This window comes from Medicago sativa, chromosome 6 (genome assembly GCF_051527215.1).
Source record: "Medicago sativa cultivar Bolivia chromosome 6, Bolivia_mono, whole genome shotgun sequence".
Classification (NCBI taxonomy): domain Eukaryota; kingdom Viridiplantae; phylum Streptophyta; class Magnoliopsida; order Fabales; family Fabaceae; genus Medicago; species Medicago sativa.
Genome location: NC_140754.1, coordinates 9,710,036 through 9,976,436, shown reverse-complemented (window position 1 = coordinate 9,976,436; position 266,401 = coordinate 9,710,036). Strand labels below are relative to the sequence as shown.

Here is a 266,401-nt window from a genome sequence, read left to right as displayed (position 1 = left end):
GCCAAACATAGATGTCGCATGCAATTTAAGATTGAAGAAAATTGCTCTTTAGGCACTATAGTTTGCTCTTAGGCACTCCAAAATAATGAAAATATCTCTAATACTCCCTTCATTTTTTTTTATCTTTTGATATTTTAGGACTTCAACTTTATTTTAAAATATTTGATGTTTTACGATGTTCAATATTTTTTATTCAAGTTTACCGTTGTTAAAAAACACAACATAAGACGATTAAAGGAGTTGTAACTTTTGCCATATCACATGTGAATTTAAACGCAATACAATTGTCGAGGTAAGGTTCACTATAACTACCCGTGACATATTTAAAACTATACATACATACATACATACATACATACATACATACATACATACATACATGCAACTATGAAAAGACATGACGCGTACAACTACTCCATTCATTCCCACCTTAAATCCATCATGGAAGCAACTCAAAAAGACACTTATGAAACTGAGAGAGAAGAATTGTTGGAGATGGTAGTTGAGGATTCACCAGAAAGGGAAGTTGATTATGAGTTTGATATTGTAGACATAGCGGGATCCAAACTACAACCACAAGTATAAGGTGGAAACTACAACCACAAGTTTGGTGGGAAAAAGAGTGGAACGAGATAGTGGGAGATAATTTGTGTGGAGTAAGTTTGAGATGGATTGGAAGTTTCCATAATTAATGCAATTGAAGTAAATAATGAGTCATGAAATAATTTTACACAGTAGCCAAAAAACACAAATAAGAACATTTTAGTCTAAAACTTACAAATATTTTTATACTTTAATGATTCCTTAACAATTGTACAAATAGCTAAAACATCAAAAAATAAAAAACAGATGGAGGAGTAGTTAACTATCAATTGGGAGACTTTTTAAATCAGTTAAACCAGTTTAAAAAGTAGTTGAACTAATCTAAAAAGTGTCAAACGACGCTTAACTACCATTTTATGGTAAATGACACTCAACTGTTGCTCAGCCTAGCGATAGTTGAATTTTTGAGCAATTAGAAAGTGCCTAAAGAGCAACCTTCAAAATTTAATTTAACTAATTTAGTAGAAGTCCTTTACAAAGTTCGAGGACATTAGAATGAAATATAATTAATATTAAAGGATAAGAAAAAAAAATATTGTCACTATTTTTTTATTTCCCTTTAAATAGAAACTAATTTTGATTTCAAATTTGATGTTAAGTAGTTGAACAAATTGTTGTTAATATTGTTAAATATGCGTTGATGGTTTCGGAGGTAGAAAGTGAATGTATTTAACTCCCAAACACATGTATGAATGAAGTCTATCATTTTAACTCAAATCTTTCTAATTAACTCCCAAATTCATGTATGAGAGAGAGAGGGGGAGAGAGTCCAAGACTTTCTGCTCTACAATGAATCCAAGAGCAATAAAATCCACGAGCTTGCCATGACCGAACTAGGTTGTAGATGAGAAACTACTTATGCAAATTATTTTTAAAATGACAACGTCTATTAGTTAAGTATACATAAACGATGAAACTTCACTTTAAGTGTAAGTTTACCTTCATTGGAATGTTAGCTAATGTAGCATAGAAAAAAAAGAACATAAACTGTTATAAGTCACTCACCATCCATCAGCTCACGCTTCTATGTCAAATTTGAACTCCTACACCTATTATGTCATTTACAATTAGCTTATTTCATCAATCGTTGATTATTAATGAAATACAATGATTTGTTTTTTTTTTAAAAAAACATCACTCGAAGATACACTTACTCCATGTTTAGTCTATCATACTATAAAATGGGTTACTAAACCTTTAGTAAGTGGAGTTTCTAGTGAACCCTGCGGTGACCCCGTATATTTTAGAAAGTTAAAAAATATAGTTAAAACTGTTAAATATGTTTGGAAAAGGACATTAATATTGCGAAATTGCAAAATGTTTTTGTAATTAAAAAAATTGATAAAAACTCAAAGATCAAACTTAATGAATTGCTAAACCATATAGATAAATGAATGATGTATAAAATTAACATACATGGATGATTGACACTAGAATTTAATTTGGATATTGACTTGAGACTAATGAAGGAGTAGGTGAAAGTTGAAATAACATTAAAAATGCATTGTGTGTCCAAAAAACACTTTCTTGTTGTACTAATTGATACCTAGTTGTGACAAATCTAACGGACAGATTGACTGCGGGGTAAAAAAAAAACACTCACATGGGTTGACTCGTGTAGGAAAAAAAAAACCTCACCAGGGGCGGACCTAGACTTAGAATACCAGCGGGGCACAATTTTTTATCAAATAATTAAATAATAGTAAATATAATAAGAAGTTATACTAAAAATAGTTGTATAGCAACCAAATATACTAACAAATAATTTCAGGACTCTAGGTATAACTGGAAAAAATTTCTTCATCCTCATTCAGTTATACAACAAAAAAATATATTAGAATATTCCATTACAGTATGTTAAAACATGAACAAAAAATTAATCATAACCCTGCCTAATATGCAACAAATTTGCTGCATGTTTGACAATTTAATCTGTGTAAAATTAATTATAACTCAAACATAAAAATGATAACCCCACAACCACTTCTTGATGAAGCATAACAATTAATTGTGTGTGTTATAAAATTGGTTGGAAATTAACAATGTGTGTGTTTTACAATTCGTTCGCAATTGACATTTGATGAAGCATAACAATTAACATAAGCCTAAAAAATCACATGAACTATTGATAATTATACCTCTTAAATCTCAATCAAGACATGTGTAATTTTCTACCAAAGAGGAAAAAACGAAAGAACAATAGAAAAGAAAAGGAAAACAAGTGTGTTGTTAGTTATTGTTCTATTATTACTACATAATTTTTTTTTTAAAAAAATGGGCCTGGGCTGGTGTGGCATTTGCCACAGCAGGCCCAGAGCAGGTCCGTCCATGCCCCTCCCCCTCCACAGAGTATTACTTTTCCCACCCTATGCCTTTCCTCGCGCGCCCTATTTTTTTTCCAATTTTACCCCTGGTCTGGATTTCGTTTTCCGGATTAAATTGTTAGAATTTTGCAGATGTATCCAGATTTTAAAATCCGGAATAGTGTTTTACCAAAACTTTTGCAATTTTAAGCTTTACAATTCGTAAAATAAAATGCAAATAAAATAAAAAACAGAAATAAAAAGACACAAACATAAAAACAACTCATTTTATTAATATATGAACAATACATTACAATAATTTTCAAGCTTTTTAAGCTTATTACATAAGATCCTAAATCTATTTCTAATCTTCTAAGAGCCTAATTCTAATCTCCTAAGAGCCTAACCACTGCTATGTGATAGGACATAGCAGTAGTTTGCCTATTGGAGGAAAACTGGAGGAGGGCGGAAGAGGAGGGCGGGAAGAAGAAAACAATGCCCCTGAGGGAGGTAGGGGGTGCTCAAACTTACGCCCAGACAGGCGAAGCTAAGAACCACACTGACCCACATGACCCTCAGATGAACCGCACTTAGTTGTAGTGCGGTTCCATCCTCATTGACCGTTCATACAAACCCTGAAAGTTTTCAACGAAACCCTTATCTATGAAAGGCCAACGATGGAAAACCATGGTTGTAGAAGGAAGAAGAGGAGGAGAGGGTGGGAGAGGATGGTCTGAGAAATGGTGGGGTTTGGAAGGCTATTTATAGGGAGGGGTGGGTCAAAAACGGTTGGGAGGTCATAAATGCAGTCAAAAACGTGGTAAAACGCGTTTTTTTGACCTGACCACCGACAAAAACCTGTGGTGCAGACCACCGGCCATGACTGATGCATTCTGGAGTATAAAATCCGGAATGCACGTCTGTTTTCCGGAATATATTTTCCGGATTAATGCGATAATGGTGAACGAGGGAAAAGTTGGCACATCTTGTAGGGCTAAGGGCATTCCGGAATGTAAAATCCGGAAAACTTCAGCATTGGATTCTTTTGAAAGAGAGCTTGGATTCTTTTGAAAGAGAGTCATTAATGTGGGTTTGAACGGTTACAACCACTAACACGTTTTCATTGACTGTATTAATGACCTAGGACTTGTTTTAGGCTGTAAATAGGCTTCCATCTTCAACAAATACATTCATTCTTCACTTCACCTCTTTTATTCCATTTTCTTCAAATGTTTCTAGTTTTTTAGGGGTGTCGGTGGTGTCATGGTCATTGTTGACCGTTCATATGAACCCTGCAATTGCATTGCAGCTTGTGTGGGGTTCATATAACGGTCAACAGAGACCCTTGACATCAAAGAAAGACACAAAAAAGCACACAACATCTGGTTTGGATTTCATATTCCGGAAATCACTAACAATCTTGTCCGGATTATATAATCCGGACCAGGCGTATTTTTGGAAATTTTGCAGGGCGCGCGAGAAGGCAGCATGGTGGGAGAAGTAATACTCCCCTCCACATGCATGCTAACAAAGGCCACATTCATTAAAAACAATCTCTAAGTTTCCTAAAATATAAAACTGACTTTACATTGTTTTAATCAAAATTTTAGTGATGATATGACGACATGATTACACTTTTGAACAAAGGCCTTTTATTTTGGCTAAAACCTGTATAATCAATTAGCAAATGCTTGTTAGAAAGAGATAATATTTATGACTTTTATCTTCTCTGCAATGAACCCAATAACAACAAACTCCTTGACCCTCACCACTATCAAATTAGACTGCAGTTGACAAACTCAAATGCGACACTGCAAATGATTACGAAGATGATAATGAATGTCAATTTAGTATAGAGAAATAATGATTCCTGACACCCAACCAACTCATTATTACCAATAGAGTAAATTACACTTCACTCCCCTCAAAGATGCATGAATTACACTCCCCTCCCCTCTTATGTTAAAATATACACTCTACTCCCTTGAAAATTATAATTTATACTCCTCTCCCCTATAAGATGCTTGAATTACAAACCCCTCCCTTAATAAATAAATATGCACTACACTTTAATCTATTTTAACACAAATAAACATTTTTATGATGTATACTAATTTTGAACCATCATTTAAGAAAAATAAATTCATTTTTTTATAATTTAAATATCAACGATAATTAAATTTAAATATTTTACTGTTAATTTTATAATTTAGAGCATAAAACCAACTTTTAAATAAGCATAATTTATTGTCTTTAGTAATTTTTCACATATTTTAATTTCATTTTGTGTTGTTTCATATTTTATAATAGGGGTTAAAACTAAATGTTAATGAAATTTTGAATAAAAAATAGCAAACAATATGTATTCAAATTTTGATTATATTAAAATAGACCCGCAATAGTATTTTTTTTCCGAAGTGTGTTAGATTATTATTATTTTGCTAGATTATTAGAAATAAAAAAAATATAATAAGGGAGTAAAATGTAGATTTTAACATAAGAGGGGAGAGAAATGTAATTCATGTTTCTCTCAGGGGAGGGGAGTGAAATATTTTCTAATATGTTTTGAATAAGAGGGGAGGAGAGTGTATATTTTAACATAAGAGGGGAGGGTAGTGTAATTCAAGCATCTTTGAGGGGAGGGGAGTGTAATTTACTCTTACTAATATACCATATGAAGATGACAAGTCCGATTTCGTGCAACCGTCTCCCGTGTTATTTAACAACGCTCCTTCATGGAGAATGCTGCATGTTGCGAACACCGTGAATATGAAAGGAAAGAATTGCACAACTTTGTACTGATAATTATCAATATACCCATCACTTGTTTCCAATACTACCGCAATACCCTTGTGTTTTATACTGTCGTCCAAATTCGTGCAGCCGTCTCCCGTACTATATAGCAATGCTCTAACTTTGTTAGAAAGTGAGCTAATATAGTTGCTCACAATCAACTTATTAACTTTATTAGAATGTTGGTTAATACAGTCGCTCACAATTAGCCTTCGTGTCTATAAAAACCCAACTCCTACACACATAATGTCTTTCATAATCATTCGGTCTTGTTAATTACAGTTTAGCGGCAATTACAGTTTACCATTTCTTCATTACAGTATAGTTTCTTCATTTCTTCATATAAAACATTACTTACCATACATTCAGTTTAGCGGCAATTACAGTTTACCATTTCTACGATAGATTTTCATGTTTTTGCAAAAGGCTGACATTATAGTTTCTCATGTTATAGTAAAAAAACACTCGCTTTTGCGGAAATTTAATCAAGAAAACCGGTTTCAAACACACATTTCCACAAAAGTGGATTACTCAACTCCACCTCTAGTAAGTGTAGTGTAGCTTTTAGTCAACCATACATTGATTACTTTCCAAACACACCCTCCATGGAAGATGGATCTACAATGTTGACTATAAGCTTACACAACAAGCTTCTCACAAACCGCAAGGGTGTTTCCGTAATCTCATAGTCAAACACCGTTCTAACACCGAATCTACTTAACCCATTTCCTTCTCCAATCCAAAATCACTTACTCACATAATCACTTTTTTTCCCCGCCATTCACTTCCAATTTTATCCCTCTAGGGTTCAACATTTTTTCAACAACTTCAAAATCAAAACCCTAATCAACCTCAAAATTCGTATTACTTTCTCTATTTTCACTCTTTCAAATTTCAACAACTCACATGCTCTTCACGTGACTAATCGATGATTCCTCCAACAACTTCCGATGCCGTTACGGCGGCGGAGGCACTCTCCGACCACCGCGGAATCAGTATGGCGAACACAGTTCATTCCGAAGTCGCTTCTTGTTTGCCTTTACCTTCGCTTCCGGTTTTCTGCGGTGCTTCCGGTCATGACCTACGTCTCTTCGATTCACCGTTGCCGTTGAACCGCGTTGAGATTCTCTCGCAATCTAGAAAAATCGCCGAAATGCTCCGGAACACTGATGTTTCGTACTTGTAAGCATTTCGTTCATTTTTTAGTTGCAAATTTTTCATTCGCATTGTGATTACTGATTTTGCTAGTTTAGTTTGAATTTGTAGGAAATTAACAAATTAGGTGTGAATCATTGTTCATGCTTTTGTATAATTGAAATTCGCGGTTGTAAACTGAAATTAAGTTAGAAGAATTCGAATTTTCGTGTGATTTTCTGTAGATACGACTTTTGTAGCTTGTATGAATTTCGCAATACATGTAGTTGACTGCATAGTGCTTGGAGCTTGTATGAATTTGAATTATTGCTAGAAGAATTCAAATTTTCATTTGAATTTTGGAGCTTGTATGAGTTTCTCGATTTTTGTGAATTAGTGTTAATGTTTTTGTGTAAGTGAAAAATTCACGGTTGTAAACTGAAATAAAGTTAGAATTCAAATATCCACTAGATTTACCGTAGATTTGACTTTTGGAGCTTGTATGAATTTCACGATATATGTTGTTGACTTGTGAATTAGTTATAGTTTTCAGATTTTAATTAGTTAATTAATTATTTACAATTTAGGTTATAAATAATTAGAAATTTACGAAATTAGAAGAGTTCGAGTTTTCATGTGATTTACTTTAGATTTGACTTTTGAAGCTTGTATGAATTTAGCGATTTATGTAGTTGACTGCATAGTGATTGATTTGCTTATTTAGTTATAGTTTTCAGTTTTAAATTAGGTAATTAAGTATTGATAATTTAGGTCATTTGTTCATGGTGATGTTTTTAGGTTTAGTTTATAGGAAGATTAGTGTTGGAGTTGCATATGTTGAATGCTGGTATAATATTTGTAGGTGATTAGTTGTTACATGTTTAGTTATAGTTTTCAGTTTTTATTTAATTAGTGAAAAGTGAAATCATACCTTAAATTTAGTTGTAGGTTTAGTTTACAGGCAGATCAGTGTTTCTGTTATAAGTAACTGATACTTTTATTATTGGCAAATAGGGTTTGATACTATAGTTTGTGATTGAGAGATTATTGACCTTTTTTCACTTTTACCTTCTAATTTTTTTTTTCATCGGATTCGTTTTCGTTGTAAAGAATAGGTAAATGTAGTGTTGTCAATTGCGGACCGCGGAAAATAGCGGTTTGTTCAAATTCCGCTACGCAACAGTGTTATGCTGCCGTTATTTCACAATGTTTTGCACTAAATAGCATATCGCGGAACAATAGAGATTTGTTCAAATTCCACTATGCAATAGCGCTATAACCGCTATTTAACATGTCCGAGGTCATGGTAAGTATGAGCAAAGTTTGTGCCAACTGCATGAATTTTTATTTGCCGTGTTTTTTTAATATGAAAAAAGTGACCTTCATTCCAACCGTTTCTATGTATCCATTTTTTTGTCGGTTTGTTGAAATGTGTCGGTTTATGAATACGTGTTGTTGTCGTTATCATCATCAATCCTGCTTATGTCATTAGTATCATTACTTAGTGTTGAATTTAATACGATTTAATTTACGCTGTCTTATATAGGAATTTAAGAGACGATGCCAAAACTGTTCCGTATAACTACGCCGAGCCTTTAGAACTCCACGATGAAGTTCTCAGGTGCAATCCTGAAGCATTTGAATGCAGTCATGAAGGTAAACAATGCACTCACTGGTTCCTGTCCTATTCATTATGGAGTAATTGACCAGAATGAGATATATACTAGATGGAAAGTGTCATATAGTCCAATAAATTTTTGGTTTCATGTTGACAAATTAGTGCCATTTCAAAATTTATAAAACTATAAAAGGTTTGTGATTTCAAAATTTATAGGTTTGGAGATTATGGTTTAGAGAGAGGAACTAAAAAGAGTGATTTGTGAGTGTATTCTCAATCTAAGATTACAATGAGCATACCTCACATATATAGGTGTCCAAGGTCTGAAAATAACTGTCAAAACATGTAACTATCACCAACTGAGTCAGCTTCAGTTAGTTACAGCATACAGGGTTTCTAGAAACTCCTGGACTAATTAGCAACATCTAGACTAATGAAACAAATAAGACATATTTGCAATTGTACATAATACAGTACATAATGTACCATAAGTTGCAACGCATACTAAATGTCTTTATATAGTCCAATAATAGGTATAGTGTGTTTGCCCTTTCGTTAAAAAAATTTCATTTTCCTTTGGTCTCGTTTCTTTCCATTAAACATTTTAATAGTGCTCTGCTTATTGTTTATTATATTGGTCAAGTTTCTCAGGTCCCGTCAAGGAGAAGATCTCTGGTAGTGTATTACCTGAAACAAAGCTCTCTGAATCAAGTTTTTCTGTCCCAAGTCAGACTCAAGAAGACTACAGTGCAACTCCTAGCCGACAGCCTGATAATGTTTATACAAATGTATGATTGCATTTGGTAATAGCAGTTGATATATACTTTTTCTTTTCCTAATTTTTATATGATTTGGCAGGACATTTCTACACTGTCTTCTAAGAAATCAAAACTTAAGAAGAAAGGTGGCAATGGAATATCTATTGAACCTGACCCTGCCACACTTCAAGGTAGGCATGACGGGTTTCTACAATCCTAATTTTCAACAATTTTGTTTGTTTGCCCTGTGTGTGCCTGGATGCACATACATCACAGACAAATCCATGTTTAAATCTGTAATAAATGGTATTTGTTGTCTGTTTAGATGCCAGCATCAGAAGGTTTTGTGAGTTTTTGGAGGACTTATGTAGCAAGTCTGAATTGAACAGTGATGATCGAGATGAAGCAGCAGAGTGGTTGCCATTGCCTCTTTCAGATCTTAGATTGCTTGTTAATGAAATAATGTCTATACGTGAGAAAAAACTTCTGCATTTGGTCCCTGTAGAATTACTTGTTAGACTGCTAAAGGTTTTAGATCATCAGATACATATATCTGAAGGCCTGTCAATTGAGGATTGTGACAATGTAAGTTCACTTTCAATTCTTTTGTACTAGTCTATGCTGAATTTTTTTGGCTTGTTTAGATTTAGTTGGCTTTGACTATGACCTCTATTTTTTCTGTTACAATAGTAATTTGCTAAAATCTAAATAGCATTCGGTAGTAAACAGAAATGTTATATTTAAAAATAGCTTTGGTACATCGATAAAATTTGGCAAGGTAATGTGAAAACTGAATATTATATTTCAGAGATGAAATATGTACAACCACTAATGTGTTTATATAGGCTATTCTAACCTAATGGGCCTGACTAATAACTAATGGGCCAATTACAAATTACTAATAATAATAGTAAAACTTCACTATTTACAACAGTAATGAATAATGAGTTTCATAGATGAGTTCCTATCTACACAAATTAAAAACGGCACAGGTTTTGTAGTTAATTGTTGTTGTAACTGTTATTGTTCCATGTTTCAGTCCAATTCAGAACTAGTTTCGTCTCTTTTAGTTGCGTTGGAATCCATTCATGCCGCACTGGCGGTGATGGCTCACACTGACATGCCAAAGCAACTTTATAAAGAAGAGGTGAGTTATTTATGCGCTTCAAGTGAATATTATTATCATTATGAACAAGTCAATTGTTATTTTAGAAATCGTCTTCGGAAAAGAAAATTTAATAATAAAAGCTCTCTTTGCAGGAGAAAAGTATTGTTTGAAAGTAGTTTGCGTTGCCATGATGTGGTCAAATTGTTACTCTATTAATAATTGTAATCTGTAAGGCCTTAAAGTAATTTGTCTTTGTCAGGTCATTGAGAGAATTCTGGATTTTTCCAGGCATCAGATTATGGATGTGATGTGTGCGTGTGATCCATCATACCGTGCGTTATACAGACCTAGTGAAAACACTGCCCATGAAGGTTAGCCTTTTCAGTTTTTGTGCCAAACAGATCATTTTTTTCTTTTTCATTATCTTTCCATCTAGAGGATACAGATGCTACTGATATTTAATGCTGTTTTATAATTTATCTGAGGGTCACTATGGGAGAAAGAAACTGGAAAGAATTTTATCCTATATGTGGCTTTAAACTGCTAATCTTTATGTGCTTTACAGTTGACGATGAGGAAAATGATGCTGAATTTGGTTCAGCAAGCAAAAAACGACGAACTACCAGCAAGACCGTGAAGTTGAAGAAATCGGCATCAAGCAGGTTCGGTTATTTTTACATCAAAAACCATTTGGTGGTTAGGATAAGATAGACAAGATATAATAAACTATCATATATTGTCTTAATCCATTATTTGGCGAGTCATCAGGATAAAATAAGTTAAATCTATCTCGTATTGTCTAGTTTATTTGGTGAGTCAGTAGGATAAAATAAGTTAAATCTATTTCCCATTGTCTAGTTAAAGTTATATCCTGTGGCAAGGGTTGGGCTAGAAACTAGCCAAGTAGGATTAAAACTTTCCCCTCATTCACCCTTGTCCTCTTATAGAAGTTTAATAAATATGTAAAAGTTAAAAATAATAATAATTTAAAATCTAATCAAATTTAAAACAATAAACATAATATAAAAGTTAATCTAAATCAACAAAAAAAATAAATTAAACCATCTCAATTATGAAGGTGAGATGATATGATATTATTTGGTTTGTTGTTCTGTGTACCTAACACAATGTTTGTATCCTATCTCACTCTTGTTCAACACTGTTACACTATTCATCTGTATCCGAAAATGTACCAAACAGCCCCTAGACACCCCTGGCTTTTCTATGTGTCTATAGTTAGATTTGTTTATGATCTTTTCTTCTTCTTCCATGCTTTATTAGGTTCTCTAGTGCTGTGAATGTTATTCTTCAGAAGTTGTGTACTGTTCTTGGACTACTCAAGGATTTGTTGTTAATAGAGAGGTTGTCAGATAGTTGTATTTTACAACTTGTAAAAACAAGCATTACAACATTCTTGGTTGATAACATCCAGCTCTTGCAATTGAAGGCAATTGGTTTACTCAGTGCGGTACTAACACCTCTTTCTCATAAAACTTTCTGAGTATTGGCTTTCATGCTCATTTAGATAGCTGACATGTAATTGTTGTTTTTACATATGCTGGTACAGATATTCTATTTATACACACAACATCGCACTTACGTGTTAGATGAAATGCTTCACCTTCTTTGGAAATTACCGCATTCAAAGCGAGCTTTAAGGAATTATCACATACGCGAGGAAGAGCAAAGACAGATCCAGATGATTACTGCTTTGCTAATCCAATTAATTCACTGTAGTGCTAACCTTCCTGATAATTTAAGACAAGCATCAAGTGGTAACTCTGTTTTGGAAGTCTCATTCGATGCTAGTTATCCAACTAAATGCCGCGACGCAGTAACAGAAGCCTGCTGTCTATTTTGGAGAAGTGTACTTGAGCGACTTGCGAGTGTAAAGACTCAGGATGCTTCTGAATTGAAATCCATAATGGAGAATCTTGTTACGGATTTACTGAACACTCTAAACTTACCCGAATATCCTGCTTCAGCTTCTATTCTAGAGGTAACTTTTGTGTCTGTGCTTGAAGTGTTTGTGCAGGGTTCTGCATGTATTTATGTCAAATTATTGTTTTGGTAAAGGCATCAGGTTAGTTTACTGCTGAAAGTTCTTTCAGGTTCTATGTGCCATACTACTTCAGAATGCTGGGTCAAACTCCAAGGATTTTGCTTCACGTTCCATGGCAATTGATATTCTTGGCACTATTGCTGCAAGGTTGAAGCGTGATGCTGTGATTTGTAGCCAGGAAAAGTTCTGGGTACTCCAGGATTTACTTAGTGAGGATGCTGCTCCTCAGCATTATCCAAAAGATACATGCTGTGTCTGTTTGGGAGGAAGGGTTGAAAATTTGTTCAAATGTTCTGGCTGTGATAGGCTTTTTCATGCTGATTGCCTGGATGTTAAAGAAAACGAAGTCCCCAACCGGAACTGGTACTGTCTTATGTGCATCTGCTCAAAGCAACTGCTTGTATTACAATCATATTGCAATTCCCAGCGCAAGGATGATGCAAAAAAGAATCGTAAAGTGTCAAAGGATGATTCTGCATTTTCTAACCATGAGATTGTTCAACAACTGCTTTTGAATTACTTTCAAGATGTCACGTCTGCTGATGACCTACATCATTTCATTTGCTGGTTTGTAGTTGTTATGGATTTTGTAATTGACATTCTAGTTGCAGTTATGCAAAGGTAATGCTTGTATGTGTTGTGCAGGTTTTATCTCTGCTCATGGTATAAAAATGATCCAAAATGTCAGCAGAAGCCCATTTACTACTTTGCTAGGATGAAATCAAGAACCATAGTACGGGATTCTGGTTCTGTTTCTTCTATGCTGACGCGAGATTCAATCAAGAAGATAACTCTTGCTTTAGGCCAAAACAGTTCATTTTGTCGAGGGTTTGATAAGATTTTTCACACGCTTTTGGTCAGTTGATATTTCCCCTTACCCTTACTTTTTAAAATAATCCGAACTGTGTTGTAATCTTTCATATGTTGTACAGGTAAGTTTGAAGGAGAACTCTCCAGTAATTAGGGCTAAAGCTTTACGAGCAGTAAGTTGATTATCTTTAAGTTTTCTGTTTTCAAGTGAAAATGGGATACTTAATATAGTTTCTTTCCCCTGGTTTTATCTTTTTGTCTTTCATTTAATATATTAATATGATGAACAGGTTAGTATCATTGTAGAGGCTGATCCAGAGGTATTGGGTGATAAATTTGTACAATCATCCGTTGAAGGTAGGTTCTGTGACACTGCAATATCTGTTAGAGAAGCAGCATTGGAACTTGTTGGTAGGCATATTGCTTCACATCCAGATGTGGGTTTTAAGGTATGTGTCAATGGCTCTTTCCTTAATTGTAAAAAATAAATCTGTTCATGCCTTGCAAACTTCATGGCTGTTACGGAGACCCTCACACTTAGGGTTGTTGGATTGTTGAAACAAACTTTCAAATTTGTACTGCAGTATTTTGAGAAGATTACCGAAAGAATCAAAGATACTGGAGTGAGTGTTCGAAAACGAGCTATAAAAATTATCCGAGATATGTGCTGCTCAGATGCCAACTTCTCAGGGTTTACAAGAGCCTGCACAGAGATAATTTCACGCGTTACTGATGATGAATCAAGTATCCAGGTACTTTGAAGTTCCTGCTTGAACCTCTAAATTGTGTATCTAAGTATTTCAAAAATATTGTTGACAAGTGTTACTGATGATGAATCGAGTATCCAGGTACTTTGAAGTTCCTGCTTGAACCTCTAAATCATGTATCTAAATTTTTCAAAAACGTTGTATCTAGCTGTCAAGTATAATTTATGCCATTAAGTATTTGGGGATTTACATGCTTCATCCCCATCGTGGTATTCTCTTAGTGGGTGTGTGTTTCAAAGTTATATGAAATTATTCCTGGAAATTCGAGCTTGGGAATGCAACATTCCTATATTTGGTACAAGTTTGTTGAAAAAATACTTTGTATTACTCTTTCCCAGTAGTGTAGATTAGACATGCTTTTCCCTGGTTCTATTCTCATGTCAAGGAACGGAATCTTCTATTCCCATTGGAATATAATTTATGTGTAACTCTTTTTTTTGAGGGAAATTTATGTGTAACTCTTGTAACCATAAATTCCCACTTTCATTTTATTTTACATCATCGTTAATATTTTTTGGACCAATTATTTTAAAAAACATTTCCTAGGAAAAATAAACATTTTTCCAAACATCTCTTTTGGCAGTTACATTCCTAGCAATTCTATTCTGGGACTATCATTCCCTGGAATATAGTCACAGCCTTGAAACAAATGCCCCTTTAGGTTACTGGTGGTGATGATGGTCTATAATTGTTGCACCTTTCATCTAAACTCTTTAAATAGGGGGTGAGTGGGTTCGTTGTGCCATGTTAATTATTAGTAACTGGATTTTAGCTTGTGCTTATATGATGATAAGCTCTTCATGCACAGATTCCTAATTTATCGCTCAATGTCCTAACCCTTTTTGGATATTGAGAATGTTTCTTCCTATTCTGCTTCTGATTTACAGGATCTTGTTTGCAAAACATTTTATGAGTTCTGGTTTGAGGAGCCTTCTACTCCACAAACTCAGGTCTTTAAAGATGGTAGTACTGTTCCACTTGAGGTAGCTAAGAAAACAGAGCAAATTGTAGAAATGTTGAAGAGATTGCCCAATAACCAGCTTCTTGTAACTGTAATAAAGCGCTGCTTGACACTTGATTTTTTACCGCAATCTACAAAAGCAAGTGGGGTCAACCCAGTGTCTCTTGTAACAGTGCGTAAGCGTTGTGAGTTGATGTGCAAATGCTTGCTGGAGAAGATATTGCAGGTACACTAGAAATATGCCCATTCATCTAATTTTTATGCTTGGCTACCTTGATATGAAAATACTGAGTTTACGTTCATGATCAGGTTGATGAAATGAACAGTAATGAATTGGAAAAGCATGCACTTCCGTATGTGCTAGTCTTGCATGCATTTTGTCTTGTGGACCCAACGCTCTGTGCACCAGCCTCTAACCCTTCCCAGTTTGTCATTACTTTGCAGCCATACCTGAAGACTCAGGTTAAGACTAATCTTAAGACTTATATATTGGGCTTACTCCAGTATTATTATGCATTGTGTATTGAACTGCTTGAATTATTGCTGTGCATATGATGGATGTCAATTTCAAACTAGTAAGCATGAGGGTGGTGTCTTGTTTTTCTTTTGGTGCTTCTATCAAATTTTGTCGGAGCTGAGATGTATTACTCCATATGTCGTTTTGGTTGTATGTATACAGTATATATGCATATTATAATTGTTCTCAATATAATAAAACGCTAGTTTATTCACTGTAAAAATTCAATGATGTTTTCAACTTCATTTCCTATATTATTTTTCGCATATATGCATTATCCAATGTCTTTACTCCATATTTCCTACTGCTGTCCTGTATTAACTATCATGCAACTGTAACTACAGTTACAGTTGCTTATACTGTGATTAGACTATTATGTGTGTCATACACCTTACTAAAGGGTGTAAGGATGGCATTGCTGGTTCCATTATCGGCATAGGCAATTTGTAGCTGTGCTCTAAGTTGCAACCCACATTTACATGTTGGAATTTTGGCCATCTGACCGCCATTGACATCATAAACCTAGTATTGTCCAAAACATGCTGGCGTCAACGACGTTCAACACTGACACCTCGAGATGTATCCATGCTTCATAGCCTCCCACAATGCCTAGGTGCTTAATATGGGTAAAAAGATAATATCACAGCAGAGTGTTGGATCTTTACAACCTATTCCTTCCCCCTCACTTTTTGCATTTGCAATGCTGAAAACTTTCAATAGGTGTGTTCATATAATATGTAAACTAACATGTCTAAGTTTATAGCTGATGCATATTTGAGCATATTATATTTAGGACACAAAGCTTCTGCTTCGGTTTTGATCTGTTTTATATTTATTAATTAATTATGCATAATATATTTAGGACACAAAGCTTCTGCTTCAGTTTTGATCTGTTTTATATTTATTACTTAATTAATAAGTGTATTGTTTCTCTAGCTTTTGACATCAATTCCTCGGATACTATGACCTACAAAAAAGTGTAACATGAAAAGGGAACATTCATCCATATCCTTTTCTTTGTTGTTATTTTCAGGTTGACAATAGCATGGTCACACAGCTACTTGAGAGTATAATATTTATAATTGATTCTGTGTTGCCGTTGCTGCGTAAGTTGCCTCCGAGTATTGTGGATGAACTCGAACAGGATTTGAAGCAGATGATTCTCAGACATTCTTTCTTGGCAGTTGTCCATGCTTGTATCAAGTACTGTAATCTCTTACCGTTATTTTCATTAGTTAGATGTGTTGTATTACTTCTGTTCTGCTGCTTCATCCTGGAAATAGCCTGTTAATAAATTCATGCAATTTGCAGTTTTCTAATTTTTTGAATGTAAGAATTTATAAATTTTGAATGTTATGTTGTATATGATAATTTTTAAATAATTTTCTTATGCTTTGCATAATTACAGAACAAAAAAAGCATATCATTGAATAACAATTTTTGGATTATATTGAGATATTTCTGAAACCCTACTTTTTGCAGACTGCAAATAGTAGATAATTTATTTTTCCTTCCATAGAGTTTGCTTACCCTTTCATCTACTTATAGGTCTTATTTATTACTATTGCTTGAACAGGTGCCTCTGCAGTATGAGTGAGCTGGCTGGAAAGGGGGCTGCTGTAATTGAGCATCTTATTCAGGTCTTCTTCAAATGTTTGGACACCGAGGCAGTTGTAAACAAGCAGGTTTGGTGCTAGAATCATGTTAAAATCTGACTTTTAATGTAGTATATTTGTTGTTGGAGTTTATGTGCATCTACATAAAAAAAATGTGAGGGGGCATGTTTTAGATATAATATAAACCACTCATGAATTTTCAACTATCAGCTTAAACTTTTAGAATAGCTGGTTCATCACAAATTTTATATGGCATGTATATTCAAAATTGTTTGCTGCCATTTACAGCTAGTCGGGCGATCTCTCTTCTGTCTTGGTTTGCTTATTCGTTATGGCAACTGTTTGTTAGCAAGCTCTGGTAACAAACTTGTTGATGTCAAGAGGAGTCTCAACTTGTTTATGAAGTATCTTGCTGTGGAGGATTATGCTCTCAAGGTTAGATCATTGCAGGTGAGTGTTTCTCATTGACTCGGTTCTTATCTTTGTTTAATCTTGAATGTTGTTGATGTTTTATTTCAACTCTTGTAGGCACTAGGTTATGTTCTAATTGCAAGGCCTGAATATATGTTAGAAAATGACATTGGCAAGATACTGGAGGGAACATTGTCTTCTATTGCTGATGATCGGCTTAAGGTAATGTATACCGATATTTCATTTAGACGTATAGCACTAGCATAATTGCACCTTTGTCCTTTTAACAACTATTTCTAAGATGCAACTTTAGCCAATTTAACTGTTGAATTAAATCAAATAGTTTTTTTTTAATTGTATGAAGCTTTGTACATTTGATCTACATAATGAGAATTTTCAATGGTTGGATTGTTTAAATTCACATCTTACTAATATTTATGTTGGATTGTTTAAATTCACATCTTACAAATATTTATTTAAGGTATAAGTTTGCTAATTCACATATACTTTTCTATGGATACTGAATCATTCTTATAATCAGATTCAAGCACTGCAAAACATGTTTGAGTATCTTCTTGATGCTGAAAGCAAAATGGAAACAGAGGAAGTTGATGGAAAAGTACCCGGTCACTCGGTCAGAGCTGGGCAGAGTGTGCCTGTTGCAGCTGGAGCTGGGGATACAAACATATGCGGGGGCATAATTCAGTTGTACTGGGATAATATTCTGGGCAGATGTGTTGATTTCAATACACAAGTTCGACAATCAGCCTTGAAGGTCAGTACCTAGCTTCTGTTTTGGATTAGATTTAATACTTGGAAATCATATGCAAAGAAACAAGTAAAGTCCTTTTTTTCCCCATTAAAATATTTTAAACAACTATAGTCCTTTTTTTTTTCTTTCTTCCATTAAAATATTTTGGATTGATGGGTGACATAAAGAGGATGAGTTATTAGGTTGATGTTTTGCAAGGGAGATTAAAGGAAAATCTTGCAGTTCTTAGTCACCTGTCCAAATGAATGTGGATTAAATGATCTATCTTTTTTGTTAGCTTTTTTTCATTGGAACTTGATCATTCCTGTAAAAGTAGTTATGTTTTATGTTTCTCATGAATGTTAATAAGAGATAATGCTGATAATGCAGATTGTTGAAGTTGTGCTGCGTCAAGGTCTTGTTCATCCCATCACGTGTGTTCCATATCTTATAGCACTTGAAACAGATCCTCTAGAGTCAAATTCGAAGATGGCTCATCATCTCCTAATGAATATGCATGAAAAGTAATCTCCTATATATAATTTTGGATGGTATAATCCACATCAACAAAGTTGCATTAACTAATAAAAGGATCTTTTCAGGTACCCTGCATTTTTTGAAAGCCGCTTGGGTGATGGACTTCAAATGTCTTTTATGTTCATGCAATCTATTTTTGTTAGTCCTGATGAAAATGTTAACCATAAGACTCAATCTAAGATCCCTGTTTCTGGAAAAGGGAAACCTGAGGCTGACTCGCTCACTCAATCAAGAGTTGGGGTTTCTCGAATATACAAGCTCATCCGAGGGAATCGGATATCAAGGAACAAATTTATGTCCTCAATCGTGCGAAAATTTGATAATCCAAAATGGAACAAATTTGTAATAGCTTTCTTAACGTAAGTCTTATTTGTCGTTGTTCTTTGTTGATCATGTGAGTTTTTAAGTGACCTAATTGGTTTCTTTGGATTCTTTTCACAGGTACTGCACAGAGGTCCTTGCCTTGCTTCCATTCGTTGCACCTGACGAACCACTTTATTTAATCTATACTATCAATCGAGTAGTTCAGGTTAGGGCTGGTCCACTGGAGGCGAATTTCAAAGCCTGGAGTTCAAGCTTATTACAAAGTGAGGGTCAGGGTACACCTCATGGGAATGGAATGTATCAACGGGCCACAGATGAACCTATTCATTCAACCCAAGGTCAGTCGATGGACTTAAATGGTCCATTTCAGCAAAATGTAGATGTTCAGCCCTACGTCGATGATATGACATCAGTGGATTTAAATGGAACAAATCACCAATTGCCAGATTATCCTTTATCACATAATGGTAGATTGAAAGTAAAGCCACATGCTGCAGGTTTTGCAGATTCCTTTTCCTTCTCAAAAGATGATCTGGAGAAAGTTCAGGTATGATGGAGCTAATTGAATGTATTGCTCTTAAGTAAACAAGCATGTGAAATATTTTCCCCAAACAGTAGAATATGCACATTTCCATTAGTCGGTAATTAAGTTCCCTTAAAAAAAGTAATTTAGTAATTGGGTCATATGATCACGTTTGTTTTGTTCACTATGCTTCTGCAGGCTGACTGTTTATCTGCGATTGCGTTGCAACTTCTTTTAAAGCTAAAGAGACACCTAAAAATCATGTATAGTCTCGATGATGCTAGATGTCAGGTAAAATTATGCTGCATATTATAATTACTTACACTGTCGATCGACTCAATAACGAGTGGTGCCTTAAGCTAACTTTGAGAAGTAACTTTTTCCTGTCAAGACAGCTTTAGGCTGGCCTTTTTTTGTTAATACGAGACTTGTGTTTTTTTTTGCTTTTTTTTCATAAAAAATTTGATCAGTAATACTAAGCTAACCATATTTTTGAGGCTTAAAGCCCCTGTTTTAGTAGCTTGGGTCTTGGTCCGGCCTTGATCAATTACCGACATTCGAACACTGTGTTCCTTTTGACTAGAGGGATGAAATAGCATGCTAACCGTCGTCTCTCTTTGGGATGTTTTCCCATTTTCATTCAGGCTTATTCTCCCAGTGAACCACCAAAACCTGGTGATGTGTTCTCAAGACAGAGTATTCCCTTTAATATTGGTGAATCTCAGTTCAGTTTGCCTACAAGTCCTCAAGAATTAATACAAAGATATCAGGTAATGTAGCTTATGTGAATTTGTTTTCTTTCGTATATGCTACCTAACGTTTTGCACATTGAGAGTTTCTGTTGCCATTGCGAGTAAGTTAGAGTAATTTCGTCTACAGCATTTATGAAGAAAAAAATTCAAAAATAGTATGATATTAAGTATATTTCTCTAATAAGAACGATAATAAAATTATAATTTAAATGAAATCTTTTATAACTTGAAGTCAGTTTGTCTTAATTTTTTTTGCAAGTTCTCATGTAATTTTTCTACAAACAAACCTATGAATTTGAATTCATTTTGATTGAGAAAATTTATTAAGATTTTTTCCCTAAATAAAGTACCGTGAGCATATTTTAATTGCAAAGCTCCTAATTTCAATTGAACTTGTGTCTCATTGTTGCACCAGGAGTTTAAGAATGCATTGAAGGAAGACACAGTGGATTATTCACTCTACACAGCAAATATAAAACGGAAGAGACCAACACAAACACCCAGAAAAGTTCGGAAATCTGGACCACCGATAGTAGGTGGTGATAACGATGAGGACGACGATGAGGATTGGGCTGGTGGATCGCGCAACATAAGTTTTAGTGGTGGCCGCAGGTCAAGCCTTAGAAACTCCAGGCAATAGTGATCGATGTAAGTAAATGGTAGATAGGCTAACCTGTACATCAAATAGGAATTATAAAAAAGGTTACAGAATAGGATGAGGGCCAATAGATTAGGGTTTAAGGAAACAGAGTGCAGGAAAGCATGGGCTTGGGATTTTCCTTGCCTAAGTTGATTGTATGATTTTCTCTGTTTCGGTCTGTAATTTGCTTCATATTATAGTGGCAGCATTCTTTTATTGATGGACAATTCATCCCAGCCATACAAATCATATTTGATTATTTCCTATTGTCCAGCAGCACACAAGTCCTATATTAATGGTAGTGGTAATAAATACGAAAAAGAAATTCCCCAAGGTTGAAATGGATCTCACTTAGGTGCCATTGGCTTTTGTTACAATTGGTGTCTTCGGTGTATTTTTCATGAGAGAATGATCACTTTGGTCCCTGAATAAGTGACGAGTAGTCACAATAGTCCCTCAATGTATCGAAATTGCAAAATAGTCCCTGATTATGCACTTTATTAGTCAAAATAGTCCTTAATATTAAAATATTTCGTTAATATTGTCATATTAGTCCTTCAATAGACTTACTTATTGTCATATTAGTCCTTATACTTACTTATTGTCATTTTACTATTTTACTCCCTATATCAAAAGAGTTACTGTGAGTATTAAGGGATTATTTAAGCTTTAGGGACTATTTTGACTAACAAAGTGGACAATTAGAGACTATTTTGGAATTTTGATACATTGAAGGACTATTATGACTACTTGCTACACATTCAGGGACCAAAATGACTATTACATGAGAGAAAATGACTGGTTAAAAGAGATATAATAAAGGCACCAAAGGGCAATGAAACTTAAGTGAAACCCGGTTGAAGTAGTTTATGCTTATTGGGTATTCATGAACTAGACTTGGGATGGTGCAGGATAAAAAGTGACAAGACGGTTGTAGGATAGAAAGTTTAGTGCAAAACCGTATTTAATATTCTGAAGGTGTGGTTAATGAAAACAATATCAATGTCAACAATACGCTCAATAAATCAATAAATCTGGCAATAAATCAAAAGTCAAGACGGCAGAAATAAAGTTTTATCAAACAAAATTAAACATTAACTTAACTTACTTTTTTGAGATATCGTGGCTATTACTGCTCGTCTTTCCTTTGGGTGAAGGCTACCGTGCTCAACCTTCCCATGTTGATTTAGTGAAGTCTTAACGACGTTATTCTATGCCGTCAAAACCTAATTATTTTCTTGACAAAAAAAAAACCTAATTATTTTCCATTTCGTTCCCTTTCACAATCATTCTCTTTTCACCTGATAGTTACCTCATTGCTCCACCTCCACTCCCTTTGCAACTATCATAGCTCTAAAACTGTTGATATTTTAGAATAAATCGATGTAAGATCATGTATGGAGAGATTGACTGAGGGTGGGAAAGTTAAGATTTTTTGCGAAAGTGGTCTTTAGCGGCATGAAACTTGAACAGTACTATTTTGGTGCTCAGGAGATTTGTTCATTATCATTATCCTGTTGAACGTGATGAGGTTATAAAATCAAAGGTGAAGAACTTAGTCTAAAAGTGCATGGATGGCAATGATCTTTAATAGAATCCAAATTAAAGAAGCAGGAATATGGATTTATTGATGAATAAGTTGTAGAACCATGTTTTCTTATTCCCCGAGTTTAAGTTGTATGCACTTACTGTGTAAATTTATTGTTCACGTGTCCAATAATATGTTGTCATATCAATTAATAAATATGATAACTCATGTATTTTAAAAAACATTATAAATAATTTTACATTGGCAATGCATACAAATTAAATTCTTTCTCCCATATTGCTTGCAAGCATCTTCACAGGGGTTGATGCTTTTCAAAATAAAAGAAAATGAATTATGCTAGGAACATACTTTTTCCTACACAATTTCTCAATTGGTTGGATTTTAAATATATTCTACTAAATTTATTTGGGATCTATACGAATTTTTAACCCATTAAAGGGAGTGTGTTGGAAAGAAAATGCGTTGCTAGGACTCAAAGAAAAAACCTTTGGGTTACTTGTTAAAAAAATTAGACATAGAATTATCATTAAGTAATAAATCAAAGAGCTAGATTAACACAAATAAATTGACCGTAAATAAAACAAAATTGAGTATAAGAAAACTTATCAAACTGAGGCGTGAAAAAGCAGGGAGATTAAGTATATTTAACCGCCAAAAGTCGGTTATCTGGTACAGTTGGTTTCATAGCTAGCACATGATACAACATTGCACCTGAATTAACAAAATCTCATAAACAACTTTTTGGAAAACAATACCAACTCACAAAATATACGTTTGAGGGATCTTTTTCAATTGAGTTATGAACCACAATGTACATGTATAAGAAGATTGATTTGCGAGAATAAGGAAAATAGTGGCTGTACCTTTGGAACCTCCATACCTCAATCTTATATATACATAGTTGCTGCTACAACGTTGCAAACGTTAAATCCTACCAATTAGGATTTGACTCAACGGTAGGTAATTAAATCGCAACATGTTTTTGACCGGGCAAGTAGCAACAGAAAAAAAAGTGCTCAAAATAACAATATATAGAATAATTATAACTTTAAAATAAATTACAACATAAAAATACAACAATTGTTTTGGTTGAAACGTATAATCGAGAATGAGTTAAGAAAATGCTCTGGCGTGGAAAGTTTATGATAACATCTTGCGCAACTTTTTTAATCAAATGATAGAAACTAGTCTTTCACCATGACCATAGTCCCAATTTTATAATAATATTAATTTCTCAATCATTTCACATGTTTTCCATGGATGAAGGATATAAAAAGGAGATATTTTAAGAATACAAATTAACTCTTATCAATGCATTTCCTTAGTTTGATATTTTAATATTTTTCTTATAAGAAAGGATCAGAGACAGTTGCAAAATGGGAATGTGGTGACCCTTAGGGCATGCTCTTGGGGCACTTGTAAATTATTTAAAAATGGAAATAATTGATAACTTTTATGTAGAAAAAATTGCTTTTTGATGTTTTAATATGTTGAATGCACAAATTCTCAAAAAAAAAAAAAAAATATACCTTAAACTTTTTTATCAAGAGAGAAAATATTCTAAGAAGTTTAGATACTAGTTGAGGATGAGCTAAAAAATCTAATCAGTTTAGTTTATTTTTTTATTTTTTTATTCTTGAATTATCAATTGAAAAAGTGACATTATTTGCTTCATAAAACATCAATACAATGAAAAATCTATATCACTCTATTCTATTTTTTCTATACAATTCTTTATAGAACATCCAAACATAACTGAAAAAATATTGCAGATGGTGCAAATAGTAGCAATAACTCACTAAACAAATTAATAAAAGATACAACAATTTTGACTTCAATTATATTTTATATGCTTTTTATTACACTTATAACAAATTGCTGCAAATAGAAGTCTTTTAGCAACAGAAAGATCCTATGAAAAATTACAAGCAAGAACATAACATCCAACAGGTTCATAGAAGAAAGAGACTCTTCAAAAACCAAATGCAGAAAACATTAATTAATAGTACAGATATCAAAACTGCTTAGAATTACAAAGTTCGATATCCATTCTTATATGCTGAAGCTTTTGTGTCTAAAATATCTCTAGATAAATTAAGAGGAGGAGGTGAAGGTTTAAGAAGCCAACGATATCTTAATATTAGACGATGAATATCACTCAATAAATTTCTGATTAACGGAAAATCTACATCATCAAACACCACGCTATCCAACAAGTGAGACTCGCTTCGACTTTGAAATGACGTTCCTTTGGTACTCATGGAACTATTACGAAAAGAGGCTGCATTGAGTACAAGTGGATTAGTTAGAGAATTGGCCAAGGAAGGACTTTGTACACAAAGTCACACACACTTGCGCACAAACACATATTTGGATTATCTACATTCAGGCAATTGTCAATCTAGATATATCAAGATAAGACGAGTCACCTTCCAACTTTGTATTTTGGATTCAATTTACAAAGTCGGAATGTGGATTGTTTGATATTGACCTTACTGCCCAAATTGCATTTATGTGATTCCCTGACCGTACAGAATCCAAATCACGCGTACACAAACATATATAGAGAGAGATAGAGAGAGAGAGGGAAAAGAGATCGTACCAAGTCTACACTGACTGGTTTTCCATCCTCAACCAGTATCTCAGCTATTGTTCCTGATTGATCAGCCTGCAACAAAAGCAATAGAAAGTTAATCAACAAATTAGAATTTTCAGTTATTGGATAAATTTTGACAGAAACATGTCTACGAATCACAGAAATAAAGGGAAAAAAGCAGACAAGATAGTTAAGATATAAAGATAAATGTAATATATACAAAAACAAATACATGAACACTGAACATAAAAAGTACATATACCTCAATTTCATTCATCAGTTTCATAGCCTCAATGATGCAAACAACTTGACCTTTTTGCACTGTATCTCCCACCTGAAGCAACAGAAAAATAACCACGCTATTCATCATTTTATTTAGCAAAGATAACATTGATCAGTCGAAATCCAGAGCAGAAGTCTTTTTCCTTGTAATAATACTACTTCAGTCTCTTTTTGTAAGCTCCTTGAAAACTTTTCACATATATTAAGAAAGTTTGTAGTGTACTTACTCGTACATTTTGTGTATAAAAATTACTACTAAATTTTCATTTGTATATAGACGTTTTAATTCTAACTTTTCATCTCTTAAGCCAAATTGGCAATATTCATTAGTATATTTGGAAAGCAATAATAAAACTATTAGTATTTTGAAAAAGGGTTCATATTTAGGCACACAGGTAGTAGTATTTTTTGCAAACTGAGTATTGACTGCTCACTGTGCTATTCGAAATGTCTATGTTCACGTACCTTGACAAATGGAGGTTCGCCAGGTCCAGGGCACCTGTAAAAGGTTCCTGCCATCGGACATTTCAGCGGTGGGTGAGATGATGCACTTTTTTTGGGGGGAGGTAAGGCAGGTGTTGCTTTCAAAGGTGGAGAGCTGGTAGGAGCATAAGCATCTGCCGATGGCGGGGGTGGCGGCGAAGGAAGTGTCGGGTAGTACATTGGTGGTGCTGACTGCGGCATAGCCGTGGCTGGTGGAGGCTGCAAAGCTTCTTTTTTTCTTATCACAAGTTCATAATCTGATTGCTTTAGTTGCAGCTCCACAATATCTCTTGAATCCACAAGTCTAGCCATGTAAATATAATAGTAAATAACGAGTTAGTTTTGATATACTGTCAAAGTGAATTTTTTACACTGTCAAACAATCACAACCAATCATATATGTGATTTTTAAGATAGTTATAATTAAACTCAACATTTTTCATGATCCGACAATTATAATTGATAGACAATGTAAAAAATCTTTACACTGAAGAGTGTATACCAATTAAGTCCTAAATAACATTGGTGTAGGTCCAATACGTCGTTGCTGCTCAACAACTGAACACCAAAAATTATAAATCTCAACTAACGTAGATTATGCATGTTTTGACAATGCATGTTCTGACATAGACAAAATAACAAAAACGGTTATGTACTTGCATGCAGAGTGGTGGTGATTAATCTTACATTACAAGGTCAGCAACTTGAGACATGAACGCAGAAACTGCAGATTCATCTGACACAGTGCCAGCAGGGACACTCCCATTTTGGTTTTCTTTCTCTTTTGATGAAGCAACAGTAGGTGCAGAGTTCGAATTTTCGACAACAGCAGCCTATGATATGTACAAAGTAGATTAACTTACGGCAACATTTTCTCAATGCAAGACATTGAACAGGCACGTAAAATTTCCGTTCAGCGTAAAGCTCAATGTGAAAGAAAAAGATTCGAAAATCGAAACAAACTGACCTCGTTAAGTTGTGCTTGAATCTTGACAGGAAATTGTTTCTTGTTAAGACACTGCAAGACATAACAGACAACATTCAAATAATTAATTGAATTAAATAACCAAGAAATATAACACAAAACTTTTAAGCCTTTTGACACATTATTAATTATTTATGGATAAGTTACAATATTTCAAATTTTAAGCACATTCAAACTAATGGTGTATTTAACAAACTTATGCAAGTGATTATATACTGAAGTTTTTTGTTGAATTTTTCAAACTTATGCAAGTGATAACATAATGAATTTAATAAATTGATTGAACAAAACACTATTGAAATAGTCAGAGAAGATTATCCACTATCCGAATTACACAAGGCATTGTCTGTAAAGCATTGGACACCGTAAAAAAGTAATCACAACAAACATGACAGAAGAATATATGCTGAAAATGATAGAATAATTAAGAATAGACAGCAACTTAGTAACTACCATACCAAACAAAGATATTAGCAACAAGGCTTCCAAATTTCTAAAATTCAGCTGTTAATCTTGTATATCTATCTAATCTTCAAGAAAAATGAGCACATGGAAAAGCAAAAATGAAGATTCTTGAGTAGCCCTTAGCTTCTATTATTATCCTATAATTAATATATTAATTAATTATAAATGTTACAGTGGTGACAAATAAAAGAGTGAATCACAAATTTAGTCCTGAAAATGTAAGCATGGACAATATGCTTCTTGAAGTCGAAATTGACGAAATTTTGAAATAATCACATTCGTCCTTTTCAATCTGTCAATTTAGTCATTCAAATTGTAGCAGAGAGACTGATATGATTCAAGGCTTTCATTTTCAGATATTTTTTAGAATTTCATTAACAAATTATGACCCTTGCATATATACTCCCTCCGGTCACTATTATAAGCAAAACTCCACTTTCAAGGTACATTGAATAATCAATGTATCTAGTCTTTATTATAGGCTTGATACATTAATTATTCAATGTATCTTAAAAGTAAAGTTTTGCTTATAATAGTGACCGGAGGGAGTATATTCCAAGACTAATGAAGCACAGATACTCCCTCGGATAAGAGGTGTGGTGTCGGATAGGTATTGTGTCCGACGACACATATAATTACATTGAATTATGCCATTTTCTCAAATTATAATTGGTGTTGACGTGTCCGTGTCTGTACTTCATAGTCTAAGACTAAACTGGTTGTGACTCTAAAGTAACAAACTTATAAAATCACACATAAAGTAGCAAATTTATCCAAAATCTGAAACAAATCAACATGTTCTTAATATTTATCAAATCAAATCCAAATTCATATAAATTCTACAAAATCACATACCTGAATTCCAAATGAAGCTGACTCAGCAGACAAAGATCCAAATGACTGAGAGTTCTTCAAACTCAATCCACTTTGAAACAAGATCTTGTTAGATTTCAATCCCAAAAGTGAAGAAGGAACAGAACATTTGGGGCATGGAACTGAGAATGATGCCATTTTTCTGGAACCAACCCCACCAATAAAAAACTAAACTTTCTTTCTTTTCAGCTCAAAGGGTAGTGTGATCTATAAGAAAGAATGAAAATTGTTAAGTGGGTCTATGAGATTATAAGGTTGAAGGCGATGAAATCTAAGAGAGTGTGTGAAGAATCTAAGAAAAATGTGTAAAATGATGAATAATACAAAGTGTTGTTTTGTTTGTGGAGTGGTAGATTTTTTTTTTATGACAAGTTTGGTTTCGATAATTACGATGCAAACATCAATGTCATAATAAAGTGTTAACTAACTTTGTAACAACAATAAAAACCTTAGTCACTGTTTTTGCATTTTTTTCTGGGACAGACACGTTGGTTTCATGTTATGTTTTTTTCCCTCCAATAATATTCCAAGTGCACCACTTTAAGGTTTTCATAAAGGTTGCTATATATGGTTGGATTTGGTTTAAGATTGGAATCTCCTAGTTTATTTTTGTTGAGTTAGAATTTACTAGTTGTTGTTCTCGTAAGTATAGTCCGGTCTACAAAGACACTCTAGAATATTGGAGTCAGTTCGAACTAATATTGGAGTCAGTTCGAATTCTACTTATTCATTTTAGTGGATAAAATTAGTCTTTAAACTACTTGACAAAAAAAATTGACATATATTGATTCGAATTCAAAAAATATTGATTTGTCATGTCGTAAAAATTTAATCTCTTATGTTAAACTCAAATCCGGTTGATTAGTTTTTACTTATTTATCACGTTTTTATTAATTTATTTATAAATTTGACTTAAATACACATTTGTTCCCTATATTTTAAGTTTAGAATTTCCTATTTGTGAAGCCCTACCTAAATTTCATTGTGATTCTACATCTAATAGTCTCCATTTGTATGTTAAACCTTTCAAATTTTTTTATTATAAATGAAAATATTGGGTTTTTTGACTTAATAAAAATACTATTGGTTAACATTTATATGAATTTCAACAAATTTATATAGAATCTATATAAGTTGGTGAGAGTCTGAATAAATTTTAACCGATTTGAGATAATCCATTATATGCTAGCATTTCTTTTCTTAGACAACAATGTTAGCTCAATGAAAAAATATCTTGAAGATAGTCGTAAAACGATCAATAATATCATATTAATTAATAATATTTTTCTCCACCATTTTTGTTAAGAACACTTACATGTGCACACATCAATGCCCACATATTTAAGCTACTATTGTGGCCATTTTAGTTGGTATATTGCCTTTTGACTCTTGATATACAAAACTAGCAGCTATGCTGCCTATACAAATCTAAGGATAAAATACGCTATAGTAATATAGAGTATTGTAAGGTTTTGGGCATGGAAAAAATGACAAAACTAAGAGACTAATGAAAAATATATACTTGTGTGTTTGATTATAAGTGTAATGGGCGAATTATCCTAGGGGTTGAGGTTTTAATTTGTCCTAGTTTTATCTAAAAAAAAATTAAATCTATTTTTTTTTTGAAGAAGAGATAATTTTTTTGGAACGATGACGTGACACTAAACTCTCTATAGGCATGGCTATCGTGAGTGAGTGCGATTTTTCTTTAGAACTAAAAATATAAATGCCAAAAGCGACTCTTTTTGAGACAAATATTTTTGCAAATGTGACGGAGCAGAGTAAATAATATAAAGGAAAACTATTATTTTGATTGAATTTGATAATTTAATATGTTACAAAATTGTGAACATGTATGAAAATTATCCCACTTCATAATTATGCATAGAATATGACATAGTGAAGAATGAAGATTTTTGTAGTTATTATATATGAGATTTAAAAGTAATAATGAATTCACATCCAAAAAAAGTAAGTTCATTTCATTTCAATGAAAAGAAGATACCTTTTGCCCCACTCCATCTGCTTATGTCTAGCAGTACAAAAATTATTGCACTACAATTGATACAATTGATCAAAGGTAAAACCAAAACTTGCAACTAGTATTGCTTGTCCATATACAAATTGAATATCTCTCTTCACATCAGCAAAATGATCTCTTGAATCATCAACATTCTTATCAGCACAAGTCCTCTGAATTCTCAGTTGAAGCATGAAGAGTATGATCTCATTTCATTCAATGTCAAGCACTTGATCTTCTTATGGTGAGGTATGTGAAACTTTGGTTCTTTTGGTATAGTTGGATTCTTCATTGACCTTCAAACCAAAATATAATAATGAGACAAAAAGAGACAAAAATAATGGATCCGAATTCACAACAATGCAAAATGCACGTAAATACACACTTTAATTGATCTCGGTTATTGATTTGAAATCAATTGGTTCACATTACACCTTTCGTCAAATCAACTTTATATAACCTTTGCCATTGATTTTGAGATCGAATGACCAAGATCAATAACTGTGTTATGCAGGCATGTAGTAACTGTATGAAATCCGAATCTCAATAATACGCCAGAAAACTTCCAAGAGTGTTCATTATGAGATTGATCAACCATTACCTCCTCGGAATAAATGGTCTGTCAAAATAAGGCATTGGCTGCGCTTTAGGAATGAGTTCCTTCCTTAATCTTCTAATTTCTTCCTCTTCAGCCAACTGTAAGGGCATATATATACATTACAGTAACACTTTAGATAAAAGAAACATGGTAACTCAATCAGGACTCATTGATTTGAGATGTTAGAATTGGTAAACATTCTACCTTTTGTTGCCTTTCCATTTCCATTTTCTGCTGTTCTATCAAACTCAATTTTTCAGCCACCTACACACAGTTAAGCATTCATCAATTTTACATTTCATGATGTGTAAAACTAAAGGGGAAAGAAAGAGTAGATGAAACATGCACCTGGTGATCAAATTCAGCGCGATCAATTGCCCTCAAATCACTATGAAGTTTCACGTCAATCGGCTTTGTGCTTTCTTTCACCGGAGGTTTTAGCAAGCACTGTAACAAAATAATGCTTAGATTAATGGACAACCAGAGGCTACTGACAGAATTATCATAGATGCATTCATCCTCATGTTAGGATTAAGTTGATTCATTCAATCTCAGGCTAATGAAGGTTCAATGCAGTTAGGATTAAGTTGATTCATTCATCTTCATATTATGCTTAGGCTAATGGACAAGCAGAGACTACCAACAGAATTATCATAGATTTGATAAAGAAAAACATTGAGGACCAACTCAGAAAATGGCATGAAACGGTGAGTTGTGAGCTACAAGGATTTCTAATACTCCATATCAGCTGATATACGGTCAAGACAGTGTTTTACCATTGGAGATTAACCTAACCTTGTTAAGGGTAGCCAAACAACCAGCAAGAGCAAAAATGATCATATAGAATCATTTTAGAATAAAATATGAGATGATATACAATGCTTGTCATAATGTACTGTCCTAATTGGAAATTGTTATCTCCTTGTCATGTGTATGCTAGGATATTAGATATAAGGTTGCTACTATATAATATAAATCAGTTCAAACAAAATTTTGAAGCAAGATCATATAATCACTCACGAATTTAATTCATGTACGCCGTCAGTGTAAAGATTTTTTATACTGACAATTAATCATAGCCGTCAAGTATTAGAAACGTTTGACTTTTTAATAACTACTTCTAAAGTCATACACATGATGGGTTGTAAAGTACTACTGTAAAACTTTTTACTTTGACAGTGCAGTGCTTGCATGAAAATTAAACTCATCACTGATTTAAGCTATTGGCATAAGCTATATCCATACTTGCATGATGAACAATCAGAGGCTGATGGACAAGCATTAGTAAGCATAAATGAGCCTATGCTTAGTTAACACATTACACTTAGCAAGAGCAAAGATGAGACCAAATTTGACTATGAGATTTTACTAAGCATATGCACTTTAAACTAAGGATTTATATGAGAAAATGACCTTACCTCAGGTTCATCAATAGTCCACGGAAGACCTTGTGCAATAGGAATTCTCATCTTCTCTTCTTCTGTCAAAATCTCTTTGACCTTCTTCATCAACTGTTCTTCTTTCATCTTTCCCCTTTGCTGCAGTAGCATTATAGCCAATGCATCATCGATATAGGCACTGAAAAATTTGAAGAAACTTTCAATGAAAAAACTAATTATTTGTATCATCAATTACCTCAGTCCTTAGCTTGAAAGGTTTCTGGCTAGTGACTTTTAGCTTTTGCTTCTTCTTCCACCTCCTTCCTCCAATAGTACTAGATGATTCCAAGCTCTAAAAAACACAGAAATTGAATAAAATTAAAAAACAACCTTATTAATAGTGAATTGAATCATTAACCAATCTTCATTAGTATTAATATTATAGTACTACTAAAAATCTATGAAGCAGGGACACAAACACAAACATGGATACCAGACATGACACAAACACTAACATGTCGACACCAATAATAATTTGAGAAAATGATGTAATCCAATGTAATCACACGTGTCGGTGTCAGACATCGGACTTGACTTAATCAGAAGGTATCGATGCTATAGAGCTGAAAATACAATAACAATTAACAATAACATATCTAAAATCTTACATTTCTTCTGCTTCTTCTACCACCAGAAGAATTTCTGCTACACACACTGCACCAACAAAAAAACACAACAATTGACACAAGTCAACAATTTCAACCAAAATGAATCAAATCAAACTCAAATAAAATGCAACAAGCTTTAAAGGTATCAAAGTAAAACAAGTAAAAACACAAAAACCTTCTTCCACTGCCACAATCCCAAGAAGATGTAACCGAAACCCTTTGATCCAATCCAAGTTGTTCAGATGTCAAAGTACAATTAAACAAACTACCATCATCATCACAACCAGAAACAACTTCAGATTGTTCATCATCACCATCCTTAACAGGCTGTTGAAGTTGTAATCCAGGTAATGCCCATTTCATCACCTTATTCTTCTTATCATTCTCTTCCTCTTCCTCATTCTTCTTTTTCTCCCTTTTTATACTAAGTAACCTCTCAAAAGCCTTCACCAAATGCATCACTTTCCCATTTTCAGGTACACTATTCCTTGCTTCTTCCATTACTCTCTCTCTTCTCCTTTTCACCATTGAACTACAATTACCCTTTTCTTCATTTTCTTCCTCTACGCCTTCTTCTTCATCGATTTTTCTTTCTTCATTACCAATATCATGAATAATCAAATTTGCTTCAATAACCTCATCAAGAACACTTTCACGTTTCTCTTCATCATTTTCTTCACTTTTCTTCTCTTCATCAACCAAAAAATTCTCTTTTTCGAAAAACCCTTCTTGTGATTCTCTCAAACTCCGATACGCTTCGCAAACACACTTACTTCCATCACTATTTTCTCCACATTTACACAAACCCGTTTTCTTAGGACTTTGATCATTCTTCTTCTTCTTTGCAACAACAAACTTTCTCTGACGAATTCTCTTCTGCGGCGAAACAACAACAACATTAACACAATTATTCTCACCTTTATTCAACGATTTCTGAAGTGGGTTTCGATTAGAAAACTCATTAGGGTTCAAATTCTCAGTTTCCAAGGGTTTCTTTTTCTCTGGTGTCATTTTTGTAACTTTTTCCACCGTCAGTGTATCACCGGAAAAGTTACACCAATGTGTTCAGAATTCAAAAGGGTATTTGAAAAGATAAGAAAGATTGAATTTTGAGTGAGCGTGAGAGTGAATTTGGATTGGAAATTGGAATGAAGAAAAAAACGAATGAAACGAAAAAGAAGGGAGAAAGAGAGAAAGAGGCGCTATGTTGTTGCAACGGCTACTTTTGATTAAATTGCTAAGTTTTTATACATGTCAAAATAATTAATAATTAATTTTATTTATTTATTTTTGTATAAGTTTCCTTTCTGGATTTGGACCGTTATATTTTAACATAGGTGAGGTGCATAGGGATTAGGCTCTGTTTTTTAATACAATAACTTTGTCAAAGAAATTCCTAACATTAGGATTTAGGTGTGTGGGAACAAAATGACCATCACAATGTGATACACAAATGATAATTTTTTTTTTTGACAAGACACAACTGATAGATATTTAGAATCTATTATTCTTAGATATGTATAAAAAACATTTTTTAAAAATTGTCAACTCCTTAAATGTATCTCAGTTATTTTAAGAGGATTAGTTGTCATAGTTTAGCAGTATTCGAACCTGTGGGCCACATTTTTAGCTATATTTACAAAACGTTTTTTAGTTTAATTTTAAGGAAAATGTTACAAATATCATTGTAAGGGCACTTGCTAACAAATATAGTAAAATTATATATTTTTTAAGGGAAATATAGTAAAATTATCTTAAATTTTGTGTAATCATCCACTTAAAAATGTAAAAAAAATATTGTTTTCAATATATTTTTGTTCATTAACAAGTGTCCGACACTACGTAATATGACCTTGATTTTAAAAGTGTTTATAATAAAAGTCGAACATTTAGAATGATTCAACAATAATGATGAATTAATAATGTAAAAACTGTTTCTTTACATGTGGTTTGTATTCTTTATGTGGCTACAAGTTTTCACCCTTAACGCTTGATGAAATGTTTGAGCAGAACTTACTTCATAGGTACAATAGTTCGAGCAAAGGGCTTCATAGGTACAATAGTTCGAGCAAAGGGCTTGTGGCGGTTTTCACCAAATTCATTATCTTCTTAATCTCACGGAAGTCTTGTCAACATATGAAAAAAATGATCGTTTCAGAGACCACTTATAGTCGATTTGAGCGAACACCTGCATATATCCTTTTCTGAAGTTGGATGAATTTAAAGAATGTGGATCTCAAATTATTATTGATCTTTGACAATATGTGGCAGATTTTAGTCTGGTTATTAGGTTTTGAATCTTGGTTTGTTTACGCCTTATTGTCTTCTGAAAGTTCTATATGTATCTTTAACATGTATCTTAGTATCTCAAACATTTGTATCGATCCCAAACTGGGGATGAGGAATGTCCCAACTCATGATCCTTTTGCTTGTATTGGTGCTATTTTTGCATTTGATTGAATGAAGTTTCTTTTCCTGTAAAAAAAAACAATAATAATGAATTAATAATGTAAAAACTGTTCATATTGATGGTGAATAAATCCTTTTTTTTAGGTCAAATAGTCTAACGACTTAAATCCACCTTGTAAGGTGAATAAGTGTGGTGTCTGCGATTCGAACACCGACTTCTGCATGAATGCATTGTCCTTGTCAACCCAGTTATGTTCATATTGTCCTTGCCAACCGAGTTATGTTCATGGGGACTATAAATCCTTATATTTTAATTATGAATTTTTAATTCAATTTTTCTTTATAAAAATTAGAAAGAAATTGAAATATTATTAAGTAGATGCGATGCAAACTTTTTATTAAAGAGGATGAGCATTTTCGTTCTAGAATATATATATATATATATATATATATATATATATATATATATATATATATATATTTCTCCTATTTATTTTTTTTACTTTGAGACTGTGAATCTAACCTCCTAGCCACCAATGTAAAAAACAAAAAAAAAGCCTAAAAAATGAAGAAAAACGTCGAGGATTGAACCAAGAACAATTTTAACGAAATTCGAAGAATAAGAACAAAGATGATGAGGAGCGCTTTGTGGATATTTGGTACAAACAGGTCTCTTTGAATATCTCATTATTAGTGTGGCGCCTTTTTTCGGAATCACGTTCCAATAAAAGATAATTTAGCCTCTCGTGGAATTTTGCTTCAAACTGATAATCAGTGTGCAGGTGGTTGTGATTTGGAGGAAACTGCAGCGCATGTGTTCTTACATTGTTCTCACTTTGGAGGTACTTGGTCTCTAATCAGGCAGTGGATTGGTGTTAGTTCGGCTCATCCCTTATGCCTCGTAGCTCACTTCACTCAATTTGGTCATCTATGCAGTTTTTCGAAGAATTTGCGGTCTTATTTATACCTCATTTGGTTTGCGACGAAATGAGTTCTTTGGAAAGAAAGGAGCAATCAGATCTTCAACAAGGCTGAACCTATGCAATCTTTATTAGACAAATTTAAGTTACTATCTTTCGTGTGGTTAAAAGAGTGTAACCCTACTCTGCTCTTAATTAGCTGGTGGCTTAATCCTTTGTCGTGTATGAGAATGACCTTGTAGATCTTTTGTTGTTTTCTTTCTCTTTGTTTGGTTGCTTTGTTGTTTGAACTCGTGTAACCTTGGCATCTTCTTAAGCATTTCTCGGGTAGCTTTTTCAGTGTTAATATAATCGCTTTAGCTGTCCTCGTGAGCTTAGCTCAGTTAGTATGCACAATGCATAAAAATATGCAATGTTCGGGGTGCAAACCCCGGCCACCTAAAAAAATAAAATAATCGCTTTAGCTTCTTAAAAAAAAGAACAAAGTTGAGTTTTTTTCTTTCTTTTATGAAATTGAAAAAAACAAAATTGAATAGCGAATTTTTCTGATTAAAAGATGATTTTGATCAATGCTCGACAAAATTGGTATACTTTTTGAAGGACAAAATTGGTATTATACACCTCGTGTTGGGTGATCGGCATAAACAAAGAGAATTATTATTTTTGGTTATATGAGAAAAAAGACATAAACAAATAGAATTAAATATGGTCTAGAATTAGACTTTTTATGACTTTATGAAAGTTTGAAAAGACTTAGGATTGAAACTCATATTTTGAGTAAGAGTTAGGTAACCTGAAGGGTAACCCGTGCCCGTCCTCATTCTATATTCTCTCGTTCCTTGTCGTTGTCCCTATTTTTTTTATTGGGATGGGTTAAATGATCTGTCTGAGTTTCGTACAACCCCTAGTGACAACATCTTAAGACTTTGTTTGGATTGACGAAATAGAACGGAGCAAAGCGGAGTGAAATGGAGTGGAACAAAACAAAATTGAATAGAGATCCCATTCCACTGTTTGAATATTTTATGAAGTGACAAAATAATGTTTTCATTCCATTGTTTTGGAAAGTAGACAGAACCGATCAAATTATGACTTTTTAATTCATTTTTTTCCCCGATTTAAAATCATTATCATTATCTAAAACATATTTTTACTAATTTTTTTGGAGAGAATATTATTACTAAAAACATATCACCTTATATTTTATAATATATTTTTTTGACACAATATATTTTATAATATTTGAGGACTTGCAAAATAAATAATGCAAGAAACAAAACATATACATAATAGATTTTCTTTTCCTAATCAACAAGAGAACAAATTGATGAAATTAATTTTAGATATCCAAGGAAAAATGTAATATCATCTATTCAACATGCCTTCGTACGCATAATTTGGGATAAAATTCCAGTGCAACGTACGCATAATTTCTTTACTGATGAACTGATTCCATATTTTGAAAAAAACATTGCTGAAAAATGGCATTATCCAAGAGGGAATACGAACTAAAAAAAAGTACCAACTTTCTAAATAAAAAAGTGAAGCTTACACTGTCAAATAAAAACAAACATCTCAAATTAAAATAGATATACATAGTGAATTATCTTAATAGGTGAAAAGTGAATTAGAGTGTATTTGAGAGAAATAACAAACAAATAATGAAGATAAGATTAAAAGGGTAATATTTGAATTACAAAGTCTCATTCTATTGGATACACCCCAAATTAGGTGGAATGGAAAATTAAAAGATTGGATGATCTGAGATGGAATGGGTTCCATTTTGTTCCATTCCACTCCATTTATTTATTTTTGTAAATCCAAACAATGAAACCTAATGACTTAACACTCCATTTCATCACATACCACTAATCTAAACATAGCCTAAGATATTGGGGATTGATGAGCGGTGATATCCACAAAGAATGTGCTTTAACATTGAGAAACCGTCATTTATAATTTTAAGGTACAATAAAGTTTGTTATAGAAGAAAGATATATGTCTTAAGAAATTGTGGTTGAACCTAACGCAACCTCACATTTGTCGTAGAAGAAAGATATTTGTCTTAGAAACCGTGGTTGGGCCTAACACAACTCCACAAAATCGACTTGTGAGGTGAGGATTGCCCCCACTTTTTTTTGTGGTGGTCGGAGTTTGAACCCCGAACCTTGCATATGTTGCAAATTGCCCCCATTTATAAACACATAGTTATGCTATCTTCTATATGATGTAGGATTCTAAAATATGAAATCAAATTTACTATTCTAAAAAAAAAAAAAATCATCACCGGATCAAAATGATAATATAATCGAAAAAAACTAAAAATCCAATTCCTTAATTTTATTTTCCTATTCCAAAACGAAGAGTGTAATTTTTTTTTTTTGAATCGGCAAAATATTATTAACCAACAAGCCCGTGCAAGACGCACTAATAAGCTTGGGTGGAGAAAAAAAACAAAGAAGGGGAAATCGGTTGCCATAAAAACATTGGCTCGAACAAAAACCCCTTTAAAAACCACCCTAATAACATCAACAAAACTGGAAAAAATAATACAGCAAACAACTTCAAGGGACACAATCCATGACAAACAAAAAACAACACCGCTGAATGTCAAGACGCTAAAATCCATGCAAAAACAAACCAAGCATACACGTAGCAGATCACCAACAACCGGCTTCCAGCTGAAGGACGCATCACGACACCGCAACCCGTAAGGCAAAAACTACGGCCAAAACAAACAGCTCCTGCAACAACAACAGACAAAGTCCCGGCAGCAATAACTCAAACACGCATCGCTCCAAGGCACCATTTCGGATTCCATAGCCATTCATACAGCAAACACAGATTAATTTTCAGACGGGCTAGACTCCACTTCCATGACAACAGCTTAATTTCTTCCACCATTTGATCCACCTCCGAGTTATCATTCTTAAAGATGATATTATTTCTAAAATTCCAAATAACCCACATCGCGGCATGCCAAATAAGTCTCATCCCCCTCTTCAATTCCTTCCAATTTGCTATATTACCTTCCCAACACCTCCAATGTGAAAAAAGGTTTGACGGAGTTATGACATTCACCTCAAGCCACAATTCCAGCCTTTTCCACACCCTCCATACCACCGGACAATGGAGGAACAAATGGTTCGTTGTCTCCTCCACCAAACCGCAATAAACACAGTTAAAGTTCACATTCAAAGGTAAAGCATTTCTACGTGCTAAATTTTCCATTGTAGGCACACGGTTAAGTAAAGCCTTCCAAGAAAGAGCCACCACTTTTGTTGGTGCTGGACTCTTCCAAATCTGACTGAAAACCCGACACTCCTCCTCTCCCCACACATCCGCCTCCATAGAAACCTCCTCCAACTTATTAAACATAGATTTCACCGAGTACCTCCCACTATCCTCCAAACTCCAAACCCACACATCCTCCCCTTGGGATCTTTCAAAACCATGAAGATCAATAATCAAATTGTTAACAAGTTCCTCCTCCCAAACAAATAACCTCCTCCTCCTCCAACTAAAGTTCCAATTGTCACCTTGATCATTAGTAGTCAATACCTCCGCCACCTTAGCGTCTCTTTGGTTTGAAATTGAAAAAAGTCTTGGATATTTCATTTTAAAGCTCATCTCCCCCCTCCATTTAATATTCCCAAAAGACGTATTCTGCCCACTGTGCACCCTCCGAGAGACCTCCTCATTAAACCACCTTTCACCCCCTCCATGATCTAAAGTTACGATATCTTTCCACCATTTGGAAGTATACCGGGGCCAATGATTAACTTCGGGATCCAAAATGTCCCCAATCGCCCCTCCATACTTTTCTTTTAACATTTCAATCCATAGCGCCCCATCCCCTTGTAAAATTCTCCTCCTCCACTTGGCCAAGAGACTTAAGTTTACAAGTCTTATATCCCTAATTCCTAACCCCCTTTCTCTTTAGGTTGACAAACCTTACTCCATTTAACCCAACTTATTTTCTTTCCACCACCAACACCTCCCCAGAGGAACTCCCTTTGGATTCTAACCAGCCTCCTCCACACCTTCACCGGCATTCTCAGAAACGAAAGATAAAAAATAGGAATAACATTCAACACCGAATTGAGAAGGACAATTCTACCTCCAAAACTCCAAAACTTATTGGCCCAAGAGTTAAGTCTACTAGTCACATGTTCCAAAAGCGGCTCCCAAGTCACAAAACTCCTTATATTCGCCCCAATAGGAAGACCCAAATATTTGAAGGGGAGGTTGCTTTCCGCACAACCCAAAAACTCACAAGCCATCTCCATAAAATCTCTATGGACATTCAGCCCAATTAAGCTACTCTTCGCAAAATTAACCTTGAGCCCGGATGCCTCTTCAAACCCTTTCACTACCGCCTTCATGGTCCAGACATTATTAACGGTCGCCTTCCCTATGCAAATGGTGTCATCAGCATATTGTAGATGAGAAACCACCAAACCGTCCTCCCTAAACCGGAAACCCTCAAACAAATTCCGTCTGACCGCACTTCTCATCAAACCACTAAACCCCTCCGCTACCATAAAAAAGAAAAGACTTGCATAGCATCAAGATACACCCATTGTCACTCTATTAAAATGATTGGACCAAATCTCCGTGAGCTTGGTAGGGATATTGCATATTATATGCAGGAGCCAAGGTTTAAACCCCAGACACCCCACTTCTCCACAATTAAATAATGTGAGCTCTAGCCACTAGGTTATTTGACAAAAAAAAAATGATTGGACCAACATTTTAAAAGCACCCATGAGATACAATTTGATAGCATGCATCTATACATTGAAAATGTGTTGTCCGCTTTACTTATAATGGTAGTTTATCTCTCTAAGCTTCTCAAATGTTCGATGTGGGACAACCTATCACTCTATGTATGTTTCACAAAGCACATGTGCATACTAATTTATGTTTGTATTAAAACTAATAATTATAATACATGACTAACAATTTTTGTGAGTATCAGACTAACCCTTTTTAAGCAAATTATATATCTAGATTTTTTTTTTTTTTTTTTTGTAATTGTTTTGTGATTCTAGAAGAAGATGAGCAAACTATTGAAGGGTTTTAAATAAAGGCCCGTGACTGCGATCTAAGCTGTGATACAATGGTTTTTGTTGTTGAAACTACAATGCTGTCACGATTTAGGCGGCATAGGCTACATTTGATCACAATTCTTGACAATATTAAGGATCAAAACTTCACTGTTGTATAAAACTTCAGCACTGATTTTGAAAAACATCACTATGAAACTGACATAGTGTATGTATTCGTCAACACGCAGACGATAACTTGCGCTCTTGGAGAACGCGACTCAGATGATCGCTGATGTCTCAAAATCCACAAAATTGTTGTATATAAATCAACTTTTCTTGTCAATACTACTGAAGCTATACAGAAAAGGTTCAAATTATGTCAAATCCTGAATTCCTTGCTGATGGAACTGCAATTCAAGACCTTCTCAATCCAGACCGAGTTCTCACCGGAGTCAGGGAAACTCTTTGATAAAGTGCGTTTGAGTATATTCGATTCACAAATTACTAAGGATCAAATACACAGGGATTTGTTGATGAATCAATTACCAATATTTTTTTTCTTCACAATCTGAGTATGGACCCCTCACAGTTCTATTCGAAATATGTATGTTCACATACCTTGACAAATGGAGGTTCACCAGGTCCTGGGCTCCTATAAAAGGTTCCTGCCATCGGACAGTTGCGGTTGAGATGATGCACTTTTCTTGGGGGCAGGTAAGGCAGGTGTTGCTTTTGAAGTTGCGACTTGTGGCATAGCCGTGGCTGGTGGAGGCTGCAAAGCTTCTTTTTTCTTATCATGAGTTCATAATCTGAATGCTTTAGTTGCAGTTCCAGACCATCTCTTGAATCCACAAGTCTAATCATTTTAAGATAGTTATACTGTCAGAGTAAACTTTTTACTACTGTCAAACAATCGCAAGTCTCAACCAATCATATATGTGATTTTTAAGATAGTTATATATAAAGTCAAATATTTGCAATGATCCGACATTATAATTGATTGACTGTGTAAAAAATCTTCACATGGACTGTATATCTAATGTGATACTTTGATATACCGTTGATCAGGTTGAGATTGTAGCGACATTGATTAAGTAAACTTTGTTAAGATTAATTAATCAATAAATGGTCTACTCATTGTCACATAATTACCAATAACCGATTGACTAAGAGACTTTTGCCTGTAAATTCATGCAAATTTAAACCAGATGTCATTGGATACTAGCAAAATTAGCTTAAAGATAATACATAACTAGTTTTTTTTTTTTAATTGTCAAGTACGATAGTGGCTATAATTCACATTTTTCAAGGTGAATAAGTAGGGTGTCTGAGGTTCGAACCCCAACCCCTGCATATAACAATGCATGTTCATGCCAACCGAGCTATACTCACGGAGACACTAATTTTTTTTTTTGGTCAAGTAGGAGACGCTAATTTTTTTTTTTTGGTCAAGTAGCCCAGTGGCTTGAGCTCACACAATTTAATTGTGGAGAAGTGAAGTGTCTGGGGTTCGAACCTATGCTCGTGCATATAATATTCAATATCCCTACCAACTGAGTTAAGCTCACATGAATCTAATTTTTCTTTTTTTAATAAACCAAAATAATTAATTTCAATTTTTAAAGATTATAAAAAATAAAGCTTTAAATTACATAATAGAAAAGAACTATACAATATTTAAAAGCCCCTATCGCTTTCAAAAATGAACTGACAACATTTTAAAAGCTAGATGAAGACTTTTAAATAACATACAGTCTTTTCAAACACGAATGAAAATGTATTACATTTTCTATGCTTCGAAATTGTGTTGTCCGTTTTATTTATAATGATAGTTTACTCTGTAAGCTTCTCAAACTTTCGATGTGGGACAAGCTATTGCCTTATATATGTTTCACAAAGCACATGTGCATATCAGTTTTTAATTTTTTTAATTATAACGTAAGTAAATACAAGGAAGACAAAGGTGCTTTAGGATTTTCATTTTGCTTTAGAAGTATGCAGATAGAATGAAGTTTAATTTTTTTTTTTTTTAACATGGTTGCTTAGGAGGAGTAAGTAAATATCAAAGAATGATGTTTACTCCAAAGCAAAGAATTAAACAGATATCGGTGACACAAGGGATTTTTCGATGACGCTAAGACAATGATTGATATCAATTCAATACAAGCAACATGTTTATTTTCCTTATTTTAATTAAACTAACATCAACCAAGTCACTATTTTGATCATAAAACTACAATGCAGTCGCGATGATGGCAGCTATTTTAAGGATCAAAACTTCACTGTGACTGTTATTTAAAACGACCAAATTAGCTTTTGCTGCATAATGGTGAAGATTTACTTTATTTTGAAGAAGAATGGCGAAGATTTGCTGTATTGGCGCTAGGTGTGGGAGGCCCAACAATGGCAGTCATTGCATTAAATGTTCATCCATTGAAGTAGCAGCGTGGAACAACGATCAACATTCAATCTTTGAGTCCGGTCTTGATGATGTAGTACATCAATGTCGCGGAAAGAACCTTTTCTTTAGCACTGATGGTGAAAATCATGTCAATGAAGCTGGCATCATGTTTGTGCCTGTCAACACAGTGATGAAAACTCGTGGCCTTGGAGCTGATAAAGCTGCAGATTGACTTATTTGGAGAGCGCAGCTTGGATAATGGCCGATATTTCCAAGTCCGACAATATTGTGGTAGAGATTAGAGAAATCAACTCTTCCTGTCAAAACTGCTGAAGCTGCTAATGTTTTCGTTGGTCAGCATTATTGAGTTTTTATCTCTATCAATATTAGTTGCCTCAGAGAACTCTTATTTATGTCTGAATTAGCTTTCTTGGTCATTTCAATCGCATATTGAAATTCAAAGAAACCTCGACCTAAAAAGGACAGAAAAAAAAAGAGGGTCTTGGTCAAATATGACAATTTACACATCAAGACTCTTTGGCAATATCAACTTTTGTGCTTATAGTGAGTAACTGTATTATTTATTTATTTTTTTTTTTAAGAAATAACTATAACTTTTTGTTTGGCCGTAAATAGCTTAGAACTTTTTTTTATGTATGAACCACGTATCATCTGCATGCAAAATCCTTCAAACCGAATAGCATCATAATGGATGATAAAACTCTCTTTCAAGAGATTTAACAGTATTGCATTTTTAGGGGTGGATTGGAACTCATAATCTCTAGTTAAGCTGAAAAAGATCCTTTACGATGTCATCCAAATAACTTCTAACATATAAACGTATAAATGACTTGTTTGGTGATGTTCATTTCCTCACCAACATATATTATTTCTTCACTAGCTTATACCATTTTTTCATATGGTAGTTCAAGTTGCATTTGAGCTTAATTATACTGCATCATTTTTTATCTCGATTTTATCCCTATTATTCTAACTAAAATATCTTTTTACTGTTTAGAATTTAAAATGAAATAAAAAAGATGTAAGAGCATCACTATAGTGTCATGTTAAGAGTTGAATCATTCATTGTGTGTTTGAATAATGGAATGGTACTTTTATATGTTATGGAGTGTAGTTAGTTCTTGGTAGTTAGTGGATTTGATTCTGATTTGTGTGAAAGTTTGTAGATCTTCACTTATTTTATGTTTCTTGTATACTAAGTTGTCCATTTTTATATCTTAGATTCGATGCTGTTTCTGTGTACTGTTTTGAAGCCCTTTGAAATTTTATTAAATCTTGTGTGATCCCTGGCTGTATAAATAGGTAGTTTTGTTCCAAATTAAGTGTTGAATCCACTACTTTGTTAAGATTGATTAATGAATATTGAACACATAGTCATAGGAAATTAAATAAATACCTCTAGCTCTTTTAACAGGAGACAAATAAGTCAAAGTAACATACTTGATCCTTATTATGACACTATGTCTCTTAAAAAAAAAAATTATTAAACTAATTTTAAATTTTCTTTGAAATAACTAAAAAAAAAAACTTTTCAACTATTTAAAGAAAAAACCACTCAGACTATGACTTGTGTCCCCCCTTGAAAAGGTCTGAGTAACTTTTTAACAGGACACGTAAGTCACAATACATGATACTCATTCATTCAAATTAATAGAGTACATTGATACAATGCAAATTCGTTGAAACAAAAAGGATTAATCTGCGAATAAACTCACATCATCAATAGCATAAAACGACAAAGTACAAAAGCCTATACATATGACTATATTCAAGTCTCTAGAATACCCATGTCTCCGGATCTGCAACGTGGACAACACCAAAGTCATTGATTGAATATGCACTGGATCGAAGCTGATATGACAATCTGGACTGAACAAATACCTGAACGAAACAAGAAAGACAAACAACACCGCACAAAGACGACGAACAAACCAATGTCGCATTAAGACGACGAAATCACAAAATAAAAGACAAATAGATGTGAAAATCACTTATTTTAATAACATTGAATGTGCAAGGTAAAACATATCTCATTTGTTTAAGGTGAATTTTCCTTTCCTTTCAATGATTCTTCCATATAGAAGAACATAGTAGCATTTGGATTTTCATTTTCTGATTTGATGTTCATGTTAAAGTACACTAAAATTCTTTCTATATAAAAAGTTAACATTGAATTTATAATGACCATATAAAAGCTTGTACTGGAATAGGAATTAGGATAAAACTTTAAATTAAAATATTGTAAGACTTTTCTAAAACTTAATTTTCCTTTAAAAAAGGCTACACACATTAACCCACTTTCTGAAGAGATCAAAGCTCACCACAATGCCTGGTAGTCTTTTTACACACCACAATGCCTATTATTAACTTTTGAGGTTAATATTAAACTAGTTTTTTTTATTTCTCTGAAAAAACCAAATATGTTTATTAACATATTATTTTAAACTAACGTCAAGAGGGGCACGGGGACACTACGTCTTTCTGCTTTTATTGGCAAAGAAAGGTTAATTGATAAGAAAATAATTAAAGGTAAAGTTGGAAGAAAAATGTTACACCAAAATACAATAGTTTGTTTTCTATAAGATCAAAATAAGATTTTTTTTATAGTGTCAAATCTTGTTCCTATTGTGTGGACTGTTTTTATTTTAATGAGATTTAATTATTACTTCATTGATAATTTAATAAAATGATAAAATAGTTTATATGAAGGGACGAGATTGGAATGAAAATAATCTAGTCCTAAATAGTGTATCCCCTTTATTTATTGGTATTGGTATGGATGCAATTTTGATTCCAATAATAAAAAACAACCTAACTGATCTGACTATCTTTCATTTGATCTACTCTCCTTGCCAAAGACTCTAAAGATCTTTTCTCTACATGCATAAACCACCCAAACTCATTTTTCATCTTTTTTACTATAGGTGTTCCATTAAGTTTTTCTAATATTGTCATTTCTAATTTTACCACACATCGAAAAACAACATCATAACCACCGGTGGCGGATCTTGAGATATTTTGTTGGGGTGCCAAATATTGATAGAATATATATTAAAGAGTTTCAAAAAATTGCCAGGATTGCCAGGATTATGGATTGTTGTGGTGGTTTGTTTGCTTGAATGTTGCATGGAGGGCACTGGTTCAACTCCCACCAGGACTGTTTTTTGAATATAAAACTTTAAAAATACAAATGAAAACATAAAAAAACAGGGTACAAATGAAAATATAAAAAAACAGGGTGTGAAAATACAAATGAAAATATAAAAAAACAGGGTACAAATGAAGGTATAAAAAAACAGGGTGTGAGAGAGAATCGAACTCACGGCCAGGAGATGGATGAGGGGGTGTTTGACCACAACAACAGCCATTAAACTGTGATCTATTATTAATAATATGATATTTATAGACAAGTTAGGGGGGTGCAGTGGCACCTAGGGGTCTCAATAGAGATCCGCCACTGATAATCACAACTATACTCATTTTATTCTCGTTTTGGTTGTTTACCACCCAACCAAATCAAATTAAACTTGATGATTTAAAAAAAAAAAAAAATCCATAAATGCATTTAAGCAAAATATATTTGAAATTTTTTCCAAAGAATAAATTATTTTCAATTTTTTAAACTTACATATGAAAAAGACTAATAAATATTGTCTCACCATCATTTCATCAAAAAAAAAAAAAAGCAGAACAAATTGATCCACTTATTGATGAAATGACCATAGAAACAATGCATATAGTCCTTTTTATTTACAACAGAATAAGGCATATAGTCCCACTTATTGATGAAGTGACAATGAGTTGTAAGCTTTATTTATAATGGTAGTTTATCTATCAAACTTCTCAAACGTCCGATGTGGGACAGCCTTATTGGAAACAAAAGGTGCAGAGTTGTCAATACGTTTAGTCCAAAATTTCAAACACAAAAAACTCTTAATAACAAAAGTTAAGATTCTATTCCAATTCCTTTATAAAATTACAGCATAACCCTTGATTTTCAACCATCTAAACTTAATTTAAATTTCACACTTACAAACCTAATTGATACAAATGGGCCTTATTTGATCCCTCCAGCATCATCATCCCATATTTTCTCCAATGACAAATAGTTTATAGTTTACAGAAAGGAGATTGGATCTCTATAGTACTATCCTATATAGAGATCATTTCTATATCTAAAAAACATTACTTCAAGTGGACTGTGATTTTCTTTCTGTAGCCTAAAACATTACTTCATTTTCTTAAGTCAAAATTTGAGGCTTCAAGTTTGATTCAAATTTATTAATACTTTTTTTCTTTCCTATAGTAGTTGATATAAATAAGTGTAAATTAGAGACTCTTTCACTAATGTTTTGTTATTTAATTAACATGTTACTGTAACATATTGGTGAACGTTTCTTAAATTTCTATATGAGTTTTTATCTTTATCAAGTTCTCAAACTTATTTTACATATAAGATGAATATTCATCTCCATGATCTTGTGCTTTCTAACATGGTATCACGAGCCTCTCGTTCAAATTCATACCGTCCTTTCTGAAATGACAACAATGATGAAGATCATTGTAATTCAGATTTAGAAATGAAAACTCAAAAAACTTTAATGAGTTTTTATCTCTATCAATATTACTTGCCTTGGGTATTGTTCTTATCTGCTATGTTCTCATTTGCATTAGCAGTAACTTCCAAACTGACACCATTATTATGCCTCAAATTCTCCTTATTAACCATATTGTTATGCTTATTTTCCTTAGGATCAACCACATAATTAGATCCTTGTTTCTTTCATTGTTGAATTCCATGCCCAATTAACATGTTACAATCAGAGATTGGTGATTGTTTGAGAAATTTCTACACATGAAAAAAGAAAGGCCTACACCAACTTTGTTTATATTCACATGTGTCTAGGGTCTAATCTCCAATCTTATTGACACAATATTACTCCAACAAGTTTTTTAATTACCATTGATTTCCAAGAATGAGAAAAGAATGATAGGATATTACTAAGTACTCCATCAAGTTTTAATGTCAACTCAATGTGCAACAAATATGTGCTAACGTTCTGTGAAAAAGAGAGGAGTTGAAATCTTCCCAAAACCGTTGTGACACATTTGCACTTGGTAGAGGTCTGATCAAGGGTCGTTGAAATACAATGTTGACACGAGTTTTCATCAATCTATGGAATGCTTCGGAATTTGTTGTATCATGTTGGATGCTTCCAGAATTTGCTGTTCATGAAGGTGATGAGCGTTGGATTATGGAATGCTATAATTATTGTTTTGAAGATAAAGTATTATTTGTGGAGTCGTTAACATGACTCTTTTGATACAAGTTACGGTCGTCTTTTACTTAATTGTAAATTCACTATGTTTCCAATCATCCTTCACTTTCCCTTTTGAATAGTGCCTATTAATGTATAAAAAAATCATAACTAATCTAAAAATGATAGAATTTAATTGGTTTAATTTGAGTCAAGATTCTCTCTATTTATTGTCTTTTCCATTTCTTCAACTTGGAGAGATCAAGACAGATAATCAAGACACAAAGAAGAACATTAATAATTAATAATGTTGGACACACTTATATGGTAGGACTCACTATACATCATTCATTTGTTTTAAACAAATGAAAAAGATTTTTACTCATTTAATTTATATTTTTGATCAAAACCTACAAATGTAATTTAAATTTAAGTATAAATATAAATGAATTACATTTGAAGGTATTGAAAAAAAACACAAATTATTTTGACTATAGTCAAAAACTAACTAAAATAATACTAAGCTGGAGATTATCACTCCAAAGAGTGCTCCGGACTGGTTCTTAAATCAATTGTTGTGCGCGCTTTATTTATAATATAGTTTTTCCTCTATAAGCTTCAAAAGTTTCCGATGTGGGACTATTAATATTTCTACATCTGTTTGACAAAACACATGTCTATCAATATTAGTTGCCTCAGAGGACTCTTACTTATGTCTGCATTAGCATTCTTGGTCAATTTAATGGCAGATTTGCCCTTGTGAACCTGTGTTATGCTTATGCTTATTTTCCTTAGGATCAACCAAATAATTAGATCCCAATTAACTTGCAATTGTTGCAAAATTGGGAATGTTTTTCAAAAACAATTTCAACATTGAAATCATACCCCCGTTCTCTCAACTACATAATTATACATCTTTTGAGAGAGATCTATATCCATCAAGATTCAAGCATAATGGCTAAACCTTCTGATCTTATTATTTTCATCAATAGCCAAGGGGTAATTCCTATGCTAGAAGCTATCTCAAGCAAGGTTTTTGATCTCCAAATACTCTTGAGGGCGATTGAGGAGTCTAACCCAAAACTGAGCATTTGGTTGTTGGGATTGAAATCTTTTGTCCAGCTGAAGAATCTCATACTTGACTCATTTCTTCCACCGAAAAAAAAATTGGAATTCAAAAAACCTCATACCTATAACAAACAAATTAAAGTGTTTAGTTTATGTTTGATTTGTGATTAATGATTTAATCAATATCTATTCATTGATATTTGTTGGGCAAAGAAGATTAAATTTTATATATAAGAAAAAAAACCTCTTAAATTCTTTAATATTATTTTACATATTCTCATAGACTCGGTTTCTTACACGCGATTCTTTCATTTCAACAATAATCACTTTCTATTTCGAGCCTCAACTCATGGTTCACTTCACACGCCACCGCTTGTTGCTTTCTCTGACTCAGTCTAATGTCGTCGCTTATCTAACTCAGCCTCACACTGTCGTAAACCGTTGTTTTTGAGTTATGCTTCGTCTATTTTGGTCATTTATAATACAAATTGTTAACTACTTTGTAACACAATGTTGCTACTACTTTTGATTAGTTTGTAAGATTGTGAAACTTTTGATTATGTTGTTGGTGACTAGTTTTGAGACAAACCCGCTCTAGTCCCGTTCTTGTTGGACTCGAATTTCATCGGGTTTGTCGGGTTTATGGATGGGTCTGAGTCTAAAAATTAGCTCGATCTAATGTGAGGATCGGATTTGGATAGCTTACAACCCGACCTAACCCATCATTTATACACCCCTAACCCAAGCAACAATCTCTAATTGTTTTGTTTCTTGCGTGAATGTTAGATTTAGATTGCAGAATCTCACACATTCATGTTGTCGACGTTTTGTTGGATCAAGATATAATGGTGCATAAACAATCAATCTAAACCTTCAAATTTTAATCCCTAATTGCATAAATGCGAGACACATGATATTTTTGTAAGGGCTTACAATACAATTTTAAGGAGTAAAGTGTAGGTTTTAACATAAAAGTAGTGATAAATGTAATTTAATCTTCTCTAAGAGAGGGGAGAGCAATTTTTTTTTCTAATAAATTTTACATAAAAACATGGAGAAAAAAATTAGAGTAAATTAGAGTAAATTTTATCTCTATCAATATTTTTTGAGTAAATTAGTAAAAAAATTAGTAATATTTTGACTCTCCCTCTCTCTCCCTCTCCCTCTCCCTCTCCCTCTCCCTCCCATATATCAAAAAAAAAAAAGCTATTTTTTGATAAGCTACTGTTAACAGCTTCTCATTTGAAGTTGTTATTAAATTTTTGTTAGATCCTGATTTTTCTTTTAAAACTGTAACAAACAGATGGAATACTCTTAGTATATCTATTAAGTAATAGATATACTAAGAGTTTTTTAAGATTGGTCAATAAATGGTCAACATAGTCACATAGTTCATGGATGACCTACCATCAGTTTCGATTTTTTTATGGGGTTGATTCATTCAAATTTGTGAATAATTCACACGAAATTGAATATCAGCAAATCTTGTTTAAACGTTAATATTAAACTAGTTATTAATTTTTTTAAAAAAATGAATTAATTATTGTCAAAAATAAAAACCACAGTAACTAGTTAAAATTTGCCTAAAATGAAGTTTTGACCACCATTTTATTGGATTTTAACCTTATTTTCCTATTTTAAAATTTGGAATTTTAGCCTATCTATTTTCCAAGACTTTGGCCCCTTATAGTACATTTTTTAAGATTTTGGTGGGTCAAAACTTCATTTAAGTCTTAACGTTTTTTTTTGAAAGAATTCAAGTCATAAAGTTATTTTTTTTCTTTAGAAAAAAGTCTTAAAAGTTGTTTTAAGATTTTTCCTCACATAAATTATTTCGTGCTTTTTCCCGAAATAATTTGCTTTCAATAATTATTGTTATTTTAAAAAAAACTAAATAGATATTAAGTTCTTTTATACCTCTACATAACTGAACCCATCTTTTCTTTCCACATGTGTGAGTAAAAAAACAAACTATACTAATTACTAAAAACAATACTAATTACTGTTTTTCTTCAATCCAAGTGTCGGTTTTGGTGGTTCTTGCTTCGAAGAAGATATATTGAACTTGGTTTACATTTGTGAGTATAATGGTTTATTCAAAAGATATGCCTACTATGCCTACTATGCCTTAAAACATCATTTATTTTGAAGTCAAAAGTTGAGGCTTAAAGATTGATCCGTTGTTATGTTTAATGACATGTTACTTTTTTTTCTCATAAAGACTATCTTTTTTTTGTATTTAATTGACATTTTACTTTTCAATTTCATGATAAATACTACTTTCTGTTGCAAGGAACTAGATTTCCATACATAGATACACAAGGCAGAATATGAGAACTAAGACTAAATTAACTCGGTAGCATGAATTGAGCTCTTTTTTGTTAGCGAATTATGTGTGAGTAAAAAAACAAACTATGATTGTTAAAAGATATTTTTATCCACAATTTTCCGGACTAAAACTTCAAAGTGACCACTGTTTAAACACCTGGATAGGTTAGAAAAGAAAAAATGGTGAAGATTTTTTGCATTGGTGCTGGATATGTTGCAGGTTCAACAATGGCAGCCATTGCATTAAAATTTCCATTAATGGATGTAGCGGTCGTTGATATCGCAAAATCGCACATTGCAGCCTGAAACAACGATCAAATTCCTATCTCTCAGCCAAGTCTTAATGATTTAGTAAAGCCATGTCGCGTCAAAAACCTCTTCTTCGGCATTAATGTTGAAAAACATGTCTACGAAGCTGACACTGTGTTTGTATCAGTCAACACACCGACGAAAACTAGTGGTCTCGGAGTTTGCAAAGCCGGAGATTTGACATATTGGGAGAGTGCGGCTCGAATGATCACCGATGTCTCTAGTCCAACAAAATTGTTGTAGAGAAATCAACTGTTCTTGTCAAAACTGCTGAACCTTTTACTTCAGCACTAATGTTCTAGAATGCTTCATAGTGAATAACTCTTCTTTTGGATAGATCGACTTTTGAGCTTATAGTGAATAACTTGTAACTTTTTCTTTGAGAGTAAGTAACTTGTAACATTGGACTGAATGGAAAATTGAAGGATTGAATGGTATAGGATGGAATGAGTTTTATTGTACTGTATTTCACTCTATTTATTTTTTACAAATCCAAACAATAGAATCTAATTATTTAACACTCCATTCCATTTTGGGTCAATTATTTACCACACCATAACACTCTATCAATCCAAAGATAACATTAATGATTCATTTTGTACCGCAAAAGCATGGTGCCAGAGAGTCACTTTTGTCATCTACCTGTTTTGGGTTTTTATGTATTGAAGGGGTGATGACCGAAGATGAATCTCTAATGGAAGATGAAGTTCTAATGCAAGTTGATGTTGATATTAAATGTGGTGGTTTAGAGAGAAAGAGAGAAGAAGGGTTGAAGCCAAAGAAAAAGAAAATTCAACATGTAAATTCTCTTGTTTCGTCTTTTAAACTTTTAATTTAATTAAATTTCATCTTAGACTAGGGACAATGATGTTTTTTTTTTGTTACATGAGTAACCCAATCAAAATTCGTGAATATTACAACGAAGGCAAACACTTATTAACCCTTGAAAAATTAAGTGTTAAAGATATTTTTGATCCTTATAAATATGGTCAACTTTTCGTTTTAGTCCTTCTGATATTTTTCTTCAACTTTTAGTCCTTCAAAAGTTTTTCATCTTCACTTTTGGTCCCTTCTTTAAAGCAAACTCATGTAGAATTTATAATTTTTAATAAAATTTTGCAGAAAAATTTATAGTATTATAAGAAACTCACTTAAAAGATATTAGAATTTTTATATTTTTTGCGGGTAAGAATTCATATTTAATTTATGTTTTGTTAAAAAATTCTAATTTTTTTGGAAATATGTTAACAATATCTACACATTTATGCACAATTTCATTAAAAATACAAAGTTGACTAAAAAATAGAGACTAAAGTAGTAATTGAAAATTTTATGGGGACTAAAAGTTGAAAGAAATTTTAGAGGAACTAAAACAATAAGTTGGAATATTTATAGCAACCAAAAACATATTTAACTCAAAAATAAATGTAAGTATAATAAATAAATTTCTTACTTTTCAACTACAACCATTGATTTGTGTTAGCCAAGACTGAATGGATGACTTCGCTCCTTGATGTGAATTTGGGTGAGGCTTTGGGTTCATTATCAGCAATGTACTGGGTTCGCGATCTGCAACTGGGTATTGTGGATTTTGAGCTTGACTCCAAAACCGTGGTAGACAGTATTTATGGTAGTAAATGTGGCGTCTCTAATTTTAGTGCAGTAATTAATGATTGTAGATGTTTGTTAGCTTCTGATTTAGTAACCTCTGATGTTAGGTTCATTCGGAGACAAGCCAACGAAGTCGCTCAAAGCTTTGCTAGAGTGGCTTTGCGTCATGCTAGTTTCCATATTCATATTAGGATTCCATCTTGTATCTCTACTATTATCATGAATGAAATGCAATAAGTTTCTTCTTGTCAAAAAAAAAAAAAACTACAACCATTGATTATTTTTTATTCCAAATAAAGTTTCAATTATTGTATGAAAAAATCACAAATGGGAAAAAACTAATCTACAAAAATAGAATTAAACTAGTTTTAATTATGTTTTCATTGAAGAACCACCAAACATAATTCATTAATTATTAATTAATTTAAATTACATTTGGGAATTCTTCAAGGAAAACATAAATTATTTTTAACTCTTGTCAAAAATTAACTCAATCAAATAATACTAGGATGGAGAATTATCACTCCAAAGAGTGCTCCAGTTACAATCCTCTCAATAGTTGTGTGCGTTTATTTATAATATAGTTGACCTCTACAAGATTCAAAAGCTTCCAATGTGGGACTGCTAATTTTTCTACATATGTTCCACAAAGCACGTGTTGGTATTGGATATGTAGGTTGTGACTTGAGATTGAAATGATGCACTTTTTTGGGCATGTAAGGCAGGTGTTGCTTTTGAAGGTGGTGCAGGACCACAAGCAGCTGCCGATGGCGGGGGTCGCGAAGATGGAAGTATTGGATAATACAATGGTGGTGCTGATTGCAGGCTGCAAAGCTTCTTTTTCTTCTTATCACGAGTTCATAATCAGATTGCTTTAGTTGAAGCTTCGCAATATCTCTTGAATCCACAAGTCTAGCCATGGAAATATAATAATAAATAACAAGTTTAATTTTTTTTTTTTTGAAATGAAATAACAAGTTTAATTTTGATACACCGTCAAAGTAAACTTTTTATACTGCTAAACAATCAGAAGTCACGAAACATCGTTAATTACGCAAGAACTTCATATATGTTTCTTCTTTTCAGCTTCATTGTTCAATCTACATTGCTTCCTCTTCAATCTTCATTGCCTCCTCTAAGTAATTTCACTCTCACTCTTAATTTGAGTGTTGTTCTGTACATTTGTAGCAGAGAAGAGATGAGATGATATTTTAGAGGGGAAAGATTGAGACTTCAAATTTAGTTGATTGTGTCTTTGTGTAAATATGTGTGTGAGAGTTTGGAATTTAAAGTTAAGATTTTCGGTTTGTGACTGTTTGAAGAATTTCTACATGAAAAAAGGAAGGGCCTACACTTTTTTAGAAGAGAGACTCTTTATTCTCTTATTTTGTTTATATATTTTATTAACATATTACAATCAGAGATTGGTGACTGTTTGAGGAATTTCTACATGAAAAAAGAAGGGCCTACACTAACGTGTACTTTGACACATAATTAAGATTCTAAACTTTGTAGCCACTAATATGTTCATGAAGGTGAGCAGAGTGTGATATTATTTGAATGCTATGAATTGGGTCCTTAGCTTGGATTTGCACAATGTAACATTTGAATGTGATTCTAAAATTCTAGTTGATGCAGTCTTATCATTTGTGGTTGAAGCAAAAAAAGTGTTCGATATTCAAAAGACGGTAGGAATTCCTTCACTAAAGAGGCAAAAGTTTTAACAACAAAATTAGTATTACTAATAAAATGAAGTTCTTTCTTTGTGATAAAGAGAGAATGGATTTAACAATTACTATTACTAATAAATGTATGGAGAATAAACCACTTTATATAATATTAGCAATTTTTGTGACTTAGCTTGTTGGAAACTCATTTTGACATAAATGGATGGAGAATAAACCACTTTATATTCAACTCATGTTTGACTAAAATCAATTTACAAAATTCAATCTTTCAAAATCAATTTTTGTTTGGTCATTCGATGACAAAAATTTACTTTGAATGAAATGATCCTATAAAATTGATTATTGCTAAAATATAGTTGTTTTTCTTAGTTTTTTTAAGAAAAGACTCGGTATTTGACTATCTGACCGAAAGACCGACTCATCTGAAGACCAATCCATTGTCCATTAGTCGGTGGTCCAATTAAAGCTAGAGCAAAGTCGTGTATGAACTTGCCCAGCAAATGAATGGTTTGCACCTGAAAAAAGTTATACTACATTAACAAATATGAGACTTATAATCTATTGTAGAGACAAAATTCTAACCTCAAGTTAGAATAACTCTAGAAGCAATTAGACGTAAAATTAGACGTATAATATGTATTTTAATTGGTAGTTTAAATTAAAAAGGACACTTTTTTAACTTATGAATTGATTACACAATTTTTAATGTAATACATATTATAACCTTTGTTTACCTTGTCAAATTCTCCTGAAAAATTTGTGACTATTGAAGCCTTCCTCCACAAAAGCATCTTTCCACAAAGAAAGTTTGTCCATTTATAACCTTTGTTTACCTTGCCTTCAAGAATCTAACTCACTTTCTTTGATCTTACCTACTAAAATCAACTTGCAACGGCGCGGTCTGCTTCAGGTCGATGCTACTAGGTGTGTGTCTGGCTGCGGTATCGAGGATTCAGCGTCCCATTTGTTTTTTCATTGCAAGGAATTTGGTTCTTTATGGCAGCATATCAGATCGTGGATTGGGGTGGCAGGAGTTTGATCCTCTCACTATTAGAGAGCATTTCATTCAATTTATTAATTATACAGGTTACTCCAAGAAACGTAAGTCTTTTCTTCAAATGATTTGGCTGCTTGGTGTCAGGCTAATATGGAATGAACGCAACAACATGCTTTTCAATAACATAGAAATACCTATTTTACAGCTTCTACATAAAGTAAAGTTTCATTCGTATTGGTGGCTAAAAGCTAGTAACGTTTCTTTTGTGTACGGTTCTCAGAGATGGTGGTCAGACCCTATGATGTGTTTGGGTATCGACTAACCTTTGTTTTGTTTTATTTTGTATTGACATTCTTTTTCTTGGGGTGGATTCCATGGTACATCTTGTACTGAGGAATGCTTACTGCCGATGTTAATATATATAGTGTCTTTAAAAAAAAAAAAGTTCTCAAGGAGAATATTCATCTCTCCTCAAAGGTAAAATATTTCAAGATTTCAATTACATTTTTTTTAGAAAGAACTACATGATATTTGGGGTGGCATTTAGGGTGGGTGAATCAAAGAGTTTCCCACTATGGGAAAGTTAATTTTGACCCTTAGATCAAGTAAAGAACACATTTTTATCATGGACTCTCAACACTATATTTAACCACTCATCTTCTACAGCAATTTTCCCGTTTCCCCCACCACGTCACCAGACCTTCTCTTTCCATCCCCAACTCCACTGTTACCTCCGGTCCTCCACCACCGCGGACAATAAGGTGAAAACCCTGTTTCGTTGGAATTATCATGCTCAACATTATTATGCAAACAAAAGTAATCCTCTCAAAATGTGAATTAAGTTCTATAGTGCGAGTATCTAAATTTAATTCACTGTTCTTAAGCCATGAACCAGCATTGTTTTACAGGAAGACCCAAAGTTAAGAAATTAACAAATAAATTATCAACCTGATTGAATATTAAAAAATAAATTCAAATCAACCAAAAATATAAATTTACAATACAGTTTTTTAGATCTGGCCGCTTTTCGCTTGCACCTATGCACATAGAGGTGACTTTTGGATTTTCTTCATGTCTATTTATGAAAATGGTTTTCAATGTATGAACCATGCTAAAATGGGTATCTCTAGACAATGGATTTTCTAATTATGAAAATGGTTTTTGAGATGAGGTACCTGGTGGGAGAGTAGGGAAATGAGTTTGTAGAAGATGCGTGGTTAGATATGATATCGAGGGTCCATGATAAAACTGTGCTCTCTATTTGATCTAGTGGTCAAAAAGTAACTTTTCCATAGTGGGAAACTCTTTGCTTCACCCACCCTAAATGCCACCGATATTTGGAAGCAAAAACCATCACTTCAAAAGGAAAAAAATGAATCGACTTTTTAAAAGTGATGACTTTACACAACCAAATAGCATGTAAACTTTCAATGTATCGGAATTTATCCAATCCGTGTTGTAAGCTTTATTTATAATGGTAGGTATCTCTCTATGTTTCTCAAACTTCCGATGTGGGACAAGTTACCCTTCTCTTTAGTACACAAATAAGCATCTCACTCTATATGATCTTTCCCTTTGTTACCCTTCTCTATGTGTGTGCGTATCACTTTATTTTTTAAACGTAAAGTAAATGCTCATAGAATGAATTATTTTTTGAAACACCGCAAATTTGACTTATTGGGAGAGCGCGGCTCGGATGAACTGTTCCTTGCTGATGGAACTGCGATTCAAGACCTTTTCAATCCAGATTGAGTTCTCATTGGAGTCAGGGAAATCACGGAAGGTGAAGTTGGATTCCTGATGGAAAAATCTTGACAATAAATCTTTGGTCAGCAAAATTTTCTAAGTTGGCTGCCAATACTTTTCTTAGCTTAAAGAACTTCATCTATATATCAATGAAATGTAAGCACCGACACATGAATCAGACTAAGTTCTTGAATGCAAGCATTGGTTTCGGTTGTTCTTGCTTCCAAAAAGATATAGGATTTGCTTTAGGATTTGCATTCAAGAAAGATACTGGTGATACAAGGGAGATGCTGGCTATTGATGTGTGTAAATGGCTACTCGGTAATAAAGCGCGTTTGAGTATACTGAAACCCAGGGTACAAAGGATCAAATACAAAGGGATTTGTGGATGAATATATTTAGCCAAGTATTTTTTCGCAAGCGCGGATTATTGACACCTCACTATGTATGTTCACATACCTTGACAAATGGAGGTTCACCAAGTCCTGGGCTCCTGTAAAAGGTCCCAGCCACTGGACATTTCAGGGGCGGTTGAGTTGATGCATTTTCTTGGGGGGTAAGGCAGGTGTTGCTTTTGAAGGTGGTGCAGGAACAGAAGCAGCTGCTGATGGGGGTTGCGACGAAAGAAGTGTCGGATAGTACAATGGTGGTGTTGCTTGTGGCATAGCCGTGACAGGTGGAGGCTACAAAGCTTCGATTTTTCTTATCACGAGTTCATAATCTGATTGCTATAGTTGCAGCTCCATGGCATCTCTTGAATCCACAAGTCTAGCAATGGAAATATAATAATAAATATTTACTCCACAAGACAATGATTGATATCAATTCAATACGAGCCACTTATTTATTTTCCATTATTTTAATTATGAGCCACTTATTTATTTTCCATTATTTTAATTAAACTAGCATCAATGAAGTCACTATTTTGATCATAAAATTACAATGCAGTCGCGAAGATGACAGCATCGGCTGCATTTGATCATGATTCTCGACAATTTTAAGGATCAAAACTTCACTGTGACTGTTATTTAAAACGTCCAGATTAGCTTTTGCTGCATAATGGTGAAGATTTTCTGTATTGGTGCTAGATATGTGGGAGGTCCAACCATGGCTGTCATTGCATTAAATGTCCATCCATTGAAGTAGCAGCGTGAAACAACGATCAACATCAAATATTTGAGCCTGGTCTTGATGATGTAGTACAGCGATGTCTTGGCAAGAACCTTTTCTTTAGCACTGATGGTGAAAATCATGTCTATGAAGCTGGGATTGTGTTTGTATTGTATCTGTCAACACAGTGACGAAAACTCGTAGCCTTGGAGCTGATAAAGCTGCAGATTGACTTATTGGGAGAGCGCGGCTTGGATAATGGCCGACGTTCATGTCTTAGAGATATGTCGGATGTGGCCTAAAACATTACTTCATTTTCTTAAGTAAAAAAATTGAGGCTTCAAGTTTGATTCAATTTTATTCATATTTTCTTTTTCTTTCACAATTTTATTTGATATTTTGTACTTTCCCTAAGGGACAAGCTATCACTCTATATATGTTTCACAGAGCACTGCATATACATTATTATTATTTTATTTTATTAGAATGAATCTCAAAAATTTGTTTTTTATAGAGCATTGAATTGGTACAGCCATTGCATTAAAATGTCTACTCATTGAAGTAGAAGTCGTTGATATCTCGAAATCGTGCATTGCATCGTGGAACAACAATCATCTTCCTATCTATGAGTCCGGTTTTGATGATGTAGTAAAACAACGTAGCGGCAAGAACCTTTTCTTCGGCACTGATGTTGAAAAACATGTTTGAATCCGACATAGTGTTTGTATCCCCCAACACGTCGACTATAACTTGCGGTCTTGGAGATGGAAACACTGCAGATTTGACGTTTTGAAAAAGCGCTGCTCGGATGATATATTGCCAATATCTTAAAATTCGACAAAATTGTTATAGAGAAATCAACTATTCTTGTCAAAATTGCTGAAGCTATAGAGAAAAGGTTCAAATTCTGTCAAATCCTGAATTCCTAGCTGAAGGAACTGCAATTCAAAACTTTTTCAATCCAAACTGAGTTCTCATTGGAGGCAGAGAAAAAACTTTCTCATTTGAAAAAATGTTATTCTCACTGGATTCATGAGAGAAAAATCTTGACAACAAATCTTTGGTCAACATAGCTTTTTTCTAATATCGAAACCCCAGTTAAAACACAAATTATAACAATAGAGTTGCTAAAATCTAACTGAGAAGGTACTTGAAAATTTTTTCTAATAATTAACTAAAAACCGGGAACTTGAAAAAGGAAGAAATATTTCTATTGATACTATCCTCATACAAGAATTGCTCAAAAAAAAAAAAAATCCTCATACAAGAAACCTTCCTTTATTTATATTTGAAACCAACATATCAAGAGACACTTAATACACACGAAAGCAAAAAAAAAAAAAAAAAATAGGAACCACAAACATATAAACTGGTTTTATTTATGTTTTATTCCAAAATCCACAAACATAATTAATTATTAATTATTACTAATTAATTAATTTAAATTACATTTACAGATTTTGAAAGCAAACATGAATTATTTTTGACTATCGTCAAAAAACAACTAAAAAATACTAAGGTGCAGAGATTATCGCAGTGCTCCAGTTTCTAACCAACAATAGTTGTGGTGCTTATTTTATAATATAGTTTACCTCTATACGCTTCAAAAGCTTCCGATGTGGGAATATCAATTGTTCAACATATGTTTGACAAAGCATATGTGCATAGTGATTGAAGTTAACATTTATTACTTCTACTACCCCTAAAAACACTACAAGCTATTGTGGCAATACAAAGTTTTCCTTTTACATAGATTTCATGTGATTGTACACAATTCAATTCACTGAACTCACTATCAATTGTATGACCAAAGTATATCACAGTGACTTAATGTGTAAGGAAGTCCACTTGCTAGCAATCACACTGATGTCTCAATAGCTTCCATGGCTGAATTTAAAAATAGGAACCACAAAGTGTTCCTAGCTCAAAACGGTAGGATGGAAAGATTCAATGACTTGAATGATTGTTCCATCAACAAGTTCATCTTCCTGCCAACGCCAAGTGCTCTGCACATGGATCAAGCCTAAGAATGATAGGCGGAACCGTTGAGAACTAGAGAAACTAGAACAAATGAAGGTCCATTGCTAGGGTGAACAAAACAGGGCATTGCAAGGAGCCATGGAAGAATAGTTGCGGAAGAAACACTCTCGGATCGAAAGACTCATGATACCATGTTGAGTGAATCAAAGGTTGAACGAAAACAAGGGAAAAAAGTGAAAATGAGAGAAACCATAGCATAGATTGAATTGTAATCTCTTATTATTTAGCAATGAAGTAGCTTACAAGAATTTATACTATGGTAGTGATAGATCATGCTAAGATAACATGTAAACTACCTTACAAGATCATAACTAACTTTCCTAAGATTAAGGGAAGTAGTTACAATAGTTTCACAACTAAAAACTACCTAGGAAGTGATAGCTTGTGTTACAAGTTACTGCAAACAATGGTGTTCTTTGTCCATATCATTAAGCAAACTTGATACTATATTATTTGTATTTGTTGTCAATAACCTACACATTATTGGGAAGCACATATCGCTTTCAAAAAATAAATTGACCCACTTTATAGAAATGAGAGGAAACTTACCATAATTAGTGAATCTTGTATAATCCAGTTGTTGGATAAATCTCAAGTGGTTAGTTTTTTTTAAACTAGTTTATTATTTGGACTCCATTCAATTGTTCTATTTTAAAAAAATATTCACGTATTTTTTTTATTTTAAAAACTACGAAGTATTGAGATGAACTTACCACATTAAAAACATGAATTGACCTTAATTGTTGTGAATTGTTTCTATTTTAGTGAGATTTAATTATTTCTTAATTGATAATTTAAGAAAAATGATAAAATAGTTTATATAAAGCGGCAAGATTGGAATGAAAAAATCCAGTCTTAATCCCCTTTATTTATTGGTATTGGTACAGATGCAATTTTGATTCCAATAATAAAAAACAACTTAAATGATCTAACTATCCTTCATTTGATCTACTCTCCTGTCAAAAACTCTAAAGATATTTTCTCTACATGCATAAACTACCCAACTACCCAAGTCCATTTTTCATCATCTTTTTTACTATGGGAGTTCCCTTAACTTTTTCTAATATTGTCATTTCTAATCTTTTCTCATCTAATATAGGAACAAAGAATAAAGACCAAAACTCATTTATTTATTTAAAAAAAATCCAACAATGCATTTAAGCGAAATATTTGAAGTCTTTTCCTACGAATAAATTGTTTTCAATTATTTAAACTTACATTTAAAAAAGACTAATAGACATTGTTTTATCCTTTCATTCTTCAAAAAGAGCGCAATACATTGACCAACTTTTGAAAGAGACAAAAGGATAAAACGATGCCAATAGTCTTTCCTTACACCAGAATGAGGTAAATTATATGTACAATTTCATGACAAAGAGTTGTAGGCATTTATTTATAATGGCAGTTTATCTCTCAAACTTCTCAAACGTCCGATGTGGGACAAACCAGATGTGCATATAATCAGCCCAAAATTGGAAACAAAAGGTGCAGAGGGTGTCAACACGTTTAGTCCAAAATTTCAAACACAAACAACTTTTAATAACAGAAGTTAAAGATTCTATTCGAATTCCTACATAAAATTACAGCATAACCCTTGATTTTCAACCATCTAAACTTAATTTAAATTTCACACTTACAAACCTAATTGATACAAATGGGCTTTTGATCCCTCCAGCATCATGATCCCATATTATCAAGTTCTCAAACTTATAAATGAGTGTAAATTATGGGAAAGTTGGTGGAGAGGCACTATGTTTTTCTTTCACTTAAATTATCACTATTTTTACCATAAGTACCTATGTTGCCCCCTACGATATAGTTTAGGCTATTTGATAAAATTGTAAAATATATATAGAATTAAACCAACATAAATAACATTGTCGCTTTGGCCGAGTGGTTAAAGGCGTGTGCCTGCTAAGTATATGGGGTTTCACCAAAAATCAAACATAACCATAATTAGCAATAATAATTTGTCTTAAAATATGAAAGTTGGAGATTGATTTTTTTGTGTACTGCAATAATACCATACTGTTTGGCTGTTATTATGAATTTACAAAGACTCGTTTTATTTTTTGTGTTTTATATTAACATGTTACAATTAGAGATTGGTGAATGTTTGGGAAAATTTTACATGAAAAAAGAAAGGCCTAAACTAACTTGTACTTTGACACATAATTAAGATTCTGAAGTTAGTCTAGTGTCTAATCTCCAATCTTACTGATATAACCATTAACCACCAATAGAATATTATTTGGTCTTGAAAAATTAGATTGATGCAATATTACTCAGTACTGAAGCGAAGTTTATAGCAGCTGCAAGCAATGCGTGTGATGGAGTATGGTATAAGAAGGATTTTAGTTCAAATTGGAAGTAATCACGGGAACTGCATCACCATTCATTGTGACAACAATTCGTCTCTAAAGTTGTAAAAGAAAAAAAAAATCCAGTCATGAATGGAAGGAGTATACACATTGATGTCAGGTTCCACTTTCTTCGAGACTTGTTATCAGGTCAGTTTAGGGGAGGATATGTTAGGAAGGCATTCATTCGTCTGTTAGATAGCTTGGATCACAAGTAAGTTGCTTAGATGGTAGTTTCACCTGTACAATAAGGCTATATAAGGCATTACTTGATCATTACTATCCAGTTGAACACTTTCACCAAAATCTCTCTTCAAACCTTCTTATTCTAACCCTCACATAAATCATGGATGGCCTACCATGAGTTCCTATTCACAATTCTTTTACAGGTTGATTCCTGCAAATTTGTGAAGAATTCACACAAAATTGCATTCAGCAAATCTAGTTAAACTAGTTTTTTTTTTTTTAAACACAATAATTAATTGTCAAAAACCAAAACCACAATAATTTTCCCCTAAAAAAAAACACTAGTTAAAATTTGCCTGAAATGCAGTTTTGAGGCGCCGTTTACCGTGCACAACATCAATGGGTCTCCTACCGTGCGTGATGTATTGTAACCTTTTTTTTTTTTTTTGGCGTTACTGTTTTAACTTGCAATTGTACGATTACTAGGATTACATGCTTAGTCTAGTGGGTAAAGTATTATTACAACTATATTCACATATTGAATACAAAGGTCAATTTAGGTAGTTCATGTTTAATATCTATCCTCTTTTTCTTGGTTTGTTGAAGATGTTAATTATTTTCAATTACTTGTATTAATATATGAACTATATTCGGATAAAAATAAATTAGTTTTTAGTTTGATATATACTGCCATATAGATTACCATTTAAACATTGTTTTTTTTAAATTGATAGATTAAGATATATTATATTAAGATATATTATATGAGTTTGTCTAATATGTGCAATATTACACATGTTTTTTTGGGTTACAATAATTATTGAAAAACAACAATTATTTATTCAAAAGTTATATATTTATTACAAAATGTACAAGTTTCAATGCAAAAATTTTATTTTAAACTTCTTAACATATATAAATTTGCACATGATAGAAAACGAAAATAATTAACAAAAGATTCTAAAAGATTGTTAGTTTTTATAAGATTCTAAAAGAACGGAAGTTGGTCTTTAGAATATTTTAAAAAAACGGAAGTTATTCTTTAAAAGATTCTCAAATAATGGAAGTTATTCTTTAGAAGAGTCTAAAAGAATCGAAGTTAGTATTCTGGATATTCTCAAAGAACTAAAGTTAGTCTTTAAAAGATTATAAAATAACAAAAGTTGGTATTCTCAAATAATGGAAGTTATTCTTTAGAAGAGTCTAAAAGAATGGAAGTTAGTATTCTGGATATTCTCAAAGAACGAAAGTTATAGTCTTTAAAAGATTATAAAATAACAAAAGTTGGTCTTTAGAAGATTCTCAAAGAACGAAGGTTAATTTTTTAGAAGATTCTTAAAGAACGGAAGTTAGTATTTGGGATATTCTCAAAGAATGAAAGTTACATCATAGATAAGAACCTTAGTTCTTGAGAATATTCTCATAGAAGAGGTCGTTCAGGGGAGCCAAAGCAAGACTGCTCCAGCTCAGAGCTCAAATTAGAGCAATGCTGGGGCCGAACGGGAGTTAGTCTTAGTAAGATTATCATAGAAAAATGAAAAGCTGAAAAGCTAACGCTCAAATGAAAAATCATAATCATTATCCGTCAACCGAAACTTACCCAAATGAAGGCATTTTTGAAAAGAAAAAGTCAACCCAAAAAAGCTGAAAGGGAGTGTTTTCTTTATATATAGTATAAATTTAAAATGTTAAATATGTTTTTGGTCCCTATAAATATATCAATTTTTAGTTTTAGTCCCTCAAATTATAATTTTTTTTAACAAAACATGAATTAAATATAAATTTTTATATTTTTAGCAGTTAAAAATTCATACTTAATTCATGTTTTAGTTAAAAATTATATTTTTTTTGGAGGTATGTTTACAATATTCTACACAATTACGTTAAAAATTTTAAATGTTAAACATGAATTGATTTAAAAATATGGATCAAAAGTGGTGATTGGAAATTTTATAGGGTCCAAAAATTTAAAAAAAAAATTAGTGAGACTAAAATAAAAAATTAGTGTATTTATAGAAATCAAAACCATATTTAACTCTATTTAAAAATACACTGCTAATATTATTTTTATTTATAAATATATAGTTATTATCATTAAAACTTCAAAAAATTAATCCCTCCGTTTCAAAATGAGTGTCGCTTTAGCCAAAAAAATTTGTTTCAAAATGAATGTCGCTTTACATTTCCAATACAACTTTAATTTTTTTCTTCCAACTTTACCCTCAATAAATACTCCAACTTTTCTCTCACACAATTTCCAATGCAAATTTGTGTTTGTCTTTTTCTTATAAAGTAAAGGGCAGTTTAGTAAAAGTGTTATATCCAATGATTATTTCATCCCATTTCTTAATCTCTGTGCCAACACCTAAAACGACACTCATTTTGAAACGGAGGGAGTATTAATCAAACAGTTTGCATTTAGCTCTATTTATATACAGTTATTATCATTCCTAATATTATTTGTAACAAAAAAAAAAAAATCAGAATTAATCAAACGGTTGGCATTTTTTTAAGTCTAATCCCAGGCTAACATTCTCCCTGCCATCTTCATCTCTAACCTCTTCCACATCCACCATTGTTGTGGCACAACAAAAACACAATAACCCACCCACATCACAAGTTTCAATTTTTCGTTAAACAAGTTTCAATTCGTCGCTTTTTGTTCTTCTTCTTCCCTTCTCATAGATGTTTCCAACTTCAAAGTTTATGGGTTTGACAAATTTGTGATTTAAATAAACTGGGACATGTAACACTTAAGAATTTCTTGCTTTAGGGATTTCTGAGTTTGATAATGTCTATAAAGTTTGCTTTGAATCCGGGTATGAGGATTTGTGGGATGAAGATGCGTATTGAGCTTGTGGCAGATTTCTTTTTCTGGATTTGGGGATGAATTTCACAATTGATATTTGGTTTGTGGATGAATTTATTGATTTTGAAGAATTTCACGGTGGATTTCTGGGGACTGTAACAATATTTTCACGGTGGAAGATGAACCTACTTGAATTTCCCTTTGAAGCTATTTGAATTTCCCTTTGAATTTATTAGTTTGTCTGGGCTTATGGGAAATACTCCACCACCCATCATTGATTGCAATAAAATTGAACTTCTATCACCAAAATTAATCAGCAACAGTGGCAAATGAGGTTCTTAACACCAATTCCAGTTGCGTTTCCAGAAACAATGAATTTTAACCTTGTCCTCCATTTTTCAACAATATTTTGGTTCAATGACTAAATCATCCTTTGTAAATGATACCAAAAATTCTATTGTTTTTCAACAATATAAATTTAATCAAGTGACCTCTGCTGTAAATCACTGCCATTGAATTAAATAAAATATATCCAATGGTCTATATTCATTTTACAAAAAACAAAAAAAATAAAAGAAGGTCTCCTACGGTAAGAGACCTATTCATGTCTCCCACCGTAGCCTAAGCCGCAGTTTTGACCCAACCTATTTTTCAGGATTTTGGCCCCTCTACTCTATGGTATATTTTTTAAGATTTTGAAAAATATTAAACAGGTGCTTAAAAAAAGAGTTAAAATACAATTGTCAAAACTACATTTATATATATCTTAAAGTTATTTTAAGTCTTTCTACAAATACATTATTACATGATTTTTCCACAAATAATTTGCTTTCAATAATTATTATTCGTTATTTTTGGTGGTAATCCTCTCTTAATATAAGAATCTCCTATGCTGGTGAAAACTCAATTTTGACCTTTAATTAATGTTTGACACGTGTCCAATTTGAGGGTAAATGTTGTCCTAAATTTGCTTTTTGCAACCAAATCATTTCTGTTTGCAGCAATTCAGTTTGTTTGCCTTTTACAACACCTTTTCCTTGAGAAGTAACTAAATATTTGCCTTTTACAAAACAAATCCACTTTGAGAGGATATGTGGTTACAAGTTTGCACGGTTACCAATATTTACAGATTGGAATAATGCTTGGCTGTCAAATTTATTTTGGCTCTCAAATTTGAAATTCAAATTTATTTTGCTCAAACATAAGTTTCCCACAAATTTCAATCTTTCTTCACACTATTTATCTCTTTTTCAGTTTCTTTCTCTCTCTGCATCTCTTTCATTTCAAATTGCATTTGACTCCTTCCTTTTTGCTTTCATTTTCCTCCCTCTTTTGTAATTGTAAACTTCAATATCTAATAATTTTTTTTTGCAGATAGCTTGAAAGATATACATCTCTGCACAACAAAGAAGAAGGAAACGGGTAAGTAAAAGACAATAACACCAATTTTTTTGCCTACACATATGCATTCTTCATTATTATTTTTTATTTTGTTCATATCATCTTTAACATACTACCATGTTATTTCTTACATTTTCTTGCTTAGGTTCATTAGCACACATATTACACATAAATGATAATCTTATACATATTTTCATTCTTCCTTACATGTAAAAGAAGCTTTTGTTTTTCTTCAACTTCAATATCAAAATTGTACAAAAAGATTTGAAGAGAATCTAGAAGGAAAAAAGATGCAAGTAAACACTCCAACTCAAGAAGAAGGAAACAGGTAAGTAAAAGACAATAACCGATTTTTTGACCTACACATGCATTCTTCATTATTATTTTTTTAGTTCATATCATCTTTAACATACTACTACCATGTTATTTCTTACTTTTTCTTGCTTAGGTTCATCAGCACACATATTATTCATAAAGGATAATCTTATATATATTTTCATTCTTCCTTACATGTAAAACAAGCTTTTATTTTTCTTCAACTATAAACACTCCAACACAAAATAACATCTATACTTCGGTAAAATACATTATAATTTCATTTGTAAGGAAAAAGAAATCCAGATCAATTGATTAACAAACAACAAGCATAAATAAATGATGGGGAAGAGAGTTACCGTACCTTTATTTTCATATTCATTATTTGCACATTTCATCTTCAAATGAAGTTCTTCTGCAACAAATGTTTTTTTTTTGCAGGAAACCCGAATGATGTTGTCCCTCCAAGAAACTACAAAAAAAGACATGCCTAAATAAATGATGAGGAAACAACGGGAGAGAGTTCGAAAATAGTTTGATTATGAGAGTTTGATTTTGTGGACATTATGTATCAGTGTCTTTTATGTTGCTAATAAGATTGAAAAATATTAAATTTTGCAGGAAAGTTGAATGATGTTCTTATCACTTTAACAAACTGCAAAAAAAGGGATGCTTAAATACAAGATAAAGGAAAACCGAGAAGAGTTTGATTAGTATATTCTTGTGTGATTTTATATTGTTTTGATTCTGTTCATATCATCTTTAACAAACTACCATGTTTTTTTTCTTTTGCTTAGGTTCGTCACCCCACACATACTACTTACAAATCATCTTTTATGTAACTTTTTCAATTCTTTTTCTTCTTCAATACACAAGGACAAGGATAAGTAAAGTACAAATAACACCAATTTTTTTATCTACACATGCATTCATCATTCTTCTTTTTTTTTTTAATGTTGTTCATATCATCTTTAACAAACAACCATGTTTTTTTTCTTAGGTTCATCACCACACATATACTACATAAACGATAATCTTTTATCTAAATTTTTCAATGTGTTTTTTCTTCAATAGATGTAGTATATATGTGGTGATGAACCGACAAGGACAAAGGTAAGTAAAAGACAATAACACCAATTCTTTATCTACACATATGCATTCTCCATTATTTTTCTATTTTTTTCATATCATCTTTAACAAACTACCATACCAAATTTTTCACTTGCTCTGTACTGATTCTGTTAGTATAGAATGAAAGTATTTCAACTTCAAAAAAAATAATACCACCATATTTTTTTTCTTAGGTAGAAGTAAAACAAGCTTCTATTTTTCTTCAACTTCATTTTCAAAATTCTACAAAAATATTTGAAAAGAATTTAGAAACTAAATTGAACATAAAAGAGAACAAACTACAAGAATAAATAAATGATGAGGAAAATGGTTACTTTACCTTTTTGTTGATATTATATTTGCATATCTCATAACAAATGTTATTTGTCCAGGAAACTCGAATGATGTTGTTGTCCCTCCAGAAAACTACAAAGAAAGACATTCCTAAGTAAATGATGAGGAAATAGTTTGATTATGAGAGTTTCAATATGATATGTTTTTTGTGTGATTATAATTGTTATGAAAAACAGAGATATATAAGAAAAGAGTTTAGTTGTGGTGCATACAAATAGACCACAATGGCTTGAAAACAAAATTTACAAGTTAACTATTTTTTTTTTTTTTGAGAATTTGAATTGATAGAAACATGGAATGGAATGAGTTGATAAATAAATATTTGATTTGTCATTGATGAGGGAGATGAATTTGGTTTGGTAGAAAAATAGAAATAAATAGTTGATTTGTATGCAATTTCAATTCAATGTCAGACCAAAAAACACAATGTGTTTGCAAAAGAGAGATGAAGAAGGAAAGGCTTTTGAACTTGCAATAACATTATCAGAGATATAAATCTATGTCATCACCAGTACAAACAATGGTGATTTTAAACATAGAAACAAAATGAAGTAAAAATTATAATTATTATTTTCTGTAAAATATTTGTTAAAATTATTATTTTTTATTTGAAAAAAAAAATACCAAATGAAATCTGGGTATACATACATACTCATTTAAAAGAAAAAAAATATAAACATAATAATAAATAACAAAATTTAAAATGAATCATTTATTTTTTCATTAATAAGTTAAAATCTGTTTTTACTATCCACATAAATCAATTAAATGATAGAAAAAAAAATATTAAATACAGTTTACACATGAAATTAAAAAAAAATCTGTTTTTTCTATCATGTAAACAAACCTACTTAGTTCTTAAACAATAGTTTTCATTTCAAGGAATTTGCAATATAAAAGGTTCTTTATCAAAGATTCGGTAAAAGTATTAACAAAAGAATACCAGTAGTAATAGATCTAAATAAAATCCTAAAACAGATTAATAAATCTACAAAATAATATTCTTACATCTCTTGAAGATACAAGAAAATCGCATCAAATTTCATCTTCTGAATTTGTTGCATGTTTGATGAAGCTATTGCTGTTGTCTCCAAAAACAGTTGCTCCGTCCTTAATTTTTGTGGGTTTTGTTGTGGATGTTAAGAGTAAGTAAAGTATCAGTTTGATTTTTTACATTGGAGGCTCACGGTGGCAGCAAAATCGGTGAAATAAAAAAGGGTGTTTTATAAAGAATGGAGAGATTAGTATAGTTGTGGTGGTGGTGCATCCAAATGTTGGCCGGAAACCTCATTTTTAAAAATGAGAAATTCTCAAGCTATTTCCTTTTGAAAATCTAATTTGATAGAAAGATAGAGGAGAATGAGGTGATGAATAATATGTAAAAAAAAATTAGTAAAGGTCGCCGGAAAGATGTAGATCTGGTCAGAAGTTGCGTTGACGGTGGTTCATGGTGGAGGAGAAAAAGATACGGATGGGGAGAGAGAGTGGGAGGGACGATTGAAATGAAATGGAGAAGAAAAAGATCTGATATGTTAAAAATAAAAAAATTATTAAATAAAATTAAATAAAAAAAATTAAAAACTAGAGAGAGACGTGTGAGGATTTGAGAAAGTGAATAGAATGTGTAGAGATTTGAAGTGGGGTGGTAGGCACGTGTTGTGTGGAACAAAATTTTTAAACTAGCATTAAAACAAATTTATAATTAATTAATATTTTTTAATGGGACAATTAAATAATGAATACAACAACAACTAAATTTTATTCCACTAAGTGGGGTCGGCTACATAGATCAAATGACGTCATAGTGTTCTATCAAAAACCATATTTGGATCTAACTTATTGACCTCTAAATAAAGAATAAATTTCCAATTTAATTTATGTCTTTGTAAGTCATTCTCAGGATTTTATTAATATTTCAAAAATAATTTTTATCAAAATTTTCTCAATTAAATCTTTATCTTTGTGTTTTGTCACACAACGAGTTACTTAATTGATAAACTTTTGACAAAAGTCGAGGGTATTTTGAAATATTATTAAAAGTTCTATATGTCATTTGAATTTTCGTCCATGAAATTACTCATACCATGGATGATAAAGGCCACTGAATTTGCAATAAAAGGTCTTAAGAGATCAACTTATTTATTTCAAAGAAACCAACAAACTAGGTATATGGTACACAAGAGAAATCAAATCAGTGTTGAATTAGTACTGAATAAATAATAAATTAATAGTTGATTTGTTATTGATGTGTGGTTAAATGTTATGACATACATCCCGTGAGAGTAGTTGAGAAATCTGATGTGCGATGACCAAACTTTCTTTTTATCATTTCCATATATTAAATGAATAAAAGAGTTTTAATTTCTGACAAAAAATAAAGTGGTGAAAATTAATGTTTTTGGTATAATCTGAGTTGTGATTTCTTACCAAAAAATTGAGTGGTGATAATTATATTTTTGTGGTATAATGTGTCGAAGGAACTTTGTTTTAGATTTCAATTAAACTTCAGACCAAAAAACACATGGTAGGTACAAAAGAGAGAAAAGGAAAGAGGAGAACTTACAATAGCATTAACCGAACTTAAATTCGTGTCATTACCACCAAAAAAGAATGGTGATTTTAAACCATAATGTCTAAGCAAGATGAGAGACAAAACGAGAGGGTCGATCAGAATTTTGTTGAAATAAAGTTCAGAGTCAACCATAGTATCTGCAATGAACGGTAATAAACTATTAGCAACACAAGAAACTCAAATTTTCTCAGGAAATCGATAATCTTCGGGTATGGACTAGACAAGGAATAAGGTCTCAATGAAACACTAGAAAGACACATATTAAGGTCTCAACCTACTTCTTTAAATATATTGATAATATATTTAACAAATTGTACAAAAAAATTAACATTATTGTTCTTTAAATTAAGAAGATGATGAAGAAGAAACATAGATCCAAAAACATTTTTAAGAAGGAAAAAAAAAAGATAAGTTGTCATTGACCAAACTAATCTTGATCTACATGACAAGCTGTCATTTAAAAATATTGTTCATGCTAAAATGTTTAAACTATTTAGACTATCATATTGCCTAATTCTTTAAAGATATCAAATAATTATCGAACATGTGTATAAATTAAGTAATTTTATTTTTTACAATTGTGTTTTTTTAGTTCACAACCACACGTGTGAACCCCGGACACCCCACTTATTCAAAAAATTGTCAAAAAAGAAACCACACGTGTGTATAATCCCTCAAAAAAAAAAACCACACGAGCTAAGTCTCCGGTGATAAAAATTTGGAAATAATTGTTTTTTTTTGACAAAAGAAGTAATTGTTATAAACATTACAAGTTGCCACTTCTTAAAATTTATAATTAATTATTATACAAATTTCATTATCTCCCATATTTTAAATTTGGCAAACATATTCCAAATCTAATAAGTCGATATTTTTTTTGGAGAAAAATTATATAAGTTGATATCATTATTATTTTTTTGGTGGTGTCCGGGATTTGAACCCCGGATTATTATACACGGGACATGTTGACATTGACAAAAAATTTAAAATAATTATTATACACGAGCTAAGTCTCCGGTGATAAAAATTTGGAAATAAATTTTTTTTTTTGACAAAAGAAATAATTGTTATAAACATTACAAGTTGCCACTTCTTAAAATTTATAATTAATTATTATACAAATTTCATTATCTCCCTTATTTTAAATTTGGCAAACATATTCCAAAATCTAATAAGTCGATATTGGTTTTTGGAGAAAAATTATATAAGTTGATATCATTATTGTTTTTTTGGTGGTGACCGGGATTCGAACCCCGGATAATTATACACGGGACATGTTGACATTGATAAAAAGTTGAAAATAATTATTATACACGAGCTAAGTCTCCGGCGATAAAAATTTGGAAATAATTGTTTTTTTTTGACAAAAAAATAATTGTTATAAACATTACAAGTTGCCACTTCTTAAAATTTATAATTAATTATTATACAAATTTCCTTATCTCCCTTATTTTAAATTTGGCAAACATATTCCAAAATCTAATAAGTCGATATTGTTTTTCGGAGAAAAATTATATAAGTTGATATCATTATTGTTTTTTTGGTGGTGTCCGGGATTCGATCCTTATCTCCCTTATTTTAAATTTGACAAACATATTCCAAAATCTAATAAGTCGATATTGTTTTTTGGAGAAAAATTATATAAGTTGATATCATTATTGTTTTTTTGGTGGTGTCCGGGATTCGAACCCTAGATTATTATACATGGGACATGTTGACATTGATAAAAAATTTAAAATAATTATTATACATGAGCTAAGTCTCCGGTGATAAAAATTTGGAAATAATTGTTATAAACATTACAGGTTGCCACTTCTTAAAATTTATAATTAATTATTATACAAATTTCCTTATCTCCCTTATTTTAAAATTGGCAAACATATTCCAAAATCTAATAAGTCGATATTGTTTTTTGGAGAAAAATTATATAAGTTGATATCATTATTGTTTTTTTGGTGGTGTCCGGGATTCGAACCCCAGATTATTATACATGGGACATGTTGACATTGATAAAAAATTTAAAATAATTATTATACACGAGCTAAGTCTCCGGTGATAAAAAATTGGAAATAATTGTTTTTTTTGACAAAAGAAATAATTGTTATAAACATTACATGTTGCCACTTCTTAAAATTTATAATTAATTATTATACAAATTTCCTTATCTCCCTTATTTTAAATTTGGCAAACATATTCCAAAATCTAATAAGTCGATATTGTTTTTTGGAGAAAAATTATATAAGTTGATATCATTATTGTTTTTTTGGTGGTGTCCGGGATTTGAACCCCGGATTATTATACACGGGACATGTTGACATTGATAAAAAATTTAAAATAATTATTATACAAGAGCTAAGTCTCCGGTGAGAAAAATTTGGAAATAATTGTTTTTTTTTTACAAAAGAAGTAATTGTTATAAACATTACAAGTTGCCACTTCTTAAAATTTATAATTAATTATTATACAAATTTCCTTATCTCCCTTATTTTAAATTTGGCAAACATATTCCAAAATCTAATAAGTCGATATTGTTTTTTGGAGAAAAATTATATAAGTTGATATCATTATTGTTTTTTTGGTGGTGTCCGGGATTCGAACCCCGGATTATTATATACGGGACATGTTGACATTGATAAAAAATTTAAAATAATTATTATACAAGAGCTAAGTCTCCGGTGATAAAAATTTGGAAATAATTGTTTTTTTTGACAAAAGAAATAATTGTTATAAACATTACAAGTTGCCACTTCTTAAAATTTATAATTAATTATTATACAAATTTCCTTGTCTCCCTTATTTTAAAATTGGCAAACATATTCCAAAATCTAATAAGTCGATATTGTTTTTTGGAGAAAAATTATATAAGTTGATATCATTATTGTTTTTTTGGTGGTGTCCGGGATTCGAACCCCGGATTATTATACACATGACATGTTGACATTGATAACAAATTTAAAATAATTATTATACACGAGCTAAGTCTCCGGTGATAAAAATATGGAAATAATTGTTTTTTTTTTGACAAAAGAAATAATTGTTATAAACATTACAAGTTGACACTTCTTAAAATTTATAATTAATTATTATAATTATTTCCTTATCTACCTTATTTTAAATTTGGCAAACATATTCCTAAATCTAATAAGTCGATATTGTTTTTTGGAGAAAAATTATATAAGTTGATATCATTATTGTTTTTTTGGTGGTGTCCGGGATTCGAACCCTGGACCTTACCAACTGAGCTAACCTCACAGGGACATATAACATTTTTTTTTGAAAGAATATAACATTATTGTTTAAACTTTTATATACATTTTTTTTTTCATTTTTTAAACAATTGGTTTTTTAATACAACTTTTTTTAATCTATTTTCTATACTTTTCAAAGTTAATAATAATTAACCTTTAAATGGTCTAAATTTAAAATGTTAACAAATGCATATTGTCAAGTTCTAACTACAAAAAATCATCCACGACCAACCAGTACCCGTGCGGATGCACGGGTATGTTACTAGTATGATTGATTTTGGCTTGTTCAAAGTGAAATGTTATTATTCTTTAAAAAAAACTAATAGATATTAAGTCTGTCATCCCTCCCAAAAACCGAACCCTCTTCTTAAAAGGATCAAAAAGACCTAAAAAATAAATGAATCTACTTCTGGGAGGATATGGCAAATTCAATGACTAATTGTCTTTTCGGGTTCATTTAGCTTGGACCAGTGCATGTTTTGGTCCAACTTAGGCCACTTAAATGACCTGGTATTATGGGTTGTCTTCCAGTCAAACATGCCATACACTTTATTATTCAAAAACACACTAGCAGTTCCATTTTCCTCATTGAACTTACAAAGTTTTTTTTTCCTAGATCTAACGAACCCCATGATTCTATTGGCGGTGGAGAGAAATTTGTTGTTCAATTCTGTCTTATTTGTTTGCGGGTTCCAAAGATTCTTCATTTAACTGATATTCAGAGCTTGGGATTTCAATTTTTTCTTCAACAAGCCAGTTCTAATATTTTTCTCTTCTGTAGAGGTTGGGATTCAGAGATGGATGGTATAGACCTAGTTGTAATTGATTTTTCTATTGCATGTAAAAAAAATCAATCCTTTAATAAATAAATTAATAACATATCCTTTAACTGTAGAATTGAAATTTTTTCGCAACACCATCCCATCTGTCTTTTCAATTATAGGAAAGAAGATGGAATTTCACAAACTATTATTAACAAAAACGAAGAAGATGGGATTTAAATTCTTTAGAGTTTAAATGTTGTAGTTCCTTCTATGCTGCTAACCCATAAAAGTTAGTTTCACAAACCAACAAAATCGATATGGTGGAAAGAAGAAGAAGGCGAGGGAGGTGATGGAAAGAAGATGAAACTGGAGGAGTGAATCGCTTGCAGGAGAAGAAAGGAAGAGAAAGAAATTTTGGTTTTTAGTTTAGTTTAAGGGCATTTTAGGTATTTCATTTAATGACAAAAATGATAAGGTGTGACTAGTCTTACATAAGACCGGGTGTCATGCAACTTGTACAGCAGGTACTAAACTATTAATCCTAACCGTTTATATAAAATATTATTATATCAAAGGCTAGATTTCAATTGGTCTAAGTTGAACCTCAACTTTCACTGGTCCAAATTAAACTTTACCTGTCTTTTCTTAGCATCCTTCAAAAAAAAAAAAATAGCCTTTTCTTACCATATAAATGCATCGCACTTTTGGATTGATTTACATTTTCTTGCACGTTTTATTAATTTATAATGGTAGTTGACCTCTCTATGCTTCTGAAACATCCGATGTGGGAAATATGTTTCACAAAGCACATGTGCATATCACTTTGTTTTTTGAACATAACGTAAATCCTAATAGAATGAAGATCTAAATAAAGGTTGGCGACCACGATCTATGCTGCTATATAACAGCTTTTGGTGTTGCTGAAATCTTTGTTCACCTGAACATTTCCAAGTTAGCAGCTAATGCTTTCTTAGCTCAAAGAATTTCATCTGTCAATACATAGATACTACTTTCTGTTTCAAGGAACTTAATTGTCATACATAGATACGCAAGGCAGAATATGAGAACTAAAGCATGAAACAAACAACAATGTAGAAGCTGTAATGAGGCTTGGCTAAATTAACTCCCTACCATGAATTGAGCTCTTATTTGTTAGCAAATTATGCGTGTGAGGAAAGAAACAAACTATGATTGTTAAAAGATATTTTTATCATTTATTTTTTTTATTTTTATCCATAATTTTACGGACTAAAACTTCAAAGTGACCACTGTTTAAACACCGTCGTGGATACGTTAGAAAAGAAACAATGGTGAAGATTTGTTGCATTGGTGCTGGATATGTTGCAGGTTCAACAATGGCAGCCATTGCATTAAAATTTCCATTAATCGATGTAGCGATCGTTGATATTGCAAAATTGCGCATTGCAGCCTGAAACAACGATCAAATTCCTATCTATCAGCCAAGTCTTGATGATTTAGTAAAGCCATGTCGCGTCAAAAACCTCTTCTTCGGCACCAATGTTGAAAAACAAGTCTACGAAGCTGACACTGTGTTTGTATCAGTCAACACACCGACGAAAACTAGTTGTCTCGGAGTTGGCAATGCCGGAGATTTGACGTATTGGGAGAGTGCGGCTCAAATGATCACCGATGTCTCTAGTCCGACAAAATTGTTATAGAGAAATCAACTGTTCTTGTCAAAACTGCTGAACCTTTTTCTTCAGCACTGATGTTCTAGAATGCAAGTATCGTTTTTGGTGGTTCTTGCTCCCAAAAGGATATATTGAACCTGGTTTACAATTGTGGGTGTCATGTTTTACCAGAAGTTTCTGAATATTGGAAACAAAAGATGTAGATGGTATTTGTATTTTAACTGATTTCGGGGAATGGAAAGAAAAGCTGTCGCGCAATTGGTGTCCCTATTGTATTTGATTCGTACATTAGTGTGTAGAAATATGGAAGGAGGCGGTAATGAAGGCTGTTCACTTTTCGAGCTGATGCTGCTACTGAATCCCAAATATAAAGCTCTTGCCTGATGGAAACTGCATCCCTATCATATCATGCATTTAAAAGAGTATAAAACTTAGGTACTGTGCTAGTTTAACTGTCACCAACAATTTTGGATGGAAGTGAAAAACTTTCTTTATGTGAGAGGAAAAGTAAGAACAGTATTATACACACTTTGTCTAAGTATAGTCATTTAAATAAAGGCCTATGGCGCGATCTGGATGGCAACATTAAGATAGTTTAGAATTTTGAACTGCAATTGCGGCTGTATCACCGTGTTTTTCAGATGATATATGATTATATGAGAAAACCAGCATTCAGTTGAAGCTTATAACATTAGTTTCATTGTTCATTCAATTGGTAAGCTACCTGCAATTGAGGATTTTGCAACTGCAATTGCTGATTGTCATAAGCTACCTGAGATTGGTAAGCAACTTCATTCATGGCTTAAAAGTTAAAACATTACTTCCTTTTCTTTGAGTCAAAATTTGAGGCTTCAAGTTTGATTCAAATGAGTGTAACTTATGAGAAATTTGGAGGCACTCTTACTTATGTCTGCATTAGTATTGTTTTTATCTACTATATTTGAGCATAATTGACAAATCTTATGTTCTTATTGTTTTCATCAATAGCCAAAGGGGTTCCTATGCTAGAAGCTATCTCAAATAATGAAGTAATTGGTCAAAGAAATACTTGGCTTATTTGGATAATATTCATCACATTCCCATGTCAATTTACACACTAAAACTCTTCTTTTGGATAGATCGACTTTTGAGCTTATAGTGAATAACTTGTAACTTTTTCTTTGAGAGTAAGTAACTTGAACTTTGGACTGAATGGAAAATTGAAGGATTGAATGGTATAGGATGGAATGAGTTTTATTGTACTATATTTCACTATATTTATTTTTTACAAATCCAAACAATAGAATCTAATTATTTAACACTCCATTCCATTTTGGGTCAATTATTTACCACACCATAACACTCTATCAATCCAAAGATAACATTAATGATTCATTTTGTACCGCAAAAGCATGGTGCCAAAAAGTCACTTTTGTCATCTACCTGTTTTGGGTTTTTATGTATTGAAGGGGTGATGACCGAAGAGGAAACTCTAATGGAAGATGAAGTTCTAATGCAAGTTGATGTTGATATTAAAGGTGGAGGTTTAATATCAACATATAAATTCAACATCAACTTTAATTTAATTAAAAGATATTAAATTAGAATTAATTCTAATATCTTTTAAGCCAGAGAAAAAGAAAATTCAACATATAAATTCTCTTGTTTCATCTTTTAAACTTTTAATTTAATTAAATTTCATCTTAGACTAGGGACAACGATGTTTTTTTTGTTACATGAGTAACCCAATCAAAATTCGTGAATATTACAACGAAGGCAAACACTTATTTACCCTTGAAAAATTAAGTGTTAAAGATATTTTTTATCCTTATAAATATGGTCAACTTTTCATTTTAGTCCCTCTAATCTTTTTCTTCAACTTTTAGTCCTTCAAAAGTTTTTCATCTTCACTTTTGGTCCCTTTAAAGCAAACTCATGTAGAATTTATAATTTTTTATAAAATTTTGCATAAAAATTTATAGTATTATAAGAAACTCACTTAAAAGATATTAGAATTTTTATATTTTTTGCGGTTAAGAATTCATATTTAATTTATGTTTTGTTAAAAAATTCTAATTTTTTTGGGAATGATTTTAACAATATCTACACATTTATGCACAATTTCATTAAAAATACAAAGTTGACTAAAAATTAGATATTAAAAGTAGTAATTGAAAAATTTATGGGGACTAAAAGTTGAAAGAAAATTTTAGAGGAACTAAAACAAAAAGTTGAAATATTTATAGCAACCGAATACATATTTAACTCAAAAATAATTGTAAGTATAATAAATAAATTTCTTACTTTTCAACTACAACAATTGATTATTTTTTATTCCAAATAAAGTTTCAATTATTGTATGAAAAAATCACAAATGGGGAAAAAACTAATCTACAAAATCAGAATTAAACTAGTTTTAATTATGTTTTCCTTTGGAAACCCCCAAATTAGAATTAAACTAGTTAGAATTAAACTAGTTTAAATTACATTTGGGAAATTCTCCAAGGAAAACATAAATTATTTTTGACTCTTGTCAAAAATTAACTCAATCAAATAACACTATGGTAGAGAATTATCACTTCAAAGAGTGCTCCAGTTACTATCCTCTCAGTAATTGTGCGTGTTTATTTATAATATAGTTGACCTCTATAAGATTCAAAAGCTTTCGATGTGGGACTACTAATTTTTCTACATATGTTCCGCAAAGCACGCATTGGTATTGGATATGTAGGTTGTGACTTGAGATTGAGATGATGCATCTGTTGCTTTTGAAGGTGGTGCAGGAGCACAAGCAGCTTCCGATGGTGGGGGTCGCGACGATGAAAGTATTGAATAATACAATGGTGGTGCTGATTGCAGGACGCAAAAGCTTCTTTTTCTTCTTATCACGAGTTCATAATCAGATTGCTTTAGTTGTAGCTCCACAATATCTCTTGAATCCACAAGTCTAGCCGTGGAAATATAATAATAAATAACAAGTTTAATTTTGATACACCGTCAAAGTAAACTTTTTATACGGCTAAACAATCACAAGTCACGAAACATCGTTAATTACGCAAGAACTTCATATATGTTTCTTCATTTCAGCTTCATTGTTCAATCTTCATTGCCTCCTCTAAGTAATATCACTCTCACTCTTAATTTGGGTGTTGTTATGTACATTTGTAACAGAGAAGAGATGAGATGATATTTTAGAGGGGAAAGATTGGGACTTTAAATTTAGTTGATTGTATCCTTTTCATAAATTAGTGTAAATTATGACAAAGTTGGAGGCACTCGTTTTAGTGTTTCTTTGTACATGATAAAAGAAGGGCCTACACTTTTTTTAGAAGAGAGACTCTTTATTTCTTTTATATATTTTATTAACATATTTCAATAAGAGATTGGTGACTGTTTGGGGAATTTCTACATGAAAAAAAAGAAGGACCTGCACTAACATGTACTTTGACACATAATTAAGATTCTAAACTTTGTAGCCACTAATATGCTCATGAAGGTGGCACAGTGTGATATTATTTGAATGCTATGAATTGGGTTCTTAGCTTGGATTTGTACAATGTGATATTTGAATGTGATTCTAAAATTCTAGTTGATGCAGTCTTATCATATGTCGTTGAAGCAAAAAAAATGTTCGATATTCAAAAGACGGTAGGAATCTCCTTCACTAGAGAGGCAAAAGTTCTAACAACAAAATTAGTATTACTAATAAAATCAAGTTTTGACCCAAAAAAATAAAAATAAAATCAAGCTCTTTCTTTGTGATAAAGAGTGATGAATTTAACAATTAGTGTATTACTAGTAAAAATAATAATTATAATATATATAATATTAGCAATTTTTGTGACTTGTTGGAAACTCATTTTGATATAAATGTATGGAGAATAAACCACTTTATATTCAACACATGTTTGACTAAAATCAATTTACAAAATTCAAAATAAATTTTTGTTTGGTTATTCGACGACAAAAAAATACTTTGAATGAAGTGATCCTATAAAATTGATTATCGCTAAAATATAGTTGTTTTATTATTATTTAAGAAAAGACTCGGTATCTGACTATCTGACCGAAAGACCGACTAATCTGCAGACCAATCCACTGTCCATTAGTCGGTGGTCCAATTAAAGATAGAGTAAAGTTGTGTATGAACTTATCTAGCAATTGAATGGTTTGCACTTGAAAGATTTGAACCTGAGACCTAAAGATGAACACATTCCTAGGTCCCAAGTCTACACAACCAAACCAAACTCTAATGCATTAACAAATATAAGAGGTATAATCTATTGTAGAGACAAAAGTTCAAAATTCTAACTTCAAGTTAGAATAACTCTAGAAGCAATTAGACTTATAATGTGTATTTTAATATGTACATTCAAATTGAAAAAGACGCATTTTCGGCTTCTTATAGATTGATTTAAACAATTTTCAATGCAATATATATTATATTTGTTTTCTTAACTAGTGTCATAGAGATACCGGTTAACATTTCCTTTTTAATAATTATTGATTGATATGTATTTTTATGTGTGTATCCAAATAATGTGCAAAAATACTTCTGTGACTATGGAGGAAGCCTTCCTCCAAAAACGAAAGCAGCTTTCCACCAAACATCACCTCCACAACGAAAGTTTGTCCATTTATAACCTTTGTTTACAATGTCTTCAAGAAACTTACTCACTTTCTTTGATCTTTCCTTGATTTCTAAGTCAAGAAGGTAAAATCTTTTAAGTTTTAAGAATTGAATTACTTTTTTTTTTTGAAAGAACTACACAATATTTGAAAAGAAACACCATCACTTTAAAAAGAAAAAAATGAATCAACTTTTTAAAAGGGATGGTTTCCTCACAAAATAGCATGTAAACTTTCATGTATCAGATGCATATGAAATGTGTGTTGTAAGTTTTATTTATAATGATAGTCATCTTTCTAAGCTTCTCAAACTTCCGATGTGGGACAAGTTACCCTTCTCTTTAGTACACAAATAAGCATCTCACTCTATATATATGATCTTTCCCTTTGTTACCCTTCTCTATGTGTGTGCATATCACTGTTTTTTAAACGTAAAGTAAATACTCAATAGAATGAAGTAATTTTTTTTTGGTCATAAATCAACAGAGAATGAAGTTAACAAAAAATTATTTTTTTGGAGCTGGATATATTGGTGGTCCAGCAATGGCAGTCATTGCATTAATATGTCCATCCATTGAAGTAGCTGGTGTTGATATCTCGAAATCACGCATTGCAGCATGGCACAACAATCAACTTCCTATCTATGAGCCCGGTCTTGATGATGTAGAAAAGCAACGTTGCGGCAAGTGCTTTTTCTTCAGCACTGATGTTGAAAAACATGTTTACAAAGTTCAATAGTGTTTGTATCCGTCAACACGTCGACAGTCTTGAAGCTTGAAACGCTGCAAATTTGACTTATTGGGAGAGCGCGGCTCGGATGAACTGTTCCTTGCTGATGGAACTGCGATTCAAGACCTTTTCAATCCAGACTGAGTTCTCATTGGTGTCAGGTAAATCACGGAAGGTGAAATGGCTGTTCAATTCAAACATTTTAAAAAAGCATCTTTCTTGACAATAAATCTTTGGTCAGCAAAATTTTCTAAGTTGGCTGCCAATACTTTCTTAGCTTAACGAACTTCATCTATCAATGCAATGTAAGCACCGACACATGAATCAGACTAAGTTCTTGAATGCAAGCATTGGTTTTAGAGGTTCTTCCTCCCAGGTTACAAAGGATCAAATACAAAGGGATTTGTGAATGAATAAATTTAGCAAAGTATTTTTCGCATGCCGAGTACTAGACACTCCATTTTCTCATATTTTGTACTCCCTCCGTTTCAAAATACATGTCCAATTTTTGCAATGTGCACTATTCACTTGACTTACTTTGACCATACTTTTTAACTAATGTATAAATACAAATATTAGCATGTAAGATGTTGTTTGATTTATCTCGACAAATATTTTCAAAATATTAAATTTTTATAATTTTTTACTTTAGATAATTAAAGATATTAACGGCTAAAATTGTGCATTGGCATATGTAAAGTGGTTGACTTGAACATGTATTTTGAAAAGGATGGAGTACTTTATTCAATATTGTATAAAGTTTTGAACCTTTTTCATTACGGTCTCATGTTATGAGCTGAATCATTGTGGGGTTTGAATAATTGAATCATCCTTTAATATGTCATTGATTGAGTGTAGTTAGTGCTTGTTGATTAACGAGTTTGAATTTGATTTGTGTAAAAGTTTGTAGATCTTAGTTATTTTCTCTTTCTTGTATACTAAGTTGTTCCTTTTTTGATCTTTGGTTCAATGTTATTGTGTGTTCTGTTTTGAAGACCAGTGGAATTCAATGGATCGTATATGCTAAGAAGTTGTTTAGTCACAATTTCACGCATTTTTTCTGTCAAGATTTCAATGGTTGTTGTATCCATATATGTTTGTGCAAAAATCAAATAGATTTTGATTACTATTTTAATTCATGGAAATTTTAAATCAGAGGTCACTGCATACCAGCAAAATTAGCTTAAAGATAATATAAAACTAGTTTTCCCTTTTTTAAGATTGATCGATGAATATGGTCAACACATAGTCACGGGAAATTACATAAATACTGTGTTATAATCAATGCATATGAATTTAATTTTTTAACTTTTAATTTATTGAACAAACAAAATTTATAATAACATTTCCAACATGTGTCCTTAGAGCACAAGTTAGCATGACCTTAAAAGGTAATACCTATAGTTCTTTTAACTAGAGACAAATAGGTCAAATTGATGTAATTGATCCTTATCCTTACTATAACACTTTTAAACAACAAAAACAAATTTCTTTCAACTATTTAAAGAAAAAACCATGGAATTGTGACCTTCATTCCCCCTTAGAAAGTCTGAATAACTTTATAAGAGGACATGGATGTCGCAATACCATATGACATTTTTCTATTTCAAAATGCATACCGCTTTTGTGTTTGTTAACATCGTGTTGTATGCTTTATTTATTTATAATGGTCGTTTACACCAATTTGCTTCTCTAACGCCCGATGTGGGACTAGCTATTTCTCTACATATTCACAAAGGACATGTGTATGTCAGTTTGTTTTTAGAGTGAAATTCTTTTCTGTGATTAATAGAGAATGAAAGTTAACATTGAATGTGTGACTTACTAACAATGTAAAACATGTTTCATTTGTCGAAGGTACTCTTTCCTCTCCTTTCTACGATACTTCCATAGAAGAAAATAGTAGCGTTTGAATGATGTTCATGTACACTAAAATTCTTTCTATATAAAAAGCTAACATTGAATTTATAATGACCGCGTAGAAGATTGTACTAGAATAGGAATAATACTTTACGTAACATCAACAATGACGTGATTGGCTGAGAACTTTAGGAAAAAACAAAAACCAACTTGAAAATAATAGTCATAAGTGATTATTATTTCGATCGGTTAAATGGGTCTAATTATGCAATAATGTTCTATGATAGACTATATTTCGATCCAACTCATTAATTTTTAAATCTTTCATAATAGTTTATCTTGTAGTTTTTCTAAATCTTCCCCTACTTTTGACGATTTGACTATCATTAATTTGATCTATTCTCTTTACCACAAAATCTAATGATTTTTTCTCTACATGCATAAACCCCTAAGTGCATGTTTGGTACTGTGTTTGCAAAACGTAGTTTGCTGAAAATCACGGCAAAAAACCATGTTAGCGTAGAAGCTAGTATTTGGAGCTTCTGGAAATCACGACAAAATACATTGGGAAGCGTGCAAACGTGCTTGTGTGTTGCAAACGTGAAACCAAACGCACGCTAAGCCCATTTTTCGTCACCTTTTTTACTGTAGGTGTTCCCTTATCTTTTTTTAATATTGTCATTTATAATCATTTCTCATCTAATTTTACCACACATCGAAAACAACATTATAATCACAGCGACACTCATTTTATTCTCATGTTGGATATTCACCGCCCAACCAAATCAAATTAAATTCGTTTATTTACAAAGAATAATGGGGAAAAACTCAATTTAAAAAAAAAAATTAGAAAATCTAAAAATGCATTCAAGCGTAGTATGCTTGAAGTATCTTACAAAGAATTAATTGTTTTCAAATATTCAAACTTACATATAAAAAAGACTAACATATATTGTCTTATCTTTCTTTCTTTCTTTAAAAATATCGAGCAAAATATTTACATTGACCCACTTTTTAAAGAAAAAACAGAAAAACGAGACAATGCCTAATGTCTTTCCATCACCAGAATGAGGTAAACTATATATACAATTTCATGACAATGTGTTGTAGGCTTTATTTATAATGACAGTTTATCTCTTAAAGATTCTCAAACGTCCGATGTGGGACAACCTATTACTTTGACAAAGCAGATGTGCATATCTGTTTGTTTTTTATAGTGAAGTTCTTTCTTTGTGATTAATGAAGTTAACAATTATTATTACTAATAAAAATAACAAAATATTAGCAAATAAAAAAATTGATGTTACAGCTTAGAAAAGAAAAGAAAAAAAATAATGAAAATTTGCTGCATTGGTGCTGTAGATGTAGGGGGTCCAACAATAGCACTCATTGTTTTGAAGTGTCCATCCACTGAAGAAACGGTCATCGATATCTCGAAATTGCACATAGCAGCTCAGAACACCGACAAGATTCCTATCTATGAGCCAAGTCTTCATGATGTAGTAAAGCAATGTCGCCACAAGAACCTTTTCTTCAGCACCTATGTTGAAAAACATGACTACTAGGCTGACATAGTGTTTGTATCTGTCAATACACTAACGAAAACTCGCAGTCTATATGCTGGCAAAACAGCCGATTTAACGTATTGGGCCGATGTCTCTAATTCCGACAAAATTGTGGTTGAGAAACCAACTGTTCCTGTCAAAACTGCTGAAGCTATAGAGAAAATTATGACACAATGCAAAGGTTATCAAATTTCATATTCTGTCATATCACGATTCCTTGCTGAAGGAACTACAACTCAAGACCTTTTCAATCCGGACTCAGTTCTCATTGAGGCAGAGAAACCCCGGAGGGCGAAAAAGCGTTTCAAACATTGAAAAAGTATATTCTCAATGGATTCCTCAAGCAAGAATATTGACAACAAATATTTGGTCAGCAGAACTTTCATAGCTTAGAGAATTTCAACTGTGAATGCAATGTCAGCACTTTGTGAAGCTACCGGCGCAAATGTTAACCAAGTTTCCTGCGCTGTTGGTACTGACATAAAAATTGAACCAAAATTCAAATCTGGCTTCCAAAAAGATACATTGAACCTGGATACATGTCGGAATTTCAAATACAGGAATTAATCAGTGTCATGAACTTGACAAATAAACATCGTGTCAAAAACAGCCACATTTTCAACTGAAATTTTCTGCATTAAACATACAAAAAACTCATTTAAAACACCAATTTAAATAGGCAGATTTTCTACCTATTTTTCTATATATAAACGTACCAATTCTCATCAAACAAGGATCAATTAGCTTAGGAAGGATCGAGTTTAAAAGTATAACTTAGTAAAAAAAAAATTATATGCATAATATATACAAGAAATTTAAAAATTATATGATGTATCCAAAGTTAATATGTATCCAAAATTATAAGAAATTTAAGAGATATATGAAAGATGAGTTCCTCGAGGTTTGCTTGAGTATGACGAGACTAAAAAAGATTTTTGAATAATTAAGAAAGAAAACATGAAACACAAGGATGAAGTCAGAAAATTAATTTAGAGAGACCAAGTTTAAGAGTATAACATAATAAAGAAAACACAATTTTTTATACGCATAGATAATGTACACAAGAAATTTAAGATTTTATGTGATATATCCAAAGTTAATATGTATCTAAAATTATAAGAAATTTCAAACATAAGAAAAATGTTTCTTGTGTGCAAGCATAAACTACCTAAGTATATTTTTCACCATCTTTTTTACTATATGTGTTACCCCAACTCTATAATACTACCTATGTCCCTAATTATAGGGCTCTTTTGAAAAAATAACAGGAATTAAGAAAATTGAAAGTGGTAATAAATTTGTTTCTAATTGCTATTGTTTTTACAATTTTATGCTTTGAGAGGGTTAATGTATGTTTTCAACAAAATATTTAATGTTGATATAAGAAAAAATATAAAATAAATATGGGTGTGTTGGTAAAAAAATTAATTAATGTATTTGAAAATACCAAAGGAGTTCATAAAAAGAGATAAAAACAAAATTCAAAAGGATCCTGTATATTTAGGGACAAAGGTAGTATTGTCATTTCTAATTCTATCTTACCTAGTTTTACCACACATCTAAAACATGTTAATCTTCACTACGCTATTTTATTCTCGTGTTGATTATTCATATTTGCTTGTTAAGAAAAAATAGTTTACCAATTTTGCTAATTAATCTTCAAAGTGATTTACAAATAATCGAAAAGTGTAGTTTACAAAGTTGATACTCCCTTCGTTTCAAAATACATGTCGTATTTTTGTAATATACACTATTCACATGACTTACTTTGACATGTATCAAGTGGTTAACTATATTTTTAAACAAAGGGAGTATTAAACTAGTTTTTTAGTATTTTCTTTGAAAGTACCAAAAACAATTTATTAAAACAATTTAAGACCATTTTCTAAGAAATTGTTTGATTTCAACTATACATTTAAAAAAACTACGCAGTATTGGAATGTTTGATTCCTTTAAATAAATGGATGTAGCCATCTTTAAAGGATTACCAAATACAGTCCAATACCGAGTAATCTTTCCTCTCATAACATATGAATGAGAAATGATAAAATAAAATAAATGATAAATAAGATGACATGTTCTACGCTTAATTTATAAGGCACCATACCTCTGTAAGATGCTGAAATGTCCGATGTGGGACAGGTGACTGCTCTTTGTATGTTTGTCAAATGCGTGTAATATATATTTGGGTTAAATATGTTTTTGATCCCTATAAAATTGAGAGTTTAGTCCTTACTTAATTTTAATAGTTCTTTTAATCCCTAAATTTTTTTTTTGCACTCTGTATTAGTCCCTCCTCAATTCTAATTTGTTTAATTTATACTTAAACTCTCGAGTTTTTGAACAATTTTTTGCAGACGTGTTAAGAACATTACTAAAAGTTCTATGCAAAAAATTGTCGCAAAATTTGATTTGTACGTCCAGTTTTGTTTATTTTATCTTTAACTTTTGTCATTTTTAAAAAATTCGTATTTAATTCGTTTCATGTTAAAAAATTCTAAATTTTAGTAAATGAATCTTTCATGTTGTTATAAACTTGTCTCGAAAAAATCGTTCAAAAATTTAAGAGTTTAAGGATAATTAAACAAACTTTATTGTAACAGGGACTAAAATTAGAAGTAATTTTCTTTTGTAAGGACTAAAAAACCTATTAAAATTAAGTAAGGACTAAACTTAGAAGTTCCCAATTTTATAGGGACCAAAAACATATTTAACCCTATATATTTTTTATTTTTTTTTTGGGTCAAAACATATTGTTTTTCTAACGTAAAGTAAATACAACTGACAGACAATTGTGACAAATAGAAAATAAAATTAACAATTATGGTTTGTTTGGTAAGGCCAATAAACTAGCCGATACGGTATGAGTTATAACTTATAAGTATCCATACATAGCAGTTTGTTTGTTTGAACATAACGTAAATCCTAATAGAATGAAGTTCTAAATAAAGGTTTGCTACCACTATCTGTGTTGCTGAAATCTTGTTGAACATTTCAAGTTAGCAGCTAATGCTTTCTTAGCTCAAAGGTTTCCTAGGTTGTTGGTACTGATAGAAGAATCGGATCGAATTTCTTCAATCCAAGTGTCGGTTTTGGTGGTTCTTGCTTCGAAGAAGATATATTGAACTTGGTTTACATTTGTGAGTATAATAATGGTTTATTCAATGGGTAAGCCACTTTATCCATGGCATAAAGATATGCCTACTATGCCTTAGAACATTATTTCATTTATTTTGAATTCAAAAGTTGAGGCTTAAATATTGATTCGTTGTTATGTTTAATGACATGTTACTTTTTTTTTCTCATAAAGACTGTCTTTTTTTGTATTTAATTGACATTTTACTTTTCAATTTTATGATAAATACTACTTTCTGTTGCAAGGAATTAGAATATTGTCATACATAGATACACAAGGCAGAATATGAGAAACAACAATGTAGAAAGCTTACATGAGCGCGGCTCGGATAATGGCCGATATTCCCAAGTCCGATAATATTGTCGTAGATAAATCAATTGTTTCTAGGCATGGCAATGGGGCGGGGTGGGGACGGGTTTTACCTTCCCCGTCCCCATACCCGATTTGAATATACTTACCTGTTACCCTATCCATACCCAACGGGGATGAGAATTTGAATCCCATCCCCGTCCCCAACGGGTTCGGGTATCCCCGCCCCATCCCCGTCCCCGCATTGAATAATTTTTTTAATAAAAAATAGAAGTTTTTTCATCCCCAAGAGCAACGTTGTAATACATTATCCAACAATACGCTCACTTTAACATTTGTTAGACGGATTGATTTAGTTGATCCTTTAAATAACAATGATAGTTTTTATAAAAATGACAATTATCAAACAAAATAACATGACATATCATCATAAAGTAATTTTTTACATTTGGGACGGGTTTGGGTATGGGTTCGGGGTGGGTACCTATATACCCGTTACCCATCCCATACCCGTGTTTTGAAATCGGGGAAAACCCATACCCATACCCAAACCCAGTCAAAACGGGGAAAACCCGTCAAATTGAGTTTGGTTCGGACGGGTAACCACGGGTATGGGTTTTGTTGCCATGCCTAATTGTTTCTGTCAAAACTGCTGAAGCTATAGAGAAAAAATCTTGACGACAAAATTTCGGTCAGCAGTATTTTCTAAGTTAACTGCTAATACTTTCTTAGCTCAAAGAATTTCATCTGTCAATGCAATGTCGGCACTTCACGAAGCTACCGGAGGAAATGTTAACCTAGTTTCGTACGCTGTTGGTACTGACGCAAGAATCAGACCAAAGGTCTTGAATGCAAGCGTTGGTTTCGGCGGGATCTACAATTACAATGCAAAACATATCTCATTTGTCGAAGGTGCTCTTTCCTTTCCTTTCTATGACACTTCAGTAGAAGAACATAGTAGCGTTTGACTGATGTTCTTGTTAAAGTACACTAAAATTCTTTCTGTGTAAAAGTGAACATTGAATTTATAAAAAAGACTAATAAATATTGTCTCATCCTTATCTTATTTCTTCAAATGAGACAATGCCTAAAGTCTTTCCTTACACACCAGAATTGGTAAACTTTACAATTTCACGACAATGAGTTGTAGGCTTTATTTATAATGGTAGTTATTACATAGTGATGTAGCTGATAACAAAATCACTTAGATAGTAGTTACTTGCGCAGCAAGTAACTGTGCCCTAGGGTTTATTTCCTCTATAGCTTGTGCATGGTAGCTTAGCGTACGTACAAACATTACTATAAATACATGTTGTAAGCTCTCATTTGATTAATAAGAATTCATTCTATTCATTTCACTTGCTTTTCTGATATGGTATCACGAGCTCTTTCACAAGAGAAAGAGTTTGTTACGATCCATAACGGTTTTGTAACCGTTTTTCCGCTGTGCTCTGTTCTTCATTGATCTTCATTCTTAGATCAATTTCTTGTTGTTTGTGTGCAAATCTTCTTGATTTCACACCTTGATTCTTCTTTCTTGATCTTGTTCTTCTCGGTTTGATTGATTTTCTTCAATCACATTTGATTTTTGTTGAATTTCTTCAACATCAATTTCTGATTTCGCTATACTCTGTTTTTTCTGAGCTTTGAACTACATCAATGGCGCCAAGGAACAATTCACCTGATACTGAATCAGTGTACTTTGTTCATCCTAGTGAAGGTCCTAATTCTCTTGCAATTACTCCAAAACTCAACGGTTCTAACTATATTGCTTGGAGTCGCACTTTTGAACGTGCTTTGGGAACGAAGAACAAGCTTGGATTCATCAATGGATCTATTCCTATGCCTGATGAAGACGATTTGAATCGTGCAGCATGGGAACGGTGCAATCATTTGGTGCAATCATGGCTTATCAATTCAGTTTCTGAGTCAATTGCACAAACTATTGTTTTTTGTGATTCTGCTATTGAGGTTTGGCTTGATCTGAAGGAACGTTTCTCTAAGATTGATCGTATTCGCATTGCAAATTTGCGTTCTAGTATCAATAACTTGAAGCAAGGATCAAAATCTGTTTTGGATTATTTTACTGAAATGAAGGCTTTGTGGGAGGAATTGTCTTCACACAGACCTATTCCTAGTTGCTCATGCATTCATCCTTGTCGTTGTGCTGCATCTAGAGTTGCAAAAGTTCACAGAAATGAAGATCAAATCATGCAATTTCTTACAGGATTGAATGATCAATTCTCAGTTGTAAGAACTCAAGTTCTTCTTCTTGATCCTCTTCCTTCTTTGAACAAAGTTTATTCTCTTGTTGTTCAAGAAGAAAGTAACAATGCTTCTATCACTCCATTGAGTGTTTCTGATGATACTTCAGTTCAAGTTAATGCTGCTGATAATAGAAAATTTCAAGGACGTGGTAAAGGTTTCTCTTCATCTAAACCTTCAAGGTTCTGCACTTTTTGTAACCGTACAAACCACACTGTTGATTTCTGTTACATGAAGCATGGATATCCCAATGTTAATAAACCTTCTTCAAGGGTTAATGCTGCTTCTCAAGAAGATTCTGAAAGTGGTGCAACTCCTTCTTCTGGTTTGAGTGCTTCTACAAGTTCTTCTTCAACTGGTTTTTCTCAAGAACAACTAGCTCAACTTGTATCCATGCTTCAGCAATCAAATTTAGTTGTTTCAGCCCCCTCTCCTTCTCAAGCTACCTCAAATCACATTGCCTCCACTAGTATTTCCACCTCTGAACCTTCTGCAGGTATATCTGCTTCTGTTTCTTTTTCCACAAGCAAACCCTCTTTTTGGCTCATAGACTCTGGTGCTAATGAACATATTTGTTGTGATATTGCTTCATTCAGTTCATTTTATAGAATTAAACCTGTTTCAGTTTCTTTACCAAATGGTAATTTAGTTCTTGCTCATTTTGCTGGTAATGTCTCTCTTAATTCCCAATTTCACCTGAGTCATGTCTTATATTCACCTCATTTCACTCTTAATCTTGTTTCTGTTGCCAAATGTTGTGAATCATTAACTTGTTTCTTTCATTTTTCTCTTGAAAAATGCCTCATACAGGACCAACAATCTTTGAAGATGATTGGTTTGGCTAAGCAGCTAGATGGCCTTTACAAGTTCTTTCCACCTTCCAAATCATCTAGTTCTAAGTCCTTAGCTTTACCAAATAGTTCTTGTAATGCTATTTTACCTTCTCATTGTAATAAAACTGATCAATATGTTCCTGATCATGCCTTATGGCACTTTAGACTTGGTCATTTGTCTCATCAGAGACTGCATAAAATGTCTTTGTTGTATCCTGCTATTTCTGTTATCAATAATAATGATTCTTGTGATCTTTGTCATTTTGCCAAACATAAACATTTGCCTTTTGATTCAAGCACTTCATATGCTTCTGCAAATTTTGAACTCATACATATGGATATTTGGGGTCCTCTCTCTATTGCTTCTGTACATGGCCACAGATATTTTCTAACTATTTTAGATGATCATAGTAGGTTCCTATGGATCATCCTTCTTAAAACTAAAGCAGAAGTTCCTCATCATGTTAAAAGCTTTATCACCATGGTTCAAACTCATTTTCAAACCACTCCCAAATTTGTTAGAACTGATAATGGTCCTGAATTCATGTTGTCTTCCTTTTATGACTCTCATGGTATTATTCACCAAAGGTCTTGTGTTGAGACTCCTCAACAAAATGGTAGAGTTGAGAGGAAACATCAACACATTTTAAATGTTGGTAGAGCTTTATTGTACCAATCCAAGTTACCTCCCTCTTTTTGGTCTTATGCTGTTCAACATGCTGTCTTTCTCATTAATAGAGTTCCCACACCTATCTTACAAAACCAATCACCCTATTTCATTCTTCATCAGAAACTTCCTAACATTTCACTTTTCAAAGTTTTTGGTTGTTTATGTTATGCTTCCACTTTGCATTGCCACAGAACCAAATTGCAACCTAGAGCTAGAAAGTCTCTTTTTTTGGGATATAGGTCAGGTTACAAAGGTTTTACTCTATATGACCTCAATTCTAGGGAGATATTTGTCTCTAGACATGTTACTTTCCATGAAAACCATCTTCCTTATCCTCATTCTTCATCCTCCACTTCTCCCAATTGGCAATATTTTTCCTCTTTTTCTTCTTTACCTGTTACTGATTCTAACAATGCATCTCCTTCACCTCCCATCATTGATGACATTGTTACTTCATCTGTTCCTATTTCCTCTACTCCTGTCATTAACATTCCCTCAGCACCTGTCCATGACATTCCACCTGCTCCTCATATACCTCCTAGACATTCTACCAGAAACATTACCCCTCCATCTTACCTTAATGACTATGTTTGTAATAATCTTCATGTCTCCACTTATCCTATTTCTCATTATCTTTCCCATTATCAGCTTTCTAATAATCATTCTTCTTTTGTTATGTCTCTACATTCCCAACCTGAGCCCAAAACCTATGCTGAAGCTAATAAATTTGATTGTTGGAAGCATGCTATGCAAGTTGAACTTCAGGCTCTTGAGAAAACTGGTACATGGAAGATTGTGGATTTACCACCAAATGTGAAGCCTATTGGATGCAGATGGGTTTATAAGATTAAATTTCATGCTGATGGCACTATTGAGAGATACAAGGCAAGATTGGTTGCCAAAGGGTATAACCAAATTGAAGGTTTGGATTACTTTGATACCTACTCTCCAGTTGCCAAGCTCACTACAGTCAGGCTTGTCATTGCTTTGTCCTCTATTCACAGTTGGCATCTTCATCAACTTGATGTCAACAATGCTTTTCTCCATGGAGAACTTCAGGAAGATGTTTATATGGTGATTCCTCCTGGCATTCAAACTGCTAAGCCCAATCAAGTTTGCAAGTTACAAAAGTCCCTTTATGGTTTGAAACAGGCTAGTAGAAAGTGGTATGAAAGGTTGACTTCTACTCTCTTGGCTCAACATTACTCCCAAGCTGCTTCAGATCATTCCCTCTTTGTCAAGAAAACATCATCATCATTTACTATCCTTCTGGTTTATGTTGATGATATCCTTCTTGCAGGAAATTCTTTGAGTGAATTTCATCACATAAAGTCTGTCTTGGACTCTCTATTCAGGATTAAAGACTTAGGGAAATTGAAGTATTTCTTAGGAATTGAAGTTGCCCACTCTCAGCTGGGTATTTCATTATGCCAGAGAAAATATTGTTTGGACTTGCTTGCAGATTCAGGCACTCTCCATTCTAAACCTGTTTCCACTCCCTCTGATTCTTCTATCAAACTTTATCATGATTCAAGTCCTCCTTTTGATGATATTGCTGCATATAGGAGACTTGTTGGTAGGCTGCTTTATCTTAACACTACAAGACCTGATATCACTTTCATTACTCAGCAGTTGAGTCAGTTCTTGTCCAAGCCTACACAAACTCATCATCATGCTGCATTGAGAGTTTTAAAGTATCTTAAGGGTTGCCCAGGCAAAGGATTGTTCTTTCCTAGAAACTCTTCTCTTACTTTACAAGGTTTCTCTGATGCAGACTGGGCTGGTTGCCTTGATACAAGAAGATCTATTTCTGGCCAGTGCTTTTTCTTGGGCAGCTCCATGATTTCTTGGAGAACTAAGAAACAAATCACAGTTTCTAGGTCCTCCTCAGAAGCTGAATATAGGGCTTTAGCTTCAGCAACTTGTGAGTTGCAATGGATTCTATATCTTCTCAGAGATTTGCAAGTTTCATGCTCCAAGTTACCAGTTCTTTATTGTGATAATCAGAGTGCTGTTCATATTGCATCCAATCCTGTTTTTCATGAGCGCACCAAACACTTGGAGATTGATTGTCACTTAATCAGAGAGAAGTTACAAGCTGGCATCCTCAAATTGCTTCCTGTTTCTTCCCAGGATCAAGTTGCAGATTTTTTTACTAAAGCATTGCTTCCCAAGACCTTCAATGTACTTTTATCCAAGTTGGGTCTGATTGATATATATCAGCCTCCAACTTGTGGGGGGATATTACATAGTGATGTAGCTGATAACAAAATCACTTAGATAGTAGTTACTTGCGCAGCAAGTAACTGTGCCCTAGGGTTTATTTCCTCTATAGCTTGTGCATGGTAGCTTAGCGTACGTACAAACATTACTATAAATACATGTTGTAAGCTCTCATTTGATTAATAAGAATTCATTCTATTCATTTCACTTGCTTTTCTGATAGTAGTTTATCTCTCTTAACTTCTCCAACGTCCGATGTGGGACAAGTAATCGATTTATATCAGTTTATATTTTTAGAGTGAAGTTCTTCCTTTGTGATAAATACTACTTATAAAGAATGAAGTTGAAAATTATTAAAATAATATAATATTAGAAAGGGTTAAATAAGTTTTTCGTCCCTATAAATATAACGAATTTTGATTTTAGTCCCTATAAAATTAAACTGAATGTTTTCATCCTCACAAAAAAATTTATTTTGTTTTTCGTCCTTAATGGATATAATTTTGACGTGTTTTTGACATTTTTTGAACATAATATGAATATATAAATGTCGAATATAATAAACGGACATAACACGGATACAATTTGAACATAAAAGAGTTATAATTTTGCCATTTATACAAACATAAAATGGCCATTAAGGACGAAAAACAAAATAAAAAAATTTGTGAGGATGAAAACATTCAGTTTAATTTTTTAGGGACTAAAATCAAAATTCGTTATATTTATTAGGACGAAAAACTTATTTAACCCTATTAGAAAATAAAAAAATTGAACACACAACGTTAGTTATGGTTGTTGTATCTGTGGTTTCAATGGTGATTTTATTACAGATCTATCAGGTTGGATGCATCCGGAATTAGTTGTTCATTATGGTGAGAGTTAGGGTTATGAAATGCTATCAATTGGGTCCTTAGCTTCGGGTTGCACAGTGTGACATTTGAATGTGATTCTAGAATGATTGCTGCTCTTCTCCTAGCAAGTTTCGCTCTCACCCAATCAAACTGATCAAAATACCTCTGCGTTAGTTAACTAACGCAAGTGTAAAATTAATATGACTTAAAATTTCGTTAATTTTACACATGCGCGACTTAAGTAACGCTGCATGAGTTAAGTCACGCTTTATTATATTTATAATGATAGTTTACTTTCTAAGCTTCTGAAACATCCGATGTGGGACAACCTTCTGAAGCACACACATGTGCATATCACTTTGTTTTTTGAAGGTTCTCAAACTTTCGATGTGGGACTAACTTTGTTTGACAAAGCAAATGTGCAACAAAAGGTCCTTTTAACTTTGTTTGAGGAAGCACATGTGCATATCACTTTGTTTTTTAAGGTTGGCGACCACGATCTGTGCTGAGATATAACAACTTTTGGTGTTGCTGGAATCTTTGGTCAGCTGAACATTCTAAGTTAGCAGCTAATGCTTTCTTAGCTCAAAGAATTTCATCTGTCCATGAAATTCTTAACCAAGTTTCCTACCCTGTTGGCAATACTGATACAAGAATCAGACCGAATTTCTTCAATGCAAGTGTCGGTTTTGGTGGTTCTAGCTTCGAAGAAGATATATTCAACTTGGTTTACATTTGTGAGTATAATGATTTATTCAATGGGAAAGCCACTTGATTCATGGCATAACGATATGCCTGCTATGGCTTAAAACATTACTTCAATTTTTTAAGTCAAAAGTTGAGGCTTAATAATTTATTCAGTTTTTATTAATATGTTTTTTTCTCACAATTCTACTTGATGTTTGAGTTTCCTTGTAAAGGCAATTCAATACAGTTTCGTTGTTATGTTTAAAAGACTATCTTCTTTTGTATTTAATTGACATGTTACTTCTCAATTTCATGATAAATACTAATAGAATAAAAGCACTTGATAAAAGCACTTGTGGATATCAGTTTGTTTATAAACGTAAAGTAATTAAATACTAATAGAATAAAACTATCAGTTTGTGTTTTGATGGAAGGAATGTTGTTGATTGTGATAAACTACTGACACCAAGATTGCCTGTGAGTGACACCAAGATTGTGATAAACTACCTGAGATTGGTTTCATTGTTTATTCAATTTTATTAATAAGTTCTCAAACGAGATGAATGTTCATCTCCAGAATCTTGTGCTTTCTAACATGGTATTACGAGTCTCTCGTTCAAATTCATACTGTCCTTTCCGAAATGACAACAATGATGAAGATCATTGTGACTGTAATTCAGATTTAGAAATGAAAATGCATAATGCTTGGATTAGTTTTTGTCTCTATCAATATTAGTTGCCTCAGAGGACTCTTACTTAAGTCTGCATTAGTATTCTTGATCATTTCAATGGCATATTGAACCTTTTGTGAACCTGTGTATTGTTTTTATCTTAATATGTTTTCATTTTGGTGGAGGAAGGTTCCTTAGTAATTTTATTAGTATTTTTATTCTAGCCAAATTTTAGTAATTTTTTGTTTTCGTTTCAGTTTGCTATTTTCGGCTCATTAGAGTTTTGTTATTTCCCTATTTAACCTTAACCGTTGTAGCCTAAGAGGCATAATCTTTTATTCAATCAATAATATTTTAGAGAGTTTATCTCAATCTCTGGTGGATTTCGGAACCCTATTTTCACAAGTTCGTCACTTGCGAACTTGTCTCTTTCAATCTAGGCTTAGCGCTTGCTAGCCTACGATTCCGTACGGCGTCAATTGGTATCAGAGCCTGGTTTCTCCTGTTCTTTTCCTAACGTGATCAACCATGGGAGATCAATTGGTTACGAGGGCATAATTTCACGGTTTAATTGCGGCCGCCAAAGCTCTATCAGATCAGATGGCGACGTTGATAACAACAACAACGGGGATGACAGTTAAGGTTGACGGCATCAACAACAACGACACCAACTACAACATCATCAACAACAACAGAAACAATCCGAACAGGAGAGGAGGACCAATTCCGGTTATTAGGGTTTGCAATAACAACCATACTACTCATGTACAAAAAATCATAACATACCCGTGAATCTGATTTGGAATACTACGAGCGTAGATATTACAGCAAACTAAAAGATGATTACTACAATTTTAAAATCTCTGATTCGATATAGCGTTGTCCGTTTTGTTGCAACAAAGATTACTCCTTGACCGATCTTTTGAGACATGCTTCCATAATTGCAGGTAACTCGCGTAAGACGGTTAAAGATATTGCTAAGCATTATGTTTTGATAACGTATATTCTAAGGTATCATAATGTTAATGTTGACAATGTTAATGTTAATGTTAATATTGCTAGTGATAAGCCATCTAGTGTCGGTATTGCTAGCGGTAAGTTAGTTAATTTGAGTGTTACTAATCAGAAGTCGCTTGGTATGAATGTAACTAAGTGTCAGTTACCGAACGTGAATGTTGGTGATAGTTTTGTTGCCACGATGGAAGAATACATTAAAGAATCCACCAATGAGAAGATTTGTACAACAAATTTCTCTAATAAGAAGTCGCGGTCATCCTCCAATGCATGCTCAAAGATGCTAGAAAAAATTATCACCGGAACTGAGAGTACGACAGATGTCAATCCTCTGGAATCTGTTGCGATAATCATCCAGGCTTCAATTAGATGACATTTGGTTCTAGAGCACTTCTAAAGAGTAAGAATGTAGTGAAGTTGCAAGCTGTTGTTCGCAATCACTTGGTTAGAAGGCATGTTGTTGGAGCATCACAATGTATCCAAGCTATTACTAAAATGCAAACTCCGTTTTCAACTTCGAATCACAATTCAACAATGGGAGTAGGAGTCAATATCACGAGAATGAAAGGGGTAAAATTTAAGGAAGATGAAAGGAGTCAATTCAACTCCGTTAGGAAGATGATTGCACATGTTAAAACAACTAATAGTAGTAACTTTTTTTTTGAAACACCAATTATTTATTCAAAAGTTTTATACTTAATATTAAATGTGCAAGTTCTAATACAAAATTTCTTTTAAACTTCTTAATTTGTGCAAATTTGCACATGATAGAAAACCCTAAGATAAGGCACGGTCAAAGCAGGGACTTAGAGACTGACATCCGATTGTGGGCATCTTTCGATTGAGTAGGTCAGGAGAGAGACAACAGACGATTAACCCCAATAGTGGAAACGCCGCTTTTCCTGAGTAGTCGTAGTTAGCCGGAATAAGAGGTTTCGCGGGGCTACCTACTTTTTGGCTAGGAACGACTTGCCTTGTTTGTTGGAATTCTTCTCCGCTGACTCCTGAGGCGTACTACAGATCAGTGCGTTGGAATTCTTCTCCGCTGACTCCTGAGGCGTACTACAGATCAATGCGTTCTTGCCCGCTTGGTACTTTTGAAAAAATGAAATATGTAGAATAAATTTTTACTATATATATTGGCTTTTCGATCAATTACCAAAATTGATTATTTTTTATTCGAAAGAGAATACCTATTAAAATATGAATAAATCACAATTAACAAATAAACTAAACTAAAAATTTAGACTTAAACTATTTGTATTTAAGTTTTTCTCAAGAACACATAATACAATCAATTAATTTAAATTACATTCAGAGTTATTCAGAGTTAGCTGTTAATGATGCCTTCTTAGCTCAAAGGAGTTCATCTGTAAATGCAATGTCAGCACTTTGCAAAGCTACCGGCGCAATTGTTAGCCAAGTTTTCTACGCTGTTGGTACTGAGACAAGAATCGTACCGAAATTCTTAAATTGCAAGCGTCTATTTTTGTGGTTCTTGCTTGTAGAAAGATATATTGAACCTTGTTTATATTTGTGAGTGTAATGGTAACCATAAGTTGCTGAGTGTTGGAAACAAATTATCAGAAGACTCGGTTTGTGAACGGTGTTGTCGCATCGATGTTTAACACAGTTGCTAACTAGAAGATAGTTGTCTTAGGATTTGCATTCAAGAAAGATATACCATATGTACTCTTTCTTCCACCTTATGTTGCTGTCTTCCACCTGTTACTTGGAAAATTCACTAACATGTTCATATATGTATTCTTTTCACTTTCTCAATTCTTAGAACTGCAAGACATGGGAAATAAATAAGAACTAAGTAAACTAGTTTGGTAAATAAGCTCTAGTTTAATGGGATTATATTCAAAATTATGACCTATAATGACTAAAGCTATAATAGTTATAAAAAACTCAAGAATAAGTATCAGATAAATATGATTTGTGCACTAGTAATTCCTAAATTCTTAAAAACACTAACATTGTAAGAATAAGTATCACAGTGACTTAATGTGTAAGAAGAAACGGTTTGTGATCCTTGTTATTGCATCGATGTTTGCTTATAAAAAAGGGAGCTGTTTTAGGATTTGAATTCAAGAAAGATGTGATGATACAAGAGAGACGCAGGCCATTGATGTGTGTAAAGGGCTACTCTAATAAGAAGAATGTCAGTGAGGTTTGGGATCCTATACACCGAAGATTGTATGCATTCCGTAAGTAAAGGAAGACAAAGGTGCTTTAGGATTTGCATTGTGACATTCCCTAAGATTTGAATTTTGCTTTTGGAGTAAGTAGACAGAATACAATTTAATTCTGTTTAACATGGTTGCTTAGGAGTATGTAAATATCAGAAAATAACCTTCTTGGCTTGGGACCTGAGAGTGTGCTCCCCCTCAAGGTCTCAGGTTTGATTCTCTTCTGTGCCAATTTATGTAGACTAATTTTACTTTAAAAAAAAAAGTAAATATCGGAAAATGAAGTTTAATCTAAGCTGGAAATCTTTATTTAAATTTGAAATCGAGACCTCATAGTTGTAGGTATAAGTTTGATGTTACTATCACAGATTGGTGAATGTTTGGGAAATTTCTTTATGAAAAAGAATTGGTCTGGCACTAACTTGTAATTTGACACACAATTAAGATTCAAAAGTCTATCTAGTGTCTAATATCCAAACTTACATAAATAGACGCCATTGATACAAATAGGTTCACATGGTTACCTAGAAAAATACAAAGCGAAACAACCAGCAATGATTGAAGTCATAGACAAAATCCATCCCCTTCACTTTGATCCACCGCCACATTTGAATTTTGATTTGCTCAATGATAAGGTCAACATTAATTTCATTCGTAATATGATTATTACGAGACTTTTAAATCATTCAAATTTTAGCCAGCCAGCCAAATGACTAGAAAACATTCGTTAGGCTTCACAAACTCAAAGGGTATCTGTAAACCACAAAATTTCTGGAACTGAACAATAGCAATGTTTGAGAGAGCACAAAAGACTCATAGCCAAGGTCGTGGGCAATGCATCATGTCCAATTCAAATATGCTTTTGATTCAGTTTTGAGCCTTTGACAATAACGTCCTGAGTTAGTGGTTTTGAGAAAGAATCAACTCATTCACTTGACTGCTCTATCATCGTCTGCCATTCACTTGACGGAAGGGCCTCCTCGCATGTTTGCTCAATCGCTTATTTGGTGAGTTTGACTAACATGATAATTATTGTTAGGTGTAAATAATGATATTGATTGAGTGATTAATTTGTTTGATTCTGATTTGTGTAAAAGTTTGTAGATCTTCAATTATTTTCTATTTCTTATATACTATGTTGTTCGTTTTTTTCCCTCCAAAAAAGAAAAGTTTTTTATTTTTTATCTTTGAATCGATGTTGTTAGGTGTTCTGTTTTGAAACTCTTTGAAATTTATTGGATCTTGTGTTACGAGTGGTTAAATAACAAAAAATGTTATTTTCTTTAAAAAAAAAAATGTTATTTGCGTTGTAAATTTTGAAGATATTTCAAAAGTTTAATTACTTTTTCTTTAAATGAGAAATATGAAAAATATCTAAGTAGAGAAATATTTATTTTATTCTTATTATTTTTATTAAATAAATATGTGACGGTTTGTTATTCTCCCATCTTGCTAACCAAAATTCCTTAAACCTCTCCATGACTCATTTAGTCTTACTACCTCCCTATTATTTTGGCTTGGTCAATGGTCTTATGATGATTTAATATGCACACGTTACTTATTTTTAATGAAGAAACGGTCATTCTTTATTAGTGCATTTATCCATTGCTTTGAACAAGAAAAAAGGGATCTATACATATCTATATAGAAAGAATACAGTGGAACAATGTATATTCCTCTCCTGCCAAAATATAGTTTTCTCTTCTCCCAACTATTTTAATTCTGGCTTGCATCCTCCTGTGTTTATCAGATTCAAGCTGTTCTGTCGCCTTCGATGTGATTCATATCAGGGAAGAACATGTTGTATCCTGGGAGGATATGCGCTTATGAGGCGTATAAATCCTTAAGGACAGTGATTTTGTCACGCCTCATGTTATATAATGGATTACTGTTTGGCAGGTTATCATTTTTCATGGTTTCGTGTTTGTTCACTTCACCGTTACCAACTTCTAATCACCCCAATTTCAAGAACAGATAAGTTTACTTGATATCCCTCTTGTTTATTCTCTTTAATATGTAATTGATGCTTTTATTTATATGATAGATTATTATTTGTAGAAATAATTTATTCCTGATTTTCTAACAATCTTAAGGATTTATATTTTATTAATTGTTGAAACCTGATACTCAAAATTATTTGCCCTCGTGACAGATAAATGGGAAAGGAATTGCTTAGCCTAAAAATGTTAACCGTTCGTCTCTGAAGCCGTGAGAATAGAAAGGGCCGATTTGGATATCAGGCGCAAGGTTCGTAGTGTTGTGATGTTAAATGCAAAGCCTTTGATAACCAGGTCTTTCGATCATTATTTTAATTTTATGCAATCATGGCCCAATGCGTTTTTGTGATGATTCATGTGATATATCTCTAATGTTTATACATAGATAAAACAATTGTAATTTTAATTATGTAGCTGATGTGTGCTTAGCATAAAATATACCCACTAGGTATGTTTTAGTTCTGTACTAGTTTTTATTTTATTTGGAGTGGCATGTTTAATTCTATTTACATGGTATGTGTTTGTCATCGTATGGATTTATATGCTCATATTAATTTTCTAATCATTGATCTATATGCTCATAGTAATTTGCTAACAGTAGAGGACCGTGAATATAAAAATAAAATCTTTTTATGTGGACATTGCTTGTGTTTGTAAGGTAGTTATTATTGTTATTGTAAATTAAAAGCTCTAACTTGCGAGGCTTTTATATAATAGATATGGAACATGAGACCAGAATTTAGATTGAGATACATGGACTGATTATGGTTAAGTATGTTTGTGAATTTCTTTGTAGTGAATTTAATTTTTCTATGATGAAAAGATAATTATTTATTACATGGATGGTCATTGTGTTATTATAAAATTTGTCACAGTGTGCTTGTTTACCATGTCTTATATTTATCAAAACTGGGATTTTTTTTTTTAATATGTTTGATTTTATTGTACATAACATATACTTTAGCTATTATTAACCAGCATATGAATTGTTACTATAAATCGTCTGCCTCGTTTTATCTCGACAATTTGCAATTGTAAGATGCTTCCTGTCATGGTATTTTATTGCATAATGAAACTCATACTTATCCTGCTTAAATTGTGCTTATGAATATTTTGATAATGTAGAGAATCATGTGTGAAGTTTTGAGTGTGTCATTCTCTTGTGTAAGTTCATAAGGATGTCTCTAAAATACATTTTAATGATAAATTTATGAAAATATATGTTTATGGGGATTTATTTTTTTCTCATTGTTGAAGTATTGTCACTTGAAAATCATTCAAGTAGACCTGAATAGAAATCTACCTATTTCAAGCAATGTGGGGGTATTGTCGCCTGAAAGTTTTTCAAGTATACATGTATAATAAAACTAATCATAAATTTATTTTCCCCCTTTGTAAAGATGTTATCGCTTAGTATTTATCTAAGTAGACCTGATGAAGTATATTATGGAAATTAGTTTGATAATATATGAGATATTGTTTACAGTATGAATAAACCTTTATATTAAAATAATACAAAGATGTCAAATAGATATGAATCCAATGAGAATAAATCACAAGTAGATTTTATCTTATTGATGAACATGTTGTCGCTTAATAGACAACGACCTGCATTAATTTATTGTGTAATCCGAGTTTATTTTTATAAACTTGATGAAATATGAGGTTAATTGACTTAGAGACGTCTTAGTCAATATTTGTGAATTAAGCGGATCCGTATATAAAACCCCTTGGGAAGAAATTTAGGGAAATGAGACTTTGCCACTCGAAACGACAAGTAATGGGAACTCAACCTTTGTGATTGGAGATCCGATGAAGAAGGTTCAATGGGTAAAAACAAGTTACTTGCTAGTTCTGTTAGCACTAAAATATTGTTGTCTCTTTCCTATAGTGTATGATAATGGATGAGATGTGCTAAATAATATAAAATTGATGGGTAAGCTTTAAAAGCTTTTAATGATTACCATAAGCCCTTATGGGTGGTGTATGGCATAGTAGCATACACTAGATGGAATCACCTATATGAGTGTCAAGTGGGGCCGCTTGCATGAGACCGTTGCGGGTCTCTAGAGCACTCATGAATACCAGGCACGCGCACGGCCTATTAGCGCACAACCGCGTAACAGCAAGAATTGTGGGGGTGTAATGTGATTGTGAGACCTCTTGCATACAACAAGTGGCTTGGGTTACATAGCTTGCTAAACCAATTCACTGTGTGTTAAGTCTCATTAGTCTAGGACGGGTTCCATAGCTTGCTACACCGTTCCGATGCATTACATCTACGATGTTTACCCAGAAAATTTCATTTTGTCCGTTTTCAATTTAATTTTTTAACTTTTGAAATATGTGGGGGATTGTTGTAAATTTTGAAGATATTTCAAAAGTTTAATTACTTTTTCTTTAAATGAGAAATATGAAAAATATCTAAGTAGAGAAATATTTATTTTATTCTTATTATTTTTATTAAATAAATATGTGATGGTTTGTTATTCTCCCATCTTGCTACCTCTCCATGACTCATTTAGTCTTACTACCTCCCTATTATTTTGGCTTGGTCAATGGACTTATGATGATTTAATATGCACACGTTACTTATTTTTAATGAAGAAACGGTCATTCTTTATTAGTGCATTTATCCATTGCTTTGAACAAGAAAAAAGGGATCTATACATATCTGTCGCGTCATTTTTCGGAGATCAAGGCTATTTGATTAGCTTTTGACTCACTATTTTATTTCACGACCGAACATTTAATTTTTAAGAAAAAAGGGGAAAAAAGTTCAAACACCCCATTTTGAAAAGATTTAGGGTTCGGGGGTTAGTTACATAAAGGGAAGGTGTTAGCACCCTTTATGTCCGTAGTACTCTACGGGAACCTCTTGGTTTTATCTAAGTAATGTGCTATAAACTTGCTTGTTTTTGAAAAAGGATTTTTGAAATGATAAAAGAAAAGGAGGACCTAATTATCTACATTTTATTGATTTGGAAGGACAGGGTCCTCTGCCTACGTACCCGTGAAGGATCAAAATCACGTAGTTCGTGGTGAAAAAAAGACGTTTGATTGGTTGAGTGTTTTTTAGGTTTTTTGAAAAAGGTTTTAAAATGAAAGAAAGCCAAAGTGGCAAGTGAGAATTTGTTTGTGTTTTTTATATTTAAAAAGAGACTCAAAATAAAATTAAATTGATTAATGTTTGATTAAGAAAATAAAAGAAAAAGACGGCACTTGATTTAAGATCAAGGTTTATTTAAAAAATATTTTTGTGATTTTGGTTATTCGCATGTTTTTGTTGTTTTTGAATAATAACTAAACTTAAATTAACACTAACGGAGCGAGAAAGTAAAGCGTAGGTATTTCGTGGTGACGTTGGATCACCAAAAAAACCATTAACCTAATCTAGAAACATAAAAGAAAGGCATACACACACGCACGCACACATGCACCTAAGCTATTACAAAAAAACCTATTAATACATTCTAAGGTCTGCGGAAATAAATAAATATGCACGATAAAATTACATTAAGCCTACTATACATTCTATGGTATGCAGAAAATAACAAGAGGAAATAAATTATTTACATTAAAGCCTAGTTTACATTCTAATATCCTTGCTATAAAATAAATGGCGTAAATAAATATATGAACAAAATAATAAATCTAATCCTAAAATATGCATGAGGCAATATAAAAATAATTACAATGCTAAAAGATAAAAAAATAAAATGTATGCAAGGGTTGAAAGAAATAAAATTTGGTTCAATCACCAGGTGGGGGTGCATGAATAAAACAGGGTGTGCTGGAATTAAAACAGAGGCAGATTGGGCCTTGAACAGAGTAAGGCAAGTTGGGCTTAGGAGACAGTTCTCGGCCGTCTGATTGATCAGACGGCCTTCATTCAATCACGGAACAAAGTAATACTGGCCACATGATCACGATCAGGACAATCAAGGAGGCGAGGGTGCGTGGTAGTCCATGCACCCACGCACACAGGAACATTACAGCCTTATAAAATGGATTTTTGCACAGACTCTCTTCATTCTCTCAAATCGATTCTCTCTCCTTTTCTTTCCTTTCACATGTCCTTTGTTCTTTCTCTTAATTTTCTTCTTCTTTCATATATTTTCACGATTCTTGTTCCTATCTTCCCTACTTCCCTTTTTTTATTCTAAACCCAAAAAAACTTTGAAGAAAAACAATTACAGAACCTAGATAAAAAAGATTATACGTACGTGTTATCACCTATGATGGTTGCTTGCCAGTCCGATTCGGTTTGCTTCTCCGTTGCTTTGATGCTTGCTGTTTGGGAATGGCTCGGATACGGCTCGGATTCACCGATTGTTGTTGTTGATACGTCGGCGCTGGATGTGATTCAGCAGTCGATTGTGATTCGGCCGGACTGGTTGTGTGTGTGGTTTTGACACGAGCTTGTGCGAGTCTCGTCGGTCGATGTGGTTTGCGATTACGGTTTTGTGCATTGTGTTTGATTCGGATTTGAAATGGTGATGGTGCGGTTCGTTGTTTTGATGAATCAGTGTTATGGAATTATGAATTTGGGACTGTGGGGTAATGTTTTGATGTCTCTAGTGTCTCTGATGAATTGTATCGGACTAGTTTTTGTATTTTTTGCTTGCAGGTTGTTGGTGATTGGGGTCTTTGCTGGAATTTCTTGTGCAGGTTATGCGTGTTGTAGGTTTGGGTGAACGGGATTGTGTGTTGTGAATGAAAATTGGCTCTGATGAACTGAGGCTGCTTTGTATCGGAGAAGGTTTTTGATGTGAAAATTGTTGCAGGTTTTGTGTTGATTGCGGCCTCCTCGCTGTTCTGCCGATGCTTATTTTATAGTGCCAGGTTTAGAAGAAACCGAATCCCTGGCTTGTGCAGAAGGAAAGTGAATCTGTTCCTGGATTTTGGGTTTGGATATAGGAAGAGCGCGTACCAGATTGGGGAGATGTGAACAAGCTGCTTGGATGTGAATGTAGACTGTTTTTTGACTTAACACTTAAAAATAAAAAATAAAATAGAACTAAAAAAACTAAAAAAAAAAAAAAAAGGATAAACACGTTAATATTTTTTTGATTTTTATCTAATTAATAAAATGAGAAAAAAAAAAAAGAAAGTAAAACTTGGATTTATCTAAAAGGAAATAAAAGAAAAAAAAATAATGACTAAAATAAAAACTAAAGTTAAAATTTAATTAATTAAAAGAATTTTTTTTAAAAGATGAAAATAACGACTAAAAATAAAAATGATAGGGAGAAGAGGGCTCGACTCGGAACCAAATATGAGATATTTTAAAATACCTCTCTGTCGAATTTTTTTCTCTGAAAATCGGGGATTGATCAGGGTCAGGTGACACATGTCGGTGTATGAATGTAGGATCCTTAGGTCAAAAATTGGGGTATGACAATATCTATATAGAAAGAATACAGTGGAACAATGTATATTCCTCTCCTGCCAAAATATAGTTTTCTCTTCTCCCAACTATTTTAATTCTGGCTTGCATCCTCCTGTGTTTATCAGATTCAAGCTGTTCTGTCGCCTCTGATGTGATTCATATCAGGGAAGAACATGTTGTATCCTGGGAGGATATGCGCTTATGAGGCGTATAAATCCTTAAGGACAGTGATTTTGTCACGCCTCATGTTATATAATGGATTACTGTTTGGCAGGTTATCATTTTTCATGGTTTCGTGTTTGTTCACTTCACCGTTACCAACTTCTAATCACCGCAATTTCAAGAACAGATAAGTTTACTTGATATCCCTCTTGTTTATTCGCTTTAATATGTAATTGATGCTTTTATTTATACGATAGATTATTATTTGTAGAAATAATTTATTCCTGATTTTCCAACAATTTGAACACAAATAGTCGATAACAATGGGACACTTGGGCACATATTGCCATTTAAATAAAATGAACAATACCTTTTTTTGTCAATTTTATTAATTTTTTTTATAAATATATACATCGGAGGTTCTTAACACAAAATTTGAGTTGTATCATTAACCAGTTTTACGACTTTGTTAATCATAGAAATAGCTGTTAACCACATTTTTAGCAAAGAATATTATTAACCACTTTTGACTAGTTCATTAAATCACTTTCCAAACACTTTTGCATGTGTGAACACCCAAAATTGAATACCAACAAAACTTGTTTAAAAAGTTACTCCCTCATAATGAGTGACCAATTGTAAAAAATTCGTTCCAAAATGAATAAATTGTATTGGAATCATTGATGAGTCAATAATTAATTATTTTAATATAATATTTAAGTCCTTTTTATTTATATTTGAGTTTATTATATTTAAGTTTATTACCTTTTTATAAGTCTTTTACTACAATTGCAAGTTATTATATTGCAGGAACAAATATTCTAAAGATTGAGTCTTGGAGCAAAAGAAAGGAGAATTGGAGCTGATTCGTGCCAAAAATATAAAAGATCTTATACAAAAATATGTGGTGCAAGGATTGAGGACAAAATATGAATATCTCATACAAAAATATCCTGTGCAAAGAATTTGAAGATCTTGTACAAATATATACAAGAGGCGTGCCCCACTTTAGTCCTTTTGCTGTTTTTGCTTTCCGGACAAGCTACCTATTAGTTTATTTCTGATCTAAAAGCCCGTGGTTTCTTGTGGAACATTCTCCTGAATAGTTGCTTAGGTTTTAAGTCGACATAAGACTATAAATAGAGTAGCTAGTTATCACAACAATTCATCTTTTATTTTTGGAATTCAATAAGTGACAATTATCTTTCTAATAAAAGTTCTTTCTTTATTTCTTTGTTATTTACTTTATGTTTTTCTTCTTCTTCTCCATGTCTACGATGAACATGAGTGAGTAGACTTCTCTTATCTTGGGATTGTTGGATAAGTCTAATGACATAATCCTAATCAAACCAAGATTTAACCCTAATTTTATGTAACCCTAGTTACTAATCCAAATTCACCGTTTTAACATGAATTAACCATTATCAAACTGTAGAAGCGAAAGTGGAGGGTTTGATAATTGTTAATTCATCATCTCAAATATCAATTCATAAAACGAAAGTGGAGTTTTGATATTCGAACAAGTGAATTTAGACAAGGATTGTGAAACATGAAAATAGTCTAGCAAACCTTGAGACATATAAAGTTTCGAACTTTAAGGATTCTAATAACAATCAACCATGAAAATAGGCGTGATTGTTAGAGGAACACACTCACTGAAACCGAAAGGAGATGAGAGAATTAAGAATACCCACTAGAAATACTAATCCAATCCATAATGATGTACCGGAAAATACAACATTTTTATTACTTGACCAACCATCAGGAGAAGCAAATACAACATGTACACCAATCAATAAAATGGATGAAGTAACAATTAATACAAACACAGCTAATTGAAAAGCAATAGTCATGTTTCTAATCCTCCAATTTACCAACAAAAGAACTATACCATTTGATCCCCCAACCCCTTTTGACCCCTTAAAAAAATAAAAAACGCATTATGGAGGGTTTTATCATGAATCCATTGATTTTAGATGACACCCCTTTTGACGCGTGGATCAAGGGGTAGTTTTTTTTTTTACTTCACAAAAGAGCATGCTGGATCATGCATATATATACGGATAGAGAACTAGACCAATAGAGTCACTTTATCGTACATAGATAAAAAGGGGTATTAATTCGTATGGTCATGTTCTCTTGAGTGGAATAAAGATAAAATAGAAATTAGCTTTTGGAGAGATGGCTGAGTGGTTGATAGCTCCGGTCTTGAAAACCGGTATAGTTCGAAAGAACTATCGAGGGTTCGAATCCCCCTCTCTCCTTTTTCTTAGCGAATGGATTTTTCAATTTTGTTGATTTAGGTTAGCTCAGTTTTTTTGGGCTCGACTATATCACCACTTCCGAGCCCGAAAAAAGATTAGATATTAGATATAAATGAATTGAAAAAAAATATATTTTTTCAATATCATCTGCTCGACTCAACCCAATATGTATACTAAAATCAAAGTGATTCCTACGTCAAAAGAACTGCTTGTCTTTAGAAATTAGGTCTAACATAAGGTTCTAGGTTTAATGGTTTGGTTTGTGAAGGATTTGTCGCCATGACGGACCAATAATCCCAAGGCTCTCTTTTATTGTTATTTTCTACCGTTTAAAAATCCCAACTTTGCAACTTAAACCTTTTCTAATCATCAACTAAAGTTAATTGAATCAAACAACTCCCTGTCGGAATGATACTCTGTTTTTACTACTTCGGTAGAACCATGCACTTGCGATTTTATCCCATCAATCATCCTATTCATTTGCATATCCAACTACTAGTCCTTAAAATGAGAAAAATGTGAGTGTGGTCAAAGATGTTTGTGAGGCAACAAAGTTCTACCTGAGTGGGATGAGTTTAAGAAACTGGATTTTCAGATGATTTATGATAATATGAGAAAACCAACATTTGTTTTTGGTGGAAAGAATGTCGTTGATTATACAGTTAAAACTCTATAAATTAATAATGTCAGGACCGGAGAAATTTATTAATTTAGAGAGTTATTAATTTATCGATAAATTAATAATTATTAATTTAAAGAGTTTTTAAGTAATTATACTGTACATACCGAACAAAAAGGTAAATTAGTCTATGCCTCTTAGAATTACGTTGCAGCGAACCTTGGGACTCAACGTAAATTAGTAACTATTGTGTTCATATGCATTGGAAATCAATAATGACCTTTGAAGTACAGTAAATGTAAACAAGAGGAACAAATGTGTTCAATGTATTCTTAATATATTTTTTTTTTGTTTCTATGAATTATTAATTTATGATTTTCTTGGGACCGAAAATTATAAAGGGATCTTCCGAAAAATTATTATCTTATTATTTTATCGAGTTTTTCAATTTTTTACATTGGCCCAAGTCGGGACCGGACAAATTTATTATTTTAGAGAGTTTATTAATTTACCGAGTATTAAATTAAAGAGTTTCTACTGTATTTGTTTCAATTGGTAAGCCACTTGATCCATGCTTGCTATGCCTTAAAACATTGTTCATATTGTGAAGTAAAAAGTTAAGGCTCAAAGATATTGTAGGCCAAAGATTCTTCATAACTGAACTTAGAAGAAATATAAAAGATTCCTTAAATATGGGTTGTAGGCTTTATTTATAATGGTAGTTTACATCTCTAAGTTTCTCAAACTTTCGATGTGGGACTAACTATGGCTTATAAATATGTAGTGACTATGGGTCAACTTTAGGGGTGGGCAAAAATAACCAAAACCCAATTCGAACCGGTTAACCGAACCGAACCATATCAAAATTAACTGAACCATTTAACCAATTCTCGAACCGAACCATTATTTTGATAACAATTCATTAACCGAACTGAACCGTTAGTAACCACAATTATCCGAACCGAACCAAACCGAACCATTAACCATATCTATTTTAAAAACAACTTATTTTAAAAAACAACTTATTCAAAACAATTTATTTTAAAAGAACTTATTTTAAAAAACATCTTATTCAAAACAACTTGTTTTATGAAAACAGCTTATTTAAAAAAAAAAAAAACTTATTGCTGAAATACAAAATGTGTTGAATAGCACTGTATAAGCTAAAGAAAACTTGTTTTAGTATAGACTACATCCATTTTCAGTTAGTGTGATCCGTTTGATTTTAAAACTAAATACTCCTTAAAAAAAAAAAAACTAAATACAAAATGTGCGTGTTCGAAAAGTGTATTATATAGGCATATTGTATATAGTAAAACAAGTTTTCTTTAGCTTATACAGTGCTATTCAACACATTTTGTATTTCAGCAATAATTTTTTTTTTTTAAACAAGCTGTTTTCATAAAACAAGTTGTTTTGAATAAGATGTTTTTTAAAATAAGTTGTTTTAAAATAAATTGTTTTGAATAAGTTGTTTTTTAAAATAAGTTGTTTTTAAAATAGATATGATTAATGGTTCGGTTTGGTTCGGTTCAGATAATTGTGGTTACTAACGGTTCATCAGTGTCTTGCATCCTGTTGAATGCAAACCAAATAAACGGATCACATTTGATATCTTATTAATCCTACCACATTGATATCTTTAAGGATTCAACTTATAAAAAAAAGCTTATTTTTAAAATCAAACAGATCACACTAATTGAAAATGGCTATACTGTATACAAAAGCTTTTTTGAATAAGCTATTTTTTAAAATAAGTTGTTTTGCAAAAATAAGCTGTTTTAAAAAAAATTGTTTTGCATAAAATAAGTTGTTTTAAAATAAGCTGTTTTGAATAAGCTGTTTTTTAAAATAAGAAGTTTTGCATAAAATAAGTTATTTTTTAAAATAAGTTATTTTGCATAAAAGAAGTTGTTTTTAAAATAAGCTGTATTTTAAAATAAGTTGTTTTGAATAAACTGTTTTTAAAAAGAGATCGTAATAAGCTGTTTTTCATAAAATAAGCTTTTTTGAATAAGCTGTTTTTTAGAATAAGCTGTTTTTTAAAATAAGTTGTTTTGCATGAAATAATTTGTATTAAAACAAGTTGTTTTGAACAAAAAGTTTTGCATAAAATAAGCTGTTTTGAATAAGCTATTTTTTTTTAAAAAGAGATCGTAATAAGTTGTTTTGAAGAAATAAACTATTCTAGCTTTTAATTTTAATTTGTTATTTTTTTTAATAAAGTGGCTTTATTCATTGAATAAAAAATATTTGTTTTGGTTCGGTTCGGTTAATAGGTAAACAAATGGTTAACCGAACCATAAGTTTGGTTCAGTTTGGTTACTTCCAAACTTTAAACAGTTCGGTTCAGTTTTTCCGAACCATTTCAACACTTTGGTTCGGTTTGGTTCGGTTAATATGGTTAACCGAACCATGCCCACCCCTAGTCAACTTGTGGTTATGGAAGGAGGCTTATCACCAAGTCATCATCAATGATTGCGTGTGTTATATAGATCTCAATTCTTCTACGATCTTTGTTACTCTAGGTAATTGTTTTGTGATTCTAGAAGATGATGAGCGGGGTTTTAAATAAAGGTTTGTGACTGCGTGATATAACAGTTTTTGATATTGTTGAAACCATCATGCGATTGCAGACGAGGCAGCATCGGCTGCATTTTGATCGCCTTTCTCCACAATATTAAGAATCAAAACCTGACCAAAACTTCACTCTGACTGTCTGTTATGTAAAACTATCTGAAGGTGAGAAAAACACAAGAAGGGGGGTTGAATTGTGTTTTAGAAAAATTCTTCGTTTCTCCTAAAAACTGAACACACTGATCAGAAGCTAAGCGAGACAGCTTCTGAAGTGATAATCAGAATCTAAATGCAGCGGAATAAAACAGAGAGAGAGAGAAGAAGAACGACACAAAGCAATTATACTGGTTCCTTCCACAATCCGGAAGTAGTCCAGTCCCCCTTGCACTTCCAAGGAGATTTCACTATGAGTAATATCTGATTACAAATGCTCAAGCACACAAGCAAGAGACTTCCAATGCTCAAGCACACAAGCAAGAGACTTCCTTTGCTCAAGAACACAATCAAGAGACTTCCTGCTCAAGCACAACTGCAAGAGACTTCCTAACTAAACAAAATTACACAGAAAATTGTTTAAGGTTGAACACTTGATATACAATCAGAGGTGCTCACAATACAAATCAGATACAGACTCAATGGACTTAAGAATTTCTAAGATATGACTTTGAGACACAGAAATTCTAAGTGAATGCAGAACAATTTCAGCAGAGGTTTGGTACTTGTGAAAATCTTGTGAGTCTTTCGTTCAGCGTTCTTGCATTACCAATTCTCTAGGTCTTCACTCCTTTATATAGAGGTGTGAGAGAGACGTTGTGAAATTGCCAGCACACCAAAGAGTCGTTGTTGAAGCTTGATCTTTCACCAATAATCTTTTGCCTGATTTGGCTGTTGTCCTATGAAGAACAAATTTGAAATCCATTCCTTATCCAAAGGAACATCTATGCAGGCGAAACCGTATTCTGGAGCTGTTTTCTTGTCCTGTAGCGCGGACACAAAACAGAGTAGTGGAGAACGTGGTTGTACAATTCGTACAAAGTACAATGTCAACGCTTTCGTCCAAATTGCAAACACACGCCTTCAAACACCTTTGAAATGACCGTTGCAAACTCCACTAATCCTTTGTTTGTGTTTTCGAATCCAATAGACAGCTTTTGCATTGATAATTCTTCAATTCTTGATTCTTTGCAAATCCAGTTGATATTCAGCTTCTGGTGAAATGGCTTCTGATGAGGCAGCTTCTGATGATGCAGCTTCTGATGATATGACTTCTGCAGCTTCTGATGACGCAGCTTCTGATGATGTGGCTTCTGGACCTCTTGTCTTCAGAAGCACTATTCTTCAGGAGCAGCTTACTTCAGGAGCGCTATTTCTTCAGGAGCAGCTTGACTTCAGGAGCGCTTTTTCTCTTCAGTAGCAAGTTGCCTTCAGGAGCGTCCAAGCTTCAAATTTTTGTTGTTTCCATAGCTCTTTATTTGCTCATTCAGAACCAATGATGATGTAACTTTATAATTATGGTCCTGTACACTTGAACAAATATTAGCTAGTCCAATTTACAATTTTTAATACCTTGTTATCATCAAAACCCTTTAAGGTTCATTGTTAAACACATTTTGTTCCAACAATCTCCCCCTTTTTGATGATGACAAACAAAAGTATTTAAAATTGATCAATTGTTGTTAATCTAATTAACAAGTTGACTTTGGGGTTCTGAGGTTTGTAAGCTCAGAATCTGAGGTTTGTAAGCTCAAACTCCCCCTGAGTCTGATAGTCTTTAAGGTGAGGTTTGTAAGCTCCCCCTAAGTTCTATCCAGGTTAATTAAATTCATTTTTCGCGCAATAATATTATCAGAGCTTAAAAACAAAATTGAATCATTGAAAGAATTAACTTATAGATAAGAAGAATGGTTCAATTAATTTTACTTGAATTTTGATACTCCTTCGTTCGTTCATAGCTTATACCAATAAGGTAAAAAAAAATGATAGAAGGTTTTCAAAAATTTCAAATGCCATTAATGGGGCTCAGAGCCTTTAAATACTTGTCACATATACTCCCCCTTTTGTCATTATCAAAAAAAAAAAAAATTAAAATAAATTTAAGCATAAAAGACAAAAAGATATGAGAAAAACTCAAACAGGAGAGAGTATAAAAGAAAGTGAACTAAATAAGTCAGAGCAAAATATATGAACATGTATATAAATTGTCAGAAGTAGCTAAACAGTCAGAATCAGTAAGCATTCAGAAGCAAGAGAAATAAGACAAGATGGTTTCAGAAGCAAGGACTAAGAAATTTTAAAACAGACAACAAACAAAGAAAAACACAAGGGTGTGCAACTAAGGGTTGGTTTGTTGTTGTTTCTTCATCTCTTCCATTTCTTCAATCTTCTTCTTCAACAGTTCTTCAAGTTGTTGTTGCCTCTGAAGAAGAGCTTGTTCCCTTTCTCTAGCTTCTTGCTGCTGCTGTGCCATCTGTTTCTTCAGAAGCTTACACAGCCTTGCTTCTCTGGTCAAGTAATCCGTTTCAACGAAGAAAGGCTGGTTTGCCAGGAGCAGTGTAGAACTTCTTACTCTAAGACTCTGATTCACTTGCTCCATTAGCCTTCTGACTGAAGCTTGCTTGACTCTGATGCATTTGGCCTTGATTTCTTCAATAACCCCAGCTGCCCGGTTTTGAAGAGATGCCCAGGAGTCTTCATATGCACCTGTGAGATCAATTGTCCTTCTTTGATCCACCAGATTATGCATCTGACTCAAGATTGTGAGAAGCTCAGAATTAATATATCCAGATTCCAGGATGTTTGTGGGTGGATGATCAAGGGTTTCAAGATCAGAATCACTGATTTCTAAATCTTGAATGGGGTTAGGAATTGGAAAGGTAAGGTGTGTTTGTGTGTTTGAAGACGAAGGCTGGTCAGAATCAATGTGTGTGGTGGAGGTTGAGTCTTGAACATTGACTTGAGAGATGTCAACATCCATGGGAGTTGGTTCTGGAGAGTGTTCAGGTAAAGGTTGAAATTCAGTTTCAGTTGGTGGTTGTTGTAGTGAAGTTGTTGTTTGATTGTTGAGTTGGGGGTCAATGATGGCTATTGGTGATTGTGGGGGTGTTGTGGGTTTTTGTGGTTCAGGTGTTTGTTGATGGGGGTTTTCTGAAACAACATTTTCAGAAGCAGCTGCTTCTGGAGTTGTTTCAGAGGCCTTTTCTGAAGTTTTGTCTATGGGTAATTCACCTGAGTAGTGGAGAGCAAGATTGTCTAAGACAGAAGTGTCTTCTATTTGTTCAGGTGCTGATGGTGAAGAGGGTGAAGAGGGGATAGAGGTGACTGGAATCTGGATTACCTGATCTGCAGGGTCAGCTTCAGAAGTGATCTTCTGTGGATCAGCAGATTGAGAAACTGCTTCTGAAGTTCCCTCTTCTGGAGCATTTTCAAAGACGAGCATCATATCGTCTTCCTCATTGTCTTCAGTAGGTTTACCAGCAATGGCTCTTACTTCAGCCAGTTTATCTTTGTAGAACCTATCACAGTCCTCCAATCCCAAAGCCTTGAGCTTTTCATCTCTTTGATGAATGTATTGAGCTTTTTGATCCTTTCTTTCTGATATAAGATCAGCAGCACGTTCATCTGCCATCCTTTTCCTTATTCGAGTCATCTCAACCATAGGACTCACAAGTTGAAGGGGAGCCTTCTTCTTCTTCAGCTTGGGATCAGCCTCCTCTTTCTCTATTTCTTCAAGAGCTTCATCCAGCTGCTCTTGAGTGATTACCAAGTCTGCCTTACCTTTTCTCCTCTTCTGTGGAATAGAAGCAGCACCAACCTTCTGCATCTTTCCTTTTTCCTTGATAAAAACAGGTTTAGCAGCTTCTGACTCAGTACTAGTTCTGGCCTTCTTTCCTTTAGTAGGAGCAGCTTCTGATTCAGAACTAGTTCTGGCCCTTTTCCCTTCAGGTGCCTCAGAAACAGCAGCTTCTGACACAGCAACTGCCTTGGCCTTCTTGCCTTTCCCTTTAGCAAGAGCAGCTTCCTCCTGAGACCTTGCATCTTCCTCCAAGACGTACTCAGCTACTGATTGAACTAGGAAATCAGAGTCACTTTCCTTAAAGATGGGAGGAAAGTCCCTGATTATCTCAGTTTCAGCAGTTGTCATCTCTAACCACTTTTCATCTTTAGGGGCTTCTTTGATGAACTTCATAGAGCATAAGCTCCTGCTACTGATAGTCCTTTCAGCAGTAGAAACTTCGAAACATTTATCAGAAGCACTCCTTGTCCTTTTTAAGAACTCCAGCACCCTTCCTTGATGAAAGATTTCAGAAAGCAATCTTCCATAGGGTACTTGTTTTCTTCCTCTTGTAGTGCTTTCGTTTATGGCCCAGCAGAGATGATCCATTACATATCTGGGGAAGTTTATCTTTTCAAGATTGGTCATGAAATAAATTGCTAGCTTCTGTTGGTTGTTGGGTTGGTCAGACCCTCCTGCTCTTTGAAAGAAGCAATCATTACTGAATTTCACCAACATTCTGTTGTGAATCTCCATCTCTGAAGGCTTGGCATCTTTCTTCCCACCCAGAAGAGAGTTGTAGTAACCTTTTAGCAGGACATCTTCCTTCCTGACTATTTCTTGGAATCTTCCCTCTGCATGCATCCTACAAGCTTTAGCTATAACGTCCTCAGTGATGGTTATAGGAATGCCCATCACTTCAGACCTTATTTCTAAGCTATCAAATGATGTAGGATTCATATCCATGACCATTTTCCCTTTCTTTGACCCCGCTTGTTTGCTTACGACTTTTGCAGGCTTTTCATTGTACACTTCAGCTTTTAACCAAAAGTCCTTGACCAAGTTCACATATGTTGGCCCATTTAGCATCTTGAAATACTCAGACATCATCTGAGTTTCTATCAAACCTTCCATGTTTACTTCATACTTCTTGAGTGAAGCAAAATCCACCGGTGACTCTACTTGAACTATTAAGGATTCCCATGGAATATCCATAGTCTTCTTTTTGTAGATGGACCCAGATTCTGATACGCTTTGCTTGTTTGATGTAGATTCTGAAACTTTTGAGCTTGATGATGCCATTTGATGATTGACGAAGACTTGAAGAAGATGAAGATTTTAGGGTTCTAAGGTTGAGAGAATGCGCTTACTTCGCAAGAGGTTTGAGAGCAAATGTGTTTGTTGTGAGTGAGTAGTGTGTGAATTGACAAAGTGTTAAAAGTAAAACGATTGCAATTCAAAAGAGACAAACAAACATAACATTAATGACAAAATTGGGGGCGCGTGAAAAGTACTTTCAAAGCTTTTAAATCATCATTGCCCTTTTAGTTATACACCAACACATACAGGCCACGTAAGAAGTTCACAGAGTAACTACCAAGTTAGTGGGCCAAAAGATACTTTTTAAAAGGTAACTTCCAACGTTTCCACTAATTCAACTATTCAGAAGCAATAAATCCAGCTTCTGGACTTCAGATGCTGACGTCATCATCAGAAGCGAGTTTTCCTCAGAACCTCAATAAAGAGCTTCTGATGGACTACTGCTTCTGAACTAACTTCAGAACCTAAAATCCTATTCAGGAGCAAGCAAGCATTTAATCAGATACAAAGTGCATGTTCAAATTTTTCTTTATAAAATCAAATCTTTCAACAGTTAAAGGCTTGGTAAATATATCAGCCCATTGATTTTCAGTATCAATGAATTGTATATCTAAAATTCCTTTTTGAACATAATCTCTGATAAAATGGTGTTTGATTTCAATGTTCTTCGCTCTTGAATGCAAAATTGGATTTTTAGACAAACAAATAGCAGCAGTATTATCACAATAAATGGGAATACTGTTAGCAGTTATCTGATAATCTTCCAACTGATGTTTCATCCAAAGTAGTTGTGTACAACAACTTGCAGCTGAAATGTATTCTGCTTCTGCTGTAGACATAGCAATAGTTGTTTGTCTTTTGCTAGCCCAGGATATAAGATTATCACCCAGAAATTGACAATTGCCACTGGTTGACTTTCTTTCAATCCTATCACCAGCATAATCAGCATCACAGAATCCAATTAGCTTATAATCTAAGGATTTCCTATAAAGGAGTCCAAGATTGGTTGTTCCTTTCAAATACCTGAAGATTCTCTTGACAGCAGTCATATGAGATTCTCTAGGATCTGATTGGAATCTTGCACACAAGCATACACTGAATAAAATATCTGGCCTAGATGCAGTGAGGTATAACAAAGAACCAATCATACCTCTATACAGCTTCTGATCTACTTTAGTTCCTTCATCTTCTTTGCTCAGGTTGCACGTAGGATGCATTGGAGTGTTCATCACTTTACAATCTTCAAGTTTGAACTTCTTCAGAAGCTCCTTTGTGTACTTTGATTGATGAACATAGAATCCATCTTTGCATTGATTGATTTGAATGCCAAGGAAGAACTTCAGCTCTCCCATCATGCTCATTTCAAATTCATCCTGCATTAACTCAGAAAATTCCTTGCAAAGAGATGCATTAGTAGAACCAAATATTATATCATCAACATATATTTGCACAACAAGAGTATCTTTCCCAAGGGTCCTTCTGAAGAGTGTAGTGTCAACCTGTCCTCTCTTAAAATCATTTTTGATTAAGAAATTACTTAGTCTATCATACCAAGCTCTGGGAGCTTGTTTCAAGCCATATAGTGATTTCTTCAATTTAAAAACATGGTCAGGATATTTAATATCCTCAAATCCAGGAGGTTGCTTAACATACACTTCTTCTTCTATGACACCATTGAGAAATGCACTCTTGACATCCATCTGATATAATATTATGCCATGATTAACTGCATAGGAAAGAAGTAACCTGATTGCTTCCAATCTTGCAACTGGAGCAAACGTTTTAGTGTAATCAATGCCTTCTTGTTGACTATACCCTTGTGCAACAAGTCTGGCTTTGTTTCTTGTTACTTCACCTTGCTCATTCAGCTTGTTTCTGAATACCCATTTTGTTCCAATAATGTTCTTGTGCTGAGGTTTGGGTACCAGATCCCACACATCATTTCTTTGAAATTGATTCAACTTTTCTTGCATAGCTAGGATCCATCCATCATCTGAAAGTGCTTCATCAACTGTTGTAGGTTCAATCATTGAGATTAGTCCAATCATTGACTCTTCTTGTCTGAAATGTGATCTTGTTCTTCTTGGACTATCTTTGTTTCCAATGATTAGCTCTTCAGGATGTGAAGACTTGTGTTTGAATGTGTTTCTGGGAGGATCTTCTTGATGTGAGTCATCTTGTGCTTCATCAGAAGCAGCTTCATCTTGTGCTTCTGATGTGGGTTCAGCTCCTGGACTATCTTCAGACTCAGCTATCTGATCAGGTTCTGGAGTAGCTTCAGGAACCTGTATCTCTGCAAAACTTTCACCTTGCTTTGAAGTTTTATCTTCAAGCTCTTTGTCATCAAATTTAACGTGCATAGATTCTTCAACACAGAGTGTTTCTGAATTATACACCCTGTATGCCTTTGACCTTTCAGAGTAACCTAAAAAGATTCCTCTTTGGGCCTTGGCATCAAATTTCTTTAGGTAGAGCTTGTTGTTCAGAATGTAACATGTACATCCAAATTGATGAAAGTAAGAGATATTGGGTTTTCTTCCTTTAAAGAGTTCATATGCTGTTTTCTCCAAAATAGGTCTAATATAGATCCTGTTTTGAACATAGCATGCTGTATTCACTGCTTCTGCCCAAAAATGTTTTGGTAAATTGTTTTCATGAATCATGGTTCTGGCCATTTCTTGTAAAGTTCTATTCTTTCTCTCTACAACCCCATTTTGTTGTGGTGTTCTAGGAGAAGAGAATTCATGGAAAATTCCATGTTTTTCACAAAAAGCTTCAAATGGCTCATTTTCAAATTCTCCACCATGATCACTTCTGACTTTCAAAATTTTTGATTCTTTTTCAGATTGAATTTGAGTACAGAAGCTACTGAATACATCACACGCAACATCTTTACTCTTTATGAATTTCACCCAAGTCCATCTGCTGTAATCATCAACAATGACTAATCCATATCTACTTCCATATAAGGATGCAGTACTTACTGGTCCAAATAAATCAATATGGAGTAATTCTAAAGGTCTTGAGGTTGAAACAATATCTTTTGTTTTAAAAGATGATTTCACAATTTTCCCTCTCTGACATGCACCACAGAGTGCATCTGAATAATAGTCAATGTCTGGTAGCCCTTTCACAAGTTGTAACTTACTAAGCTTAGAGATTAACCTCCAGTTAGCATGTCCCAACCTTCTGTGCCACATCCATTTCTTATCATTCACTGATAGTAGGCACATCACCTTCTGATCAGCCAGTTCAGAAAAATTGATTTTATAGACATTGTCAACTCTCTTTCCTTTGAACACAATGGATTTGTCTTCCTTGTTGATTACTGTACAGTTGGGTTTTTCAAAAAGCACATCATAACCATTATCACAAAATTGACTAATGCTCAAAAGGTTATGTTCAAGACCATCTACCAACCATACATTATTAATTGAGGTAGAGGAGTTACCAATAGTTCCTGTACCTATGATCTTGCCTGACTGGTTGCCTCCAAATTTCACATTTCCTCCCTCTTTCATTGTTAGGCTGAGGAACATGGACTTGTCTCCTGTCATGTGTCTTGAGCAACCACTGTCTAGGTACCATGATCTTTGCTTTGGCACTGCTCTTAGACATACCTGCATCATTGACATTTTTAGATTTAGGTACCCATTGTTCTATGGGTCCTGGAAGGTTAGTACTTAAGGCTTTACTCTTCACTTCTTGTACCTTGTGCTGTGAGTTGGGTTGCTTCTGATTAACCATCACCTTAGGTTTTGGTACTTCAGAAGCAGTAACTGTCTTCTTCTGAAACTTAGACTTCAGAACCCCAGATTTTGGTTTCACCAGACTCTGAGGAATAGGTTCTGATCTTTTCAGGATCCTAACCTTTGAAGTTTTGGAATCAGATTTGATCATAGCCTTTGACTTAGAGTTCTTTGGCTTTGAAGTAATCTTAGCCTTAGAACTAGAAGCTTCAGGTTCTGATTGAACAACAGTTTCCAACTCAGCCCCTTCTGGTACAAAGAATGTTTTCAGACCTTCCTTGATGCATTCACAACAAGACTTTAGATTGGTTTTCTCCAGTTTCACTTCTGGAAAACCAATTCCTCTGCCATTGTTCTTGTAAATGCTATAAATCATAGAAGCCACTCTGCTTCTGTCAATGCCAGATATAATAAAATCTTCAAGAGCAATTTCATGGTTACTTAAAGGTTTTTCATTACACTTTTCTTGTAGCTTCTGACATAAGAACCTGAGCTGATCTTCATATGTTTTACACATGAAGTCAAAGCCCCTAAGTCCTTGTTCAGAAGCTTTCAGATCCAATAAAGTTGATTTTTGCTGTTGTACCAAATCAGCATATTTTTCTTTTAAATCCTTCAACTCATTGGTTCTTACTTCAAAATGTGTAAGAAGTTCTTTAAGTGACTCAACAAGTTCATCTCTGGGAATTTTGGAATATACCTCGTTTTCATCTTCTGAGTCTGAATCTGACCCAGCTTCTGAAGTTGCTGTTGCTACCAACCCAACAGCTACCTTTGCATCTTCATCAGCTTCCTCTTTATCAGATCCAGATTCACTACCCAAATCATCCCAGGTTGCCATTAAACTCTGCTTAATCTGCTTCTTGAATTTGCTTGGTTTGAATGTAGACCTCTTTGACTTGTCCTTTGACTTTTCTCTTTGAAGATCAGGGCATTCAGCAATGAAGTGACCTGGCTTCTTACAGTTGAAGCATCCCTTCTGATCTTCTTTCCTTGAGCTTCTGGAGTTACCCCTTCTGGAGAGAAACTTTCTGTTCTTCTTGGCCAGATATTGAAGTCTGTTTGAGAGCATGGCCATTTCTGCAGCATCTGGTTCAGAGTCTGAACTTGACTGTTCTTCCTCTTCAGATTCAACCACTTTGAGAGCTTTTGATGACTTGCCTTTGGATGGAAGAGCTATTGATTTACTCTTCTTAGTAGACTCATGTTCATTAAGACTTAACTCATGAACTTTGAGAGAACTAACAAGATCTTCGACACTTAAAGTGTTTAAATCTTTAGCTTCCTCAATGGCAGTCACTTTTGGTCTCCATCTGGCAGGTAAGCTTCTGAGTATCTTGCTTACATGATCAGAAGCAACATAGCTCTTCTTTAGAATCTGTAGACCAGAAACTAAGGTTTGAAACCTTGAGTACATCTCCTCAATAGTTTCATCATCCTTCATTTTGAATAACTCATACTGATGTACAAGCAGGAGAGCCTTTGCTTCTTTGACCTTCTTGCTCCCTTCATAATTTGAACAGAGAGAAGCAAACATAGCTTTAGCAGTGGATTTGTCACTCATCTTCATGTATTCTGCTTTGGGTATGGCAGTGACAAGAGCTCCTCTGATAATATGATGCTTCTTGTAAAGTTTCCTCAGTTCTGGAGTATGTTTCTTTCTATCCACAGCAGCTCCTTCTTCATCAAGGACTAAATCACCAACACCATCTTCCAGAATATCCCATAATTCTTCATCTAGGCTCATGATGTAACTGTAAAAGTTGGTCTTCCACCAAGAGAACTCTTCAGCATCTCCATTGAACTTTGGAACTTTTCCAATACTGGTTTTCTTACTATCACTATAATCATGTGAGACATGTTTATAGCTAGTATCACCAGGACCAGTAGGAGTAGGAGTAGACATGTTTTTCTCAGATCTTTGACTGTTGCACGGTTAAGTGTTACACAACAAACCAGGCTCTGATACCAATTGAAGGTGAGAAAAACACAAGAAGGGGGGTTGAATTGTGTTTTAGAAAAATTCTTCGTTTCTCCTAAAAACTGAACACACTGATCAGAAGCTAAGCGAGACAGCTTCTGAAGTGATAATCAGAATCTAAATGCAGCGGAATAAAACAGAGAGAGAGAGAAGAAGAACGACACAAAGCAATTATACTGGTTCCTTCCACAATCCGGAAGTAGTCCAGTCCCCCTTGCACTTCCAAGGAGATTTCACTATGAGTAATATCTGATTACAAATGCTCAAGCACACAAGCAAGAGACTTCCAATGCTCAAGCACACAAGCAAGAGACTTCCTTTGCTCAAGAACACAATCAAGAGACTTCCTGCTCAAGCACAACTGCAAGAGACTTCCTAACTAAACAAAATTACACAGAAAATTGTTTAAGGTTGAACACTTGATATACAATCAGAGGTGCTCACAATACAAATCAGATACAGACTCAATGGACTTAAGAATTTCTAAGATATGACTTTGAGACACAGAAATTCTAAGTGAATGCAGAACAATTTCAGCAGAGGTTTGGTACTTGTGAAATCCTTGTGAGTCTTTCGTTCAGCGTTCTTGCATTACCAATTCTCTAGGTCTTCACTCCTTTATATAGAGGTGTGAGAGAGACGTTGTGAAATTGCCAGCACACCAAAGAGTCGTTGTTGAAGCTTGATCTTTCACCAATAATCTTTTGCCTGATTTGGCTGTTGTCCTATGAAGAACAAATTTGAAATCCATTCCTTATCCAAAGGAACATCTATGCAGGCGAAACCGTATTCTGGAGCTGTTTTCTTGTCCTGTAGCGCGGACACAAAACAGAGTAGTGGAGAACGTGGTTGTACAATTCGTACAAAGTACAATGTCAACGCTTTCGTCCAAATTGCAAACACACGCCTTCAAACACCTTTGAAATGACCGTTGCAAACTCCACTAATCCTTTGTTTGTGTTTTCGAATCCAATAGACAGCTTTTGCATTGATAATTCTTCAATTCTTGATTCTTTGCAAATCCAGTTGATATTCAGCTTCTGGTGAAATGGCTTCTGATGAGGCAGCTTCTGATGATGCAGCTTCTGATGATATGACTTCTGCAGCTTCTGATGACGCAGCTTCTGATGATGTGGCTTCTGGACCTCTTGTCTTCAGAAGCACTATTCTTCAGGAGCAGCTTACTTCAGGAGCGCTATTTCTTCAGGAGCAGCTTGACTTCAGGAGCGCTTTTTCTCTTCAGTAGCAAGTTGCCTTCAGGAGCGTCCAAGCTTCAAATTTTTGTTGTTTCCATAGCTCTTTATTTGCTCATTCAGAACCAATGATGATGTAACTTTATAATTATGGTCCTGTACACTTGAACAAATATTAGCTAGTCCAATTTACAATTTTTAATACCTTGTTATCATCAAAACCCTTTAAGGTTCATTGTTAAACACATTTTGTTCCAACACTATCATGATCAACTTCCTATCTATGAGCCTGGTCTTGATGATGTTGTAAAGTAATGTCGCAGAAAGAAACTTCTCTTCAGCATTGATGCTGAAAAACGTGTCTATGAAGCTGACATAGTGTTTGTTTCTGTCAATACACCAACGAAAACTTGTAGTCTCAGAGTTGGAAAAGCAGCAGATTTGACGTATTGGGAAAGTGATTGCCGATGTGTCTAACTCCGACAAAATTGTTGTAGAAAATTAATTTTTCGTGTCAAAACTGCAGAAGCTATAGAGAAAATACACATAATGCAAAAGATATCAAATTTCAGATTTTATCGAATCCTTAATTTCTCGCCGAAGGAACTGCAATTCAAGACCTTTTCGATCCAAACAGAGTTCTCATTGGAGGCATAGAAACCCCAGAAGGTGAAAGCCATTCAAACAGTGAATAAAATTTATTCTCAAAGAATTTCATTTGTCAATTCGATGTCATTACTTTGCGAAGCTACCGACGCAAATGTTAACCAATTTTCCTATGATGTTGGTATTGATTCAAGAATCAGACCGAATTTCTTTAATGCAAGTGTCAGTTTCGGTGGTTCTTGCTTCCAAGAAAGATATATGAAACCAGGTTTGCATTTGTGAGTGTAATGTTTTGCCAGAAGTAACATAGGGATCTACAATGCAAAACATATCTCATTTATAATGACAACATAATAAGAGCAACTATGACGTGATTGCCTAAGAACTTTAGGACAAAACAAAAACCAACTCTAAAATAATATAGTCAATGAACTTTATCAGTGGCGGAGCCAGACAAAAAAATTTGGGGTGGCCAGTTGGCTGCCATCAAAATAAACCGAAATTTTAATATAGTCATGTCCTACTTTTTGTATAAATAAAACACGAAATTTTTTTATATAAAAAAACTTCTTTTTCTCTCTCTCAAAAAAACTTCTTTTTTTTTTTCAAATAATAAATACAATGATTTTCTCTTTTTTTATTTTTTTTGGAGGAATCCTTCTTTTTATTTAAAATATCCTTAAATAATATAATATTTTTTTGTTAAACTAAAATATATTTTATTCTTTTTATTATACTTGATTATAAATATACATTTTTATATGTGATGAATTATTTGTATTTTTTTGTATTATTGATGATTTTAAGTTATTTGGGGTGAATAGAGAATTAATGTAAGGCATTTAGTTCAATTTTTTTGATAATTAACGTAATGTTTATTACAACTTAAATGTGTTTGACTCTGTCACCGTTTTATGTCAAGACACTAATGACACTTGACATGTTTTGTTGTTATGCCTTTGTTCCCTTCATGATTTGAAATGAATTTTGTTATTGCATTGTACTTGCATTTTGGATTTCTCTAATTGTGCCTGTTAAGAATTTTGGGTTTGAATAATTATAACAGAAGAACTTCTTTCTATATATTGTATTGTATTTTATTTGTTGTTTCGTCTATAGACAATTATTATTGTAAATGTATCGAATTAAACAATGTTATTTATCATTTTTAGTATAATTTAATTCATAAATTCTTTTATATTTTTGCCACACCAAACTACAATGTCTGGATCCGCCCCTGCTAACGCATAATTTTACACATGCGTTAGTTAACTAGCGCATGGGCATTTTCGGCATGGCTGCAGGGTGCGAGTAATCAACCAATTTATTCACCTTTAATATCAATTTTGTCTCATTTAAAAAATAAAATCAAACATATACAACTAATCTTTAGAATATCAATGGTTGCAATATCTTGAGAACATTTTTTTTGAAGGACAAAATCCAGTGGCGGAGCCAGAAAAAAAAGTTGGGGTGGGCCACTAAAATTAACCGTTGAAAAATTCTTTAAAGTCTTACAAAATAGACCTATAATTGTATTATTTAAATTTTTTGGGTGGGCCACTACACTACTTTGCGGGAATTTGGATCAACTGAAACCTAAAACCGACATAAAATTGTATAAAATCTCACAAAATAGATCTATAATTGAATTATTTAAATTTTTCGGGTGGGCCACTACACCACTTTGCGGGAATTTGGATCAACCGAAACCTAAAACCGACACAAAATTATATAAAATCTCGCAAAATAGACCTATAATCGTTGATTTTTTAATTTTTTCGGATGGGCCGTGGCCCACCCCAGCCCATGAAGGGCTCCGCCACCGACAATATCTTGAGAAAATGGTGATTGTTAAGAACAACAGCCTTTTACTTAATGGAAACGAACCTAGAATTCATGGCCACTTAGGTAAATTGAAACATATTTGAGGTTGGTCTAATAGTTGGCTTGGGACCTTGGCCTAATGGTTGCTCACACCAAAGCAAAGGTAGCCACGTATACACCAGGTAACCTTTTAGTATTGATTTTGTATGTAATTATTTCTAAAGTATGAAATTTTTTGATGTTAATGCTTTCTTAGCTTAAGAATTCATCTGTCAATGTAATGTCATCACTTTGTGAAGCTACCCGCGCAGATGTTAAGCAAATTTGATATGCTGTTGGTACCGACACAAGAATTGGACCGAAGTTCTTGAATGCAAGCATTGGTTTTGGCGGTTCTTGCTTCCAAAAGGATATATTGGACCAGAATAAAATTCTTAAATGGTTCCGAAATTCTTTCTTCATCAGAGACGAAATTATGTACTAATAGAAATGTATCCCAGCATGTTATCAATCATGCAACAGAACACTATAATATTTGACCAGGATGTAAATTTGATGAATACAATAGCCAAAAGTTTGAATGCTATCAGAATATTGCATGGCTATATAATATTTTCATATGTTATCATGCTTAATTAAGGTGCTCTTTGCTTTGCTTTGTTTGGGTAAACATCACATTTTTCTCTTATACTTCCATAGAAGAACATAGTACCGTTTGGATTTTCCTTTCTAATTTGATGTTTTTATATGGTAAAGTATATTAAAATTCTTTCTATATAAAAGTGACCATTGAATTTATAATGACCACGTAAAAGTAACCTGTTCAAACCTTGTATAAAAATAGGAATAATACTTTACGTAACTTCAACAATGACATGGTTGGCCAAGAACTTTAGGACAAAACAAAAACCAACTCTAAAATAACATAGTAATAATAAGTACCTTAAGAGGATCAATTATTTCAGGATCATGATTTATTGAATGTTTTACCCTCTAGTCGTGAATGAAATTATCACTATGTTTATGTGTTTCTTTATACTACAATTCGATACCGTCTCAATATCTATTAGTAAAAAATATAAAATGTTGATGGTTGGTCAAAAATCATACCACAATGTAACCCAAATGCTACCCACACACATTGACCCACTTTCTGAAGAGATCAAAGCTCACCACAATGCCTGGTAGTCTTTTTGCACACCACAATGCCTATTATTAAATTTTGAGGTTAATATTAAACTAGTTTTTTTTATTTCTCTGAAAAACCAAATATATTTATTAACATATTATTTTAAATGAGCCTCAAGAGGGGCACAAGACACTACGTCTTTCTGCTTTTATGGGCAAAGAACGATAAATTGATAAGAAAATAATTAAATAAAAGGTAAAGTTGGAAGAAAAATGTTACAACAAAACACAATAGTTTGTTTCAAATAAGATCAAAATAAGATTTTTTTAAAAGTTTAAAATATTGTTCCTATTATTGTGGATTATTTCTATTTTAGTGAGATTTAATTATTTCTTAATTGTTAATTAAAAAAATGATAAAATAATTTATATGAAAGGGCGAGATTGGAATGAAAAAAACAACCTAAATGATAGTCCGTGTATCCCCTTTATTTATTGGTATTGGTATAGATGCAGTTTTGATTCCAATAATAAAAAAACAACCTAAATGATCTGACTATCCTTCATTTAATCACTCTCCTTGCCAGATCTTTTCTCTACATGCATAAATCACCCAAGCCCATTCTTCATCATCTTTTTTACTATAGGTGTTCCATCAAGTTTTTCTAATATTGTCATTTCTAATCATTTCTCATATAATTTTACAACACATCGAAAACAACATCATAATCACAACTATGTTCATTTTATTCTCGTGTTGGTTATTCACCACCCAACCAAATCAAATTAAATTCAATGATTTACAAAAGAGGAATGCTAGCAACACACATTCTAACACACTCTCTTTGATCGGTTAAAATTCACATGAGACCCATCAAATTTATATAGGACCCATGTAAATTTTAACCAATTGAAAAGAGTGTGTTGAAAAATGTGTGTTACTAACATTTTTCTTTACAAAGAATAAAGAATAAGGGAACCTAGACTGTTTTTTTCTTTTTAAAAACTCCAAAAATGCATTTAAGCGAAATATTTGAAGTCTTGTCCAAAGAATAAATTGTTTACAATTATTTAAACTTACATATAAAAAAGACTAATAGATATTGTATTATCCTTCTTTCTTCAAAAAGAGCAAAATATTTACATTGACCCACTTTTTAAAGAAAAAAGGAAAATACAATGCCTAAAATCTTTCCATACACTAAATGAGGTAAGCTATATGATTTCATGAGGACGAGTTGTAGGCTTTATTTATAATGGCAGTTTATCTCTCAAACTTCTCAAACGTCCGATGTGGGACAACCTATTACTTTGACAAAGCAGATGTGCATATAATCATCCCAAAATTGGAAACAAAAGGTGCAGAGGTTGTCAATACGTTTAGTCCAAAATTTCATACACAAAAAGCTCTTAATAACAAAAGTTAAGATTCTATTCCAATTCCTTTATAAAATTACAGCATAACCCTTGATTTTCAACCATCTAAACTTAATTTAAATTTCACAGTTACAAACATAATTGATACAAATGGGGCCTTATTTGGAACAAACATTTCATTCGAAAATAGATGATATTAATCACAAACATAATAAAATTTAGAGGAAACGTGGAATTAATAGATCATTGTAACTATAATTCAGATTTAGAAATGAAAACTCAAAAAACTTGAATGAACTTTTATCTCTATCAATATTAGTTGCCTTGGGTATTGTTCTTATCTACTATGTTCTCATTTGTATCAGCAGTAACTTCCAAACTGACACCATTATGCCTTAGATTCTCCTTATTAACCATACTGTTAGGCTTATGCTTATTTTCCAAATTCCTACGCTAGAAGCTATCTCAAACAAGGTTTTTGATCTCCAATACCCTTGAGGGAGATTGAGGTACCTAACCCAAAATTGAGCATGAGATAGCTTTTGGTTGTTGGGATTGAAATCTTTTCTGAAACTGGAGAATCTCAACACTCTAGGTTTGAGATTGATAGCACCAAAATCCCAAACACGACGCATTTCTTCCACGGATTAAAATTGAAATTCAAAGAATCTCCACCTAAAAAGGACAAAGAAAAAAAAAATCAAGAGGGTCTTGGTCAAAGAAGTATTTAGATTATTTGGATTATATTCATCACATTCCCATGCCAATTTACCCACTAAGACTCTTTTTGGATAGATCGACTTTTGAGCTTATAGTGAATATTTTTATTTCATTTGAGGCATACTATAGTGTCATGTTAAGGAGTTTTTATTGCTTTTGCTAGCAGCTGTTGGCTTCCTGGTGTGTGGTTTCTAGGGAGTGAGGCAGGGGTATGCATGCTTCTTGCATTTGTTACCTCGGCCTCATTGTGTTTTTGAGGCCATCACTTGGTTTTGGTTTTTAGGTGTTCCGTATATATGCAGCACCTCTTTGTATGTAATCGTTTTTTCCGCGAGCTTGGTACGTCTTGCATTCACTCGACGAGAATAAATTTTGCTGATTCAAAAAAAAAAAAGTGCCATGTTAACAGTTGAATCATATTCATTGTGTGTTTGAATAATTGAATGGTGCTTTTTATATGTTATGAAGTGTAGTTAGTTCTTGGTGATCAGTGGGTTTCAGGGACGGAGTGAGAAATTTGGCTTGGGGGGATCGAGTTTAAAAGTATAACTTAGTAAAAAAAAATTATATACATAATATATACAAGAAATTTAAAAATTATATGATGTATCCAAAGTTAATATGTATCCAAAATTATAAGAAATTTCAGAAATATATGAAAGATGAGTTTCTCGAGGTTTGCTTGAGTATGACGAGACTAAAAAAGATTTTTGAATAATTAAGAAAGAAAATATAAAACAAATATAAAACACAGGGACGGAGTCAGAAATTTAGCTTAGAGAGCCAAGTTTAAGAGTATAACATAGTAAAGAAAACACAATTTTTTATACGCATATATGATGTACACAAGAAATTTAAGATTTTATGTGATATATCCAAAGTTAATATGTATCTAAAATTATAAGAAATTTCAAACATATAAGAAAAATGAGTTCCTTGAGTATGACAAGATTAAAGAAGATTTTCCAACAGTACAGAAAGAAAATAAGAAACAACAAGAATGCAAAGGTAGAAGGAGAAATTCAAGATATTATCGTCATGATCACTGAATCGTTGGTATAACTGAGAGTGCGCAAACAACACTGCATGCAATAAGTCAAAAAAAATTAAGTGAAATTGCAAGAAATAATCATAAATTAATGTTCTAGTTAAGGTTCTTCTGTAAATTGCAGAAAAATTTCACTTTATTTTCAATGTTGTGCATTCTAGTGAAGGGTTCGTGCAATCAGTTTGAAATTTATGTGTACAAGGCCAAATATATTGAGTAAAAAAAATCATTATACAAGTTTATATAAAGCTCACAAAAAAATAACTACAGGTACAAAAAAAAAAATAGCATACTAATATGAAGAAAACAAATTATGAAAATCTGGGGGACTGTGGCCTCTGTTAGCCCCGCTTCTAGCTCCATCCCTGAATTGAAACAACAAAATGCAAAATAAGAGGATAAATTCAAAGTAAGTCTTGCTTTACCTCTAGTGATTTGATTATCCTTCATCTGGTCTACTCTCCTTAGTATATAATCTAAATGTTTCATCTCTACAAGCATAAACTACCTAAGTATATTTTTCACCATTTTTCTACTATATATGTTACCCCAACTCAATAATACTACCTTTGTTCCTAATTATAGTGCCTTTTTGAAAATATAACGGGAATTAAGAAAATTGAAAGTGGTAATAATTAAATTTGTTTGTAATTGCTATTGTTTTTACAATTTTATCCTTTAAGAGGGTTAGTGTATGTTTTCAACCTAGTATTTAATGCTGATTGAAGAAAAAGATACTCCCTCCGTCTCACAATAATAGTCTCTTTAGCATTTTTTCTTTTTCTCAAAATAATTGTCACTTTAGAATACCAATGCAGCATTTATTATTTTTTTCCATTATTATACCCTTATTTATTGAATTTCATCAAACTTAACTACTTCACTAACTACAATTAATAAGGGTATTTTAGTAAATGATATTAATTTTACCATTGAAATCAACACAATCAATCATTTCCTTAATAACCGTGCACAAACCTTAAACGACAATAATTTAGAGACGGAGGGAGTATAAAATAAATAGGGGTGTGTTGATAAAATTACAGCATAACCCTTGATTTTCAACCATCTAAACTTAATTTAAATTTCACAGTTACAAACCTAATTGATACAAATGGGCCTTATTTAATCCCTCCAGCATCATGATCCCATAGTTTCTCCTTATAATCAGCCCTTGCATCTATGACAAATATTATTTGCCTCAGACGGCTCTTACTTATGTCTGCATTAGCTGGTCTTGATGATGTAGTACATCGATGTCGTGGCAAGAATCTTTTCTGATGTAGTACATCGATGTCGTGGCAAGAATCTTTTCTTTAGCACTGATGGTGAAAATCATGTCTATGAAGCTGGGATTGTGTTTGTATCTGTCAACGAAGTGACGAAAACTCGTGGCTTTGGAGCTGATAAAGCTGCAAATTGACTTACTGGGAGAGCACGGCTCAGATAATGGCCGATATTCCCAAGTCCGACAATAGTGTCGTTGAGAAATCAACTGTTTCTGTCAAAACTGCTGAAGCTATAGTGAAAAAAATCTTTGCAAGAAATAAACTAGTATTATTTCTTGTAAAAAAAAAAATTAAACTTGTTTTATTTATGTTTTAACTGAAGATGACCTCGAAACATAATTAATTATTAATTAATTTAAATTACATTTAGAGGGCATCCAGAAAAGACATAAATTATTTTTTAACATTGTTGCTTTGGCCGAGTGGTTAAGATGTGTGCTAAGTACATGAGGTTTCCTCGCGAGAGTTTGAATCTCTCAGGCGACGTTTTAAATCTTTTTTTGCACAGATAAATTATTGTAGAGAAATTAACTTTTCCTGTCAAAACTGTTTAAGTTATAGAGAAAATCATGACACTTTGCAAAAGGTATCAAAAGTCAGATTAAATCCTGAATTCCTTGCTGAAGGAACTGCAATTCAAGACCTTTTCAATCCAGACAGAGTTTTCATTGGAAGCAGAGAAACCTCTGAAGGTGAAAATGTGATCCAAACATTTAAAAAAGTTTATTCTCAATCGATTCCTGAAGAAAAAAAAAAATTTGACAACAAAGGTTTGGTCAGCAGAACTTCTAAAAATTATCTGCCAATGCTTTCTTCGCTCAAAGAATATCATCTGTCAATGCAATATCAGCACTTTGTGAAGCTACGATGCAAATGTTAACCAAGTTTCCATTGTTATTAGATCCAAGACAAGAATCAGATAAAAGTTCTAGAATGTTACAGAACACTAAAAACTTTGATCAGGATGTACATTTGATGATTACATTAATCAAAAGTTTGAATGCTATCAGAATATTGCATGGCTATATGATATTTTCATAGTGGCGCATCAGCTTTTTTTAAGCAATAAGCCAACTCTTAAATTTCACTAACAAACAAAAAAACTAATAGATATTACGACTTCTCTATCCTTTCAAAATATTGAACCAATCTTTGAAAGAAATAATGAGAAGCCATAATGACTAGAAGTCTTTCAAGCAATGGAGATGCATTGCAATTTCGTATTCTATTGCAAAGAGTTGTAGACTTTATTTATAATGGCAGTTTACATCTTTAAGTTTCTAAAACTTTCAATGTGGGACAAACTATGGCTTTATAAATATCTAGTGGTCAACTTGTGGTCATGGAAGGAAGCTTATCGCAGAAAGAACCTTCTCTTCAGCATTGATGTCGAAAAACATGTCTATGAAGCTGACAGTGTTTGTATCTGTCAATACACTAACCAAAACTCGCAGTCTCGGTGTTGGAAAAGCAGCAGTTTTGACGTATTGGGAAAGTGATTGACGATGTGTCTAACTCTGACAAAGTTGTTGTAGAGAAGTCAATTTTCCTGTCAAAATTGCAGAAGCTATAGAGAAAATACACAGAATGCAAAAGATATCCAATTTAAGATTTTATTGAATCCTGAATTTCTCGCCGAAGGAATTGCAATTCAAACAGAGTTCTCATTGGAGGCATAGAAACCCTGGATGGCGAAAAAGCGATTCAAACAGTGAATAAAATTTATTCTCAAAGAATTTCATTTGTCAATGCAATGTCAGCACTTTGCGAAGCTACCGGTGCAAATGTTAACCAAGTTTCCTATGCCTGTCGGTACTGATTCAAGAATCGGACCGAATTTCTTTAATGCAAATGTCAGTTTTGGTGGTTCTTGCTTTCAAATAAGATATATTAAACCTGGTTTACATTTGTGAGTGTAATGGTTTGCCAGAAGTAAAATGGGGATCTACAATGCAAAACATACCTCATTTGTGAACATTGAATTTATAATGACCACATAAGTACCTTAAGAAATAAGAAGATGTACTATTTCAGCATCATGATTTATTGAGAAACAACAATGTTTCTTTGTACTGCCAACTCAATACTGTTTGGCTGTTATGAATTTACAAGAGACTTTTTTTATTTTTTTATCTAATTAACATGTTGATGTCTAAAATGACCTTTGAATTCATGGGAATTGAATTTGAATTCAACCATTTCGCCAATAATGCCCTCACTTCCACTCATAGTAACATAAAAGAACTTAGATTAGTTGGAGAGTATATATATAACCTTTGTTTTGCTTCTCTTTATTAGTACACATATGAAGCATCTCATTAGACACCCCATTTCCTTACATTATGTATTTTATTCAAAATTCTATCCAACTTTTAATCTTTCTCGGTATGGTGTCATGTTAACAGCCAAATTATTCATTGTGATTTTGTTGATTCTGAATAATAGTTTGTAGATCTTCAACAATTTTCTGTTTCTTGTATAATAAGTTATTCAATTAAATGTTGAGGTGTTCTGTTTTGAAGCCCTTTGATATACGATATAATGGTGTATAAAACAAGCAATCCACAAAAATGCAAGAAGGCGGTAACGAAGGCCTGGCCCTTTTCGAGCTGATGCTGCTATTGAATCCCGAAGGTAAAAGCTCTTGCATGAAGGAAGTTTTATCTGAATGGTCTCTTGCAAAGGGGTACATGGCCCCTAACTACATTGGGGAAAATAAATTGTATTAGACATGCACATATGATATATGAATGTAATGATGAAAATACTTTCCACCATGCTTTTAAAAGGTTATAAAACTTCGGTACTGTGCTATAGAAATTGTTCCTACCATTCTCAACGTAAAGATAGTTTAACTGTCACCAACAATTTGGATGGATGTGAAAATCTTTCAGGAAAAGTAAGAACAGTACTATACACACTGTGTCTAAGTTTAGTCCTTTAAATAAAGGCCTATGGCGCGATCTGGATCGCAACATTAAGATAGTTTAGGTTTTTTCAACTGCAAATGTGGCTGTATCACTGTGATATTCAGAAAATATATGATAATATGAGAAAACCAGCTCTCCATTGAATCTTAAAACATTAGTTTCATTGTTCATTCAATTGGTAAGTCTCTCATTCATGGCTTAAAACATTACTTCCTTTTCTTAATTCATAATTTGAGGCTTCAAGTTTGATTCAAGTAACTGTAACTTATGGGAAATTTGGAGGCAAAGAAATAAATAAAGAGGGTCCTGGTCAAAGAAGTATTTGGCTTATTTGTATAATATTCATCACATTTCCATATCAATTTACACACTAAAACTCTTCTTTTGGGTAGATCGACTTTTGAGCTTATAGTGAATAACTTGTCAAAAAAAAGATTGGATGGTGCTCAATCGTATAAAGCTCAAATATAATCTTAGGAGCACAAGCAGCTGCCGATGGCGGGGGTCGCGACGATGGAAGTATTGGATAATACAATGGTGGTGCTGATTGCAGGCTGCAAAGCATCTTTTCCTTCTTATCACGAGTTCATAATCAGATTGCTTTAGTTGTAGCTCCACAATATCTCTTGAATCCAAAAGTCTAGCCATGGAAATATAATAATAAATAACAAGTTTAATTTTGATACACCGTCAAGTAAACTTTTTATACAGGCTAAACAATCAGAAGTCACGAAACATCGTTAATTATGCAAGAACTTCATATATGTTTCTTCTTTCAGCTTCATTGTTCAATCTACATTGCTTCCTCTTCAATCTTCACTGCCTCCACTAAGTAATTACACTCTCACTCTTAATTTGGATGATATTTTAGAGGGTAAAGATTGGGACTTTAAATTTAGTTGATTGTGTCTTTGTGTGTAAATATGTGTGTGAGAGTTTGGAATTTAAAGATAAGAGTTTCGGTTTGTGACTGTTTGAAGAATTTCTACATGAAAAAGGGAAGGGCCTACACTAACATATACTTTGACAAATAAATAATTAAGATTCTAAACTTTGTAGCCACTAATATGTTCATGAAGATGAACGTTGGGGTTAGCTTGGGGTGACGGTGTGATATTATTTGAATGCTATGAATTGGGTCCTTAGCTTGGATTTGCACAATGTGACATTTGAATGTGATTCTAAAATTCTAGTTGATGCAGTCTTGTCTTATCATATGTGGTTGAAGCGAAAAAAGTGTTTGATATTCAAAAGACGGTAGGAATCTCCTTCACTAAAGAGGCAAAAGTTCTAACAACAAAATTAGTATTACTAATAAAATGAAGTTCTTTCTTTGTGATAAAGAGAGAATGGATTTAACAATTAGTATTACTAATAAAAATAATAATTATAATATAATATTAGCAATTTTTGTTACTTGTTGGAAACTCAATTTGATGTAAATGTCTGGAGAATAAACCACTTTATATTCAACTCATGTTTAACTAAAATCAAATATACAAAACTCAATCATTCAAAATCAATTTTTGTTTGGTTATTCGATGACAAAAATTTACTTTGAATGAAACGATCCTATAAAATTGATTATCGCTAAAATATAGTTGTTTTATCATTATTTTTATGTAAAGACTCGGTATCCGATAGAAAAACCGACTAATCTGAAGACCAATCCGTTGTCCATTAGTCGGTGATCCAATTAAAGATAGGGCAAAGTTTTGTATGAACTTACCCAACAAATGAATGGTTTGCACCTGAAAGATTTGAATGTGAGACCTAAAGATGAACACATTCTTAGGTCCTAAGTCTACACATCCAAACCAACCTCTAATGCATTAACTTCAAGTTAGAATAACTCTAGAAGCAATTAGACTTATAATGTATATTTTAATAAGTAGTTTTAAATTGAAAAAGACATTTTTTTGACTTCTTATGAATTGATAACACGATAACACGATTTTCAATGCAATACATATTACATTTGCTTCCGTAACCAGTGTCACATGAGCACCGATTAACATTTCCCTTTTAATGTTGATATGTATCTTTATGCGTGCACATCCAAATAATGTGCAAAAATACTTGTTATTGTGACTATGGAGGAAGCCTTCCTCCAAAAACGAAAGCATCTTTCCACCAAACACCACCTCCACAAAGAAAGTTTGTCTATTTATAACCTTTATTTACCATGTCTTCAAGTAACTTACTCGCTTTCTTTGATCCTTCCTTAATTTCTAAGTCAAGGAGAGTATTCATCTCTCCAAGAAGGTAAAATCTTTTAAGAATTGAATTACTTTTTTAAGAAAGAACTACACAATATTTGGAAGGAAACACCATCCCTTTAAAAAAAGGAAAAAATGAATCGACTTTTTAAAAGTGATGGTTTCCCTACAAATAGCATGTAAACTTTCCATGTATCGGATGTTTAAGCAATGTGTGTTGTAAAGCTTTATTTATAATGGTAGTTATCTCTCTCAGCTTCTCAAACTTCAGATGTGGGACAAGTTACCCTTCTCTTTACTTCACAAATAAGCATCTCACTCTATATGATCTTTCCCTTTGTTACCCTTCTCTATGTGTCTGCATATCACTTTTTTCTTTTAAACGTAAAGTAAATACTCATAGAATGAAGTAATTTAATTTTTTTTGTCATAAATCAATAGAATGAAGTTAACAAATAATTATTTTTTTGGAACTGGATATATTGGTGGTCCAGCAATGGCAGTCATTACATTAATATGTCCATGCATCCATTGAAGTAGCTGTCGTTGATATCTCGAAATCGCAACAATCAACTGCCTATCTATGAGCCCGGTCTTGGTGATGTAGTAAAGCAATGTCGCAGCAAGAGCTTTTTCTTCAGCATTGATGTTGAAAAACATGTCTACGAAGTTGAAATAGTCTTTGTATTCGTCAACACGTCGACAGTCTTGGTCAGGGAAATCACGGAAAGTGAAATGGCTGTTCAAACATTATCAAAAAGTTGGATTCCTGATGGAAAAATCTTGACAATAAATCTTTGGTTAGCAAAATTTTCAAAGTTGGCTGCCAATACTTTCTTAGCTTAAAGAACTTCATCTATCAATGCAATGTAAGCACCGACACATGAATCAGACTAAGTTCTTGAATGCAAGCATTGGTTTCGGAGGTTCTTGCTCCCAAGTTACAAAGAATAAAATACAAAGGGATTTGTGGATGAATAAATTTAGCCAAGTATTTTTTCGCAAGCGCCGAGTATTGACACCTCACTGTGTATGTTCACATACCTTGACAAATGGAGGTTCACCAAGTCATGGGCTCCTGTAAAAGCTCCCGGCCACTGGACATTTCAAGGGAGGTTGAGTTGATGCATTTTCTTGGGGGGTAAGGCAGGTGTTGCTTTTGAAGGTGGTGCAGGAGCAGAAGCCATGTTTCAATTAAAGATTATAAAAATATAAAGCTTTCAATTACTTATTTGAAAAGAACTATACAGTATTAGAAAGCACCTATCAAAACTTCACTGTGACTGTTATTTAAAACGACCAAATTAGCTTTTGCTGCATAATGGTGAAGATTTGCTGTTTTGGTGCTAGATATGTGGGAGGTCCAACAATGGCTGTCATTGCATTAAATGTCCATCCATTGAAGTAGCAGTGTGAAACAACGATCAACATCAAATATTTGAGCTTGGTCTTGATGATGTAGTACAGCAATGTCATGGCAAGAACCTTTTCTTTAGCACTGATGGTGAAAATCATGTCTATGAAGCTGGGATTGTGTTTGTATCTGTCAACACAGTGACGAAAACTCGTGGCCTTGGAGCTGATAAAGCTGCAGATTGACTTATTGGGAGAGCGCGGCTCGGATAATGGCCGATATTCCCAAGTCCGACAATATTGTCATAGATAAATCAACTGATTCTGTCAAAACTGCTGAAACTATATAGAGAAAAAATCTTGACAACAAATCTTTGATCAGCAGAACTTCCTAAATTAGCTCAAAGAATTTCATCTGTCAATGCAATGTCAGCACTTTACGAAGCTACTGGCGGAAATATTACGCTGTTGGTTCTGACTCAAGAATCAGACCAAAGGTCTTGAATGCAAGCGTTGGTTTCGGCGGGATCTATAATGCAAAACATATCTAATTTGTCGAAGGTGCTTTTTCCTTTCCTTTCTATGATTCTTCCATACAAAAACATAGTAGCGTTCGAATAATGTTCATGTTAAAGTACACTAAAATTCTTTCTATATAAAAATGAACATTGAATTTATAATGACCACATATAAAAGCTTGTACTAGAATAGGAATTAGGAATAATACTTTACGCAACTTCAACAACGACGTGGTTGGCGAAGAACTTTAGGAAAAAACTAAAACCAATTACCTGAGATTGGTTTCATTGTTTATTCAATTGGTAAGCCACTTGATTCATGTCTTAAAGATATGTCGGATGTGGCCTAAAACATTACTTCATTTTCTTAAGTAAAAAAATTTGAGGCCTCAAGTTTTGTTGGATATAGAAAGGTTTAACGTGGAAAAGAATATGTTATGTGAACAGCATGAAAGGGATATTTTTATTGAATGATAACCATCATATTTATACATAAAGAAAAGCCTAAAATAATGCATAAAGAAACTACTATTTGAAAACTAAATGCCTAAAAACTAGTAACAAATAGAGCATATCAGAGAGTTCCTAACAATAACATAAAAAGATAATGGATCCTAAAAATTAGGATCTTAAAACAGTAGTTTCATAGTCATCCAGTCAACACTCCTCCTTGACTCTGAAACTGCATACACCAAGCATTTGTGTCAAGAATTCATATCTAACTTTGTCATATCCTTCTGGTTCCATGACAGCAACGTTGCACCTTTGGTAGATGTCTGAAAGTGATCTAGTTCCTCTAACAGTTTCATCATCAACATCTTCATTCTCCTCCTGAAATTCAAACTTCTCACAATCTTCCCAATTCCAACTATTTGACTCAAGAAATTTGACATCTCTGCTAACAATTACTTTGTTGCTTTGTGGAAGATAGATTCTATAGACTTTTGAAGATGAGCTATAGCCTACAAAAATTTCAGGTTCTGCTTTCTTCTTGATTTGTTCAAGGACAGCATCCAAGTTTAAAGATCTCTTCTTTGTCGTAGTTTTTGGAGTAGAGTTAGGCTTGCTTTTAAAACTGCTAATAACGTTATTGGACACTCCTTTATTCATTTGTTCCCATATGGCATCAACTTGTGCTTTTACTTCAGTAACATCCTGTTTTGGTTCCAGGCTTTCCCCTGGAACAGGTTCTTTGACAGATTTTGCAGAGTTTCCATTGATTGTATCGACGGAACTCATCACTCCCGCAGAGTTCACGATAGATGGATGGTGGAGGAACGCAACACCAACCTGAATCCTTCCTTCCTTGTTTACAGCAGCATGTTGTTCCTCATTTATCAAATCCAAGGCAAAGCTCTTGCCTTTCATTTGAACATTGACCATTTCTATGTTGTTTGCATCTTTAATCACACATTTTTTATCCTCAAACAACACCTTATAACCATTCTCTAGCAGTTGAGTAACACTCAAAATGTTTTGATTAATTTTAGGAACATATAAGACATCAGAAATTAGTTTCAAACCTGAAAGGCTTTCAATTGCAACCGTTCCCTTGCCTTTTACTTCGATAAGTGCGCCATTTCCAATTCTGATTTTGGAAATAGTTGTCTCGTCCAGATCATTAAAGAGCTCACGATCATAAGTCATGTGGTTTGTGCAACCACTATCTATAAGCCAACTCTCTCGAGTGGTGTTGGTGGCAAAGCATGATGCTACAAAGAGTTGCTCCTCCAAAGTTTGATCTTCAACAGCCTTAGCTTCTCCCTGATGTTGAGCCTTGCATATTCTTTCCACATGTCCTAACTGACCACACTTGTGACATTTTACGTCTGGTCTCCACCAACATCTGTCTGGTGTATGGTTATTTTTTTTGCAGTATGGACATGGTGAAAAGAGACTTGTATTGCTGCTCTGGTTTCTTTTCTCATTCCTTCCACCATTGTAGTTCTTTAATTTAGCTTGTTGAAACACCCCTACTAGAAAATTACCTAGGATATCTAGCATGAGTGTTAAACTCGGCATCGGGTACATTAAAATTTCAATAAATAAAAACTCTGACCAAATCTTAGAATTTCTCACCTGTTAATTCAGAAATAGTACCACCGACTTGTACTTTATATTGTCCAGCTACTTCTGCTTCTTCATCAACAACCATCCTGTCGTATAATAACTTGTATATCTGAAATAAATAAAAGGGATTGGGGTGAGACAAGATGTCTCAGTGAGTTCCACCTATCCTAGGCTATAGGCAACCTCGGGGAACCTAGGATCGCCATCTGTTTCTAAACTTAACCCATTTCGGGTTTATACGATTTCATTATGCATAACTGAGCGATTAGGGGGTAACTAGAATCGCTGTCTGAAATACTATTTTGATCATATAATAAATATAGTCTTACTCATAACTTTAATCATAAACATAACAATAATCATAAACATATACCCAATCTATCGTATTCTGATAACAACTAGTTTCGGCTAACTAAGCCGGAGTTCCATTACTAAAATTCCTCATTTCCAACGATTAGTAAAATGCCCATAAAATATTGCTTCGTAGCTAATTCATTCCAAACATAATTTTCATATCGATACACTTCTCTAAATAACAAAGCTACTGAAATTTAACACATTCTCGTATACTTTATCATCTCATCTCATGATGTGAATTTACTATCAATAAAGTATATAAATTATTTTCTCATTTATACAACTCAATATAAATTATCTCATCAATATAAAATATTTTCTCATTTGTACCATTCAATATAAACTATGTCATCATTTATCTCTTTTCATTATTTGTATATAAACCACATTATCTCTTCGTTGTGGCGAACGGAAATATACCACATTATCTCTTCGTTGTGGCGAACGGATTACTATGACCCGTACGTCATAGGCTACATTGTCTCTCGTTGTAGCAAACGGATTACTATGACCCGTACGTCATAGGCTACATTGTCTCTCGTTGTAGCAAACGGATTTTTCATATTTTCTTTCTTTCTTTTTCTATGAGCATGTTACTCATTTCAATTTTTCTCCTCATTCCATTTTTCTGTGATTTTCTATAATTCAATGTGAGCATATTACTCATAGGGTGCATTTCAAATTTTCTTTCAAATCATTTCATATGCAATTAGGACATCAATAACTTTCTAAGTTTAACTTACCTAGCATTTATTCATCAGACCACTTCAATCACAGTTAGTTTCGGTACAACAAATTTAATTTACTTTATAGCACATCCTAATATCAACCATTAACATACCAATAAATTAATAACTTTAATTCTCTAACAATCGAAACATCAAACATATAATATGCATATGACTGCACTATTTCCTCAGCTATATAGACTCATGTGTGAGTTCTTTAAATTCATTATTAATTTGCCCAACATCTTAATTCATCAATTTCAATCTCTAATTCAAATGTTCATACTCATCATCAAAATACCCCAAACCTAATTCAGAAATAATCATAATTGATCCCCAAAGGTGGGTTTTAAGCTAAAGGAACTCACCTCTAAATCGAACATTATGCTGAGTTCACTTCAATATCCACTTCTGCATCTCCCCGCTATGCGAGGCTTCATGCTCGCCCGGTGAGCTAACACAATTAAACCCATATTCTGCACAAAATCCGCATCAGACCCCATACTTCAAAATTGTCTCCAGACCTCAATACTGAACCGAAATTAGTGAAACTGGTACTAAAACGTCCGTAATTTCGTTAGCTAACCATAGCATTAAAAATCACTTGATTCCAGGTTACGGAGAGCAAGTTATTACTGTTTTAGTGGAGCCCTGTCTCAAAACCCGTAACCAGATTCCAGCAGGATTTTACAAACTTTAAATGCACTTTCCGAGTTCGTTTGTTGTCCGAATCATACAAAATTTATGTCCAAATCGAAGGGAATTGAATGTTGAATCTAAATCTCTAACAATTATTATCTTTCAGGCTACACAGCAAGATTTTCGACCCATAATTCACAATCTATCCAATACAATTTTCTAACAATCTATCCATAAAATTCAGTCATGGTTCAGCCATAATTAATTTCAACCCACCATTACATAATACATTAGAGACAGCACATAATTCATAATAATACCACCATTGTGAAAATTCAACTACTCAAATTGGAGGTCTAAAATCTAATGAACTCACCAATAAACAAAGTCTGAATTCTTTAAAGCTTTCAAAACCCACACCCAAGCTACCGCCCTCTGCTCTATCTCCTCTTCTTGCTTCAAAATACCAATCAAAACCAAACACCATTAGGATTCCATACTTGCATGCCTCTCATGAACTTGATTTGAACAAAATCCAATTTTGAGAGAAAAGGGGAAAATGGAGCGGACAACAGAGGAGAGGGGAAGAAACTAGTTTAGCATCATGCTTTAATGGTTCCTAAGATCACATTTATATAATTGTATGTGGGATTGGTGGAAAATTTGGTAAAGTGGTAGTAAGGGAGGGGAAGACCGAGAGAGTTTTTGAGAGTAAAGAGGAAGATATTTTTAAGTTTTTTTTTTTTTGTGAGGGAAGTGTGTGGAAGATTATAGAAAATTGTGGATTTTTCCACTTAAATAATCTTGAGTGGCAAAATTACAATTCTGCCCCTTGCTAAAAAAATCTTATGGAGGGATATTACATTCTACCCCCCTTAAGAAAATTTCGTCCTCGAAATTTTTAAGGATTTACTTTCTAATAAGCATAAATAATTCCTTTTGCTAATCATGCACCCTTAAGTTCGCACTCTGAATTATTTCTTCATATCTTACATCATACTCCTTATACTGTATCTTCTGTTAAGGTTTCATTCATTCCTAAATTTCTTACTTTTCTTGTATCCACATACGAAGTAACGTTCAATAATATTAAAGTACTCCGTCTTACCCATAACAATTTATATCCCATCTTGAAAAAAAAATCCATCTTCATAAATCACCAGCCACTTGTGGCGTTAAATACTTCCTTAACAAAATTCATTGCAAACTTCCAGACTTTTCTTCTTCGTGTACTTCATTTCTCCCATGTTCCATTTAGCTCTCAGACATTTGTTCTAACTGTCATATACTAGTCTGAGTTGATCAGGCTCAGCTAGATATGGTATTTAGAATAAACATCCGGAGCCCAATGGTCCCTACTTCTTTTATTGAATTCTAATGACCCAAGGCACGATCTGAATCGACCTGCTCTGATACCAAATTGAAACACCCCTACTAGAAAATTACCTAGGATATCTAGCATGAGTGTTAAACTCGGCATCGGGTACATTAAAATTTCAATAAATAAAAACTCTGACCAAATCTTAGAATTTCTCACCTGTTAATTCAGAAATAGTACCACCGACTTGTACTTTATATTGTCCAGCTACTTCTGCTTCTTCATCAACAACCATCCTGTCGTATAATAACTTGTATATCTGAAATAAATAAAAGGGATTGGGGTGAGACAAGATGTCTCAGTGAGTTCCACCTATCCTAGGCTATAGGCAACCTCGGGGAACCTAGGATCGCCATCTGTTTCTAAACTTAACCCATTTCGGGTTTATACGATTTCATTATGCATAACTGAGCGATTAGGGGGTAACTAGAATCGCTGTCTGAAATACTATTTTGATCATATAATAAATATAGTCTTACTCATAACTTTAATCATAAACATAACAATAATCATAAACATATACCCAATCTATCGTATTCTGATAACAACTAGTTTCGGCTAACTAAGCCGGAGTTCCATTACTAAAATTCCTCATTTCCAACGATTAGTAAAATGCCCATAAAATATTGCTTCGTAGCTAATTCATTCCAAACATAATTTTCATATCGATACACTTCTCTAAATAACAAAGCTACTGAAATTTAACACATTCTCGTATACTTTATCATCTCATCTCATGATGTGAATTTACTATCAATAAAGTATATAAATTATTTTCTCATTTATACAACTCAATATAAATTATCTCATCAATATAAAATATTTTCTCATTTGTACCATTCAATATAAACTATGTCATCATTTATCTCTTTTCATTATTTGTATATAAACCACATTATCTCTTCGTTGTGGCGAACGGAAATATACCACATTATCTCTTCGTTGTGGCGAACGGATTACTATGACCCGTACGTCATAGGCTACATTGTCTCTCGTTGTAGCAAACGGATTACTATGACCCGTACGTCATAGGCTACATTGTCTCTCGTTGTAGCAAACGGATTTTTCATATTTTCTTTCTTTCTTTTTCTATGAGCATGTTACTCATTTCAATTTTTCTCCTCATTCCATTTTTCTGTGATTTTCTATAATTCAATGTGAGCATATTACTCATAGGGTGCATTTCAAATTTTCTTTCAAATCATTTCATATGCAATTAGGACATCAATAACTTTCTAAGTTTAACTTACCTAGCATTTATTCATCAGACCACTTCAATCACAGTTAGTTTCGGTACAACAAATTTAATTTACTTTATAGCACATCCTAATATCAACCATTAACATACCAATAAATTAATAACTTTAATTCTCTAACAATCGAAACATCAAACATATAATATGCATATGACTGCACTATTTCCTCAGCTATATAGACTCATGTGTGAGTTCTTTAAATTCATTATTAATTTGCCCAACATCTTAATTCATCAATTTCAATCTCTAATTCAAATGTTCATACTCATCATCAAAATACCCCAAACCTAATTCAGAAATAATCATAATTGATCCCCAAAGGTGGGTTTTAAGCTAAAGGAACTCACCTCTAAATCGAACATTATGCTGAGTTCACTTCAATATCCACTTCTGCATCTCCCCGCTATGCGAGGCTTCATGCTCGCCCGGTGAGCTAACACAATTAAACCCATATTCTGCACAAAATCCGCATCAGACCCCATACTTCAAAATTGTCTCCAGACCTCAATACTGAACCGAAATTAGTGAAACTGGTACTAAAACGTCCGTAATTTCGTTAGCTAACCATAGCATTAAAAATCACTTGATTCCAGGTTACGGAGAGCAAGTTATTACTGTTTTAGTGGAGCCCTGTCTCAAAACCCGTAACCAGATTCCAGCAGGATTTTACAAACTTTAAATGCACTTTCCGAGTTCGTTTGTTGTCCGAATCATACAAAATTTATGTCCAAATCGAAGGGAATTGAATGTTGAATCTAAATCTCTAACAATTATTATCTTTCAGGCTACACAGCAAGATTTTCGACCCATAATTCACAATCTATCCAATACAATTTTCTAACAATCTATCCATAAAATTCAGTCATGGTTCAGCCATAATTAATTTCAACCCACCATTACATAATACATTAGAGACAGCACATAATTCATAATAATACCACCATTGTGAAAATTCAACTACTCAAATTGGAGGTCTAAAATCTAATGAACTCACCAATAAACAAAGTCTGAATTCTTTAAAGCTTTCAAAACCCACACCCAAGCTACCGCCCTCTGCTCTATCTCCTCTTCTTGCTTCAAAATACCAATCAAAACCAAACACCATTAGGATTCCATACTTGCATGCCTCTCATGAACTTGATTTGAACAAAATCCAATTTTGAGAGAAAAGGGGAAAATGGAGCGGACAACAGAGGAGAAGGGAAGAAACTAGTTTAGCATCATGCTTTAATGGTTCCTAAGATCACATTTATATAATTGTATGTGGGATTGGTGGAAAATTTGGTAAAGTGGTAGTAAGGGAGGGGAAGACCGAGAGAGTTTTTGAGAGTAAAGAGGAAGATATTTTTAAGTTTTTTTTTTTTTGTGAGGGAAGTGTGTGGAAGATTATAGAAAATTGTGGATTTTTCCACTTAAATAATCTTGAGTGGCAAAATTACAATTCTGCCCCTTGCTAAAAAAATCTTATGGAGGGATATTACATTCTACCCCCCTTAAGAAAATTTCGTCCTCGAAATTTTTAAGGATTTACTTTCTAATAAGCATAAATAATTCCTTTTGCTAATCATGCACCCTTAAGTTCGCACTCTGAATTATTTCTTCATATCTTACATCATACTCCTTATACTGTATCTTCTGTTAAGGTTTCATTCATTCCTAAATTTCTTACTTTTCTTGTATCCACATACGAAGTAACGTTCAATAATATTAAAGTACTCCGTCTTACCCATAACAATTTATATCCCATCTTGAAAAAAAAATCCATCTTCATAAATCACCAGCCACTTGTGGCGTTAAATACTTCCTTAACAAAATTCATTGCAAACTTCCAGACTTTTCTTCTTCGTGTACTTCATTTCTCCCATGTTCCATTTAGCTCTCAGACATTTGTTCTAACTGTCATATACTAGTCTGAGTTGATCAGACTCAGCTAGATATGGTATTTAGAATAAACATCCGGAGCCCAATGGTCCCTACTTCTTTTATTGAATTCTAATGACCCAAGGCACGATCTGAATCGACCTGCTCTGATACCAAATTGAAACACCCCTACTAGAAAATTACCTAGGATATCTAGCATGAGTGTTAAACTCGGCATCGGGTACATTAAAATTTCAATAAATAAAAACTCTGACCAAATCTTAGAATTTCTCACCTGTTAATTCAGAAATAGTACCACCGACTTGTACTTTATATTGTCCAGCTACTTCTGCTTCTTCATCAACAACCATCCTGTCGTATAATAACTTGTATATCTGAAATAAATAAAAGGGATTGGGGTGAGACAAGATGTCTCAGTGAGTTCCACCTATCCTAGGCTATAGGCAACCTCGGGGAACCTAGGATCGCCATCTGTTTCTAAACTTAACCCATTTCGGGTTTATACGATTTCATTATGCATAACTGAGCGATTAGGGGGTAACTAGAATCGCTGTCTGAAATACTATTTTGATCATATAATAAATATAGTCTTACTCATAACTTTAATCATAAACATAACAATAATCATAAACATATACCCAATCTATCGTATTCTGATAACAACTAGTTTCGGCTAACTAAGCCGGAGTTCCATTACTAAAATTCCTCATTTCCAACGATTAGTAAAATGCCCATAAAATATTGCTTCGTAGCTAATTCATTCCAAACATAATTTTCATATCGATACACTTCTCTAAATAACAAAGCTACTGAAATTTAACACATTCTCGTATACTTTATCATCTCATCTCATGATGTGAATTTACTATCAATAAAGTATATAAATTATTTTCTCATTTATACAACTCAATATAAATTATCTCATCAATATAAAATATTTTCTCATTTGTACCATTCAATATAAACTATGTCATCATTTATCTCTTTTCATTATTTGTATATAAACCACATTATCTCTTCGTTGTGGCGAACGGAAATATACCACATTATCTCTTCGTTGTGGCGAACGGATTACTATGACCCGTACGTCATAGGCTACATTGTCTCTCGTTGTAGCAAACGGATTACTATGACCCGTACGTCATAGGCTACATTGTCTCTCGTTGTAGCAAACGGATTTTTCATATTTTCTTTCTTTCTTTTTCTATGAGCATGTTACTCATTTCAATTTTTCTCCTCATTCCATTTTTCTGTGATTTTCTATAATTCAATGTGAGCATATTACTCATAGGGTGCATTTCAAATTTTCTTTCAAATCATTTCATATGCAATTAGGACATCAATAACTTTCTAAGTTTAACTTACCTATCATTTATTCATCAGACCACTTCAATCACAGTTAGTTTCGGTACAACAAATTTAATTTACTTTATAGCACATCCTAATATCAACCATTAACATACCAATAAATTAATAACTTTAATTCTCTAACAATCGAAACATCAAACATATAATATGCATATGACTGCACTATTTCCTCAGCTATATAGACTCATGTGTGAGTTCTTTAAATTCATTATTAATTTGCCCAACATCTTAATTCATCAATTTCAATCTCTAATTTAAATGTTCATACTCATCATCAAAATACCCCAAACCTAATTCAGAAATAATCATAATTGATCCCCAAAGGTGGGTTCTAAGCTAAAGGAACTCACCTCTAAATCGAACATTATGCTGAGTTCACTTCAATATCCACTTCTGCATCTCCCCGCTATGCGAGGCTTCATGCTCGCCCGGTGAGCTAACACAATTAAACCCATATTCTGCACAAAATCCGCATCAGACCCCATACTTCAAAATTGTCTCCAGACCTCAATACTGAACCGAAATTAGTGAAACTGGTACTAAAACGTCCGTAATTTCGTTAGCTAACCATAGCATTAAAAATCACTTGATTCCAGGTTACGGAGAGCAAGTTATTACTGTTTTAGTGGAGCCCTGTCTCAAAACCCGTAACCAGATTCCAGCAGGATTTTACAAACTTTAAATGCACTTTCCGAGTTCGTTTGTTGTCCGAATCATACAAAATTTATGTCCAAATCGAAGGGAATTGAATGTTGAATCTAAATCTCTAACAATTATTATCTTTCAGGCTACACAGCAAGATTTTCGACCCATAATTCACAATCTATCCAATACAATTTTCTAACAATCTATCCATAAAATTCAGTCATGGTTCAGCCATAATTAATTTCAACCCACCATTACATAATACATTAGAGACAGCACATAATTCATAATAATACCACCATTGTGAAAATTCAACTACTCAAATTGGAGGTCTAAAATCTAATGAACTCACCAATAAACAAAGTCTGAATTCTTTAAAGCTTTCAAAACCCACACCCAAGCTACCGCCCTCTGCTCTATCTCCTCTTCTTGCTTCAAAATACCAATCAAAACCAAACACCATTAGGATTCCATACTTGCATGCCTCTCATGAACTTGATTTGAACAAAATCCAATTTTGAGAGAAAAGGGGAAAATGGAGCGGACAACAGAGGAGAAGGGAAGAAACTAGTTTAGCATCATGCTTTAATGGTTCCTAAGATCACATTTATATAATTGTATGTGGGATTGGTGGAAAATTTGGTAAAGTGGTAGTAAGGGAGGGGAAGACCGAGAGAGTTTTTGAGAGTAAAGAGGAAATATTTTTAAGTTTTTTTTTTTTTGTGAGGGAAGTGTGTGGAAGATTATAGAAAATTGTGGATTTTTCCACTTAAATAATCTTGAGTGGCAAAATTACAATTCTGCCCCTTGCTAAAAAAATCTTATGGAGGGATATTACATTCTACCCCCCTTAAGAAAATTTCGTCCTCGAAATTTTTAAGGATTTACTTTCTAATAAGCATAAATAATTCCTTTTGCTAATCATGCACCCTTAAGTTCGCACTCTGAATTATTTCTTCATATCTTACATCATACTCCTTATACTGTATCTTCTGTTAAGGTTTCATTCATTCCTAAATTTCTTACTTTTCTTGTATCCACATACGAAGTAACGTTCAATAATATTAAAGTACTCCGTCTTACCCATAACAATTTATATCCCATCTTGAAAAAAAAATCCATCTTCATAAATCACCAGCCACTTGTGGCGTTAAATACTTCCTTAACAAAATTCATTGCAAACTTCCAGACTTTTCTTCTTCGTGTACTTCATTTCTCCCATGTTCCATTTAGCTCTCAGACATTTGTTCTAACTGTCATATACTAGTCTGAGTTGATCAGGCTCAGCTAGATATGGTATTTAGAATAAACATCCGGAGCCCAATGGTCCCTACTTCTTTTATTGAATTCTAATGACCCAAGGCACGATCTGAATCGACCTGCTCTGATACCAAATTGAAACACCCCTACTAGAAAATTACCTAGGATATCTAGCATGAGTGTTAAACTCGGCATCGGGTACATTAAAATTTCAATAAATAAAAACTCTGACCAAATCTTAGAATTTCTCACCTGTTAATTCAGAAATAGTACCACCGACTTGTACTTTATATTGTCCAGCTACTTCTGCTTCTTCATCAACAACCATCCTGTCGTATAATAACTTGTATATCTGAAATAAATAAAAGGGATTGGGGTGAGACAAGATGTCTCAGTGAGTTCCACCTATCCTAGGCTATAGGCAACCTCGGGGAACCTAGGATCGCCATCTGTTTCTAAACTTAACCCATTTCGGGTTTATACGATTTCATTATGCATAACTGAGCGATTAGGGGGTAACTAGAATCGCTGTCTGAAATACTATTTTGATCATATAATAAATATAGTCTTACTCATAACTTTAATCATAAACATAACAATAATCATAAACATATACCCAATCTATCGTATTCTGATAACAACTAGTTTCGGCTAACTAAGCCGGAGTTCCATTACTAAAATTCCTCATTTCCAACGATTAGTAAAATGCCCATAAAATATTGCTTCGTAGCTAATTCATTCCAAACATAATTTTCATATCGATACACTTCTCTAAATAACAAAGCTACTGAAATCTTAATAATATACAAGCATGGAGACACAAATAGGAAAATTTTCAAACTCAATCCAATGTGGCGAGCTCTCAACCCCCTGATTGTCACATCATCATTAAAAAATAATTTTGGATTTGCCATTTTAAGTATTCACACAATACAAACAATATAATATTATTGTCACACATTTTCCCTCTTCAATTCAAAATTCAAATTTAAAAAATTTTCAAATCATTCTTTCCCTCCTACTTTTTCTCTTATCCCAACAAACATCACTTTCTATATCATTTCTCTCTCATTCACTCTAAACTTCTTTCCTTTTTTTTTTCTCACTTTCTATCTCACACACAAACATAACATAACTCTCTCTTTCTTCCTCATTCACGTTTCTCTCACCCTCATTCACGTTTCTCTCACCCTCCCTCCATCAAACCCTTTTTCCTCTACCTTCTTTCTTCATTTCCGATCAACTCCGTCCGCCTCACACAAAAATAAAACCACCATAATCTTCCTCTCCTCATCCTCTTTAAAACTCACTCATTCATTTATATATCTATCAACTTTACTTTTGAAGAAACTTTACCGGCGACCACCACACCGGAATTCGTTTCCGCCGTTCCGGAATTACGATCAGAAGGTAAAATTTTAATTTCAAAACCCTAATCCAGATTTATCTAATCCAAATTTCTCTTCTTTTTCGCATTTAGTCTCTGATGTTTTATGAGTTCATTCATTTTTCGTGCAGGTTCTTTCAAGAACAAATCGAGGAAGCAGATTAACCAAGGTGATATTTGAATTTCAAACCTCTAACCCATTTTTTTCTCAGATCCGAAAATAGCCATTTTGGGATGAAATTTGTTTTCATTTATTGTTATTTAAGTATCATTCATCCCTCAAATCATTTATATGGTTTGTTTTTTGGAGAGTTTAAAATTTGGATATGTTGTTTTCATTTAGACCTCCAATATATTGTTTTTGTTCAATTAGATTTTTTTGTTGTTAACATCGTTTTTTTTCCCTCTCCAAATCAGGTGGCCTTTGAGGTGAGCATATGATGAGTTAACAGAGATTCTTATAAAAAAAATACAACTCTGGTATAATTTTTATCTTATTAGTAACTTATTATTGGACATTTGCACATAGATCTTATTAATTTTATGGCACCTAACAGTTATACAACATAAGAGAATTCATTGATTCACCAACTCAAGCTCTTACACATTTTGTACAGCATGAGGTATAAATGTTATATTAAGTTGTTGAATTTGAATATTTGTTTCTTTAATAACATTATAAGAATTGTTATTTAATTATTTAATAAAAGATTGTAAAAATGTTATTGTCATTAAAACTTCAATGATTTCTAAACTTAAAGACATGCAATTTTGAGTAACTAAATATAAGAATGATATGTTTTATTCAATTTTTAATCTCTGATTTTGTTTGTTGATAGGTTTTATGCATCAAATGAGAGTTCAGATAAATGATATTGGAGAGGCAATCAAACAGAAGGTATAATCCTGCTTTTTAATCATGGCTTGAATTTCTATGATGTATGATTTTCTATTTTCATTTTCATTTTCATACATTAAAAGGTGGATAAAAATTAGATTTGTTTAAGTTTGTACAAATGAGTGTTGTGTTAGTAGTTTTGGATTGATTTGGCTTCAGTTTTGTTTTAGATATTTTAAATATTTGGATTCAGTTTTATATGAAAACAAGTGTTGTTAAATTCTGATTCATAGATTGCTATACTACAACTGGCAGAGTATTGGGTTGGACTGAAAATATAGCATGTTATAACAATTAACCAGAATCTGTTTATCATCACATTTATTGTTCATTATGATGATTTTGTTGATTTTAAATGCAGTAAATTTGGAATATTTGTTTCTTTAATAACATTATAAGAATTGTTATTTAATTATTTAATAAAAGATTGTAAAAATGTTATTGTCAGAATATTATTTAATGAGCTTCTATTTTTAACGTCACTTTAGTTTTTGACTTTCTAATTGTTTAATCATCTTTCCTTACATATGTTAATCATTAGTGGAAAATCTGCAGATGCAAAGACATCAAATCAGAACAAGATCAAGTGTAATTCTACATGGAAACTACTTTAATGGTTCAAGTTCTATCATACTGTTGAAATACTTTTATGTTTATCTTATTTCAATTTGAATTAAAATTGTATTTGACTAAATATATTTGCAATTGAAGTTTGCTTACATATATTTTCTTCTTTTGTTTTGTTATATTCCTGTCATGCGACTGATTTCAATAGTGGTTTGCTATCTTCTTATAGAGATACATATGTTATTCACAAATTCTAATTAACTAGAGAATTTCTCCTTACTTTGGTCTGTTTTTGGAATATCCTAGAAGCAAAACTATATCAGTTTGTTTCCTTATTAATGACCCTAAATTTGTTGGTCAGATTATTCTTATAATCATCTTTTGAACACATCAATCATTTCAGTCTCACTTCACATTACAGAAAAAGCTTCTATGAAGTCACTCTAACTTCACACTTAAATAACCACAAAAACAAAGTAATTGTCGGAGGTTTCACTCATTGATGCGTTCATGATCATTTCAATTTACTCATTGACACATGTTTGCTAGCTTAATCTGAATTTTGCTTCCCATTTAATATAACTATACCAATTAAATTTTGGTGTTGATTGTTTGTTATTCTACATTAGTTTACAAGCCTCCAATGGAGTGTGTGGTGTAGTGCTTTTGTGAAATACTCTTTTCTACTTTTTATTTCCTTCTCATTCATATTATGAAGTTTAGTTAGTAACCAAATCTTTTCTAAAAGGGATTGAAATATACTTTTGAATTATAGTTTGTATTAATAAATTGTTAACTAAAGTTGATTGTCATGTCTAATGTTTCCTATATCTATCAAAGTTTAATTCCTTATGAATTTAAAGATGACTTATCAAACTCATGGGACTACTAGCAACTGTGAAACTGACTTATTAAAACCTATTTGAAACTGATGAGTATGTGAAATTGTCATATGAAACTGATGAGAAGGTATAAGCCTAGAAAAATTAACAATTTACATCCCATGTTCTGACCTAACATGTATGTGTAACTGACTCATTAAGATCATCAAATATGAATTTGGTTATGTGAAGTTGTCATATGAAACTCATGAGTATTTATAGGCCTAACAAAGTTAACTATCTCACATCCCATGTCCTTATTCATATGAAACTCATGAGTATTTATATGCCTAACTCATGTGATTTGCATGAAGTTGATCCACTGAGTTTAGAATCTTTTACCATTTTCTTGAGATTGGGATTTAGCCAAAATTTAAAATATTTGCATAAAGTTGAAGTTCAAATTATAGTTGTATTTTTTCCTTGATTTATTTTACATTGAAATGATTCATGTGTTGTTTGTAGGTGATCAAGTTCCTTTTCTGAAATCAGTTGGAATGGACAAGATGTTTTGATGGATGTTACCCAAGACAAGATAAGTAACACATTCCCTCGAAAAAAGAAAAAAGATAAGTAACACATGAATAGATTTTTGAGTATTTTGTCTATTAAAAGATTGATTAACTTCCTTTAATCTTGATATTGAATTCACATAACACTGTGTTGTTTATTCCCCTACTCTTTAATACATGTGGATTGTTAATCCCTTTGTTTATTGTAAACTGAAAATTAGTGCACAATAAGGCAAACTGAATTTTTTTACAATTACATGATTTTACAGCTCTATTTTTTAGTGCAATGATATATGTGTATCTCTACTTTAATTTGCTTTGATTAGCATCCTACTCTATATGCCATTTTGCACATGAATTCTGGCTACATATATGTCATTGCTTACCATGTTAAAAGTTTTGTTAGCTATTAATTTTGTTGACAGTAGGAAATTAGCATACTCCACCATTTTTGTTAGCAATACTCTTGACATGGCTAATGATTTTAGGTTGTTGTATGAGATTGGAATATATATTATCATTTTCTTTTGTGCTTTGAAACATTATTTTAATTCAATTTTGAAATCTTTCCTGCAGGTTTATAGACCTTTGCCTCAATCACTATAAGATGGAGGCATGTTAAAAGCAACAACGAATAAAAATGCATGTGGTCTTTTCATTAAGAAAATGTTAAAGGTATATTTTATATCTTTTCATTTTGATGGCTGAATTTCTTGGGACTACATTTTGTCCCTTTCTATTTGAATTAGATTTATATGTTCCATGATACAATCTCAAAAGCTACCATTGTCCAAATGACATGAATAGCTGTCATTTTATTTCAAAAACTACACCTAATTTACTTGAGTCATAGGCACAGGGTGAAAAGTGCCACATGACCACAATAGTTTTCAAATTTGACAGCCACTTTAATTGAGGGAGTCATATTGAATAAGGGATCAATTGATTTAAAGTAGAACTATGGCAAGTGATAAGTCCCATCTTAATTTATAATAACATTATAACATATACTAAATTAGCTTACTTTAATTTCAATTCAAAAGACCATTTGATTATGAATGCCTACTCTTCATTAGATGTATATTGCAGTTGATCTTTTGTTATCAATGTTTTATCCTATTTTGTACTCTCTTTTTTTCAATATTCATAGCAGCATTATTTATACTTCATTACTATTTATATTGGACAATTATGTTTTATACAGTGTCTACTAGCTATAATATATTCGTTTTGGTCTTTTCAAAAATGAAAACTGATAATTGATTTATATTTTAAATTAACCTTTTATTTTGATGCTATTATTTAAGTTAGTATTTTAAACCACCATCACTACTCAAATAAAGTAATGAAGGCTCATACTTTGGAATTGTTAACTCCTATTATTTAAGTTAGTATTTTAAATGATTGTTTTATGCTGTGCTACTGAAATTTATAAAAAAGAATATGGAAGCTGCCCGTTTTTAATTTTTAAATCAATTCATAGATTAGGAGTAAGCAGTTTTCTTCCAATTATGTAAATTAGATTCTAGATGAGATGCTTATCAGTTTTATTCAACTTCTTCATCAATTGTTATCTAAAGTTGACTTTCATGACTAAAGTTTTCTTTATTTATTGAAGTTTAAATCCATGAGTTTGAAACTTACTTATCAAGCTCAGGGTACTACTAGCAACTGTGAAACAACTAAAGCTATACTCATTTTGAAAGTATCTAACCATATATTAAGTTTATTCATTTTACCATTTTGATAAATTTTATTCATTAACTGCCTCATTCCATATCTATATCTATTGATCTGAGTAAATTCTTATTAGAACCTTTTTGAGATTACTAAATCTAAAAATTAATTTCCTCGACAATTAGTATGTGTTAACTGCATTTGATAGACACATGTCTGCATTTACTAAACCTAAAATGGTATGTGTTTCATATTCTTTTATTTTGTTTTAGATCTTACAAGAAATGGCATATAGTTAAGTGTTTGTAATTTTGTCTTTAAGCAAAAAATCGCATCTTAAATGGCATTTGTTTTTAATGTGCTTAACTCATAATCAAGTTCTGAGGTCAAAGAAAAATGTGATCTGAGTTTCTCATGGATGCTAAATTATCATTTTTATTTTTTACTCATTTGTTTGATGTTTATAATTGAAATTGGATTTTACAAATGTTCTATTCACCTTTTATTACGGATAAGTTACTTTGTTGTGTTCTTATTACTCTGCAGGTGCACAAAGTTGTTGAATTGAAGAGGACTTACCAAATCACCAAATCATCAAGTGGGAAATTTTATGGTTTAAAGCAAGATGAGTCACATGAGTTTGCAACTAAGTTACTTTGATGTGTTCTTAAAAACACGGTATTAGTCCAGTAATATAGTTACAACAAGTTTATGTATAGATTATGAGTAATTTTTAATTTCAATTTTTAAACCAAATATTTGTTGTTCTTATTCATAATTGTATAATTGATTTTGTGTTTCATGTAAATTTATAAGTCTCTTCTTCAATTATATGACTAAGTTAACTAAATATTGAAAAGATGCAAAATGGATATAAATTCATGGCCCTGGATAAATAAACAAAAAAAATGTAAAACACCGCACGGGAGACTTACAAAATCTTTCTCTGGACAATGTATTTTCAGTCTTTCACTCTCTTAATAATATACAAACACTCTCTATTTTTCAATGCTAACCTCAAACAAATCAATATTCTTATACATAGGGGCTATAAGTATTTTATGGTAGTTTAAAATTTTATATTCCCTAAACATGGGGCTATAAGTATACGATTTTTTTGTACAAAAAAAAAAGTATACGATTCAAGTCCATAATTTGTTAACGCCACAAGAAATCTTTGTTAGCCCGTGCGTTGCACGGGTGGAAATACTAGTTTAACACATTCTCGTATACTTTATCATCTCATCTCATGATGTGAATTTACTATCAATAAAGTATATAAATTATTTTCTCATTTATACAACTCAATATAAATTATCTCATCAATATAAAATATTTTCTCATTTGTACCATTCAATATAAACTATGTCATCATTTATCTCTTTTCATTATTTGTATATAAACCACATTATCTCTTCGTTGTGGCGAACGGAAATATACCACATTATCTCTTCGTTGTGGCGAACGGATTACTATGACCCGTACGTCATAGGCTACATTGTCTCTCGTTGTAGCAAACGGATTACTATGACCCGTACGTCATAGGCTACATTGTCTCTCGTTGTAGCAAACGGATTTTTCATATTTTCTTTCTTTCTTTTTCTATGAGCATGTTACTCATTTCAATTTTTCTCCTCATTCCATTTTTCTGTGATTTTCTATAATTCAATGTGAGCATATTACTCATAGGGTGCATTTCAAATTTTCTTTCAAATCATTTCATATGCAATTAGGACATCAATAACTTTCTAAGTTTAACTTACCTATCATTTATTCATCAGACCACTTCAATCACAGTTAGTTTCGGTACAACAAATTTAATTTACTTTATAGCACATCCTAATATCAACCATTAACATACCAATAAATTAATAACTTTAATTCTCTAACAATCGAAACATCAAACATATAATATGCATATGACTGCACTATTTCCTCAGCTATATAGACTCATGTGTGAGTTCTTTAAATTCATTATTAATTTGCCCAACATCTTAATTCATCAATTTCAATCTCTAATTTAAATGTTCATACTCATCATCAAAATACCCCAAACCTAATTCAGAAATAATCATAATTGATCCCCAAAGGTGGGTTCTAAGCTAAAGGAACTCACCTCTAAATCGAACATTATGCTGAGTTCACTTCAATATCCACTTCTGCATCTCCCCGCTATGCGAGGCTTCATGCTCGCCCGGTGAGCTAACACAATTAAACCCATATTCTGCACAAAATCCGCATCAGACCCCATACTTCAAAATTGTCTCCAGACCTCAATACTGAACCGAAATTAGTGAAACTGCTACTAAAACGTCCGTAATTTCGTTAGCTAACCATAGCATTAAAAATCACTTGATTCCAGGTTACGGAGAGCAAGTTATTACTGTTTTAGTGGAGCCCTGTCTCAAAACCCGTAACCAGATTCCAGCAGGATTTTACAAACTTTAAATGCACTTTCCGAGTTCGTTTGTTGTCCGAATCATACAAAATTTATGTCCAAATCGAAGGGAATTGAATGTTGAATCTAAATCTCTAACAATTATTATCTTTCAGGCTACACAGCAAGATTTTCGACCCATAATTCACAATCTATCCAATACAATTTTCTAACAATCTATCCATAAAATTCAGTCATGGTTCAGCCATAATTAATTTCAACCCACCATTACATAATACATTAGAGACAGCACATAATTCATAATAATACCACCATTGTGAAAATTCAACTACTCAAATTGGAGGTCTAAAATCTAATGAACTCACCAATAAACAAAGTCTGAATTCTTTAAAGCTTTCAAAACCCACACCCAAGCTACCGCCCTCTGCTCTATCTCCTCTTCTTGCTTCAAAATACCAATCAAAACCAAACACCATTAGGATTCCATACTTGCATGCCTCTCATGAACTTGATTTGAACAAAATCCAATTTTGAGAGAAAAGGGGAAAATGGAGCGGACAACAGAGGAGAGGGGAAGAAACTAGTTTAGCATCATGCTTTAATGGTTCCTAAGATCACATTTATATAATTGTATGTGAGATTGGTGGAAAATTTGGTAAAGTGGTAGTAAGGGAGGGGAAGACCGAGAGAGTTTTTGAGAGTAAAGAGGAAGATATTTTTAAGTTTTTTTTTTTTGTGAGGGAAGTGTGTGGAAGATTATAGAAAATTGTGGATTTTTCCACTTAAATAATCTTGAGTGGCAAAATTACAATTCTGCCCCTTGCTAAAAAAATCTTATGGAGGGATATTACACTTGTAATGCTCCTTCTACTGAACCTTCAGACCTTATCATTCTTCTTTGTTCTTGGGCTTGCATAGGATTTACAAGCTCTGCCACGGTAAGCTTTAACATGTCCTTGGTATTTTCCAAGGAAGTGATAGTTGCTTCAAATCTTTCCGGGACAGTCACGAGAATTTTCTGAACTATTCTTGAATCAGATAATTCAGAACCAAGCAATCTTACTTTGTTAGCAATGCTAATAAGTTTATTTGCATACTCTTTAATTGTTTCAGACTCCTTCATCTTTTGCATCTCAAATTCTCGGATCAAATTAAGTGCTTGCATCCCCCTAATTCTTTCATCTCCTTCATATTCAGTTTTGAGGAAATTCCATATTTCAAATGCTGATTTGATGGTCATAATTCTGGTGAAGATTTCTTCTGAGACAGCAGCAAACAAAGTAGCCCTTGCTTTTGACTTTCTTGTTTTCCTTTCCTTGTGATTTTTTATCTGAGCCATTGTTGGATTGTCTGACAAAGGAAGAACTTCGTAGTCCTCCTCAACAGCTTCCCAGAGGTCATTTGCCTCTAAATACGCCTCCATCCTTGCTGCCCATATATGATAGTTTTCACCATCAAACACAGGTAATGGTAGGGCTTTGTAGGATGTTTCAGAATCCATCTGTTTGATGAATTGAAAATAGTGTTTAAGCTTTTATGGTGGGTTTCACTCACTTCACTCACAAGTCCCTCCAAGAACCAGGCTCTAGATACCAATTTGTTGGATATAGAAAGGTTTAACGTGGAAAAGAATATGTTATGTGAACAGCATGAAAGGGATATTTTTATTGAATGATAACCATCATATTTATACATAAAGAAAAGCCTAAAATAATGCATAAAGAAACTACTATTTGAAAACTAAATGCCTAAAAACTAGTAACAAATAGAGCATATCAGAGAGTTCCTAACAATAACATAAAAAGATAATGGATCCTAAAAATTAGGATCTTAAAACAGTAGTTTCATAGTCATCCAGTCAACAAGTTTGATTCAATTTTCTTTTTCTTTCACAATTTTACTTGAAATTTTGTACGTTCCCTAAGTGGTTGATATAAATGAGTGTAAATTATGGGAAATTCGGATGCACTATGGTTTGACTGTTCTTAATTCACCACGAGAGACTCTTTCATTAACATTTTGTTATTTAATTAACATGTTATTATCAAATATTGGTGAACGTTTTATTTTAACCATCAATCCAAAGATAACATTAATGATTCATTTGGTACTACAAATGTATAGTGTCAAGAGTCACTTATGACATCTTTTTGTATTGAAGAGGTTAGCACCGAAGATGAAGCTCTGATGAAAGATGAAGTTCTAATGTAAGATGATGTTGATATTGAAGATGGGGGTTGAGAGAAAGAGATAGGGTTGAAGCCAAAGAAGAAAAAGTGTTTCACTTTTAATTTAATTAAATTTCATCTTAAGATAAGTGACAATGATGCTTTTGTTTTGTTACAGGGATTAACCAATCAAAATAATATTACAATGAAAGCTTGAAAAATTAATGTAGACTAAATTTTTTTTTATTTTTCAACTACAACCACTTATTATTTTTTATTTTAAATAGAGTACCTATTAATGTATTAAAAATCAATAAACAAAATAACTAATCTAAAAAAATAACTAATCTAAATTAATTAATTACTAATTTAAATTACATTTTGGGAAGACTAATCTAAAAGATTAGTATTAAACTAATTAGAATAAAAATTCATTATACAAGTTCATATAAAGCTCACAAAAAATAACTGTAGGGACCAAAAAAAAATAGCATACTAATATGAAGAAAAAGAAATTATGAAAACATGGGGGACCGTGGCCTCTATTGGCCCCGCTTCTACTTCTAGCTCCATCCCTGAATTAAAACAACAAAATGCAAAGTAAGAGGATAACTTCAAAGTAAGTCTTGCTTTACCTCTTGTGATTTGATTATCCTTCATCTAGTCTACTCTCCTTAGTATATAATTTAAATGTTTCCTCTCTACAAGCATAAACTACCTAAATCTATTTCTCACCATCTTTTCTACTATATGTGTTACCCTAACTCTATAATACTTCCTCAGCCCTTAATTATAGGGCCTTTTTGAAAAAATAGCGGGAATTAAGAAAATTGAAAGTGATAATAAATTTGTTTGTAATTGCTATTGTGTTTTACAATTTTATCCTTTGAGAAGGTTAGTGTATGTTTTCAACATAGTATTTAATGCTGATTGAAGAAAAAGATATAAAATAAATAGGGGTGTGTTGGTAAAAAAAATTAATTAATGTATTTGAAAATACCAAAGGGGTTTCATAAAAAGAGATAATATTTTTTCTCTCAAAAGGATCATGTATATTTAGGAACGAAAGTAGTATTGTCATTTCTAATTCTATCTTACCTAGTGCATTATTTACATGACTTTGATCTTACTTTTTAACTAACACGTAAATACAAATGCTAACATTATTAAAAATTTTACTTTAAATAATTAATATTAGAGGTCAAAGTTATACATTGACATGTATAAAATTGTTAACTACAATATGTATTTTGAAAAAAAAAAGAATATTGAATTAGTTTTTTAGTATTTACTTTGAAAGTACCATAAACAACTTATTAAAACAGTTTATGACAATTTAAAAAAAAAATAGTTTGATTTCAACTATACATTTAAAAGAAATACACAGTATTGGAATGTTTGTTACCTTTAAATAAATGGATGTAGCCACTTTCACAGGTTCCAAAACATTGCAATACCAAGTAATCTTTTCCTCATGAGAAATGAGAATGAGAAATTATAAGTGGGATGTAATGTTCTACGCTTAATTTATAAGGCACTATACCTCTGTAAGATGCTGAAACGTCGGATGTGGGATAAGACAAGTGACTGCTCTTTGTATGTTTGTCACATGCGTGTAACATATTTTTTTCTTTTTTCTTTTTTTGTCAAAACATATTGTTTTTCTAACGTAAAGTAAATCCATACAACTGATAGACAATTTTTTGTGACAAATAGAAAATGAAATTAGCAATTATGGTTTGTTTGGTAAGGCCAATAAACTAGCCGATACGGTATGAGTTATAACTTTTTTTTTTTTTTTTGACAAGATGAGTTATAACTTATAAGTATCCATACATAGCAGTTTGTTTTTTTGAACATTACAGCTTTTGGTGTTGCTGAAATCTTTGTTCAGCTGAACATTCCAAGTTATCAGCTAATGCTTTCTTAGCTCAAAGAATTTCATCTGTCAATGCAATTCTTAACCAAGTTTCTTAGGCTGTTGGTACTGATACAACTACAAGAATTGGACCAAATTTCTTCTATGCAAGTGTCGGTTTTAATGGTTCTTGCTTCGAAGAAGATATATTGAACTTGGTTTACATTTGTGAGTATAATGGTTTAAAATTTGATCCATTGCATAAAGATATGCATACTATGTATACTCCCCCACATACCTAATACTTTCATAGTTGATGCTCACCACTTACACGAAGTTGTAACGTACCAAATAATTGCAAAACAGATGACTGTTGCTGTATGGAACAATGATCATCTTCCTATCTATGAGCCCAGTCTTGAAAAACATGTCTATGAAGCTGACATACTATTGCAGCATAAAGCAATGTCGCAGCAAGAACCTTTTCTTCAGCACTCATGTTGAAAAACATGTCTATGAAGCTGACATAGTGTTTGTATCTGTCAGTACACCGACAAACCCTCGCGGTCTCGGAGCTGGAAAAGCAGAAGATTTGACGTATTGAGAGAGTGCGGCTTAGATGATTGCCGATGTGTCTATCTCTGAAAAAATTGTTGTAGAGAAATCAACTGCTCCTGTCAAAACTGTCGAGGCTATAGATAAAATTATGACACACAATGTAAAAGGTATCAAATTTCATAATCTATTGAATCCTGAATTCCTTGCCGAAGGAACTGCAGTTAAAGACCTTTTCAATCCAGACATTTCTCATTGGAAACAGAGAAACTTTGAAAGGCAAAGAACCATTCAAACATTGATGTCATACCCCAATTTTTGACCTAAGGTCCTACATTCATGTGCCTTTTGACCCTGATTAGTCTCTGACTTTTCAAGGAAATTTCGGTAGAGGGGTACTTTAAAATACCTCATTTTTTGTTCCGATATCGGGCCCTCTTCTCTCCTTTCTTTTTTTTAGTAAAATTTCCATCTTTTATTAATTTTCTTGTAATTTTAATTTTAATTTTTAGTTATTTTTATTCTTTTATTTTAGTCACTTTTTTTTTCCTTTTTTAAATGTCCAAAAGAAAATGTCCAAAAAACATAGTACAAGTCTTGTTTACACGCCACTTTCAAAGGCACAATCTCAGAGTCAGAAACTTTTTTTCTTATTATTTTCCATTTTACCTTTTTTATTTTTAGTTTAATTACTTCTATAAGTTTTTTTTATTTTTTATTATATAACTTTTTTTAATGAGTCCAAAAATAAAATGTCCATGGTCCAAAATTTTTCAAGTCAAGTGTCAACTTTCACATTCCTCTTTTAAAATTCACCATTAAACACCATTCAAATCACCATCAAAATCCATTAAACCACTTTTCCATTCTCATCAACCTCCTCACCTATAAATAGAGCCCTCATTCCACACTTCAAAACACACCAAAAGTTCTCTTGAGTTGTCAAAGAACTTTTCTCTCTTCTCCCTCATTTAGCTTGTGTTGACGAGCTATTCTTTTCTTCTTCCTCTTTTTCTGTCCCTTCGGAATTTTGTCCCTTCGGTAATTTTGTCCCTTCGGTTGTCCCTTTCTTTCTTTTTTTTTTTATATTTTTATTTCTTTTTAGCATTTTAGCATTCTATTTTATTTCTATTTAGCATTTTAATTATTGTCATTTATTTTCCAGCAATTAGAATGTATTTAGGTCCAATGTAAATATAAATGAGAAAAGTGTGCGTGCGTGTGTGTCTTTTATTTCTTTACCGCTTTTATAAATCGAAAAATACAAAAAAATAGATTAGGTTAGGAGATTTTGTGGTGATCCAATGTCACTACAAAATTCTCACGCTTTTATTTTTATTGCTACGTTAGTTTATTTTATGTTCTATTCAATATTCAAAAACAACAAAAACATTCAAATAATCAAAAATCAGAAAAATATTTTCATAATAAACCTTGATTTTCAATTAAGTGATCGTTCTTTTTATTTTCTTTCTTAATCAAATATCAAATCAATTTTAATCATACCTTGAGTCCATTTTTCTTTTAAATTAAAAAATACAAACCAAATCTTATTTGCCACTTGGCTTTTTATTTTAAAACTTTTTTCAAAACTAATAAAAAACACACAACCAATCAAACGTCAATTTCTACCCCGAACTACGAGGTTTTGATCCCTCACGGGTACGTAGGCAGAGGACACTCGTCCTTCCAAATCAATAAAATGTAGATAATTAGGTCTTCCTTTTTTAATCATTTCAAAGTTTCATTTTAAAAAAAAAAAAGGCAAGCAAGTTTATAGCACAAAAAGTTAAATAAAATCAAGAGGTTCTCGTAGAGTACTACGAATATTTAGGGTGCTAATACCTTCCCTAAATATAACCAACCCCCGGACCCCCCAATTAAAATAAATTTTTTCAAAGTCGTGAAATAAAAAGTGAGTCAAAATCTAATCAAATAGCCTTGATCTCCAAAAAATGACGCGACAGAAATGGCGACTTCACTGGGGAATTGCCTTAAGAGGGTTAAGCCTAACTTGGTTTTGTTTAAAATTTTGTGCTTTAAACTTGCTTAAAAAATCCAAAAAAAAAAAAAAAAAAGATGGAAATACGTGTATGTATATTCTCCCCTTCTTCTTTCTTCTTTCTTTTAACGTGAGTGGTGAGATAAGTTCTACACCCGGACTTGAGGGAAATTAAGATAGGACCGGGTATAATCATAGTTTCCATGCCAAGAGTACTCTTCGGTATTGGTACATGTGATAACCCACTCAATGGAGGGATCTTGGAGGTATACTTTTGTCGTCGTGAGTACTCGCGTATGGCATGTTACTTTCAAGTGACCGTCGAAGTTGAGAACCTTTAGTCACCTTTAACCCATCTTGGCCTTTTAGGACGTAGTGCGGTGGCTAATCGAGAGTACTCTCGTATTGGTTGATACGCGATACTACACCCAAACGAGACTAACCTACGAATATTGTTGGAACGAGAGTACTCTCGTCACCTAACAAATATTTGGAAGTGGTTGAAAACTTTGGGAACTTGGTAGAACCCTTGTTACATATACAAATGAAACCATATGAAGGTGAGAAAAACACAAGAAGGGGGGTTGAATTGTGTTTTAGAAAAATTCTTCTTTTCTCCTAAAGACTGAACACACTGATCAGAAGCTAACTGAGACAGCTTCTGAAGTGATAATCAGAATCTAAATGCAGCGGAATAAAACAGAGAGAGAGAGAAGAAGAACGACACAAAGCAATTATACTGGTTCCTTCCACAATCCGGAAGTAGTCCAGTCCCCCTTGCACTTCCAAGGAGATTTCACTATGAGTAATATCTGATTACAAATGCTCAAGCACACAAGCAAGAGACTTCCAATGCTCAAGCACACAAGCAAGAGACTTCCAATGCTCAAGCACACAAGCAAGAGACTTCCTTTGCTCAAGAACACAATCAAGAGACTTCCTGCTCAAGCACAACTGCAAGAGACTTCCTAACTAAACAAAATTACACAGAAAATTGTTTAAGGTTGAACACTTGATATACAATCAGAGGTGCTCGCAATACAAATCAGATACAGACTCAATGGACTTAAGAATTTCTAAGATATGACTTTGAGACACAGAAATTCTAAGTGAATGCAGAACAATTTCAGCAGAGGTTTGGTACTTGTGAAAATCTTGTGAGTCTTTCGTTCAGCGTTCTTGCATTACCAAATCTCTAGGTCTTCACTCCTTTATATAGAGGTGTGAAAGAGACGTTGTGAAATTGCCAGCACACCAAAGAGTCGTTGTTGAAGCTTGATCTTTCACCAATGATCTTTTGCCTGATTTGGTTGTTGTCCTATGAAGAACAAATTTGAAATCCATTCCTTATCCAAAGGAACATCTATGCAGGCGAGACCGTATTCTGGAGCTGTTTTCTTGTCTTGAAGTGCAGACACAAAACAGAGTAGTGGAGAACGTGGTTGTACAATTCGTACAAAGTACAATGTCAACGCTTTCGTCCAAATTGCAAACACACACCTTCAAACACCTTTGAAATGACCGTTGCAAGCTCCACTAATCCTTTGTTTGTGTTTTCGAATCCAATAGACAGCTTTTGCATTGATGATTCTTCAATTCTTGATTCTTTGCAAATCCAGTTGATATTCAGCTTCTGGTGAAATGACTTCTGATGAGGCAGCTTCTGATGATGCAGCTTCTGATGAGATGACTTCTGCAGCTTCTGATGATGCAGCTTCTGATGATGTGACTTCTGGACCTCTTGTCTTCAGGAGCACTATTCTTCAGGAGCAGCTTACTTCAGGAGCGCTATTTCTTCAGGAGCAGCTTGACTTCAGGAGCGCTTTTTCTTCAGGAGCAAGTTGCCTTCAGGAGCGTCCAAGCTTCAAATTTTTGTTGTTTCCATAGCTCTTTATTTGCTCATTCAGAACCAATGATGATGTAACTTTATACTTATGGTCCTGTACACTTGAACAAATATTAGCTAATCCAATTTACAATTTTTAATACCTTGTTATCATCAAAACTCTTTAAGGTTTATTGTTAAACACATTTTGTTCCAACAATCTCCCCCTTTTTGATGATGACAAACAAAAGTATTTAAAATTGATCAATTGTTGTTAATCTAATTAACAAGTTGACTTTGGGGTTCTGAGGTTTGTAAGCTCAACTCCCCCTGAGTCTGATAGTCTTTAAGGTGAGGTTTGTAAGCTCCCCCTAAGTTCTATCCAGGTTAATTAAATTCATTTTGCGCAATAATTATTATCAGAGCTTAAAAGCAAAATTGAATCATTGAAAGAATTTACTTATAGATAAGAAGAATGGTTCAATTAACTTTACTTGAATTTTGATACTCCTTCGTTCATTCATAGCTTATACCAATAAGGTAAAAAGATAGAAGTTTTTCAAAAATTTCAAATGCCATTAATGGGGCTCAGAGCCTTTAAATACTTGTCACATATACTCCCCCTTTTGTCATTATCAAAAAAAAAGAATAAATTTAAGCATAAAAGACAAAAAGATATGAGAAAAAACTCAAACAGGAGAGAGTATAAAAGAAAATGAACTAAATAAGTCAGAGCAAAAATCATGTATATTCAATTGTCAGAAGCAGCTAAACAGTCAGAATCAGTAAGCATTCAGAAGCAAAAGAAATAAGACAAGATGATTTCAGAAGCAAGGACTAAGAAAATAAAACAAACAACAAACAAAGAAAAAACACAAGGGTGTGCAACTAAGGGTTGGTTTGTTGTTGTTTCTTCATCTCTTCCATTTCTTCAATCTTCTTCTTCAACAATTCTTCAAGTTGTTGTTGCCTCTGAAGAAGAGCTTGTTCCCTTTCTCTAGCTTCTTGCTGCTGCTGTGCCATCTGTTTCTTCAGAAGCTTACACAACCTGGCTTCTCTGGTCAAGTAGTCCGTTTCTGAGAAGAAAGGCTGGTTTGCCAGGAGCAGTGTAGAACTTCTTACTCTGAGACTCTGATTCAGATGCTCCATTAACTTCCTGACAGAAGCTTCCTTGCTTCTGATGCACTTAGCCCTTATGCTTTCAATTAGCTCAGTTGCCCGGTTCTGAAGAGATGCCCAGGAGTCATCATATGCACTTGTGAGATCAATTGTCCTTCGTTGATCCACAAGATTATGCAACTGACTTAGGATTGAGAGAAGCTCAGAATTGATATATCCAGATTCCAGGATGTTTGTGGGTGGATGTTCAAGGATTTCAAGATCAGAATCACTGATTTCTAAGTCTTGAATAGGGTTAGGAACTGGAATGGTAAGGTGTGTTTGTGTGTTAGAAGATGAGGGCTGGTCAGAATCAATGTGTGTGGTGGAGGTTGAGGCTTGAACATTGACTAGAGAGATGTCAACATCCATGGGAGTTGGTTCAGGAGAGTGTTCAGGTAAAGGTTGAAATTCAGTTTCAGATGGTGGTTGTTGTGGTGAAGTTGTTGTTTGAGTGTTGAGTTGGGGGTCAGTGATAGCTGTTGGTGATTGTGGGGGTGTTGTGGGTTTATGTGGTTCAGGTGTTTGTTGATGGGGGTTTTCTGAAACAACTTTTTCAGAAGCAGCTGCTTCTGGAGTTGTTTCAGAGGCTTTTTCTGAGGTGGACTCAACATTTTCAGGAGGAATCATGTTGAGAGGTTGAATGCAAAGGGGTTGAGGGTTAAGGCGAAAGATAGAATCAATGACTCTTTCTCTCTGCTCAGCCAGTTTAGCTAACTTCTCATTAACTATGTGGCCAACTGGTTCATAAGAAGTTGACGAAGAGGGCTTATCGTTGGTTTTGGTTGATGTTGATTGGCTTTTTACTGGTTTTTGAAAAAGTTGAGCTAAAGGTACATCATCATCAGAATCATCAGAATCTGATAATGATGCGGATGCGGAATCTGAAGATATATTAATTACCTTTTCTGGTTCAGGATCAGAATCCTCTTTAGCAGATTCACTGGACACCTGCAACAGTTGCTTGGCTTCTGAAACTACAGACTCTCGTAGCTCAGCAGCAATTTCCAGAACTTTTTCAGCGGCTGCTTTCTTCTCTTGTAACTCTTTTAACTTCAAATCAGAAGCAGCTTGAGCTCTTAAGGTGATATGAGGAAAATCCTTGGTTCTCCTCAAGGCTGGCTTTCTCTTCCTCTTTGGTATAGCAGGTTGATCAAGAGAAATATCAACACCCATGATCATCCTGGAGTCCATGTCTTCAATGGCTTCTTCAATAGAAGGTACTGATGAACTACCAATTTTGAGCTTGTCAGCAGCAACTTTTGCCTTTTTAGTAGTTTGTTCAACCTCTAGATATTGCTCTGCAGTCAACTTCCTTTTTGACTTTCTGCCTCTGGCTCGTGGCAGAGCACCACCATACATTTCCTCTGGAATATCTTCCAATCTGATTCTCTCATTGGTTGCCTCAAAATGTTCCTTGATATAGTACAATTGCACTTCAATGGGATCCTTCTTGCAGATGGGTGGAAAGTCCTTCATAAGATCAGACATAACAAGTGATTCACTTAAATCAGTTTGAAGTTTGGTGACTTCACTGATTAGCTTCATATTCAATAGAGTATGAGCATTAATGAATTTTCCAGTTTTTGTGTCAAGTAGCTGATCTGTGAAGCCTTGAGATTGACTGAGACTGTTCAAGATACCTCCTTGATAGAATATCTCTGAGAGGAGTCTTCCATAAGGAACCCAGGGTTTATCCAGTAGCTGACTCTGCTTCAAACACTCTACCAAGTACTTGAACACGTATTTGGGCACATTCACCTTTTCCTTCTTGATGAAGTGCTGGAGAAGGACCTTCTGAGCTAGATTTGGCTTCACACAGTCACCACTTGGAAACAGGGTCTCATTCTGAATCTTCAGAAGCATCTTGGTTTCCATGCTCAATTCAGCATATTTCTTCTCCTTCTCAGAATTGTAAATCACCAAGTTGGCTTGCTTTTTCCAAATGCGTTTTTCAGCAGCATCTGAAAGATCTATTCCAGAGTAGTATCCAGAGGCTGCAGCCTTGAGAACATACTCTATGTGCCATTGTGCAATTCTTATTGGAATACCACAGATGCTGGATCTGATTTCATCTTCAACAAATGGCGCAAGACCCATTTCTTCTCTTGTTTTCCCTTCTAATTCAGGATACATTAGCACCATTTGACTTTCCTCAGATAAGGATGCCGCTTTGTTGTAAAATTTTGCTCTTACCCAGAAGTGTCTAACCAGAGCTTCATATGTTGGTCCATTCAACATTCTGAAATAATCCATGAGTCCTTGCTCTTCATAGTAGCTTCTGATAGAACACCTATGAAAATTCAGAGAATCAAAGTCCACTGGATTCTCTATCTGAACTTGCAAATCCCATTCTTCCAATTTCATGCTTCTTCCTTTGTAGTCATATTCAGGGACCATTCTTGAAGTAGATACTGAATCCTTTCGTTGCGAGCTTGATGATGCCATTTGATGATTGACGAAGATTTGAAGAAGATGAAGATTTTAGGGTTCTAAGGTTGAGAGAATGCGCTTACTTCGCAAGAGGTTTGAGAGCAAATGTGTTTGTTGTGAGTGAGTAGTGTGTGAATTGACAAAGTGTTAAAAGTAAAACGATTGCAATTCAAAAGAGACAAACAAACATAACATTAATGACAAAATTGGGGGCGCGTGAAAAGTACTTTCAAAGCTTTTAAATCATCATTGCCCTTTTAGTTATACACCAACACATACAGGCCACGTAAGAAGTTCACAGAGTAACTACCAAGTTAGTGGGCCAGAAGTTACTTTTTAAAAGGTAACTTCCAACGTTTCCACTAATTCAACTATTCAGAAGCAACAAATCCAGCTTCTGGACTTCAGATGCTGACGTCATCATCAGAAGCGAGTTTTCCTCAGAACCTCAATAAAGAGCTTCTGATGGACTACCGCTTCTGAACTAACTTCAGAACCTAAAATCCTATTCAGGAGCAAGCAAGCATTTAATCAGATACAAAGTGCATGTTCAAATTTTTCTTTATAAAATCAAATCTTTCAACAGTTAAAGGCTTAGTAAATATATCAGCCCATTGATTTTCAGTATCAATGAATTGTATATCTAAAATTCCTTTTTGAACATAATCTCTGATAAAATGGTGTTTGATTTCAATGTGCTTCGCTCTTGAATGCAAAATTGGATTTTTAGACAAACAAATAGCAGCAGTATTATCACAATAAATGGGAATACTGTTAGCAGTTATCTGATAATCTTCCAACTGATGTTTCATCCAAAGTAGTTGTGTACAACAACTTGCAGCTGAAATGTATTCTGCTTCTGCTGTAGACATAGCAATAGTTGTTTGTCTTTTGCTAGCCCAGGATATAAGATTATCACCCAGAAATTGACAATTGCCACTGGTTGACTTTCTTTCAATCCTATCACCAGCATAATCAGCATCACAGAATCCAATTAGCTTATAATCTAAGGATTTCCTATAAAGGAGTCCAAGATTGGTCGTTCCTTTCAAATACCTGAAGATTCTCTTGACAGCAGTCATATGAGATTCTCTAGGATCTGATTGGAATCTTGCACACAAGCATACACTGAATAAAATATCTGGCCTAGATGCAGTGAGGTATAACAAAGAACCAATCATACCTCTATACAGCTTCTGATCTACTTTAGCTCCTTCATCTTCTTTGCTTAAGGTGCATGTAGGGTGCATTGGAGTGTTCATCACTTTACAATCTTCAAGTTTGAACTTCTTCAGAAGCTCCTTTGTGTACTTTGATTGATGAACATAGACTCCATCTTTGCATTGATTGATTTGAATGCCCAGGAAGAACTTCAGCTCTCCCATCATGCTCATTTCAAATTCATCCTGCATTAACTCAGAAAATTCCTTGCAAAGAGATGCATTAGTAGAACCAAATATTATATCATCAACATATATTTGCACAACAAGAATATCTTTCTCAAGGGTCCTTCTGAAGAGTGTAGTATCAACCTGTCCTCTTTTAAAATCATTTTTGATTAAGAAATTACTTAGTCTATCATACCAAGCTCTGGGAGCTTGTTTCAAGCCATATAGTGATTTCTTCAGTTTAAAAACATGGTCAGGATATTTAATATCCTCAAATCCAGGAGGTTGCTTGACATACACTTCTTCTTCTATGACACCATTTAGAAATGCACTCTTGACATCCATTTGATATAATATTATGCCATGATTAACTGCATAGGAAAGAAGTAACCTGATTGCTTCCAATCTTGCAACTGGAGCAAACGTTTCAGTGTAATCAATGCCTTCTTGTTGACTATACCCTTGTGCAACAAGTCTGGCTTTGTTTCTTGTTACTTCACCTTGCTCATTCAGCTTGTTTCTGAATACCCATTTTGTTCCAATAATGTTCTTGTGCTGAGGTTTGGGTACCAGATCCCACACATCATTTCTTTGAAATTGATTCAACTCTTCTTGCATAGCTAGGATCCATCCATCATCTGAAAGTGCTTCATCAACTGTTGTAGGTTCAATCATTGAGATTAGTCCAATCATTGACTCTTCTTGTCTGAAATGTGATCTTGTTCTTCTTGGACTATCTTTGTTTCCAATGATTAGCTCCTCAGGATGTGAAGACTTGTGTTTGAATGTGTTTCTGGGAGGATCTTCTTGATGTGAGCCATCTTGTGCTTCATCAGAAGCAGTTTCATCTTGCGCTTCTGATGTGGGTTCAGCTTCTGGACTATCTTCAGACTCAGCTATCTGATCAGGTTCTGGAGTAGCTTCAGGAACCTGTATCTCTGCAAAACTTTCACCCTGCTTTGAAGTTTTATCTTCAAGCTCCTTGTCATCAAATTTAACGTGCATAGATTCTTCAACACAGAGTGTTTCTGAATTATACACTCTGTATGCCTTTGACCTTTCAGAGTAACCTAAAAAGATTCCTCTTTGGGCCTTGGCATCAAATTTCTTTAGGTAGAGCTTGTTGTTCAGAATGTAACAAGTACATCCAAATTGATGAAAGTAAGAGATATTGGGTTTTCTTCCTTTAAAGAGTTCATATGCTGTTTTCTCCAAAATAGGTCTAATATAGATCCTGTTTTGAACATAGCATGCTGTATTCACTGCTTCTGCCCAAAAATGTTTTGGTAAATTGTTTTCATGAATCATGGTTCTGGCCATTTCTTGTAAAGTTCTATTCTTTCTCTCTACAACTCCATTTTGTTGTGGTGTTCTAGGAGAAGAGAATTCATGGAAAATTCCATGTTTTTCACAAAAAGCTTCAAATGGCTCATTTTCAAATTCTCCACCATGATCACTTCTGACTTTCAAAATTTTTGATTCTTTTTCAGATTGAATTTGAGTGCAGAAGCTACTGAATACATCACACGCAACATCTTTACTCTTTATGAATTTCACCCAAGTCCATCTGCTGTAATCATCAACAATGACTAATCCATATCTACTTCCATATAAGGATGCAGTACTTACTGGTCCAAATAAATCAATATGGAGTAATTCTAAAGGTCTTGAGGTTGAAACAAAATCTTTTGTTTTAAAAGATGATTTCACAATTTTCCCTCTCTGACATGCACCACAGAGTGCATCTGAATGATAGTCAATGTCTGGTAGCCCTTTCACCAGTTGTAACTTACTAAGCTTAGAGATTAACCTCCAGTTAGCATGTCCCAACCTTCTGTGCCACATCCATTTCTTATCATTCACTGATAGTAGGCAAATCACCTTCTGATCAGCCAGTTCAGAAAAATTGATTTTATAGACATTGTCAACTCTCTTTCCTTTGAACACAATGGATTTGTCTTCCTTGTTGATTACTGTACAGTTGGGTTTTTCAAAAAAACACATCATAACCATTATCACAAAATTGACTAATGCTCAAAAGGTTATGTTCAAGACCATCTACCAACCATACATTATTAATCGAGGTAGAGGAGTTACCAATAGTTCCTGTACCTATGATCTTGCCTGACTGGTTGCCTCCAAATTTCACATTTCCTCCCTCTTTCATTGTTAGGCTGAGGAACATGGACTTGTCTCCTGTCATGTGTCTTGAGCAACCACTGTCTAGGTACCATGATCTTTGCTTTGGCACTGCTCTTAGACATACCTGCATCATTGACATTTTTAGATTTAGGTACCCATTGCTCTATGGGTCCTGGAAGGTTAGTACATAAGGCTTTACTCTTCACTTCTTGTACCTTGTGCTGTGAGTTGGATTGCTTCTGATTAACCATCACCTTAGGTTTTGGTACTTCAGAAGTAGTAACTGTCTTCTTCTGAAACTTAGACTTCAGAACCCCAGATTTTGGTTTCACCAGACTCTGAGGAATAGGTTCTGATCTTTTCAGGATCCTAACCTTTGAAGTTTTGGAATCAGATTTGATCATAGCCTTTGACTTAGAGTTCCTTGGCTTTGAAGTAATCTTAGCCTTAGAACTAGAAGCTTCAGGTTCTGATTGAACAACAGTTTCCAACTCAGCCCCTTCTGGTACAAAGAATGTTTTCAGACCTTCCTTGATGCATTCACAACAAGACTTTAGATTGGTTTTCTCCAGTTTCACTTCTGGAAAGCCAATTCCTCTGCCATTGTTCTTGTAAATGCTATAAATCATAGAAGCCACTCTGCTTCTGTCAATGCCAGATATAATAAAATCTTCAAGAGCAATTTCATGGTTACTTAAAGGTTTTTCATTACACTTTTCTTGTAGCTTCTGACATAAGAACCTGAGCTGATCTTCATATGTTTTACACATGAAGTCAAAGCCCCTAAGTCCTTGTTCAGAAGCTTTCAGATCCAATAAAGTTGATTTTTGCTGTTGTACCAAATCAGCATATTTTTCTTTTAAATCCTTCAACTCATTGGTTCTTACTTCAAAATGTGTAAGAAGTTCTTTAAGTGACTCAACAAGTTCATCTCTGGGAATTTTGGAATATACCTCGTTTTCATCTTCTGAGTCTGAATCTGACCCAGCTTCTGAAGTTGCTGTTGCTACCAACCCAACAGCTACCTTTGCATCTTCATCAGCTTCCTCTTTATCAGATCCAGATTCACTACCCAAATCATCCCAGGTTGCCATTAAACTCTGCTTAATCTGCTTCTTGAATTTGCTTGGTTTGAGTGTAGACCTCTTTGACTTGTCCTTTGACTTTTCTCTTTGAAGATCAGGGCATTCAGCAATGAAGTGACCTGGCTTCTTACAGTTGAAGCATCCCTTCTGATCTTCTTTCCTTGAGCTTCTGGAGTTACCCCTTCTGGAGAGAAACTTTCTGTTCTTCTTGGCCAGATATTGAAGTCTGTTTGAGAGCATGGCCATTTCTGCAGCATCTGGTTCAGAATCTGAACTTGACTGTTCTTCCTCTTCAGATTCAACCACTTTGAGAGCTTTTGATGACTTGCCTTTGGATGGAAGAGCTATTGATTTACTCTTCTTAGTAGACTCATGTTCATTAAGACTTAACTCATGAACTTTGAGAGAACTAACAAGATCTTCGACACTTAAAGTGTTTAAATCTTTAGCTTCCTCAATGGCAGTCACCTTCGGTCTCCATCTGGCAGGTAAGCTTCTGAGAATCTTGCTTACATGATCAGAAGCAACATAGCTCTTCTTTAGAATCTGTAGACCAGAAACTAAGGTTTGAAACCTTGAGTACATCTCCTCAATAGTTTCATCATCCTTCATTTTGAATAACTCATACTGATGTACAAGCAGGAGAGCCTTTGCTTCTTTGACCTTCTTGCTCCCTTCATAATTTGAACAGAGAGAAGCAAACATAGCTTTAGCAGTGGATTTGTCACTCATCTTCATGTATTCTGCTTTGGGTATGGCAGTGACAAGAGCTCCTCTGATAATATGATGCTTCTTGTAAAGTTTCCTCAGTTCTGGAGTATGTTTCTTTCTATCCACAGCAGCTCCTTCTTCATCAAGGACTAAATCACCAACGCCGTCTTCCAGAATATCCCACAATTCTTCATCTAGGCTCATGATGTAACTGTAAAAATTGGTCTTCCACCAAGAGAACTCTTCAGCATCTCCATTGAACTTTGGAACTTTTCCAACACTGGTTTTCTTACTATCGCTATAATCATGTGAGACATTTTTATAGCTAGTATCACCATCAGGAGGAGGAGTAGTCATGTTTTTCTCAGATCTTTGACTGTTGCACGGTTAAGTGATACACAACAGACCAAGGCTCTAGATACCAATTGAAGGTGAGAAAAACACAAGAAGGGGGGTTGAATTGTGTTTTAGAAAAATTCTTCTTTTCTCCTAAAGACTGAACACACTGATCAGAAGCTAAGTGAGACAGCTTCTGAAGTGATAATCAGAATCTAAATGCAGCGGAATAAAACAGAGAGAGAGAGAAGAAGAACGACACAAAGCAATTATACTGGTTCCTTCCACAATCCGGAAGTAGTCCAGTCCCCCTTGCACTTCCAAGGAGATTTCACTATGAGTAATATCTGATTACAAATGCTCAAGCACACAAGCAAGAGACTTCCAATGCTCAAGCACACAAGCAAGAGACTTCCAATGCTCAAGCACACAAGCAAGAGACTTCCTTTGCTCAAGAACACAATCAAGAGACTTCCTGCTCAAGCACAACTGCAAGAGACTTCCTAACTAAACAAAATTACACAGAAAATTGTTTAAGGTTGAACACTTGATATACAATCAGAGGTGCTCGCAATACAAATCAGATACAGACTCAATGGACTTAAGAATTTCTAAGATATGACTTTGAGACACAGAAATTCTAAGTGAATGCAGAACAATTTCAGCAGAGGTTTGGTACTTGTGAAAATCTTGTGAGTCTTTCGTTCAGCGTTCTTGCATTACCAAATCTCTAGGTCTTCACTCCTTTATATAGAGGTGTGAAAGAGACGTTGTGAAATTGCCAGCACACCAAAGAGTCGTTGTTGAAGCTTGATCTTTCACCAATGATCTTTTGCCTGATTTGGTTGTTGTCCTATGAAGAACAAATTTGAAATCCATTCCTTATCCAAAGGAACATCTATGCAGGCGAGACCGTATTCTGGAGCTGTTTTCTTGTCTTGAAGTGCAGACACAAAACAGAGTAGTGGAGAACGTGGTTGTACAATTCGTACAAAGTACAATGTCAACGCTTTCGTCCAAATTGCAAACACACACCTTCAAACACCTTTGAAATGACCGTTGCAAGCTCCACTAATCCTTTGTTTGTGTTTTCGAATCCAATAGACAGCTTTTGCATTGATGATTCTTCAATTCTTGATTCTTTGCAAATCCAGTTGATATTCAGCTTCTGGTGAAATGACTTCTGATGAGGCAGCTTCTGATGATGCAGCTTCTGATGAGATGACTTCTGCAGCTTCTGATGATGCAGCTTCTGATGATGTGACTTCTGGACCTCTTGTCTTCAGGAGCACTATTCTTCAGGAGCAGCTTACTTCAGGAGCGCTATTTCTTCAGGAGCAGCTTGACTTCAGGAGCGCTTTTTCTTCAGGAGCAAGTTGCCTTCAGGAGCGTCCAAGCTTCAAATTTTTGTTGTTTCCATAGCTCTTTATTTGCTCATTCAGAACCAATGATGATGTAACTTTATACTTATGGTCCTGTACACTTGAACAAATATTAGCTAATCCAATTTACAATTTTTAATACCTTGTTATCATCAAAACTCTTTAAGGTTTATTGTTAAACACATTTTGTTCCAACACCATAGTCCTTACCAAATGGCGTTGTTACCCTTGACTCCAACATATGGACTTAACCACACCATGTTTTCTCTGTTCTTTAGCATATTCATGCATACATGCATACATTCATAAAACTTTTTTCATCAAAAGATCGAAGGACTTAGATAAGTTTTTATAAACATCAGAGGTGTGAACCTTGTAAAGAGGAACACCAAGAAATACATCTTCAAAAAGTCTTAACTAAACCTTAGCCTTTGTTAGGGTCTTTTTTCCTTGACTTTGCTTTTGCCCTTAAGGGAACTGTTTGTAATATTTCAAATTATCAAATGAAACAATGTTCCTTATGATGTTTCCAGTTACTTTGACAAGTCCTTCGATAAATAAAAAATGTGTCCATTTTTTGCATAAACATATCATGCATCATTTTGCATTCATAGTTTCTAGTCCGTGTCTCATACTTTGTTTTTGTCTACAAAAGGTCAATCCATCAGTCTACTCGCATCTACAACACTTAAGCAAATCAGAATGGATCATCTTAAACAAGAGAACCACAAGCTTCGTGAAGAGGTGACGACCCTCCGGGCTGAAAATGAGATTTTGAAGAACTTAGTATCTTTGGTGTCAGTTGCGCAGAGTCAGCCAATAGCTCTTCCTATCGTCAGCACTCAAGCTCAGACGGTTGCTTCCACTACTCCAATTTCAACAGTGTTTGCTAGTACTCCTCAACATGCTATGCTGGAAGGTTATCTCTGGAGTACACCTTTAAGTGCTAGTGAAATACTCTGTCGTGTTGTCTCTAAGGTTCAAACTCCTTTTGTGCAACAATCAGGCCCTTTGCTCCCTCAAGCTGCTATGACCTACTCAACTCCTTTGGTTCATGAACCCATCTATCAGCCAGGAAGCGTGGTTGCATATAACCAGGTAGAAGAACTGAGAGAGAAGTTTGATGCATTACGGTTGGAATTGAAAGCTCTCCATGGGGAAGAACTGTTTGGGGAAAGTGCTTATGATCTCTGCTTGGTACCAAATGTTGTGATACCACCCAAATTCAAGGTCCCTGATTTTGAGAAATACAAAGGGAATACCTGCCCTAAGGACCATTTGACAATGTATGCCAGAAAGATGTCCCCTCAAGCCGACAATGATGAGCTTCTTATCTACTGCTTTCAAGATAGTTTGACTGGTGCCGCTTTGAAATGGTACACGGGCCTAAGTCGTGTTGATGTCAAAACTTTCATTGATTTGGGCATTGCCTTCGTCCGACGATACGACTACAACTTGTACTTGGCCCCGGACAGAGACGATCTGCAATCCATGACCCAGAATGATAATGAATCTTTCAAGGCATATGCCCAGCGATGGAGAGATTTTGCTGATCAAGTTCGCCCACCTCTGGAAGAGAAAGAATTGACTGAGATTTTCTTGAAGAATCTGGATCAATTTTATTATGAGAAAATGGTTGGAAATGCTTCCAACAACTTTGCAAAAATGATGATTACGGGAATGCGTCTTGCAGAAGGGGTCCAAGAAGGACGTTTGGTCAAAGAAAGTGTTCCTACTGACAGTTCAGAAGAGGAAGACCAGGAAAGGAATGTGGTGGAAAGCCAGCCTCAACAACAATATCTGTCTTATCACCCTGCTGCCGCTGTTATGCCTATCATAAATGCTGTTCAAAATCCGGGTTATCAACCCCAGTTTCAACAATGTCAACAACATCCTCGACAACAGACTTCAAAGAAACAGATTGACCCTATTCCCATGAAGTATACAGTTTTGTTTCCAAAATTACTCGAAAGGAATTTGGTCTACACCAAGGCACCTCCTCCAGTGCCAGCAAAATTGACATCCCGGTACAGGCCCGATCTCTTTTGTGCTTTCCATCAAGGGGCACCAGGTCATGATATCGAGCATTGTTTTGCGTTGCAGAAGATAGTTCAGAAGTTGATCCGAAAAAACCTTATACCTTTCGAAGAGTTTGAATTTGAATGTGCAAGTTAATCCACTATCAGATCTTGGTATCTAAGGTTGACACATGAAATGTTTAATCTACAATCGGGTCGTTGCTGATGTTTATTTCTATTACTCATCTGTTCAATTAATATGTTTGTTTGTTGCTTTATGTTTTTCAAAAAAAATCCTTTCGTCCCACCCGAGATGGAAGTGAACTTGTTTAGGGCTTTTTGCTTTATGTATTTTCATCATTAAAAAAGTCGCTTTGATCCCGACTTTGTTTTTATTTTGTGCTTTTTTTCCTGGAAAAAATGGTAATACAAAAAACCAAAAAATTATTTTTTTCCTTTAATCATTTCCACGTATCTGCATAATCATAATGTTTATATCAATAATCAAATCATGCATTAATAAACCTGTTGAACACATTAACCATGTACTCTCTTCCAACTGTGAGTTCCCTGTGTCCGAAGCTGAAGAAGGAGAATGAAGAGATTCCCGATGAGATCTCTCACATACTGGGGCATCTTAGCCATTGAAGCTGCAAACAAAAGGAGATTGTCCAGAAGATGACTTTCGATTACAAAGACTGGCTCGGGGTGCTACCATTCGCTTTTCTCAGATATCGTACTTCAGTACACATTTCAACAGGGGCAACCCCCCCTCCTTCCCCAATATGCAACATGGAGGTCGTGCTTCCCGTGAAGATCGAAGTCCCGTCAATAGGAGTTCTGATAAAGTCCAAGCTTGATCGAATTTAAACGCATGACGACCTTGTACAAATATATCAAAAGAGGTTTGAAACAAGCTTCTAACAAAAAGGTCCGTCCCCATGAATTTCAAGAAGGGAACTTTGTACTACTTTCCAACCAGACTCCAGGGGCAAGTGGATGCCTAGTTATAAAGGCCCATGTGCAATGACTTTTACAATTATGGACGGCAACAAACTCACACGTCTTATGAATGCCGGTGCAGTCAAGAAATACTCTGTCAAAAATATGAGCTCGATAAGTCGCGAATCTAAAAAGGCGACTTAGGCAAAAATGAGCGTCTCGGTGGACTGAAAACCCAAAAGGGCGGTCCATGCAAAAATTAGAGACAAAAAAAAAATGATGATTTATCCTGATAGATTGAAAACCCGAAAAGGGCGATCTATGTAAAAGTTAAGGATCATGACAAAGTAACTGCATCAGTCAGGCACAATCCACTTGGGGCATACATGTTATCAAAGAACCTCTGATTCGAAGCATCTGCAGATCAAGGACTCGGAACAGGGGCAATTCAAAGTTGCTAGGGAGTATAACGGTTATTGTGTTCAATGTACCTTCCAATATATTTACCATTTTCCAAATTTTTCAAAGATCCGTGGAGCCATGCCATTGGCAGGTCCCCACTCAATTCATCAAATTTGAGCCTGTTCCCATTTATTTGGAACTCCCGTTTATTCTATTTGCAAAATTTCTTCTATTTTTGATGGCAATACTTGAAGCAAAAATTTTCAAAATATAAAACTTTTTTTACATCTTTTGAAAAGTGTGAACAACAAACATGCTCTCTTTGAACTTATGAGTAGGTGAAGCGTACATCAGCATCCGCCTCAAAAACGGTTACACTCCAAAATAGAAACATGGCTAAGCAATGTGGAAAGGAACTCTGCTTTGAGCAAGATGCTATCACAGTCCAAAAATACAAAAAATTACAAAAATAAAAGCTCGCTAAGTTGAAAACCTGAAAAGGCGACTTAGGCAATAGAGAGCGTCCCGGTGGACTGAAAACCCGAAAGGGCGGTCCAGGCAAAAATTAGGGGCATAAAAAAGGAATATACTCCCGGTGGACTGAAAACCTGAAAGGGCGGTCCAGGCAAAAGTTAGGGATTTTTCAAAAAAAAAAACAAACAAAAAAAATGACTGTTGAAGCATACCAGTGGAAGAACACTCCGTGTCGGTTTACAAAATGGCGACTTCTTCCAGATTCTTTTGGTTAACAATGGGCTTTATCCCCAGGAGACATCTGTTGCTACCTTGTGCCTAACTTTACCTCGTCAACGGCTCGATTGGTTCACAATAATATCATCTCCAAGGAAGTTTGTCGAGTGTTTGTGCTGCGATGTCAGTCCGCCTCCTGTCTTACCTGTCTTGTCTCGTTTCATCAAGTCACCTGTCATATACACTTCATACAGTCATACGAATTACATTCATACATTTATACATTCATACATTCATACACTAATACTTTCACATATTCATACATTCATTCATACCCAGCATATACACAACATCATTCATACATAACCGCATTGGTCACCCATAGTCTTGTTTTGTCGTATCCCTTCAGTTCGATCTTCACTCATGGTGCGTCAAGCGAATAGCTTGCAAACCTATTTTGTTACCTTGGTGTCAAGTGGATAGCTTGCAAACCTATTCTGTTACCTTCGTGTCAAGCGAATAGCTTGCAAACCTCTATTGTTATCTTGTGTCAAGCGAATAGCTTGCAAACCTCTATTGTTATCTTGTGTCAAGCGAATAGCTTGCAAACATATTTTGTTACCTATGAGTCAAGTGAATAGCTTGCAAACATCTTTTGTTACCTGTGTGTCAAGCAAATAGCTTGCAACCCTCTTTTGGCATCATGTGTGTCAAGCGAATAGCTTGCAAACATCTTTGGTTACCTTTGTGTCAAGCAAATAGCTTGCAGACATAATTTGTTACCAGTGTGTCAAGCGAATAGCTTGCACACATAATTTGTTGCCAGTGTGTCAAGCGAATAGCTTGCAAACATAATTTGTTACCAGTATGTCAAACGAATGGCTTGCAAACCTATTTTGTTACCTGTGTGTCAAGCGAATAGCTTGCAAACATCTTTTGGTACCTGCGTGTCAAGCGAATAGCTTGCAAACCTCTTTTGTCATCATGAGTGTCAAGCGAATAGCTTGCAAATATCTTTTGTTACTTGTGTGTCAAGCGAATAGCTTGCAAATATCTTTTGTTACCTTTGTGTCAAGCGAATAGCTTGCAAACATCTTTTGTTACCTGTATGTCAAGCGAATAGCTTGCAACCCTCTTTTGTCATCACGAGTGTCAAGCGAATAGCTTGCAAATATCTTTTGTTACCTTTGTGTCAAGTGTAACACCCTATTTCTAATAAGCGGTAAAACGCGCGAATACATCAGACATGTTCTAGAAATAGATGCTACGTCTCCGAATAAACCACAATACAATACATGCATAAAGATCATGTTACACAACATAGCAGCGGACATACTTAAAAATCATAAAACATCTCCAGATCTCAACAAAATACAAATGTATCATCCAAATCTCAAATAACAGAATATCTCAACAACTCCGAAATACAAAGTCAAATAAACAACATGCAAAGACTATCTTAGATCAGAGCCCTAATCTAGACACTTGCATGAAAAAGAGGAACTCCACTCCTCGGCATCAACAAGCAACAACTAAGCATCCTGCACTCCATCTACCCATCCATACAGAGAGGTAGGCGGTCCACCACAGACCACTGAGGGTTAGCATTACATCATCATAATCCATATGAAAACATAGCATTCAAGGAATCATACATATCACATATACAAACCATCCCTCCTAGAATACTAGCATCACATGATTATCATCCCCCATTACTAGCATCTCAAGCTACCACATTATCATCATAGTATAGCATGCATAATCATTCTCTATTCAAGATATCGACAAGAGCTCATCATTTAACAACACTAATCGAATGAAAATATTACTCACCTCATTACTCATCTAGCATGCTTAACTCAACAAGTACAATTCATCATTTCAAAGCAATCATCATTATCAAAGAAATCACCACATCATATGTATATACATATACAATTCTCACTTCATCATTATTATCAAATTAATCATCATCAAGTGGGTTCACCAAGTGTATAAGCACAAACAATTAAGATATGCAATTAGAACATAGTTCAATTATTCACAACCGTCAACAAAATCCACCAATGTACATATACATCAATCCACATAATCACAACGTTCACCAAATTTCACCCATGCACAATTCACCAAGTCACATATTCAAATATGTCACAACTCATCAACTAATCAAATGCATGCAATGTTCTAGACTCTTCTAGATGCATGTGGTACCAAACTCCTCCAAGGTCGTCACCTTATGATGCAACAAAAACATCATTATCAACGGCTATAATCAACGGCAATATGGATACAAGTATCCGGTCAACGGCAATATGGATATAACATCCGAAACAACATATGATGCATGAACATATGACTCAATCCACAATGCATATGTTCACAACAATTCAACGGCTATAATCAACGGCTATAATCAACGGCTATGATCAACGGCTATATGTATATACACGCATTCATCACCAATCACATCAAAACTAGCATGTATAAACTCACCACCAACAATCAACATTTAACATGTTCAACAAACAACATAACATAAACATGTTCATCACCATTCAATTAGTATATATGCATCGACAACAATTCACCACCACTTGACAAATATACAATCACCAACAACATCCACAATTCAATCAACATATAGTTGTCACACATACACATCATCAATCATCTCCACATAAATCAACATATAATTGCCACATTTCCACATAATTCCTTACAATCCAAATAAAGGAACAATTATAACATATGATCACAAACATCATATTCATCACTCAACAACCATTCATACATCATCTCGTCATCATATTAATCTATTCATAAAGGGTTCACAAGCAATTGGCTCTCAAAAATCATTTTCTACCAAGTTCGTCTCCAAAAATCACAACATTGAAAATAATTGAGTCATCTAACCAAAACCAAGTAAACAAGTTCAATTGCCTATGCCAGGTATTCTCACAAGTCACATATGTGTGTAGTAGAGGTTACAAAAGCATTTCATCGGCCACACATGAAGAATTCCCAAAAATCACGAAGTTCGTCTCTTGGCATCATTTTGCAAAACCAATTCATTTCCAAAACAAAACCAAGTTAGACCCAAGCTATGATACTCTTAGAAGCTTACTTATAAATTGATTGAATAAGGTTAGGTGTTTGGAATCCATTGGTATGCTTAAAAGTACACAAAAATATGAAAAAACAAGGTTTTGGGATTCTGCAGAACTGACACGGTCGCGTCGTCAGGACACACGGTCGTGTGATCCCTTACAGGGGACTCTGACACGGTCGTGTCATCCAGACACACGGTCGTGTCATTCCACCAGTACAGCAAAAATGAAATTTTACGTTTTCGTGCATAAAATCTTGTTTTCGAATCCGATTTCAGTTCCGTTTTCACCAATGCATTCCTAACACTTAGACCATACAAACCACACTTGAAAACTTGACATTTCAACATTAAAACAACTTAATCAAACTCATCCCAAAATGACTTATTTTGTAAAAGCTCTTAAAAACAACTTTTACTCAAAAACCCATTTTCTTCCCAAAATAATTTCTCTCCAAAACCAAGTGATTAAAACAGAAAATCATACCATTCTAATCATTCTAACAATCTTCTTAATTCATTCAACATCATCAAAATCAAACTTCTTCATTATCAACCCATTTTCACCAAAAATTGCAAAATCACCACAATTCAATCACAACAATACTTTCATCAACACCCAAAGCATAAATCCAACAACCACATGTACCAAATCAATAACAACAACTAATGAACATGAATTCATGCACAATTTGACACCACAACTTCATTTTTCAACAAATTTGCTCAAGAACACAATATACCCATATTTTTACATTTCAACATGTTAATTCACATACTAACACACAATTATCCAACAAATCATGTTAACAAACATAACAACAACAATTATGCACGAATTTACAACAATTAGATTCAATTCATCAATTTCATAAAATGGGTAAAAAGGAAAAATTATGAATTATGGTTGAATTCTAACCCTCTTACCTCTAGCACCAAGATTCTCTAACCCAAGCTTCAATTTAGCTCCTAGATGATGAATCCCTCTTCTAGCTCTAACCTTCCTCTTCAATCTCTTCAAACCCTTTCTTCTCTCTATCCTCTATCTCTTATCTTCTCAAATGAAAAATGAAATGAAAATGCTGTAACCCTATCTCTCCTCACTAACATTAGTTTATAAAGGCTCACTTAATGGGCTTATCTCACAAACCTTAATGGGCCTAACCCATTTCTAATTCAACCTCAAAAATGTTACTACTCACTTACCGGTAAAATATAACACTAACGGTCACTTAACGGTAATTAAAATAATTACTACACCCTCTCTACTAACTTGGTAAAATAATAACTTCCACTAAACACTAAAAAAATAACTTTCTGCAAAATTACAAAATTGCCACTGCCCTCAAAATGACCAAAATGCCCCTAAGTCCAAAATGACTAAAATACCCTTCTAACACCGAATTCTACGATTCCCAACCAAAAATACACACAGAGGCAAATAATCATATAAGAGCACATATAACACACATAAATAAATAATAAAATAAAACTAACGAAAATCGGGCTGTTACATCAAGCGAATAGCTTGCATGCGTCTTTTGTTACCTATGTGTCAAGCGAATAGCTTGCAAACATCTTTTGTTACCTGTGTGTCAAGCGAATAGCTTGCAACCCTCTTTTTGTCATCACGAGTGTCAAGCAAATAGCTTGCAAGCCTCTTTTGTCATCACCAGTGTCAAGTGAATAGCTTGCAAAAATTCTTGTCTTATAAAAAGTGTCATCCCCAGCGTTAGCTGTTCTAGTGATGTCACTAATCAAATCAATGTCAAAAGTGTCATCCCCAGCGTAGCTGTTCTAGTGATGTCACTAATCAATTTCAATTTCAATGGTGTCATCCCCAGCATTAGCTGTTCTAGTGATGTCACCGGTCAATTTCAATTTCAGAGGTGTCATCCCCAGCGTTAGCTGTTCTAGTGATGTCACCGGTCAATTTCAACTTCAATAGTGTCATCCCCAGCTTAGCTGTTCTAGTGATGTCACTAATCACTTTCAACTTCAATAGTGTCATCCCCAGCTTAGCTGTTCTAGTGATGTCACTAATCACTTTCAATTTCAATAGTGTCATTCCCAGCTTAGCTGTTCAAGAGATGTCGCTAAAAGACTTGTATACAATCTTTTCCCCAGTGAAACTACATTCCCTAGCGGAGTCGGATCCCTTTCTTTAACAAACTTGGGTATCCCGTTGTTGTTTCTCTCCCCAGTCAAATCATCTTTGCCGTCTTGCATTCATACTTATATCATGAGCATTTCACAGCATCTTAGGTCCAAAATTGGTGTACTTTTGTATTTAAGTCTCTTCGTTCCGTCAACTCGAAGATTCCATCTTCAAATCTCCGGACGAAGAAACTTAAATAGGGGCATCTGTCATACCCCAATTTTTGACCTAAGGTCCTACATTCATGTGCCTTTTGACCCTGATTAGTCTCTGACTTTTCAAGGAAATTTCGGTAGAGGGGTACTTTAAAATACCTCATTTTTTGTTCCGATATCGGGCCCTCTTCTCTCCTTTCTTTTTTTTAGTAAAATTTCCATCTTTTATTAATTTTCTTGTAATTTTAATTTTAATTTTTAGTTATTTTTATTCTTTTATTTTAGTCACTTTTTTTTTCCTTTTTTAAATGTCCAAAAGAAAATGTCCAAAAAACATAGTACAAGTCTTGTTTACACGCCACTTTCAAAGGCACAATCTCAGAGTCAGAAACTTTTTTTCTTATTATTTTCCATTTTACCTTTTTTATTTTTAGTTTAATTACTTCTATAAGTTTTTTTTATTTTTTATTATATAACTTTTTTTAATGAGTCCAAAAATAAAATGTCCATGGTCCAAAATTTTTCAAGTCAAGTGTCAACTTTCACATTCCTCTTTTAAAATTCACCATTAAACACCATTCAAATCACCATCAAAATCCATTAAACCACTTTTCCATTCTCATCAACCTCCTCACCTATAAATAGAGCCCTCATTCCACACTTCAAAACACACCAAAAGTTCTCTTGAGTTGTCAAAGAACTTTTCTCTCTTCTCCCTCATTTAGCTTGTGTTGACGAGCTATTCTTTTCTTCTTCCTCTTTTTCTGTCCCTTCGGAATTTTGTCCCTTCGGTAATTTTGTCCCTTCGGTTGTCCCTTTCTTTCTTTTTTTTTTATATTTTTATTTCTTTTTAGCATTTTAGCATTCTATTTTATTTCTATTTAGCATTTTAATTATTGTCATTTATTTTCCAGCAATTAGAATGTATTTAGGTCCAATGTAAATATAAATGAGAAAAGTGTGCGTGCGTGTGTGTCTTTTATTTCTTTACCGCTTTTATAAATCGAAAAATACAAAAAAAATAGATTAGGTTAGGAGATTTTGTGGTGATCCAATGTCACTACAAAATTCTCACGCTTTTATTTTTATTGCTACGTTAGTTTATTTTATGTTCTATTCAATATTCAAAAACAACAAAAACATTCAAATAATCAAAAATCAGAAAAATATTTTCATAATAAACCTTGATTTTCAATTAAGTGATCGTTCTTTTTATTTTCTTTCTTAATCAAATATCAAATCAATTTTAATCATACCTTGAGTCCATTTTTCTTTTAAATTAAAAAATACAAACCAAATCTTATTTGCCACTTGGCTTTTTATTTTAAAACTTTTTTCAAAACTAATAAAAAACACACAACCAATCAAACGTCAATTTCTACCCCGAACTACGAGGTTTTGATCCCTCACGGGTACGTAGGCAGAGGACACTCGTCCTTCCAAATCAATAAAATGTAGATAATTAGGTCTTCCTTTTTTAATCATTTCAAAGTTTCATTTTAAAAAAAAAAAAGGCAAGCAAGTTTATAGCACAAAAAGTTAAATAAAATCAAGAGGTTCTCGTAGAGTACTACGAATATTTAGGGTGCTAATACCTTCCCTAAATATAACCAACCCCCGGACCCCCCAATTTAAATAAATTTTTTCAAAGTCGTGAAATAAAAAGTGAGTCAAAATCTAATCAAATAGCCTTGATCTCCAAAAAATGACGCGACAATTGAAAAATGTTTAACTCAAATCGTTCGTCAGCAGAACTTTCTAAGTTAGTTGTTGATGCTTTCATAGCTCAACGAATTTCATTTGTCAATGCAATGTCAGCACCCTGTGAAGCTACCGACGCAAATGTTAATCAAGTTGTTGTTACCGTCACTAGAATCGGACATATGTTCTTGAATTAAGAGTTGGTTTCAGAGGTTCTTGCTTCCTGAAAGATATATTGAACGTGGTTTTACATATTTGAGTTTAATGTTTTACTGGAAGTTACGCAAATGTTAATCAACAATTATCAGAAGAGAATGTTTGTAAACTGTAAGTATGTAAAGGGTTACTTGATGATAAAGAAGATTGTTGTTTAACATGGCTGCTAACAAGAAGATTGTTGTTTTAGGATTTGCATTCAAACCGGTTATAGAAGGCAAAGACCGGCTATTGACGTGTGTAAAGGGTTACTTGATGATAAAGCATGTTTGAGTATATTCGATCCAATTCACTTGCAGCCAACAATTACTTAAAATGAGAAGAATGTAAGTATGGTTTGGGGTACTTATGAGGCAACAAAAGATTTAGATGGTGTGTTGGTATACCAACTGAGTAGTTTACATTGATGATCTGAGAAAGCAATCATTGTGATAAGCCACTTCGTTCATGGCTCAAAGATATGCATGATGCGGTATAAAACTTCAATACTTCATAGTTTTAACTCAAAATTTGAGGCTTAAAGTTTCATTCAATTTTATTAATTTTTTTCAATCAATTTTTTTCTTTCCCTTCATTCAGCACAATAGTCACGTCAACTATCACTATTTTTACCATAAGTACTACCTATGTTACTCCCCAAAGATCAAAGATGATTGTTCCCCATATATGAACGTATAAATAAAGTAATTATTCAAAAGAAATTACAGGGTGTTTGGAGAAGTCATTGAAATTGTATGCAAAAGTTTAGGCTATTCGATAAAAGTGTAAAATATAGAAATAAACAAACTTCAATAACATTGTTGCTTTGGCCGAGTGGTTAAGGCGTGTGCCTGCTAAGTACATGGGGTTTCCCCGCGAGAGTTCGAATCTCTCAGGTGACGTTTTTAAATCATTTTTGTTTTTGTTCACCAAAAATATAAAAATAAACTAACTCAACTTATAATAAGTTATTACTACTATGTGGGAGGAGTGGAAATCTACACAGGACCATCATGAATTCATGACAGAGAAAATTCGTGACAGGACCATCGTTAGTATCTTGAAATAGCGCATTGCAGCGTGGAACCGGGACCAACTTCCCATCTACGAGCCCAGTCTTGTGATGTAGTAAAACAATGTCGCGCCAAAAACCTTTTCTTCAGCACTGATGTTGAAAAGATTATCTATGAAACTGACACAATGTTTGTATTATCAACACGCCGACTAAAACTCGTGGTCTTGGGGTTGGAAAAGCATCAGAATTAACATACTAGAAGAGCGCAGCTCGGAAATATTGTTGTAGAGAATTCAACTTTTCCTGTCAAAAATGCCGAAGCTATAGAGAAAAGGGTTCAAATTCCGTAATATCCTGAATTCCTTGCTGATGGAACTGCAATTCATGACCTTTTCAATCCTTACTGAGTTCTCATTGGAGATAGAGATGCCCCGGAAGGTGAAAAAGCGATTCAAACTCTGCAAAAAGTTATTCTCAGTGGATTCTTGAGGGAAAAATATTTGGTTAGTCAAAATTTATAAGTTAGCTGCTAATGTTCTCTTAGCTCAGAATTTCATCTGTCAATGCAATGTCAGCACTTTGCGAAGCTACAGACGCAAATTATAACTAAGTTTCCTATGCTGTTGGTGCTTACAAAAGAATAGGACAGAAGTTCTTGAATGAGAGTGTTGGTTTTGGTGGTTCTTAATTGCTTTCTGAAAGATATATTGAACAGGGTTTACATTTGTGAGTGTAATGGTTTACCATAAGTTGCTGAATACTTGAAACAAGTTATCAAGTTTAACGACTATCGGAAGAGTCAGTTCGTGAACCATGTTATTGCATCGATGTTTATCACAGTTGCTAATAAAAAGTAAGCTGTTTTAGGATTTGAATTCAAGAAAAATGCGGTGATACAAGAGAGAAGCAGTCTATTGAAGTGTGTATGGATGAATCTATATGATTGGGACCATCCTATGCATTTGCAGTCACTAGTCCTTCAAATAAGAAGAATGTCAGTGTGGCCGAATCATCTTTTCAGAGAGATCTATATCCATCAAGATTTGAGCATTATGGCCAAATCATCAATAGCCAAAGGGGTTCTTATGCTAGAAGCTATCTCAAACAAGGTTTTTTATACACTTGAGGGAGATTACATATTTTCTCCTTGTAATCAGCCCTTGCATATGCGACAAATAGTTTATAGTTTACATCAAGAGTAAAAAAACGGAGAGGAGATTGAATCTCTATAGTTTGCATCTGTAACAAAATAGTTTATCAGCCCTTGCGCTATACTAAATGTCATTCACTTATATTTTCTTACTCCTAAGCATCTTTGTCTTCCTTGTATTTACTTACGTTAAAACGAAAAACAAAATAGTAAGTAATTGTTCAGATTTTGGGGCTCTGCCTATATAAATAAATAGGATAAACTTGCATCAGTACCTTTTTCTTTATCTCTATTAATTCGACATTTCCTCTAATTTTTATATCTGACAAAAATGTTTTTGTTTCAAATCTCCTCTCTGTTTCACTCAAGATGAAAATGTTTTTTTTTTTTAATATAGAAATGATCTCTATATAGTACTCCCTCCGTTCTAAATTATATGTCATTCTAGCAATTTCTGTTAATTTGGTAAATGCCTCATTGTCTTATTACTCAAAGTACTTGGCTATATATAGCCATATTACAAGGCTTGTGCTACAAGTAACACCTTATAACACTCCTTACAAACACTCCCCTAATCTGAATGTGGCCAAAACTTCACTGATACATAGTTGTATTTACTCATACATTTGAGCGCCACTGTGCATAGGTTAGGAAAGGAAAAATTATGAAGATTTGTTGTATTGGTGACGGATATCTTGGGGGTCCACAATGACAGTCATTGCCTTGAAGTGTCCATCCACTGAAGTAGCAGTCGTCGATATCTCGTAATCGAGCATTGCACCGTGGAACAACGATCAACTTCCAATCTATGAGCCCTGTCTTGATGATGCTGTAAAGCAATGTCGCGGCAAGAACTTTTCTTCAACTCTGATGTTAAAAAACATGTATGTGAGCTTACATAGTGTTTGTATATGTCAATACACCGACAAAAACTCGCGGTCTCGGGCCTGGAAAAGCAGCAGATTTGACGTATTGGGAGAGCGCTGCTCGGGTGATTGCAGATGTGTCAAGTCGGACAAAATTGTTGTAGAGAAATCAACCGTGCCTGTTAAAACTGCTGAGGCTATAGAGAAAAATGCAAAAGGTATCAAATTTCAGATTCTGTGAAATCCTGAATTTCTTGCTGAATGAACTGCAATTTAAGACCTTTTCAATCTAGACAGAGTTCTCATTGGAGTCAGAGAAACCTCAAAAGGTGAAAAAGTGATTCAAACATTGAAAAAAGTCTATTCTCAATGGATTCACTCATTTGCAAAGTTTATGAAATGATTTAGCCAAAAATGTGATGGTGTCAACCTTTTCTAGCCCATTTTTAAGCATACTCTAGCCAAGTAAACTAGTTTGGTAAATAAGCTCTATTTTCATGTATATTCAAAATTATGCGCTATAATGAATAATGGCTAAAGCTATAATAGTTTTCAAATGCTAAAAACCCTAAAACCCATAATGAGATTGATTTTGATTTGAATAAAAGTTTGTAGGTCTTTAGTTATTTTATGTTTCTTGCGTCCTAAGTTATTCAAAAAAATTATCTTTACTCAATGTTGCTGATTGTTTTGTTTTGAAGCCCTATGGAAAGAAAAAAAACCCCGCTTAAAACACAAGTTATATATATTGACAGTGGAGTTACTATCCCCATCCCCATACCTGAAAAGGGAAGAAATATTTCTTTTGATACTATCCCCATACTTACATCACGCACACATAGACAAGGGAAGCTGCAATACAAGAAACCACGCATGTCAAAAAAAAAACACATATCGAGAAACATGTCAAAAAACCACGCATGGACATATCAAGAAACACTTATACACATGAATGAAAGAAAAAAAAACACATACACAATGGATTTGCATCAAATCGAAGCAAACATATATAGGCAATAGAGTGAAGGAACCTATAGAAAATTAAAATAGGAGTACAAAGGTAATATTTCAATCAATAAGTTCCATTCCATACACCCTAAATAGGGGTGAATGAAAAATTGAACGATTGGATAGCATATGTCGCCACAAGAACCTTTTCTTCAGCACCTATGTTGAAAAACATGACTACTAGGCTGACATAGTGTTTGTATCTGTCAAAACAGCTGATTTAACGTATTGGGCCGATGTCTCTAATTCTGACAAAATTGTGGTTGAGAAACCAACTGTTCCTGTCAAAACTATAGAGAAAATTATGACACAATGCAAAGGTTATCAAATTTCATATTCTGTCATATCCTGATTCCTTGCTGAAGGAACTACAACTCAAGACCTTTTCAATCCGAACTAAGTTCTCATTGAGGCAGAGAAACCCCAGAGGGCGAAAAAGCGTTTCAAACATTGAAAAAGTGTATTCTTAATGGATTCCTCAAGCAAGAATATTAACAACAAATATTTGGTCAGCAGAATTTTCATAGCTTAGAGAATTTCAACTGTGAATGCAATGTCAGCACTTTGTGAAGCTACCGGCGCAAATGTTAACCAAGTTTCCTACGCTGTTGGTACCGACATAAAAATTGAACCAAAGTTCAAATCTGGCTTCCAAAAAGATACATTGAACCTGGTTACATGTCGAAATTTCAAATACAGGAATTAATCAGTGTCATGAACTTGACAAATAAACATCGTGTCAAAAACAGCCACATTTTCAACTGAGATTTTCTGCATTAAACATACAAAAAACTCATTTAAAACGATCACAAACAACACCAATTTAAATAGGCGGATTTTCTACCTATTTTTCTACATATAAACGTACCAATTCTCATCAAACAAGGATCAATTAGCTTAGGAAGGATCGAGTTTAAAAGTATAACTTAGTAAAAAAAAAAAATTATATGCATAATATATACAAGAAATTTAAAAATTATATGATGTATCCAAAGTTAATATGTATCCAAAATTATAAGAAATTTAAGAGATATATGAAAGATTAGTTCCTCGAGGTATGCTTGAGTATGACGAGACTAAAAAAGATTTTTGAATAATTAAGAAAGAAAACATGAAACACAGGGACGAAGTCAGAAAATTAGTTTAGAGAGACCAAGTTTAAGAGTATAACATAGTAAAGAAAACACAATTTTTTATACACATAGATAATGTACACAAGAAATTTAAGATTTTATGTGATATATCCAAAGTTAATATGTATCTAAAATTATAAGAAATTTCAAACATAAGAAAAATGTTTCCTGTCTGCAAGCATAAACTACCTAAGTATATTTTTCACCATCTTTTTTACTATATGTGTTACCCCAACTCTATAATACTACCTATGTCCCTAATTATAGGGCCCTTTTGAAAAAATAACGGGAATTAAGAAAATTGAAAGTGGTAATAAATTTGTTTCTAATTGCTATTGTTTTTACAATTTTATGCTTTGAGAGGGTTAATGTATGTTTTCAACATAATATTTAATGCTGATATAAGAAAAAATATAAAATAAATAGGGGTGTGTTGGTAAAAAAATTAATTAATGTATTTGAAAATACCAAAGGAGTTCATAAAAAGAGATAAAAAAAAAAATTCAAAAGGATCCTGTATATTTAGGGACGAAGGTAGTATTGTCATTTCTAATTCTATCTTACCTAGTTTTACCACACATCTAAAACATGTTAATCTTCACTACGCTATTTTATTCTCGTGTTGATTATTCATATTTGCTTGTTAAGAAAAAATAGTTTACCAATTTTGCTAATTAATCTTCAAAGTGATTTACAAATAATCGAAAAGTGTAGTTTACAAAGTTGATGCTCCCTTCATTTCAAAATACATATCGTATTTTTGCAATATACACTATTCACATAACTTACTTTGACATGTATAAAGTGGTTAACTATGATATATATTTTTAAACAAAGGGAGTATTAAACTAGTTTTTTAGTATTTTCTTTGAATGTACCTAAAACTATTTATTAAAACTATTTAAGACCATTTTCTAAGGAATTGTTTGATTTCAACTATACATTTAAAAAAACTACGCAGTATTGGAATGTTTGATTCCTTTAAATAAATGGATGTAGCCATTTTTAAAGGATTACCAAATACAATCCAATACCAAGTAATCTTTCCTCTCATAACATAAGAATGAGAAATGATAAAAAAAAATGATAAATGAGGTGACATGCTCTACACTTAATTTATAAGGCACTATACCTCTGTAAGCTGCTGAAATGTCCGATGTGGGACAGGTGACTGCTCTTTGTATGTTTGTCAAATGCGTGTAATATATATTTTTTATTTCTTTTGGGTCAAAACATATTGTTTTTCTAACGTAAAGTAAATACAACTGATAGACAATTGTGACAAATAGAAAATAAAATTAACAATTATGGTTTGTTTGGTAAGGCCAATAAACTAGCCGATACGGTATGAGTTATAACTTATAAGTATCCATACATAGCAGTTTGTTTGTTTGTACATAACGTAAATCCTAATAGAATGAAGTTCTAAATAAAGGTTTGCTACCACTATCTGTGTTGCTGAAATCTTTGTTCAGATGAACATTCCAAGTTAGCAGCTAATGCTTTCTTAGCTCAAAGAATTTCATCTGTCAATGCAATTGTTAACCAAGTTTCCTAGGCTGTTGGTACTGATAGAAGAATCGGATCGAATTTCTTCAATCCAAGTGTCGGTTTTGGTGGTTCTTGCTTCGAAGAAGATATATTGAACTTGGTTTACATTTGTGAGTATAATAATGGTTTATTCAATGGGTAAGCCACTTGATCCACGGCATAAAGATATGCCTACTATGCCTTAAAACATTACTTCATTTATTTTGAATTCAAAAGTTGAGGCTTAAAGATTGATTCGTTATGTTTAATGACAAGATACTTTTTTTTCTCATAAAGACTATCTTTTTTTGTATTTAATTGACATTTTACTTTTCAATTTTATGATAAATACTACTTTTTTTTTTTGAGGGAATAAATACTACTTTCTGTTGCAAGGAACTAGAATATTGCCATACATGCAGAATATGAGAAACAACAATGTAGAAAGCTTACATGAGCGCGGCTCGGATAATGGCCGATATTCCCAAGTCCGATAATATTGTCGTAGATAAATCAACTGTTTCTGTCAAAACTGCTGAAGCTATAGAGAAAAAATCTTGACAACAAAATTTCGGTCAGCAGTATTTTCTAAGTTAACTGCTAATACTTTCTTAGCTCAAAGAATTTCATCTGTCAATGCAATGTCGGCACTTCACGAAGCTACTGGAGGAAATGTTAACCAAGTTTCGTACGCTGTTGGTACTGACGCAAGAATCAGACCAAAGGTCTTCAATGCAAGCGTTGGTTTCGGCGGGATCTACGATGCAAAACATATCTCATTTGTCGAAGGTACTCTTTCCTTTCCTTTCTATGGCACTTCAGTAGAAGAACATAGTAGCGTTTGAATGATGTTCGTGGTAAAGTACACTAAAATTCTTTCTGTATAAAAGTGAACATTGAATTTATAATGACTGCATATAAAAGCTTGTACTAGATTAGGAATAATACTTTAGGACAAAACAAAAACAAACTACCTGAGATTGGTTTCATTGTTTATTCAATTGGTAAGCCACTTGATTCATGTCTTAAAGATATGTCGGATGTGGCCTAAAACATTACTTCATTTTCTTTAGTAAAAAAAATTGAGGCTTCAAGTTTTGATTCAATTTTCTTTTTCTTTCACAATTTTACTTGAAATTTTGTACTTTCCCTAAGTGGTTGATATAAATGAGTGTAAATTATGGGAAATTCGGATGCACTATGGTTTGGCTGTTCTTAACTAGTGATTACACCCGTGCAACGCACGGGGAGAAAACTAATTATAAACATATATAGTTTGTTATACTCAATATCAAATTCAATAGATATTAAATAACATATAAATGTTAATTCTAAAAAATAAAATATAAGTGTTAATGGAAATAGATTATAAAATGTTAACGTGAAATTACAATTTATTAACTTAAAGAATCTAAATGATACAAAAATATTTAAAAGACAAACTTGTTACAACTCTCCTTCAAAAAAAAAACTTGTTACAACTCATTAACTTAAAAACTTAAGTGATACAAAAAAAAAATTAAAGATCAATTTATTACAATTAAATAACTTAAAAGATATTAGGTATAATTTATCCATTTTTATAATTCATATTTAAGTTTAATATACCATATAATATATCTTATTGCCCCCCGTGTGTTTGAGGTGCAGATTGAGAAATTATTCTAATAAATAATATCATTAAAAAGGGATAGACATGTTTAAATAATATCATTTTGAAGAATGGGTATACAAAGATTTCAACCCAAAAAAAAGAGGTGTACATGTACAAAAGTATTATACGCAGCTTACATCCTTCTCTAGTTGTATGAACAACTTAATTTTCAAAAAAAAAAAAAAAACAAAACAACTTCTTACATTCCAAAGCATTGCTTTCTAACGATTTTGCACAGTGTCTTTGTCAACTTCTATAGCTACGACTTGCCGTTATTTCTTCAAGTCTTTCATTATTTCCATAAAAAAATGTATGAAATTCGGATTTTTTATCATAATCTTCTAATGTCAAGTTTTGAAAAAGTCAAAAACCTGAAGGGGAAAAAAAAATCAAATTAGGCTAATGCAATTTACTATAGCATAGAGAATAAAATTGTCTAAAAACAAAAGAGGGCATGTGTCATATCCTAGTAAAAAGAGAAGATTCATAGATGTTTCAAAGTTCCAAATTCAGATTCTGAGCTGATTCTGGTCACATTTTTCAGTTACATAATTATGCTTTCTCGATAAGAAAATACATTTTCAAAGCTTCACCATCTTGTCTTATAGTCCTAAGAAATGCATATAGTTGAAGCACAAAATACACTTTCGTAAGCTCAACTCCTGTAAGCCCCCGTGTTTCTGGAGGAGCGATTAAAAAATCATACCAACGAATAAGGGTGCGTTTGTTTCAGCTTTAAAAAAAATAGATTTTGTGTCAAGAGAATCTAGAGTTTTGTTTTTAGAGATTTTTAAAAAAATCTGAAATTATTTGTGTTTGCCTACTATCCATAAAAATCCATTTTTAAAAAAAATGAGTTCTAACATGCACATGTGTTATCTCCTTGTAGTTGAAAAAAATAGATTTTGAGAAAAGCTAATCCTAATAGCTTTTCATTTTAGGATCAAAATAGATTTTTTTAATAAAATGATTTTTCTAAAAATCCTAAACAAACACTTAAAAATGAAAAAAGTGATTTTTTTAAGGGAAAAAATAGATTTTTTTTTTAAAAAAATCTGAAACAAACGGGCCCTAAAAGAAGTCGGGAAGTGTCATCCATGTTCTAATACATGAATCAAATTTACAAAGTCAGGGACAAAATTGTATTGATAGTGATAGGTGAAAACAAAAGTCAGGGACAAAAGACAGGTAGTATTTGCAAAGTACCTTAAGGGATCAAATTTTATTAGTTCCAATGACAATCTCGCTCCCTTAAAAATATATTCCAGCAAAAGAGACATATAATGTAAAAAAGAATTTTCTTCAAAAAAAAAATGTAAAAAAGAATTAACTATCAATCATAAGATGCCAAATTTCTTGAAGTCAATATCAGTCTAGTCTAATAAGCAGGATCTAAAATTGTTAGTTCTTTCAAATCTAGTCTATTGCATTGCATTTCTAATAGAAAAGGCAAACCATAAACTGTAGAGCAAAAAGATGAAATGCTGACACTGATAATCACTTATCTAAGGATTATGACTGTATCACTAATCTGTCAAAATGAAAACATATAATTTGTTATACCTAATACAAATACAATTGATATTAAATAACAAAAATATGTATTAATGACAATACATTATCTCTTGCTTATATTGAGATAGTGTAACAGAGCATGTCCAGATGGAATCATTTGTTGCTGCAAGAGAACTCGCTCCTTCCCAAATTGATAAATAGCCTGTTTCAAAAGCAATTGAGAAAAAAGTCAAAAAATAAACAAACAACTTAGCAATTCAAATATCATGTGCTAAAACAAAGCATGACAATTTATCCTAAAATCACCACAATCTAAAGTGGCAGTGTGTTTGTTTTGGCAGTGGAAAGACCTTTGACGCGCTTCAACTTCGAAACAATGTAAATAAATCTTTCAATTGACAGCTTTGGAATACTCTTTTATACTATACAGAAGATCCTAAAAGATAATCTCTCCTAATAATTATGTCACATTTCTTCCAAAAGCACATTCTTAACCCAATGGATCTAACAACTTTAACTTTTAAAAAAACTAAATACCAAAATGGACTAATTCCTTATTTGTCTTCTATATATGAGAGGAATTTTTATGAGAAGCAACCAATTTGTATTAAAAGTTAAAAATGAGTAAAAAAAAAAAAGTGACATATAAAACGAAGTAAATCAGATGCAAGTTATGGAAACCAAACACAATGTTATATATAGAAGAAAGTTAAAAACAGATGCATAACCTTTTGCTTTGGTGTGGTTATTTTAACCCCAAGCATTAGTTATATACTACTCAAATCGCATTAAAATTAAAATATCAACAAAAAAAACTGAAATCAAACTGAAATAAGAAGGGGGAAATTCAAATATTCTTACTCTAAAACTTGGCACCACAACTGGATTTAATGGAACCTAATCAGTCTTGTGCATGGAATATAATCTGAAATAAAACAAATTGTTGTCTTACCAGGTGGATAAACAAAAAAATAGATAAGAATGAATTATAATCATATCTATTTTGTTTTAAAAAGTTCACACTAATTGTTGCCTCATATTTGTTTTTAGAGGAAAATCATCAAAACATAATCGTTTCAATTCAAAATGTCAACCAAAACAACAACAACTACTACTACTACATGGATCAAATGATGTGATAATGTTGTATCATATATCATTAATAGAACCTTTGTTTTGTGAAAATTATAGCAGACTAACTTTACATACAAACTACAACTGACCTCTTTGTTTTAAGAAAAAACAAATGACAATCAAACCTTGTTGGCTCCATGTGCCTAAGAAATGTAAGACCAACTAAAATATGGAGACAGAAAGTAAGAGTTATAAAAGATAAGAAAAACACATAGGTTTAAGAACGCAAGAAAGTCATGGATGTAATTAGTTTCATGAAATTTAACTCCCACCTTTATTAACACTATTTGGAGAGCTTGCATGTTATTTAAAACAACACGTTTAAAATCAAGGAAAAGACAAACCTTGTTCTTGCAACAAAATTCAGCATGTAGCAAGCTACTCCTTCATTAAATCGATACTAAAGCCTAAAAAAAAAAAAATAAGAATGTACCTCTAAAAAAGCTTAAGCTTTGAAAGATAAATATTTGATCTGTAAGATAAAGAAATAAAAATTCCATAAATTTGAACTTACTTGCAGGCAACTTTAATATGCCCATAGGTTGCTTCCTTCTCAAAACTTCAAAAAAAATACCAAACTACAAAGATTAACACACAATTACAAACCATGTCAGAATATTATGTCAAAATTTCAAAATAGAACAAATTTGTCAAATAAACTGTCTAATATTGTGGTAGAAATACATTACCCAAACATAGCTATACTGGCAGTGAAGCAAACTTGTCCCAAAAAAATTCAAAAAAACAACAATTGGAAGGAAAAAAAGGCTAGGTTAGAAATAAAAGTTGGGTTTGTTTTTATTTAATGGTGAAATCTGAGTAAGATAATGAAAGAAGAAGAGCTCTGTTTCTGTAGATTGGTCTGGTACAGTGCTAGAACTACAACAAAACTAATGAAAAAGAAGAACTCAGCAGTGAAGAAGGAAGAGATGGTGAAAGAAGGAAAAACAATAAAAGAAGAGAGAAAGAGATGTTCGTTTGAGCCTTAATTTGAGGAAGAAAGTGAATTTAGAGGAACCAGAGCGAGACAAATTTGAATTTGAAATTGATTCCAAAACAAAATCTCATGCCAGTGTTTACATAGTACATAGCTTGTTTTTCTACCCAAAATGGTGTTTTTGTGAGGTGGCGAAGGGGAAAAGATGAAAGCAAAGAAGGAAATGAGAGAAAAAGGAAACATTCTTCTTCTACTGGTCAGGTCATCAACACTAAGCATCTTTTGTGTTTTTTTTGTTTGGACGAAATGGACCAATTTTCCTTCCCTCTGATTGGTTAAAAACATATATTTTAATAAGTTGTGATTAATACGTGTACTGCTTTACGATGTGACACTTGTCAAATGAAGCTTAAAACAGGACTTGAAAAATGCTGTCTTATAATTTGGCTAGAGGATTTGAATTTTAAATGAAAAGAATTCCCTCCTATTCCATGAAAGCTAAATTTGGCTAAAAAAAGATCTTTGAGTTTTTATGATGTATAGGTGGATAGCTTGAAAATTAGACACTTGTCAAAATGTATCTAAAAGGTTCTGTGTAATAGTCTAATATTAAGATTGAGTCACCACGAGAGACTCTTTCATTAATATTTTGTTATTTAATTAACATGTTATTATCAAATATTGGTGGATACTTTGCACCAATGATATGTTTAAAAAAATATATTGGTGAATGTTTTTTAACCATCAATCCAAATATAACATTAACGATTCATTTGGTACTACAAATGTATAGTGTCAAGAGTCACTTTTGACATCTTTTTGTATTGAAGAGGTTATGACTGAAGATGAAGCTCTGATGAAAGACGAAGTTCTAACGTAAGATGATGTTGATATTGAAGATGGGGGTTGAGAGAAAGAGAGGAGGGTTGAAGCCAAAGAAGAAAAAGAAAATTCAATATATAAATTTTTTTGTTTCATAATTCATACTTTTAATTTAATTTAATTTCATCTTAAGATAAGTGACAATGATGTTTTTTTTTTTGTTACAGGGATTAACCAATCAAAATAATATTACAATGAAAGCTTGAAAATTAATGTAGACTAAATAATATTTTAGTTTTCAACTACATCCACTTATTATTTTTTATTTTAAACAGAGTACCTATTAATGTATTAAAAAATCAATAAAAAAAATAACTAATCTAAAAAATAACTAATCTACATTAATTAATTACTAATTTAAATTACATATAAGGAAGACTAATCTTAAAAATTAGTATTAAACTAGATTATTTAAGTTTTTTGATGAAAACCCACAAATATAATTAATTAATTTAAATATAAATTAACTTAAATTACATTTGCAGACTTTTCCCAAAAAACATAAATTATTTTTGACTTTTGTCAAAAATATAACTAAAATAAAATAAAACTAATGTGGAGATCATCACTGTAAAAAGTGCTCCAAGCTGGTTTCCAAAACTTTAGTTGTTCAACTTATTTATAAGAAAGTTTACCTCTAGAGCTTCAAAAGATTCCGATGTGGGACTACCAATTGTTCAACTTATGTTTGGCAAAGCACATGTGTATAGAGTGAATAAGCTTGATCCGATACACTTCAACACCACTGTGGATAGGTTAGGAAAAATGGTGATCATTTGTGTTGGATATGTAGGGGGGTCCAACATTGGTAGTCATTGCATTTAAGTTCCCATCCATTGAAGTCAACGTCGCTGATAACTCAAATCGTGTATTTCAGCGTGGAACTACGATCAACTTCCTATCTATGATCCCGATCTTGATGATGTATTAAAGCAATGTCGCTATAGGAAATTTTTCTTTAGCACTAACTGATGTTGAAAAACATGTTTATGAATCTGACATAGGTTTTTTATCCGTCAACACGCTGACAATAACTCGTGGTCTTGGTGCTGGCAGCACCGCAGATTTGACGTGTTTGAAGAGCGTGGCTCGGATGATATATCGCCGATGTCCCAAAATCTGACAAAATTGATGTAGAGAAATCAAATGTTCCTGTCAAAAATGTAGCTATAGAGAAAAGGATCAAATTCTGTCAAATCCTGAATTCCTAGCTGAAGGAACTGCAATTCAATGAAGCTGACATAGTGTTTTTATCCATCAATACCATGTCAACAATTTGTGAACTACCGACGCAAATGTCAAACCAAAGTTCTTGAATGCAAGCGTTGGTTTCAGCGGTTCTTGCTTCCAGAAAGATATCCCTGGTTTCCATTTGAGAGTGTAATGGTTTACCTGAAGTTGTTGAATATTTGACAAAGGTTATCAAGATCAATGACTCTTACAAGAGTCGGTTTGTGAACTGTGTTGTTGCATCGATATTCAACGCAGTTGATAACTAAAAGGTAGTTGTTTTAGGATTTGCATTCAAGAAAGATACCAGTGATACAAGGGAGACGCCATCTATTTATGTGCTTAAAGGGTTACTCGGTGATAAAGCACAATTGAATATATTCGATCGATCCACAGGTTACCGAGGATCAAATACAAAGGATTTGTGGATGAATAAATTTGATTGCATCCATCCTATTCATTGCAGCCAACGATTCCTTCAAATGACAAGAATGAGAGTGTGGTGAAATAAGCCACAAATTAAACATTGAAAAAATGTGACCTATCCTTTTGTTTGGTTGTCGTAAAGGGTTGAAATGTGATGAAATGGACCAAATTACTTCAAGAATGGTACATTGTTGGGTGGCTCGATTTTTTTGATTTTTTTTTTTGGCTTTTAGGTTGATATTATGAGGGAAGTTTCTTATAAGCATGTCTCAATTTATATAATTCGAAAGAATGAAAGGTTACTAATAATAATAATAATCGGATTAAGAAATACTTTTAGGATTTTATAATAATAATAATAATAATCGGATTCCCTCAAAAAAAATAAAAATAATCAGATTATAAAACCAACGACATAAATCTAATTCAATTTTTTAAAAATAATAATTTTTTTGAAAGAAAAAATAATAATTAATATTAAACTGATATATTCATGTTTCAAAAATAAAATGCCAAAATCAATTTATGCCAAATTCAATTTGAATAAATATTCAATTTGAATAAATTAAATTTGGCATCTTAAAATTGAACATAACAATTAGGATGCCAAAACAACTTTGAGTCAACGTGTTCCTTAGCTTTGTTTATATAATATAGTTTAGATCTATAACCTTCACAAACTTTCGACGTGGGACTAACTATTTATATTTGTTCTAAATTTGTTTGACAAAGCAAATGTGCAACCAAGGTCTTTGCATGCTTATTTGGAAGACAAAATCCAGACCCTCACAGCAATTTGTCTGCCTCAATGTTTATGAAATTCATGTATTATTAGTTAGGCATCATCAAAACATTCTGTTACAAGGAACTACTAGATTTCCATCGTAACTCATGATACATGGATGAACTTAGTATGTTGCAATCACACAAGGGAGAACATGAGAACTCAAGTAACATGAAAGAAATTAGACTATTGTAAAATTGTGATTGATAAACACATACAGAAGTTGATGAATAAAGGACTTCAAAAATGTGAGCAATAATGTTGTTAATGCAACAGATGGCCAAGGCATATCTTTGCATATCTTATTGATTGAGTCTACTAAAGATACAAACTTTATGTTAAAAATGTGGATATCTTTGAATTTCTTAACATGTCCTTCAGTGCAAGTTAGCATCACATTTAATTTAAGAGAAATTCTTTACTTAATTGCAAAGAACATGGAATTCACTCATGTAATACAAACGAAAGGATCTTTCCTTAAATACCCCTTTCATAAAGAAAGTTTGTGCATTATGTATATACAATTACCTGTTTATTTTAGTCCAATTGTTTTTTTAATCTTTGATTCAATGATGTTGATTGCTATGTTTTAAAGCCATTTGTAATTTATTGAATCTGGTGTGATCAATGGTTGGATAAATGTGAAGTTGCTTTGTTTTTCTTTGAATTCATATAGTCACAATTTCACGCATTATTGCCGTTGTTGGATAGAGATATAATGGTGCAAAAAACAAACAAATAATGACGCTACGTTGAGTTGGAATCTGAACCGTCCAATCTTAATTCAAATTAAGTGTTAGGCATAATAAAATACTTTGTTAAGATTCACTACTAGAAATGTTGCAATTAGCCAGGGAATTATGCCAGGAGCAGGAAGCCCTGGTAAATTTGCCAGGAGCATGACCCTCGCATAAACCCTGGCTACATTTGCCAGGAGCAACTTGTCATAACCCCTGGGAAATTGAAAGGGCCCACACATAATGATTCTTTTCTCTCATTTTTCTAGTGGTCACATGGACCACATAACCTTTCCCTTGTCTCTCTCTCTCTCTCTCTCTCTCTCTCTCTCTCTCTCTCTCTCTCGTCAGACTCCCCTTCCCCCTTCTAATTCATTTTTCATTTTTACTCTCTCTCTCTCTCTCTCCTCTATTGAAATAAGAACAAAGCCTCCTCCATTAAACCACCACCACCCTCATCTTTCCGGTGCTGTTTCGGCTGCCGTTTTCACCAATCGAACAAAGTAATACCATTTTCTTCATCTCCTCGACGAGAGCTTTCTATTGGTCCAATTAGTTTCACCAAAAGAGAAACTTTTCGCGTCACCCATTTTTCTCCCGCCGCCGTGCTGTCATCAACAGCCACCGCGCCGGAGTTGCAGCTTCATTGTTGTATTCTCTTTGTTCATGGTAAGCCACCTCTTCTTTAACATACTCACTTAATTCTTTAATTTATCTTTTTTGTTGATTGAAGGTCAAACTTTATTCTCCTTGTTTAAGTTGAGAAATCTTTTATTTTGATATAGATTGAACTACCTTGTTGTTAATTTCATCTTCATGCTCAATTTGTACACTTAAAAGCAAAAAGCCTGAATTTGTATTGAACCCTAATTTTCCTCCCTCTTTCAAATACGAATTTTTGCATTAAATTGTGTTGATATTGATCATAAATATTGTTTCAGTGGTTTTAATTATGTTTTTCTTGTAGAAAGTTCTAAGCCACATTTTCGAAAGAAAACTCTAAACTATTTCTCGGTTGAAGTGTGATTTTTGTAGTAGTGTTGACATAAATGTTATAATTGTTTAAATTCAGTTTGATTGCATTTTTAACCTTCCTGTGTATTCTGTTATGTGTTGTCTTCTTCCTCCTCCTTTCATGTAAGTTTCGGTGATCAAAATTGTTTGAATCTGTTCTATGCGTTATCATTTCTCATTTAGCGTAACGGATTTGATGCGGTGAAGTTCGATTTGATTCTGATTGGAGTTACGTTTTTTTGTTGATTTTTAGGTCTGAGTTCAGAGAAATGTTCAAGAAGGATAATCCTAGCAATAAATCTGTTATTGTGGTGTGTTTTGTTATCTAATGTTATTGTTCTTGAGTATTTTTGTGAAATTTGAACGTTGTTTGAGTTTTCTTATGTGATTTTCTGTGAATTTCAATTAGGTTTGGCAAAGCTAGTGGAAAATAATGGAAATCAATGCTTGATGCTGCGAGTAATTTGGGTCTGTTTCATTGGAATTTTTTTTATATAAATACTAAATCGTGTTTTTTGATTTTAATATCAATTTATGATTATGTGTTTAGATTTTGATAATTGGTAAGATTTAGAGTAAATTTAGGAAACAATATTGGATGCTTTCTAATTGCAGCAATATATCATCTTGTTCTTCATGTATATGAATTGTATTGAGTTGATACATGTTCTATGTACATTGTGATAATTATAGGACTCCTTGAACTGTGCAAATGACTTGTTCAATTATCAAGTTCTTTGGAAAACTGTTCTGAAGATATGAAGTTTGTTCGCGTTAATGATGATAAAACTGGTGCGGCATTTGACCTTGTTGTCCCAAAGGTATGACCAATTGTTACTGCTTGTGTGTGGATTGTTTACAATGTGGCACAACTTTGTACGTCATTCTTGAGTGTTGAAGTTTTGAAAAATCATTGCAGGTCGAAGCTATTGATACCGTGAAATCGTTTGCAGTTTCAATGCAGGTACTTGTTAATATCTGAAGTCTAGGAATGACATAGGAAGCATTGAAAGCTATTTTGTCCAATACGTATAGATTACCCAATTTGTTGCTCTGTGCCAAATGTCAAGAATGCATGGTTTATCTTGTCAGGAAAGTTGGGCCAGATGATTTCAAAGAGCAGGACGCTGTTCAGGTGAGTATTTCTTCTAATTCTTTTTTGAATTGACTCAAATTATATAGTGTGATTTGTGATTTGTAATATATCTTAATGATTGCCAAATAATTATGCAATGATTTCTTATTGTGCTAATTTTTCTTGTAACATTTGAAGGTGGTGGAATCTCTAATATCACTTGATGGAAAATTGAGCAATACAGAATACTTGACAAAATGTATCATTTTAAAGGTATATTTTGAAATCAATGATAGGCCATTTACCATTATAACGCTAGTTGAAACTTAACATTGCTGACTGAATGAATATTGTGCAGGCTTTGGATCAAATCTGTCAATGCCCAAAAGTGAGTGTTGACAAATTTATAGATAAAATTATGCCAATGTTGATTGCATGCGCTCAGCCGCTTCTTGACTTAACAGGCGAGGAGACCAATGATGATAGGTTTGCCATTATATTTTAATGACACTAAAAGAGATACAACTTTCATCATTGTGCAAGCTCTGACTCAAGTGCTGAAGACGGTATTTGGTTATCGTTCTTCTTAATTTATCAGTTTATACATGTAGGAAACTGATTTCTTGCCAATGTGAAACACATGCAAGAAACTGATAGGGATTTGTCTACATTAATATTGAGGTTAATTGTTTCAGTACTATCAAGATTCAGGATTCTACACCACTGATTAATAATATTTGCAGTTCTAATTTTTTTTGAGTTTTACTTGAACTCAACATTAAATTTTCACCCCTTTCTCCACACTTTTCATGCTATACTTTTGCTTGAAATTTTCACCTAATGGGTTAAAATTGATTCTTGGATGCACAAATGATTTTCTAAAACATAGCATTCAGTTGCACAAATCTCTCTCTAAAACATAGCATTTGGCCAACTGTTTAATTATTTTTCGAAAAAAAAATTAAAATGTTTTTTAAAATTATTTTAATTATTAAATTTTAATATTTTAATTTTTTAAACAAATAAAAAACATTTTTTTAAAAAAAATTCGTACACAATTTGCCAGGGGTTAACCCCTCGCAATGTCCCTGGCATGTTTTTTATTTTTAGTTTAATTACTTCTATAAGTTTTTTTAATTTTTTATTATATAACTTTTTTTAATGAGTCCAAAAATAAAATGTCCATGGTCCAAAATTTTTCAAGTCAAGTGTCAACTTTCACATTCCTCTTTTAAAATTCACCATTAAACACCATTCAAATCACCATCAAAATCCATTAAACCACTTTTCCATTCTCATCAACCTCCTCACCTATAAATAGAGCCCTCATTCCACACTTCAAAACACACCAAAAGTTCTCTTGAGTTGTCAAAGAACTTTTCTCTCTTCTCCCTCATTTAGCTTGTGTTGACGAGCTATTCTTTTCTTCTTCCTCTTTTTCTGTCCCTTCGGAATTTTGTCCCTTCGGTAATTTTGTCCCTTCGGTTGTCCCTTTCTTTCTTTTTTTTTTTATATTTTTATTTCTTTTTAGCATTTTAGCATTCTATTTTATTTCTATTTAGCATTTTAATTATTGTCATTTATTTTCCAGCAATTAGAATGTATTTAGGTCCAATGTAAATATAAATGAGAAAAGTGTGCGTGCGTGTGTGTCTTTTATTTCTTTACCGCTTTTATAAATCGAAAAATACAAAAAAAATAGATTAGGTTAGGAGATTTTGTGGTGATCCAATGTCACTACAAAATTCTCACGCTTTTATTTTTATTGCTACGTTAGTTTATTTTATGTTCTATTCAATATTCAAAAACAACAAAAACATTCAAATAATCAAAAATCAGAAAAATATTTTCATAATAAACCTTGATTTTCAATTAAGTGATCGTTCTTTTTATTTTCTTTCTTAATCAAATATCAAATCAATTTTAATCATACCTTGAGTCCATTTTTCTTTTAAATTAAAAAATACAAACCAAATCTTATTTGCCACTTGGCTTTTTATTTTAAAACTTTTTTCAAAACTAATAAAAAACACACAACCAATCAAACGTCAATTTCTACCCCGAACTACGAGGTTTTGATCCCTCACGGGTACGTAGGCAGAGGACACTCGTCCTTCCAAATCAATAAAATGTAGATAATTAGGTCTTCCTTTTTTAATCATTTCAAAGTTTCATTTTAAAAAAAAAAAGGCAAGCAAGTTTATAGCACAAAAAGTTAAATAAAATCAAGAGGTTCTCGTAGAGTACTACGAATATTTAGGGTGCTAATACCTTCCCTAAATATAACCAACCCCCGGACCCCCCAATTTAAATAAATTTTTTCAAAGTCGTGAAATAAAAAGTGAGTCAAAATCTAATCAAATAGCCTTGATCTCCAAAAAATGACGCGACAATTGAAAAATGTTTAACTCAAATCGTTCGTCAGCAGAACTTTCTAAGTTAGTTGTTGATGCTTTCATAGCTCAACGAATTTCATTTGTCAATGCAATGTCAGCACCCTGTGAAGCTACCGACGCAAATGTTAATCAAGTTGTTGTTACCGTCACTAGAATCGGACATATGTTCTTGAATTAAGAGTTGGTTTCAGAGGTTCTTGCTTCCTGAAAGATATATTGAACGTGGTTTTACATATTTGAGTTTAATGTTTTACTGGAAGTTACGCAAATGTTAATCAACAATTATCAGAAGAGAATGTTTGTAAACTGTAAGTATGTAAAGGGTTACTTGATGATAAAGAAGATTGTTGTTTAACATGGCTGCTAACAAGAAGATTGTTGTTTTAGGATTTGCATTCAAACCGGTTATAGAAGGCAAAGACCGGCTATTGACGTGTGTAAAGGGTTACTTGATGATAAAGCATGTTTGAGTATATTCGATCCAATTCACTTGCAGCCAACAATTACTTAAAATGAGAAGAATGTAAGTATGGTTTGGGGTACTTATGAGGCAACAAAAGATTTAGATGGTGTGTTGGTATACCAACTGAGTAGTTTACATTGATGATCTGAGAAAGCAATCATTGTGATAAGCCACTTCGTTCATGGCTCAAAGATATGCATGATGCGGTATAAAACTTCAATACTTCATAGTTTTAACTCAAAATTTGAGGCTTAAAGTTTCATTCAATTTTATTAATTTTTTTCAATCAATTTTTTTCTTTCCCTTCATTCAGCACAATAGTCACGTCAACTATCACTATTTTTACCATAAGTACTACCTATGTTACTCCCCAAAGATCAAAGATGATTGTTCCCCATATATGAACGTATAAATAAAGTAATTATTCAAAAGAAATTACAGGGTGTTTGGAGAAGTCATTGAAATTGTATGCAAAAGTTTAGGCTATTCGATAAAAGTGTAAAATATAGAAATAAACAAACTTCAATAACATTGTTGCTTTGGCCGAGTGGTTAAGGCGTGTGCCTGCTAAGTACATGGGGTTTCCCCGCGAGAGTTCGAATCTCTCAGGTGACGTTTTTAAATCATTTTTGTTTTTGTTCACCAAAAATATAAAAATAAACTAACTCAACTTATAATAAGTTATTACTACTATGTGGGAGGAGTGGAAATCTACACAGGACCATCATGAATTCATGACAGAGAAAATTCGTGACAGGACCATCGTTAGTATCTTGAAATAGCGCATTGCAGCGTGGAACCGGGACCAACTTCCCATCTACGAGCCCAGTCTTGTGATGTAGTAAAACAATGTCGCGCCAAAAACCTTTTCTTCAGCACTGATGTTGAAAAGATTATCTATGAAACTGACACAATGTTTGTATTATCAACACGCCGACTAAAACTCGTGGTCTTGGGGTTGGAAAAGCATCAGAATTAACATACTAGAAGAGCGCAGCTCGGAAATATTGTTGTAGAGAATTCAACTTTTCCTGTCAAAAATGCCGAAGCTATAGAGAAAAGGGTTCAAATTCCGTAATATCCTGAATTCCTTGCTGATGGAACTGCAATTCATGACCTTTTCAATCCTTACTGAGTTCTCATTGGAGATAGAGATGCCCCGGAAGGTGAAAAAGCGATTCAAACTCTGCAAAAAGTTATTCTCAGTGGATTCTTGAGGGAAAAATATTTGGTTAGTCAAAATTTATAAGTTAGCTGCTAATGTTCTCTTAGCTCAGAATTTCATCTGTCAATGCAATGTCAGCACTTTGCGAAGCTACAGACGCAAATTATAACTAAGTTTCCTATGTTGTTGGTGCTTACAAAAGAATAGGACAGAAGTTCTTGAATGAGAGTGTTGGTTTTGGTGGTTCTTAATTGCTTTCTGAAAGATATATTGAACAGGGTTTACATTTGTGAGTGTAATGGTTTACCATAAGTTGCTGAATACTTGAAACAAGTTATCAAGTTTAACGACTATCGGAAGAGTCAGTTCGTGAACCATGTTATTGCATCGATGTTTATCACAGTTGCTAATAAAAAGTAAGCTGTTTTAGGATTTGAATTCAAGAAAAATGCGGTGATACAAGAGAGAAGCAGTCTATTGAAGTGTGTATGGATGAATCTATATGATTGGGACCATCCTATGCATTTGCAGTCACTAGTCCTTCAAATAAGAAGAATGTCAGTGTGGCCGAATCATCTTTTCAGAGAGATCTATATCCATCAAGATTTGAGCATTATGGCCAAATCATCAATAGCCAAAGGGGTTCTTATGCTAGAAGCTATCTCAAACAAGGTTTTTTATACACTTGAGGGAGATTACATATTTTCTCCTTGTAATCAGCCCTTGCATATGCGACAAATAGTTTATAGTTTACATCAAGAGTAAAAAAACGGAGAGGAGATTGAATCTCTATAGTTTGCATCTGTAACAAAATAGTTTATCAGCCCTTGCGCTATACTAAATGTCATTCACTTATATTTTCTTACTCCTAAGCATCTTTGTCTTCCTTGTATTTACTTACGTTAAAACGAAAAACAAAATAGTAAGTAATTGTTCAGATTTTGGGGCTCTGCCTATATAAATAAATAGGATAAACTTGCATCAGTACCTTTTTCTTTATCTCTATTAATTCGACATTTCCTCTAATTTTTATATCTGACAAAAATGTTTTTGTTTCAAATCTCCTCTCTGTTTCACTCAAGATGAAAATGTTTTTTTTTTTTTAATATAGAAATGATCTCTATATAGTACTCCCTCCGTTCTAAATTATATGTCATTCTAGCAATTTCTGTTAATTTGGTAAATGCCTCATTGTCTTATTACTCAAAGTACTTGGCTATATATAGCCATATTACAAGGCTTGTGCTACAAGTAACACCTTATAACACTCCTTACAAACACTCCCCTAATCTGAATGTGGCCAAAACTTCACTGATACATAGTTGTATTTACTCATACATTTGAGCGCCACTGTGCATAGGTTAGGAAAGGAAAAATTATGAAGATTTGTTGTATTGGTGACGGATATCTTGGGGGTCCACAATGACAGTCATTGCCTTGAAGTGTCCATCCACTGAAGTAGCAGTCGTCGATATCTCGTAATCGAGCATTGCACCGTGGAACAACGATCAACTTCCAATCTATGAGCCCTGTCTTGATGATGCTGTAAAGCAATGTCGCGGCAAGAACTTTTCTTCAACTCTGATGTTAAAAAACATGTATGTGAGCTTACATAGTGTTTGTATATGTCAATACACCGACAAAAACTCGCGGTCTCGGGCCTGGAAAAGCAGCAGATTTGACGTATTGGGAGAGCGCTGCTCGGGTGATTGCAGATGTGTCAAGTCGGACAAAATTGTTGTAGAGAAATCAACCGTGCCTGTTAAAACTGCTGAGGCTATAGAGAAAAATGCAAAAGGTATCAAATTTCAGATTCTGTGAAATCCTGAATTTCTTGCTGAATGAACTGCAATTTAAGACCTTTTCAATCTAGACAGAGTTCTCATTGGAGTCAGAGAAACCTCAAAAGGTGAAAAAGTGATTCAAACATTGAAAAAAGTCTATTCTCAATGGATTCACTCATTTGCAAAGTTTATGAAATGATTTAGCCAAAAATGTGATGGTGTCAACCTTTTCTAGCCCATTTTTAAGCATACTCTAGCCAAGTAAACTAGTTTGGTAAATAAGCTCTATTTTCATGTATATTCAAAATTATGCGCTATAATGAATAATGGCTAAAGCTATAATAGTTTTCAAATGCTAAAAACCCTAAAACCCATAATGAGATTGATTTTGATTTGAATAAAAGTTTGTAGGTCTTTAGTTATTTTATGTTTCTTGCGTCCTAAGTTATTCAAAAAAATTATCTTTACTCAATGTTGCTGATTGTTTTGTTTTGAAGCCCTATGGAAAGAAAAAAAACCCCGCTTAAAACACAAGTTATATATATTGACAGTGGAGTTACTATCCCCATCCCCATACCTGAAAAGGGAAGAAATATTTCTTTTGATACTATCCCCATACTTACATCACGCACACATAGACAAGGGAAGCTGCAATACAAGAAACCACGCATGTCAAAAAAAAAAACACATATCGAGAAACATGTCAAAAAACCACGCATGGACATATCAAGAAACACTTATACACATGAATGAAAGAAAAAAAAACACATACACAATGGATTTGCATCAAATCGAAGCAAACATATATAGGCAATAGAGTGAAGGAACCTATAGAAAATTAAAATAGGAGTACAAAGGTAATATTTCAATCAATAAGTTCCATTCCATACACCCTAAATAGGGGTGAATGAAAAATTGAACGATTGGATAGCATATGTCGCCACAAGAACCTTTTCTTCAGCACCTATGTTGAAAAACATGACTACTAGGCTGACATAGTGTTTGTATCTGTCAAAACAGCTGATTTAACGTATTGGGCCGATGTCTCTAATTCTGACAAAATTGTGGTTGAGAAACCAACTGTTCCTGTCAAAACTATAGAGAAAATTATGACACAATGCAAAGGTTATCAAATTTCATATTCTGTCATATCCTGATTCCTTGCTGAAGGAACTACAACTCAAGACCTTTTCAATCCGGACTCAGTTCTCATTGAGGCAGAGAAACCCCGGAGGGCGAAAAAGCGTTTCAAACATTGAAAAAGTGTATTCTCAATGGATTCCTCAAGCAAGAATATTAACAACAAATATTTGGTCAGCAGAATTTTCATAGCTTAGAGAATTTCAACTGTGAATGCAATGTCAGCACTTTGTGAAGCTACCGGCGCAAATGTTAACCAAGTTTCCTACGCTGTTGGTACCGACATAAAAATTGAACCAAAGTTCAAATCTGGCTTCCAAAAAGATACATTGAACCTGGTTACATGTCGAAATTTCAAATACAGGAATTAATCAGTGTCATGAACTTGACAAATAAACATCGTGTCAAAAACAGCCACATTTTCAACTGAGATTTTCTGCATTAAACATACAAAAAACTCATTTAAAACGATCACAAACAACACCAATTTAAATAGGCGGATTTTCTACCTATTTTTCTACATATAAACGTACCAATTCTCATCAAACAAGGATCAATTAGCTTAGGAAGGATCGAGTTTAAAAGTATAACTTAGTAAAAAAAAAAATTATATGATGTATCCAAAGTTAATATGTATCCAAAATTATAAGAAATTTAAGAGATATATGAAAGATTAGTTCCTCGAGGTATGCTTGAGTATGACGAGACTAAAAAAGATTTTTGAATAATTAAGAAAGAAAACATGAAACACAGGGACGAAGTCAGAAAATTAGTTTAGAGAGACCAAGTTTAAGAGTATAACATAGTAAAGAAAACACAATTTTTTATACACATAGATAATGTACACAAGAAATTTAAGATTTTATGTGATATATCCAAAGTTAATATGTATCTAAAATTATAAGAAATTTCAAACATAAGAAAAATGTTTCCGGTCTGCAAGCATAAACTACCTAAGTATATTTTTCACCATCTTTTTTACTATATGTGTTACCCCAACTCTATAATACTACCTATGTCCCTAATTATAGGGCCCTTTTGAAAAAATAACGGGAATTAAGAAAATTGAAAGTGGTAATAAATTTGTTTCTAATTGCTATTGTTTTTACAATTTTATGCTTTGAGAGGGTTAATGTATGTTTTCAACATAATATTTAATGCTGATATAAGAAAAAATATAAAATAAATAGGGGTGTGTTGGTAAAAAAATTAATTAATGTATTTGAAAATACCAAAGGAGTTCATAAAAAGAGATAAAAAAAAAAAATTCAAAAGGATCCTGTATATTTAGGGACGAAGGTAGTATTGTCATTTCTAATTCTATCTTACCTAGTTTTACCACACATCTAAAACATGTTAATCTTCACTACGCTATTTTATTCTCGTGTTGATTATTCATATTTGCTTGTTAAGAAAAAATAGTTTACCAATTTTGCTAATTAATCTTCAAAGTGATTTACAAATAATCGAAAAGTGTAGTTTACAAAGTTGATGCTCCCTTCATTTCAAAATACATATCGTATTTTTGCAATATACACTATTCACATAACTTACTTTGACATGTATAAAGTGGTTAACTATGATATATATTTTTAAACAAAGGGAGTATTAAACTAGTTTTTTAGTATTTTCTTTGAATGTACCTAAAACTATTTATTAAAACTATTTAAGACCATTTTCTAAGGAATTGTTTGATTTCAACTATACATTTAAAAAAACTACGCAGTATTGGAATGTTTGATTCCTTTAAATAAATGGATGTAGCCATTTTTAAAGGATTACCAAATACAATCCAATACCAAGTAATCTTTCCTCTCATAACATAAGAATGAGAAATGATAAAAAAAATGATAAATGAGGTGACATGCTCTACACTTAATTTATAAGGCACTATACCTCTGTAAGCTGCTGAAATGTCCGATGTGGGACAGGTGACTGCTCTTTGTATGTTTGTCAAATGCGTGTAATATATATTTTTTATTTCTTTTGGGTCAAAACATATTGTTTTTCTAACGTAAAGTAAATACAACTGATAGACAATTGTGACAAATAGAAAATAAAATTAACAATTATGGTTTGTTTGGTAAGGCCAATAAACTAGCCGATACGGTATGAGTTATAACTTATAAGTATCCATACATAGCAGTTTGTTTGTTTGTACATAACGTAAATCCTAATAGAATGAAGTTCTAAATAAAGGTTTGCTACCACTATCTGTGTTGCTGAAATCTTTGTTCAGATGAACATTCCAAGTTAGCAGCTAATGCTTTCTTAGCTCAAAGAATTTCATCTGTCAATGCAATTGTTAACCAAGTTTCCTAGGCTGTTGGTACTGATAGAAGAATCGGATCGAATTTCTTCAATCCAAGTGTCGGTTTTGGTGGTTCTTGCTTCGAAGAAGATATATTGAACTTGGTTTACATTTGTGAGTATAATAATGGTTTATTCAATGGGTAAGCCACTTGATCCACGGCATAAAGATATGCCTACTATGCCTTAAAACATTACTTCATTTATTTTGAATTCAAAAGTTGAGGCTTAAAGATTGATTCGTTATGTTTAATGACAAGATACTTTTTTTTCTCATAAAGACTATCTTTTTTTGTATTTAATTGACATTTTACTTTTCAATTTTATGATAAATACTACTTTTTTTTTTTGAGGGAATAAATACTACTTTCTGTTGCAAGGAACTAGAATATTGCCATACATGCAGAATATGAGAAACAACAATGTAGAAAGCTTACATGAGCGCGGCTAGGATAATGGCCGATATTCCCAAGTCCGATAATATTGTCGTAGATAAATCAACTGTTTCTGTCAAAACTGCTGAAGCTATAGAGAAAAAATCTTGACAACAAAATTTCGGTCAGCAGTATTTTCTAAGTTAACTGCTAATACTTTCTTAGCTCAAAGAATTTCATCTGTCAATGCAATGTCGGCACTTCACGAAGCTACTGGAGGAAATGTTAACCAAGTTTCGTACGCTGTTGGTACTGACGCAAGAATCAGACCAAAGGTCTTCAATGCAAGCGTTGGTTTCGGCGGGATCTACGATGCAAAACATATCTCATTTGTCGAAGGTACTCTTTCCTTTCCTTTCTATGGCACTTCAGTAGAAGAACATAGTAGCGTTTGAATGATGTTCGTGGTAAAGTACACTAAAATTCTTTCTGTATAAAAGTGAACATTGAATTTATAATGACTGCATATAAAAGCTTGTACTAGATTAGGAATAATACTTTAGGACAAAACAAAAACAAACTACCTGAGATTGGTTTCATTGTTTATTCAATTGGTAAGCCACTTGATTCATGTCTTAAAGATATGTCGGATGTGGCCTAAAACATTACTTCATTTTCTTTAGTAAAAAAAATTGAGGCTTCAAGTTTTGATTCAATTTTCTTTTTCTTTCACAATTTTACTTGAAATTTTGTACTTTCCCTAAGTGGTTGATATAAATGAGTGTAAATTATGGGAAATTCGGATGCACTATGGTTTGGCTGTTCTTAATTGAGTCACCACGAGAGACTCTTTCATTAATATTTTGTTATTTAATTAACATGTTATTATCAAATATTGGTGGATACTTTGCACCAATGATATGTTTAAAAAAATATATTGGTGAATGTTTTTTAACCATCAATCCAAATATAACATTAACGATTCATTTGGTACTACAAATGTATAGTGTCAAGAGTCACTTTTGACATCTTTTTGTATTGAAGAGGTTATGACTGAAGATGAAGCTCTGATGAAAGACGAAGTTCTAACGTAAGATGATGTTGATATTGAAGATGGGGGTTGAGAGAAAGAGAGGAGGGTTGAAGCCAAAGAAGAAAAAGAAAATTCAATATATAAATTTTTTTGTTTCATAATTCATACTTTTAATTTAATTTAATTTCATCTTAAGATAAGTGACAATGATGTTTTTTTTTTTGTTACAGGGATTAACCAATCAAAATAATATTACAATGAAAGCTTGAAAATTAATGTAGACTAAATAATATTTTAGTTTTCAACTACATCCACTTATTATTTTTTATTTTAAACAGAGTACCTATTAATGTATTAAAAAATCAATAAAAAAAATAACTAATCTAAAAAATAACTAATCTACATTAATTAATTACTAATTTAAATTACATTTAAGGAAGACTAATCTTAAAAATTAGTATTAAACTAGATTATTTAAGTTTTTTGATGAAAACCCACAAATATAATTAATTAATTTAAATATAAATTAACTTAAATTACATTTGCAGACTTTTCCCAAAAAACATAAATTATTTTTGACTTTTGTCAAAAATATAACTAAAATAAAATAAAACTAATGTGGAGATCATCACTGTAAAAAGTGCTCCAAGCTGGTTTCCAAAACTTTAGTTGTTCAACTTATTTATAAGAAAGTTTACCTCTAGAGCTTCAAAAGATTCCGATGTGGGACTACCAATTGTTCAACTTATGTTTGGCAAAGCACATGTGTATAGAGTGAATAAGCTTGATCCGATACACTTCAACACCACTGTGGATAGGTTAGGAAAAATGGTGATCATTTGTGTTGGATATGTAGGGGGGTCCAACATTGGTAGTCATTGCATTTAAGTTCCCATCCATTGAAGTCAACGTCGCTGATAACTCAAATCGTGTATTTCAGCGTGGAACTACGATCAACTTCCTATCTATGATCCCGATCTTGATGATGTATTAAAGCAATGTCGCTATAGGAAATTTTTCTTTAGCACTAACTGATGTTGAAAAACATGTTTATGAATCTGACATAGGTTTTTTATCCGTCAACACGCTGACAATAACTCGTGGTCTTGGTGCTGGCAGCACCGCAGATTTGACGTGTTTGAAGAGCGTGGCTCGGATGATATATCGCCGATGTCCCAAAATCTGACAAAATTGATGTAGAGAAATCAAATGTTCCTGTCAAAAATGTAGCTATAGAGAAAAGGATCAAATTCTGTCAAATCCTGAATTCCTAGCTGAAGGAACTGCAATTCAATGAAGCTGACATAGTGTTTTTATCCATCAATACCATGTCAACAATTTGTGAACTACCGACGCAAATGTCAAACCAAAGTTCTTGAATGCAAGCGTTGGTTTCAGCGGTTCTTGCTTCCAGAAAGATATCCCTGGTTTCCATTTGAGAGTGTAATGGTTTACCTGAAGTTGTTGAATATTTGACAAAGGTTATCAAGATCAATGACTCTTACAAGAGTCGGTTTGTGAACTGTGTTGTTGCATCGATATTCAACGCAGTTGATAACTAAAAGGTAGTTGTTTTAGGATTTGCATTCAAGAAAGATACCAGTGATACAAGGGAGACGCCATCTATTTATGTGCTTAAAGGGTTACTCGGTGATAAAGCACAATTGAATATATTCGATCGATCCACAGGTTACCGAGGATCAAATACAAAGGATTTGTGGATGAATAAATTTGATTGCATCCATCCTATTCATTGCAGCCAACGATTCCTTCAAATGACAAGAATGAGAGTGTGGTGAAATAAGCCACAAATTAAACATTGAAAAAATGTGACCTATCCTTTTGTTTGGTTGTCGTAAAGGGTTGAAATGTGATGAAATGGACCAAATTACTTCAAGAATGGTACATTGTTGGGTGGCTCGATTTTTTTGATTTTTTTTTTTGGCTTTTAGGTTGATATTATGAGGGAAGTTTCTTATAAGCATGTCTCAATTTATATAATTCGAAAGAATGAAAGGTTACTAATAATAATAATAATCGGATTAAGAAATACTTTTAGGATTTTATAATAATAATAATAATAATCGGATTCCCTCAAAAAAAATAAAAATAATCAGATTATAAAACCAACGACATAAATCTAATTCAATTTTTTAAAAATAATAATTTTTTTGAAAGAAAAAATAATAATTAATATTAAACTGATATATTCATGTTTCAAAAATAAAATGCCAAAATCAATTTATGCCAAATTCAATTTGAATAAATATTCAATTTGAATAAATTAAATTTGGCATCTTAAAATTGAACATAACAATTAGGATGCCAAAACAACTTTGAGTCAACGTGTTCCTTAGCTTTGTTTATATAATATAGTTTAGATCTATAACCTTCACAAACTTTCGACGTGGGACTAACTATTTATATTTGTTCTAAATTTGTTTGACAAAGCAAATGTGCAACCAAGGTCTTTGCATGCTTATTTGGAAGACAAAATCCAGACCCTCACAGCAATTTGTCTGCCTCAATGTTTATGAAATTCATGTATTATTAGTTAGGCATCATCAAAACATTCTGTTACAAGGAACTACTAGATTTCCATCGTAACTCATGATACATGGATGAACTTAGTATGTTGCAATCACACAAGGGAGAACATGAGAACTCAAGTAACATGAAAGAAATTAGACTATTGTAAAATTGTGATTGATAAACACATACAGAAGTTGATGAATAAAGGACTTCAAAAATGTGAGCAATAATGTTGTTAATGCAACAGATGGCCAAGGCATATCTTTGCATATCTTATTGATTGAGTCTACTAAAGATACAAACTTTATGTTAAAAATGTGGATATCTTTGAATTTCTTAACATGTCCTTCAGTGCAAGTTAGCATCACATTTAATTTAAGAGAAATTCTTTACTTAATTGCAAAGAACATGGAATTCACTCATGTAATACAAACGAAAGGATCTTTCCTTAAATACCCCTTTCATAAAGAAAGTTTGTGCATTATGTATATACAATTACCTGTTTATTTTAGTCCAATTGTTTTTTTAATCTTTGATTCAATGATGTTGATTGCTATGTTTTAAAGCCATTTGTAATTTATTGAATCTGGTGTGATCAATGGTTGGATAAATGTGAAGTTGCTTTGTTTTTCTTTGAATTCATATAGTCACAATTTCACGCATTATTGCCGTTGTTGGATAGAGATATAATGGTGCAAAAAACAAACAAATAATGACGCTACGTTGAGTTGGAATCTGAACCGTCCAATCTTAATTCAAATTAAGTGTTAGGCATAATAAAATACTTTGTTAAGATTCACTACTAGAAATGTTGCAATTAGCCAGGGAATTATGCCAGGAGCAGGAAGCCCTGGTAAATTTGCCAGGAGCATGACCCTCGCATAAACCCTGGCTACATTTGCCAGGAGCAACTTGTCATAACCCCTGGGAAATTGAAAGGGCCCACACATAATGATTCTTTTCTCTCATTTTTCTAGTGGTCACATGGACCACATAACCTTTCCCTTGTCTCTCTCTCTCTCTCTCTCTCTCTCTCGTCAGACTCCCCTTCCCCCTTCTAATTCATTTTTCATTTTTACTCTCTCTCTCTCTCTCCTCTATTGAAATAAGAACAAAGCCTCCTCCATTAAACCACCACCACCCTCATCTTTCCGGTGCTGTTTCGGCTGCCGTTTTCACCAATCGAACAAAGTAATACCATTTTCTTCATCTCCTCGACGAGAGCTTTCTATTGGTCCAATTAGTTTCACCAAAAGAGAAACTTTTCGCGTCACCCATTTTTCTCCCGCCGCCGTGCTGTCATCAACAGCCACCGCGCCGGAGTTGCAGCTTCATTGTTGTATTCTCTTTGTTCATGGTAAGCCACCTCTTCTTTAACATACTCACTTAATTCTTTAATTTATCTTTTTTGTTGATTGAAGGTCAAACTTTATTCTCCTTGTTTAAGTTGAGAAATCTTTTATTTTGATATAGATTGAACTACCTTGTTGTTAATTTCATCTTCATGCTCAATTTGTACACTTAAAAGCAAAAAGCCTGAATTTGTATTGAACCCTAATTTTCCTCCCTCTTTCAAATACGAATTTTTGCATTAAATTGTGTTGATATTGATCATAAATATTGTTTCAGTGGTTTTAATTATGTTTTTCTTGTAGAAAGTTCTAAGCCACATTTTCGAAAGAAAACTCTAAACTATTTCTCGGTTGAAGTGTGATTTTTGTAGTAGTGTTGACATAAATGTTATAATTGTTTAAATTCAGTTTGATTGCATTTTTAACCTTCCTGTGTATTCTGTTATGTGTTGTCTTCTTCCTCCTCCTTTCATGTAAGTTTCGGTGATCAAAATTGTTTGAATCTGTTCTATGCGTTATCATTTCTCATTTAGCGTAACGGATTTGATGCGGTGAAGTTCGATTTGATTCTGATTGGAGTTACGTTTTTTTGTTGATTTTTAGGTCTGAGTTCAGAGAAATGTTCAAGAAGGATAATCCTAGCAATAAATCTGTTATTGTGGTGTGTTTTGTTATCTAATGTTATTGTTCTTGAGTATTTTTGTGAAATTTGAACGTTGTTTGAGTTTTCTTATGTGATTTTCTGTGAATTTCAATTAGGTTTGGCAAAGCTAGTGGAAAATAATGGAAATCAATGCTTGATGCTGCGAGTAATTTGGGTCTGTTTCATTGGAATTTTTTTTATATAAATACTAAATCGTGTTTTTTGATTTTAATATCAATTTATGATTATGTGTTTAGATTTTGATAATTGGTAAGATTTAGAGTAAATTTAGGAAACAATATTGGATGCTTTCTAATTGCAGCAATATATCATCTTGTTCTTCATGTATATGAATTGTATTGAGTTGATACATGTTCTATGTACATTGTGATAATTATAGGACTCCTTGAACTGTGCAAATGACTTGTTCAATTATCAAGTTCTTTGGAAAACTGTTCTGAAGATATGAAGTTTGTTCGCGTTAATGATGATAAAACTGGTGCGGCATTTGACCTTGTTGTCCCAAAGGTATGACCAATTGTTACTGCTTGTGTGTGGATTGTTTACAATGTGGCACAACTTTGTACGTCATTCTTGAGTGTTGAAGTTTTGAAAAATCATTGCAGGTCGAAGCTATTGATACCGTGAAATCGTTTGCAGTTTCAATGCAGGTACTTGTTAATATCTGAAGTCTAGGAATGACATAGGAAGCATTGAAAGCTATTTTGTCCAATACGTATAGATTACCCAATTTGTTGCTCTGTGCCAAATGTCAAGAATGCATGGTTTATCTTGTCAGGAAAGTTGGGCCAGATGATTTCAAAGAGCAGGACGCTGTTCAGGTGAGTATTTCTTCTAATTCTTTTTTGAATTGACTCAAATTATATAGTGTGATTTGTGATTTGTAATATATCTTAATGATTGCCAAATAATTATGCAATGATTTCTTATTGTGCTAATTTTTCTTGTAACATTTGAAGGTGGTGGAATCTCTAATATCACTTGATGGAAAATTGAGCAATACAGAATACTTGACAAAATGTATCATTTTAAAGGTATATTTTGAAATCAATGATAGGCCATTTACCATTATAACGCTAGTTGAAACTTAACATCGCTGACTGAATGAATATTGTGCAGGCTTTGGATCAAATCTGTCAATGCCCAAAAGTGAGTGTTGACAAATTTATAGATAAAATTATGCCAATGTTGATTGCATGCGCTCAGCCGCTTCTTGACTTAACAGGCGAGGAGACCAATGATGATAGGTTTGCCATTATATTTTAATGACACTAAAAGAGATACAACTTTCATCATTGTGCAAGCTCTGACTCAAGTGCTGAAGACGGTATTTGGTTATCGTTCTTACTTCTTAATTTATCAGTTTATACATGTAGGAAACTGATTTCTTGCCAATGTGAAACACATGCAAGAAACTGATAGGGATTTGTCTACATTAATATTGAGGTTAATTGTTTCAGTACTATCAAGATTCAGGATTCTACACCACTGATTAATAATATTTGCAGTTCTAATTTTTTTTGAGTTTTACTTGAACTCAACATTAAATTTTCACCCCTTTCTCCACACTTTTCATGCTATACTTTTGCTTGAAATTTTCACCTACTGGGTTAAAATTGATTCTTGGATGCACAAATGATTTTCTAAAACATAGCATTCAGTTGCACAAATCTCTCTCTAAAACATAGCATTTGGCCAACTGTTTAATTATTTTTCGAAAAAAAAATTAAAATGTTTTTTAAAATTATTTTAATTATTAAATTTTAATATTTTAATTTTTTAAACAAATAAAAAACATTTTTTTAAAAAAAATTCGTACACAATTTGCCAGGGGTTAACCCCTCGCAATGTCCCTGGCATGTTTTTTATTTTTAGTTTAATTACTTCTATAAGTTTTTTTAATTTTTTATTATATAACTTTTTTTAATGAGTCCAAAAATAAAATGTCCATGGTCCAAAATTTTTCAAGTCAAGTGTCAACTTTCACATTCCTCTTTTAAAATTCACCATTAAACACCATTCAAATCACCATCAAAATCCATTAAACCACTTTTCCATTCTCATCAACCTCCTCACCTATAAATAGAGCCCTCATTCCACACTTCAAAACACACCAAAAGTTCTCTTGAGTTGTCAAAGAACTTTTCTCTCTTCTCCCTCATTTAGCTTGTGTTGACGAGCTATTCTTTTCTTCTTCCTCTTTTTCTGTCCCTTCGGAATTTTGTCCCTTCGGTAATTTTGTCCCTTCGGTTGTCCCTTTCTTTCTTTTTTTTTTTATATTTTTATTTCTTTTTAGCATTTTAGCATTCTATTTTATTTCTATTTAGCATTTTAATTATTGTCATTTATTTTCCAGCAATTAGAATGTATTTAGGTCCAATGTAAATATAAATGAGAAAAGTGTGCGTGCGTGTGTGTCTTTTATTTCTTTACCGCTTTTATAAATCGAAAAATACAAAAAAAATAGATTAGGTTAGGAGATTTTGTGGTGATCCAATGTCACTACAAAATTCTCACGCTTTTATTTTTATTGCTACGTTAGTTTATTTTATGTTCTATTCAATATTCAAAAACAACAAAAACATTCAAATAATCAAAAATCAGAAAAATATTTTCATAATAAACCTTGATTTTCAATTAAGTGATCGTTCTTTTTATTTTCTTTCTTAATCAAATATCAAATCAATTTTAATCATACCTTGAGTCCATTTTTCTTTTAAATTAAAAAATACAAACCAAATCTTATTTGCCACTTGGCTTTTTATTTTAAAACTTTTTTCAAAACTAATAAAAAACACACAACCAATCAAACGTCAATTTCTACCCCGAACTACGAGGTTTTGATCCCTCACGGGTACGTAGGCAGAGGACACTCGTCCTTCCAAATCAATAAAATGTAGATAATTAGGTCTTCCTTTTTTAATCATTTCAAAGTTTCATTTTAAAAAAAAAAAAGGCAAGCAAGTTTATAGCACAAAAAGTTAAATAAAATCAAGAGGTTCTCGTAGAGTACTACGAATATTTAGGGTGCTAATACCTTCCCTAAATATAACCAACCCCCGGACCCCCCAATTTAAATAAATTTTTTCAAAGTCGTGAAATAAAAAGTGAGTCAAAATCTAATCAAATAGCCTTGATCTCCAAAAAATGACGCGACAATTGAAAAATGTTTAACTCAAATCGTTCGTCAGCAGAACTTTCTAAGTTAGTTGTTGATGCTTTCATAGCTCAACGAATTTCATTTGTCAATGCAATGTCAGCACCCTGTGAAGCTACCGACGCAAATGTTAATCAAGTTGTTGTTACCGTCACTAGAATCGGACATATGTTCTTGAATTAAGAGTTGGTTTCAGAGGTTCTTGCTTCCTGAAAGATATATTGAACGTGGTTTTACATATTTGAGTTTAATGTTTTACTGGAAGTTACGCAAATGTTAATCAACAATTATCAGAAGAGAATGTTTGTAAACTGTAAGTATGTAAAGGGTTACTTGATGATAAAGAAGATTGTTGTTTAACATGGCTGCTAACAAGAAGATTGTTGTTTTAGGATTTGCATTCAAACCGGTTATAGAAGGCAAAGACCGGCTATTGACGTGTGTAAAGGGTTACTTGATGATAAAGCATGTTTGAGTATATTCGATCCAATTCACTTGCAGCCAACAATTACTTAAAATGAGAAGAATGTAAGTATGGTTTGGGGTACTTATGAGGCAACAAAAGATTTAGATGGTGTGTTGGTATACCAACTGAGTAGTTTACATTGATGATCTGAGAAAGCAATCATTGTGATAAGCCACTTCGTTCATGGCTCAAAGATATGCATGATGCGGTATAAAACTTCAATACTTCATAGTTTTAACTCAAAATTTGAGGCTTAAAGTTTCATTCAATTTTATTAATTTTTTTCAATCAATTTTTTTCTTTCCCTTCATTCAGCACAATAGTCACGTCAACTATCACTATTTTTACCATAAGTACTACCTATGTTACTCCCCAAAGATCAAAGATGATTGTTCCCCATATATGAACGTATAAATAAAGTAATTATTCAAAAGAAATTACAGGGTGTTTGGAGAAGTCATTGAAATTGTATGCAAAAGTTTAGGCTATTCGATAAAAGTGTAAAATATAGAAATAAACAAACTTCAATAACATTGTTGCTTTGGCCGAGTGGTTAAGGCGTGTGCCTGCTAAGTACATGGGGTTTCCCCGCGAGAGTTCGAATCTCTCAGGTGACGTTTTTAAATCATTTTTGTTTTTGTTCACCAAAAATATAAAAATAAACTAACTCAACTTATAATAAGTTATTACTACTATGTGGGAGGAGTGGAAATCTACACAGGACCATCATGAATTCATGACAGAGAAAATTCGTGACAGGACCATCGTTAGTATCTTGAAATAGCGCATTGCAGCGTGGAACCGGGACCAACTTCCCATCTACGAGCCCAGTCTTGTGATGTAGTAAAACAATGTCGCGCCAAAAACCTTTTCTTCAGCACTGATGTTGAAAAGATTATCTATGAAACTGACACAATGTTTGTATTATCAACACGCCGACTAAAACTCGTGGTCTTGGGGTTGGAAAAGCATCAGAATTAACATACTAGAAGAGCGCAGCTCGGAAATATTGTTGTAGAGAATTCAACTTTTCCTGTCAAAAATGCCGAAGCTATAGAGAAAAGGGTTCAAATTCCGTAATATCCTGAATTCCTTGCTGATGGAACTGCAATTCATGACCTTTTCAATCCTTACTGAGTTCTCATTGGAGATAGAGATGCCCCGGAAGGTGAAAAAGCGATTCAAACTCTGCAAAAAGTTATTCTCAGTGGATTCTTGAGGGAAAAATATTTGGTTAGTCAAAATTTATAAGTTAGCTGCTAATGTTCTCTTAGCTCAGAATTTCATCTGTCAATGCAATGTCAGCACTTTGCGAAGCTACAGACGCAAATTATAACTAAGTTTCCTATGTTGTTGGTGCTTACAAAAGAATAGGACAGAAGTTCTTGAATGAGAGTGTTGGTTTTGGTGGTTCTTAATTGCTTTCTGAAAGATATATTGAACAGGGTTTACATTTGTGAGTGTAATGGTTTACCATAAGTTGCTGAATACTTGAAACAAGTTATCAAGTTTAACGACTATCGGAAGAGTCAGTTCGTGAACCATGTTATTGCATCGATGTTTATCACAGTTGCTAATAAAAAGTAAGCTGTTTTAGGATTTGAATTCAAGAAAAATGCGGTGATACAAGAGAGAAGCAGTCTATTGAAGTGTGTATGGATGAATCTATATGATTGGGACCATCCTATGCATTTGCAGTCACTAGTCCTTCAAATAAGAAGAATGTCAGTGTGGCCGAATCATCTTTTCAGAGAGATCTATATCCATCAAGATTTGAGCATTATGGCCAAATCATCAATAGCCAAAGGGGTTCTTATGCTAGAAGCTATCTCAAACAAGGTTTTTTATACACTTGAGGGAGATTACATATTTTCTCCTTGTAATCAGCCCTTGCATATGCGACAAATAGTTTATAGTTTACATCAAGAGTAAAAAAACGGAGAGGAGATTGAATCTCTATAGTTTGCATCTGTAACAAAATAGTTTATCAGCCCTTGCGCTATACTAAATGTCATTCACTTATATTTTCTTACTCCTAAGCATCTTTGTCTTCCTTGTATTTACTTACGTTAAAACGAAAAACAAAATAGTAAGTAATTGTTCAGATTTTGGGGCTCTGCCTATATAAATAAATAGGATAAACTTGCATCAGTACCTTTTTCTTTATCTCTATTAATTCGACATTTCCTCTAATTTTTATATCTGACAAAAATGTTTTTGTTTCAAATCTCCTCTCTGTTTCACTCAAGATGAAAATGTTTTTTTTTTTTAATATAGAAATGATCTCTATATAGTACTCCCTCCGTTCTAAATTATATGTCATTCTAGCAATTTCTGTTAATTTGGTAAATGCCTCATTGTCTTATTACTCAAAGTACTTGGCTATATATAGCCATATTACAAGGCTTGTGCTACAAGTAACACCTTATAACACTCCTTACAAACACTCCCCTAATCTGAATGTGGCCAAAACTTCACTGATACATAGTTGTATTTACTCATACATTTGAGCGCCACTGTGCATAGGTTAGGAAAGGAAAAATTATGAAGATTTGTTGTATTGGTGACGGATATCTTGGGGGTCCACAATGACAGTCATTGCCTTGAAGTGTCCATCCACTGAAGTAGCAGTCGTCGATATCTCGTAATCGAGCATTGCACCGTGGAACAACGATCAACTTCCAATCTATGAGCCCTGTCTTGATGATGCTGTAAAGCAATGTCGCGGCAAGAACTTTTCTTCAACTCTGATGTTAAAAAACATGTATGTGAGCTTACATAGTGTTTGTATATGTCAATACACCGACAAAAACTCGCGGTCTCGGGCCTGGAAAAGCAGCAGATTTGACGTATTGGGAGAGCGCTGCTCGGGTGATTGCAGATGTGTCAAGTCGGACAAAATTGTTGTAGAGAAATCAACCGTGCCTGTTAAAACTGCTGAGGCTATAGAGAAAAATGCAAAAGGTATCAAATTTCAGATTCTGTGAAATCCTGAATTTCTTGCTGAATGAACTGCAATTTAAGACCTTTTCAATCTAGACAGAGTTCTCATTGGAGTCAGAGAAACCTCAAAAGGTGAAAAAGTGATTCAAACATTGAAAAAAGTCTATTCTCAATGGATTCACTCATTTGCAAAGTTTATGAAATGATTTAGCCAAAAATGTGATGGTGTCAACCTTTTCTAGCCCATTTTTAAGCATACTCTAGCCAAGTAAACTAGTTTGGTAAATAAGCTCTATTTTCATGTATATTCAAAATTATGCGCTATAATGAATAATGGCTAAAGCTATAATAGTTTTCAAATGCTAAAAACCCTAAAACCCATAATGAGATTGATTTTGATTTGAATAAAAGTTTGTAGGTCTTTAGTTATTTTATGTTTCTTGCGTCCTAAGTTATTCAAAAAAATTATCTTTACTCAATGTTGCTGATTGTTTTGTTTTGAAGCCCTATGGAAAGAAAAAAAACCCCGCTTAAAACACAAGTTATATATATTGACAGTGGAGTTACTATCCCCATCCCCATACCTGAAAAGGGAAGAAATATTTCTTTTGATACTATCCCCATACTTACATCACGCACACATAGACAAGGGAAGCTGCAATACAAGAAACCACGCATGTCAAAAAAAAAACACATATCGAGAAACATGTCAAAAAACCACGCATGGACATATCAAGAAACACTTATACACATGAATGAAAGAAAAAAAAACACATACACAATGGATTTGCATCAAATCGAAGCAAACATATATAGGCAATAGAGTGAAGGAACCTATAGAAAATTAAAATAGGAGTACAAAGGTAATATTTCAATCAATAAGTTCCATTCCATACACCCTAAATAGGGGTGAATGAAAAATTGAACGATTGGATAGCATATGTCGCCACAAGAACCTTTTCTTCAGCACCTATGTTGAAAAACATGACTACTAGGCTGACATAGTGTTTGTATCTGTCAAAACAGCTGATTTAACGTATTGGGCCGATGTCTCTAATTCTGACAAAATTGTGGTTGAGAAACCAACTGTTCCTGTCAAAACTATAGAGAAAATTATGACACAATGCAAAGGTTATCAAATTTCATATTCTGTCATATCCTGATTCCTTGCTGAAGGAACTACAACTCAAGACCTTTTCAATCCGGACTCAGTTCTCATTGAGGCAGAGAAACCCCGGAGGGCGAAAAAGCGTTTCAAACATTGAAAAAGTGTATTCTCAATGGATTCCTCAAGCAAGAATATTAACAACAAATATTTGGTCAGCAGAATTTTCATAGCTTAGAGAATTTCAACTGTGAATGCAATGTCAGCACTTTGTGAAGCTACCGGCGCAAATGTTAACCAAGTTTCCTACGCTGTTGGTACCGACATAAAAATTGAACCAAAGTTCAAATCTGGCTTCCAAAAAGATACATTGAACCTGGTTACATGTCGAAATTTCAAATACAGGAATTAATCAGTGTCATGAACTTGACAAATAAACATCGTGTCAAAAACAGCCACATTTTCAACTGAGATTTTCTGCATTAAACATACAAAAAACTCATTTAAAACGATCACAAACAACACCAATTTAAATAGGCGGATTTTCTACCTATTTTTCTACATATAAACGTACCAATTCTCATCAAACAAGGATCAATTAGCTTAGGAAGGATCGAGTTTAAAAGTATAACTTAGTAAAAAAAAAAATTATATGCATAATATATACAAGAAATTTAAAAATTATATGATGTATCCAAAGTTAATATGTATCCAAAATTATAAGAAATTTAAGAGATATATGAAAGATTAGTTCCTCGAGGTATGCTTGAGTATGACGAGACTAAAAAAGATTTTTGAATAATTAAGAAAGAAAACATGAAACACAGGGACGAAGTCAGAAAATTAGTTTAGAGAGACCAAGTTTAAGAGTATAACATAGTAAAGAAAACACAATTTTTTATACACATAGATAATGTACACAAGAAATTTAAGATTTTATGTGATATATCCAAAGTTAATATGTATCTAAAATTATAAGAAATTTCAAACATAAGAAAAATGTTTCCGGTCTGCAAGCATAAACTACCTAAGTATATTTTTCACCATCTTTTTTACTATATGTGTTACCCCAACTCTATAATACTACCTATGTCCCTAATTATAGGGCCCTTTTGAAAAAATAACGGGAATTAAGAAAATTGAAAGTGGTAATAAATTTGTTTCTAATTGCTATTGTTTTTACAATTTTATGCTTTGAGAGGGTTAATGTATGTTTTCAACATAATATTTAATGCTGATATAAGAAAAAATATAAAATAAATAGGGGTGTGTTGGTAAAAAAATTAATTAATGTATTTGAAAATACCAAAGGAGTTCATAAAAAGAGATAAAAAAAAAAATTCAAAAGGATCCTGTATATTTAGGGACGAAGGTAGTATTGTCATTTCTAATTCTATCTTACCTAGTTTTACCACACATCTAAAACATGTTAATCTTCACTACGCTATTTTATTCTCGTGTTGATTATTCATATTTGCTTGTTAAGAAAAAATAGTTTACCAATTTTGCTAATTAATCTTCAAAGTGATTTACAAATAATCGAAAAGTGTAGTTTACAAAGTTGATGCTCCCTTCATTTCAAAATACATATCGTATTTTTGCAATATACACTATTCACATAACTTACTTTGACATGTATAAAGTGGTTAACTATGATATATATTTTTAAACAAAGGGAGTATTAAACTAGTTTTTTAGTATTTTCTTTGAATGTACCTAAAACTATTTATTAAAACTATTTAAGACCATTTTCTAAGGAATTGTTTGATTTCAACTATACATTTAAAAAAACTACGCAGTATTGGAATGTTTGATTCCTTTAAATAAATGGATGTAGCCATTTTTAAAGGATTACCAAATACAATCCAATACCAAGTAATCTTTCCTCTCATAACATAAGAATGAGAAATGATAAAAAAAATGATAAATGAGGTGACATGCTCTACACTTAATTTATAAGGCACTATACCTCTGTAAGCTGCTGAAATGTCCGATGTGGGACAGGTGACTGCTCTTTGTATGTTTGTCAAATGCGTGTAATATATATTTTTTATTTCTTTTGGGTCAAAACATATTGTTTTTCTAACGTAAAGTAAATACAACTGATAGACAATTGTGACAAATAGAAAATAAAATTAACAATTATGGTTTGTTTGGTAAGGCCAATAAACTAGCCGATACGGTATGAGTTATAACTTATAAGTATCCATACATAGCAGTTTGTTTGTTTGTACATAACGTAAATCCTAATAGAATGAAGTTCTAAATAAAGGTTTGCTACCACTATCTGTGTTGCTGAAATCTTTGTTCAGATGAACATTCCAAGTTAGCAGCTAATGCTTTCTTAGCTCAAAGAATTTCATCTGTCAATGCAATTGTTAACCAAGTTTCCTAGGCTGTTGGTACTGATAGAAGAATCGGATCGAATTTCTTCAATCCAAGTGTCGGTTTTGGTGGTTCTTGCTTCGAAGAAGATATATTGAACTTGGTTTACATTTGTGAGTATAATAATGGTTTATTCAATGGGTAAGCCACTTGATCCACGGCATAAAGATATGCCTACTATGCCTTAAAACATTACTTCATTTATTTTGAATTCAAAAGTTGAGGCTTAAAGATTGATTCGTTATGTTTAATGACAAGATACTTTTTTTTCTCATAAAGACTATCTTTTTTTGTATTTAATTGACATTTTACTTTTCAATTTTATGATAAATACTACTTTTTTTTTTTGAGGGAATAAATACTACTTTCTGTTGCAAGGAACTAGAATATTGCCATACATGCAGAATATGAGAAACAACAATGTAGAAAGCTTACATGAGCGCGGCTCGGATAATGGCCGATATTCCCAAGTCCGATAATATTGTCGTAGATAAATCAACTGTTTCTGTCAAAACTGCTGAAGCTATAGAGAAAAAATCTTGACAACAAAATTTCGGTCAGCAGTATTTTCTAAGTTAACTGCTAATACTTTCTTAGCTCAAAGAATTTCATCTGTCAATGCAATGTCGGCACTTCACGAAGCTACTGGAGGAAATGTTAACCAAGTTTCGTACGCTGTTGGTACTGACGCAAGAATCAGACCAAAGGTCTTCAATGCAAGCGTTGGTTTCGGCGGGATCTACGATGCAAAACATATCTCATTTGTCGAAGGTACTCTTTCCTTTCCTTTCTATGGCACTTCAGTAGAAGAACATAGTAGCGTTTGAATGATGTTCGTGGTAAAGTACACTAAAATTCTTTCTGTATAAAAGTGAACATTGAATTTATAATGACTGCATATAAAAGCTTGTACTAGATTAGGAATAATACTTTAGGACAAAACAAAAACAAACTACCTGAGATTGGTTTCATTGTTTATTCAATTGGTAAGCCACTTGATTCATGTCTTAAAGATATGTCGGATGTGGCCTAAAACATTACTTCATTTTCTTTAGTAAAAAAAATTGAGGCTTCAAGTTTTGATTCAATTTTCTTTTTCTTTCACAATTTTACTTGAAATTTTGTACTTTCCCTAAGTGGTTGATATAAATGAGTGTAAATTATGGGAAATTCGGATGCACTATGGTTTGGCTGTTCTTAATTGAGTCACCACGAGAGACTCTTTCATTAATATTTTGTTATTTAATTAACATGTTATTATCAAATATTGGTGGATACTTTGCACCAATGATATGTTTAAAAAAATATATTGGTGAATGTTTTTTAACCATCAATCCAAATATAACATTAACGATTCATTTGGTACTACAAATGTATAGTGTCAAGAGTCACTTTTGACATCTTTTTGTATTGAAGAGGTTATGACTGAAGATGAAGCTCTGATGAAAGACGAAGTTCTAACGTAAGATGATGTTGATATTGAAGATGGGGGTTGAGAGAAAGAGAGGAGGGTTGAAGCCAAAGAAGAAAAAGAAAATTCAATATATAAATTTTTTTGTTTCATAATTCATACTTTTAATTTAATTTAATTTCATCTTAAGATAAGTGACAATGATGTTTTTTTTTTTGTTACAGGGATTAACCAATCAAAATAATATTACAATGAAAGCTTGAAAATTAATGTAGACTAAATAATATTTTAGTTTTCAACTACATCCACTTATTATTTTTTATTTTAAACAGAGTACCTATTAATGTATTAAAAAATCAATAAAAAAAATAACTAATCTAAAAAATAACTAATCTACATTAATTAATTACTAATTTAAATTACATTTAAGGAAGACTAATCTTAAAAATTAGTATTAAACTAGATTATTTAAGTTTTTTGATGAAAACCCACAAATATAATTAATTAATTTAAATATAAATTAACTTAAATTACATTTGCAGACTTTTCCCAAAAAACATAAATTATTTTTGACTTTTGTCAAAAATATAACTAAAATAAAATAAAACTAATGTGGAGATCATCACTGTAAAAAGTGCTCCAAGCTGGTTTCCAAAACTTTAGTTGTTCAACTTATTTATAAGAAAGTTTACCTCTAGAGCTTCAAAAGATTCCGATGTGGGACTACCAATTGTTCAACTTATGTTTGGCAAAGCACATGTGTATAGAGTGAATAAGCTTGATCCGATACACTTCAACACCACTGTGGATAGGTTAGGAAAAATGGTGATCATTTGTGTTGGATATGTAGGGGGGTCCAACATTGGTAGTCATTGCATTTAAGTTCCCATCCATTGAAGTCAACGTCGCTGATAACTCAAATCGTGTATTTCAGCGTGGAACTACGATCAACTTCCTATCTATGATCCCGATCTTGATGATGTATTAAAGCAATGTCGCTATAGGAAATTTTTCTTTAGCACTAACTGATGTTGAAAAACATGTTTATGAATCTGACATAGGTTTTTTATCCGTCAACACGCTGACAATAACTCGTGGTCTTGGTGCTGGCAGCACCGCAGATTTGACGTGTTTGAAGAGCGTGGCTCGGATGATATATCGCCGATGTCCCAAAATCTGACAAAATTGATGTAGAGAAATCAAATGTTCCTGTCAAAAATGTAGCTATAGAGAAAAGGATCAAATTCTGTCAAATCCTGAATTCCTAGCTGAAGGAACTGCAATTCAATGAAGCTGACATAGTGTTTTTATCCATCAATACCATGTCAACAATTTGTGAACTACCGACGCAAATGTCAAACCAAAGTTCTTGAATGCAAGCGTTGGTTTCAGCGGTTCTTGCTTCCAGAAAGATATCCCTGGTTTCCATTTGAGAGTGTAATGGTTTACCTGAAGTTGTTGAATATTTGACAAAGGTTATCAAGATCAATGACTCTTACAAGAGTCGGTTTGTGAACTGTGTTGTTGCATCGATATTCAACGCAGTTGATAACTAAAAGGTAGTTGTTTTAGGATTTGCATTCAAGAAAGATACCAGTGATACAAGGGAGACGCCATCTATTTATGTGCTTAAAGGGTTACTCGGTGATAAAGCACAATTGAATATATTCGATCGATCCACAGGTTACCGAGGATCAAATACAAAGGATTTGTGGATGAATAAATTTGATTGCATCCATCCTATTCATTGCAGCCAACGATTCCTTCAAATGACAAGAATGAGAGTGTGGTGAAATAAGCCACAAATTAAACATTGAAAAAATGTGACCTATCCTTTTGTTTGGTTGTCGTAAAGGGTTGAAATGTGATGAAATGGACCAAATTACTTCAAGAATGGTACATTGTTGGGTGGCTCGATTTTTTTGATTTTTTTTTTTGGCTTTTAGGTTGATATTATGAGGGAAGTTTCTTATAAGCATGTCTCAATTTATATAATTCGAAAGAATGAAAGGTTACTAATAATAATAATAATCGGATTAAGAAATACTTTTAGGATTTTATAATAATAATAATAATAATCGGATTCCCTCAAAAAAAATAAAAATAATCAGATTATAAAACCAACGACATAAATCTAATTCAATTTTTTAAAAATAATAATTTTTTTGAAAGAAAAAATAATAATTAATATTAAACTGATATATTCATGTTTCAAAAATAAAATGCCAAAATCAATTTATGCCAAATTCAATTTGAATAAATATTCAATTTGAATAAATTAAATTTGGCATCTTAAAATTGAACATAACAATTAGGATGCCAAAACAACTTTGAGTCAACGTGTTCCTTAGCTTTGTTTATATAATATAGTTTAGATCTATAACCTTCACAAACTTTCGACGTGGGACTAACTATTTATATTTGTTCTAAATTTGTTTGACAAAGCAAATGTGCAACCAAGGTCTTTGCATGCTTATTTGGAAGACAAAATCCAGACCCTCACAGCAATTTGTCTGCCTCAATGTTTATGAAATTCATGTATTACTAGTTACAAACCCGTGCTTCGCACGGGGGTTCAGTAACGTATTTGACAAAATATTATATTGAAAGGATAGATTGCGAAATGACAGATAATTATAAACCATAATACAATATTTAGAGTACTCTTGCATTACGGATTACAAAATTAAATCTTCAAAATGGCTTGATCACGAGTAACAAATAAAAACATATTTAGTCAGCGGTAGAAACACTTTTGTAGTAATAATTGATATCTATCTATAAACCAATGAAAACCATATTACCAAAGCTACCTGATTTGTATTATTTTGACTTTCAACTTCAACGTATATAAATCCTTTCACATTATCTACAGCAAAGGCAGATATTAACTGCGATTTAGTATCCAGTTCTTTCAGGTGAACAAATTTCTGCATCAGATAGATAGCTGAAAGCTTCTCTACTTGATTTATATCATTTTGTGTTTTAGCTTCAACGTATATAAATCTTTTCACATGATCTACAGGAAAGGATAGGGATGTCAATGGATAGCCATGGGTACGGATAATATGATACTCGTCCCCGCCCCGTTGGATAAATTTGATACCCCTGCCAGCCCCGTATCCTCGTGGGTGCCCACTATACGGGTACCCGTGGGTATTGAATTACGTATTTTTTTAAAAAATTTAATCTAAAGGATAGATGTTTTAAACCACATTTAAAACATATTGTCATTGAAATATTATACAAAATATACATGCCAGCATACAACAACTTCCAAAAGATTAGAACTTTTCTTCAAGCAAGATTATTTCTACGAACCACCTCAACAAATAACATTGTAGGAGGAACACCCAAATCGAATAGCAGCTTGTCGCCCTCTTGTAGGTGATTGTCCCTAACAAACTGGAACCAACCTTCTCCCAAGGATTTTTCAGCCTTGTTACGCTCAACGGTAATGAGGCGGCAATCGTATTCCTGACCGGTAAGCACATCAATCAACTGCATTGTCTTTCTTGTAGTTGTATTTTTCAAAGAAACAATTGCATTTTTCTCATTCTAGCAAATTAAAGGAAAGAGCAGAATATGAGTGAAAATGCAAACTTCATATTCATATATAAAAAAAGGTAAAAAAATAAAAAAAAATCTAAGTTTGAAAAAAATCTAATCTAATATAACAATAAAAAAAGGGTCCTTAAACGCATGGTTATTTGATTTTTTTAAAAAATAATATAAAGGATGGAAAAAATCAAGAATAAAAGAAAATTGTCAAAGAATGGATAATAGTTACTATAGCCATTTTTTAATATCTAAATTTATTTGAATCTTGAAATAAAGGGAAATGGAGAGAAGTTTCTTTGCAACACTCTTTATAGTTCTCACACAATTTTTTTTTTTTTTTATGGTTCAAGTTAACGTTATAGTTCAAGTATCAGCTAACAAATACTGTTACAAAGTAAGTATCGGATATCTCATATAATCCATTAGATATTAAGTTGTTAAATAATGTGTGGCCTAGGAAAAACTTCTTTTACTCTAATTAAGATTAAGATTGTGATGATGATAAATGAATACGCTTAACACTAATGCAAAACATGCTGGTAGTGCCTGGCATTATAACTGAACTAAGGAACGAATCTCTGTGTGTGTGTGTGTGTATATATATATATATATGTATATATATATATATATGTATGTATATATATATATGTATGTATATATATATATATGTATGTATATATATATATATATATATATATGTATGTATATATATATATATATATATGTATGTATATATATATATATATATATGTATATATATATATATATATATATATATATATATATATATATATATATATATATATATATATATATGGGCAATGCTACAACACACCCACCCATTTTTGTGAAGGTGTGTTTTAGCATTGAACACCTTCTTTGTTTGGACAAAACACTCCAACTTTCCTTTATCAAAACAAGTCAAGTTGAAGGGCAAATATGTAAAACACAAATTATAATTAACATAAATTTTTTATTCTAGCTCTCCCAGGTAATCACACCGCACTCTTTCAGTTCTATCCCTCCAACTACCACCATCGGATTCTCCATCGCCAGAATCTTCAACTCAGTCCTTCATCAACCGCTGTCAACAATGAAATTTGCGATGTGTTTTTGTTTCAATTCGATGACCACCGTTCCTTATGTTCTATCTTCAAAACATGACCACCACAATTCGTCGTCCAATTACAATCTCCTATGGTGGTGTTTTGTTTGTACCTGTAAATATGATATTAATTTGGTTTTTAACTGTTCAATATTGTTATATTGTTTCTTATGTTTGGTTGGGGTTTGTTCCATATAAACAAAAAAAAGTTGCTTGTTTAAAGGAAATTGTTTAACGAAATCATAGAGACAATTGAAATTGAAATTGAAGAAGAGAACTTTGTGTTAATTAGAAAAGTGGAAATACATTGCTAAAGGGTATGGGTTAGAAACCCCAATTTTCCTCTCCCAGTACCTGCATAATGTCTTTGATTGGGAAGGAAAGGTTTTTTTGTTCTTACGAGAAGGGAAAGAAGAGCTGAAATAAAAAAATATTAATTATAAATTGTGTTTTACATATTTACCCTTTAGTTTGACTTGTTTTAATAAAAGAAAATTGGAGTTTTTTGTCCAAACAAAGAAGGTGTTCAATGCTAAAACACACCTTCACAAAAATGAGTGGGTGTGTTGTAGCATTGCCCTATATATATATATAAATATTCCATTCAAGAAATTCTTTTTTTGGTATTATTGTTAAAAGTAAGAAAGAGAGAGAAAAAAGTTGCAATTTTAAGTCCTTGTTTTATTTTATGTACCTTATTTGTGAAGACATGCAATGAAACACAAGCACTGAGAAAAAATAACTAACTCTGAACATCTATAAATTCTCGTTCCTTGAATCACACGTTCCCTTTTCTTTTTTCACTCCCATTTCTTTGGATTCTGTTCTTTCATTATTCTTGAAACTCAGAAGAAAAAAAATTGGCACAAGAAAATGCAACTCATCATTATCTAATGACATTACTCTTCATCATTATTTTCTTCTTAAGTATGGCTTCATGTGGTTATGGAGTTGGAGTCAAGTGGGGAACCATGGCCACTCACCAACTTCCTCCAAACAACGTCGTTAAAATGCTTCAAGAAAATGGCTTTGATAAACTCAAACTGTTTGATGCTGATGAATGGGTTATGACAGCTTTGTTAGGGACTGATATTGAGGTTATGTTAGCAATTCCTAATAATATGTTGGAAGAAATAAGCAAGGATCCTAAAGTTGCTGATTCTTGGGTTTATGAAAATGTCACCAGCTACTTGTACCCTGGTGGATTAAACATCAAGTTAAGCATTTTTTTTAATCCTATAACCATATTCAACATTCATTCATCACATTACATGCACATTATATCTTGCATTTTCTTTAATTTTTCCTTTACTCACTGTGCTTTTACCATGTCTTTCATTTTTCTTGGTCTAATTCTTGTTCAAAAAAAAAGACATTGTAGATTACCAGTTTGTAGCAATGGTTTTTTGTACCTTTTCTGCTCATATTTCTGAAGGCTGCAGGAGTTGATATTGTACTTTTTCTAATGCCATATTCTGTCTATAATCTTCATCTATTTAGCTTCTTGAACTGACAGTGTTTAGTTGATTATATCTTAACTCTACATTTATGATACAAATATTGCAGATACATTGCACTTGGCAATGAACCTTTCCTCAAGGAATATAATGGAACATATCTAATGTACACTCTACCAGCTCTTAAGAATATACAAACATCTCTCAACAATGCAGGACTTGGTTCAAGCATCAAAGCCACAGTTCCATTCAATGCTGATGTATATTATTCACCAGACTCAAATCTAGAGCATAATCCTAAATCAAATAATAAGTTTAGGTTAATATTAGAAAATGATTTATTGAATAAGATATCTTATTGATCAAAATTTCAAAATGAAACTTCTTAAAATGTAAAGAAACAATCTCATAGAATTAATTATAAAGTAGAGGTCATAAAGAGCAATAAGTAAAATATACAGAACTTGATTCTCAACACCTACAATCATTCTTTCTTCCCATATCTGTCTCGGACTATATGACTAAACTGACTGTGTGAAAATATGAACTTAGGTGGAGGCCCCTCATGGTAAAAGCTTGGCATAGAGCTTGCTTTAAATTTTAAACTTCTCCTCAACTGTTTGATGGCTTCTTATTTCTCATCCTTAATCGTTGAACAAATTAGAGTGAGAAAACTAACATAAATTTATATCTATAAGAAGAAAAGAAGTAACAGAATGACAATGTAATTCATGGTTTTTTTTGAGATAATAAATAAATCCCTTTTTACCTTGCTTCTTTTTTATTCTTCTCAGCTTCCATTGCTTGATTTTGAATAGAACTATGACACAAATAAAAGGGGATGCTCCGATCAATTTGAGATGAAAACCCTATTGAAACAAAACTAATTAATCAACAAATTTTACCTCCTTTCTTCTTTGTGCACGTTCAGCTGACCAAAAGCTTGGAGCAGAAGCAACAGTCGCCCTGGATTTGAACGACCTCACAGAAATTGCAGTTCTTTACATGGTCACGGAGAAAATTATAAGATAAAGTAAAAAAAATATCATTGCTAGAATAAGGAAAACTTGAGATGAGATTTTGACACCCTTTGACTATAAGGTTTATAAGAGCATTACCCAGAAGCAACTGAACATGAATCGTCCTCGTTAAAATGTTTCTTGTTATCAGGTTTCAATGGTTTCCTTGAAACTGAAGGAGACTTCAACTGCAAGGCACAAACAGTCAAAACAAAAGTTTCGAAACTAACTCTGAGTACATAATAATAAATTAACCATAAACATTTCACTATCTGAATATCCTATGCCCATTGCACTATATAACAAAGAAGTGTCAGAACAAAAGAAATTGAATGGTTAAGTGAATGTACAATCTTTCACAAATAAGTTATAAAGTTAAATTGTTTCACAAAATCTTTCTATAGAAAACCAAAATCAATTATCTTACATAGGTATAGATTCAAGGCTGAAATAGAAATTAAAGAATGCTTCCAAAGGGTTTTACCCAAGTGATTTTATGAAATGGACTATATAGGTTCTATTGTTGAAATAATCTTTCACTTATATCTTGGAACATTACATATCTATTTTAACATAGATATATAAGAATACATATATTTTCCCCTATGTTCCAGTTAGAAAAATATTAAATTTAGAAATATAACAGAGTTCATTTTCAGTGTTTGTATAACTCATCTGAAGTGGAAAATTTCCCATCAAATCTGAGGGTTGAATGAACCTATCTATGAAAAACTCTTTGTTGCAAGAACCTTCCATTTCCATTGCATATGCTTTTGGTGAAATTGAAGATGTTCTTTGCTCATAGCTAGAAGCTGCATCTGATTTTGAACTCTCTGATTTCAAAAGGTTCAATTCATTGGATAATAATATCTCTGGTGCTTTCTCTTGACTCTTATTAGCATTTTCCTCTCCATTATTCTCAACCTCAGACAATGGTTTATGAGTCACAGGATCTATACCTTTTTGCCTCAGTCTCTTCTTCAAACATGAGTTCCATAGATTCATTTCATTGTCTGTCCTTCCCGGCAATTGCGCCGCAATTTGAGACCATCTGATAAGAAGAAAATGAACATAATTTTTTAAAACGGACAATATTAGTATTGTTAGTATTATACCGAGAGTGAGATCGAGCCCTCGACCTCCTTATCACTCTTGCTTAACCATAGGAGAAGATAAAAATAGGGACTAAGTTAGTAGTTGAAATTTACCTATTTCCTAGTACTGCATGAAGTTCAACAATGTGATTTTCTTCCTCTTGTGAGAATGTTCCTCTTTTTAAATCAGGTCTTAAGTAATTGATCCACCTAAGCCTGCAGCTCTTACCACATCTTTGCAAACCTGATAATATTAAACAAAAATTCAAAACTAAAAGATGATTAATAACAATTTTGACATTATATTATTATATGCTAATGGAGATAAAATTGGATAATTAATTTACCTGCTTGCTTAGGTACTGAACTCCAACATCCATGACCATACGTTGTTCTATCAGCAACAATATTTATTCTGCAGGTGGACTTTCATTTCATATCTAATATTCTATGGTATCTACGAATTTTGCTAACATGTATCTAATATTCTATTGTAACTATGAATTTTGCTAACATACCTTGTCTAGAATTGTTTCTATCACATCATCCGCCAACTTCATTTCAAACTCGAAAAGAAGTGCAATTAACATTTGCTTGACCTGTCAGACATCACCAAATAAGGGAAAGAAAAGCAAATTCAAATTAAAATGATATCAATGAGAAGAGGATAAATGTCATAGCAGCAAAGAATAATGTCAAAAACCAAGACCAGAAAAAAAGTTTTCACTTGGGAATAAAATCATAAAATTCAGTGGATTAACAAACGTGTCATTTTCATTGAGGGTATATGAACAAATAATAATCATCTCACCTCTGGACGCTCTATAAAGCCAGTAATGTGCAAATCATAGAGCCTAAATGAGACTGCAGGAAAATCCCAAACATAATATATCAGGACAGACAGATCAAAGTGAGGAATTTAAGGTAAACAACAATAAGTGGAGGATTCAATTTTTAACTCACATTCTATATTGTCTTCTAGCGCTGCGTTCGGGTGGAAGACATTGAGAGATCTAACGAAGTCATCAAAATCAACAACACCCTTTCTCTTGACATCAAATAGATCAAAGATCTGCACGTATAAATTTCTGACATCGTATCAATGGATATCCAGTCAATTGAAAAAGTTATTTCACAAGAATGGCTGAGTTTCATCTTGGTAAATGAAAGAAGAGTCATGAGGGGACATTATTAAAAAGTCATCAAAAAGAATATCACTGATATGAATGAAAGGATATCAATGATGCAAGCACAAATTCGCCAGGTAAACAACAATAAGTAGAGGAGATATTAAATTAGTGCAACATGAAAGATTACCCTTTTAAATTAAATTATCTAAGTGCGAGTATAAGATTTTGACCATTCTTTATAAGACCTTCATTAGGATTGATGTTGACACTGAAAAGGATAAAAAAATTAGGTATCAATAAATACTCAATAGATTAGCATTCCATTTACTCATTGCGTTTAAGAAATTGAAAGATACTTACTCTGTCATGTAACACAAATAATCTGACTTATCCCAAGTCTGACTGAGCTGCTCCAAAAGTCCATTTGTTGTCCAGGAATCACCTTCACCGGAGAAGGCAGGTTGAGATGCAACTATCTTTTCTACAATAACAATACTATCATTCCTTTTTTTTTTTTTGAAGAAGCCAATACTATCATTCCTAATTGTATCTCGTCTAGTATTAGCACTCCTCTAGCACAACATTCCGATCTCCGCTACATTGATTTACCTTCGTGTTGATTTTTATGGCTAACACTTCATCTCATACAACATTGCCAATGATATCAAACAATGCGCATGAAGAAATATAAGTTTCAAAGTAAAAAGAGTGTCTCATATTGCAAAGACGGAATTAAACATATTATTGTCATAATATTGTGTTCCAACAAAATGATGGAAATGCTGATACCTTTTTCAGATTCAAAATGCTTCTGAAGTGCAATAGCCCCGTTTGGGTGAAGAACTACCATCCTTGTAATATCAATTACTGCATACAAAAAGCATACATGAAGTAAGAAAACCATTTTCCTTAAGACCAGAGAAGTTTACTGATTAAGAAGCAGGCATACTATAAAACAAATTTGATCCAATGGTTTTACAGAGATAACAGCACAACACAAGAAATAAAATTCAGAAACTTCAACTGACCAGGAAATATAAATTCTCCCAAATAGTCTCACAAATGTTTATGTTAGTAGATAACCTCAAATAAATCAATCCAAACATGCCTCTAGACAATAAATGCTACAACAATGGACTACCATAACACAACTAAGTTATGACAGAAAGTTATTAACAAATATAATGGACAAACGTTCCATGTTTTTGCAGCAAAGATCGACGAATCGACTGAGTAGGATGAACCTTGACCTGACATCCATTAAGCAATTGAAAGTCATGAAAAATCACAATTATTTAAAACAGATGAATTAAAGGTCCATAACCATGAGTCTCTGAGGCGTAGCTCAAGTGGTTGAACTAAACCACCCAAATGATTTTGAGAAGAAAGTCCAGGTTTTAAACTCTGGCTTCTAGCATATACATCCTCCGACCTTATATTTAACCGAAAAAGGTACATGTATTTGTATCAAATAGATGAACCTTTCTACTTATATTTAAGGTCGGAGGGAGTAATATACTAAAAATTAATATTTGCCTATAAAAAAAGTATATAACCATATGAGACCTTTTCATTTCTAATGTCTTCTACATCCAAACTAACAGGGGTTTCCATTGCAAAGAGGGCTAGTATTTGAAGTAGATGATTCTGCATAATATGTCTAATTATACCATAATTGTCAAAGTACCTACACATGGAACAGATATGAAAATATATGAGAATCACCATTTTAAGATCATAAAAAGTGTAAATGCTGCAAAGGAAGAGAAGTTACCTGCCACGTCCTTCAGTACCAAAATCTTCTGAGAATATCAACTGTACATTTTTTATGTATTTCCTCGACCACAAAGGTTCAAAAATTAGATTTGAGAATCGGAGAACAAAAAGATTTTCCACAAGCTCTTTTCCAAGATAGTGATCGATCCTATATAATATTTTCCATTTTAAATAAAGCACTTTACAATCATTAAAATCTACAGATAATTAGACCATGTTTGGATTGGATTGTTTGAGTTTATCCACTGCCATAAACACTTCTAGGATTGTCTGAAGGAGCTCATGGAAACAATTTATGACATGTTTGTAAGTTGTTTTCAGCTTATTTTCATAAGCTCTCCAATATAGCTTATGAAAATAGATTATAGTTTATATAAAAACAATTTGACTTTTTTTTTATCTTGTTATAGAAATAGCTTATATATAAGCACTTATATGATAAGTGTGAATGGTATAAGCGCTTAATATATCCAAACACAGTCAAAGTGTAGTTAGAAAACCTGAAAATTTGATCCTCAGTCAGATACTGCTTGAATGATCTTGTTAAAGCAGCTGAGGACGCAAATGATTATGCCATCGCTCTCTACACTGCTTGCCAACCCTTCCTTCTAACTTCTCAGCTATTTGAGCCCATTTTCTTTCACCATATTGCTTCACCAACCTTATCAGTTTCCTTTAATCATCATACCAAATAAAACATATTAATAAAATAAAAGTTTAGTACAAATCATATAGTTCTAAATTGCAGCACGCAGTTCGCATAGACATGATCAAAGTGTATCCAAAACCACAATCAAACAACAAAACAAACCAATAACCATCTCCTAACCTCAAACCAACATAAACTGCTACCTTAGTAATCAAGAAAATCATTCTTTTGAGGCAGCAAACTCGATATACTTCCTTGACCCCAACCTTTTTCTACACGCTTCAGAATTTTCAATGCGATATTACTGCCAACATCCCTGTCAAGTAACAGAAAACATTTTGTCAAAATAAAAAAAAAAAGCAACAGGGATCATATCATTAGGAAATATTTAGATATTACATGCATATAATTATAAAATAACATGATCCATAACATATCAAATCTTAGATAAATATTTTAGAACCTTTTTATTCACTATGTTGGCATGCTTCTTATGTTTCCTTTATCAACTGCTGCAATAAAAGAAACTTGCAGTTCTGGAGGAACCTGAACATATAATTCACTCAATTAGTAGAAGCAATATATGTGAAACATAAAAAAAAAAATGAGTTAATCATCTGTCATTCAAAGCCACAAAGACATATAAATTGAAGTTATAAATTTTTGTAAATTTTTCTATACATGACCAATACTCACATGAAGACAATGAATTTGGTCCCATATCCAAATTCAAAGTAATCAATTTCAGAAAAATCTAACACTAAAACTGATCTGTAGAAACCAATTCCAGCACAGCAGTCCATAAAACCTATGATTGAATCATTCATATGAAATCAAACATTTCTGATTATTTTACTGTATGCAGCCAGCTTATAACTGCAACTTATGCAACTGGTCCCGTCTAAAAATTCAAAATCAATAAATTATTAAAAATCCTGCACTGAAGCTATTTTCTGCAGTAATTTTAAGAAAAACCTAGCTCATTTTTATAATCTCCTTTTTCATATACAATAAGAATCACTTCACCATAAAACCCATTCAATCAAATTATTCCAGTGGCTAAATCAATAAACCTTTCAATCATGCTATCATTCACACAAAATCAATTTAGTAAAAATACACAAACAAATCAACGCAATAACTTCAATTCTTAAAATCAAACATGCATAATGAACAGTTTACTTTTCATCAATCAATTTCATGTCTCATAACCCCTAAATTAGTTGATTTAGATTATGCATGAGGGATGAGGGAAAGGAAAACCCACCTTTAATTCTTTATGGTGATGGCAGCAAGCTCTGGTGCTCTTGTTTCCTTAAGTTCCTAGCTTCCATCTCCAATTACTCAGTCTTGAAGAACCCCTAATTTTTCTTTAGTTACTTCTTCTTTCTCAGAACCCTAATTCCATTTCTTCTACTCTTCTCCCTCTGCCTCACTCTCGACCTCAGACCCCTCTTACCCAAACTTAACATTCTTCTCACAAATCCTTCACAAATTTTCAATCAAACCCACATGCAAGATTAGAATTAGATTCAGCACTCAAACCAGAGAATATTACATTGATGAATTTAAGCATAATCACCTATACAATGAAAAAAGAAGCATAATCATGAATTCATGTTTTGGGACATATATTACTTTACTGTTTATTACTCAATTTCATAAAACCATAAAAATTCCCTTTTCCCCCAAATGAAAATCTAACTCTAAATTCATCAAATTTCTACATGCATGAGGGAAAGGAAACCAAAAACAACAAAAACAAAAACATAATCACACCAAAAACAGAATCAACAACAAAAAAAACCCAGAATCACCAAAACACAAAAGCTAAAACAAAAATAAAACAGATTACACACAAAATTCATTCTATCTGAGACATGCATGGCATTAGATTGCTGAAAAACTAAATAAATTAATCAACCCCAGAAATTAACTTTGATGAAGAAGAAAATGAAAATGAAAAACAAAAGAAGAAGGGTTGTTACTACCTTTGATGAAGCAGAAATGAAAACGGAAGAAGGAAGAAGAAGGAAGAACATGAGTTTTAGGGAGAGAAATCGTTTCTCTCTTTCTCTCATCCCCTTTCTTTCTCTGCTTCCCGACCCTCTCTCTCTTTTCCCTTTTTTCTGTTTTTTTTTCTTTCTCTTTACACATATATATAGGGCAAGCAAGACAAATAATTATTTTACCAAAATACCCCCAATAAGGGTAAAATGGTAATTGGCACAGACATTCATTTTCCTAACTAGTTTAGTAGATTAGTTAGGCATCATCAAAACATTCTGTTACAAGGAACTACTAGATTTCCATCGTAACTCATGATACATGGATGAACTTAGTATGTTGCAATCACACAAGGGAGAACATGAGAACTCAAGTAACATGAAAGAAATTAGACTATTGTAAAATTGTGATTGATAAACACATACAGAAGTTGATGAATAAAGGACTTCAAAAATGTGAGCAATAATGTTGTTAATGCAACAGATGGCCAAGGCATATCTTTGCATATCTTATTGATTGAGTCTACTAAAGATACAAACTTTATGTTAAAAATGTGGATATCTTTGAATTTCTTAACATGTCCTTCAGTGCAAGTTAGCATCACATTTAATTTAAGAGAAATTCTTTACTTAATTGCAAAGAACATGGAATTCACTCATGTAATACAAACGAAAGGATCTTTCCTTAAATACCCCTTTCATAAAGAAAGTTTGTGCATTATGTATATACAATTACCTGTTTATTTTAGTCCAATTGTTTTTTTAATCTTTGATTCAATGATGTTGATTGCTATGTTTTAAAGCCATTTGTAATTTATTGAATCTGGTGTGATCAATGGTTGGATAAATGTGAAGTTGCTTTGTTTTTCTTTGAATTCATATAGTCACAATTTCACGCATTATTGCCGTTGTTGGATAGAGATATAATGGTGCAAAAAACAAACAAATAATGACGCTACGTTGAGTTGGAATCTGAACCGTCCAATCTTAATTCAAATTAAGTGTTAGGCATAATAAAATACTTTGTTAAGATTCACTACTAGAAATGTTGCAATTAGCCAGGGAATTATGCCAGGAGCAGGAAGCCCTGGTAAATTTGCCAGGAGCATGACCCTCGCATAAACCCTGGCTACATTTGCCAGGAGCAACTTGTCATAACCCCTGGGAAATTGAAAGGGCCCACACATAATGATTCTTTTCTCTCATTTTTCTAGTGGTCACATGGACCACATAACCTTTCCCTTGTCTCTCTCTCTCTCTCTCTCTCTCTCTCTCTCGTCAGACTCCCCTTCCCCCTTCTAATTCATTTTTCATTTTTACTCTCTCTCTCTCTCTCCTCTATTGAAATAAGAACAAAGCCTCCTCCATTAAACCACCACCACCCTCATCTTTCCGGTGCTGTTTCGGCTGCCGTTTTCACCAATCGAACAAAGTAATACCATTTTCTTCATCTCCTCGACGAGAGCTTTCTATTGGTCCAATTAGTTTCACCAAAAGAGAAACTTTTCGCGTCACCCATTTTTCTCCCGCCGCCGTGCTGTCATCAACAGCCACCGCGCCGGAGTTGCAGCTTCATTGTTGTATTCTCTTTGTTCATGGTAAGCCACCTCTTCTTTAACATACTCACTTAATTCTTTAATTTATCTTTTTTGTTGATTGAAGGTCAAACTTTATTCTCCTTGTTTAAGTTGAGAAATCTTTTATTTTGATATAGATTGAACTACCTTGTTGTTAATTTCATCTTCATGCTCAATTTGTACACTTAAAAGCAAAAAGCCTGAATTTGTATTGAACCCTAATTTTCCTCCCTCTTTCAAATACGAATTTTTGCATTAAATTGTGTTGATATTGATCATAAATATTGTTTCAGTGGTTTTAATTATGTTTTTCTTGTAGAAAGTTCTAAGCCACATTTTCGAAAGAAAACTCTAAACTATTTCTCGGTTGAAGTGTGATTTTTGTAGTAGTGTTGACATAAATGTTATAATTGTTTAAATTCAGTTTGATTGCATTTTTAACCTTCCTGTGTATTCTGTTATGTGTTGTCTTCTTCCTCCTCCTTTCATGTAAGTTTCGGTGATCAAAATTGTTTGAATCTGTTCTATGCGTTATCATTTCTCATTTAGCGTAACGGATTTGATGCGGTGAAGTTCGATTTGATTCTGATTGGAGTTACGTTTTTTTGTTGATTTTTAGGTCTGAGTTCAGAGAAATGTTCAAGAAGGATAATCCTAGCAATAAATCTGTTATTGTGGTGTGTTTTGTTATCTAATGTTATTGTTCTTGAGTATTTTTGTGAAATTTGAACGTTGTTTGAGTTTTCTTATGTGATTTTCTGTGAATTTCAATTAGGTTTGGCAAAGCTAGTGGAAAATAATGGAAATCAATGCTTGATGCTGCGAGTAATTTGGGTCTGTTTCATTGGAATTTTTTTTATATAAATACTAAATCGTGTTTTTTGATTTTAATATCAATTTATGATTATGTGTTTAGATTTTGATAATTGGTAAGATTTAGAGTAAATTTAGGAAACAATATTGGATGCTTTCTAATTGCAGCAATATATCATCTTGTTCTTCATGTATATGAATTGTATTGAGTTGATACATGTTCTATGTACATTGTGATAATTATAGGACTCCTTGAACTGTGCAAATGACTTGTTCAATTATCAAGTTCTTTGGAAAACTGTTCTGAAGATATGAAGTTTGTTCGCGTTAATGATGATAAAACTGGTGCGGCATTTGACCTTGTTGTCCCAAAGGTATGACCAATTGTTACTGCTTGTGTGTGGATTGTTTACAATGTGGCACAACTTTGTACGTCATTCTTGAGTGTTGAAGTTTTGAAAAATCATTGCAGGTCGAAGCTATTGATACCGTGAAATCGTTTGCAGTTTCAATGCAGGTACTTGTTAATATCTGAAGTCTAGGAATGACATAGGAAGCATTGAAAGCTATTTTGTCCAATACGTATAGATTACCCAATTTGTTGCTCTGTGCCAAATGTCAAGAATGCATGGTTTATCTTGTCAGGAAAGTTGGGCCAGATGATTTCAAAGAGCAGGACGCTGTTCAGGTGAGTATTTCTTCTAATTCTTTTTTGAATTGACTCAAATTATATAGTGTGATTTGTGATTTGTAATATATCTTAATGATTGCCAAATAATTATGCAATGATTTCTTATTGTGCTAATTTTTCTTGTAACATTTGAAGGTGGTGGAATCTCTAATATCACTTGATGGAAAATTGAGCAATACAGAATACTTGACAAAATGTATCATTTTAAAGGTATATTTTGAAATCAATGATAGGCCATTTACCATTATAACGCTAGTTGAAACTTAACATTGCTGACTGAATGAATATTGTGCAGGCTTTGGATCAAATCTGTCAATGCCCAAAAGTGAGTGTTGACAAATTTATAGATAAAATTATGCCAATGTTGATTGCATGCGCTCAGCCGCTTCTTGACTTAACAGGCGAGGAGACCAATGATGATAGGTTTGCCATTATATTTTAATGACACTAAAAGAGATACAACTTTCATCATTGTGCAAGCTCTGACTCAAGTGCTGAAGACGGTATTTGGTTATCGTTCTTACTTCTTAATTTATCAGTTTATACATGTAGGAAACTGATTTCTTGCCAATGTGAAACACATGCAAGAAACTGATAGGGATTTGTCTACATTAATATTGAGGTTAATTGTTTCAGTACTATCAAGATTCAGGATTCTACACCACTGATTAATAATATTTGCAGTTCTAATTTTTTTTGAGTTTTACTTGAACTCAACATTAAATTTTCACCCCTTTCTCCACACTTTTCATGCTATACTTTTGCTTGAAATTTTCACCTAATGGGTTAAAATTGATTCTTGGATGCACAAATGATTTTCTAAAACATAGCATTCTGTTGCACAAATCTCTCTCTAAAACATAGCATTTGGCCAACTGTTTAATTATTTTTCGAAAAAAAAATTAAAATGTTTTTTAAAATTATTTTAATTATTAAATTTTAATATTTTAATTTTTTAAACAAATAAAAAACATTTTTTTAAAAAAAATTCGTACACAATTTGCCAGGGGTTAACCCCTCGCAATGTCCCTGGCATGTTTTGAAGATGACTGATGTGATGTCTGCAAAAGCCTGCATTGACCAGAATGTGTCATAAAAGCCTGCAATCATGCAGACACAATTTGCCAGGGGTTGTGCCAGGGCCTATGCCAGGAGCGCATTTTGCCAGGAGCTAAACCCATGGCAGGACAATTTGCGATGAGCAGATTTGCTAGTGATTCTGCTCCTGGCAAAACCCCTGGCAAACGTCCAATTGCCAAGGCTTTTAGCATTTTACCAGGGCTTCTGCCCCTGGCAAAATGCAACATTTCTTGTAGTGATTGGTCAATAAATGGTCAACATAGTCACATAATTCATGGATGACCGACCATGAGTACCTGTACAATTCTTTTTCTGATGTTGTTGGTACCGACACAAGAATGAGACCGAAGTTCTTGAATGCAAGCGTTGGTTTCAACGGTTCTTGCTTCTAGAAAGACATATTGAATTTGGTTTACATTTGGGAGTGTAATGATTTACCATACATTGCTAAATATTTGTAACATGTTATCAAGATCAACGATCATCAAAAGAGTCGGTTTGTGAACACTGTTATTGCATCGATGTTCAACACAGTTGATACCAACGATAAGTGATAAAGGGTGATTATGTTCGATCCATATGTTACCGAGGATCAAATACAAAGTGATTTGTGGATGAATAAATTTTCATAAAAATACACCTAATTAACTAAACGATTTTGAAAAGTGAATGTTGATTGACAAATTTAATGGAAAAACATTTTTCTTAATTCTTGTAGGAAGTATTGAACTAGTTTTTTAATTTTTTTTTGAAAAAACTAAAAATCTAAAATATTTTTTTTAATTATTTTAGACTTTAAAAAAAAATAAAACTAATTTCCCTCAAAGTAATAAATTTCCTAAAAATAAAAAACTAGTAGATATTAGAACATACTTAACCCTTCAAAAAAGAATATACTTTTTGAAGGATTAAGATACGGCCTAATGCCTAGTAATCCTTTTCTTGTATAAGAACGCACTGCACACATTTATTCTTTGAAATTGTGTTGTAGGCTTTATTTATATTTATTCTTTGAAATTGTGTTGTAGGCTTTATTTATATGGTAGTTTGCCTTTCTAAGCTTCTCAAACGTCCGATGTGGGATAAGCTTTCGCGCTATAGGAAAGGAAACATGTTGTGGATTGTGATAAGCTACCTGAGATTGGTTTTGTTGGTTTGTATTTAATTTGATAGGGCAAAGAAAGATTTGGGGTGTTTTAAGGAGAATAAGGTTTAGAGAAATTGAAGTGAATTGAATGAAAATCAAAATTTTACTTGATTGCTTATTAATCAAGTAAACTTGAAACAACTTTCTAACTATATATATATATTTTTTTTTTTACTTTAAAGACAATTTCATTAACAAAGGTCTGACAACAAATCAAATGCCAAGACTGCAGAAATATAAGGCGGCTTTTCTTCGATCCATATGAAATATGAATTCTTAAGAGCATATTTAGCTAAATAATGAGCAGCTTGGTTGGCTTCACGCCTAACATGCAAAAAATTTAAACTACGAAAACTACCCTAAAAACTAATACAATCTCGAATAATAGAGCCAACATAGTTGGGAGATTGTTGGTGAGCATTTAACGCTAAAACCACATTAGAAGCATCTGATTCTGCTATAAGATTCAGAAAAGACATGTCTTTTGCAAATTCCAGACCCTTCCACATAGCTAAAGCTTCTGCAACCTCTGAATCTTGTAATGAAAAGACTTGTCAGAAACTAGCATCAACGGCAACACCTTCATTATCTCTCACCACAACACCAATACCCCACTTATCACCCTCTACCGGACCTGCTGCATCAACATTAAGCTTATATAAACCACTAAAAGGAGGTGTCCAATGAACATCAGATATTGGCAAAATTGGACCTCCACTTAGTGTCTCTACCAACACCGTACTAGCACTCTTAAAATTCCCAATAGATCTTTGTGCCTTTTGAATAGTGATAGTGATAAGTGTTTAAAAGTGATATATTTCATATAGGAGTTTAGGCATTTTAGTGACTTGTTTTGCAAGATTCTCTATGGAAAACTCCAATTATTGTGTAAATATGTCATTTATGCTTTTGAGCCTTATTCTACCCTTTTTGTGCAGGAAAATACAAGCAAGGAGCAAGAAACGTCAAAGTTCAATGTCATACGCTATTAGCGTGTCCTACGCTATTAGCGTGATGAAGAAATGCCCAAGGTCAGAGAGATACGCCATTAGCGTACCTGGGGCGTAGGATCTGGAGCACTCTTGAAGAGTACACTAATAGCGTATTCTGAGCTATTAGCGTACAAGCTCCCGAGAGCTACGCCATAGGCGCACCTGGAGCGTGGCTGTCATGAAGAAACACGCTATTAGCGTGGATTACGCTATAAGCGTAGAAGCTCCAGAGGACCACGCTATTAGCGTAGCTGAAGCGTAGAAGCAGGGCAAGGCCAACGTGGCACAAGCCCATTGGCCAGATTATAGGCCGACTTACCACGCTATTAGCGTATCTTGCGCTATTGGCGTAGGTACAAAAACACAAGCCATTTAAATAGCATTCTTACCTCTCTTTTAGGGCATTCACTATTCCATTGATATTTTTATACATTTCTAGAGAGAGGTTAGAGCTATTTCCAAGAGAGAAACACAAAGCAAGTGATTAAGGAGTAGATTCAACCCTAGATTCATTGAGACATCAAGGATCTTGGCATGGAATCTTCATCTTTCCTTCATTCCTTGCATTAGTTTACATGTCTATGTGTAACTATCACCTTCTTTGTAGTATTGAGGTAACAATCAAGCTATTATGTAATCTTTTGATCTTTTAATATATAAGGTTCTAGCTTAATGATTCAATATTGTTGTTATTCTTGCTTTTAATGCTTTCAAAGAGATTCAAGATGATTTGGACACGAACTCTTGAATCTAGAACTAGAATAACAATCTATCTTATGTTATATCACTCTTGACAAGTTTGTAAACCTTTGATAATTACTTTTAATCAAGATTTTAATGCTTTCGGATACTTAATCAGGCTGGACACGGTCGATTAAGTTATCCGATCGACTTTGTTATCGTTTAAGGGATTTGGACACGAATGTTTAAACGCTAACTTAGAAATAACGATGTCGCTTTGGACACGAAGGATGTTGTAGAAATGATTGTAATAATATTGGTTATAAAGCTAGAGTCTGTTAATCGATCGAGAGATTGCTGCTGTTATGCTTGCTCGTTATCTTATACCGCAAGCGAAATAGTTCGATCTCTTCTCGTGTTTACTTTTGTCATCTATGGATATAGTGTTACAAACAAACATTTTATAAATGATACCTTAATGTGAAAGATTGTGAACATGCTTATGATATACCGCAACTCCCTGTGGAAAACGATCCTATATATACTCACGTGTACATAGTTATATGACATGTAGAAATCCTACATCAAAATGGCGCCGTTGCCGGGGAGTAGCGTTTTTTTTTATATATTATAAGTTTTGAAACAATTTTGTCATGTTAAGTCAATTTTGCACAAAATTCTTTCATGCATATACTTATACACATATATCATTCATTATTTTTGATGCTAACCACCTGGTATAGTCTTGGTAAACTTTGTATATGCGAGGTACCGTTTCTAATGAAGACCTTCAATTTGATCCAGAAATAGAGAAAACTGCTAGGTCACTTAAGAAGCAAGCAAAGGAAGCTAAGAGATTAGCCAGGCTGGCTCAGCCAGAATCATCTAGTTCTATTCACTCTCCTTCGGGTTCGGTTCATACACTTACTCCGGGTGGTTCTCTACACACAACTCCACCATCATCACCGAAAACGGAAACTATTGTAACTATGGCTAATGAAGATGAGAATGCTCTTCCAAGTTGGGTTAGTCCAAGAAGGCTTGCTAACCTTGGTAATCAAAATGCCAAGCAAGTCGAGTTGAAATCGGGGTTGATAAATTTGATAACTCAGAATCAATTCACTGGAATGGATCATGAAGACTCTTACAAGCATCTCACAAATTTCTATGTTACCGCCGGTACTCTTGGTATGAAGGAAGATGAGGAAGAACCAATGTTTTGCAAATTATTTCCTCACTCTTTGATTGGTAAGGATAAGGAATGGTACTTAGATCAACCTACTTCTTTGATGAAAGATTGGCCTGCATTGGAGAAAATGTTTCAAGAGAGGTTCTTTCCGGAGGATAGGCATCTTGAAGCTAAAACATCACTCACAACTTTTTCTCAAGGCCAAAGTGAGTCTTTATGTGATGCATGGGAGCGATACAAGTCTTTGCTTAGGAGCTGTCCTAAGCATGGTTATGATAGCCAGATGCAAATCTACTTATTTCGTCAAGGGCTTCAAGACATGTCCAAGACGATGCTAGATGCAAGTGCTGGAGGATCTATTGCTTTGAAAAGTCCAGCTGATGCTGTCAAAATCATTAACCAAATGGCTCTCAACACAAGAAAATCTTCTCACAACCGGAATCCTAATCAAAGGAAAGCCGATATCCTTGAACTAGAAGCCATGCAAAAGGAGATGAGAGCTATGCCAAAACAAATTCTTGAATCTCTCAAACAAGAAGGAGGAACATCTCAGGTAAATGCTTGTGAACTTTGCACGGGAGATCATCCCACCGGCTTTTGTCCCACACCCGGTTCTTTCGAAGAAGAGGTAAATTATGTGGGAAACCAACAAAGACCTAACCAACCACAACAAGCCGGAACTTCACAACAAGCTCAAAATCTGGGTACTTCCAACTTCCAAGGAAGATATCCGGCCAATCAAAACCAACAAAGACCTTGGAGAACACCCTACAACAATAACTACCAATATCCGCAATCAAATTTCTACCAACAACCTTTCCCTCAATTCCAACAACCCTTCAATAATCAATACCAATTTCCACCACCAAATAACCCCCAACAACCTAACAATTCCCAAAGCACCGAAGAAACCTTGAAGCAATTCATGCAAATGTCCATGGCTAACCAGAAAAACACCGACGCGTCCATCAAAGGCCTTGAAACGCAAGTTGGTCAGTTAGCACAACAAATGGCTCAAGGTCCTCCGCAAGTGGGAACTTTCACCACTAACAGTCAACCAAATCCTAAGGAGCATCACAAGGCATAGCAGTCAAAAGCTATTGCTACAAGGAGTGGTAGAGTAGTAGGTAAAGGGGTAGGTGTAGATATTGTTGTTGAAGAGAAGGATGATGAAGTTGTCAATGAGGAGGTAAAAGAGAAGTTCGAGGAGGATAAGGTAGAGATAGAGAAGGAAGTGTATATAAAGAATAAAGAAGAATTAGTTGAAAAAGAAAAAAAATCAAAAAAGAGAACTAGTGGAACAAGAGGAGATGGAGAGGAAGAATAAAGATGTGGGGAAAGACCAAGGGAAGAAACAAGAAGTTGAGAAGCAAGTGGTGGCTCAACGCTTACCATACCCACATGCTCCATCGAAGAAAGACAAAGAGCGGCAATACGCAAGGTTTCTTGAACTCTTCAAGAAGTTGCAAATTGATATACCATTCTCAGAAGCCTTGGAGCAAATGCCGGTCTATGCGAAGTTCATGAAAGATATCCTTTCCAAGAAAAGAAGAGTTAACGATGAAGAGACAATCCAAATTGATGCCAATTCTAGTGCTATCATTCAAAGAACGTTGCCTAAGAAAGAGCAAGATCCGGGAAGAGTCACTCTACCGGTAGCTATTGGAACAACACATGTAGGTAAAGCACTACTTGATCTTGGATCAAGCATCAATCTCATGCCTTTGTCCGTTGCCAAAAGAGTTGGTGACCTTTGTATAAAGCGGACTAGGATGATGTTGCAATTGGCCGACAAATCCTTTGCAAAACCACTAGGTATGGCCGAAGATGTTCTTGTAAAAGTGGACAAATTTATTTTTCCGGCTGACTTTGTGGTTATGGATGTCGAAGAAGATGAGGATGTGCCTATCTTAATGGGAAGGAATTTCATGCAAACGGCTCGGATGATGATTGATCTTGATGATAATATCATGAAGGTCAAGGTAAATGATGAAGAGGTTACCTTCAACATCCGAGAAGCTTTGAAGTACTCGAAAGACAAGGGTGCATGTTTCAAAATGGATGCAACCGAAGAAGTCATCTTGACTACTCGGAAGCAATTGCACAATAGAACACCCCTTGAGAGTGCTTTGGTGGACGCACTCAATGCTATTGATGAAGACGAAGCAAGTGCCATTGAAGAGTGTTTGAATGAGCTAGATTCCTTGAAGGAGGTTCTTCCTAATCAAGCCATACTTGAAGATTTGAAAGAAGAATCCAAGGAAGAAGCAAAAGTTGATGACACCAAGGTAGAATTAAATGTTTTACCATCTAATTTGAAATATGTTTTTCTTGAGAAAGATGGTACAAAACCGGTGATCATTAGTAGCTCCTTGTCCATCGATGAAGAAACAAAGTTGGTAGAGGTCCTCAATGCCAACAAGGAAGCGATAGGGTGGAAGTTATCCGACTTGAAAGGGATAAGTTCATCTTATTGTATGCACAAGATTATGATGGAAGAAAACTTCAAGCCGGTAGCACAACCACAACGCCGCTTAAATCCAAACATGAAAGAGGTGGTGCGAAAGGAAGTAGTGAAGTTACTTGAAGCCGACATGATCTATCCTATCTCGGATAGTGCTTGGGTAAGCCCGGTTCAAGTAGTTCCCAAGAAAGGAGGAATGACGGTGATCACTAATGATAAAGATGAGTTGATCCCAACTAGAACCGTCACCGGATGGAGGATGTGTATAGATTATAGAAGACTCAATCAAGCAACAAGGAAGGATCATTTCCCCTTGCCCTTCATGGATCAAATGCTTGAAAGACTCTTCGGTCAATCCTTTTATTGCTTCCTAGATGGTTACTCCGGTTACAATCAAATCGCCATGAACCCAGATGATCATGAGAAGACGGCTTTCACTTGCCCCTTTGGTATTTTTGCTTATCGAAGAATGCCATTTGGCTTGTGTAATGCACCCGCAACTTTTCAACGGTGTGTTCAAGCAATCTTCTCCAACTTTATTGGTAAATGCATGGAGGTGTTCATGGATGATTTCTCAGTTTTCGGTTCGTCATTTGATATGTGTTTGAATAGCTTGGATGCCGTGCTGAAACGGTGTATTGAAACTAGCTTGGTGCTCAATTGGGAGAAATGTCACTTCATGGTTACCGAGGGTATTGTCCTTGGTCATAAGATTTCTGCTAAGGGTATTGAGGTAGACCAAGCTAAGGTCGATCTTATTGGGAAGCTTCCACCACCGGTGAATGTCAAAGGTGTTCGGAGTTTTCTTGGTCATGCCGGATTTTACCGGAAATTCATTAAAGACTTCTCAAAGATAGCAAAGCCTATGAGCAACTTGCTCAACAAAGATAAGTCTTTTATTTTTGATAATGAATGTCTTTTAGCATTTGAAACTTTGAAAGAAAGATTGACCACTGCACCAATAATCATTGCTCCTAATTGGAATTTAAATTTTGAATTAATGTGTGATGCAAGTGATTATGCTGTTGGTGCGGTCTTGGGTCAACGTAAGGAAATTTTTTTTCATGCTATTCACTATGCAAGTAAGGTCTTAAATGAGGCACAAATCAATTATGCCACAACTGAAAAAGAGTTACTTGCAATAGTTTATGCAATGGAGAAATTTCGTTCTTACCTTGTAGGTTCCAAAATTGTTGTTTATACTGACCATGCAGCTATCAAGTATCTCCTTACTAAGTCCGACTCAAAGCCAAGGCTCATCCGTTGGATGTTGTTGCTTCAAGAGTTTGACTTAGAGATCAAAGATAAGAAAGACACGGAGAATCTTGTAGCTGATCACCTTTCAAGGTTGACAAACAATGAGGTAACCAAGAATGAACTGGAAGTTCGTGAAGAATTTCCCGACGAAAGGTTGCTTGCAATCAATGTGAGACCGTGGTTTGCCGACATGGTGAACTACAAAGCAACCGGGTTCATTCCGGAAGATTTTGAATGGCAACAACGCAAGAAGTTCCTCCATGATGCTAACCACTATGTGTGGGATGAGCCTTATTTGTTCAAAATTGGAGCGGACAATCTCTTGCGTAGGTGTGTGGATGATGAAGAGGCGAAGAAGATCCTATGGCAATGTCATAATTCGCCCTATGGAGGTCACTTCAACGGGGAAAGAACCGCCACAAAGGTACTTCAATCCGGGTTCTATTGGCCAACTCTTTTCAAAGATGCCAATACACATTGCAAGCATTGTGATGAATGCCAAAGAACCGGATCAATGTCAAAGAGAAATGAGATGCCTCTACAACTCATCCTTGAAGTGGAAGTATTTGATTGTGGGGGTATAGATTTTGTTGGCCCTTTTCCTTCATCATATTCAAATGAGTACATCTTGGTAGCTGTTGATTATGTTTCAAAGTGGGTGGAAGCCGTAGCATCGCCTAAAGCCGATAGCAAGACGGTAGTGAAGTTCCTAAAGAAGAATATTTTCACCCGGTTTGGTACACCAAGAGTTCTTATTAGTGATGGAGGGTCACACTTTTGCAACACACAACTTGCCAAGGCCCTAGATCATTATGGAGTCAAGCACAAAGTAGCATCACCGTATCATCCGCAAACGAATGGACAAGCCGGAGTTTCCAACCGGGAGGTCAAACGAATACTTGAGAAGACGGTCTCTACATCTCGGAAGGATTGGTCGGCTAAACTTGATGAAGCTTTGTGGGCATATAGGACTGCATACAAGTCTCCTATAGGCCTCACTCCTTTTCAAATGGTCTATGGCAAATCTTGTCACTTACCGGTCGAGCTCGAACATAAAGCATTTTGGGCATTGAAGTTCCTAAACTTTGATCAAGAGAAGGCCGGTGAAAGAAGAAAAGTTCAAATGCATGAGCTTGAAGAATTGAGAAATCAAGCTTATGAATCTTCAAAGCTCTACAAAGAAAGGACCAAGAAGTATCATGACAAGAAGATCATTCTGAGACAATTCATGCCGGGGCAAATGGTGTTACTTTTCAATTCAAGACTAAGACTGTTTCTGGGCAAATTGAAGTCTAAGTGGTCCGGACCTTTCATGGTTAAAGAGGTCAAACCATATGGAGCTGTTGAGCTTGAGGATCCAGTCACAAAAGCCAACTGGACTGTGAATGGGCAGAGACTTAAGCCCTACTTCGGTGGTGAAATTGATCGGTGTTTGACGACGATTTCACTAATCGAGCCATGATTTCTTCAAAATGCGTCAAGCTAAGGACGTAAAACAAGCTCTTGCTGGGAGGCACACCCAGTTTTGTAAGTACTTTTATGTTTATTGCATATAGTAGTAGTACATAAGCATTTACAAGCAGAAATGAAAAACTTTGAAAAACTGATCCTGAAGCTTCACGCTATTAGCGTATTTTACGCTATTAGCGTGGGAGCTCCAGAGAGCCACGCTAATAGCGTGAGTTTGGCGTGGGAGAAAAAAAAATTTGGTGGGCCCAGGGGATTAACTCCCCTTAACTTCCCACAACTTCTCATTCACTCCCTTTTTACGGTTTCTTTTTCCCTTTTCTCACTCTCACACACAAAAACTTCTCTTACTCACATACAACCCTAATTCACAAACCCACTTTTCAATTCAAGTCAAGCATCCATTTCTCATTAATTCTTGTCTTGCACTTGCATCTTCTCGCTGATTAACAGGTCTGTTTCTCCTCTCTTTCCTTGTTCTAAATTTAAAAAAAAATCCATGTTTTTGACATGATTAGAGATGGTTAGGTTAGGGTTAGATATTTGATTTGTGATTAGAGACTGTTATTCATTGATTATAGTTTGAAAAGGAACAAGAATCATAACCCACATGCAACAAACATTCATCTTTTGATTTTGACCCATTTTGTAAAAATTTGAAAAATAAGGGTTTTGAATGATTTGTGTGCCAATGTTGTGATTCTGATTCCTTTTCACGATTAAATTGTGTTTTAGAGACATAGGATGAAACCTAGGGCTGAAAATTGCTGGTTTGTGCTGAGAAATTGCAGGAACAAGAATTTTGAAAATTTGAAAATTGCAGGTACGAAGAAATACGCTAATAGCGAAATCTACGCTAATAGCGAAATTTTTCCAGAAAATTTCGCTATTAGCGTGGCAGGCGCTAATAGCGTAGTTCTTCATACTTACCCAGATTTTCAAAATTTTTGATGTTTTTAAATGACCAATTTTAGTTTGTGCTAATATTTTCTATGCAATATGTTGGTGTTTCCTGGTTTTGTTGCAGATGCACCGAAAAATGTTGAAAAAACTACCGGGACCAAACGTCCAAGAGGTAAATCTGCCTCCACCTCAGCCCCACCAGTCAACCCTAACCGTTTTCCCACCCATGCCCACTCTGCTAGGTTTAAAAAGATGGCACAGTACAAAACCTGGCATGAGAGAACATTTGACATTCAACCAGGTGGTGAATTCTCTGATTTGCTCCACATTTTCACTGGTCGCAAATGGACCAAACTCCTTGTTCCCAGTACTGAAATTAACACTGACCTAATCAAGGAGTTCTATTGTAATGCTGTCCCTGATGCCTCCCCAACCACCCTTGCTGATGCTTTCTCTTGGACTTCTTATGTCCGAGGGAAGCAAATCCCATTTGATAGGGATTCCATTAATGATTTCCTTGACAATGCTTTAAACCTTGAGCCTTCACCTGATCCCACTATGCCCTCTTTATGTACTTATGCTAAGAGAAATGCTCAGGGGAACCGGAAGTTTGACCAAATTGAGCGGGATATCATGAACAAGGGTAGGTGCTTTGTAAAGAATGATAAGGGAGAGGTTAGACATGCTCTCACAAAGGAGATGACTGCTAAGGCCCGCTTAGTATTCCAGTTTCTTGTCCACAATGCCCTTCCTAGAGCCCATACATCCGATGCCCCAAAAGCCGTTCTGCCACTCATCTGGTGCATTATGAAAGAAGTGCCTGTTGATATTGCTCGCATCATAGCCAATGAGATGAAAGCTGTGGCTTTGAAGGTTGCCACAGGTGCTAAAAAGGTTGCTTTGTTCTACCCGGGACTTATCATGGGATTGCTGAAGGCCTATGGAGTGCCCATTTCTGGACCCTTTGATGAAGACATTGAG

General features: G+C 33.4%; 11 protein-coding genes, 5 long non-coding RNA genes, 4 other non-coding genes and 14 pseudogenes across 40 annotated transcripts; 24 read left to right on the top strand and 10 right to left on the bottom strand.

Annotated features, from left to right (window-relative positions):
• The first annotated feature begins 6,446 nt into the window (after positions 1–6,446).
• On the top strand, positions 6,447–21,247 carry EMB2773 (PHD finger family protein). 2 transcript variants are annotated; one of them, XM_085722192.1, is made up of 29 exons: positions 6,447–6,881; positions 8,380–8,489; positions 9,103–9,239; positions 9,310–9,400; positions 9,535–9,794; positions 10,249–10,356; positions 10,577–10,688; positions 10,883–10,979; positions 11,599–11,785; positions 11,885–12,316; positions 12,429–12,946; positions 13,025–13,235; positions 13,312–13,362; positions 13,480–13,638; positions 13,774–13,941; positions 14,844–15,143; positions 15,227–15,379; positions 16,468–16,637; positions 17,011–17,119; positions 17,339–17,500; positions 17,579–17,683; positions 18,003–18,236; positions 18,603–18,736; positions 18,815–19,108; positions 19,191–19,411; positions 19,571–19,620; positions 19,795–19,887; positions 20,241–20,366; positions 20,764–21,247. In XM_085722192.1, exons 1-29 carry the CDS (start codon positions 6,628–6,630, stop codon positions 20,986–20,988), a joined length of 5,271 nt encoding a protein of 1,756 aa, XP_085578318.1. In that variant the 5' UTR covers positions 6,447–6,627; the 3' UTR covers positions 20,989–21,247. The 2 variants fall into 2 exon arrangements, with proteins under 2 accessions (XP_085578318.1, XP_085578317.1); XM_085722191.1 differs by having other exon boundaries at positions 19,191–19,620.
• A 3,106-nt stretch (positions 21,248–24,353) lies between these two features.
• On the bottom strand, positions 24,354–28,528 carry LOC146912689 (biotin carboxyl carrier protein of acetyl-CoA carboxylase, chloroplastic-like). The gene is made up of 7 exons (XM_085722190.1): positions 28,204–28,528; positions 26,866–26,916; positions 26,586–26,731; positions 25,881–26,202; positions 25,396–25,467; positions 25,140–25,205; positions 24,354–24,818 (listed from the first exon to the last, which is right to left on the bottom strand). The coding sequence occupies exons 1-7, from the start codon at positions 28,357–28,359 to the stop codon at positions 24,795–24,797; spliced, it is 837 nt and encodes a 278-aa protein (XP_085578316.1). The 5' UTR covers positions 28,360–28,528; the 3' UTR covers positions 24,354–24,794.
• Positions 28,529–30,121: 1,593 nt separating this feature from the next.
• Positions 30,122–34,107, bottom strand: LOC146912688 (microtubule-destabilizing protein 60-like). Its single transcript, XM_085722189.1, has 8 exons — positions 33,062–34,107; positions 32,887–32,932; positions 32,475–32,570; positions 32,258–32,377; positions 31,188–31,286; positions 31,044–31,103; positions 30,843–30,937; positions 30,122–30,537 (listed from the first exon to the last, which is right to left on the bottom strand). Exons 1-8 carry the CDS (start codon positions 33,895–33,897, stop codon positions 30,423–30,425), a joined length of 1,467 nt encoding a protein of 488 aa, XP_085578315.1. The 5' UTR covers positions 33,898–34,107; the 3' UTR covers positions 30,122–30,422.
• A 4,889-nt stretch (positions 34,108–38,996) lies between these two features.
• On the bottom strand, positions 38,997–40,049 carry LOC146912687 (uncharacterized). The gene has a single exon (XM_085720765.1). It carries the CDS (start codon positions 40,047–40,049, stop codon positions 38,997–38,999), a length of 1,053 nt encoding a protein of 350 aa, XP_085576891.1.
• An 89-nt stretch (positions 40,050–40,138) lies between these two features.
• LOC146912686 (uncharacterized) lies at positions 40,139–40,759 on the bottom strand. Its single transcript, XM_085720764.1, has one exon. It carries the CDS (start codon positions 40,757–40,759, stop codon positions 40,139–40,141), a length of 621 nt encoding a protein of 206 aa, XP_085576890.1.
• Positions 40,760–43,623: 2,864 nt separating this feature from the next.
• On the top strand, positions 43,624–43,899 carry LOC146912685 (UDP-glucose 6-dehydrogenase 3-like). Its single transcript, XM_085720763.1, has one exon. It carries the CDS (start codon positions 43,624–43,626, stop codon positions 43,897–43,899), a length of 276 nt encoding a protein of 91 aa, XP_085576889.1.
• Positions 43,900–52,522: 8,623 nt separating this feature from the next.
• LOC146912684 (UDP-glucose 6-dehydrogenase 1-like) lies at positions 52,523–59,085 on the top strand (annotated as a pseudogene).
• Positions 59,086–59,752: 667 nt separating this feature from the next.
• Positions 59,753–77,965, top strand: LOC146912681 (UDP-glucose 6-dehydrogenase 1-like; annotated as a pseudogene).
• LOC146912682 (uncharacterized) lies at positions 68,208–71,882 on the bottom strand. The gene is made up of 4 exons (XR_015016832.1): positions 71,387–71,882; positions 70,365–70,450; positions 69,279–69,386; positions 68,208–68,594 (listed from the first exon to the last, which is right to left on the bottom strand). It is a non-coding gene; the product is annotated as an uncharacterized LOC146912682 (long non-coding RNA).
• LOC146912683 (uncharacterized) lies at positions 68,481–69,630 on the top strand. 2 transcript variants are annotated; one of them, XR_015016831.1, is made up of 3 exons: positions 68,481–68,620; positions 68,816–68,927; positions 69,356–69,630. It is a non-coding gene; the product is annotated as an uncharacterized LOC146912683 (long non-coding RNA). The 2 variants fall into 2 exon arrangements; XR_015016830.1 differs by having other exon boundaries at positions 68,590–68,927.
• Positions 77,966–78,269: 304 nt separating the features above from the next.
• LOC146912680 (UDP-glucose 6-dehydrogenase 1-like) lies at positions 78,270–87,764 on the top strand (annotated as a pseudogene).
• A 12,643-nt stretch (positions 87,765–100,407) lies between these two features.
• Positions 100,408–136,288, top strand: LOC146912678 (UDP-glucose 6-dehydrogenase 1-like; annotated as a pseudogene).
• On the top strand, positions 111,960–112,048 carry TRNAS-UGA (transfer RNA serine (anticodon UGA)). Its single transcript has one exon. It is a non-coding gene; the product is annotated as a tRNA-Ser (tRNA).
• Positions 136,289–141,563: 5,275 nt separating the features above from the next.
• LOC146912675 (UDP-glucose 6-dehydrogenase 3-like) lies at positions 141,564–192,927 on the top strand (annotated as a pseudogene).
• LOC146912677 (uncharacterized) lies at positions 142,932–144,429 on the bottom strand. Its single transcript, XM_085717743.1, has 2 exons — positions 144,354–144,429; positions 142,932–144,271 (listed from the first exon to the last, which is right to left on the bottom strand). Exons 1-2 carry the CDS (start codon positions 144,427–144,429, stop codon positions 142,932–142,934), a joined length of 1,416 nt encoding a protein of 471 aa, XP_085573869.1.
• On the bottom strand, positions 163,024–163,746 carry LOC146912676 (uncharacterized). Its single transcript, XM_085717742.1, has one exon. The coding sequence runs from the start codon at positions 163,675–163,677 to the stop codon at positions 163,024–163,026; it is 654 nt and encodes a 217-aa protein (XP_085573868.1). The 5' UTR covers positions 163,678–163,746.
• Positions 192,928–192,945: 18 nt separating the features above from the next.
• On the top strand, positions 192,946–194,809 carry LOC146912673 (UDP-glucose 6-dehydrogenase 1-like; annotated as a pseudogene).
• TRNAS-GCU (transfer RNA serine (anticodon GCU)) lies at positions 193,413–193,494 on the top strand. Its single transcript has one exon. It is a non-coding gene; the product is annotated as a tRNA-Ser (tRNA).
• Positions 194,810–195,421: 612 nt separating the features above from the next.
• LOC146912670 (UDP-glucose 6-dehydrogenase 1-like) lies at positions 195,422–207,152 on the top strand (annotated as a pseudogene).
• Positions 202,446–204,858, bottom strand: LOC146912672 (uncharacterized). Of its 2 annotated transcripts, none has more exons than XR_015016803.1 (5): positions 204,287–204,858; positions 204,112–204,175; positions 203,687–204,004; positions 203,325–203,388; positions 202,446–202,665 (listed from the first exon to the last, which is right to left on the bottom strand). It is a non-coding gene; the product is annotated as an uncharacterized LOC146912672 (long non-coding RNA). The 2 variants fall into 2 exon arrangements; XR_015016802.1 differs by having other exon boundaries at positions 203,942–204,004; positions 204,287–204,851.
• Positions 206,182–206,650, top strand: LOC146912671 (UDP-glucose 6-dehydrogenase 1-like; annotated as a pseudogene).
• A 1,529-nt stretch (positions 207,153–208,681) lies between the features above and the next one.
• LOC146912669 (uncharacterized) lies at positions 208,682–211,441 on the top strand. Of its 5 annotated transcripts, none has more exons than XR_015016827.1 (8): positions 208,682–209,262; positions 209,861–209,918; positions 210,017–210,066; positions 210,301–210,428; positions 210,561–210,742; positions 210,881–210,955; positions 211,041–211,070; positions 211,147–211,441. It is a non-coding gene; the product is annotated as an uncharacterized LOC146912669 (long non-coding RNA). The 5 variants fall into 5 exon arrangements; XR_015016826.1 differs by having other exon boundaries at positions 210,527–210,742; XR_015016825.1 differs by having other exon boundaries at positions 210,017–210,075.
• A 1,993-nt stretch (positions 211,442–213,434) lies between these two features.
• On the top strand, positions 213,435–215,471 carry LOC146912667 (UDP-glucose 6-dehydrogenase 1-like; annotated as a pseudogene).
• On the top strand, positions 214,075–214,156 carry TRNAS-GCU (transfer RNA serine (anticodon GCU)). The gene has a single exon. It is a non-coding gene; the product is annotated as a tRNA-Ser (tRNA).
• Positions 215,472–216,128: 657 nt separating the features above from the next.
• On the top strand, positions 216,129–223,146 carry LOC146912665 (UDP-glucose 6-dehydrogenase 1-like; annotated as a pseudogene).
• On the top strand, positions 222,176–222,644 carry LOC146912666 (UDP-glucose 6-dehydrogenase 1-like; annotated as a pseudogene).
• A 1,529-nt stretch (positions 223,147–224,675) lies between the features above and the next one.
• LOC146912664 (uncharacterized) lies at positions 224,676–227,409 on the top strand. Of its 8 annotated transcripts, XR_015016820.1 has the most exons (9): positions 224,676–225,236; positions 225,835–225,892; positions 225,991–226,049; positions 226,275–226,402; positions 226,501–226,545; positions 226,674–226,716; positions 226,855–226,929; positions 227,015–227,044; positions 227,121–227,409. XR_015016820.1 is itself a non-coding variant. In XM_085722181.1 (8 exons), exons 5-8 carry the CDS (start codon positions 226,657–226,659, stop codon positions 227,277–227,279), a joined length of 324 nt encoding a protein of 107 aa, XP_085578307.1. In that variant the 5' UTR covers positions 224,677–225,236; positions 225,835–225,892; positions 225,991–226,040; positions 226,275–226,402; positions 226,535–226,656; the 3' UTR covers positions 227,280–227,409. The 8 variants fall into 8 exon arrangements, 6 of the variants coding, with proteins under 6 accessions (XP_085578307.1, XP_085578306.1, XP_085578305.1 ...); XM_085722181.1 differs by having other exon boundaries at positions 224,677–225,236; positions 225,991–226,040; positions 226,535–226,716; XM_085722180.1 differs by having other exon boundaries at positions 224,677–225,236; positions 225,991–226,040; positions 226,501–226,716.
• Positions 227,410–229,413: 2,004 nt separating this feature from the next.
• LOC146912662 (UDP-glucose 6-dehydrogenase 1-like) lies at positions 229,414–231,450 on the top strand (annotated as a pseudogene).
• On the top strand, positions 230,054–230,135 carry TRNAS-GCU (transfer RNA serine (anticodon GCU)). Its single transcript has one exon. It is a non-coding gene; the product is annotated as a tRNA-Ser (tRNA).
• Positions 231,451–232,106: 656 nt separating the features above from the next.
• LOC146912661 (UDP-glucose 6-dehydrogenase 1-like) lies at positions 232,107–239,155 on the top strand (annotated as a pseudogene).
• Positions 239,156–242,957: 3,802 nt separating this feature from the next.
• LOC146912660 (glucan endo-1,3-beta-glucosidase 8 pseudogene) lies at positions 242,958–244,070 on the top strand (annotated as a pseudogene).
• On the bottom strand, positions 243,505–247,096 carry LOC146912659 (uncharacterized). The gene is made up of 12 exons (XM_085720761.1): positions 247,089–247,096; positions 246,942–246,996; positions 246,562–246,670; positions 246,410–246,462; positions 246,117–246,197; positions 245,946–246,024; positions 245,713–245,842; positions 244,604–245,555; positions 244,391–244,484; positions 244,255–244,305; positions 243,968–244,128; positions 243,505–243,782 (listed from the first exon to the last, which is right to left on the bottom strand). The coding sequence occupies exons 1-8, from the start codon at positions 247,094–247,096 to the stop codon at positions 245,108–245,110; spliced, it is 963 nt and encodes a 320-aa protein (XP_085576887.1). The 3' UTR covers positions 243,505–243,782; positions 243,968–244,128; positions 244,255–244,305; positions 244,391–244,484; positions 244,604–245,107.
• A 225-nt stretch (positions 247,097–247,321) lies between these two features.
• Positions 247,322–251,284, bottom strand: LOC146912658 (uncharacterized). The gene is made up of 8 exons (XR_015016829.1): positions 251,145–251,284; positions 250,421–250,639; positions 249,617–249,699; positions 249,357–249,469; positions 249,005–249,177; positions 248,503–248,652; positions 247,518–247,595; positions 247,322–247,363 (listed from the first exon to the last, which is right to left on the bottom strand). It is a non-coding gene; the product is annotated as an uncharacterized LOC146912658 (long non-coding RNA).
• Positions 251,285–252,192: 908 nt separating this feature from the next.
• LOC146912657 (uncharacterized) lies at positions 252,193–254,964 on the top strand. 7 transcript variants are annotated; one of them, XR_015016822.1, is made up of 9 exons: positions 252,193–252,757; positions 253,356–253,413; positions 253,512–253,570; positions 253,796–253,923; positions 254,022–254,066; positions 254,195–254,237; positions 254,376–254,450; positions 254,536–254,565; positions 254,642–254,964. XR_015016822.1 is itself a non-coding variant. In XM_085722186.1 (8 exons), exons 5-8 carry the CDS (start codon positions 254,178–254,180, stop codon positions 254,798–254,800), a joined length of 324 nt encoding a protein of 107 aa, XP_085578312.1. In that variant the 5' UTR covers positions 252,196–252,757; positions 253,356–253,413; positions 253,512–253,561; positions 253,796–253,923; positions 254,022–254,177; the 3' UTR covers positions 254,801–254,964. The 7 variants fall into 7 exon arrangements, 5 of the variants coding, with proteins under 5 accessions (XP_085578312.1, XP_085578310.1, XP_085578313.1 ...); XM_085722186.1 differs by having other exon boundaries at positions 252,196–252,757; positions 253,512–253,561; positions 254,022–254,237; XM_085722184.1 differs by having other exon boundaries at positions 252,196–252,757; positions 254,022–254,237.
• The last annotated feature ends 11,437 nt before the right edge of the window (positions 254,965–266,401 follow it).

What these genes read in the sequence shown, in the direction of transcription:
- LOC146912664 (XM_085722181.1), top strand. Translation starts at nt 226,657, where the DNA reads ATGGTTTATCTTGTCAGGAAAGTTGGGCCAGATGATTTCAAAGAGCAG. An exon ending in AAGAGCAGGACGCTGTTCAG is followed by an intron (nt 226,717 to 226,854) that starts GTGAGTATTTCT and finishes TAACATTTGAAG; the next exon opens with GTGGTGGAATCTCTAATATC. An exon ending in CAAAATGTATCATTTTAAAG is followed by an intron (nt 226,930 to 227,014) that starts GTATATTTTGAA and finishes AATATTGTGCAG; the next exon opens with GCTTTGGATCAAATCTGTCA.
- LOC146912686 (XM_085720764.1), bottom strand. Translation starts at nt 40,759, where the DNA reads ATGGTAGCGGAGGGGTTTAGTGGTTTGATGAGAAGTGCGGTCAGACGG.
- LOC146912688 (XM_085722189.1), bottom strand. Translation starts at nt 33,897, where the DNA reads ATGACACCAGAGAAAAAGAAACCCTTGGAAACTGAGAATTTGAACCCT. An exon ending in CTTTCAAGCTAAGGACTGAG is followed by an intron (nt 32,378 to 32,474) that starts GTAATTGATGAT and finishes ATGCTACTGCAG; the next exon opens with CAAAGGGGAAAGATGAAAGA. An exon ending in AAATGGAAAGGCAACAAAAG is followed by an intron (nt 30,938 to 31,043) that starts GTAGAATGTTTA and finishes ATGCCCTTACAG; the next exon opens with TTGGCTGAAGAGGAAGAAAT.
- LOC146912676 (XM_085717742.1), bottom strand. Translation starts at nt 163,677, where the DNA reads ATGGATTCTGAAACATCCTACAAAGCCCTACCATTACCTGTGTTTGAT.
- LOC146912659 (XM_085720761.1), bottom strand. An exon ending in GCTTTATAGAGCGTCCAGAG is followed by an intron (nt 246,198 to 246,409) that starts GTGAGATGATTA and finishes GATGTCTGACAG; the next exon opens with GTCAAGCAAATGTTAATTGC. An exon ending in TTCAGTACCTAAGCAAGCAG is followed by an intron (nt 245,843 to 245,945) that starts GTAAATTAATTA and finishes TAATATTATCAG; the next exon opens with GTTTGCAAAGATGTGGTAAG.
- LOC146912689 (XM_085722190.1), bottom strand. Translation starts at nt 28,359, where the DNA reads ATGGCATCATTCTCAGTTCCATGCCCCAAATGTTCTGTTCCTTCTTCA. An exon ending in CAGCTTCATTTGGAATTCAG is followed by an intron (nt 26,917 to 28,203) that starts GTATGTGATTTT and finishes TATGTCTTGCAG; the next exon opens with TGTCTTAACAAGAAACAATT. An exon ending in AACCAGTCAGTGTAGACTTG is followed by an intron (nt 24,819 to 25,139) that starts GTACGATCTCTT and finishes TACTCAATGCAG; the next exon opens with CCTCTTTTCGTAATAGTTCC.
- LOC146912687 (XM_085720765.1), bottom strand. Translation starts at nt 40,049, where the DNA reads ATGTTAAAAGAAAAGTATGGAGGGGCGATTGGGGACATTTTGGATCCC.
- LOC146912677 (XM_085717743.1), bottom strand. Translation starts at nt 144,429, where the DNA reads ATGGTTGTTGATGAAGAAGCAGAAGTAGCTGGACAATATAAAGTACAA. An exon ending in TACTATTTCTGAATTAACAG is followed by an intron (nt 144,272 to 144,353) that starts GTGAGAAATTCT and finishes CACTCATGCTAG; the next exon opens with ATATCCTAGGTAATTTTCTA.
- LOC146912685 (XM_085720763.1), top strand. Translation starts at nt 43,624, where the DNA reads ATGGCGAAGATTTGCTGTATTGGCGCTAGGTGTGGGAGGCCCAACAAT.
- LOC146912657 (XM_085722186.1), top strand. Translation starts at nt 254,178, where the DNA reads ATGGTTTATCTTGTCAGGAAAGTTGGGCCAGATGATTTCAAAGAGCAG. An exon ending in AAGAGCAGGACGCTGTTCAG is followed by an intron (nt 254,238 to 254,375) that starts GTGAGTATTTCT and finishes TAACATTTGAAG; the next exon opens with GTGGTGGAATCTCTAATATC. An exon ending in AAATCTGTCAATGCCCAAAA is followed by an intron (nt 254,566 to 254,641) that starts GTGAGTGTTGAC and finishes TTGACTTAACAG; the next exon opens with GCGAGGAGACCAATGATGAT.
- EMB2773 (XM_085722191.1), top strand. Translation starts at nt 6,628, where the DNA reads ATGATTCCTCCAACAACTTCCGATGCCGTTACGGCGGCGGAGGCACTC. An exon ending in GTTGTCCATGCTTGTATCAA is followed by an intron (nt 16,638 to 17,010) that starts GTACTGTAATCT and finishes TTGCTTGAACAG; the next exon opens with GTGCCTCTGCAGTATGAGTG. An exon ending in TCGATGATGCTAGATGTCAG is followed by an intron (nt 19,888 to 20,240) that starts GTAAAATTATGC and finishes ATTTTCATTCAG; the next exon opens with GCTTATTCTCCCAGTGAACC.